Source organism: Lissotriton vulgaris, chromosome 12, assembly GCF_964263255.1.
Source record: "Lissotriton vulgaris chromosome 12, aLisVul1.2, whole genome shotgun sequence".
NCBI lineage: Eukaryota > Metazoa > Chordata > Amphibia > Caudata > Salamandridae > Lissotriton > Lissotriton vulgaris.
The window spans coordinates 65,068,517-65,342,486 of record NC_141700.1 but is presented as its reverse complement, the minus strand read 5'-3'; the positions used below and the strand labels follow the sequence as shown (position 1 = coordinate 65,342,486).

General features: G+C 46.8%; 1 protein-coding gene across 1 annotated transcript; it reads left to right on the top strand.

The window, feature by feature from the left end:
• Window positions 1-141,533: 141,533 nt before the first annotated feature.
• LOC147673315 (unconventional myosin-Vb-like) lies at window positions 141,534-272,544 on the top strand. Its single transcript, XM_086947145.1, has 37 exons — window positions 141,534-141,607; window positions 156,724-156,834; window positions 157,123-157,285; window positions 162,338-162,482; window positions 162,923-163,079; window positions 167,761-167,904; window positions 170,828-170,909; window positions 181,686-181,793; window positions 184,352-184,464; window positions 185,285-185,550; window positions 187,627-187,708; window positions 188,192-188,332; window positions 189,038-189,166; window positions 191,398-191,458; window positions 198,816-198,994; window positions 200,027-200,124; window positions 200,815-200,901; window positions 201,240-201,351; window positions 215,573-215,784; window positions 215,997-216,153; window positions 218,791-219,030; window positions 224,335-224,550; window positions 226,689-226,782; window positions 232,345-232,493; window positions 234,480-234,599; window positions 235,202-235,444; window positions 235,883-235,980; window positions 245,425-245,623; window positions 248,229-248,322; window positions 250,721-250,873; window positions 253,510-253,661; window positions 253,915-254,004; window positions 254,913-255,063; window positions 255,362-255,656; window positions 257,642-257,816; window positions 270,958-271,035; window positions 272,118-272,544. The coding sequence occupies exons 1-37, from the start codon at window positions 141,581-141,583 to the stop codon at window positions 272,274-272,276; spliced, it is 5,280 nt and encodes a 1,759-aa protein (XP_086803271.1). The 5' UTR covers window positions 141,534-141,580; the 3' UTR covers window positions 272,277-272,544.
• The last annotated feature ends 1,426 nt before the right edge of the window (window positions 272,545-273,970 follow it).

Sequence of the window (273,970 nt, the reverse complement as noted above, 5' to 3'; positions counted from 1 at the left end):
CTGTGCTCCTACGTCTGGGCTAAGAATAAGTTTGCTTTAACTCTGAGAATCTCAAATTATTGCCTCTAAGGTATTTGAAATGTAGTAGGTTGGAGCTAGTCACCCAACTGAGAATAAAGTAATGTGTAAAATCTCGGTTATTTTTCACAGCTGTAATGAGACCCACCATGGGAAGTTCATTATGTTTCGGCAACGTTTTACCTGCCAACGAAGAGCTGCCCAGTGGTGAAAAGCGTTGGTGTTTGACATGGAGTTCTGATATCACAAGGTGTAGACTGTCTAATTCTTACCCTGTTTCTTTTTTACTAGGATTCACAGCTTTTAGTGAATTAAATTGAACCAAGGCAAAGCAGAATTTTATGTTTAGATTTCTTTATTGATTTAAATGACATAAACAGTCTTTAATAACAAATAGGTATGCTTATTTGAATGTTACGATCCTATGAAACGTGTAGGGTAGGGCACAGACTAAAACGTTAACTCCCTGAAACCCCCCTCCCCCGAAGGATACTCTTCCCTCCCAATGTGGTTCCCTGTATCTGCATCTAGTGAGTCTTCTCCCCGGTTCCCTTTTCCCATCTTTTTTACATGGGGATTTATCCTCCTTGCGAGCTCTTTTGAGCAGGCTGTAGAGTTCCGTTATAAGGCGTGAGGTGTCTCTGTGCTTTGTTACGAACTGCTGATTGCAGTACCCAGTGCCAGATCTGGTGATAGTAAAAGCGCTCCTTCTCCGGGAGGTTCTGTTGTGTGCGGAAATCTTTGAACATCAGAGGACCATCCACATCAAAGAACTGGCCAATAGACCTGCAGCCCTCTCCGGACCATTGATTAAAATTCTCCTTTGCGAGCCCCAGTGTGAAAGCATGTTTATTCACAATGGAGGTCAGCGGCGAGGCAAACATCGTTAATTCTCGGGGCGTGGCTACTCTTTCCCAGACCCTTAGGGGGGCTCGAGTGAGCAGTGAGAGATGGAGGTTACAGGGGTGCCCCTCCCTGGGGAGGAAAGGGATTCCCCACAGGGACTGACCGGCTATGGCCCTGTCTATGAAAAGCCAGTGCTTCTCCGATTCAGGGTGTGACCACTCCACAAGTACTCTCAATTGCACCGCCCAGTAGTACTCCCGCAGATTTCTGACTCCTTGGCTGCCCTCTTTTGGAGATCTATAGCGTAACTCCTGTGTAGTTGGGATCTCTTATCAAGCCCAAAAAAATGTTCCAAATCTCGCTGTAGTCTGGAAAAGAAATATAATTTTCAGCAGGATTGTCATTTTAACCACTGCGATGCGGCCTAGCCAGGACAAGGTGTGTGGCCTCCACCGTTGCAAATTTTCCAGCATGTGCTGGAGTAGTGCAGTATAGTTCAATGTAACAGTGTTGTATGTTTGCAGCGAGCTGGAGGCCTAAGTAGGATATTTCTTCTTGGGACCATTGTATATGATGGTCATGCTTCAATTCTGCTAATGTAGTTTAATTAGGGATAGATTAAGGGCTTGGGATTTGTGGACGTTAACCCTAAAATCTGGCGCTTGAGAAAATTGTTCGAGCTCAGTCATGAAAGTAGGGAGAGGGACGTTGGAATTTTTCAGCGTTACCACTACATCATCTGCATATAAACTAATGTTTGAGGCATGTGAGCTGGATATCACATGCTATGCATAGATCGCCATCTAGTGTTGGGTCCGGATGTTTGTACTTTTGTTTTTCTTCGAAGTCTTTCTAGTCACAAGGTAGGTGATAGTGCGCATGGTCATCAACTCTGTGTTCAGATTGTTTTTTTTCTGCCATCGGGTTTGGATGTTACTTGCTCTGCTCTGGTTTGACACTGATCCTTCGGTTCCCTCGGTACGTAGGACACTCACCCTCAATGGTATTGTTTGCCCCAGTATTGGAACTTTCATAGATTCCCATGCTTTGTATCATTCCCCATCGTCGGAATGGGAGCCTCGGTAGTATCACAATCATAGAAACAAAAGAGAAAAAATAGGCCTAGGCCTCATCTCGTTTTGTATCCTATAACCCTCTTTGTGTAAAAGAGACCAAACTTTTGTCAGGACCAATCAGAGTAGCCTCACCCCCCAGAACCTTCCTGAGAGCTCTCAGAGCCTCAGATTTTTCTACCGCACGTTGTGCTAGGGAGTCTCAACTGAGCTCTGCTCAGTTTTCTTATTCTAACTGTGATATTCTTCAAGTTTTCAACTTCAATCAGGACATGTCTGACAAGGAGAAGAAGGCATTATTCAGGTCCTGTGCGTCTTATGGGAAAAAGCGTCTTTTTGTGGAAGAGAAGCATGAAAGCTATATCTATTGCTTATATCCTGACCACAAGGCCACAGACTGCAAAATCTGTAGAACCTTCTCTACTAAGACACTTCGTGACAGAGAGGGACGGCTTTTGACCTGGCTTCAAAAAATGAAGACTCGGAAGGATGTTCTCTCATCAGATGAAGAGGATTCGACATCTCTGGCTTCCTCTCACAGATCCAAGATGAGGGGTAAGGTCTCCTCCAAGTTCTTCTTCGGCTGAGCCCCCTTCTAAAGCCCCTCATAAGATCTCTGATAGGTCTGGGAGGGCTAGTACCCTTAAATCTCCTCACGGAAGTGAAAAGGAGAGGCAGGGACAGGCTGCTGGATTGCTTACAGCCTCTAAGGACAAAAAGGAGGTTTCTATCTCTTCTCCTCCGTCCAAAAAGGAAAAGAGTAGTGACAAACACTCTTCTGGCACTCCAGGATACGTGCCTGAGAAAAAACAGCGTCCGTTGACGACAAACACCAGGTACGTCGACTACTATTTCTTCTGTGAAACTTCCCGCTGCTTCCTTGGCTCAGTCGACGTGCTCGTCATCGGTAGCGGTTACAGCGTCGACGACTTTGTCGTCGTTCAAGGTTCCTGGTTCGTCGACGATAACATCTTCATTGTCGACGATGGTTTCTGGTAAGCTGCTGTTGACTGCATTGTCGACGACAAACTACGTCGACGACTACGACTTCGACGACAATGATGGTGACGACTACTACCAAGACTCCATCGACTAGGTGTTCTATGCCGTCGACGACTCCGTCGACAATATCGTCGACTATTTCCGCACCGTTGACGACTGCTCCGTTGACGGGTAAAAATCTGCAAATTCCTCTGCAGAGGATGAAAATCACACCTGAGATGACGTCTCCTCGATGAGTTTCGGAACATCTTCCGACCATGCTTCTGGATGATGATTCGGAGGACAATGTAGGCCGTTTTGGGGATGCCTACAGTCCCTCAGACTTAAATGCTAAATTACAAGAGACTGACACGGAGGAATACTATGAGCAATGTGACCAACAAATGCATCATGTTCCACAAGGACTACGTCCACCTGGTTCAGGACATGAAATGGTGGCTATGCCTGCCTCTTTAATTTCTGACCTACAGTTGATGTTGCAGGACTACAGGAACAGGTTTCCTTCGGAACAGTCAAAGCAGTCTACGCAACCTCCACCTCAAGCGTTGCCGCAAGCGCAACCAGTAGTTGAACTTTCTCCCTCACAAGTGGTGTCTCTCACACCACCAACAGTCGTTCCAAGAATCCTTTCCCGGACACATCAACACCTTTGACTACGCCTCCGGACAAGGACGGTAGGCGCCTGGATAACGTGGGGAAGAGGTTTTCTTCCATGGCCAGCTTACTGGTTCGTGCAGCAACTGCTCTCGCCATTCTAGGCTGATACGATCGCCAGATGTGGTGTGACATGGAGCCATTTGTGGAACAACTGCCTGACTCCACGAGAGAAGAGGCAAAGAGGGTTCTGATGGAGGGGGGAAAATCATCCTCTGAAGTTATCGACTGTGCTATGGACATATCGTCCACGGCTTTTCGAGCATTGGCAGGATCAGCTGTACTTCGTTGCCAAGGTTGGTTGAGAGCCACCTCGTTTCGTCAGGAGGTCCAAAATAAGACCCTGGACCTCCCATTTGATGGAGAGATGCTTTTTGGTTAGCATGTTGATGATGCCCTGCAGAATATAAAAAAGGATACAGACACAGCGAAGTCTTTGGGATCACTCAACTACCGTAAGGTCCCATTTAAAGGTGCTTGTGGCAGAGGTTTCTCTTCATATAGAGGCAACACCCAACAGATATTCCTCTCAGTCTTTACAGTCTTATAAGACTCAATATTCAAATCAAAGGCAAGGACAATCTGCTTCTTACTCTCGCCAACCTCCGCGTGGACGTCAGAACCGTCAGGGACGCGACCACACCAAGAGACTATAGTGGCCTCCTGGCTCTACCTACTGTTCCTCCTCTCCCAGTCACATCATTGGGGCTGGATTTCATTTTGCCTGAACAGCTGGAAGTGTATAACATCGGACCAGTGGGTCCTGAAGATTGTTCAGAGTGGCCATACGTTGGAATTCCAAGACCTTCTTCCAACGAGAGCCCCGGGCGCCATCAGCACGAAACATCTGGGACTGCTCCACCTCTAAGCCCACCAATTGTTCCTCAAGGGGGCAATAGAACCGGTACCTCTTTCTCAGAGGGGCAGAGGTTTTTATTCCAGGTTCTTCCTGGTTCGGAAGACGGCAGAGACTTGGTGCCCCATACTAGACCTACGAGAGCTCAACACTTATCTCATCAAACTTTCTTTCAGGATGGTCACTCCAAGAAATTCTTCTTCTTTTGAACCCAGGCGACTATTTGGCGTCTCTGGATTTAGAAGATGCGTATTTCCACATTCCAATACACCCAGCTCACAGACAATATCTGCGATTCACAGTGGGAAAGAGCCATTTCCAATTCAAGGTGCTTCCGTTTGGCCTTCGGTCTGCATCTCGAGTATTCACCAAAGTGTTGGCACCAGTAGCAGCTTTTCTATGGAAACAATCCCTGGAGGTTTTCCCTTATTTGGACGACTGGCTCGTCAAAGCTCCATCTTTTCAAGGAAACCTCTCAAGCTTTTTCGACTTGCATTCAGTTGTTCAGTCACCTGGGCATTCAATTGAACAAACACAAGTCAGTTCTACAGCCCTCCAAATCCACAAAGTTCCTTGGGGCCATTTTAGACACAACGCAATGCACAGCTCGTCCTTCAGAAGAACGTCAACACAAGTTGATCATATCGGCTCGCCAACTGGTCCACAAGAAATGCCTTTTAGTTCGGCAATACAAGTCCCTGCTCGGGTCGATGTCATCCTGCATACCATTAATACCTCATTGCAGGCTGCGAATGCGTCCTCTGCAGGAAGAGCTAGACTAACAATGGTGCCAGGCAGAGGGATCATTCAACGACAAGGTGTTGGTGATGCCAGAAATGAGAGGCATGTGAATGGTGGCTAGTGCAGGACAATATTGCACAGGGTCTGACGTTCAGAGTTTCACCATACCCTCTGATCAGGACAACGGATGCCTCTTTGGAAGGCTGGGGAGCGGTGCTCCGAGAGCTTCAAGTCAGCGGGCACTGGAGTCCAGCTCAGCGTCAGTGCAATATACATTTTTTGGAGCTCGCGCCCATTCGTTTGGCTTTGCAAACTTTCCTTCCCAGAGTCTGAAATCATACAGTGCTGGTCCGGATGGACAATTCGACGGCCATGCACTACGTCAACAAGCAAGGAGGAACGAGATCGCAAACCCTGTCCACAGAAGCTCAGAGGATCTGGGATTACGAGATTCTACACAACATCAACTTGAGAGCCGAACATCTGGCAGGCTCACTCAATGTCAAGGCGGATGCCCTGAGTCGCCAGACAGAGGTGAATCACGAATGGGAGTTGAATCAGTCCATTCTGGAGAGTGTGTTCTCGGTCTGGGGGACACCCACCATCGACCTGTTTGCCTCTCCGTTGATCGCCAAATGCCGGTTCTACGCAAGCAAGGTTCACCATCGGGAATCTCTGGGGAACGCCCTTTCGATGGCCTGGTACACGCTTTTCCGCCAATTCCCCTCATTCCTCGAATACTCAGGAAAATGAAAGCGGAACCATGCAAGATGATTCTCATTGCACCAGCTTGGCCCCGGCTATTTTGGTACACAGAACTCCTTCTACCCTCCCAAGCTCATCCGATTCGCTTACGACCAATTCCTTCCCTATTGTCGAGGAATCAAGGATAAGTTTACCATCCGGATCCGAAATCACTGCACTTGACAGCGTGGCTCCTGAACACAGAGTTCCTTCATCTGAATCTCTCTCAGGAATGTAGAGAAGTTTTGTCACAGGCTCGAGCACCGAGCACTAATAAAACTTACAAGGCTAACTGGAAGAGGTTCTGCCTGTGGTGTCAGAGACAAAATCTCCATCCTTACAAATCTCTGCCTTATCAGCTTTTGCCATATATACAATCATTGGCAAAGTCTGGGTTGGCGCATTCATCTGTTAAGGTACATCTTGCAGCCATATCGAGGTTTAGGCGCAGTTCTTCAGGCCCTTCCTTATGGTCCTCTAGGATTGTTGAACAATTGTTGATAGGCTCCTCCACCCTCCAACCTCCTCCACCAGTTTGGCAACTCAATCTTGTCCTGGCTCAACTCATGAAAGCTCCGTTTGAGCCGGTGCACAAGGCGGACTTAAAATTCCTGTCTTGGAAAGTTGCCCTCCTCTTAGCTCTAACATCAGCGAGAAGAGTAAGTGAGCTTCAAGCCCTCTCCATAGTGCATCCATTCCTGCAATTCAAAAAAGATGTACTTATCCTTCGCACCAATCCAAAATGTATTCCTAAGGTGCCGTCTGAGTTCCACTTGAATGAACCTTTGATTTTAAAGTCTTTCTTTCCGCGCCCTTCAACGCCTGTGGAACGCACATTACATTCTTTGGATGTTCAAAGATGCTTAAAATTCTACTTATAGCGCACACGACCCTTTCAGAAATCATCCCAATTGTTTGTGTCCTACAGTGCACCACGGAAGGGGTTTCCTTTGGCAAAGTGGCATTTCCCGCTGGATCGCCAGTGCGATTCAATTCTGCCATCAGGAGGCAGGCATGCCTTTGGACCGAAAAGTCCGTGCACATTCCACAAGGTCTGTGGCATCGTCGGTGGCTCTTTTCTCTGGAGTCGCCATTAAGGACATATGCAGGGCAGCAACGTGGAGCAGTACTCATGCCTTCACGAAGCACTACTGCCTGGAGTCTGCAGGACTAGACGACGCGGCTGTTGGTCAAGCAGTTCTGCGGAATCTATTCCATTGAGAGGTGAGCTTTCCTAGCACGCCCTCCATCCTGGTGAGCACATTTTATTTTTTCTTGTTTGCTATGCTAGAAGTTCATATGCTTTATGGTTATGTGATGCCATGTATCTACAAAATGGCTCTTGGTTATTACTGCTTGCTACTCTGATACAAAGCATGGGAATCTATGAAAGTTCCAATACTGGGGCAAGAAAACAAGTTACTTACCTGTAACTTTGGTTCCCCAGTATTGGTAACTTTCCTAGATTCCCACGCGCCCACCCTCCTCCCCTGGGAAAGCTCAGTTTTTTGACAGATGTGGCGGTTTTTCACAACGGCTAAGAAATTCTGAGGATCTGATCTCTCTCAGGAAGGTTCTGGGGGGTGAGGCTGCTCTGATTGGTCCTGACAAAAGTTTGGTCTCTTTTACACAAAGAGGGTGATAGGATACAAAAGGAGATGAGGCCTAGGCCTATTTTTTTTCTTTTGTTTCTATGATTTTGATACTACTGAGGCTCCCATTCTGACGACGGGGAATGATACAAAGCATGGGAATCTATGAAAGTTACCAATACTGGGGAACCAAAGTTACAGGCAAGTGACTTGTTTTCTTCCGATTGCGTAGTCCATTCCTCGTGTATTGTGGTTATTTGACAAAAACCCTCTTTCGATCGGAGCGCTTGTGCTAGGCGGTCTGGCCTAGCTGCCTTGGTTTGACTTTCAGTTGATGGAACAGGCTTCCTTTAAATTCTGCCCTCTGTGCCACGCAAAATACCCGCGCACCGACTCACACAAAGTTTGCAACCTGTTTGTCACCAGAACATAGTGAGCAGGACTGCGACGCATGCCGCGCTTTCTGCTCCAAGAAGTCTCTTCGCGACAGTCTTGTCGCCGCAGCATGCAGAGCCAACACAGGCTTCATTTCGGACCTCAATCTGATGAAGTTGGCAACGCTATCTGGCCGAGGAAGAACAGGATCCGATCTCCCTTTCCAAGGACGGTTCTGAAACGGATGAAGACATCCGGCATGGGCAATGTACTATAAGTACAGTCCCTACCTCGCCCCAACTCCAAAGTCAACCTAAAAAGAAGACTCCGGACCAACTCTGGCCCCGGTCGGCACCGAGACCAAGCTTCCGATGCCCTGCCTTCCGGCTCTGCACCAAAGCCTACCAAAAAGCCTTCCGGCTCCGAAAAGTCTCACTCCAAGTTGGGCACTAAGCTAAAGCCTTCGGGATCGAAGCCTAAGTCCCGCTCCAAACATCACCACACCACACTGAGGGACACTTGGATCCAAAGACACCAATCCCATAGCTGTTGGCACCGAAAACGTTGGCGTCAAAACTCACTGTCTCAAAGTCACCTAAAAAGCACAGTTTCAACGATCCGATCAATAAACTGGACCCGAAACAGAGCTGTTGTACATTCACCCTGAAGAGGAATGTCACATTCCTTGGAAAGATAACAATTGGAACTAACCCTTCCCCCTCCTTCTCTTCCTCTTCCAGCACCACATTCTCCTCAGTATCTACCTTTACCAACTTCACCTGCTACACTTGCCACCACATACACCTGATAATCAGGATGATGGGGATGTGTTAGACCTGTCAGCCTTAGGGTGGTCTTCCCTATTTTTTTTCGCTTTTGCCTAATTTTTCTCACCTACTTTTCGTTGGCCTTAGGTCTCTGGGCACCTTCCCATTGCTTACCAGTGCTAAGGTGCAGGTACTCTCTTCCCTTAAGATGCTACTGCAGCATGGTCTTTTTAGGCGCACTCTAGTAGCCAGGAGCTGGCTGGAACCCTTAAACAATGTTGCAATGCCAGCCTGCCCATAGCTAGAATGAGGGAAGCTCCTGGAACCTTCCAGAACAGGGGAGGTGATACCAACTGCTACTGCCAACTGTCGCCATATAAGGAAAGGGAGGGAAACTTTCAGAAGAGTAGTTGGGGCATCACTGACCTGGGGGAACCTACGCAGGAGACTTCGGCTGTAGGGTCTAGTCTGGAACCTATGCCACTGGGGGTGACAACGTTTAGGTGCTGCCCCCCAAGCTGTGTGAGGAACACTGAACTAGCCCACTGATCTGGCCCAGCGGGAGGGGAACCCAGGGACCACCTGAGGTGATTTACTGAGGAAACTGGACAAGCCTTCAACTGCCTCCCCCCTCTCTTCAAGTAACTTCTACCAAGGGCGCAGGATCCAGCTAGCGCCAAGAAGACCTTACTGCCCACAGGACTGGTGGGGAATCAACCAGGTATTAGCGATGCATTCCCCTTGCGAAGCGCTGTGAACTCACAACTGCCAAGCGCTGTATTCCCCTTGAGAAGCGCTGTGAACTGCTGACTGGCAAACGCTGTGCCCCTTTTGAGAAGCGCTACTGTGTGGAGACCCTGTGTGGGCCCTGAGAGTGCTGCCTGAGGCGTGATGGTAAATTGCCCTAAGGCGCCACGAGGACCGAGCGCTTTGGCCACTTAATGCTTCGCAGCTGGGCAAACCCCCGGTCCCACTTCTGTTGAGCGCTCTTGCACTTCTGCTTTAGCCTTTGAGCCTTACTGTCATCGTTGCAGCCTGACACCTTCTCCGCGACGCCAGTGCTGCCTTCTGCACCCCCTCAGCGGCCCCCAGATCCAAGGGAAGGCCGTCGTAAAATATGGTCAGGCCGCAGTAGGCCTCGTTAGGCCTGAAGCCGGGATCTAGCGTCATGTGACAGGGGTGCCGTTGTAATTCCGCCCCTGACGTGCCCTGATTGGGCCCCTGAAATTGTGCTCCGCGAGCCGCTCTGCAATTGGCGGTCGCTGCGCACCCTGGCCTCCTGTTGGTCCCCGGTCCCTGCAGGCTCTGAGGTAGGACCAGTACTGGAGCCAACACCTGCGCGGGGGCTCGCAGACACTACCGTAGCCTCTGCGCACCCCCGACTTCACTGGAGGGCTTAAAAGGAGCCCGGGAGCCTACAACACCACCGGAGGGCGTGGTAGGAAGAGTGCGCCTCTAGGAGTCATCTTACCTTGTGCTGACACTTCGCAAGTATATAACAAAAACAAATGCCTGAACTGATACAACTGGTCAAGTGATTAATTTAACTCAAAAAGGAAGAAATTTCATTTCCACCCGAGATTTTGCTAATTAATAGCGATTTTATTCATTCAATTTTTTGGTTATTTTAAAAGATTTTTTACATGTTATATACAATAAGACACTACACCAATAAACAAAACCCCATTATAGCACTATTCATTCAAACTCATCAGACATATCACAGTCATTCAAAATACATACATTCAATTCATACATAAATCTGACAGTTTCATCAGTTGTGGAAATGCCAGTTTAGAAAATCAGTCGAAGAAGAGAGAAGAAAGAAAGAAAAAGGTTGCTCAATAAATCAAAAATGTATAAGGTATAATACACAAATGCTTATTAACCTAAAACACAGTACACTGGAACTTAAGTAGCTCTTCAAATCTTTGATGGAAATTTATATAACAATGTGTACAAATAAACTCAGGTGCAGTATTTATCGACACCTGGGTTTTTTAAATTGGAGCAACACTTTGAATGAAGGCCTACGCGTTTCGAATCCCAATTGGATTTAAAGCGGGACTCTCATCAGGGCCAGTAGAATATCTGAAAAACATAAACAGGGTCTCTATGTAAAAAAGTTCTCAAAGTGCCCAAGATCCGTATAAGAGTGAGCCACCACCATCTAGTACAGCTTACCCAACTGGTCTGCAAGGCAAAAAGGTAGGTGTAGTGAAGCAAAATCTGTCTCTAGAAGGAACGGCAAGTGGGGACAGTGTCTTTGGGCGGGCGCTGGACGATGGTCACACTGGAAAGAAGCAAAATGCTTATTAGCACCCTGTACTAGTGTAGGATGGCACGAAGTCATGTAAGGGTGTAACTGCTCTCTTACCGCGATTAATTGGTCAGCCTAGAGTCCGTTGGAAAAATAAATGGCCAGGGAGGCAGAAGAGGGTGTTCCACACGCGGTAAAGTTGGAGGAACCTACAAAACCAAAGGTGGTATTACTCAACTGGGCAAGGAAAAATCGCTGGACGGGCTGTCAAGGACGGGAATATACCTGATAATTCCCTGTACAGTCCAATGAAGTGTGCGAATTAATCACAGCGAGCAGTGTTCACGTGGTGAAGGAGGAATGACCTACAAGACCAAAGGATGGTATTACTCGTCTAAGCAAGGAAAAATCACGATGGACTAACAAGGGCGGGAATGTACCTTATAGATCCTAGTCTAGTCCTCTGTAGTATGCGTACTAGTCACAGGGAGCAGTGTTCTAGTCTGTTTTAAGGCTACATAGATACCCAGATATCTGTAAATATAGCAGGACATACACAGTAATTATAACACAGTCCTAGGTCTAGAAAATAAGTCTAAACTATTTCAACACGAAGGAGTCTGGTGGAATACCTACACAGTGGACAGGCGCTTGATTTAAATGGCAAGCGTGTGGGTGGTCTTGAAATATACACTGTCGTCGGGTGGGTAGTGGATCCTAGAAATGACAAGGCATCAGGATTAAAAAAACAAGTCAAGGTAAGAATCGGGAGATGGCACCTCCTGGAGCGTGTCACAGGGCTTACCCAGAGGGACTCAGTCTCGCGCCGCGAAAGTCAGCGTTCCGTGTTGGCGTCTGCAGAACAGAAATCTGCACATGCGCCGGACAACAGGTGTCCAAAGTTGCCTCAAGAAATAGCCAGGTACGGGAGTGAGAGACTACTCGCCCGTGCATGCGCTGTAGCAGTGAAACACTACCTACAGTAGCCCAAGGAGATTGCTGTGAGCGCGAGTGAGGAGCTACTTACTCGCGCATGAGCTGTGATGGAAATAGGGCTGAATTCCACAAGATTCATCAGTTTAATTGAAAGAGGCCTACACAGGCCTTTGGAAAAAAATGGACGGAAAAGTACAACTCAGGGAAGCAAAAAATGTCTAAAGCTTATAGATTTCTGACAATTCATTTAGGCCTATGATGGCCGTGTTAAATTTCAATATTAAGAGCGCTTCCCTTTTGGAGAGTCTGGCATCCCAGTCTCCTCCTCGGGGGTCGCGCTCCACCTTGGAAATAATGGTCCATTTCAGATCTTTTACCTGGTGTTTTAATCTACTCCAGTGATTGACCAGGGGTGCTGTCTCTACCCGGTTCTTGAGTCTGGATTTGTGCTGGGAAATTCTTTGTCGGACCTCCTGATTCGTTTTACCGATATAAAGGAGTCCGCATGGGCACAAGACACCATACACGACATATCTGGACTTACAATTGGTAAATGTCTCGTGTTTGCACGAGACACCTTTGTGTTGAAACAAAGAGCCCTCTATGGTAGTCTCGCAACATAGGCAAGTCCCACACTTATGGTGTCCTGTGATGGGATTTAAGCCCATCATTTGTCGAATAGACGTAGAGGCTTCCTTTGGAGTCGCTGCTCTTACCACATAATTTGCTATGCTTTTTTCTTTTTTAAATGCAAAAAGTGGAGGTTCATTTAGGCACTCGTCTAGATTTTTCACTAGGTGGCAGTTTTGACTTATTACTCTTTTAAGCTGATTGGCATTGGGACAGAATGTAGTGACACACACTTGGCGTTTTAACTGTGGTTTGGTGCGACGTTCCAGGAGAGTTTCCCTTGGGGTCCAACGTGCCCGTTTTTTACAATTAGATACCAGTTTTTTTGGGTATCCACGATCGCATAGCTTAGTCATCAAATTAGTCGCATGAAAATTATAGTCTTCGTTAGTTGTGCAACTTCTTCGAATTCAAAGAAATTGTCCTAGTGGTAAGTTTTCTCGAAGACTCCTCGGGTGGTTACTTGAAAATAGGAGAGCCTTATTGCGATCAGTCGGCTTTACAAAAAGGGAAGTTGATAGTTTGCCTTCAGTTGGAAACACCTCCACATCCAAGAAGGATATTTTTTCATTCGAGAGTGTCATGCTGAACTTGATATCTGCTGTACGTGCATTCAGCCAATCATAAACGCGTCTCAATTCGTCCTCCTCGCCTTTCCACACCATAAAAACATCATCGATGAAGCGTAACCACACTCCAATGTGATCTTTAAAGGGGTTGTTGTTGTACACATAAGTGTCCTCATATAGTGACATAAAAGGACTGCCAGTTCTGGGGCGAAAGGACAGCCCATCACTACTCCTTTTATTTGAAAATAAAAGTCTTTCCCAAAACAAAAATAATTCTTTTTAAGGGCAAAAGATGCTAGGTTGATCAAGAATTCCGTTGGCACCTGTACTGGTCTTGGTCTCAGGTCCAGGAAGTGAGTGAGCACTGCCACTGCTTCATCCTGGGGAATCTGAGTGTAAAGTGAATTGACATCCAGGGTAACCAGGATGTCACTGCCTTCACAGAACTCTATAGTTTCAAGTTTGTTAATAAAATCAGTAGTGTCCTGCAGGTATGATGTGACAAGGGTCATGAATTGTTTTAAGAAAAACGTCGACATATTTGGCGACTGGTTCAAGCAGGGAGTCGCATCCTGCTACAATTGGCCTCCCCGGGGGTTTGTTTTGGTCTTTGTGTACCTTTGGTAGAATATAAAATAGGGGTACTATTGGATGTTTTTTCTGTAAATAATCCAGCTCTTTGGGGCCTACAAAGCCTTGTCCAAAACTCTCCCTAATAATAGATAAGAGTTGGTTCTGTAGTTCTAATGTAGGGTCTTTACCGATTTTGCGATAGCATGCCTGATCATTCAGTTGCCTTAGGACTTCGTTGTTGTACTCTGTAGTGTCCCACACCACTATCGCACCGCCTTTGTCGGCTTGCTTTATAGTAATAGTGGGATCATTACGTAAATCCATCAGGGCTTTAGTTTGTTCTTTGGTCGTATTAAATTTGACATATTTTTTGTGCGTTTCCATAGCAGAAATAGCAGAGAGTACAGTTTTTTCAAAGACTATAATTTCTTTTGGAATTTTATGCCCCGAAGGGCAAAAGGTGGATTTATTACGCAGTCCCGTCACTTCAGAAGTTGAAGTGGTGGGGTTTTCTGCGAAAAATGTTAATAGTCTTAATTTGCGGCAGAACTCAATGAATTCAGTTTTCATTCTTATAAAATCAGTGCGTTTGGAAGGTACAAAAGAGAGACCTTTCGAGAGGATACTCTCTTCTGCTGCAGTCAGTGATTTGGGTGAGAGGTTAAAAATAGATGACACTATTGGTTTTGGTAATGTTGGCGGCGAGTGGTCATTTCCAATCTCACTTTCGCCCTTTGTCGTGATTGGCCTCTCCCTAAAAAAGCATTCTGGGCATTGCTTTGTTGTTGTTGGTTCTGATTCCATTTGCGGTTCCTATTTGATCTGCTGTTACTATTATTGCCGCTGTTATCACTTTCGCCACCAGACGACGAAGTATCCGAAAAAGTAATAAACTGATTTCGTGATCTACCGCGGTTGCCTGGTAAATAACGCCTCGAGTCTGGTTTCGTGTAAAAATCTGCTTGTAAAAATGGGTACACGTTCTCGCGTGAAAAGTTCTTTATATCTTTTTCAAACTGGTTTGTTTTTTGTGTTACAGAGTAGTCCTTGAATTCCTGTATTTCTTTTGCAACTTTGTCTATTAATGCCTTTGCATCTGCTATCGTGGGGTTGCTATTTATTTCAGACTCTAGTCGGGCTATTTCCTCAAGTTCTTGTTTGGGAATTCTGGCGGCTGTTTCAACAGTAAGGACCATCAGGTCCCTGCTGCACTTTGTCTCGATTTGACTGAAGCCTTTTTTAAATAGCGGGTCTTCAGTGAAAATAACTGGTATATTTTTTATTTGGAGACCACCCGGGATAGTACCTTCTCGTAAATGTTGGAGAAGAAAGTGACCATGTAGGTCAGTTCTTATTTGCTTCTTTTTCAAGCGAAGTAACTTATCCGACTCATTTTGTGAAGTTGCTGAGACCCTGAGGGAAACCGAAGAGAAAACTGGTGGGCCACTCAAAAGATTATTTATGTGAACTTCTGAATAGGCAAAAGTGTCCTTTTCTGCCATAGAAAAATCGAAAACTCAATACAATAGACAAAAATGACACCAAAGACAAACAAAATGTATATATGTGTATGGGCTCTGGTATCTATGTGTACCTGTCACCCAGGGAAAGACAAGGAATAAATTCTTGTACGCCACAGGGTAATGTGGTCAGGTATGGAACACACTTCGCGAGAAAAATCCCGCTATAATATGTATTAGCAACGAAGAGTTGGCTCTAATCAGTTAGGCTTAGCACCTCTAACTATATAACAAAAACAAATGCCTGAACTGATACAACTGGTCAAGTCATTAATTTAACTCAAAAAGGAAGAAATTTCATTTCCACCCGAGATTTTGCTAATTAATAGCGATTTTATTCATTCAATTTTTTGGTTATTTTAAAAGATTTTTTACATGTTATATACAATAAGACACTACACCAATAAACAAAACACCATTATAGCACTATTCATTCAAACTCATCAGACATATCACAGTCATTCAAAATACATACATTCAATTCATACATAAATCTGACAGTTTCATCAGTTGTGGAAATGCCAGTTTAGAAAATCAGTCGAAGAAGAGAGAAAGAAGGAAAGAAAAAGGTTGCTCAATAAATCAAAAATGTATAAGGTATAATACACAAATGCTTATTAACCTAAAACACAGTACACTTGAACTTAAGTAGTACTTCAAATCTTTGATGGAAATTTATATAACAATGTGTACAAATAAACTCAGGTGCAGTATTTATCGACACCTGTTTTTTTTTTTTAAATTGGAGCAACACTTTGAATGAAGGCCTACGCGTTTTGAATCCCAATTGGATTTAAAGCGGGACTCTCATCAGGGCCAGTAGAATATCTGAAAAACATAAACAGGGTCTCTATGTGAAAAAGTTCTCAAAGTGCCCAAGATCCGTATAAGAGTGAGCCACCACCATCTAGTACAGCTTACCCAACTGGTCTGCAAGGCAAAAAGGTAGGTGTAGTGAAGCAAAATCTCTGTCTATAGAAGGAACGGCAAGTGGGGACTGTGTCTTTGGGCGGGCGCTGGACGATGGTCACACTGGAAAGAAGCAAAATGCTTATTAGCACCCTGTACTAGTGTAGGATGGCACGAAGTCATGTAAGGGTGTAACTGCTCTCTTACCGCGATTAATTGGTCAGCCTAGGGTCCGTTGGAAAAATAAATGGCCAGGGAGGCAGAAGAGGGTGTTCCACACGCGGTAAAGTTGGAGGAACCTACAAAACCAAAGGTGGTATTACTCAACTGGGCAAGGAAAAATCGCTGGACGGGCTGTCCAGGACGGGAATATACCTGATAATTCCCTGTACAGTCCAATGAAGTGTGCAAATTAATCACAGCGAGCAGTGTTCGCGTGGTGAAGGAGGAAGGACCTACAAGACCAAAGGATGGTATTACTCGTCTAAGCAAGGAAAAATCACGATGGATGGACTAACAAGGGCGGGAATGTACCTTATAGATCCCTTCGCAAGGGCCTGAACAGGGGCCGAAGAAGTGAGGTAAACCCCCAGGGAGGCTCCAAGTCTGCCCTCCCCGCGGGAGACTATAGTTGGGCCCCGTTGGCCCTAAGAGATACTGAGGACTGGGCAGGAGCTCTAAGAAAAGTTAGCCCCTTAGCAGGGGAAAGGTTGTTCTACTGTGGTGGCCTGATCGTTAAGGGAATTGTCATACTTGGCTCCTGAGAGTCATGTCCTGCCTATTATGACCAAAAGAAATGCTCATATCTAAGTGCTGATAAGTGGCTTATTCTTGCAGTTAGGAAAGGTTTACCCTCCATTAGTGACTGCTGCTGAGCAATGAGATGTTATTTCAAAGTCTGAGAAGGAAATTCTTTGCAGGTGCTGACTAGGAGTAAGGCTGTTACAGGCCTACCGTTATTTAATATTTACATATTTATTGCTGAGAAATGCAAAACCTTTGTTTTAAAGGAACGGCAATGAGTTAATACCGCTGTCATTTTTGAATGCTCTGATTCTAATTCAAGATAAAACTTATTTATTTGAATCAAGCATTCTGGTGTGGACTCAGTCCTTGCGTGCACTTATTGTCTCCGTGGATGAGTGTGTTGTGTAGTCACTTTACACCTAAGCTTCGGGTGCCTGCCGGCTTGGTCCAAGCTACCCCCAGGGGACCTGGCGAACCCAGTTCCTACAGGATGGTAATGATGATCATCAGCCAGGACCTGTAGATGAATGGGACGAATACAACACTGACTCGCCCACAGACCACGATCCTGACATTCTTCACGGGAAAAGATGAAGGACGCTCAAGTGGCCAAGTCAATGGGAGCCCTTCATTCCACACAAAGCTGTGGTTCCTTTTGGCGCTTCTACCGAGCAGGGTCCAAAAATATTTCCCCTGAAACTGCATCCACATACAAGGGCAATAACCAACCCCCTGGCTCTAAAAACGACTTCAAAGGAAACAACAGCAAGGGCAGAGGTAGAGGTTCTAACATGCACCTCCCCCTCTAATACAAAACAGTAACTGACCCATGCTCAAACCCCCCGTCCCCCCCCCCTTTAACACCTGTCGGGAAGACTGTCAGATTTTTTTTTACAAAATTGAAAGAGGACATCCCTGCTTCGTACCTTGCTGAGTGGGAAAGGGAGTGGAAGTCGGTTTACTCAGAACTATGCCGTGGGTTTGGTGTAGCTGCTTAAAACCAAGCCCAAGAATCTCTTCGGCATACCCTTTTGAACACTTTTTCTGCGTTGATGTGGAGAGGATCATGCATTCAGTGTCAAAGCGCTGAACTTTGTCCGTGATGTGTAGGAGGCATTTTGTGTTGTCAGCGCACTGGCGATTTGCGCAGTCAGCGCACTGGCGATTTGCGCACAACCCCTTGGTCACAACCTGCTTGGTCTGGGTCTATCAAACCTGGGATACGGGTGGGGACAGGTGTTGTGCGGAGATCAATGTGAACAATTGATAGTCTACATTAAGGAGAGAGATTGGCCTGGAGGACGGGCAGTGGTGTTTATCTTTACCAGGCTTAGGTATCACTACGACCGATGCCTCGGGCATTGTTGGAGGGAGTGGGGAAGAGATCCCAATGGAACTGTGTACTCTTGTGAGTATCTGTGCCAATATGGGGCAAAAAATGTATATAAAAGAGAGGAAAAGCAATCTGGGCCTGGGGATTTAAGAAATTTCTTCCTGGAAATGACTGAGATCACTTCTTTTTAATCAGGGAATCGAGTTACTCGACCTGGTCGGGGGTTAGTTTGGTGATATTTACTTCCTGTGCATATCTGACCAAGATACCAGAGGGAAGGTGTGCTTCGTATAGCTCTGCATAATATTGGCGGAATGGTTCCGCGATGCCCTGGTCCTGTCCTAGTAGGTTAACCACTGATGAGATACCAGAATCCTACCTCTGGGATCCAAGTCTATTGGCGAATAGTCTCCTGCTTTTGTCCCTTCCCTGTGTAGGTGTGCCAAAGTCGTAGTGCTGCGTATTCCGCCCTATCCAGGTCTAAGGCTACTAATTGAGTTCGGGTAGCCTCTAGCTGTCTCCAGATCCGGGGGGCACCCGTTCTCTGGTGTATATGCTCTAGCTCCTGTGCTTTTAGTGTGAAATGGTCTCTCTTCTCTGCAAATCTTATTATCCGATAGCGATAAATTCCCCCCTGATAATCGCTTTTAGGGTATCTCATAGGATAGCTATGGGGGTTTCAGGAGTGTCATTCACTTCACAGCTAAGTAATCAGTTACTGCTTTTGTAATTTGCTGCACTACCTCTGGGCATTGTAGCATTGTTTCTTTAAGGCCCCAGGACCAGGGCGAGGGATGAGTGCTTGGAAGGGCAAGAGTCAAGCACACTGCGGAGTGGTCTGATAGTGAACGTGCTAGTATGTCGGTCTGTTGAACATTGGATATGACCTGTCTAGTGGCCAAGAAGTAATCTATTCTAGCATAGGTCTTGTGGGAATGGGAATAATGAGTGTACTCTATCTGTAGGGTGGAAGGTCCTCCAGACATCGATCAGTCCAGTCTCCCAAAGCATCCGGCTTGCCCTATTCAGTAAGAGCTCCCGACTGACCCTACCTTTTGGCCAATCCGTCTGCCCCATTATCAAAGGCCAGATTAAGGTCTTTAGCAACATCCGGTCAGGTGATCTAGAAATTTCTAAAACTGCCCTCTGTAGTCACCCCTCCTTCACCTCAACTGGACCGGACACTGAGCCTGGTGAGAATGCGAGAACCAAATTGGAAGTTGTGGGACATCAATCTTCCCTTGAGCTCTGCTTGTTTAGGTTTAAATTTTTTTTTTATTGTATTTTGTTCACATTCGCTTTAAAGACATCACATTTCGTTGCATCCAACAGCTATACATTACATCCTTTATCTCAACTTTTAGCTGCAGATGCGTATTAAACCATTCATCGAATAACGTGTTAGTGTATCGATTCCAAATTCTGTGTCTTTTGTAACCCCAAACAAAAACTAATTTTAAAACCGTCCCCTCCTCCCTAACCCTACCCGGGTATTCTCATTTCACCTATCACTATCAACAGGTATACAGAGATGTATCTAGGATGGATTCCAATGTGGGTCTTAGTCTGTACTCATTAGTCTAAGGCGGCAGAGATATTTCGGGCACATGATTTTGTTAAATTCCGATGCTAGAAGGGTGAGGAATGTCTTCCATACTTCCCTAAATGCATCTTCGCAGTTTGCCACGGTAGAGTGGATTTGCTCCATCCCCAGAACATACCATAAACTGTGGAGACACCCCAGATATGTTGGCGTCCCCCAATGTGATAAGATGTTCTGGGGTGCAGCCCCCAATGCTTACCCATGTGTCTCCCTCTGAGATTTTATGGGGAATGTCAATGGGTTAGGTAATCCCAGTATAATGTAATCCGGAACTCTTGGGATCTGCGTATGAAACTGCTGGTTGATCTCATCTAATATCTTAGACCAGTACGATGCCAGTATGCTACATTCGCATAGTCTGTACAACAGGGTACCATCCGCCCCACAACCCTGCCAACATGTAGGACTTCTATCTGGGTTCCCTTTGTTGAGCCGCATTGGTGTCAAGTACCAATACGTTGCTATTTTGGTAGCGGTCTCGGTACTAGAGAAATTTTGTGCTGTATGCCTGTATATATCCCCCCCCCCCCATTCCTTACTTGATAAGTCCCTTCTTATCTACTTAACCCAGTGTTTCTGACTAGGTGTGAGGGCGGGCTGGTGAATCATGGCATAGAGTTCGGAGGTTAGCTTCTTATCTTTGCGACTAACCATTTTTCAAATGTCAATTTTCTGCTGACTCGCGAATGTATATTGGGCTGGAGTAGCCAATGTCTTAACTGCTGGTAAAGGGAACCGCTCTGACTCCGGCAGTTAGTAGTCTTGATGCAGCTGTGGGAACGATATGATTCCCTCAACGTCAAATAAGTGTCCCGCCGCCTTGCAGAGTGTAGCTTGCCATACTTCATATGCCTTGCTCGCAGTACCCGGGGTAAGTTCCTTATTTTCAAACAGTGGTATCATTGGAAAGCGAAACATCAGTTCTCGTTTAGTGGCCACCCCCTCCCACACCTCCATCACTGATTTTGTGATTGGTGACTGCCGTAGACTCTACGGTCTCAGTTTTCTGTAAAAAGGGTACCTCCACAGCGGAATTCCTGCTATTGCCCTATCCTGGAACAGCCGTCTTTTTTCTGATTCCTCTCTACTCTACTCCACCAAATATCTCATCTGAGCTGCCCTGAAGTAGTCTATGAAATTTGGGATCCCCATCCTCCGGGGTCAGATAGCTCAGCTCCCTACGCATACGCGGTCGAGCGCCTACCCAAACATAGTGGAGAATATCTTTTTGTATGGAGGAAAAAGTAACTTTGGGTGGAGATATCTGGAGTTTTTGGAATAAATATAGAGCTTTAGGCAGGATGGACATCTTGACAGCTGCTATACGTCTTAGGAGTGAAAGGTGGTGGAGTCTCCAACCGGCCAATTCCTTTCTAATCTGTCGGGTCAGCTTGGCATAGTTTACCACAACTGGCTTGGGCCACCGGGAATCGTTTCTCCCCCCCCTGTTGCCGAGCCAAAGGGCAATCCTGACAGGCTGAGTGCCTGTGATTTACCAAGAATCCCAATACTTTGCCAAACACCTCCAGTTCTTCTAAAAAAAAGTTGGTAGCTATCTCTCGGGTGATTCGAGAGAGTCTTAATATATCGTCGGTATATAAGCTTATTGAGTATTCTTCCCCCAAAAACGAGATTCCTTTGGTGATAGGACTGTCTCTAACCCTCTGGGCCAGGTGCTCAATGTATATAAGAAAACAGGAGGGGTGAAAGGGGCACCCCTGCCTGGTTGGATGGAGAAGGTGTGAGAGGACACGCCATTTACCCTAATCGAAGCCGTAGCGGAACTTTAGCAACTCTCCACCCAGGATCTAAAGCGTTCTCCCAGACTAAAGTGGGCTAATGTTTTTGCCAGATACCTCCAATCTACTCGGTCAAGCGCTTTTCAGCGTCTAATGTTAATAAGATTGCGTCTTTGTTTATTTGGTGGGCCTTATCAATCAGATGTAAAATCAGTGTGGTGTCCCCACTTTGGTGGTTCTGAATGAATCCCTCTTGATCCAGTTCGATTTATAGCCGGCATCATCAGACCTAATCTCCTGGCCAAAATGCTTGTGAACAATTTTAGATCCACATTAAGCAACAAGATGGGCGATACAAACCACATATTGTTTTATCTTTCCCTGGTTTGGGTAGAACCAAAATGCCCGCTTTTAGCCAGTTGGTGGGAACTGAACCTGGGCCCCCAAAGGAATTAAATAGACTAGTCAAGACAGGGGCCAAGAGGTGGCAGAATGTCTTGTAGAACACTGCTGAGAAGCCATCATGACCTGGAGACTTAAGGGGCCGAAGGTGAGGTATCGCCCCGATCAGTTCGATCCGTATTAGGGCATCCAGAGAATCGGGTTGATCAGTGCTTAATTTGGATATGCGGATGCCCTCTAAATTAGAGGTCAAATGGTGTTCTGCTAAGTTTTCCTCTTTCTATAGTTCAGCATAAGTCTCGGAATGTTTGTGCTATATCATAATCCTCTGTGATTTCCTGCCCCCGGATCCCTTTAAGTGATTGGGTCTTTGTCAGCTGACCCCTAGCTCTTCTTTTACTTGCCAACAAGATCCCCGATCTATACCTGCCTATGTAGTAGGAGTGTTTTAAGCGCTACATATTCGCTCTATCTAGGTCTAGCCCTGCCTGTTGTGCTCTTGCTGTCTTCAGCTGCTGCCGCACCCTTGGTGCCCCTGTGCAACTGTGCACTATCTCCAACTCCTTAACCTGTGTTGCCAACTGTTCCCTTTTCACCCTGCACTCCTTATTCTTTGCTGCTGATATGGTGAGAGGTGGGAGAGGTGTGGCGCTGCGGCTAGGGCAACTGACTCTGGGGATCACTGTTCGATTCCCGGCACCGGCGGCAGAATAGCCCAGCACCATGTGACTCTGGGCAATAGCTTGCTTAATCTTCCCGACGGCCACCCATATGCTTCCTTTGTGGTGGAAACTGTAAAGTGACCCATACTGCCTCATGGTCAGATGGTGCCGCTGGTTCGATTTCCACTTCCCTTGCTGCTCTGCTAAGTTCTTTTGTTCCTAATAGATAATCCAGGCGTGCATAGGTCCCATGTACATGGGAGTAAAATGAGTATTGAGAAGACGGTCGGTGTGCCTCCCTCCACATATCTACCAGCCCCATGGACTGTAACCACTCTTTCCCTTCCTTTGACATCTCCCCAGTTTGATTAAAGTGACTCCCTGATCAATCTTTGGTCGCATCCATGACTATGTTCAAGTCTACCCCCCACTAACGTCCTCCTTGACTGAGTATTCATGACGTCTAAAATTGCGGTCTTCAAAAACCTTTCCTGACCAGAGTTAGGTGTATAGATTCAATCAATCACTATGGTATGCCCCCCACCACAAGTGTGTAAGCTAGTAGTCTCCCTTTAATCTCTGCCACCTTATCGCGAATTTCCCCTTTGAAGCGCTTTCCAATGGAAATGGCCAGACCTGTCTTCTTCCCAGAGAAGGAGAAAAATTGTTGGGGGAACGCCTGTGACTTCAGGCGAGGCCAATCTTTGGACAGGAGATGTGTCTCTTGTAAAAGACAAATGTCTGCTTCAGTTTTCTAGGAATGAAAGGATGGCCCTCCTTTTGATGGGGTTGTTTAGACCCTTCACGCTGAGAGTAAGGATCTTCAACAGACTAAGTGATTGTGTCGAGGAAAAGGAACCACACTAGACCGGGCCATGTTGGCCTCCCTTGTATCTTGAATAGCGCTTTCCTGTACAGCTTTTTCTCCCATATTTAAACCTGTTTGTCTTTTGTGAGTCCTTCCTTGTGAATACCGTGTCCCTTCCCAACCCCAACAGGAAAACAAAAAAAACCCACCTTTTGTCCAAGAACAGGTCTAGTCCGTGTGTCCCAAAGATCCCACGGAGTTGGGTGCATGTTGTGGCCATCTACCCCCCCTCCTTCCACCCGCCAGCAGAGCTCAATTTAGTGGTTATCTGTCCCCTGGAGACTCAGTTTCTTCTGCGAAGGTCTTCTCGGAAGTCAAGGATTTCAAGACTACTTGTCGCTCTTGTGCTGTCGTCGCCGGGTCTGGTTTTGTCACACTTTCCATAGTTTGACCTATGCGGACTCGCCTCCACTTTTCTTGGTGGATCGAAGCCCCGCCTCTCAGCCTCATCTTGTGGATGTTCTATGCCCAGTACCCTGCATGTTTCCTGTAGTGACCGGGGTTGATGCAGTTTGCCCTCCCACTGGAAAATCAGTCTGAAAGGATGGCCCCAAGAGTATGCGATTCCCAAGTTGTGTAGGTGTGTCGTTGCTGGTCTGAATTCTCTTCTGTAATGTTATCAGTTCCAAGTCCTGATAAAGTGTGACGGGATGACCGTGGTATTTCAGAGGCTGTTTGTCTCTGGCTTTCCTTAGGATGAGCTCTTTTAATTGAAAGTCTGGCTAATAGGCTAATATGTCTGGTGGTGGGCCAGAGCCAGGGGCTGCAAGCCCACCCTATGTGCACGCTCTATTTTAATTTCAAAGTCTGGTGGTGCCTCCAATATGTCCCTAAATAAGTCTTGTAGGTAGAGCATAATGTCTGAGCCTTCTTCCTTGGACGGAATCACTTTCACTCTGATATTGTTTCTTCAAGAGCGATTCTCCAAGTCTTCAGTATGTGCTTGAAGATCGATTTGCTGGGCCCTCAACCGTATTACCTCAGTCTGTAGCTGCTCCACCTCTTCATCTTGAGACATCTCCTGTTCCTCATTACTTGCCACTCATTCTCCCACTGCATAAACGTCTCTTCGAAACTCTTTCAGCTCTTTTGCGAATTTCCCCTTGAGAGCCTGTAGGTTGTCGCACAGTGTTAAACAATGCTTCCAAAAAGGAGCAGGTGACCAGCTCTTCAGCATTGTCTGAATCGTGTCTCATCGGTGTGGTTGGCGATGCCAGCTCTTCACCCACGCTTGATGACAGGGGTTTACTCAAAATGTCATTTAGAGTCCTGTGCTTCTTTACCCGTGCTGAAGCCATGTCCTCCAACCTGCGTGACGTCCCTTTTAATGCCAGAGAATTTCCCACTATCGGCCTCAGAGTGCTCTGATTACTGAATATAGCCAGTAGATAGTCTGACTCCTCTACTTCAGATTTTCTCAGGCTTAGGCCCTGGTCCGGTCCGTCGTCTGCCACATGTGCTTCCCATTGCTCCTCTGCTGTGATTGTGCCTTTTGAGTCTTAGGTGTGAGGAGGCCCAGCCTTGACGCGCTCTCTGGCGTCTTAACTTTGTTTTCCTTCAACTATGCTGAGATTGGGCCTCTACCTGTGTTTGTTGCCTGGCCGGCCCCTGGTCTTGTCGCGTGAGCTCTACCCTGCTCTCTTCCACTCCTAGGTCATACCCTGGGCTTGAGTCAGACTGCACCCTAGGGGGTGCCTGAACATTTGGCCCTACAGTCCTAGTCTCCGCACCTTGGCCTCCGTTTTAGCCCTTCTTTCTATTGGGTTCAATCTGGCATCCGCACCAGCCCTGTATTGTTTAATGCTGCAGTTTGCCGAAGGGACACTCGCTTTGTACGTCCCCTGTGTCAGACACTACCCCCTCTGGGCAGGCTGGGGTGTTTTCTCCATCCATGCACCATTCTACTTGTCTCCTTTATGGCCCCCTACTCTCGGCACCTGTCCTCTGGTCAGAGGCCTGCGTGAATGAATTTCACCCTTCAGCCCATGGAAATCAACGTTGTTGTGGGTGTGGTTTGGGAGTAGCAGGGAGGGCTTCTCCCTTGCCTCATCCCTGTATCCACTCTGTTCTAGGAGGCTCATCGCTTCTGCACCGCTCCCCGGCTCTGTTCAATGTATCCACATCTAGGCTAGTACCTTTTGCTTCATCTCTGAAGAGGCTGGCCCCGGATTGGCCCTCTGATGTGTCTGCCCTTTTCCCCCCTTTACTATACAGAGGCCTCGATGACCCGGCTCAGTTTCCTCTGCCACACTCTCGGATGGTTCCCCGCACTGTTCCCGGGTTTTCTTATGTGTGTCCATGGCTAAGCCCACGCCCTTCGCCTCTCCTCCAGTTTATTAGGCCCCCAGAGTGGACCCTCTTCTGTGTCCATACTTACTCTCCTTTGCTGTTTGAAGGCCTTTGTGTCCCGACTGTATTCCCTGAGGTCACAGCAGCTTTGTGTCCTCACCTCTACGGCTGGTGGGCGGTGATAGCTCCCTATGCCAGCTCCTTCGCCATCCGTTATCTCCGTGCCTGCACCCCCAGCTCTCTCTGCTGCCAGCCTGGCATCTCCACTCCCACTCAGACTGACACCGCCATCTTGCCTCTTCGCCTCCGTACTTCCGATTGACGTAGATTGGCCCCTCTGTGTCTGCCCCTCACAACCGGGCTCTCGGATGGTCTCGCAGGGGACCCCTCTCACTGTGTGGCAGCTGGTGCCGCTATATCGGCGGTCAGAGCCGAGGCGGGTGAATGGGGCTGGAGTGATGATCAAAGCACGTCTAGCCTGGTCGCCATCTTGGCCACGCCCCCATCTCTGCTTGTTTAGGACCGATCCATCCTGTGAACTTATAGGAAATCAGGATGGCCACCCCAGCCGTTTTAGTTGTATGGGAGGAAAATAGCTGGTGAGGGAATGCCTTGGAGCGTAGTCTGTGTGTGTCCCCAGAGAGAGGTCTCCTGGCGGAGAGATATATTGCCTCTGTATTTTCGAGATAGAGTATGGCCTGTCTTTTGACTGGGTTGTTAAGGCCTTTTATTTTCAATTTGACTATCTTAAGAGGCTGAGTCATCTCATACACCTGCGAGGGTAGCGGTGCGGAGCTTTCCTGTGGGATACAACAGCAGAGCCTGTTTGCAATTTAACTGGGGTGCTAAAGGCTTGAGGGGATCCAGGGGGTTAGAATAGTGTATATCTGGGGAGGGAGGAAAACCGAGCAACCCCTTTACACTACAACAAACAAGCAACAGTAACTGAGAAACATCGATGTTCTGGGTGATCTGACCCATAATTGGGGGGGGGAGGGAGAGAGGGGGGAGAAAGCTGTCGGCAGGTCCCATCCCACCTCTCCCAGCCAAAAAGGACAGGGAGTTCAAGAATAAAGGAAAGCCAGTGTCCACGGCTGGTCCCTTTGCGGTGTCTGTGATGGAGTGCTGTTTCTTTTATTCTGGGGGTGGTCAGCGTCTTCTCCTAGGCCAGGACTGCCCCCCTCTCTATGGCAATTGGGGCTGGGCGAAGGCGAGCGACCTGCTGTCTGCCATTTATGAAATCTTTGATCTCGGTCTGTGGTGGCAAACAGGGATGGGTCCCTCTGAATGTCAGTCGGAAGGGATGGCCCCAGGAATACGGGACCTCAATAGACAGGTGGGTTGCGATTGGCCTGAAGTCTCTCCTTTTTTTTTTTGTTGCAAAGTAGAGGCCACAAAATCCTTATATAGAGTTGGCCAGTGGCCCCAGAACTCAATTAGATGATTGACTCTTGCTTTGAGGAGAAGCCTTTCCTTGAGCTGGAAATCATGTACGCATTTGAGGATATCAGCTGGGGGAGCTGGAGGCAGCCTGCTTGATGTGTATGGTCTAGTTTGATTTTCTGATCTGGTGGAGCTCCTAGGATAGAGCGAGAGTTCCTCCACAAATGCAGCAATGTTTTGTCCCTCCGCTCCTTGCGGGATATCTCGAATGCTTATGTTATTCCTGCAGGAACAATTTTCTAAATCCTTGGCATGCGCCTGGAGGTCTAGTTCTAAGCTTCCAAATGCCAATGCTGGCTCCTGTTACACCGGGCAGTTGTTCCTTGAGTGTTGTTTCGTGCTAGGCCTGATTGTGGGTCACGGACTTGGCTCCTCACTCTGGGGAGAGAGCACCTTCCGTACCCCCTTGTGTTGCTGTGGGTGGCGTTGCAAATGTTACTCTGTGGAAGCGGTCTGCAAGATCATAACCCCACCCCCTCTGGCTTGTCTCCACAGTGCCTCATGTCCAGTTTCCTGAGGGCAGCTTCCCCTGCAGCCTGCCTCTGTAAGTGGTCCGATATGGCCAATGTGTTGTCAGGCTTCCACCCTTATTTGGCCACTTGCCTCCTGGGGGGGAGGGGAGGAGCTGCCTGTGAGGTCTGCTCGTCAGCGACCACCGAAACACTCCATCTCCTGGGTGCGAAGTTCATGTACCTGGCTGTGATGTCTTCAATTTGAGACTGGGGAGCTCTGTCCCAACCGCTCTTCAGCTCCTCTGCAAGGACGTGTCGTGCATCTTCCAGTCGCTCGCGACTGCTGTGGGCCGCTCCCCCGCTTAGGCCTCATGTCTGCGGCCTGTAGTAGACGGCCGTGCCGCCTCACAGCTTTGCAGGTGGATGACCAGCCAGGGACCCTGAGACTCTGCTGTGACTGTTCTTCTCTGAGTCACACCGACTCTGGGGCCTCTCCAAGTCTTCGGTAGAAGAGGAGGAGGCCGAGGACCCCTTTCTGTTGAAGCTAGTTGATGCTTAGACTATGGGCCCTGCCGGTGGGATGGAGCGACGAGCAGGAATGTCCTACTCGGTTGCCATCTTGGCCACACCCCCTAAAGCTGAATTTAGAAGTTTCTTGAACTGAGTTGCCGGAAAAACTGTTTGATTGCAAAGAGATGTCGAGGAGATGGTTCACCAATGTGCAATGAGAGTTGTAACACTTTTGAAGCTTAGAGCATCTCCACGTCCTGTAGTTTGTACCATTGCACAGGTCTCTGCTGCAAGATATACACCTACTGGCATAGATTCAAAGTAAATCTATTTATAGCCTGCAATAAAAAAAAAAAGCTCAGCCCTGGCACAGGACTTCACTGCACATGTACATGACGGCCTGGGACTGATCCCTCCACATCCCACATGCCTGGATTTGTTTTCTGCATTACCACAACTGAATTAAACGATTCAGTTTTCCCTCGTGGTTTCGATTTGGCACTGATCACCACGTGCCCCAACGGCTGGATTCACTCTGCGCCGCCCAATAGGTTTCTTCCTTCGATAGCTGAATCCCCCTGTGGATTTGCACTACAGTGGATCGGGGCTCTGACCACTCAACCTGCCTACCGCTTCCTTGATCCGGTTGGCAGATAGCACCCATCAATTGGTAACCCGGTCCTGAAGATGATCCTGACTCGATAGGATCGAAACCCTCCTGACCAAAGCGTTCAGCCCAATTTGCGGCGCACATATCTCTATGGTTCACTAAAACATCTTGAATAAAAGGAATTAATGCCTTAAACTTTTGAAGCTGAACCCCTACGTATAAATCTTCCTTCACCTTGCGCTGTTCTTCTCCACGTGTCACTTGCACCGTCACTTTTCATGTCACGAACACAACATGCACCTATTATTTTTGGGTTGCCTTTGCAATTTATGCCCACAGTGCTGATATAACTGTATTGTATAAATTGCCATACCAAATACATGATGCCATGAGCACTTCCAAACCAAAGAATATGAGTCTCCCTTCTCTCTTCGTGTAATGTTTTGTACATACATGTATATTTGCCTTTTTCCATTTATACTAGTTGAGACACTTGCTAATTTTCGCGTATGTACCCAGATCTCAATGTGGTTTATGGGGTTTTTGCTCCTGTCGCGATCTCCTCCAGCCCTGGATCCAAGCACAGGCATCAGTGCTCGAGAAACGAATGAATAAAAATGGTGCCCTTGTTCGACAGTGTGAAAAATAAATACAAACTTGGTGAACATTATCGGCGCCATCTTGCCCCTTTCCAAGCCCATTCGTGCGCGTAAGCGGCAGCCATTTTGAGCACCATGGCCTCCCTGCCCCTCGCTGATAGCCAGCGCGTCTCTCTCTCTCTTAACCTCGCAAGCATTCCCCCGCACGCTGACAACCCCCGCTCTCTCATGCCTTGGGTCATAAACCCCTCTTCAGCGCAGCTTCACCACGGAATCCCATCCTGTTCCCAGCGCGACACCTCCCCTCATTCCTTTCTTTCATGGCCTCAAACCCTTTTGATGCAAACCCCCTTTTCCTGTGTCCCCGTTTGTCTTCCTTGTTCCCAGGCCACCACCTGGCCCTGCGGATACTGTTTATTACCCCGTACAGTAGGAAGCTTCCCCTCCCCATCAAAAGATCCCCGAACCGATCAAAGCCCCCACCCCGTGAGATCCGATCAAACCCCATGCATTCCGTGAATCGGCGGAATGCCCTGCTGTGCGACAACCATCACCTGTTGTGACCGGGGTGGGGAATCCAACTGTAAATGTGTGTGGGAACGGGCCTGCAGGGGAGATTCCGAGGATGTTCTTTCAAGTACTAAAGTATTGCGAGAATGTGTTATGTGCAATAAAGGTCATAAACCCTAGTATAAGAGGCCAGGCCTCAGAGATGTGGTTAGAGCACCTCGTGACGATACTTGCTGTCTGAATTGATGTGTTCTCCTCCGGAGAGAATAAAATCCTCGTTTCCCGCCTTCCAGTCTCCAGCGCCTGCTTCTTCATTGATTAATATTGGTGGGTCATAGAGGCGATACCGCCGGGCAACACAAAAGGGTCTTTGGTTACCGGTTGTCTTTGGAACCCTTTTTAACAATTGGCGTCCCAAACGTGGGGCCCATCAGCGACTCGTGGATCCAGTGGGAGAGGTCCCGACGACAGAGTGAACGACTGCAACGATCGGAAGGTACCCTGTCCGATAGACCCTCGTCTGACAGCCGATCATCCGAACTTCACTGGTTCCGAACAGACCTCTCTCGAGTGATCTGCGGTCCTGACTGGGAACCATCAGGAGTGCCACAAGAAGTACGAAGAGAAGAGGACGATCGGGCGCTGGATTCGGAAGACGAGAAACTGTCCATGCGGTCCGGGTAAGGTCGTGTAAACACGACGAATTGCGAAAGTGATAGATAGTTGAAAGTGATTGATAATTGTTGAGAAAATACTAGTATTACTTTGTGTTAATTTATTGGAGATTCACTGTCTACAAACGGAGAAACAACAGGCTCTCCCTTTATAAACAGCGAAGGATAGGTACGCACCCGTCGGACCTATCTTTCTCCCCCACTGAACAATTGCCCCTTCTCCCCATTGATTAACTGTTATAGATTGTTTTCTGGAGATTCTCTGTCTGCAAACAGGGAAAAATAGGTCCCCTCTTTACAGATAGTGAAAGGGTAGGTGACGCGAACCTTTGCGAGCCTACTTATTCTCCCCATTGACCATATTGATTTTTTATTTTTGACCTAACATTGATTGATTGCTCAGAATTGGTTCATGAGGTATTCACTACGTGCAAACAACGTAGAATAGAAATATTCTGTCTAGTCTTTGCGCGCAGTGATAAGATAGGTAGTGCTGACTATTATCCCATTGTGATCCGTCATGCCTGTCTTCTCCCCACTGGTTAGTAGCCTGTTTTACCCGGACCGCTTATTAGAGATGAACCATCCGGCTCCGCTGGAAGGCACCCCTAATAAGGACATGTTCATGAAGCATGGATTAATCGCTATAGCCTACAGTGAGCTGTGGCATAAATATACGAAAAAGGATCGAGAAAGACAGTGGCCACTGAGAGGATCCTTTGATCTTGACAAAATAGAAACGGTAGAAATAGCCCTTCGTAGGAATGAAACAACACCTATTATGCTCGATAGTCTCGGTATGTGGCGCAAAGAAGCCACGCGACGAAGGGAAGGCGACGAATTTAGAAAAGGTGAAGGGACACGACGGACAACCCTCCAAACGTCTAGTAGGCAAAGGGAAGGGCCAGCGATGGCACAGTCCCGAGGAGTAGACATGAAAAGCGAACGGTGTAAAGGGATGTGCCGACAAGCCAACCCCGGAACACAACGACCCGAAGGTAATCCCCCGACATTACGCACAGGACGGACAGATGTAAAACAAAACCAATGTGCTTTCTGTAAATGTCTTGGACACTGGAAAGCCCAATGCCCGACTCTGCAAAGCATAGGTAAGAATGGAGGGTTGACAGAAAGGACGGACCGACAGAAAGGAAAAGGACGTGAGGTAAAAACCAATCAGACTAGTGCAGACAGAACAGACAGGACCACCCCGTTTGATTATGCTCGGTGGCACAGATTTCGTCAGACCAATTTTAACGACATGTTAGAGTTCTGGGACTGATTGCTCCCTGTTGCTCCCCCACTCTGAAAAACAAACACAACTGCAGGTCAGTGTAGACAACCCCCCGTTAGAGAAAAGACTCAAGGAAGCCAAGCGTCTATTATATAACTTAGGATTTAATTACGGTAAAACACACAACCAACAGTAAATAGAATAACTAGTAGAACTATCTAAAAAGCAAACTTGACTAATAGGAAAAATACAAAACATGTTATGCTCACTCCGGAAGTCTTCCAATGTAACAGTTCGATGGTCCCGCCCATCCGAAACACATAGCACGTGTGGGGCGGGGCCTGCCAGCAACCATGGGCCAAAAAGAGATCGCTGGCGAGAAGGTACTGGAGACTCCACACAGCAGGCAATGAAATGGCCTTCCCATACTGCCCTTCCAGGGATGGCGTCCCCCGGACCGCGAGTAGGGAGGGGGCGGATGAAAATGACCCCCTCCCTTGTATCTCCTGGTCCGGCCATCACGAATTCCTCCATCGAACGGATGCAGGGTGGGCAGGGAGGAAGAGGCGACGCGGACGAGCCTCTTCCACCTCCACAGGTAGGAGGCTTCCCTGCCCTGGCCCGACGCCGATGTCCTCCAGCCGGGCGACGGCCATATTTCCGCAACACAGGACACACAATGCCCGACTCGTATATTTTCTCAGTACAGGACATACAAGACCCGGCTGGTATACTTGCGTAGTACAGGACATACAATGTCCGACGGGCATATTTACGGAGCACCGGACGTACAGTGGTCCCCCAAGAGTCGGAATCAGGGGTGTAGGGTGGTCATCATGTGCGCCCCTGATTCCAAGGGACGGTGTAGGATGCGCCGGGAGAGGGAGACGGCACGGGTGAGCCTCCCTCACCTCCCCAGATGAAGGCTCCACTGCTGCACCCTGGCGCCCCGAACCAGAATGTCCTGCTCCAGCAGCATGATGCTCTGTCTTTCGCCATCACGAGAAGTTTCGTCCACTCCTGATGGATACGGCAAAGGTGACTGCCACAGGGTCTCAAAATGGCGTCTGGGCCCTCGAAAGGCGGGTCTAGGCCGCTGGAGTAACTTTGTCCGAAATTGCAACTCGGGCACTTGCCCACCTGGGCGCAAGCCCCCACCATCGACAAACATCCCCTCGACTTTGAAGATTCTACCAAAGTCCCAAGAGCCCTCGGCCCCTTCAGGCTTCCGGTGAGGAACAGTTGCATTGATCTCAAATGAAATAACCATGGCACAGCAACAAGATGGCGGTGCTCTCGTGTCTGCATCAGCTTCCGTCTGAACCACCCAGGAACATTATGGGCTAACGAACTCGAGCAAGTTCCGGCTGAACATCAACATGACCCGGTAAGAGAGACTCTACCCCCTCCCTCTCTTGATTGACGGTCCACACCACCAGCCCCTCTGTTAGCACAGTTTTCTTTTGAACTGCCGAAAGGGACTCTGGTCCAACCGCCAATTGTCGGGGATACTTTGCCCCTGATGCTACTTCCGGACTAAACCGGCCTCGCCCAAAATGGCGCTGGTATCAATGGAAACTAACGGATGCCTCGTGGTGTTCCTTAGCTAATGAAACTTGATGTACTAAGATATATATATATATATACGAACCATTGCGCACTCGATGTTAAAGGGAGGAGGGTTCACTTGGCGAACATTTAAGAAGGGTTCCGTAAAATGTTGATTTCAATGAACAATTTATTTTCGATATTTGTTGTAACTGATACATAACGTCGCTTATGATGCACACCCGCGGTTTACATCTAGGAAATGAGATTACGATGAGCTTGACTGTGTTTCCATTTATGAACTGAAATGCCCCCGATTCCTTCGTCACGCAATGAAATGTTTTCTGGTTACTTGCAAATAATTAATTAGACCTTTTTACATGTTCTTGTGCTACAAAATAACCCCCTACTGTATGTGCTTCCATTGACGACATGTCAGGCCAAAATATGAATTGCGCTCTCACATTTTACGTACTGAATAATTCTACAAATAAAGGTCTTAAAAAGCTATGGATAGGCATCGCGTACTTTTGTAAATGCGGGTATCGGTGGGAGGGTTTTTCTGTGCGCAACTGTTCTGCTCTTTTTTTAAGGTTATCCGAGAAATGGTTGTTCGGCCCTGGGTTGATGGTCGAATCGAAGGTATGATACGCTGCCTCCAAGATATGCGACTAAGCTCAGGAACTAACGTATGAAGAAGGACCTCGACTTCTGAGAATGGGTAAAGTAAAACGGTGTGATTGATAAAATGTTATAAAGATATGGTGGTCGAAGGTACTAAGGTACAGGGTTGAACGAAGAACTGATATGCCTTAGAACATCACAGCTTTGGGAATGATTTAGGGATCCCGATGGCCGGATACATCTACAAAACCGGGTACCTCACGCTAGGCACCTCTGATTCCTCTTTTTAGCGTTTTCACTACACACGATCCTTAATGCCATCCTCGAACCTCCCCATGAACCACCTATCACATTGCCTGCCCCCATGACTTTAGGAAACCAAAACCCTAAGGGATTATATCCCGAAGAGATAAATACGAGTATGTGGTAAGTAAAGGACTTTCGTGCCCATACATTGGATGTGTTCGAATGTTGTCCCCCTACCCCCCTTTTTTCCCCCTTTTTTCCCTCTGCAGGTTACATTAGAATCCCGATTAGAGTATCATAAGGGATCTGGAACCACGTCACGCCCGATGCATGAAGACGGACTAGCGCTGCAAAACGGCACAACAAGGACGCTCTACCCAATGCACGACCTTTTTACCTGATCTAATGCTTTTCTGTCCCAAAACTGCATGCTTTTTTTCTACATCCTAACACAGACCCGAAACGTCTAAACGTTAGGTCACGCACTGAATAGCCAAACAATACACGGTCATTCCCCATGTCACACGTGTACTGTTTGGCCTATTGTCTCTCTCTCTCTCTCTCTCTCTCTCTCTCTCTCTCTCTCTCTCTCTCTCTCTCTCTCTCTCTCTCTCTCTTACTCTCTCTCTCTCTCTCTCTCTCACTCACTCTTCCACCCCTCCACACTTTCCCTCTTCCTAGCAACTGGCACCTAATTGGCGAACCTGGTGCACCTCCTGATTGGCCCCAAATACCACAAGTATTTGCACAAATTTGTCCTAAATAAAATTGTATCTGTACCACGTTACTACCTCTCCTTTTCTACTAAAATATGGATGAAATTTAAATTGGCCGATAGGAAAGGGACAGGTAAGACGACTAAGGTTCTCTAAATTTGACCCACTCTGAGGGAACTATTTGTCAGTGGCTTCTATGATAAAAAGTGTCTGTGGTAATGCGACCATCCCCATTGAAAATTGTCTCCGTACCCCAAGCTGTAAGAAATGATCGAGACACCCCCATCTACCCAAAATGCCCCCAGTTTGGTATCAGCTGCCCTGAACGAGAACTTGAAAAACGCCCCTTGCTCCGATTCGCTGTGTTCTTAATCGTTTTTCATAAGATCCCACCTTCCCCGAGGATAAGTTTAATAATTATCGCAAACCACCCCCCGAGTTTTTGTAGTAACCAGGTTGCGAGGATTTATATAGAAAGTTAGAAAGATGTATGCAAAGTTAAAAAATTAGATTGAAAATCGAAAGACCTCGTTGCTGTAAGCCTTGCTGAAAATAAGATGTTTTGATGTAATGAAGACTTGTTTAGCCTATGTTCTTCCCTCAGAAGGATGCCTATCAGACTATGGTGAATAGCACATTGCACTTTTTGTAAAATACAAGGCCCTGAAGACCAGCCTAGCCTTGCAAGACTCGTACTAGGGAAATGGGTCTCTGCCAGAAGAACTGACATCTACTATAATAGACATATGACAAATGAACGTAATAATTATCAAAGCGTCAAAGAATTAGCCAACAAAAGGAAGTTGTAAGGAATCCAGCAAATCCATCATCAATTGTTTATACGTAAGCCGCAAAAATCTCAAATGTAGCGAGTGCTTACCCCAGTTGCTTGGTGTTGGGAGAGAAAATAGATTTATGTAACTACCTTTTTCTGCAAAATCTCTAAAGACTGTCTTTTCAACACTCATTTAAGGGTATCACTGTCGGAGGGGAAAGAGACCGGATGTGGGAGCACGCGGCCTGACTGCGGATTGTGGAACATCAGCGACGGAGGCCGAGGCGAGACCACAGCAGTAAGGAGTCGCAGGACGGGGCACTGTTTCAAACAAAGCAAAGGAAAGGGCTGACCTGAAGCCCCTGCTCTATGATCAACGTGTGCCAAAAAGTCCCCGCTCTCTGAACATGGTTACGGACCCGCCTGTCGCAAACCCTCCGTCCCCCTGATCTGTTCCCGACTTGGCCTTGCTCCATCCCCTCCTCCTCCGACCTACCATAAGGACTGTTCACACCCGCACCTTTCCACCCGAACTCCCAAGTTCCTCCAAATCCTACTGAGCTACCCAGAGAAGAGTACTCCCTGCGTCAGAAGGGAGGGAGCTCCGACTAAATAGACCACGAACTATGTTAAATCCCAGAACGGTGACCTAGAACTCCACCAAGGGTCGCCCCCGAAGAAAAGATAAACAAAGTCTGTGGTTCTGCCCGCTACCAAGCACCTTGAAGATGATGGAAGCAACGGGAAATGCCCACCACCCAGACCCAAGAAACAAACAGATCTCACAAATCAGGAACAATCGCATTTTTTATTGCAAATCTATGCTCTGCGTTACAAAAGAAAGTGCACCTGCTCCAAAACAGTAACGCATTGCTCCTATGAGGTCTGGCGAAACAAGACAAAATGTACCCCTGCCCGCGGACCTCCAACGACTCAATCCACATGAACATTCCTGTTGACAGACCGAATTGTAATCCAGGTGCTTAACAGAGCCAACAGAAGACGACAAAAGACAACGAGAACTCTGATATTTTTACTATCTCTCCTTTCTCTCCCAACCACCATTGGACTGACTATGCACCCGCCGTATACAAAAAGGACTTACTTATATGATAACTTACCAGTTCTTATTCTATGATCTGTACCCAACGCCCTCGCTACATAATTCTAGTCTGATATTGCATTACGATGACTTTTTCTGCAACCAACTTAACGATGAACCCGCCTACTAAATGATGAGATTTTTCAATATGATGTTTATAATGTGATGTTTATGTACAGTTCTTTCGCCTAAGTCCCCTCTCCCTTACTTATGATCGCTGCATATAGGTGTAGATAGGAAATAGGCCAGCAAGATGTCTTGGAAATGTTAAAGGGAGGACTGTGAAAAATAAATACAAACTTGGTGAACATTATCGGCGCCATCTTGCCCCTTTCCAAGCCCATTCGTGCGCGTAAGCGGCAGCCATTTTGAGCACCATGGCCTCCCTGCCCCTCGCTGATAGCCAGCGCGTCTCTCTCTCTCTTAACCTCGCAAGCATTCCCCCGCACGCTGACAACCCCCGCTCTCTCATGCCTTGGGTCATAAACCCCTCTTCAGCGCAGCTTCACCACGGAATCCCATCCTGTTCCCAGCGCGACACCTCCCCTCATTCCTTTCTTTCATGGCCTCAAACCCTTTTGATGCAAACCCCCTTTTCCTGTGTCCCCGTTTGTCTTCCTTGTTCCCAGGCCACCACCTGGCCCTGCGGATACTGTTTATTACCCCGTACAGTAGGAAGCTTCCCCTCCCCATCAAAAGATCCCCGAACCGATCAAAGCCCCCACCCCGTGAGATCCGATCAAACCCCATGCATTCCGTGAATCGGCGGAATGCCCTGCTGTGCGACAACCATCACCTGTTGTGACCGGGGTGGGGAATCCAACTGTAAATGTGTGTGGGAACGGGCCTGCAGGGGAGATTCCGAGGATGTTCTTTCAAGTACTAAAGTATTGCGAGAATGTGTTATGTGCAATAAAGGTCATAAACCCTAGTATAAGAGGCCAGGCCTCAGAGATGTGGTTAGAGCACCTCGTGACGATACTTGCTGTCTGAATTGATGTGTTCTCCTCCGGAGAGAATAAAATCCTCGTTTCCCGCCTTCCAGTCTCCAGCGCCTGCTTCTTCATTGATTAATATTGGTGGGTCATAGAGGCGATACCGCCGGGCAACACAAAAGGGTCTTTGGTTACCGGTTGTCTTTGGAACCCTTTTTAACAACAGGACCTGCTACGTGTATACAAATTCTGGTTTTCTACTATTTTTTTTTGGGTGGGGGTTGTTTCCGATACCTGTTCATCTAGGAGGATGTTCTGTGGCTGAATAATAACCACACCTAACTCAGATTAATTTATTCTACCACGAGAACCTGGAACAGATGCATGGAAGGATGTTCTTGGAAGTACAAGAATAATCCCAAGTAACCCAACAATAATGAATAAGTACAGGATTAACTACTAATCTTGGGTTCTGGAGCAGTTTGGGACATAAAGTGCTTCAGCACCTTATCAGGAGGTGGTAAAGGCTATGATAGAACAAATGACAATAACAAACGAAGTCTTGGAAGAAAAATTCCCACCCAAGAATGTTCAAAATCTGTTCTAACACTCTCAACAGGACCCAGTCACATTTGTAATTCAACTACTCATTATGGCCAATGAATGAACCCTGACCTCGTGGCCTGCCGCCACCACTGTGGAAATTGCTGCTACCATCCACTCCAGGGTTCCATATAGCTCTTTCCCCCTGCACGCCTTCGCCAAAGGACTCCTACTAATCAGTGAAGCACAAACACCTGTCCTCAACACGTCCATAGACCTGTCCACATTCCTGGACATGCAAAAGTATGCTGCTGTCTATGCCCCTCCTCAAGAAACTATCTGCTAACCCAGTTATGCTTACCAACTAGAGAGCCATCTCCGTGCACACTACATCAACATCCTCTCATGCTGAAGACCCAAAACGTATACTCTTCCTCTCGGACAAGGCCCCCAAACAAGAAACGAGTTCACCACGTGCTTTGCGGAAGTCATTAAGTGGATGAAAGCCAACAGTTTCAAACTCAACACAATATAGAACTAGTGACCTCCGGCAAAAACACCTCACCATGGGACTCCAACTGGTGGCTCGTTGACCTCTGACCCAGGCCAGGAGCCTTGGATTAAGCAAGAGGAAACTGCACATGACCATAGAAGCCAACACAGCATCTGCAGCCTGATTCCACACTCTGAAGATGCAGAGGAAGATCTTCAAATGGTGCCCAAACAACACTATAGAAACTCTTCCCTCACTCAAGTTGGACTATGGGAACACCTGCTATGCTGGGTTACCAAGCAACTGACTAGAAGGCTACAGACCACCCAGAACTCAGCAGCCAGACTCATCCTCAACTTCCCATACACAACTCCCATTACACCACACCTCAGGAACTCCACTGGCTCCCAATACACAAACTCGCTCAATACAAACTCCACGCCCACCCATCCAAGGAACTACATTATTCTGGCCCCACCTACTTGAACATTTGCATCTCCATCCACCAAGACACCACTGCTCCACAGGACGTCTATTTCCACACGTCCCACCCATCCACAACCCGTGAGGAACGGCCTCCGACTCCATGACCGAGCCTCCGCTCTTCTTGAATTCTACAAGAAGCTGAATACCTGGCTTTTCAATTAACCAACCTACCATAGGTGGGCACACATCAATTCAGTGCTACGATGGCCTCACGCTTACAAATACACATAAGATAACAAGCCTGGCACCTTAAAGCATGCTTTCTAATGCTGCCAGAGAAGCATAGGTGGGATTGTCTTTCATTCCTGGGAATGAACCTAGAAGGTGCAACAAAGAAGGAACAATCATTGGCCTGGCCAGAGGGTCTGACCATGACAAATTACTGTGATTTATTATTTTATATTTCATTTCAATTGTATGCCACAAAGATGAAAGGGGGCAGCATGCTGTGTAAGGGGGCCGCCAAATGCTTTACAATAAAATATAAAATATTTTATTTGGAAAACCTAAATTCACCACATAAATTTAATGGAATAATACAGGTCCTTCCAAGAAAGTCGTTCTTCTTGCAACAGGTATAGAAAATGTTTTTGGTTTTAATGCACAATAGAGAAAATGTGTTATTAATCATAGAAAAGAGTGCTACTGTTTTTGAATTACTTTAAACCAAACCTATAGTTAAAACACATGAGGATAACTTAAATAATGTAAAAGGATAACTATTTGAATTTTTTAAAAAAGTTGGGAAAAGAATTACCCTGCTAGCACTTGCACTGGACACTTCTTTTTAGGCAAATGTGAGCAGGTAAAATGCCATCCCTTAAAGTGCAAGCGAGCAAATGGCTGAAGAGTTTAATGTAACGGGAGAAAGCAGAATATGAATGACTGCGGAACAGACTGAAGGAAGAAGAGGACTTTTTTTTATTTTTTAGATTTGTAATGAAGCGAAAGCTGTCTGCAGGCCAGACCTAAAAGTGGGGTTTCACTCTGGCAGCTTGCTTCAAGGACTTTGATGCTCATTGCTGGTAGGAAGTGTGACTTGATTTGCAGAGGATTCTAAAATCTCTCCTGGGGTGCATAGTTGATACGCAAATAGAGGAAGATATGCAACTGGCCTAACAGACTTTAAACCAGTGACTGGACAGAACAGATGGGTACTCAGAGATGTTACTGAATGCTGTTTGGTGAATAGTCTTAAGTCACTTCATACAGCTATCTTGAAGCGAGGAATTGCCAACAAAAGCAAGGAGGCCAAGTAAAACCAGCATTGGCAAAGTTAAATTGCTTCAACACAGCCCTGAAGAAGTTGTGGGTTATTCCCAGATGATGAAACACGTGCTGTTATGTTATTTAGGATTTATATAGCGCACGGCTACTCCACTGGAGTGTCCCGGCGCTTTAATTGGTGGCTCATAACAGCAGAAAAAAACAACACAACACAGGTATCGAGAGAAAAGGAAAAAGGGAACAACCGAACAACGGAAAAAGCATCTTACAGGGTAAAGAGCATCTTACAGGGTAAAGAGACACGTTTTAAGGTCCCTCCTAAAGGACAATAGGTCAGAGTTACCCCGTAGGGCCAATGGCAGAGCATTCCAAAGCTGTGGTGCCCTTAACCCGAAAGAACGCCCCCCAAATACGGGCCTTCTTTATTCGGGGGACCTTCGCAAGAAACAAAGATTCAGAACGCAAAGCACGGGCCGGGCGATAGAAGCCTAGCCTGCGCTGAAGGTATTTTGCTCCTGAACCGAAGAGCGCCTTGTGTGTCAGTGTCAGCGTCTTAAAAACTATCTGTTTCCGGATAGGCAGCCAATGGAGGGACTGCAAAAGGCCGGACACTCTGGCACGCCTATGAAGGCCAAAAATGGCGCGAGCAGCAGAATTCTGCACCACTTGTAACCGCTGTACAAGATAGTCTGGAAGGCCCAAATAAAGGACGTTGGAATAATCCAATCTGGAGCCAATTAGGGCTTGCACCGTAATCCTCCTATGTTCTTCCGACAGCAGGGGGAGAAACTTCCGGAGCATCTTAAGAATGCCAAAACATGTGCTCGTAAGACCGAGGATCTGAGATCTCATAGTCAAACCGTCGTCGATCTTAATACCCAGATTTTTTGCCAGCCGAGACGCATTAGCTGGGGGGAACATATTAGTCGGCCACCATGTCTGCCAATCAGGGTCTGAGGTACAGCCAAAAAACAAAACCTCGGACTTATCAGAATTGCATTTGAGGCCGTTCAGATGAAACCACCTGAAAACGGCCCCAGGCACTCTCGAATGCTCTCTCCGTCAAATTCCTCACCTTTCCCACTCGTAAAGAGGAGCTGGGTATCATCGGTGTAGGAAACGATCTGGGCCCCAAAAGACTCCGCCAGAGCCGCCAAGGGAGTCATAAAGATGGTAAAAAGAGTCGGGCTCAACACAGAACCCTGCGGAACTCCCACTCCCAACGGCGGCATCTCGGCAGAGCTAGGAGAGGCCCAGACCGTTTGTCGACGACCCGCTAAAAAAGATGTAAACCAGCTGAGCACCGTCCCCCTCAGACCGATGTCATAAAGTCTGGCAAGGAGCCCCTCATGGGGGACGGTGTCAAAGGTCGCCGACAGGTCAAGCATGACGAGCATGACTTTGCCCCCTGAATCCAGAGCCTCCTTAATGGCTTCCGACACCTCCAGCAACGCTGTCTCAGTACTTAGATTGGGGCAGAAGCCAGATTGAGTGGGATGCAGCAGGTCATTGGTCTCCAAAAAAGTAGAGAGCACGCTGCGCGAGTGCTTCCCCACGACTTTGGCCAATGCCGGGAGGAGCGAGATGGGCCTATAATTGGCTAACACCTCAGAATCAAGGCCAGGCTTTTTAAGGAGGGGGGATCACCATCGCCTGCTTCCAGATCTGCGGAACCGTCCCCTCACTAAGAGAGAGGTTCAGAAGTGGATTCACCAACGGGTTTACCACCTCCGCCATCCTCGCCAGGAATTTGGCCGGGCAAGGGTCTAAAGGTGACCCAGATTTAATATTGGCCAAAAGTGCCAATGACACAGAAGAGGAAATAGGCAGAAAAACAGTCAGGACAGGGTCCACGATGGCCAGTGGAGAAGACCCCTTCCCCAAACAAGGGGAGGCTTCAACCAACCTCTCAGGAAAGGAGTCCTGAATCAGTTTAATCTTGGCCGTAAAGAACTTGGCCAGGTCATAAACCCAGGAGTCCGAGGAGGCAGCCTGAGTGAGATTCGACCGCGGGGCCGAAAACTCCCTCACAATAGTGAAGATTTCTTTACACGAATTAGAGGCTGCCTCTATTCTCCTAGCAAAGTAGCCCCTTTTCTCATGTAGGATATCGCGATGATAGACTTTAAAATTCAATATTTTATCTTTGATTTTATACTATGCAATGTACTTGTCTTAATTGAGTAAATGACATTTTTTTTGCGTGTGCTCTGATATGTGTACAAGACATTAACCCCTTGCGTGCTGATGACAGAACGGTTCCATCATCAGCATCGGTTGAGCTGTGCTGATGACGGAACTGTTCCGTCATGACTCCGCCCGCGCAAGGCGGAGTCAGCACAGGCGGAAAATACGCCCCGCACGCAAGAAGTTAAACCAGTGACTGTATAGAACAGATGGGTTCTCAGAGCGGTTACTGAATGCTCTGTGGTGAATAGTCTTAAGCCACTTCACACAGCTCGCTTGAAGCAAGAAATTGCCAACAAAAGCAAGGAGGCCAAGCAAAACAAGCATTGGCAAAGTTAAAAGGTCTTACCTATATAAGAGATATTGGTTTTGCCATAGTGTTTAGTCATGCTGTACACCAGTGTGGCTGCTGTTCAACATGACTAAAGTTAGTGGCGTAGAGAAGAGTGGAATGGCATATAGTGCAGTGTATTGGAGTCATGTAGATTGCATCATTATAGAATGCAGTGGCATGTATTATAGTGGTTCAGAGTGGCGTCTGAGTGCAGTAGCGTAGAGTGGTGTACAGTTGGGTATTGCAGTTTGGAGTGGCGTAGAGTTCAGTGGCAGAAAAGGCAGTGTTGGAATACAAGGGCGTAGACTATGGTGGTGCCAGTATTGTGCAGTGTTTTTTAGTAGATTGCAATAGCATAGAGTGGTGTAGAGTAATAATGTAAAGTACAGTGACATAGCGTGCAATGTAGATTAGAGTGGGGCACAGTGGATTGGTGCAGAATGGAGTGTATTTGCGTGGCGTGCAGAGTATGGAGGAGTGGCCTAGACTAGAGTGATGTGGAGTGCATTGGCATGGAGTGGTGCTGAGTACAGTGGAGAGTGCATGGCGTGGTGGCACACGGTCATTAGAGATCACGCATTTTCAGTTGAAGTGACCAATACATTTGCACAGGCCTACAGTTTTACTAATACAACTGTACTGTGCACAAACGATAATGTGTGGAAATAGCATCACCTCGCCTAGTGTATTGAATTGATCATATTAAAGTACTTATTTCCAACCCACTTCATAATTAACAAAAAATGTGTTTTGCTAATAGTGACGTATTTGCACAGTACATTTGAATGTTGGGTTCCAGACGAAAACCCTTTCCTACCCCTTGTATCCAGCAAGATTGCCAAATAAATCCTGCCACTTTGAAGTCAAAGAAAAAAATCTAAACCCCAAGCTCCCTCAGAAGACAGAGCCTGACATTTGACCTCTGTCTTTGAATGCACAGCAAATGTGACCAGATAAAATTAAGATTTACAGGCCTGCTTACAGAAAAAAGGCAAATACAAGGAGAGGTAGAGTGAAAGGGCTTTGCTCCTTGGGTGGGACGAACTGAACCTGAACAGCCTAGGGCAAATAAAGCCAACAAATCGAAAGCCAGAAAATATGAGTTACAAACCACAGCCAATGGTAAGCAACTGGCAGAATGCATTCCCAGGGAAGCTTTCTGAATGTTCACCAGATGTCTTTAGCAAACTGTTTGGCTTTGTTTTACCTTAAAAAGGGGTATTCTAAAGCCAGCTCTAGGAACAAGGACAATGGCAGGAGGGTGAGGGAGGTGACAACACGATCAATGGCATGTGGGGCAACAGGAACAATGGAGGGCTTGCATTAGGGGGGTGGGGGCGGGGGGGAGGCAGTACAAAAGACCATGTAGCGTGTCTGGGTGGGAGGAACACAGAGGAGGTAGAAGTGCACGAGAGAGGCTGCTGAAAAAGTGGCACTCTTGTGGAGTGTTTAAACAGAAAAATAAGTAGAGCCTGGAAAAATAAGCAGTGAAGGGACACACGCAATGCACCCATGCTTCAGGGGAGGGACAAACACACGAAGAGCAAGGACTACATCAAAACACCATTCCCACTGAGGTGAAAGAACGGTCCTCATCGGTATTCTACCTTTAGTACGCAGATTTTTGTCCGCATACCGTTACTTCGCAAGCGTTACTACGCTTGCGATGTAACATTGCGAACCATTAATACGCATGCGTTGTTAGAACGCATGCATTATAATGGTATGCTATCCACATCGTTGTTTGGAAAAGGAGGCGTTTCCGTTTCCAAACAACGAGGTGCAGCACTGACGGTGCAGGAAGACGGAGATTACAGGAATCAGACGTGACGGAGAAGAGAGGGACCACGAGGAGAGAGAGGTAAGTGAGGCTGTGTAGATTTTAGGGTCGTACAGTGTTGTGTTTGTGTAATGTAGAGTGGGGGAGGGTCGTAAGTGGGGCTGTGTTGTTTTTAGGGTAGTGCAGGGTTGTGTTTGTGTAGTGTAGAGTAGGGGAGGGAGGTGCAGGGGGTAGTGATTTAGGGTTTAGGGTAGTGGTGTGGTGTTTGTGTAGTGTTTTAGGGTATAGTGTTTTAGGGTAGTGTTGTGGTGTTAGTGTAGTGTAGGGTAGTGTTTCAGGGTTTAGGGTAGTGTCGGGGGTCGTGCAGGGTAGTGTTTCAGTGTAGAGACAGGCCTGATGGTAGGGGCAGGGTTGTGCTGAGGGTAGTGTGGAGGGGGTTGTGAAGTGTAGTGTTAGAGTGTAGGGTCAAGGCAGGGGTAAAGGAGAAGGTTGTGTAGGGGGTAGTGTATTAGGGTTTAGGGTAGTGTGGTGGGGTGTGAGTAGAGGAAAGGGGAACTTTAAACCTGGTCTCATGACTTGAAATGTCTTCATTGTAGAAGACTCCTATGGATCTTAAATTGTGGGGGTGGTTGTATTCTTCATAAAAATTATGCAGCTCCCAGATGCTGAATCTCTGGTGGCCCAAAGGAGTAAAGATTACCATGGGGGGTGTATGTATACATGGGTTCCTGAAATCTCAACTTTAAAACCAGCTCATACAGCAGAGACCTGTTTATACTCCTCCTTTTTTAGGTCTCGCTAGAGCCAGCGCATGCCTGTATCTGGCAAGACATTTAGTTAGTGGCTTTTCAAAGTGCTACCACTATCTCTTCCTGGCCTCATGCTTACGTTCACGTGCACGCAGACGCCATGTGGCTTTCATGGCTCATTAACCCCTGCTCTCCCAAGCGCCTTGCTCTTTAAGGTGGTATTGTACGGCAGAGGGCATTTTATTTGTTAAAATGCATGGTCACACGGTCTTCCTGCTCCGCCAACAACTTATGTCCTTGATGTATTGCTGTTTCAACTCAGAGATACCATGCATGAAGGAAAAAAGCGGAATGCAGTGCGAAATTAAACACCAAAATGCAGTAATTTGTTACAGAAAAATGCAAGTCAGTTTAAACTAGCATTAGCTTAGCCAATTGGTGCAACAACCTCATGTGTTGCATGGCTAAACACTTATAAGGTCCCAAAGGTGAGACCTGTTGGCTATGCCAATGCTTGTTTCTACTTCCCTTTAATATACTGGTGTGCTTACTGGGTCCTTCTCTCCCCTGTAGGTTGTAGTAGGGATCTTACCTGTTTGGTTTACAGCAGAGCGGGTGGAGTAAATTTGTAAAGAATCTGTTAGTCTTAGTTTATTGTTGATGCTTTCGCATCTCTGGTGGCTGTAGCTGTCCTCACTCATGTTCTTAATCTTGTTTTCTTGTAGGGGACTCTCCTCCCACAGGAAGCTTCTTGGAGGAAATCTTTGGTGGCCAGACCATGTCTCATTTCACAGCTTCACATTGTAGTAAAATAAAGGGTTTAAACTGATTATTGTGTCTGTGCTAATTTTGAGAATGGGTGAGAGTACTAAAGGTTTCCTCAAGGGTTCTCGTGGGGGTGGAGGAGGGGAGAGGGCGGTCTAGATGTCTGTAATTACATTGCGTCTACAGGACCATGGTGTTCTGCTCTGAACTCTTCCTTGTTCACTAGTTGCACTGGTCCTAGCAAGGCTGCCGTGACAGTATCCCCAGCAGCACTTGAGATGCCTACTCAAAGGCTGCTAGGAAGTGGCTTTTATTGAGTGTTTTTATGCCACGGCTCCTGGTGGAATGAGTGCTCTGGGACTTCGTCTCCTGCACTGAACCCAGCTTTCTTAACTATTCTTGTCTCCGTTCCTTCCAACACTTGGCCAGGCTGTATTTCACAAGGCACGTTGGAGCTCTAACCTTGGTCAAACAGACCAGGTGCTCCAGGTGATGAGTTATGTTATGTTATTTGTTATGTTATTTTATTTTATAAAGCGCAACGGATGCCGCAGCCAAGAGGCGTCCCGGCGCTTAGGAGAAGGTAAAAAACACAACACGGAAGCTAGTGACCAGAAAAGACTAAGCAGTAGAAAATAAAAAGGTCTTCAAGGCTTTTCTGAACGGGAGCAGATCAGGAATGGAGCGAAGAGAGGCAGGCAGGGAATTCCAGAGAGCTGCTGCCATCACAGCAAAAGAGCGTCCGCCCATCCTTGCTTTTTTAAAACGTGGCACTACAGCAAGGTTAGTCCCTGAAGATCGGAGAGCTCTGGATGGCTCATAATGACAGATTAATTGAGACAAAATAGGGGGAGAAGCCAACTTCAAGATTTTAAAAGTTAGGCAAAGGGTTTTAAATTTAATTCTTTGCCCCACAGGCAGCCAGTGAAGATCCTGAATAGTACGACGCACAGAAACAAACTTCGGAAGACCAACCAACATCCTGGCGGCCGCATTTTGCACCCGCTGGAGGCAAACTAGTTCTGCTTGATTAACGCCTAAGAATAAAGAGCTGGCGTAATCTAATCTAGCCAAGACTGTGGCCTGGACAATGATCTGTCTCATGTCAGCATCAAAAAACTTAAAAATGGGTCGCAAACACCTCAGGGCACCAAAACAAGTTCCGGCAACCCGTTTAGTGTGGGCGGTGAATGAAAGTTTATCATCCAACCACACCCCAAGGTTCCTAACTTCAGCCACTGGGGTGGGAGCAGGGCCTAATTCAGATGGCCACCACTGATCGCCCCAAAGCTCACTTTCCCTACCAAAAATAATAACCTCGGTTTTAGAGGCATTCAGTTGGAGACGGTTGTTCGCCATCCAGCCCGCCACAGCTTTTAACGCGGTCTGAAAAGAGGCAGCATCCATGTTGGTCTCTCCATTAAGTGCCACCGCCAGCTGCGTGTCATCGGCGTATGACACCATGGAGAGACCAAAACTATGGGCGACCTGAGCCAACGGTTGGACATACAAATTAAATAAGGTAGGGCTTAGGGCCGACCCCTGTGGGACACCCTGCAGGATCGGACGAGGAGCAGAAACAAAAGGGGGAGTGGATACTTTAAAAGTTCGATCAGTAAGGAAAGATCGAAACCACTCGAGTGCTCTCTCTCCAACTCCGGCCTCCTCAAGGCGATGGAGGAGGATCTGATGGGACACCGTGTCAAACGCGGCACTAAGATCCAATAGGATCAGTGCCGCCGTTTGACCTTGGTCCAGCATCTTCCTGATGTTCTCCACCACTGCTAGAAGAGCCATTTCGGTACTGTGACCCGCACGGAACCCATTCTGCGATTTATCCAGTATTTTCGCTTCCTGCAGATGGAGTGACAGGATGCGGTTAGCATGAGATTCTGCTAATTTCGCTAGCCAAGGAAGCAGGGAAATCGGCCGATAATGTTCCGATTTAGTGGGGTCGAGGGCCGTTTTTTTTAGAATAGGAATGATGGTAGCCTGCTTCCAAGCACTAGGCACACAGCCGGTGTTAAAAGACAGCTCAATGAGACTATGCATGGCCGGGTAGCAGCACTCAGCAATTTCCTGGAATTGAATGGGTCTCATGGGGTCATCAGGTGAGCCGAATTTAACCTTCAATGTCAAGGCTTTAAATTCCTCTAGCGTAGGGCTGGGAATAGTCAGCAGTGGTAAGGAAGCCTTAGGTGTTATGTTATTCTCCTGGATGGTAGACTGGGAGAATGACCTATAAATGGCCTCGACTTTTTCAATGAAGAATGACGCCAGATCCTCACAGTGCTCTAGGGAGGCTGCCAGAGTGGCAGATTGATTTTGTTTACTTGTAAGGTCTTTGCAGACCTTAAAAATTACTTTTGTGGGATTGGAACTATTTTTTATCTCCCGAGAGTAAAAGGCTGCTCTGGCAGAGCAGATGGCCCGATGATAGACTCTCGTGCAGGCCCTATAGGCGGACTTAAGGTCCGCGTCGTAAGTTTTACGCCATGCACGTTCAGCTTTTTTACAGGTAGATTTGAGCAGTCTAAGGGATTCATCATACCATGGGCTGGAAGGGCTAGATCTACTCTTGCAGAGTGATTCTGCTACCACAACACCGCACAAGATACTATCCAGCAGTTATACTGGTAGAAGCCATTGTGCACGCTTTACAAACCATGACTTCTTTCGCCTCACTCGGTACTTGGAGGCGCTTAGTAGGAGAGACTGTTAATCATGCCGTTTTGTTGTTACTGAGTGTGGAATTCTAGTTCATGTATTTAGACCAGGCTAGGACTCTACTCCTTATGCACAAAGGTGATGCAATGGGTACTTGGCCAAACTCTCCTTGGAATATACTCCACATTTTCTGGGAATGCTGGAATCAAAACTGCTTAGTCTGGCATTTGGCAGCCTGGACAGAAACTGTGCTTTGAGGGTAAATGAGGTCACTAACATGGGCCCTGAAATGACCATGATTAAGGCGCAAACTCCTATTTGGAGTTAACTGGGCAGATCCAATGGGCGGCTGTGTTGGCAGTGACAGCTGGATTCTCCCCCTTCTGGGAAGGGAGGAAGCACAGTATACAGCATAGAGGCTTCATTGGTCCAAAAAGATTCGGTGGGTAAAGCAGAGCAGTTTATGGTGTCCTGCAGAGTAAACCATTTTACAAGTGACTGAGGGGGGGGGGGTGCATTGCACCTCACAGGAAGCTTGTGTCCAGGAATATTCTCTTTTTGAGAATGAGTGAGCATTACTGCTGTAGTTCTAGTAAGGACTTTATCCGATCATACAATTGGGTTTTTCGTCTGGTACTTACTACATCTTTGTCCAGTGATGTTGCATACTAGATGGTACGCTGGTTGTGGTTGGCACGGTGTGCTATCAAGTTGTCTTCGTCATGATCCTCTAGACTAAGCTTGGGGTGGAGAGGGTGAGCAGTTCTAGGGGGTAGAGAATAATTGTTTAAAATGTTTATGGGCATTGTCCGGCTAACATTGTCATGCAGAGGTCTCTTAAGTGGCACGCATTGTGGAAGTGAAGTACTGTAGGATTTCCAGTGACCTTTGAGTGCCAGGCACAGTAAAGGAAGGCAAAAGGATGGAGCAGTGTGCAGAGTCTGAAGAAGAAGCTTAGTGGAAGAGGAGTTTGAGAGCCACCTTAGTACTGGCGATGCTAGAGTAGGTTTGCGTTTAGTTGGGGAATGGAAAGGCAGGACAAGGAATTGTTTAGAGGATGGCTGGTGGGGGCTGGAATTGTTAGCATGCAACATACTAATGGGATACTAATTTGTCCCTGTGTGTCTTATGGTACTTTGTGACTGGCCATTGTTGATGTTTTCTGGTCTGCTTGGAGCTCGTCATGAGCACCGGAGCGCCGTGGCTCATAACGAGCTCAGCTCGTCATGAGCATTCAAGGGGTTAAAAAAAAATAATAATAATTATGGATAGATGTTTAGACAACTAAACTTCCAGTAGGAGAGCGCTGCACGTAAAAAATTTGCTCACAAGAGTGGGACCTGAATCTTTTGGATTCCAACCAAATAACCTCTTTCCTTCTGTTAAAATTGCAGCCCCCCTCAAGTTTTGTTACAGCACTGGCTCCAATTTCAACCTTTAATCTTTCCAATTCCATAACTTGTATCCAATTATGATGTACTTATACGGATGCTGATATTGTATATGTTTTATTATTTTTTTTCTTCTTCTTCCATAGCTCCTCTGTTTTGCCCCTCTTATTTCTGCTTTGTTCCATGTTGTCCCTGAGACTTGCCACTGTTTTGAGGACTATAAAGCACTCTGTCACCACTTGGGACGAGTTTATAAATAAATAAATATAAAATCACACATTTTGGACCAGTTTAGAGGAAGCCCTAATTGGACTCTGAAATACAGACGCCTCTTCTCTGGCCTCTCTGTGCCATCCAAGGGCAGCAATTCTTTGAATCACAACTGAGTTCCGGGGACACCTGCCTCAACATTTTTTATGATTCAAACCTCAAATCAATACACAAAAATAATACAGAAACAAGCTTACACCAAACAAGTCCACAAATTATGAAATAATATATTTAAATCATAAAAATATGCAAAAATCTGAAATGTAATGGGAAGAATGTAGCTTTTCAGCATTTTGTTTCATTTCTCAAAGATGAAGCATTGTGCTAGGCTCATTTCTGTCTTTTTTGGCACCGGATTTATATATTTTTTTTGCACATACCAGGGCTTCAATTGAGGCTACACATGTTCCATTCTAGATTCGGTTAGCTGTACTTGAGCTGCTGCAAAGAATAAGAGGGAGGGCACCAACTTAATTTTTATCCTCCAGGTTAAAAAACTTTCTCGCTTAGTGTTTTACATTTTTAAATTTTGTGTGCATATATACGCACTAGGTATATGTGTGTGTGTGTGTGTGTATATATATATATATATATATATATATTCTCTCTATATCTATCCAAGTGGTGATCGCCACTAGGTATAGTTAGGTAAGCGGTGCCATAGGAAAAACGTTTTTTTGCATTACTTATAACTTTGGCTCCATTTGACAAATCTCTACAAACCTTGACTAGTTTGTCCATGGAAAGTTTTGGGGTGATCTATCAAGCGGGGGCTGAGAAAAAAGGTGGGGGGGGCAAAACACATAATCCCCATGCATTTTCCATGGACAAGGCTACAGAAAAAACTGCTGAATATCACACTCAATTTGACAGGAAGCTGGATCCACAGACTGTCCTTTTTAGTGATTTGGTGTAAATCTGTTCAGTAGTTTTTGTGAAATTAATATTTAAATAATTGCATCTCTGGGCAGTTGGGTCCGTGCCAGTCTCGAGAGACTCTTTCCGGAGCACCAATTTAAAAATTGAGTGTTCTAATTGGTCCAGGGACTTTATGTCCCTTAGGCATCTCGCTCCCGCGGGAGAGAATGCTCTGATTGGCTGCCAGCAACATGAGAAAAAGGTTGCTGGCGGTAATTACAGGGTTTGTGAACTTAGTCCCTTGTCCTGAAGATTAAAAATATATATAATAATTGTAGGAAGCTGGGTTTCTATATAGCGCACCAAAACAAGGTGCGCTGTGCAGATAGTCCAGGCAACCCTTATTTGGTTTACAGAGGCACAAGTTATAATCTTAAAAGTTCTCTTTTGTGGGAGTATGGGGGAGCAGTTTACACTTATCAGATAGAAGTGATAAGAATTTGTTGTACTCTCAGAAACAATAAATGAGAGACACAATCGAGAATAAATCCGAGACTGATTTAGAACAATAACACTCAATGTTATATAATTTTCGACACCAAGAACTTTGTGATCAAGTAAGTACTTTTTGAGTTGTTGATATTTACAGGTAAGTGAAATGTTCTCTTAAATGCGCCTTTACGCGGCAATGCTTTCCAATGGGTAAATAAGCATATACAGCATATGGTTACTTGCAATAGCGTTCTGGCCGGTACCCTTCGGAACTCAAGGTGGTAAGGGCCAAGGTCCAAATAATCACCAGCAGTTAGTCCTTACCTGCCCTGGAGCATCAGGGGGTAGAGGTGCTGGTTGGGTTGGTAGCTTGGCACGCTACTCCAAAGGAGAGGGCTGGGGCACCTAAAATAAATGCTGCAGTGTGAGGCTTGGGGACCGGTCCGGGCGCTCCCACTAGGGGCTCCGTTTGTAAGGGCCCTGGGTGCAAAGAAGCATTGTTGGTTTTTGGAAACACAGGCTGGGACGCTCTGGTGCAGAGTGGTTAGGTTGGTAGAGCTTGTGCGTCACTGGCAGGTTGAGGGGGAAAAAACAAGACCATCAGGCCACTCTTGAAGTGGGTCTCTGCAGTGCTGATGTCCCTCAACAGCTACTTAGTCTAGGTGTCATTGGGTTCCAGTTTGGACCCAACAAGGCTTTGATTGTTGCAAGGGGTTCAGTACCTCGGGTATTGCTGCTGTGTGACTCTGGTTGGTCCTGGCGTTTTCTCACTTGGTGGGGGCGACGGATCTGACCTCCTGGAGCTTGGGGACCCCTTCCCGGGGGGCTGCTGCGCCGGTGGAATGGTTGGCAGCAGAATGGTGGACTGGAATTTGCTGTTTCATGCCTGCAAATTGCAGGGGAGTAGCTTCTCTACTCCAAGGGAGATATCTGGCTATTTGCGAAGTGCTGGCAGCCCTCTGTGGTTTTTGGCAGATGGACAGCGGCAGGTCGAGTTGGTTTGTTGCAATTGTTGGAACAGGTGCAGGGAGGCGGGGTTTGGCACCAAAAAGTCTGCAGCTAGTCCTCAGTTCTCACTTCTTCACTCTGTCCGCCGATTCGGAGTTCCTGGTTTCAGGGGTGTCACCCAAATACTCAACGTGGGGGTATTAAGGAGAGTGTAAGGTAGTAGTCAGTTGGCTACTTACCTTTGGGGTGCTTACACCCCCATATGACCACTTCCTGGTGCAGTGTATCTAATTTTACCAAAAAACAAGATGGTGGAATCTACTTTTCGTTTTCACTTCAAGTAGCCCACCTTAGGGGTGTAACTAGCCTGATGGGGAACATGCCTCCTGACTAGCTAATTTTCCCATCTGTCCTGGTGCCTAATGGGCCTCAGCGTAGAGGGTGACATCTCCCAAGTCTGGGGGAAGCCGGGACCACATATCAAAGGCGGCAGATGCTCCTGAAACCTCCTGCCTTGATATGCTGATTACTAGCCATCCCGCTTGGAGGAGGTGACAACACTTCTGGCCACAGCAGGCATTATTTCTGACCTTAGAGAGTGCAGGCTCTCACCTCCATGGGTTCAGAAAGGAGTCTGTGCTGGCCAGTTGGTCAACACAAGTTAGCCAGCACACTAGAGTTTGGTATGTTCTCAGGGGGCCCTCTAAGGTGCTCTCTGGGTGCATGTCTTAATTAATCCCCTACTGGCATCAGTTTGGATGTATTAGGACAAGGTGTTTGATACCAAACACCGTAGGTTTTAGTGAAGCCGTCATGCAGGTAGGGCACTCGTAATGACATGTGCCCAGTACATGTACTTGAGATGGCTTCCCTTTTCACTTGTACCACTAATTGATCTAGACCACACAGTGGCATATCTGCTCATGCAGGTATGACTACACATGTAATATAATGCACCCTGCCTTAGGGCTGTAAGGGTGAATTATATACATTTCAAGCACTGTTTGGGTACACACAGGCTGTGTGCCATGTCGTGTTTTCACATTTGTCTGCACCATTTCACGCAACCTGCAATGGCAGTCTGCATGAGTTTAGTGGTGGATCCCTTATGGTGGTACAATACATGCAGCAGCCCTTCAGGACCCTCTTTAGTACCCATGGCCTAGGTACAGGAGGTACCATTTATTATGGATTCACAGGTGTGCTAAAGGCTAGGCCAATTGTAGAACAATTGCACAGTTAGCTTGTTTTTGGGAAAGAACTCAGCCACTGGGGACCTGGTTAGCAGGAACCCAGTGCACTTGAGTTTAAATTGCATCTAATACCAGGCAAAAAATGGGGGGTGGGGGGGCGGCATGTCAAAAAGGGGCACTTTCTTACAATAATAATATAAGGTGGCAGGGTACGGATATCCTGACCACCCTAGACCCTATGAGAGGGACCACCCGTGGGGTCAAAAAGAAAAAAATGCAGCGATCTGTGGGATTGCAAAAAATGAAATGAGCCTACCCCGGGGCTGAAATCAATAAAAATAACAAAAAGGGGGAGATGGCTGTGCTGCCCCTCTTCCCGGGACAAAATTTGGCAAAAAGCCCTCCAAGCCTCTAGAGGCACTGTGAATCCTATCCTGGGGGCCGATTTCTTTAATAAAGGAGGGGGACCACACTGGCCCATGCCTGAGCCTGCTAAGGCCCCAGGGAGCCCACCTGCAGCACAAATTATTGAAAATGGGCCACACTGCCCCTCTCCCTGAGCCTCCTTAGGCCCAAAAGACCCCATCCCCCAATGCCATACATACAAGTTAAAAGCGGAAAGGCCATGCGGCTCCCCTCCCCCAGCCTTGTAATGGTTGAGACCACACGCCCCCGGGCCATTTCTAAAAATAAAGGGGAGGGGGTCAGCGCAGCCTCCCTGCCCAAGCAGTTATCTGCTGAAGAGACACCATCCTCCGGGGCCCTGTACACTTATTGGTGGGTGCCCTAGTGCCCACCAACCATATGGTTGTTGGGGGTGCCCCAAAGCCCCCGTGGCCCCCTGCACACAGCGGAAGCTGACATTGCTCCCACCCGGAGGGAGCAGCTCCTAAGGCTATTTCCTCCTGGTGGGAGCAATATTTTGATCTGTTTCCCTGCCCGCTTCAGTAAGTGCAGGGAAACAGACCAAAACTCCGCTACCAGCGGGCAGGAGCATTTTTAAGGCTCTCACCTGCTGGTAGCTGACTTTGGATCTCCATTGGTGGGAAATCAAAAAATGGTCCTGCCAACCGAGAGTAAACCCAGGTGTGCCTGCCAGTGCAGGGGGAGAAAACGCTATGTCCCGGGAGTGGGCACACAAGGACATAGGTACTGGGAGATGGTGTCCACAGGGCCTCATAATACCTGGGGAGGGGAACCGTTTTGCCCCCTCCCCTTTAAAACCCATAAGGCCCTGTGGCCAACAACCCGCTGCGCAGGGGCGAAGGCTGTGCGGGGAGTTAGCTTTATATATGGTAATAAAATATAACAACTTTTTTTTCTTCTTCAAAGTCACTGAAAAAACCAAAGGTTAAAGTAACGTTATAGTTAGGTGAATTTGTCAGTGACAACATGAACGTTTTGAATTTTATAAAAACAAAACTGAAATTCACCAGTTACAGTTAGCAGAGCCAAGTATAACTTGCGTCCCTCCATGCACTGCTTATGACCTTACATATCGGTCCCAGGATGCGTGTTTCCGGTCCAGGGAAGACATGGCTTGGCAGTTCGGGCTGGACTGTTCCCAGGAGGCACAGGGTCAGACTGATTTGCATATGGCCATGTCTGAACTGGGGTGGCTGAGTGAGCTAAAGAACAGTGATGGATTAAACCCAGATCACTTGACTGGGGGTGAGTGTTTGATTTGCTCAAACGCTCCGCCCATCATTTCCTTTTGTATCGCTATGACCTCACATATTACATCACTCATGACATGTTCTATGATATCTCAAATGACATAACTGATGACATCATCCAAGTTTCTTTTGTGCACATTGACCTCTTAACGAGTATCGCATTAAAATGTTGAAAGTAAGTACAGAATAGCTCAAATGCATGAGGCATCATTAATGCCGGCACAGAAACAACTCCCTTAAGGGCAGAAAGCAGGGGTCATGTGCCACATTGACCCTATAACATAAACTTCACGGGTAACCTAGTTCACATTAACAATCAACCACAGATATATGGGAAGCCCTATTTACGTACCGTGTTCAATCTATATACAACTGTTCAGAGAAAGCAATGTTCCTAAAAATACTGAAAGTCTGTTCCAAAAGGAATGCCTTATTATGGACAGCTTTTATCTGTATAAAAACCTACACTGAGAAATGAAGTTGTATGAGTAGAGAAGTGGGTAATTTAAACCGTATTGACAGTATGGAAAGAGTTTACCCGGTACCAGACTTTCAAAGATCGTGAAACTCTCTTGAGAAATGCACTGCAGAGTATTAAAAAGTATATATACACGAAGAACAGTGCACACTCTATGCAACACTTGGCCAAAAAGACAGTATTAGTTTAAAGCAAGCAATGCCTGAAGGGAAGGTGCAAAAGAACATACTACCTGCAGCCTTCGTACTGTGGGGAAAACTTTACGGTGCTATCAACTCCTGAAAGAAAACAAGCAGATATACATAGGTTAGTACCTGGTGCACACAGTCTTCTACGTTGAGTAGAAATTGTTATGCTGAGACGATTCTGTCTAATAACTGAAGGCTGCTTACAATACTTAGTATGTCGTTCGTAGAATCTTTTGCCCTGATAGAATTATTTTCTCAAGTACCAAAAATAAACTTGTGTGGAACATCATAAACACATTGTCAACTGTCATTTGCACCAGGGTTACACTTCAATGAAAAGATTTATAACGTGTTCAATAACTCTGCACACCTATGGTGCCTTAGAAGCACACACGTTTTGTAAACCTATTCCAGTTAGCTTGGCTCAGGCTGTACAAAATTAGGTAGAAAAGTAATATGGTAGTTACCCGCTGCTATGTAAACTTTAAAACAAAGTTGCATACTCATTGGGCGATGTCTTAGAACAGGTCTGGTGGCTCAGTGGACTAATGCGTCTACTGCAGGGGCCTGTGTTTGACCTCATGGTCACAGGTTCAAATCCCGGCAGGTCCACTCAGCCTTTCATCCATCTGAGTTCAATAAAATGAGTACCATTAAGTTGGGTAACAATAAACATCTCTTATTCAGTGCCAAGATGCCTATGGGTGAACGTACCCTTTACAAAACCACATGTTATGTTATGAGTGATGTAATGTGGGAGGTGTTAAGCAGTGCATGGAGGGGCACATGTTGCAGTTAGTTCTGCTAGCTATAACTTGAATTTCTGTTGGCCCGAGTCCCGTGTATATCCTCCAGGGAGGAATCCTGTGATCCCCTAGGCTAGTGCCCAGGGTGTACCACTGATGGCCTAGCCTGTGTCTGGTCAATATCCTGTACTAACCAGCCTATGCTAGTGTCCAGTGGTCACCCTGTGACGGCCAAGGCCAGTGTCCAGCGGTAAATTCTGTGCAAATGTCCTTGTCCTGTGTCCCATGGGTATCGTGTGATGGCCTAGGCCGGTGTCCACTGGTTATCCTTGGATGACCTAGATGTGTCTTGACTGGGTGGGTAGACCGGTGTTTATTTTCATGGCCTAGGCCAGTGTCCATTGGTTAATTCCATGGCCTAGGCCAGTGTCCAGTGTTTACTGCTTGATTGCCTAGGCCAGTGTCCAGACGTTATTCTTTGATGGTCTAGGTCTGTAGCCAGCGGCTTTTCTTTCATTGCTTACGCTGGTGTCCAGTAGTTTTTTTATACTCTAGGCTGGTATTCAGTAGTTACCCTGTGATGTCCTAGGCCAGGATCCAGTGGTTCCTTGGTTTGCTTAGGTCAGTGGTGTCCAGTGGTTCCTTTGATTACTTAGGCCAGTGTCCAGTGGTTCTTTGATGGCCTAGGCTGGAGTCCAGAGTTTGTCCCCATGAACCTAGAGTAAATGCATGGAATGATTTTCTTGGAAGAATTAGAATAACCCAGGTACCCGACAATAATGAATAAGCTGTGGATTAACCACTAATCTTGGGTTGTGAAGCAACTTGATCCATAAAGTGCTTTAACAGCTCATCGGGAGGTGGTAAACGCTATATAAAGCAATTTACAATAAAAAAAGACTTGGAAGAAAAATGTCCTCCAAGAATGTTCAAGGTCTCTTCTAAGACCCTACACCATCACCATCGCAATTCAACTTCTCATTACGGCTGATGAACAAACCCTGACCACGTGGCCTGATGTCACCACTGTGGAAATCGTTGCTACCATCAAGAACATCTACTCGGGGGCTCCATATGACCCTTGTTCCCAGTACGCCTTCGCCAAAGGACTCCTACTGGTCAGCGAAGCACAAACACCCATCCTCAAACCCTCCATAGACCTGGCCACTCGTAATTATGCTGCTGACATGCCCCTGCTTAAGAAACTGTCTGCTTACTCAGTTACACTTTCGAACTACAGACCTATCTCCCTCCTACAAAACCGGGCAAATGTGTTAAAGAAACAAATCAACTGATGCCTCAACAACCACCAGCTCCTTGAAGCCCCGCAGTCAGGATTCAGTCCCAAGCACAGTGTTGAAATGGCACTCATTACGCCAGAGGCAACAATCACACGATCCTAGACACTGGAGACACAACAGCCCCCATTCTCCTGAACCGCTGCAGTACTTGGCACACTCTCACACCCCATCAGGTGTCTGCATGAGAATCATTCAGGGACCCGCTCTCCGCTGGATCTGCTCCTTCTGAATGGATAGAATACAAGCATTAACACCCTGGCACCTTACTCCTCAGAGGCCCACAAACTCATCTGCGGCGTGCCTCATGGTTAATTGCTTAGCCCCACCCTCTTCAAAGCACACATGGTCCCTTTGGCCAACGTCATCTGCGTACTGAACATCAACATCCTCTCTCATGCAGATGACACAAACCTCATACTCTCCCTCTCGGACAAGGTCCCTAACACAAAAAACGAGTTCACCGCCTGCTTGACCGAAGTCGCTAACTGGATGAAAGCGAACTGTTTCAAGCTCAAAACCGACAAAATAGAACTAGTGACCTTCAGCAAGAACACCTCACCTTAGGACTCCAACTAGTGGCTGGACAAACTCTGACCCAGAGCCCAGGCCAGGTGCCTCAAAATGAGCAAGAGCAAACTGCACTTGACCATACAAGTCAACACCACATCTGTATCCTGCTTCCACACCCTGAAGATGCTGAGGAAGCTCTTCAAATGGTGCTCAAACAACACTAGAAAAAACTCTTCACTCATGCAAGTTGGACTACGGGAACACCTTCTATGCTGGGTCACCAAGCAACTGATTAGAAGACTACAAAGCACCCAGAACTCAGCAGCCAGACTCATCCTCAACTTCCCATACACAACTCCCATTACACCACACCTCAGGGAATTACACTGGCTCCCGATACACAAACTCACGCAATGCAAACTCCACACCCACCCATTCAAGGAACTACACAATTCTGGCCCCACCTACTTGAACAGCTGCATCTCCATCCACCGAGACACCTCTGCTCCACAGGACTTCTATTTCTACGTGTCCCATCCATACACACACATTACAAGTGTGGAACGGCCTCCCCCTCCATGTAAGAGCCTCCTCTCTTCTTGAATTCTACAAGAAGCTGAAGACCTGGCTTTTTAATTAACCAACCTACCATAGGTAGGGCTAGGAGCACACCTGTTCAGCGCCAGGATACCCTCACGCTTACAAATACACATAACAGGTCTAGTACCTTTAAGCCTGGTTCTAATGCTGCTAGAGAATCATAGGTAGGGTGGTCATTTTCTCTCCTGGAAATGAACCTGGAAGGCACAATAAAGAAGGAACAATCATTGGCCTGGCCAGAGGGTCAGACCATGACAAATAAGTGTGATGGTTATTTTTTTTTCCCTTTTCAATTGTATGCCAAAGAGGTGAAAGGGGAGCATGTGCAGCCACATGCTTTAAATTAAAGAAATTCATTGGCAAACCTAAAATAACCACATATAATTGTAATGGAATAAAATGGGTACTTCCAAGGAGGTGGTTCATCTTGCAACAGGTATAGAAATAGTTTTTGGTTTTAATGCACATTAGAGAAAATGTATTTTATTAGTCAAAGAAGAGTGCTACTGTTTTTGAATTACTTTAACCCGAACAGATAGTTAAAAACACCCAAGGATAACTTAAATAATGAAAAAAGGGATAACTTTTTGAATTTAAAAAATTGCCCTTCGAGCTCTTGCACTGAAGTACGCTTTTTTAGGTAAATGTGAACATGTAAAATGCTATCTTTTAAAGTGCAAGAGCGCCAATGACTGAAGAGTTTAATGTAACAGGAGAAAGCAGAATATGAATGACTGCGGAACAGACTAAAGGAAGAAGAGGACTTATTTTAAACATGAGATTTTCAATTAAGCTACAGCTGTCTCTAGGCCAGATCTAAAAGCAGGGTTTCACTCTGGCAGCTGGGGAAAAGGACTTTGATGCTCATTACTAGGACGAAATTTGACTTGATTTTCAGAGGATTCTAAAAACTTTCCTGGAGTGTATAGGTGATCGGCAAATAGAGGAAGATATGCAACTGACCTAACAGTTTAAACCAGTGTTCGGGCAGAACAGATGTGTTTTCAGAGCTGTTCCTGAATGCTCTGCAATGAACAATTTTAAGCGTGATAGGAAGATTTTTCAGAATCTACGGGGTGATAGAAGAAAAGGCCCTGCCACTTAATAGAGCTCGCTTGAAACGAGGCATTGCCAGCAAAAGAAAGGAGGCAGAGCAAAACAAGCATTGGCAAAGCCAATAGGTCTAGCCTAATGCAAGAGCTATTGGCTTTGCCGGTGTGTTTTTGTCATGTTGTACACCAACGTGGCTGCTGTTCAGTGTGGCTAAAAGTTATTGGTGTAGTGGAGAGTGGTATTGTCTTGTAGAATGGAATGGCAAAGAGTGGAGTGGCATAGAGTGTTGTGTATTGGAGTTGTGCAAAGTAGACTAGTGTAGAGTGTATTGGCATAGAATGCAGTGGCATAGATTAGAGTGGTGCAGAGTAGAGTAAGATATGGTGCAGTGGGTTAGAATGTAGTGACATAGACTACAGGAGCGTAGAGTGGTGCACAGTAGAGTATAGTGCAGTGGTTTTGAGTGCAGTGAAGAGGCGTGGAGTGGTGCTGGGTAGAGTAGAGTGGCAAGTAGATTGAGTGTTGAACTGTGTATTGTCAGAGTGCAGGGGTGTAAAGTGGAATGATATAGACTAGAGTGCATTGGCATAGAGTGCAATGGCGTTGTGCAGAGCATAGAGGAGTGGCGTAGACTAGAATGAAATAGAGTGCAGTAGTGTGGTGTGGTGTGGTGTAGAGTGCATCGGTGTAGAGTGGTGCATAATGCAGCGGTGTGGTGTAAAGTGGAGTGGCGTAGAGTAGAGTGGCGTACTCATGGTGTGGTAGCACACTGCCATTAGAGACAACGCATTTTCAATTGTAATGACCACTACATTTGCACAGACAGTTTTACTAATAAAATTATACAGCGCACAAATGATAATGTATGGAAATTGCATCACCTAGTGTATGGATTTCATCATATTAAAGTATTCATTTCCATCAATGCTGCTGCCCGTTTCCTATTTAAAATTCCTAAACATGAATAGATTACAGGAGTGTTCAGGAACCTACACTGGTTCTCAGTTAGACAACAATGTATAAGGCTCTCTGCTTGGCTTATAAATCATTGCATGGACTGGGGCCTGCCCACTTTAAGGAGAAACTCAAATGTACGTCCCAGTGAGGATCCTTCGCTCAGGCTCTGCCATGAACCTGACAGACCCCTTATTTAGGAGGACCAACTGGGGTGGGAAGAGCTTTTCAGGGCTACAGCAGCGCTCTGGAACAGCCTGCCACTGATATTAAAAGCTGCTCTCTCTTTACTTACTTTCAGAAAGGCCTTAAAGACCTGGCTTTTCACGCAGGATTACAAGGCATCTGGTCATTGGCCTGACTCGCCGCTGACATCTGCTGTAGCTATCCTAGTTTTCTATAGCGCCAAGACGCACATGGGCATAAATTGCGCTTTGTAAAATATATTTATTCTTAGCATTTCAGAATTAACAAAAGAATTGCTTTGTTAATTCTGACATATTCTGAAATACTTGCAAAGTTCATTTAAATGTTATGTTCTAGACAAGAACCCTTTCCTACCCCAATATCCAGCAAGATTGTCAAATAAATACTCTCACTTTGAAGTCAGAGGAAAAAAAATAAACCCCAAGCTCTCTCGGAAGACAGATGTGAAAGAAATAATTGATGGACAGAATTCTGGACAATGCAAACATTCACCCCCAGTCACAAGGATCTGGGTTTAATCCATCATTCTTTTGCTCACCACGCCACCCCTGTTTGGACCAAGCCATATGCAAATCAGTCTTGACCCTGCCCCTAATGGGAACAGTCCAGCCCGAACTGCCAAGCCAGGTCCTCCCTGGACCGGAAACAAGCATCCTAGGACCGGTTTCAGGGCCTCACTCTTTATCAGCTAGGCTAGCTTGAATCCAGTGGTGTAGTGAACATGGGACCTGCCACTCGCCCTCTGTCTTTGAATGCACAGTAAATATAACAAGATAAGAACAAGCCTAATTACAGAAGAGCAGCAACAACAACGAGAGGTAGTGTGAAAAGGCTTTCCTCCTTGGGAGGGACGAACTGAACCTGGACAGCCTAAGGCAAATAAAGCCAGCAAATAGAAAGACAGAAAATGTGAGTTACAAACCACAAAGTCAATGTTGAGCATTGGGTGGAATGAATTCCCAGGTAAGCTTTCTGAATGCCCCCCAATGTCTTCAGCAAACTGTCTGGTAGGCGTTGACCCAAAAGGGGGATTATGAAGCCAATGCAGTAAACAAGGACAGGAGGGGGGAGACGAGGTAACAACACAATCAATGACAGGGGAGAATAACAGGAACAACGGAGGGATTGTGTCTGAGGTGGGGGGACAGTATGACAGACTGCCCTCCCTCTGTGGATGGAACACGGAAGAGGTAGAAGTACACAAGGGAGACCGCTGAAAAAGACACACTCTACTAAAGTGCTTAAACATAGAAAAAAGCAGAGCCTAAAAAAATGAGCAGTGGAAGGACATAAGTAATGCACCCATGCTTCAGGGTAGGGAAGAGGTGTGGCGCAGCGGCCAGGGTGCCTTACTCTGAACCACGGGGTTCACAGTTCGATCTCCAGTGCCCGTGGCAGGTTAGCCCAGCACCATGTGACTCTGGGCAATAACTCTCTTAATCTTCCTGAGGGCCCTCAGCGCCGGGACACCACTTCGGAGGTAGCTGTGCACTTTGCAAATACTGGTATTTCATGAAGAGGAAGGATTGCGGTGGGGTCGGCAGCATACAGTTGGCTGTTTCAGTACTGGAGCAGCAGAGGCTAAAGCAGACTAGCCCTGAGGTGCATGGGTAGCAGAAGTAGTGGTGGTGGTGAAAGAGTGTGGGATTCCAGCACTGGACAGGCAGGTATGAAGGCCCCAGCACTGGAACAGCTGATGGGTCAGGGATAATGTGTCAGGACTGCGGAAGTTTAGTATAACTGTGTGTGAGAGACCAGGAGTGAATATTGACAGGGTGCAAGGTACTGCAGAACAATGTTGCAGTGCACTAGCAGATAAGCGGAGGAGTCACAGTACTGGAATAAGGGGTGACCTAGGACCAGTGCTGAAATGGAAACATAGAAATACATGTTGAAATTCTGGTACTCACTACCCAAAAGACCTGTTTACTACCAAGAAGTGCCTGTACTCTCCCATTACAAGTAATGCACCAGTGCCTGTACTCTCCCATTACAAGTAATGCACCAGTGATGGTACTCTCCCATTACAAGTAATGCACCAGTAATGCACCAGTGCTGGTACTTTCCCATTACAAGTAATGCACCAGTGCCTGTACTCTCCCATTACAAGTAATACACCAGTGCCTGTACTCTCCCATTACAAGTAATACACCAGTGCTGGTACTTTCCCATTACAAGTACTGCACCAGTGCTGGTACTTTCCCATTACAAGTAATGCACCAGTGTTGGCACTTTCCCATTACAAGTAATGCACCAATGTTTGGTACTTTCGCATTACAAGTAATGCACCAGTGCTGGTACTTTCCCTTTCACATTCAGTGAAGGTACTCAGTACCTACCCCTTTCACACACTGTCTGGGACATGGCCTAGCCACAATTAAAGTGTTGTCCCATACCTATTGGTGTCCCTGCTTTGTAATGGGACTCCATCACCGAGAACGCATTGTTGCAAGTGTATGCATTGTGTCAACCTTGACACTTGTTTTGGAAAGTGAACACATCTGGTCTGTGGATTGGAGCACCCATTAGAAAAGTACATCCCGACCCAGTAACACATATTTCTAAACCTGAACTCACTCTCCCTCCATGTCAGCCACACACGAATGCACACCTAGGTTTACATAGTCATTGCTGCGCAATGCAGGTGAGCCAAAACTACAACTCCCAGAATGCATTAGAGTGTTAAAGAAAAGAACATACAGAGATAGAGCATGAGCTGGTGACAACCCTAACCCGTTCCTCCACTTTCCTTTATTCTCACCCCTACCCCAGAGCTACTTCCCTACAGCCACTGTCCATAAACTGTGCAATTGACACGCCCCCTTTTTTATTATAATTAAATGATCGAGGAGGTAAAGGCATGTAGTGGCAAAGAGGGGCATCTCCGACCAGAGAGAATTCCACTTCCGGGGCTAGTGTTCCCTGCTCACCCTCAGGTACCCAGAAGCCTCCGGGAGATAAAGACACAACTGACGCCATCACCCTAATAGCACATGGCCAATCACAGTCCGCGCTCTCACTCAGGAGCCAATGAATGACTCCTGAATTGTGCCCCTGGCTCCATCCCTGGTGCTCCCACCTGCCTCCTCCTCGCTCCCGCCAAGGTCTCAGGGAAGCCCTGGATTGGCCATGAGATTGTCACGTGACGGTGATAGGCGTGGTTTCTAGTTATCGGCGAGCCTCTGGTTTGTCCAAAGGTGTCCACGTGAGCAAATGCCGCACCTGCACTTTTAATTTAAAAATGGGCAAAGGAGGCCTCCTGTGTCGCTCTACTTTCTTTCTGATAAGCTGTTTGCATGGTCAATGTTGTTGGCGTTTATGTAGTTTATTTAGGATTTAGAAGTATTTCTGTGGTAAGTACTATTTATCTGTTTGTGGCGTTTTAGCAATATTATCACGTTTGTTACATAACGAACGTTCTCGTGTGATTTTAGTGTCTGCAGCTTATCTGTTTTGTAATTAAGGGCTTCCATGTTCATTCCTATGAGCGCTGGAGATGGAACGGCGTTTCTGAGGTGGGTGGGTGAGCGTTAAGGTGTGTGTGTGTGTGTGTGTATATGTGTGTATGTGTGTGTGTGTATATATATATATATATATATATATATATATATATATATATATATATATATATATATATATACTTTGAATGTTCATTTTTTTATTTGTTGCGTTACTTCCAGTAATCGGTTTTGAGTATGTTTAATATCGATAATGTTAGCTCTTGAGAGACTGTCATAATTGATATGTAATTTTAAAATATTTTGTTTTGAGTAAACGCAAATTTGTTCTGTACAACACGTTTAAATTGATGATTAGTTTTTTTGCATCTCAAACCTCATTGTCTTGAGGTTAAATGCTTGTATCTTTTTACGTTTCTGTATTGTGTTATTTGCTATAAAAATGTTTATTTTCAATTTTGCTAAATGCTTTTCTCAACTTTCTCCAAAAAACGGTATTTATTTTGGTATAGTTAGATGACTTTTCAAGGAAACTTTTTTTTATTAATACATAAATGTTTTCTCGGAGTTGTTCAATTTAAGAAACTGAAAAACCTGCAATCTGGTAGGGAAGCGCTTTAAGAAACAGGAGTTTTCTAAACACTATATCAAGTAAGCACTTAAGTTGGTTAAATTATTTCTAATTAACAGTTACAATGTTGTTGTTGTGTTGACTCTCGCAAGGAGAAGAGTGATTCTCCAGGGTAATCTGAAAGGCTGCTTTCTTGCAGCATGTAATGCATGTTGGTCTTGGTGTTTAAGGTAAGCGGGAACGTGTTTATAAAATGTGGGCTTTCAGATTTGGGGGCATTTTGTGTTGGCTGTTTTATTGAAGTCAGTTTCATGATTATATTGTTCAGTAATGCTGTGTGTTGGATTTGTTTTTGTTCCCCAGTGAATATTGAAGTCCACGAGTCTGGCTCGAAGGAAAAATATACCAATGTTAGTTTCTTGGGATGCAGCTCAAGAGGGGGTGGCTTCTGCCAGGCTATTTATCAAAGGAGACAGACTTACTTGGAACACTGAGTTCAGTTAGAGGAAGTGTTTACGGTTGTGGGAGGCACTTAAAGGACGAGGCTCACATATGAATTTGGAAAGGTTGTGCTCCAGGACATAAAGAGCGAAAACCAACAGCGGACAAACTGTCTGCTGTGTAGATAAAGGCAAGATCTGTGCGATTCCTTAATTCAGGTACGTTTTAGGGGCTGTTGGTAAGAAATATTCCTTGTTTCGGGGTTCTGTTCTGCTTTGGGTACATTTCTCTCTGAGAGGGTGGTTTTGGGCTTCAGTGGGAGTTTTCTTTAAGATAGAGTGCCTTGTAATATCTATTTTTGTTTTTATGCAGGCTTGTGGCTGTTTGTCTCCTGCAACTTTTCAGAACTTCTCATTATATCGGTGAGTACATATGACTTTTAGCGGGATGGTGTTTTGCCCACTAGCCTTTGTGAGCCGCTGGAAGGTGGTCTTCAGTGTGGTGGTGGGCTTGGAGCAGCTGTGATTTTGACCGTCTGATGGGCCAGGTGCATGTTTTCAGATTTAACCAAAAGTGAAATTCCGGTCTACTTGCTTGTGCATTTTCTTTACCCAAATTGAGCGGCCAGTTTTGAAGGTCTGCTGTTTTGGCTTGAGTTTTGCTAACTTATTTTTTTGTTCTCTAATTTTAGGCTATTGCAGAGATGCAGTGAACGAGTTGGTAAATCTTGGTATAGTTTGTATTGGCAATTCCAAGCTTTTCAGTTTCTTTGGCTGCCAGTCCTGGCCATGGAGTAATTGGCTGGTTCTCTAGCGGGTCTTGCCTGAGGATATGACTCTACACGTGATCTTACCTCAGCAGCTGCTGATTAATCGGATAACTTTCTTCTTTACAATCAGATTCTGTTGGTTCCTTGTGGTCTGTGTGGACGATCCACAAAACGAGTGTTCCCATAACTTTAATTTCTCCTAATTAAATGATTCGGCAAAACTTGGTGATTGTCGCCTAGACACAATTTCCCCAGTCCTGGGAACCAAATTATCAGGGTTGAAGCCAGATTGTTCCTTTTGATTTGCAGAAACCGGTTTCCATTGCATTGCTTGTATCCAGATTGGATCACTGCATTTCCCTTCATTTGGGTTTAAAACGACGCACTCTGCAGAACGCAGTTGGTCACCTTCTTAATAAAATACCCAAGTTCAAATCTGTTTTTTGTGCTTTATTGGCGTTTCACTGGCTTCCATTTGAAAAGGGTGTCCTTTAAGGATCTGTTTGGCGCATAAAGCACTCTAGAATCGACTCTCTGAGCACCTAAATGTCAATCCTTTTGACAAGCTTTCACCATCCTCTGAAATCCTAACTGTCCTCTCCCTTTAGTCTTTATTCCTTGTCTTCATGTCAGGAAATTGGTAAATGTTAGCGCCAAGAGCGTTTGTGCGCTTTATAAATCAAATGCGGCTTCTATGGTAATTGTTAGCGCCAAGAGCGTTTGTGCGCTTTATAAATCAAATGTGGTTTCTATGTCCGCATTAGTTGGAAATGGCATTTCCCTGAGCTCCCTGTGAATGACCATATATGAAGCTTAATAAAACCAAAGGGGATGATGGACGGAGTGTTGAACATTGCAAGCCCTCACCCCCATTTAACTGATCTGGGTTTAATCCATCATCCTTCTTTAGCTCACTCCACCACCCTAGTTCAGACATGGCCATATGCAAATCAGTCTGATCCTGTGCCTCATGGGAACAGTCCAGCCCGAACTGCCAAACCAGATCTTCCCTGGACTGGAAACGAGCATCCTGGGACAGCCAGGCTATTTTAATCTAGTGGCAAAGTGAGCAAGGGACCCACGTCTGGGCATACCCTGCCAACTTAGGGCGAACAAAGTGATACCAAAGAAGATAGACTGGGTGTTGAACATTGCAAGCACTCCCCCCGCCCCCCCCCCCCCCTAGTCAACTGATCTGTGTTTAACCATAACTGTCCTCTCCCTTTAGTCTTTATTCCCTGTGTCTTCAGGTCAGGAAATTTGCAAATGTTAACACCAAGACGTCCAAGAGCGTTAGTGTGCTTTATAAATCAAATGTGGCTGCTATGTCTGCATTAGTTGGAAATGGCAGTTGCCGGAGCTTCCTGGGAATGACAATATATGAAGCTTAGACATGTCAAGTGAACTGCTTAAATTTGCAGTGTTTATTAATGCTTGCAGTCTTGTTGCAACATGGTGACTGTAATACCAGCATGTGCCAATTAGGGGTGCATGGTCCAGGTAGGAAGCAGACTTTTTTTTATATACTACACCAAAGTACAGTATCTTGTGCACAGTCCAGTGGCTCCCCAAAGGCCTACAGAGGTAAAAGTAGATATTACCTTTATCTGTAATGGGGAAGGCGAGCAGTAAGCTTTATCAGAGGGTAGTGTTATGCATTTATTGTACACACGCAGGCAAGAAATGAGAGCACACACTCAAACACTGAACTTAGACCAATTGTTTGTCTAAAAAAAAAAGCTACTTTTGTGGGCATTTTATTTTAGAACCAGACTTGGTACAGGTAAGTAAAGTAGTATTTTTCAAAGTGGGTTGAACAATTTAAGCAAGCTGAATGAATAGGACTGTTACAAGTTTGTAAACACTGAGTACAGTTGAAATTACTTTTGGATTACCTTGTAAGTTATTTTTTCGCCTCCGTATGATATGCCTGGTTATCACACTGGGAAATTACCTAGATAAAAGGTAAACAGTTTTGCAATAGAACAGTTACTTACGTTTGCATAGAAACCCCCTCAACACTTTGATGCTGTTTAGAGGAAAACAGTCTGCAAACGTATGGAGGAAAACTGTCCTTAGGGTTGAGTTTCTGGGGATAGACCCAGGGTCCCGCCCACCGGTCCAGGATGCACTCAAAAAGCACCCTCAGTGGCACTAGGGCAGCTCCTTGCAGAGTCCTGGGATCCTATGTTATCCAACAGGGGATAGGAGGCCTCCGCTTGGTGGCTGCTCACGGGCACGCCACTTGGATGTGGGAGCAAAGCTCCTGTTTAGCTCGGGGCAAAGGGGAATCCAAGTTTGCACACCAGGTGCACCCACAGCGACGCAGGGTCGGCCGGGTGTTAATTTGGAGTCTGGTGCCCAGTTGGTTTTAATGCAGATTCTCTGATCAAAATAAAGACTGCTGGCTCGGGCAGGGAGGCCTCCTGGAGGTGGCCACTGATTGGAGAGGTCATTTATGATGGATGTTGCCTGAACAGTCTGGGCCATCCAAGGTCATGGGGCATTGGGTACAGGGGTGTCTTTAGGCGTCTGGTTTCCTTACCAGGTCCGGTCGGGGGGGACCTTCCAGATAGTGGCTGCAGGCCTCTGTTTGAGGCAGGTCAGGGGTCACTGGATCCCAGGTCAGGATCACTAGGGAGGCCACCTCTTGGTGTTGGGGCCCCTCCAACTCTGTAGGCATAGGGTGCAGACTCGCGGATTCGGCTGGAACCATTGTCTGTTGGTGAACACATTTGGTGCTCACAGGAGACAGTCTTGGTAGGGAAGGCAGGACCGGTCATGCCAGGATTTTGTTGGAGCAGGTGGAGGTCTGGGCGGGCCGGTAGGGCTAGGGCCAAGTCAGTTGGTGTCCTTCTCTCAGCACAGCTCTTCAGTCCTTCTCTTATTCTTGTTTGTCTGAGGCGGCAAGGTTCAACGTTGCCCCTAATTACTAAACTTAGGGGTGTTTCAGGTAGGTACAGTTTGAGACCCATGGGTACTTTCCCTGGGGTGGGTACACCCCCTGTTATGCCACCCTCTAGTGGGAGGGTGGTATCTGCCTCGCTCTGGTTGGCTGGGTCTTCCATCTTCAAGATGGTGCGGACTGAGTTGTGCCTTGCCTCCCCCACCTGGGGGGTGGAGTTGTCAAAGGTGGGCACACCTCTCCATCCTCACTTGGATTTCCTGCTGATTCTCCTGCCCTAAGTGAGTTTCAGAGCCAGTGGGGGCCAGTTGCTGGAAGCAGAAAAGGCCTGGAGAATCTCACAAAGGCAGCAAGCCTTTGAAGTTTCCCCTTCGTGGACCCTGCCCATTCTGGGGTAGGAGATTCGTCACCTCATCCCAGGATGTGCATTGTTTCAGAAACCTGAGAGCAGTAGGCTCTTGACACAGGGGTCCAGAAAAATGTCTGGGGTTGGCAGCTGGCGAGCAGCCACTCAGCCAGGATCCTTGAGTTAGGTTTTTTTTTTAGGGGAACATCTCTAAGATGCCCCCGAGTGCTTTTGGCATTAAATCCCACACTGGCATCAGTGTGGGTTTAATGTGCTGAAAAGTTTGGTACCAAACTTCCCAGAATTCAGCAAAGCCATTATGGTGCAGTGGAGTTCAGTGACAACCTCCCAGACCATATACTCCTTACGGCTTTACTGCACTTATGTCTCTTGAACACTGTAGGTGTACAGGGCTCATGCACCTGTACCCTCACCAGTGGCACAGTGAACTCAACTAGAGGGATGTCTTACCTATGCCATGGCAGTGGATTGTAGGCATGGCACACAGGGATGTGTGCCCTGTCGACTCCACTTTTTCCCTGCACCAAAACACTAAGCCTTCTAAGGGTGGCACAATAAGTGCTGCAGCCTTTAGAGGCCTTCTCTGGTCACAAGGCCCTTGGTACTTATGGCCCCTTGTACGTGCATGTGGCCAGATGTGCCTATTTGGAGGAACAAAAGTACAGTTGTAGGGAAAGAACCTAGGCCCTGGGTACCTGGTTAGCAGGAACCCAGGGCGCACTTAGTCAATGCAAAGTGGGGCACTTTCCTCCAGTCCTGCATTCAAGCTGCTATTCTCCCATGAGGGATGGCGAGTGGAGGCCTATTCTGCGTCAGTCTTTAGATGCAAAATATTTGGCTGTTGAGTACCACTAAGATGGGTATCTGTGATACCCACTGAGTACTAACCGTCTTCACATTTTGCTGTTTTACTGCAATTGTACAGCCTCTTGTGTCTCTTTCCTATCCTTTGTATCCCTACTTTTTTCCACTTTTCTTATTTCTTACTTTTATTTCTATTATGTGATGACTAAATTAAAAAAGAAAAAGGCTCATTTAAGCCTGACCTCAGCACTGCAGCCGGGGCCCCATGTGGGCCCCCGTTTTACAATTTGGGGTGTCCCACTGGGTGAACCGGCTGCAGTGCTGACGTCAACTGAGAGCTGGCAGAGATCGGGCCCGGTCTGTCACCTCTCTCGAGATAGCCTGAATTCTGGCACCCGAGGGCCGCACAGAACGCCTCTATTCGGGCATCTCGCAGTGAAATCCACTCCAGTCACTGGAGGAGAAAACCTTCTGGCCGAGCAAGAGCTTCTACCTTTGACACTGGAAGGCCTTATTGCTGATTGCTGATACTGTATGCCCAAATATTGAATTCTCTTTCCTACCTGTAGATATTGTCTTCTCTACTTGAGCTTTGTACTAATTTGTGCTTGCTATCTATTACAGATTTCCAGCAGCCGTCTTCTGTGTCTGTGCTGCCAAAGTTCCTGATGCAGAGAGGGGAGTGGTGTGGAACGGTGGACCTTGCAGCAAACCAATCGAAGAACTTATTCAGGAATAAAACTGAGTCTGCACCTCATGCATTTGGTAAAACTATAAATTATAGATGCATTTGCTTCTATGAAATGGAAATGCATTCACCCTGCAAAATTTTATTCAGCAGTTAGAGTAATTTATGAAATTTTCTACAAACACACATGGGTTTGTAGTGTGTATAGTAGCAGTGTAAGAGAAAAATGTGTGCTTGTGTCCTTCCATAGTCCTGAGGTTTAAGTTAAGCGCAGTGAGTGGAGTTGGGAAGGATGTGGGGAGGTGTAGATTGGAAGCTGCTATTTAGGACTGGAGGAAGTTTACAAATGTGTCCTTGTGAGCGCCTCCTCAGATGGTAGTGCTTTTTAATCTTTGTTGTACTTGCCTTAATATGGTGGATCTAGCACATGTACATTGCTACTAATGGTTCCTGGTGCTTCCTTCCTCCAGCTAGTGTACCTGAGGGGATAGCTGCTGCGGTCTGTTTGCATTGCTTTTTGGAAACCAACTTCTTTGGATGCTCAGTGCTATTAAAACCCACAAATCTCCTCTGAATTCTGTAAACCTTTCTTTACATGGTAACTGACAACCCTTAATCCAGTCTTTACTTGTCATTTATATTTCACCTTTTGCCTTCTGCTTTCTTACCCCACTTATATTTTAATGACTTGATAAAAAATACTTTGAGCCTGACTTTGGCACTACAGCTGAGGTCCAACCTGGCCACCGGTTTTTATTGGGATACCCCAAGGGATGAACTGACTACTACTTGTGTCGACTGAGAAACGGATGAGATTGGTTCGGTCTCTGAGTTCTGGCTTCTGAGAGTACCCCTGGTTGCCTTTGAGAGACTGTAGAGTGAAATGTACTCCCTGTGACCACCTTGGAGTGGGGCAAGAGCAGGAGCCTTCAGGACTGGAGAGAAGTTTGCTCTTGTTGTTGGTACATTATCTATCACTCTTAGTGGATTTTGCTGCTAAGTTTTGTACCAATTCTGAATGCAAACTGGACCGAGTGCATAGCTGTTCCAGATTCTAATGTGTTGCAATTTTCCACCACAGCCTTGGAGCCGCCTTCTGCAGCTGACCTGGTGTTGCTCAGTTGTCCACTCTGCTGTGTGAAGCCTGTTTTTTGCATCTGACTTTGCCTGCACTATTAAAGGTAAGTTATGAATGCTTCAGGTATGTAACATGCACTGTACAAAAGTATGTTAGGCTTGAGATTAAGTATGCTATAGTAGTTTGGATCACTGCCTTCTCTGAGGTGGTGGTGGTGGAATGGCGTTTATAAGGCAATATTGCTGTGAAGGGTGAGAGGGGACTATGAGAATTGAAAGGGTATTGAGAGGTAAGAGTAGTTTACTGAGCCAAGAGAGTACATTCGAGAAATAACAGACCTGCTGCGCCAGGTTTGTGACCAGCAGACCCTACTGTTTTGCAATGGGGTGTGGTTTGGAAGGTACATCTTGAAGACTGTGGGTGAACGCTCACCTTGTGGGATCTTACACAGGAGGGATGGGGGATATTTAACGTTTTGTCCAAGGCTGTCATTTGCATCGCTTGGCTAGAGCTTTAACTGAGGCTGCGGGACAATTGGGGAAACTGGTAATACGTGAAATTCAAAGGGTGCATAGAAAGCCTCCCACACCATTTTAAGAAAAGGAAATTGGAACTTACATTCTCATGACAAGAAATGTGTTCCATAGCAAACTCCTGTGGATCCTAAATAGCGTCTGTCTGCATGGGGGTGTATGTATACATGGGTTTTTAATCTCCATTTTAAAACCGGCTCACAAGACAGTGTCCTGCGCATACTCCTTTATTTTCTACTTCCCTTTCATATACTGCTTTGCTTGTTGGGGCCTTCTCTCCACTGTAGGTTCTAGTAGGAATTTTACCTGTTTGGTTTACAGCAGAGCGGGTGGAGTACATTTGTAAAGAATCTGTTAGTCTTAGATTATTGTGGATGCTTCAACATTTCTGGTGGCTGTTGCGGTCCTCACTCACGTTCATCTTGTTTTCTTGTAGGTGACTCTCCTCCCACAGGAAGCTTCTTGGAGGAAATCTTTGGTGGCCAGACCTGGTCTCATTTCACAGCTTCACATTATTGTAAAATAAATGGTATACACTGAATTATTGTGTCTGTGCTCATTTTGAGAATGGTTCAGTGATCAAGGTTTCCTCAGGGGCGCTCCTGTGGGTGGTGGGGGCGGGGGGGGGGGGGGGGTTTGCTTTGGATGTTTGCAATTGCATTACATGTAAAGTGCCATGGTGTTCTGCTCTGAACTCTTCCTTCACTAGTTTAAAGCCATAGCAAGGCTACCGTGGCTACATCCTCAGCAGCACTTGGGAATCCAAGGCTGCTAGGAAGTGGCTTTTATTTAGGGCTTGTATGCCACAGCTCTTGGTGACCATGGGTGGAATGAGGGCTGTGGGGTTTAGTCTCCTACTGCATTGAACCCAGCTTTCTGAACTATTCTGGCCTCAGTTCCTTCCAGCACCTGGCCAGGCAGTATTTCACAAGGCACGTTGGAGCTCTGACCTTGGTCCAACGGACCAGGCGCTCCAGGTGATGCTGCTACCACAACACCTCACAAGATCCTGTCCAGCAGTCCCAATGGTAGGGGCCTTCGTGCATGCTTTACAAACCATGACTTCATTCGCCTCACTCTGTACTTGCAGATGCTTAATAGGATAGACTGTTAACCATGGCTTCTGTTGTTCCTCCTTTGAGTGTAGAATTCCAGTTCTTGTATTTAGACCAGGCTAGGACTAGAGTCCTTCAAATGTACATGGGTGATACAATGGGTACTTGACCTAACTCTTGGGGAATATTCTCCAAACGTCTTCTGGGAATGCCAGAATCAAACCTGCTTAGTCTGGCATTTTGTAGCCTGGACACATGAATGGAAAACTGTGTGCTCTACGGTTTAGAGGGTAAATTGGGTCTCTGTGTAACATGGGTCCTAAAAAGACCATGATTCCGGAGCAAATTACTACTTGGAGTTAACTGGTGGGCAGAGCCAATGGGAGGCAGTGTTAGCAGAGTGACAGCTGAAATTCCCCCCCCCCCCCCCCCGGCCCCCCATTTCAGGGAAGGGAGGAAGCCCAATATGCAGCATGGATACTTCATTGGCCAAAAATGATTCGGAGGGCAAAGCAGAGCAATTTGTATCTTGCGGAGTAAATCACTTCACAAATATGTGCTTGGGGGTCGCATTGCACCTACTGGGTGTTTGTCCCCAGGCATAGGCCCTTTTGGGGATTTGAGCGTTACTGCTGTAGTAAGTACTTTATTGGATCATGCAATTTGTGTTTTTGTCCGTTTCTTAATCCTTGTCCAGTGATGTGTAGTTGACGGTATAATGGTTATATCAGGTTGCACGGAGTGCGATCAAGTGGACTTGATCTGAATCCTCTAGAGTAGGCTTGTGGTGTAGAGGGTGAGGAGTGTGGGCAGCAGTACTAGAGATCATGCATAATTGTCTAAGATTCTTTTAAATGTGTATGGGCCTTGTCAGGCTAGCATGGTCATGCAGAGGTCTGTTCTGTGGCACACATTATGGTAGTGAAACTTTTGTTGTACTCACAAAGGCAATAAATGACTCAAGAATGAATCTGAGACCAATTTCGAAAAATTATACTTAATTTGATATTTTCAACACCAAGAACTTCGTGATAAAGAAAGTTCTTCTAGTGTTTTTTAACAGGTAAGTAAAATGTTCACTACGTGTGTATATAGCAATGCTTTCCTTTGGGATAAAAAGGCATATACTGCATACGGTTACTTGCAATAGATATCTGGAGGTTCCCCTTCAGGACTCAAGGTGGTAGGGCCTAAGGTCCAAGAACCACCAGCACCTAGTATTTACCTGCTCTGGATCGTCCGGTGCAGGGGTGCTTGTAGACTTGGTAGACTGATACCAGTCCAGGAGCTCCCAACAGGAGCTCGGTTCGTAAGGGCCCTGGGAACAAGCCAGCATAGTCAGCTCTCGGAAACCTGGGCTGGGATGCTCTGGTGCACAGTGGTTGGGTCAGCTGGGCTTGTGCGTTACTGGTACTCAGTTGTCTGTTGAGGGGACAACTGGGCCACTTTTGCAGTGGGTCTCTGCAGTGCTGATGTCCCTCAACAGCTGCTTGGTTTTGGTGGAGTTCAATTTGGACTCCCAACATGCTTTGACTGCTGCATTGAGTCCTGTACCCCGGGCATTAGTGCTGTGACTCTGGTTGGTCCTGGGGTCTTCTCACTTGGTGGGAAGACAGGTCTGACCTTCTGGAGCATGAGGACCTCTTCCTGGGTGGCTGCTGCGTCGGTGGAACGGGGTGGCAGCAGAATGGTGGACCGGACTTTGATGCCTATAAGCTACAGGGAAGTGGCTTCTTTGCTCCAAGGGAGACTGCTGGCTATTTGCGATAGTGTGGGTCAGAAACGAGTGTGGTGGCAGGTTTGTCAAGACCAGTGAGCCAGCACACTAGAGGTTGGTAAGTTCTCAGGGGCCCCTCTAAGGTGCCCTCTGTGTGCATCATGTCTTAATATATCACTACTGGCATCAGTATGGGTCTATTAAGACAAGGTGTTAATTCCGAACTCCATAGATTTTAGTGAAGCAGTCATGTAGAAGGGGAACCAGTGCATATACTAAAGTTGGCTTCTGTGTTAACTGCCCATTTAGATATGACCACACATGTAATATAATGCACCCTGCTGTAGGGGTGACTTGCGTATATTTCATGGAGTGTCTAGTGACATGGCACACAGGGCGTGTGCCATGTTGTGCTTTCACTTTTGTCTGCACCATTTCACGCAACCTGCAATGGCAGTCTCATGAGTTTGGTGGTGGGTCTCCTAGGATGGTACAATACAAGTAGCAGGCCACGGGACCCTCTTCAGTAGCCATGCCCTAGGTACCAGGGGGGTACCAATTATTATGGTTTCACAAGGGTGCTAAAGATCTTGCCAATATTAGAACTGCATAGTTACCTTGTTTTGGGAAAGTACACTGGCACTGGGGACCGGGATAGCAGGGACCCAGCGCACTTCAGTCAAAGTTGCATCAATCACCAGGTATAAAATGGGGGCACTTTCCTACAATGATAATATATGGTGGCAGGGTAGGGCTATCCTACCCCCCCAGGTCACATGGGAGGGGATCGCAAAAAATGAAATTATATGGCCACCAAGCTGCATGCATTAGTTATAGGCCCCAGGGAGCCTACCCCTATCACAGCTCCAGAGTAAGTGCTCCAGTGTGCCCAACCCCCCACACCCTCACCAGCAGCGGTCACTAATGCAGGGGTCCCAGTGGTATAGGCGTTCCGGTGTATGGTACCAATATGTGGCCACTTTAGTCAAGGTTTCGGTGAGGCCCGTGTGGTAAGCAGAGTGCCTGGCCCTATGATATATGCCGCCCCATTCTTTGTGTGTGAGTGGTCTCCCAGGTCCCGCTCCCATCTGGTCCTGCCCGTGTTGTATGTATAGGTGGATGTGAGGAATAGATGTTGGTACAGGTCAGAAATCAATTTCTTATCGGAGGTGCAGGTTACCAACCATTTTTTTCATACGGGGTGAGGAAACACTGTGCACCTGGTCTGACCTCCGGCTGTAGTACCCAATGGTGGATCTGCATATAAGGTGGGCGATCGGACTCTGGTATACCATAGTCCTCCCAGATTTGTTGGAAGGAGAGAATACAGTTTGAGTTGAACAAATGCCCCAGGGCTCTGCAGGGAGAACGTCTCCAGGCTGTAAATGCTTTGGGGTCCAGTCCTGGGGAAAACGTCGGGGTTAGCGGAGAGCGGGGTCATCGGGGAGGGAAAGGACGTAAGATCTTGTTGGACAGCAACTCTGTCCCACACTTCCTAGACGGTGCTCGTAATCTGTGAGGCGTAGAGGTTGGGATGGGGGGGCAGTAGCACCTGGGGAGAAAGGGAACCCCCTGAAGGGGCCGGCCCGCAACTGCTTGATCCTGAAAAAGCCAGTTCTTGCCCGATTCCAACTGGTGCCATTCCACCAGGGTGCGAAGTTGCGTCGCTTGATAGTGTAGAAGGATGTCAGGGACCCCAACTCAGTCATGGGCGGGAGTACCGCGATCGCATGCTTGAAGTGTGGACGGCGACCATTCCAGTTAAAGCGCGCCAGGTCAGACTTCGTCCGTTGAAGCCAACCAGCTGGCGGGCGCAGCGGGAGAGTCTGGAACACATAAAGGATTTGGGGTAGCAGGACCATCTTTGTAGCTGCTATCCTCCTCAGCCAGGAGAGAGAATGGCACTTCAATCTCCGGAGTTCGTCGCTGAAGCGACACCGGAGCCTACTATAGTTGCGCCACCACAGTGGCCGGGGTGGTTGGTCCCAGCAGAACTTCCAAGTAGGGGATCGTGGTGCTCGAGCATTGCATGTCAAATTCGCCTTGTACCTCTGAGTGTCTCCGGTGAGAGAGAGACATTAAGAGCCTCCGATTTCTCAACGTTAATCTTGGACCCAGAAGCCAACGCAAAGGTATGTAGTTCGATAAAAAGTGCTCGAAGCGATTGCATCGGCTTAGTGAGGGAGAGTAATATGTCATCCGCGTAGAGGCTGATCTTGTGCACGTCTCTCCCCCTAGCGCTCCTGCCGCCCTGACCCCTCCACCTCCATTTTGTTGTTGTCGTCCTCCTTTGCCCGCCCCGCCTCCCAGCTGAAGCGCCCTCGCCCCTCCCCCCCCACCATCCATTTATGGCCAATGCCCCCACGCGCAGCGTCCACGCGCTACGGCAGCGCCAAAGGTAAGCCCGTCTACGCCCGTCCGCACCTGGACCGCGCCCAGCGCCAGAGCCCCTGCCCCTCGCGCTCCCCAGCCCTCCCGCATTACCTATGATGCCGCCACCCTCCTAGCCCTTGACCCCGGTCGCGCCCCCAACTGCGTCCAAGCCGCTCCTGGACACACCCATGGCCCTTTCTCCTGCTACTCCTGCAAATTCAGCGGCACCGACAACATCTCCGCTACGACCACACCACAGATTCCCGACCCCAACCACCTACAATGCATCCTTCTCAACACCCGATCGGTGCACAGGCACGCCATTGACCTATGGAACCTACTAGACACCATCTCTCCAGACGTCGCCTTCCTTACGGAAACATGGATGAATGCTTCCTCCGCACCAGACATCACCATTGCCATCCCTGAAGACTATAAGATCACCCGCAAAGACCGTACCAGCCACACAGGAGGAGGAATCGCTATCGTCCATAAGAAATCTATCCGCATCTCAACTAGCTCTGACGCCAACCTCGCCAACTCCGAACACCTTCACTTCCAGATCCACATCGACCCCAAAACTACACTCAGAGGCACCCTCCTCTACAGACCACCAGGACCCCGCGCAAAATTCAGTGAAGACATCACAGACTTCATCTCTCCACACGCGCTCCCCTCCAAAGACTATATTCTTCTGGGAGACCTCAACTTTCACCTTGAAAAGATAAACGACCACAACACCGCCACCCTCGTGGACAACCTCGCCAACCTCTGACTTAAACAACTAGTCACCTCCCCCACCCATATCGCAGGTCACACACTCGACCCCATCTTCACTTCCAGCAATCATGTCTCCTTCAGCCACACTACGAATCTCCTATGGACCGACCACAGCTGCGTTCACTTCACCTACAACAAGCCGAAACCCATCAACCACTCCCAACCTACCCTGCAAAGAAACTGGAACAAAATCACCACGGACCAAATCTCCGCATCGCTCCTTCGAAACTCCTCAGCCCTCTCTTCTAACTCCAACGAAGCCGCCGCCAACCTCACCCTATGGTTATCCAACACCTCCGACATCCTAGCACCACTGAAAAAACGTCAACGCAAACCTGGCAGCAAGAAGGCTTCATGGTTCAACGATCTTAAGAAGTCCAAGAAACTCTGCCGCTCCCTTGAAAAGGCCTGGAAAAAAGACCCAACCACCAGCACCAAGGACGCCTTCAAAAGCGCCACCCGCACCCACCACCAACTGATCCGAAAAGCCAAGAAAACAGCATTCAAGGATCGACTTGACGACAACGCCCACAACAGCAAGGAACTTTTCAACATCGTCAAGGAATTTTCCAATCCCTCGGCCAACTCCAACGACATCACCCCCTCTCAAACCCTCTGCGACTCCCTCGCCTCTTTTTTCCACAACAAGATTGCAGACATCCACAACAGCTTTGACAACCAACCCGGAAACCAACCCACCCTACCATCTGCTGACCATCTTCCCCCCGTGAACACCCTTAACGCCTGGAACCCAATCTCCACTGAGGACACCATCCGCCTGATGAATTCCATCCACTCAGGATCCCCCACAGACCCATGCCCTCACCACATCTTCAACAAAGCAGACTCCGTCATAGCACCGCACCTCCGTGACGTCATCAACTGCTCCTTCAACTCCGCTACCTTCCCAGAAGACTGGAAACACGCTGAACTCACCGCCCTTCTGAAAAAAACCAACAGCGGACCCCACCGAACTCAAAAATTACCGCCCCATCTCGCTTCTCCCATTCCCGGCCAAAGTCATCGAGAAAGCCGTCAACAACCAGCTCGCCGCCTTCCTCGAAGCCAACAAATCCCTCGACCCCCTCACAATCTGGCTTCCGAGCAAAACACAGCACTGAGACCGCCCTCATCGCAGCAACAGACGACATTCGAACTCTACTGGACAATGGAGACACAGTCGCCCTCATCCTCCTCGACCTCTCTGCAGCATTCGATACAGTCTGCCACAGCACCCTTCTACAACGCCTCAATAACATCGGAATCCAAGGAAAAGTACTTGAATGGATCACCTCGTTCCTCACCGGAAGAACCCAGAGAGTCCGCCTTCCTCCATTCAAGTCCGAGGCCTCTGAAGTCATCTGCGGCGTACCTCAAGGATCCTCACTCAGTCCCACCCTCTTCAACGTATACATGAGCCCCCTCGCGGCCATCGCACGCCAACACAACCTCAACATCATCTCTTACGCGGACGACACTCAACTGATCCTTTCTCTCACCAATGACCCCAGCACCGCCAAAACTAACCTACACGAAGGAATGAAAGAAGTTGCCGAATGGATGAAACAAAGCCGTCTGAAACTGAACTCAGACAAAACAGAAGTCCTCATCTTAGGCACATCCCCCTCTGCTTGGGACGACTCCTGGTGGCCGGAAGCCCTCGGAAAAGCACCCATCCCGACAGACCACGCACGGAACCTTGGCGTCATCCTGGATTCTTCACTCTCAATGAGCAAACAAGTCAGCGCTGTATCCTCTTCCTGCTTCAACATTCTTCGCATGCTCAGAAAAACATTTCGCTGGATCCCCTCCGAAACAAGGAAAACAGTCACCCACGCCCTGGTCACGAGCCGACTGGACTACGGAAACACCCTCTACGCAGGTACCACCGCTAAACTCCAGAAGAAACTCCAACGAATCCAAAACGCCTCAGCCAGGCTCATATTAGACATCCCACGCAACGAACACATCTCTGGTCACCTTAAAGACCTCCACTGGCTACCCGTCAATAAGAGGATCACTTTCCGACTGCTCACCCACGCACACAAATCACTCTACGACATCGGACCAGATTGCCTCAACTCTCGACTGTCCTTCTACACCCCCTCACGCCAACTACGTTCCTCCAACCAAGCCCTCGCCACTGTACCTCGCATCAACAAGACCACCATGGGAGGCAGATCCTTTTCATACCTGGCTGCTAAAACATGGAACTCACTCCCCGCTTACCTTCGCCTCACCCAGAACCACCTAGCGTTCAGAAAGCAGCTTAAAACGTGGATATTTGACAAATAATCCTCCTCCCCTTCCTAAGCGCCTTGAAACCCTATGGGTATGTAGTGCGCTATACAAATGTTATGACTTGACTTGATTACCTGTTGCCTGACCCGTTGCAATAAGGGCTCCATATATAGAGCGAAAAGGATAGGGGAGAGGGGGCACCCCTGCCTGGTCCCCCTACCGATTTGAAAGCGCGAGGAAGTGTGCCCGTTAACGCGGACCGTGGCGTTGGGTTAGCCATAGCAATTCAATATACGATTGCAGAGAACTTCCCCCACACCAAAATGCTGTAGCACCTGTTCCAGGTAGGGCCAGTGCACCCTATCAAAGGCTTTTTCGGCGTCGATGGAAAGTAGCATGCAATCCGATCTCCGCTACCCAGCCTCAATAAGGTGGACCACCCGTTTGGTGTGGTCACTGGCTTGCCTTTGGGGTATGAAACCCGCCTGGTCAGGTTCCACCATCTGTTGCATATACAGTGCCAACCTGCTAGCCAGGATGCCCGTGTACAATTCGAGGTCCAGGTTTAAAAGGGATATCTGCCTATAGGAACTACAACGTGTGGGGTTCCGGCAGTGCTTCGGTCTAACTGTTATCGCCGCTTCCAGGAGGTCTGCCAGGATCGCGCCAGGCTGGTCAAAGGTATTATAGAGGTCTCGCAACAGAGGGGCCACCTTGGGACAAAACTTTTTAAAAGGCCGCCAAGTAACCATCTGAGCCTGGGGATTTCCCTAGTTTGAGGCGCGATATCGCCAAAATCACCTCCTCTAGGCCGATGGGCCGGTCGAGAAACTCCGCCTGAGCTGCATTCAGGGACTGGAGGTGCGAGCCTCCTAGGTATGTGAATCCGGCCTGCAGGTCGAGCGGGTCACCCGTATATATAGTTTCATAAAATTACCCAAATGCTGCGGCGATGTCCGTGCCGTCGACCACGAGTTCTCCCCGCCTGGTCTGTATGGATCTTATGCCCTGCCTTTGACGCTGTTCTCGCAGCTTGCTCGCCAAAAGTTTCCCACAACGGTCACCCCCACTATAATACGTGTGTCTGAGGCGGAGGGCTGCATACTTCGCTGTGTCCTGATCTAGGGCGGCCAACATCTTTCTTTCCGTGCAAAGTTGGCGCCATGCCCGAGCTCCCCTGTGCGTTGGTGCATCTGCTCCAATTCTGCTACGCGTTGGGTTATTTCAGCTCTCTTCTGAGCGCGGTCTCTGTTGTTGGCTGTAGCGATGGAGATGAATTCTCCGCGCAGGACCGCTTTGAGCGCAGCCCACTGTGGCTTTAGAGGTGTTGGCGTTGTGGGTTAAGAACTGGGCGATAGCAGTTTTAATCCGCTCTACTATAGTAGGGGCCTGGAGCAGGGCATCCCGAAGGTGCCAGTGACTGGGTGGGGCAGGAGTAGCTGGAAAGAGAAAGGTGGCCAGTACCGGGGAGTGGTCCGACAGGGAGGCTGTAAGGATGTCAACATCCTTCACTCGGAGCAACAGTTGTGAGGAGCACAGAAAGTAATCGAGCCTAGCGTAGGATTTGTGAGCCGCGGAGTAGTAGGTGTATGCTGTGGAGTGTAGGTGGAAGTGTCACCATAGGTCGGTGAGGCCCAAGTCTGCAAGATGTGCATGTCCCGCCCTGGAAAGGGATCCCACCTGCCCCGAGCGTTGGCAGGAGCGGTCCGCAGTGTTATGGAAAACCAAGTTGAGGTCACCACCTAGCAATAAGTGTGGGATAGTGTTGGCCGTGGCCGCTACCAAAGCAGTGTGTAGGAATTTCTCCTGACCCTCGTTAGGTGCGTATATGGAGCCCGGCGATCAGAAAGCGATGTACCAGCAACCTGCTCTTGATCTCTACCTCCCTCTGCAAGACTTGACCGGTAAAGGATTTGGACACTAGAATCGCCACTCCCGCCACCTTCTTCGGTGAGGACGAGAAACTGCAAGGGGAAGGCTGGGGACTTAAGTCTATGGTGATCTTTCGATAGCAAATGTCTATGGTGATCTTTCGATAGCAAATGCGTCTCCTGTAGGAGGCAGATATCTGCTGTGGAGTGTTCCAAGAGGGAGGGTTGTTCTCTCCCCTCACATCAAGAGAGGGGATCTTCAGTTGGAGGGACAACATGTGTGATCAGTAGGCCTTCGTGGCCGCCCATCCCCGCGCTGTGAATAAAAATGTGCTAAGTCCCCCCCCCCCCCCCCCCATTTTGGAGGACAGAATCACTCAGAAGCTGATGTTTCTTTGGCCACCTCTAGGATGGCCGTTGCTCTCTCTTGCGAGATGATGTGGGCTTCAGGCGTGGCTTCAGGGAACGTCTGCGGCCGACTGTATGCCAGCCATTTCTGGATTGCCCCTGTTCCGGCCTCGGCGGTGGGAGCTCCTCCTCCATTTCTATGCCCAGTAACTTACAAGTGTCCTTGAGAGAGCGCAGCTGATGTAGGGCACCATTCCGACTCCTTTTCAAATGGAACGGTGACCCCAGGAGTACGGAATTTCACGTAGAAGACAGAAGTCAGTAGCTATCTTGAATGTCTTCCGTTTTTGCAAAGTGATCGCAGAAAGGTCCCGGTAAAGGGCAATGGGATGGCAGCGGAACTGAAGCTGGTGTTTCCGCCGGGTTTCGCGGAGGATTGTTTCCTTTAGCGGAAAGTCCGTGAGGAAGGCAAGAATGTCCGGAGGTGGGCCAGAGGAGCGCCGGGGGGCCCCCACTCTATGGGCTCTGTCTATCCTGATGTCAAAACCCGCAGCCTCTCCCAGTATGTCCCCGAAAAGGTCTTGTAGGTATCCAGTGATGTCCGTCCCCTCTGCCTGAAGAGGGACCCCCACTGGACCCGAATGTTTCGACTGGACCGGTTTTCCAAGTCCTCTGCATGGGCCTGGAAGTCCTCAATAGCAACCATGCGTTCCCCCCCCCCCCCCCCAGGCCTTCTACGTCCTGCCTGAGCTCCCTGACTTCACCGGCTACCTCCTGTTTCAGTGATTTGAAGTCGTCCCTGAGGGAGTCAAACAGCGATTCCAAAAAGAATTTGGTGATCTGCACATTGTCTTCAGAGGTGGCCGGTAGTGATTTCGGGACCTCAGGGGAAGGTGGCCCTTTTTCAGTCTTAGTCTGGTTCTTCGCGAGCATCTCCGGGAGTGTCCGGTCCCCTTTCTTTCGGAGAACCGCCATGAGGGCCACCGCGCCGCCCCCGGTTCTGCGTGTGGGACGTTCGGGTCCCCTTGGTGCTTCTATGTTGGCCGGCGTCGGCCCCATCACGTTCCTCCCCGGTTATGCGGTGCTCTGCGGCGTTGCTCTGGCGTCCCGCACCCGCACAGACAATCCCTGCGGCCACAGAGGGACGGTCCCGTCTCGTGGTGCCTTTTTGTCCCGTGGCACTGCTCATCTCTGCCTCGCCCCTAGAGCAATCTCTTTGCTGTGGGAGGAATGCCTCCCAGTCTGATCACAACTGGCCCAAACAATAGGTGCTCCACGGGAAGACCACTTCACCTCCACGAGCTCTGACAGGGGCCCGTCCCCTGGGCCCCCACTGTGGTGACGCCCGTGTGCCGCTGGCTGCCCACTCAGGGCCACTACTCTGCAGGCCGATCTCGCAAAATGGCGCCCACGGGCCTGTCCCCTGCCCAGCTACTGCGGGTACGTGCTAGCTACTCCTCTAATGCCGCTCAGCCCACTACCACCGGGGGTGCTGCGCTGTGGTCCCAACGGTGGGGCACGCGGGCTCTGGTGGTCTAGCCCCCGGGCCTCCCCCACTCCGTATAGCTCTGGGTCTTCCGTGCTGCTGCTCTGTGCAGGCAAGGCCTTGCCAGGCCCAGCTCCGGGGGCTCGATTATGCCCTCCGCACCCTCGCCTGCCCCGCGAGGCTCTCCTCACCTTTGGGGCTGTAGATCAGCTGGTTCCCCCCTCGGCTCTCCCGGGGCACCACCTCCGCGTCGGTCTTCAGGGACACCAGGGGACACGCCAGCTAGGTCCCATGCAGGCCCGGGGCCTCAAGTATCGCTCCTCCCGGCTGGCCCCGCGACTCTCTCCTCTGCCGATGCCGCACAGCCGGCAGCAGCTGTCGCCAACCGCCTGCGATTGTCTACGCCGCCTGGCCCGCGGGTAGAGACAGCGGGTGGCTCCGGTCTTTGTTGGGTCTCGGGCCGCCACTAGGGAAGGGCCCGGCTCCAATCACCGGGCGGGCACGGCCGCCATAACTCCTTCCAAGGTCCGGGCGCCTCTCTCTCAGCCCGGGGATGCCCGGGAACAGCAGCAATGCAGCGTCCGGTCACACCGGAACAACCGTGAGGAGCCCCACAAACGCCCCCAGGGCTCAAGGTGCAGGGGGGGTGGTATTTCAGCTGTAGAAAGGGCGCTAAAAGGGGTTAAGATGGGGAGCCACTCACTGAGACGTATGTTCAGTCCGCCATCTTGGCCATGCCCCCGTGGGAGCATTTTTAAAGCTCTTGCCTGCTGGGAGCTGACTTTAGGTTGGATCTCATTTGGCGGGAAATTGAAAAATGCTCCTGCCAAGCGAGAGTAAACACAGGTGTCCCTGTCCACGCAGGAAGGGTAACCACTATGTCCCAGGGTCGGACTCCCTGAGAAATAGCTTCTGAGCCGGCCCCGGGGGATGTTTACTTTAAAAAAAATGTATTTAAGAAGTTTTCTATAGCGCTGTCAGGACCCACAGGTATTAGAGCGATTTACAGTAGGAGCATAGCATATAGTCAACAGAAACATGACATATGAGCGATAAAACAATCAGTGACCGAGTATAGAGCAGCGTAATTGTAATGTAGAGCTTCTTTGGTTTCAGATTCTTAGGGGTCAGATAGCTTTGTGGTTACTGTCTGTCCCGTGTTATCCACAACCAATGGAACGATTGAGGAACAAGGATTTGAGTTTACTTTTTAATTCCATAAAGGAAGGCATGGTTCTGATGTGCAGGGGGATGGAATTCCAAATTTTGGGGGCGTTTCCAGTGAAAGAGCAATCAGCTGTTCTATTCCTTCTAGGTGGGATGAGTAGGAGGGGGTTGGAACCTCTCAGATTCCTGGATTGGCATGCTTTTTTTGTGTTTTTTTTGCCAGGTATTCAGGTTTGCCTGTATGGGGTGCTTTGTGGGTTAGGCAGGCCGTTCTGAAGTTACTTCGCATTTCTACTGGAAGCCATTTGAGTTCTTGGAGTGCAGGTGAGATGTGCTCAGATCATACTGGCTGCCGCATGTAATGTTTTGATCGGTGCCAGGTTCGAATTTAAGAATTCCTGTTAGGACTGCGTTCCCATAGTCCCGTCTTGACAGTACCAGAGATTGTGTGGCCAGTTTGAGATCCTTGGTTGGAATGTAGGGTTTGATTTTGTTCAGAAGTCTAAGGTTAAGGAATGCACTTTTGGCCGAGTTCTTAATGTGTTTCATCATGTTCAGTTTTGGATCTAAGGTGATGCCTAGCAATTTGACAGTCTGCTAGAGTAAGATTCCCTTCAAGTGCATCGATAGCCTTTAACCATTCGGTGATTTGTGGGTTATCCTCCTTGTTCGAGATGAGGAGTGTCTCAGTCTTGTCTGGATTTAGTTTCAGGTGGTTGTCATTCTTGACTATCTTTCAGGACATCATTTAGTCTTTAGATGTCTCTGAGAGAGGTAGTTTCCAGATAGATCTGCGTATCGTCCGCGTAGAGGTGGAAGCGGATGTTGGCTTTTCTGAGTAGTTTGGAGAGCGGTTCCATGTAGATGTTAAAGAGTTGTGGAGAGAGCACCGATCTTGGGGAACGCCCTTGTTGACTTGCTGGGTATCCGAAGTGAAGTTCTTGATTTTTATTTTTTGCGTGCTATTGTGTATAAAGGAGGAAAACCACTTGAACTACCTCGCTGAGACCAGCTCTTTCTTGAAGAGTCCTGATGAGTTTGTGGTCCACCGTATCAAATGCTGCTGAGAGGTCAAGAGAATGAGGAGGCAGCATTTGTCAGTCTAGTGATCCTTGGATATCATCCATGATGTTCAGAATTGCGCTTTCTGTGCTGCAACCTTTTCTGAAGCCTGACTGGTGGGGGTCCAATAGGTTGATGTTGTCCAGGTGCTGTTAGTTGATGGAGTACGCATCGTTCGAGTGTTTTTGAGAGCAAGGGGAGGTTTGATATAGGTCTGAAATTGTTCATATCTGTCGAATCTAGGCCAGGTTTTTTCAGCAGGGGGTGTGACTTGCCCCATTTTAAGGCAATCCAGAACCACGCCATTTTTTAAGGAGCTATTTATGATTTTGCCCCATAGTGGTGCAAAATCATGTTTCATTTTTTTGATTAGTAGGGGAGGAATGGGGTCTGAGACATGCGCTGATGGTTTGGAGGTGGAGATCAACAAGATTATCTGTTTCTTGAACGGGGCGAAAGCTAAGCCAGGGGGTGGGAGAAGAGCCAGGGGAGAGAGCATGAGTTACAGCAATGATGCTCTTTATGGGGTGTGATTTGTTGATGTCTAACGATAGTTCGATTTTTGCGATCGTGTCATTGAAGAAGTGGGCGAAGTTGTCAGAGTTCTTTGGACGCCTGTACAGATGAGGTTACTTGCTTGGAGGTTTGTCTAATGATGCTGTAGAGCTCCTTCGGTCTATTTTTGGCACTGTCCAGTGCCTCGCGTAAGAAGCTGGATTTCCTGATGTGTGTGTTGTACTTCCTGCGGGCTGATTTCAGTTGATCGCGAAGGATGGTGGTAGGGTTGTTCCTCCACTTTCTTTCTTTGGATCTTAAGTTTCTCCTTTCTGAGTTGAGGTCAGAGTTGAACCATGATCTGGATGGAATGGCTCTGCTCCTTTTGAGCTTTAGTGGAGCTAATTTGTCGAGTAAGGACACTAGCTCGGAATTGTACCGGTCAGTGAGGTCATTGGTAGAGAGGTGGACTTTGTGGCCGGGAGAAGTGAGCTTATCTGATCTTCCAGGATTTCCAGGGGCACTTGGGAGAGGTTTCTCATCCATTTGGGGGGGGGGGGTCATGTGGGGGTTGTTGGGAGAGAGTGGGGTGATTGATATGAAATAGGATCATGCGATGGTTTGTCCAGTCGACGGGAAGTATGTGGTTGACCGTGATTGAGTTCTTTTGCGCAATGATGGCATCCAGTGTGGCTGCTTTTGTAATGTGTCTCCTCTGTACAGTATTGTATAAGATTGTTATCACAGAGGAGACTGGATAGCGATTGGATTAGAGGATTGTTTGTCTCGAGTGAGGCCGATCTGCAGTTGATCAGTAAGCAGTTGGTGAAAAGCTCTTGAGTGCTGGCAGTTTTCTTTGGTCGCACTAGGTATGGCGGTGAGGACAGGCTGTCTCAAGGGTTTTGTGTAGGGAAGGTCTTTCCGGAGGCCTGTGATCACGGTTTTAGGAGAGTCCGAGGTGGGGGTGTCGTATGAGGCTAGCATGGCTGCTTTGTTGTCTGATATAGGTGCTACTGTTCTAATGGGCCTTGAGGTCAGATGTTTTATCTTAGACAGTGTCCTAGGGGAGGGGACCCCGGTTTTTGAGGCTTTTTGTGGGCTTGATTCAAAGTCCCTGGTGGGGGGACTTTGATGCTGGGTACCAAGGGTTTCTGAGGGCCCGGGAGGGCTGTTTGCGTTGACTGTGTGGGAGGGTCCAGGGAGGGGATTTCAGTGGTCTGCGGGCTTTACCTAGGTTGGAGAGGACTTCACTTGAGACCTGGGAGATTACGTCTATCTGGCTTTCAAGAGCTGCGAGGCGCTGCGTCAAGGAGTCATGGGAAGAATTGGGGTCATCTGGGGCATCATCTTGCGTGGTGTGGATCAGGTAGGGGGATTGCGGCCTCTTATTGGTGGAGCATGGCAGGTAATCCTTTTTCAAAATCGGGGGAGAGGTTAGAGGGAGGGGATGGGTGGGGACAAGGGAAGGTTTTGGGTGTCTGAGAGCTGGGATGAAGCTAGTGGGAAAAGTCTCTAGCAGCGTGTTACGTCTGTGTTTGCTGAGGGGGGATCCAGTAAGGGAGCGAGGTAGTGCTTTCTGTAAGGAGATGGGGGATAATCTTGGTAGGGGCAGTGTGGTAGTTGGAAGGGGGAAGTGAAGGTGTGTCTGGTTGGCTGAAGGCGTGCATTGGGATGCGGCGGGGCCAAGTGTGTGACGGGGAGCGTAGCGGGCCGGAGCGGTACCGAGTGGGTGGAAGAGAGAATTATAGGCTTCAAAATTAGCTGTTTTTGCAGGCGGGATTAGGATTGAGGCGGGGTGCAATAGGGGGGGGAGGGCGGATCTTAATATGGGAAATAGGGAATCGAAAGCTTCAAGTTTCTCATTGTTTGCCTGAATGAGGACTGTGCCATTCGTGTGGATGGTCACGGATGTAGTCCCTCTTCTGGCCGAACGGTTAGGGACTATGGCCGAACGGTTAGGGAGTATGGAAGTTAGTTTGCAACTGTGGGAAGTGGATGTGGTTTTGGCGATACAAAGTTGCGTTCTAATCATGGAGATCCAGTCTTCCGATCTTTCATTGTGGAATATAAGGTCCATCTTAGTCGGACCTTTGGAGGCTGAGTGGTAGATGTCTGTGAATAGGGATTCTTTGTGTTGGCGGATAAGTTTGTTTGAAAATGCGTCTCGTTTTTGTAGAGAGGGGGGGGGAGATGATGGTGAATGAGTTCCGGCTGTGGGGTTTCAGATGGGCAGGAAGGGCTTGTGTGGGAGTGGATAGCAAGTCGCGAGCCATCGTGTAGGTAGTGTGAACAGAAGGGTGCCTGTGTGGGGCGGGGACGGGGTGAGTCGATCGAGATTGGTGTGGGGAGGGTGAAAATGTTAAACTTAGTCGTTTGGGGCTTATCAGGCCTGTTGAAGTGTAGCTAGGACTCAGGCCGGATCTGGGCCTAGGAGGGGTGGTAGATTTTGGTAGAGTCGGCTTAGTGGTCTACTTCCCGAGGTCGTCTTAGGCAAGGTGTGGCATCTATTCAGATGGTAGGCTGCGGCTCGAAGTGAGCTAGGGAGTAGGCGCCCTGCGGTCAACCAGATTTTCAGCTACTCTCAGTACCAAACGTATTCCCCCTCCCCAAACATACGTCCCTGTGGCTGACCCCCTGCCATGCATGGACGAAGGCCTTGGAGTGTTGACTTTATATATGGTAATAAAATATTACTTTGTTTATAAAAAAAAAAGTCACTGGAAAAAAGTTCAAGTTACGTTACAGTTAATAACATTTGCCCGTGACAACAAAACGTTAAACAATTTGCCAGTTAGTTTGCAGAGCCAACTATAACTTGCACCCCTCCATGCACTGCTTATGACCTCACATTTCTCATGACCTGCTCAATGACTTCATTTATAAAACCTCTCAAATGACATTGACATCACTCAAGTTTCTTTCACGTACATTGCTCTATAAACAGGTATAGCATTAGAGTTCTGAAAGTAAGGGCAAAATAGCTCAGAAGAATGAGGCAATAATGCCGGCACAGAAACAACTCCCTTGGGTATAGAAAGCAGGGGTTATGTGCCACATTGACCCTATAACATACACTTCATTGGTAACGTAGTTCACATTAACAGTCAGTCAGATACATAGAAAGCCCTCTTTGAGTAAGCCCTCTTTGAGTACAGTGTTCAAGCTGTATTTAACTATTCAGAGAACATCTGTTCCGAAAGGAAGGCCCTACTACGGACAGCTTTTATCTGTATCAAAGCCTACACTGAGAAATTAAGTGGGTACTGTAAACAGTATTGGCAGTATGGAGAGAGTATACCCTGTACCAGACTGTTTGCAGACAATGAAACTCTTATGAGCAATACACTAGAGTATTAAAAAGTATATAAGAACAGTGTACACTCTATGCACCACTTGGCAGTAAAGGCAGTATTAGCTTAAAATAAGCAATGCTTGAAGGTGCGAAGGCTCATACTACCTACAGCCTTCATACTGTGGTTAAAACTTTAGAGAGATCTTCAGAAAGAAAACAAGCAGATCTACATAGGTTAGTACCTGGTGCACACAGTCTTCTATGTTGAGTAGAAATTGTCATGCTGAGACGGTTCTGTCTAATAACTCAAGGCTGCTTACAATACTTAGTAAGTCGGTTTTTTTTCTCCTCAAAACCTTTGACCGGTTCAACATACTCAAAATACACTTTTGCATCAGATCAAATCATCGTACACAGCAGGTTATTTAGGGAAAATCATAGGCATAATGAAAAAACAATCCCACAAAAGCTCTATCCTGTTCACCACGGTCATGGCACCATAATCTACACATTGCTAAAAAAGTTGGTGAAACCACTGTAGGTTTAGAAGCAGGCACTGTCAGAGGGGGAGGCAGGGACCGGGAGGCAGGCAGTTACTGACCTTCGCCGAGGGCGGAGTGCTGGCGGGGAGCGCGGGGGAGGAAGCATGACTCAGATGTGGACGGGAATGAAGGTATGTCACTAGGGGACCCCATATGTCAATTGGGCGGGATCTTGCAAGCAGTAGGTACCAGAATTCAGATAACAAGGTCTGACATCTAAAAGCATCTTCAAGCCAGTGAGCGAACGTGGGCGCCGGTCTGCGACCCCCAGCACATGGCCACCCTACGCCGTGCTGGACTGTTCCCATGAGGCACAGGGTCGAGACTGATTTGCATATGGCCATGTCTGAACTGGGGTGGCTTGGTGAGCAAAAGAACAATGGATTAAACCCAGATCTGTGACTGGGGGTGAATGTTTTGCCATTGTGCAACATTACGTCCATCATATTGTGTGTTTAGCAAGGACTAGTAGCATTGCGATCAGATGGCGAGAAGAATCCGGGCAGAATTTAACAAAGCACAGCGGTGGGTCGAGCAGAGGTAATCCCGGAAATGGCGGTGCAAACCGCCAGCCAGAAATCCAACACCTTAGGGCACAACCACGCTAGATGAGTAAAATCTGCGGCGGGGGTAGCGCAATGCATGCAACTATCGTTCTGTATGAGTCCCAGTTTATGGACCTGAACAGGGGTACTGTATAGCCATTGCAAATATTTGAAGTGTATAAGACGAAGCTGATAATTTGGTGATTGTTTCTTCGTCTGGTTGCAGCAGTAAAGCCGGTCGGCTTGAGCAATGTCCATGCCTAAGTCTTCACCCCATGCCACACGTGCACAGTTGGTGGAGATGGAGGTGGTCAACAACGTGAGGGCGTATAATTTAGTAGCAAGCTTGCGGGGATGTTATGTTAAATAAACTTTTTGAGCGCAACTAACACCATTAGGTTCCTTGGCGCTTTAACGGAGAGAGCAGGAAGAGAAACATGAAATAGCAGCTAATTATAAGACTCAGTGAAGAGGAAAGTTTTAAGGGAGGATCTGAACTTGGAATAAGGAGAAGACAACCTAAGAGGAAGGGGCAGGGAATTCCAAAAGGTCGGGGCTAGGGATGAGAACCTGAGGCCACCATGTTTCTTCCTCTTGAATCTAGGAACTGATAACAGGGCCATCTGGGCTGACCGGAGAGTGCGGGAAGGAACATACGGGTGGAGAAGGGAGGAGATGAAAAGGGGACTGTGACCTGCAAGGGATTTGGAAATAATGCAGCCAAGCTTAAATTTGCAGCGGGCAGATACCGGAAGCCAATGGAGACTTTCTAAAAGGGGACGGACATGTTGATCTCTAGGTTGATGATAAATCAGGCGGGCGGGGATGTGTATATAAAGTCAAGCGCAGGCATTGAAGGTGGAGGTTGGGGGAATGTTGGATGCAACTCTTTACAGATGGCTCGCAGCTGATAAAAAAAAACTGTGTACATCGGACCTGAGGAGTCAGGGAGAGAATAAAACTCGCTACCGGGATAAAGATCCGCCAATGTCGTCAGCCCCAAGCGGGTGACATGTTTAGACATACCGATTGGTTGGAGGGGGGGAGGAGCATGATGCCGTACAATCGTCATGAAGTCAGCTGATAGCATTGGAGAGACGGCGCAGTCCGGACCAGGCCCATCACAGGGTCTTGACCGTTTCCACCTCCGCACGGGGGTGACACGCCGGGGCAAATAGGGCGGCCTCAACCGTTACATGCAGCTGATAAGTAGAGGGGTGAATCCAGAAATGTAAGAAACTGGCCTGGGCACTTAAAGCATGAAGCTTCAAGTTAGGAGCGCCCATACCGCCTACCGACATGGGGAGAGTGAGGATTTCGTATGCTATCCTAGGCTGTTTGCCAGCCCAGACAAATGATCAGAGAACTAATTTTGTGAAATAAATGCGCAGTGAGAGGAATGGGAATATTTAAAAAAAGATAAAGGAATTTCGGTAGGACCACCATCTTGGCAATGGCTATGCGGCTAGCGGAAGACTGTTCCAATGGGGTATTTTAGGTTTTAGCCAGTCCACTGCACGCCCAAAGTTGGCCCTCCTAAGATCTTCCAGGTCCCTACTCAGCCAAATACCTAGGTAACTGGTGGGGCCAGAGGCCCAAACAAAGGGAAATTCCAGTGTGAACTGCTTGGTGGTATCATTCAAAGGGAACACTGACTTGCTCCAGTATGCTGGACAGTCCACCAAATCGTATTATTTCTCGCACTGGAGGGCTGAGGTCTTGGGGGTGGCGAACATACAATATAATGTCTGCATACATGGAGACCAGGAGCTAGCGGGCCAAAAAGCTGATACCCTTCTGGGTGTGGTGTTGCTGGAGTCTGGCCGCGAGAGGCTCTATCGCAATGGCGAAGAGCATGGGGGATAGCGGGCATCCTTGCCGAGTGCCTCATCCAATCAAAATAGGATCTGATAACTGGCCATTGATACGAAGACGAGCGGAGGGGTGAGTGTAGAGGAGAGATCTTACAGAGGAAAATGTTGCTAAAGCCAAGGCACAGTAGAAGAAAAAATAAAAAAGGCCACTCCAGTGTATCGAATGCTTTGTTGGCGTCGAAGAGCGGCCACAGCGGGGAGGCTAGGGTTGATTTGATGAGGTACAGAGAAAATAGTCTGTGGGTTGTGGGAGGTGGCCCGGCCGGGGATAGAACCAGACTGATCGGGCAAGGCAATAAGGGGCATGAGGAGAAGTAGACGGGAGGCCAATAACGTTGCAAAGATTTTATTGTCGATATTAATAAGAGAGAGGAGGCGGTAGGAATCGCGACAGTCTGCTGGTTTGTCTGCCTTGAGTAGTAACGTTATCGCCTCTTGGAGAGACTGCGAGAAGTGTCTGATCAAAACAATCGTTATACATGGCGGCCAGGTGTGGCACTAGAAGCAAAAGTCTTGTTAAAAGATGCTGTGAGACGGTCCAGTCCAGGGGCCTTATCACAAGGTAAACTATTTGCCAGCTAGTATCTCTTCCTTAGTGAAAGGCTCCTCTAAAAAATTTACGATGGTAGTCCTCCAGCCAAACCAGCGGAAGGGTGTCAAAATATTGTTCAAAGTCCACACGCAAGGGAGGGGGACTGGCAGTGTAACGTTGCGAATAATTGAATAATAGTCCGTAAAGCAAGCCTGGATTTCGCCGGGGAGGTGGTTCTAGTGGGACCACCATCGCGAAGATTTGCAACATAAGACGCAGCGCGGGGGAGCGTAGGAGGTTGGCTAGGGTCTCACCAGGCCAGTCGCCCTCACTGAAGCGGCGGGCTCGGGCCTCTCTGCTAAGAAAGGAGAGTTCCCTGTTGGCCTCCTCAGCAAATTCTGTATGCTTCTCATGCATTTTGCGCAAGGGTATCAGACCCAGAGTATGCCGCATGAGCAGCATCCAAAGCCTTAATCTCCGATTCCAGCCTATGCGATGTGGCGCAGATGGAACAAAGGACACCAGCTTATTTGGAAATACACTAGCCGCGTATCACTGTTTTAAAGCCTTCCCAAAGAATTGACGCAGAATCCACGGATCCAACATTTAACTCAAAATAGTTGGTAATCGCTGTTTGGATCCCATCACAGAAGACAGAATCCCGGAGAGTGTTCGGAGGTAGCCGCCATGTAAAAGCGCACTGTGTGGAGTGGGGGAGACGGAGGCAAATTTGGACTGGCGCATGATCCGAGAATGTGCGTGCCATATGATTAGCAGAGGTAAGCCAAGTGAGGACATCCAGTGAGGCAATCCATAAATCAATACGAGACCAGCAGCCTCGAGTGCCAGTGACGCAGGTGCCCTCATGGGCCCCATGTGACGCCAGACATCATATAACAAGGTTTCCGTAAGAATGAACTGGAGTAGTGTGGTGGAGCGAGGATGGGAGGAGTGGGGACCAGAGTGGTCCACGGCTGCAGATAGGGTGATCTTAAAGCCCCCCCCCCTAAAGGAGGGACGCCGGGCCCAGGGAAGAAATTAGGTGCCATATATGAGTAAAGAGATCGGGTCGTCCGAGTTAGGGCTGTACACAGCAGCAATCGTCATAGGTTGGGACAATAGGGAACCATGCAGAATCACATACCATCCGTCAGTACCCGAGTGGTTTGCCATGGGAGACACCTTCGTATTAGAATGGACACTCCCTAGAGTAGGAAGAATAACAAGAAGAATGTGATTCCCCCCAGTGGCGGGCTTGAAGTCTGGAGGAAGTTGCATGCAACAGGTGGGTCTCCTGCAAAAAGCAAATGTCGACCTTATGTTGGTGCAAGTGGGAGTGAAGGAGCCTGGCTTTACGGTGAATGTTAACCTAATAACGGTTATGGAACGTCCAGCTCCAGTGCTGGATGTTCCATTGCAGCTATGAGGTTCGAACGTTCAACGGCCGACGGCAGCACTCCTGAGGTAGTGGTGCTGTCGGCCGCCGAACGTTCGAAGCACTTAAGAGGTTAGACCACGGATGATCCAGGTCCAACATATGGTGTCAGTCATGATATTCTACAACCAGTTGAAATAGGATGCGAAGCGAGAGGCCAGACTTCAGAGAAAGCCACTGAGTGCGCTCTGGTAGGCAGGATCTGACCATGGGGTGAGTGGGAAAGCCGCCTAAATCGGCTAATGGAACGAGGTGGTAGCCTGCAACGCTAAAGGGCCCAGTCATAGGGGAGGGCTTCAAGTGCGTATAGAGCAAAAAGGGAGAGGAGGATTATGTGCATAAACCAGCTGTGATGGACATGGCTAGCGGTGAAGTGGTGCAGTCTGTGTAAAAGCGGAAGGGCAAGAAAACAACAGAAAACCCATACTTTGATGAGCAAACCCACGTAAAACCCCACCATGACCCCATCCAACCCGTCGCGCAATCTGCGATCTGAAAAACAGGTTCTGGCAGCTGAAAAACCGATAGAGTACAGGCAATGGCATTCCCAAACAACAACCAACCCCCCCACCTTTGCAACCCAAAAAAGAATTCCAAAAAACCCACCAACCCCCTAATCAGGCTGAGATACCTCCCCTACCCACCCCCGGAAGCCACAACTTGGGAAAAGGAAAACAATGAAAGGAAAGGGACTTATCCTGTGAGGGCATGGCAGGGCTCAGCGTACACCTCCGTAGTGAAGCAGGGTGGCCAAGCTATAGGGACGACAGACAGCATTCAGATAAGAGTTCACCAAAGAGTCGCAACAGATCAATTCTCGTCACTGAGGTGGTCAGATGCAGCGTGCTGACTGCCGGAGAGTGACTGGTGGAATGATTTATCGAGTTTCTTTACAAATGCGAGGGCGTCTCTGGGACCGGGAAACATGAGCGTTTTTGCTCCCTGTCGGACTCTCCGCTTCGCCAGGTAGGCCCGAGAGTAAGCAACATCATGTTTTTGGAGGATCCGCTTAGCTGGAAGGAATTCACGGCAGGTGGCCTGGACTGCCAAAGTGTAGTCCGGATAAAATGAGAGCGAGTTTCCTTGATTAATTTTTCCCTTGTCACCTGCTGCACAAAGGATAGCATCTGTCTATGAAATTTAATATTTTTGCAATATTGGGGTGAGGAGGAAGACCAGGACGAGGAGTAAGGGAGCGGTGGCCGTGTTCAACAATAAAGACCGAAGAGAGAATGTCCCCGGACAAGCTGTTCCATGAAGTCCTACATGTGGGAAATATTGGTTGATTCTGGTACTCCGGTGATATGGAGGTTGCTCTGACTAGAGCGCGCCTCCAAATCCTCATTTTTATTTCTGATAATGTCTAATATTTGGTCCATCTTCAATAATTTCTGATGATCCTGAGTGGCTGCATCCTCCATATCAGAGATCCTGGACTCGGCATGAAGGAGGTGATTGTTGTCAGAAACCACCTGGGCCTTGACTGAGTCCAGGCGTGGAGAGAATTGGTCTATTTGGGTCACGATTCCGGTGACCATGGTCTTAACATCAAGCATAATTGCCTTCAGATCATCGCCATGAGATGGAGGGGCCTCCATGTTGGCCGCAGAATCACCCCGTCCGGACCCGCGCCGTCCTGGCGAGTTGATCTGCGCTGGTCAAAGGCAATTTTAGTCTTCTTAGGGTCAGTCCTCCCTAAGTCGAATAGACACAGGCAAAAGGTGTCACCGGAGAGCAGAGGGGTGGACAGAGGGGGCTGTATAGTGGACAGAGGGGGCAGCGACACAGGGCACAGCGGATGGATCACCACCTCATAGCCGGTAAAGACAAAGGAGAACTGGTGGAACTCCCAGCATTAGGAGACAGCCGCGGCCAACCTTAGCAGGCAGTGGGTCCGGAAGTGCGCCAAACGCAAGTGTCAGAAGGCGCAGGCTCCAGAGAGACACAAATACAACGCTGTAGCACTGCACTAGAGGGGCGATCACATCACACACAGGATGGCTGACCCAAGGCGACGCTGGGGCACACGTCTGTTGGCAGGAGGCAAGCCCCCAGACCAGAGAGATCTCGGACCTTTGGGTAGAGTCAGCCCAGCAGCAGGGAGTATCAACTGCAGCAGCCAAGGGCCAAACAAGTCCATACAGCAAGGGTAGCACCAAAGGCAGAAATGTTGATGTGTGAGCGTGTCTATTCACGGAGTGTAGCAGCAGGGAGTGCGCGTAGGTCAGGGCTTCCTGCCAGGCTCAGTCACCATTTGTAGCTCACCCAGCGCCAGTCCGGGTCAATCTATGGCAGCGCACGGCGAGCCCGATATCCAAAGCCGACGATGCTGAGTCCAGGCCCTTCAGGGGAGCAGGGTGGGTGGCCGGTGTCTGGGCTGAAACTTGGCAGAGCCGACGCACGGTAGGCCACCGGAAGAGACAGTTGAGATGCGGGCACTCTCAGGGCGTCCCGCCCTGGTCTGCAAATTGTAGGCCGGGAGCACGCGTGGAAGTAAGGCAGCTACTGTGGGAAAGCGCAGGCAGGGGCACGCCGTTTTTGACAGGGCCTGGGTGCTAGTGGGCGTCTGTAGAGGGGAAATAGCCTGGCGCCAAAATCACGAAAGGCCCGGGCTGGGAGGTGCAGCCTGTGAATTCCCAGCCCCGCAGCAGCAGCACTCACCGTGTCAGGCAGCAGGGGAACCTCTGGAGTCCTCCAGGCGATGCGGACCCCTCTGGCGATCAGCCAGCTCGGGGGAATGGAGGGCCGGGCCAGGCCTACCTCCAGGAGTGGGCTCAGCATGGTGATTGGGAAGCTGTTTGAGGCCGTCACACGCCACCAGAAAGCAAGAGTGATACCAAACTGCTCCACAGGTAACGCTGATTAGGGAAACGTTGATCTTCGGCAGGATTAGTGCTGTCTCATTAAGGATGATGTCGGATTATTAGCTTGGCTGGCAGAGCCCACTTAAAGTGTGGCCATCTTGCAGCCGGCTAAGCCACGCCCTTCATACTTAGTAAGTACTTTGTAGAATCTTTTGCCTTGTTCGAATTTTTTCTGCAGTACCAAAAAAACACTTGTGTGTAACACAAATCATCAACGGTCACCTGCACACAGGGTTACACTTCAATGCAAAGATTTATAACCTGTTTAATACCTCTACACACCTATCGTGCATTAGGCGCACACAATTTTTGTAAACTTATTCCAATTGGCTGGAAACAGGCTGTACAAAATTAGGTAGAAAAGTAATATGGTAGTTACACACTACTATGTAAACTATAAAACAAACTAGCGCATTCGTTGGGTGATGTCATCAGTAATTCCTAGAACAGGTCATGAGTGATGCAATATGTAAGGGGCAGCTGAAGTTTCTTGATCTAGCATTCATCTTGGCGGTCAGGGTGCTCACTATGAGGTGGAAGTCGCCCAGATGCCCGATGGTGGCTGCTTGGCAGACCAACATGCTCCAATGGGGACGGCGGGGGCGCAGCTCTTCGTAGGAAGGAGAGAGGGCTGAGAAAGCAACATATCTCCCTAGAGTGGGAGCCTATGATACTTCACCAGGAGGCACTAGACTTATCTCCTACACAAGCCACAGCATCTTAGTAATCCAAGGAGCGCCCAGCTATTATCTGTATTCCGGCCCCATTAACCAGAGGCATTGTACCACTGCCTTGTCCATTGTATCCTTTAGGAGGGTGATTATATGCTAACTCCCTACAATTGCTGCGGGGGCTGGGGTAGGATTGACCAGGAGAGGGTTAGGGAGGGATGGCAAAGAGGGGTGAAGCAATTTTGTCACTACTGTGATTCAAAATCCGCCAGTGTCGACTGACTATTTTCTGGATGTTGTTGGTTCTGGTGTTAAACGTACTCACAAAAGTCAGCCTGTCCAGAGGAGTTTTATGTACTGGAGGTTCTAGGAGAGCTTCTCGATTGTTGTTAGTAGCTCGCTTTTGTGAACGCTTGATGAGTGAGTATGGATAATGTCTCTCTAACAGTTGTTTAGTCAGGATTTTAGCATGATTCTCAAAAGCTACTGTGGTAGAACAGTTTCTCCGCAAGCAGAGAAACTGCCCATAGGGTAAATTTTCCCTTAAGGCCTTTGGATGTTGGTATCATACTGGAGTAGTGAATTTCTCACCATTGGTTTTCGATAAAGTTCACTCAGCTCACGCAACCAGCTTGGGGCCCTTCATCCACACATGCCGCAAGCTGAAGCACGACACGCTCGCTCGCGGGGCAACAGTAATCTCTTACTTGTCTTGTTTTTACCCTGTTTCAGATAATAATCCTATTTACACACAAGAAGTACTCTAAGCCCCAATGAATGCCTATCACACCCATGAACCAGGTTTTCCTAAGCAATTCTCATACATCAGATATTAATTAATTGACAAACTCCATTCAAACAAAAAACTCTGTAACCATAAACATTTAAAACATTTCCTTACTACAACCCTTTATCATGAAACTACATTCGCATACTTAAAATAATTAACCTCAACTACGATACTTATCTGTCATAGAGCAGCAGATAAAAGATGGCTGCTGTGACTGAGTTTATATAGGCTTAAGGGACATTCTAAGTTCTGAAATTTTTGGTACTGATGATGTAATACTTTGAAGTGCTGCAAGTAGCTGGCAATAAAAGTTATATGCATAATGCTTGCCCCCAGTCTTGACATGAAATTGCCGAATCCCAAAGGGGAGTGGACTTGCAGGAGGCAAAGGTCACTTCATGGAAACCTCATGAGAACTTGACGATTTTTCAACCAGTCTTTTTATTTGTGGCACAAACCAGCAACTAGAGTGCTTTACAAATGAATCCTAGTAAGTTGTGCACTTTTAAGGCACCTCAAGATAAAGTAATTTTGCCAGAGTCACAGGAAGTTAGGCAGAGGGTTGGATTCAAACCTGGTTCCCGGTGTTCCTACTTCAGCCATGTTTCATATGCCCAGTGACTGGGAGATGTTGCGCTTGTTTCAGAAATATAAACTTCAGAGAACAACATTGTAGGAAAGTGCCCCTTTTTGCATGGTTACCCACCAGGTTTTGCCCGATATCTGATGACTGAATGTGCACTGGGTCCCTGCGAATCAGGTTCCCTGTGCCTGTGTTCTTTCCCAAAACAGTACCTTTGTTTCCACAATTGGCACACCTCTGGCCCACATATAGTTCAAAGGTACCAATGGCATTGTGACCAAAGAGGGTCTCTAAGGGCTGCAGCATGTATTATACCACCCTAAGAGACTCCGCAACAAACACTGCCACTGCAGCTTGCATGTTTTAGTGCAATTAAAACCTGCCACACATCTGTGTGCCAGGCATACAAACACTGCCAGAGGCATAGGCAAGTCACCTCTATAAGAGGCTTTACAGCCCTGAGGCAGGGTGCAGTATACCTCTGTTGAGGGCATAACTGCATGAGCAGAGATGTCCCTATAGTGTCTAAATCTATTCTTAGGCTTTATAAGTGCAGTGAAGCCATACCGAGCACATGGGCTGGGAGCTACACAATACGAGTTCCACAGCTCCATGATGGCTTCACCGAATCCCAAGATGTTTGGTACCAAACATCTCAGATTAATGAGCCCACACTGATGCCAGTGTTGTACTCATTAATAAATGCACTCAAAGGCGCCCACTGAAAACGTACCCAACCGTTAGTACGTAGCTGACTGGTCGGCACCAGCCTGCTACTTCCAGACATGTTTCTAACCACCCCCTGAGGTGGAAGCCTTCTCCTCTCGTGGGCCAAAAACAAAGCCTGTTCTGGGTGGAGGTACTTCACACCTACCCCAAGCAGGAACATCATTCAAGGGTGGTGAGCCTCAAAGACTTCCTATCGTCTGTTAGGCTAGCCAGGACCTCTCAAGCTATTGGAGATGCAAACCCTCCTTGACCAAGACCCACGTTTGAGGGCAATGTTGACTGGAAAATTAATAGACAGGGGAATTGTGTCCCCACTCAGCCAGGACCACCCCTAATGTGTCCTGAGCTGAAGTGACCCCCTCCTTCGAAAATCCTCCATATTGTGGTTGTGAGGATTTTAGACAATAGGATTAGAGGTATGCCCCGTCCCCAAAGGGAGTTGACACACAAAGGGTGTAGTCACCCTAAAGAATAGTAGCCCTTTGGCTACTACCTGGAATGCCCCTAAATTGAGTATTTAGGGGCACCCCAGAAACTTTATTCTCAGATTCCTGGTGACCTAAAGAAGAAGGACCGAAGAGCTGTGCCAGCAGTGAAGACTCCAGATGACAACTGACTTGACCCCAGCCCTACTGGCCTGTCTGCAGCCCTCAAAGAAACCTGTGCAAAAAGTGATTCGTCCTGCAGGCCCAGCAACCTCCACAACCCTGGGAGGACTCTCTACCTTCCCCAAATACAAGAATTCCAGAGGACAGCGGCCCTGTCCACAAAGAACACAAATAGACCTACGGCCCTACCGCTGCACTCTCCTGCTCGAGTTGAAGTGGCCCACCAATTGTAAGAAGGTTCCTCAGCGGTACTGAGCTCGAGTCCACCCCAGAGTGACCTCTCCTGGACTCCACAATGATGCCAGCAGCCTCAACACGAAGGACCCCCTAACCGTGACCGGCTCAGGTAAGGATCTTCTGACCTCAAAGGACACTCCTGCACATGCATCCCCCAGGCCTTTGGGACCCTGACCAATGGTGCCCAGGTGTCCCTCAACATCCCAACTTACCTCCAGAGCCACCAGTTCCCTTCGTCCAGTCTCCTGGTCCGAGCCTGTAGCCTTTGTTCAAAATCTTCATTCTCCATTGCTTTGGGCACCAGGCGCTGAGTTGGCACTCTGCACCTGGCTGCCTCTGTGCTGCTGAGAGTGTGTTTGTTGCTGCCTCGTGCTCCCCCCAGTGCTTGTCTTAACTCCTGGAGATTGACCCCAACTCCGATTTTACCTACCTGCAACTGGCACCTCTTTGCCTGCCCCCAGTCCCCATTGGGCCCCAGTGACCGAATTTGTTCTCTGCACCCAGCCGCCCCAGTGCCACTGGTGGTGCATTCTCTACATTTATCGACCCTTGCCCAGTGTTGGTCCTAAAACAGGAAGACTTGAATTGTAAGTTATGTACTTACCTGTGAAATTTCAACACTGTGATTCATCCAAAGGTTAACACTGAACGGTTTGAAAAATGCCCTGTGTTCACTTTTTATACTTAAAAACTGTGATTTTACAAAACGTATTTTGGGTTCTAAAAAATAAACTTACAAAAAGTTATATTTTTTACAAACCATTGGTCTCAGATGTAGCCATTGAGTGTGTGTAATCATTTCTTGCCTGAGTGTGTACAACACATGCTTGGCACTGCCCTCTGACAAGTCTAACTGCTCGCCCGCGCTACCACAAAAGAGAGCATTAATATTATCTACTTTAGCCTCTGTAAAGCCTCTGGGATCTCCTAGACTGTGCACACTATACCTTACTTTGGTATAGTATATACAGAGACCGCCTCCTACAAACATCTTACATGGGGTGTGGCTTTGCTGTTTTCAGTAAATTCCTTTACGGAGGTGGGAAGCTTTTATTGCCACACACGCTCTTGCGCGGGCCTCTGGGGGACTTGGAGCACCGAAACAGATATAGAGATGCATCGTCTAATGCTTTCATATTATATCTGCTAAGGCTGGAGATGAATAAAGCTGTTCTTTGGACTGACAAAGCACCTGTGCATAGAGATTGATATTGAGGCTGATACCACCATTACACCTGCCAAACCTAATCCGCTGGTTGGTATTGATTCTTTCCGGGACCGGTCACTCTAGAGCAGTGCACTCTGGGACAGATCCAACATGGCACCATCTAAATCATAAAGTGGAAGCGACAAACTTAAGTGCACTTAGTTACAGGATCTTAAACATCTGCTGGAGAGAGTCCTTCACCCTGCAAATTTTCCAGCCTCTGGCAGTAAGTGCCATAAAATACAGCATTTTTCATTCTGAAAAAGAAGACATCTGCCTGGTGGTTCCTCAGTTCATACTTACAGGTCTTACTCTGATGGCTCATGCCATTTTTCAGTGGCCCGAGTCCTGTATATATCTTCCAGGGAGGAATCCAGTGATCCCCTAAGCTAGTGCCAAGACTCTACAGTGTATGGACAGTGTCCAGTGGTTCCTTTGATGGCCTAGGACAGTGTCCAGTGGTTCCTTTGATGGCCTAGGAAAGTGTCAAGCGGTTCCTTTGAAGGCCTAGGACAGTGTCCAGTGGTTCCTTTGATGGCCTAGGACAGTGTCAAATAGTTCCTCTGAAGGCCTAGGACAGTATCAAGTGGTTCCTTTGAAGGCTAGGCCAGTGTCCAGTGGTAACTTTGATGGCCTAGGATAGTGTCCAGTGGTTCCTTTGAAGCCCTAGGACAGTGTCAAATGGTTCAGTTGATGGCCAAGGACAGTGTCCAGTGGTTCCTTTGAAGGCCTAGGACAGTGTCCAGTGGTTCCTGTGAAGGCCTAGGACAGTGTCCAGTGGCTCCTTTGATGGCCTAGGACAGTGTCCAGTGGTTCCTTTGATGGCCTAGGACAGTGTCCAGTGGTTCCTTTGATGGCCTAGGACAGTGTTCAGTGGTTCCTTTGATGGCCTAGGACAGTGTTCAGTGGTTCCTTTGATAGCCTAGGACAGTGTCCAGTGGCTCCTTTGATGGCTTAGGACAGTGTCCAATGGTTCCTTTGATGGCCTAGGACAGTGTCAAATAGTTCCTCTGAAGGCCTAGGACAGTATCAAGTGGTTCCTTTGAAGGCTAGGCCAGTGTCCAGTAGTAACTTTGATGGCCTACGATAGTGTCCAGTGGTTCCTTTGAAGCCCTAGGACAGTGTCAAATGGTTCAGTTGATGGCCAAGGACAGTGTCCAGTGGTTCCTTTGAAGGCCTAGGACAGTGTCCAGTGGTTCCTGTGAAGGCCTAGGACAGTGTCCAGTGGCTCCTTTGATGGCCTAGGACAGTGTCCAGTAGTTCCTTTGATGACCTAGGACAATGGTTCCTTTGATGGCCTAGGACAGTGTTCAGTGGTTCCTTTGATAGCCTAGGACAGTGTCCAGTGGTTCCTTTGATGGCCTAGGACAGTGTTCAGTGGTTCCTTTGATAGCCTAGGACAGTGTCCAGTGGTTCCTTTGATGGCCTAGGACAGTGTCCAGTGGCTCCTTTGATGGCCTAGGACAGTGTCCAGTGGCTCCTTTGATGGCCTAGACTGGTGTCCAGAGTTTGTCCTCATGACCGAGCCACGTCTCCAGTTATTCTCCATCCCTTACCTCAGTGGTTCCCAAACTGTGCACCGTGGCTCCCCTGGGGAGCCCCGCTCCCCAAGCACTTTAATGCATTTAATGTTGAAGGGGTTGTTGGTTTCAGTTAAACTAATTAGACTTAAACATATGATGTTGGTGATTTGTAAGTGACATGCCTAAAGCTGTAAATGTAGTGCTTAATTGATATTGATGGAGATTACCTCCATATTTCCCTGGATCCCCACATTCCAACACTCCCAAAGTAGGCAGGAGATGCCTGATTTATTTTGTTAGCCCTGTTAATAGTTTCATTTTTTACCAAATGCAAGTCATCAGGAATGTGCAGTTGCCTGTCTATTAAACACAATACGTATTATTAAATATTGACATTTGAACTTGAAACATAGGTACTTCCAGTACACATTTCTCTCAGTACACACACTTCCAGACAGGCCGGCTGCCTCCTTGAACACAGGGAAGTGAAACCCCATGGCATAATGCTAACATTTGAAGCTGGAAAGAGGGACGTTTAAAAAAAATCTGAGGAATTTATTTTACTTCCATTGATTTGGAGGCAATTTTAGGGAGGAGATAGCAAAAATGAAGCTGTATGTGGTTTAAAAGATTGTGAGTCACCCCGCTGAGACTGGCGTGTTGGCACGTATGACATGGGTAGAAATGGAAGTGTACGCAAATATTCTTTAAGCTCAGAAACACTTTGGCAATTAGGCCTACATGCATAGGGGTGCTATCTAGCACTGTAAGTGGGATAAAGAAGTTTAACCGCATGCGCGCTAGCGGTTTTCCTGCTGCGTGCTGCGATTTTGAAAATCCTGCGTTACGTGACAAGGTCAGCTCGCCACACGCGCAGCGCAGGTAACGCCCATGACGAGCTTACCTTGTCACGCGCATCGAAGGGGTTAAGAGGGTACTCTAAAAAAAAAGGCATGGGCAAAGAAGTGTAACTAGGAATATTTTATTAGAAGATCCGCCTTAGTAATACAAAACACCCAGCGTGTATGATTATGATACCTTCATCAGCTTCATCCCAAATATTTTCAGGGAGAAAAATGCAAGTGCTCCCGAGTCGGGCTAACCCCCCCCCCCCCCCCCCCCCCATACCCCCACTGTCCAAAAAAGTGACAGTGGGGAGCCCGGGCAAAGGCCAATGGGTCAAGGGAGCCGAAAACGTTTGTGAACCGCTGCCATACCTATTCAAGGGTCCAGTCCGCGCCCCCCCGCGCAGTGCCACAGCCCCCCCCCCAGCTCCTCTGCCGAGGGCCGGCACGCATCGATCCGGCGGGGCCGCCGCACGCGCAGACAGGCGGACCGGAGACTCGGAGCGGGGATCGATGGCTGTAATCAAAGATCGATGGCTTTTAAGCAGCTCGGGTGTCGTCACCGCCGGGCTCGCGCTCGGGGGCGGGGCCCTCTGCTGGGGTGTCCAGAGGCGCGGCCAGGTCAGCGCCTGCACCAGGCCAGCCTTCCTTCCAGTGGCGGCTGGTGACATTTGAAAGTGGTGGGGCGGAAAGTGGTAATCACACTGCACCGTAGCACCTCAGGACCTCACACTCTGCTGCCTGCTGTCTCCAGGCCTCTGGGCTCAAGCCCTCAAACCCAAGACCTCAGGCCCACTCATCCTGTAACACAGACCCCCACACTCTCTCTGTAGCCCTCTCACCCCGGACCTCAGACCCTCCCACCCTCGGACCTCAGTCAGCCCCTCTCACCCTCTCAGACCTTAGACCCTCACACCCTGGCTGCAGCCCTCTCACCCCCGGACCTCAGACCTTCACACTCTCGGACCTCAGCCCCTCTCCGACCTTAAACCCTCAGGCTCACACCCTGCAGGCAGCCCTCTCACCCCCGGACCTCAGACCCTCACACTCTCGGACCTCAGCCCCTCCCACCCTCTCGGGCCTTAGACACTCACACTCTGCAGCGCTCTCACCCTGGACCCCAGCCCCTCTCACCCAAGACATCGGGCTCTCACACTCTGCAGCCCTCTAACCCCCGGACATCAGGCCTTCAAGTTCTCACCCTCGGACCTCAGGCAGGCCCACGGACCCTGCCGTGCTTGGCTGAGTGAGAAGCGATCACGGTGGCGCGTCCGACTTTGTGTTAAGACCAGTCACGGCACTGACATTGCTGACAGCATAGTAAAGGCACTAAGGCAGGCATGTTTGATCTTTACAAAAGGTAACTACAAACAGTAAGGAAGGACTGGACCATTCACATATTGTTCCTATTAAAGTGGCAGAGGCTCAATGGTTGCAGAGTTATTGTCACATACAATGCATAAAGACAGTGCATCTTCTCGCCATTCTTATCATGCAGTTAAGTCTTTAGTAGTTACATGACTTCCCAAATTTCATTTCAGCACTGTCTTAATTTAGCGTCTTTTATTCATTTCACAATACTCGAGACGGACCACAGTAGCCACAACGACGATTTGTTCTTATATTATCAGATCCCAGACCTTACCCGTTTCATCTTTGGTTTACTGTTTCATTCCATCAGTGTCTCTTCAAAGCCATTAAAGAATTCTTTTCCACACATGGCAAAGACATTTGGTTTCAGTTGATGTCACGGAGATGTTGCCCACATTCCCAACATACTTGTCACATAATTCGTTCGTAACTTGCCTTTCTTCCATGTCCTTCAAATCGCACGTCGTGCTAGGGTAAAATACCCCTACTACAAACCCTGGCCGGTCCATTAAGTTTTTAAAAATAGAGGCGGCCCTTACAATCATACTCTGTCCGTGTCCTGTTGTTCTTATTTTCATATCAGAACCCTAGGTCTGGATCTATATATCCATTGTGTCTGTCCTGCAACCAAACCCAGCTACATCCACCTCTCGGGCTGGTACAAATCATCGGATACGGGTCCCATAGTACACTCATAGCAGTCATGGACAGGCAGTTGCTATGAATGCCGTCAGCTGGTACCTGCAGATTAAGGACGACCGACGAGAATACATTTTATGCAAGAAATTCACAATTGCACCCAAGCATTCCAGTGTTAATAGCAAATAAATTTGCTTTCAGTCGCTAAAATGGAGAAGCTCTGATAGTAATTTGAGGCAGTGGGAAACAGTACTACCCACTATGCGCATTCTGCCCCCAGTGCATCATCGCCGGCGCCGCCAGTTAAACGCAGACAGTAACTCTGTACATGTAAGCATAGTAAAATATGCGATAACATAAACCAACCAATGGTAATAACGCACCACCTGATGATTGCGGGGATGTTACCACATCGAGGTATTACCAATGTGGTAATACCTCGATGTGGTAACATCCCCGCAATCATCAGGTGGTGGAATGAGTTTACTGACGACGCCCTCTAAGAGCGGTATTGAAGCATGATTCTTAACTAATGCAACGAGGTGCAGTAAAACATTCAGAGTCCAATCAGGGCTTTTACCTGAAAAGAAAAATAACTTTAATCATTCACTACTACATTATGTTAGCGCACGTGTACATAAACAGTATCACAATCACGTACAATAGGCCTAAAAATACCATTTGCCATAATGTAGGACAACAAACAATACTCACCCCACCCCACAGACCTAAAAAGTTCTTTGTTGTGGAGCAAGGAGTAAACAAGAATGCCAGGAATACTTCCAGACTGTTTATTCTGAGAGCCTCTAAGCCTGCAGGCAGGGAGAACGCGTAAAGCTATACTGCAGGCTTTCTAACTTGGCATCTCAGAACTGGCGCAAGGGCATTGTCTGGCATACACTCGAACCGGAGTGGGTGGTAGCGTAGCAGGCAGGCGCAGAGGCGCGGGAGCCATCCTGTGGGTATTTATTTGAAGAACACAAGTTTTTTGCACTTGTGGCGCCTCCGAGCCTGTGGGTCAAATGCGACTCTCACTCTTCATTCTGGTCACAAGACAGTCCCACCCCACAGTTCACACCAGTTTTCAGCCTTCTAGTAGAGTTCTCAGTACAGAGAGTTCTGGACTGGTATGCGGTCATCAGATTCAGCAGGGTAGGTTAAGTTTAAATTAGGGTCACACAGGCCGAGTGCAGCCGACTACTCACCTGCGGCAAGTTACAGTAAGTAACACTAACGCATTTCATTCACATTATGCTAACTGTAGCAGCAGCCTACAGGCAAAAGCGCGGGGGCTCCTTCTGTTTATTTTATTAACCTTCGCCGCCCCCAAACATGCCTCCGGACTTTCCTGATAGAAGAGCTCTTCAGTGTTTGCACAAACTGGTCCCAGGTGTTCGCATGGAGTCCAAATTGGGCAGCAGCCGCAGCCCTGTACGGATACCACTAAGTATTCACGTGAAGACTTGATTTTAAGCCTCGTTCTGCTGACACGCCCATTATCAGCCCCCATTTCTGCTTGCAAATACACCTGCATGCACTTTTCTATTTTTTTAACATGCAGCTAAGGCCTGCCACCTTCGAGCTACTCCACACAATTTTATCTAGTTCAGCGGGTTAGTGCGCCTGCTGCAGATATCTGGGTGTAGCCAGGGATCGCTAAAATATAGTACTGCAGCGTGCACCATTAACGAACGTGCTGCAGAGCTCTGTGCTGTCAGCTGGCCATGGGGTTGATTTACCATAAAATATATCAGATGGTCACTGCGCCTGCAGCAGAGCTCTGAATAAATGCCCTGCAGTCAGCATATCCTTTGATAGAGCAGAAATCTCAGTATTTTTTCAAAAGTTCTTGGTCTGTTCTGCAACTCACAAGTGTCTCTCGTGTTAAATAGTAAGCCATTCATCCTGTGCAAACATATGCGTGTAACCAACAATGCATCAGTGAGAATCTCTTGGGTTCCTCCGATTTGTAGTAATTGCATTCTGTTGAAAGCAAAAAATAATTAACTTATTGTGAGATATATGCAAATAGGATGAAGTACCCCAGATGTATATTATTAAGATATTGCAAGTCAAAGAGAGGTTCTGTAGCCATCTACAGGAATGACGTAGCAGGGCAAGTTACTTTATATGGTTATGGAACTCTGAGGAGACTTGAAAAGATAAATCCTTATTTGTAGGGCACGGGGTATTTTATTCCTTATAGTACATGGTCACAATATTATCCTTCCCAGAAACTTTTTAAATCTTTGGTAACTTGCTCTTTATACATAAGGGATAGTAGGATTGCAGACATGAAGAAATAAAGAAGAATCTAATGCACATTTAAACACATCAAAAGCAGTTAGTTGTTTGTTGCAAAAAGATCTCAATATAATGTAAGTCAGATTAAAATAATGCCACGGCTCAGAATGTGTAGAAAAATCCTGAGCGGTTCCATGTTTCCAATAAACACATTAGTGTGAAAAAATAAATGTTGGCATAACTCCTTTCTGCTCATCGATGATTGTTTTGGAAAAATATATAAGAAGAAGAAAAAGTAACATCCTCTTTGCCTGGTTTAATGTGCAGATGTAATTCTGCTCCATGACTTGCATTTCTCCCTGGCTGGGGGCAGTAGTCGTTATGGCGTCAGAACCCAACTGTAATAACTTATTACAGCTGAGGAGCTACATCATTTCTTTATGACAGGCGACTAGAGATGTCACAAGTCAACTGTAATAAGAGAATAACCGATGGGTCTTTACACCGTCATTCTATGCGGCCAAAAGTCATATAGTTTGACGGTTGGAAATGGGGTTTTTAAATCTCACAGGAGGGGGGTGGGATGGGTGGGTAGGCAAGGGGGGTTGGGTTCTAATTTTAGCTTTTTACTGTAATGGTTTTAAATAATCGAACGGTAATCAATAAATCAATCAATCGATATAGTTAGTATTTGTACAATTATACACAAACATAAGCACTGCATTTAATGTGCATCGAATAGGCAAGTTAGATTCCTAACCTATATCAAAGTAACAAATTGAATACATATTGAAACAAAAAACGTATTACACTATTTTCACACATTTATTTAGAAATGTTTTGTGTTTTTAAGGTGATGTAAAAACAAATGCTTTGATATAGGTGTAAATCCCGGCTAAAGTGTGGGCTAAGGGCACCTTCGCTACAGCTGAAGGCCTGCGGAGTCAGGAGGGAAGGTGTACATCTCTCCAGCAGTGCAGAAGGCATCTCAGACTGCAGCAGGCCTCTCCCTCAGGAGAAGGCATTACTGACTGCCCACCCATGCATGGCTCCCCTGGCTTGCACTTGGAGGCCCCTAGGTCCGCTCCCGTTACCCCGTTTTTCTACTATCACGAAGGCAGTGACAGGAACCGAAAATAAACCCTCAGCAGAAAATAAGAGGCCGTTGAGTGAGTAAAGGCTGGACAAGCCTTCAACCATGTGATGTTAATGGGGGCCAAAAAGTGTGTGATGTCACCCCTGGCGGTGAATTCACATCCATGCACTTATCGGCTCACGACTGGACTACTGTAATGCGCTGTATGCGGGGCTAAACAGGAGCCTGCTGCAGCGCTTGCAGGTAGTCCAGAATGCTGCAGCCAGATTTGTTCTGGATGTTCCCAGACGCTCCTCGGCCACGTTGGCCAGGAAAGCGCTGCATTGGCTACCGGTAGAGCACCGAGTACGGTTTAAAGTCCTATGCATGACCTATAGAGCCATTGCAAAGAACAGCGACACGGGAGTTGGTCCCATCATCTCCCATTACACTCCTGGAAGGGACTTGTGCTCCTCCAGGAAACTGCTCCTGACAGTCCCCCGCATACGAAGAGCCAAGTAGGGTGGCAGGGCTTTCTCCACCCTGGCCCCTAAATGGTGGAATGATCTCCCTCTGGATCTCAGGTCCCTACCCTCCCTACAGAAATTCCGAAGTGCCCTTAAAACTCGCCTCTTCCTGCAAGCCTATGTGTAAGGATGATGTTTCCATTTTTTAGATGTTATTGTTAGGCGCCTTGATACCTGCGGGTTATTGTTTTGCGCATTATAAATCTTTATCAAATCAAATCAAATGCACTCCTCTCTCCATAAATGGATGCTTGATCGCTCCATGTCTGCTGAAAAATGGGTTTCTTTGCTTTCCTACAAGACAGTGATTAATTCTGGGAGTTGTAGTCTTCACTTGCTTCAATTGATAGCATCTGGCAGCCTTGGCCCATCTCAGCCAGGTGGGTTTGTGTCTCAGGGGCGGCTCTAGGCTCATGGCGGGCCTGGGCAGGGAGCATAGGTAGGGGGCCCCGTAAGAGGGGGTCCGGGGGGGGGGGGCGGAGCGCGGAGGCCCGTGAAGAGGGAGGGTCAGGGTGTTTGGAAGTGAAACAGAGCTGGAGGCCGCCAAATCCCTGCCAGGGGCCGCCACGCAAATATGTATCCATCCTCAGAGGATTATTATATTAAGGATATATATTGGCCTGGTGGCCCCTAGGTTTGATGGCCCTGTGCAGGTGCACAGCTTGCACATGCCTAAGGCCGCCCCTGGTGTCATGGAGTGACAACTTCAGACAGCTCTGTCTCTTTAACAACCAGGACCCCTGGTGCTGGGTCTTGATTAGCCTCCCATTGAGAGGATGTAGAGGCTTGTGAAGAGTTTAAGAGTCGCCATCCGAGTGATTTAAGATGTTGACACTGGAGTGGTGCTCATAGGGACACTCCCTTCTTTGTATGCTCTCATTTTATTGGGCGTGTGCTTTTAACACCATAAATGGTCATGTGACATCCTATGCTCTTTGACCTCTCCAGTGTCATAAACCGTGAGATCACACACTTGTTGAATGTGTTCACACCACAAGAAGTTGTCTTCAACGATCTTTGATCCTCACTGGATTACGGGACGTTGTCGACACCACCGCTGACCCCAGTGACCTTGGACATTCCACAGCCTTCCGTTCTGTTGACATGATGGAAGTGGATATAATATGACATTAGGTGTGATTTTCATCAAATGCGTTCAAATATTAATTTAAGTGGATACAGCTATCCCAAAATGTATTTAATTGCCCCCCATCCTACCCAAAATCTTTCCAAATGCACAGCCAAGGTAAGTGTTATGGTGGGCTAGTTTACTGTGTCTATAATGCAAATTCATAGTGCCTTGCAATGGAAAGATTAAAAGCCATTTGGACGAGTTGACAATGCCTATAGCAAGTCTTATTTCTCACTGCTTTAACCGTTCTTATTTGCCCGCATGACAGTTCTCAGCTATGAGGTCACCCCATAGTTTCTTGTTAGGATCACATCATATATCCCGCTCGGGCTTTCCATTTCTGTTTATACAAATCACTCAACTATTGGTCTAGGCAGTCCCTTTGGGAAACCAGATTTTTTGTAATACTTAGCATTAAAGTGCACTTCTTTTCAGGTGGATGTGAACCAGAGGCGCAACTAGACCTAAATTTGGGGGGGGGGGGCAAAGAATTTTTTTCGCGGGGGGCTAATTCTTCCGGCCATAGGCAGAGTGGAGATCCAGGGGCTCTAAGAAGGGGTGAAAAACAACAAAGCTTCATTAACAATCAGATGGTCTTTTAAATACCTGTGAAGTACTCGGGTGCGGCTGTGTGTGTGCCCGGGAAGCTGCCTCAGCCCGGGCTCTGCCACACACAACAGGGGGGCTGAAGTAATTTGAGCCCAATGGGCGTTGCGCGCCTGATGTGATCAGGTAAAGTACGATCACTCACAGTGCAAGACAGCCAATGGATTAACTGAGTGGATCCTTTGCCCCATTGTAAAGATGGTTGACACGAATAGATAATGTTGAAAGATGATTTATTGTAGCGCAGCAAAGAAACACCTCTACTCTCTTCCCTCAGCTCTCCAACTGCTTTACACTCTAGAACACCACCGCAGTGGAAAGTTGGAGCGAGGGCAAGAGCGAGGCAAAGCACGAGAGAACACAAGAAAATAAATACATACATAACACATCCTCCTCCTTATAGGAAAAAAAACAATTCTACAAACCTAACACACACATCTCACTCCTAATAAAAGAACAAAAACAAACAAACAAAAAAAAAAACAATCAAGATACAATCTTACAAATATAATCAGACATCCATTTTGGTTTTTGACAAATGCGCTTATCACAGGGTTTTTGATTGACATCAACATTGCTATTTTCCCCACAATTAGGTACATTATGAGTGTCATCAGAAGGTGTAATGGCACCACCATTTCTTTCAAGTGTAATGGCAGCACCACTTCCTTCAACAACATCACCATTATTGACATTTGAAGAATCAGAAAGTGCATCTGTATGAATATCCCATTCAGAATGAGGATCAAAAGGACGAGCAGCCCCCAAAGAACCTGAACTCTCAGACCACTTAGAAGAGGGATGAAAAATAGTTACTCTCTTTAAATTCCAAACTTTACCATCTGTCAATTTTTTTTTTTTTTTTAAATTTTTGGAAGACCTTTATTGACAAGAACCACAAACAATACAGCAACGAGCCCGAGGGCTAGCAAGTCAGCACATTGCAACAAAAAGGGTGCTAAGGACATGTAACAGGAAGAATGAGGACTAATTTTAAAGATTTTTCCTGTAGGATAGACAGAAGCAGGATATCGAAGAACAACGAGTTAGATCTGGCGTCGTAGGAGCAGGATTGACAAATAGGAACTGTAATGAAATGCCAGATTCGCTGCCTATCACACATGTAAAAACGTCTAAACCCAGAAAAAGAAAAAAGAGAAAGAATAGAGGGCCCATAGAACCTAAAAGAAAAAAACAAAAACCCCCCCTATCCACCCCCCACCCTGCACAAATGCAGCTGGCTACGGCCCAACCCCCCCTAGCAATGTGCCTGTCGCCCAGTAAATGGGAGTCCCGAAATATAGAGAGTAAGAAAAGAATCCTAATCTATAACTCTCAAAAATAAAGAAAGGTGGGGAGGAGCCCGCCACCCGTCCCTCGGCCCCACCGTCCCGCAAAGCCAGCAACAACAAGGAGGAAAAAGCCCGGTGATATGAAGCGATAAAATCAGGATAAATTAGAGATGCAGAATCGACACATAGCACAGTCAAAAGCAGCGACACACCACCCACATGCCCAGGTCAGCAATAGGAGATCCCCAGACCACAATAATAAATGTTCACCCCTGTCCCGTTCTTTCTCCGCCACCACTGCTAATCACGGAAACCCAGAGAATCCAGGGAGATGTATACGATAGTCCGAACGGGGAGCATCGACTAGAGCACTCAACCATGTCCCGTACATACAAGGCCGATGAGAACCAGCTGGGCCAGGAGTACGCCACACCCGTGGCACAAAGCGAAGTCGATCCAAGGATGAAAGTCTCAGTGTCAGGCCCCTTCTGGAGCGATCTCCGGGTAGATGGGGATACAGTGCTGGGATAGGACACTCGTCGTGGTTGCAGACCGTACATTCCATTCCGGCCAGGGCAATAATCAGCAGTAGCAAGAGGCACCCCGGGGTCTGGGGTCGCTGGGCAGGCATCACTACGCAACGCCGCCATCTTGTCGCGGTCAGACGTAGAACAAAGAACCTTGCTACTGTCTAACGAGGCGGCCATTTTAGAGCATCCACGATCACTTATTAGAACGTCCATCTTGTTGATCAGGATTTTAGCAGAGTGTAGCACACCGGAGTGAAGGGAGACAATAGCCGCCAATAGATCTCCATAACCCCGAGCAGCTCCATGTGCCTCCCCGGTCAAGTCGCCTCGCACCACACATCCACCATCACTCCATAACACAGTCTCGCCGAAGCTGCCCTCCATTGTGCACTTCGTGAACACCACTGGAAAAAACCTCAAGTAATGCAGGGCCGCTAACATTAGCTAAAGGCGTGCAGCTCTAGGAAAGGCAGTAAGCGGGTCCACAAAGAGCCCGTAAACAGTGCCCCAGAAGCGAGCCGCTCCGCTCGACATCGAGGGGGTAGAAAGATCGGGGGCCTCCCGCCGCCAGCAGGGTAGTGTTCAAGCACACGTCCGCAGTCGCGATGTGGGCATCTGCACTCATGCAATCTCTGCGGATAGTTCGCCAGGCACAACCAACGCAGTACCTGCAGTCCAAGGGAGCACACGTTCCAAATTTGGCCGCGTTTATCGTAAATGATCCGACAGGGTCAAAGCCGCTTCTGACGCCTGGTGTTGATCACCCGGCAGCCGGCCCCAGCGTCCACTCGAGGCCCCGGACTCGGGTCCGCTGCGGGCCGCAAACTTCAGTCGGACATTGCTCCCACTTGCAAAAAGTCGCAAGCCTCAGGATTACACCACAGGATGCCTGGGCGCATCGGCTTCCACGTCGTGCCTTCTAAAAACAGGATCACCGGCAGGATAGTCACGAAGAAGGAGACGGTCTCCGGAGCCGAGGGACTACACGTCCGATCAGGTCGCCATCCTGGCTCCTCCCCCCCATCTGTCAATTTTACAGCATTTTAAAGAACTTTAATAACCTTCATAGGTTTAAAGAATTGACTTTCTCCCTTACAAACCTTCCAAGGTTTTTTAACTCTGACCCATGAACCAACTTTGACAGAAACAACTTTGGTGTTATGTTTCAGGTTATACTTAACATAGTACTTGTTATTCTCCTCAACCATTCTTGATCTAACAACTTCAGTAGGAACAGTAGAAGAAGCAGCTTCCAAAAGCCACTCAGGATTGCATTTAGTTCTTGCACCGATGCCCCTCATTACTTCAAAAGGGGAAACCTCTAAGGAGTCATGAGGAGTAGTTCTATACGTCCACATGGTTTTGAAAATCTCCACCTCCCAATCACTTTGATTCTGAACAGCCATTTGAATGGAATTCTTTAACACTCTATTGAATCTTTCGATCATACCGTTACCAGAAAGATTATAGAGAGAGGTGGTCCTATGCTTAATACCAACCCTGTTAAAATACTGCTGGATAAGGTTGGACAAAAACTGAACACCATCATCAGAAATAATCTGAACTGGCAGCCCCTCTTCAATAAAGGTCTTATCAAGAAATTTCAAAACTTCATTAGAATTTTCCTGTCAACAACCTTAATAACTGGCCATCTTGAAAAAATGTCAATAAGTGCAATCACATACTTCTTTTCAGGACCAATTGGACCCATAATATCTATGGCAACAGTATGCCAAGCTTTGCTCAGAACAAAAGATTCTCCTACCTTTGGTGTCAAAGTAACTAAAGATTTGTCAGAATTGCAGCATGGTAAACAATCATGAACTACCCTTTCACTTAAAACATCAACACCTGGCCACCAAAACCATTGCTTAACTCTTTGTTTAGTTTTAATGATACCACAATGTTCTTCATGACAGAGTTCCACAATCTTTGATCTTAAAGAACTAGGAGGAACCACTTTATCACCTCTGAAGATGGAATGATTAGCGACAGAGAGTTCTTGCCTAACTTCCCAAAAAGCTTTTAGAGAATCAGGAATTTTGCTCTTACAGGGCCAACCTTTGTTTATAAAATCCAACAACTGTTGTAAAGAAGCATCCATTTTATAACTTGTCAACCATTCATCTTCACTAAAATTGGACAAACCTTCATTGAGAACCAAAGCAACCTGCTCCATATCGAAATGAGAAGAATCACACTCAAAAATGTCAATCAGTAACCTCGACAGAAAGTCTGCAACAACATTCTTTTTGCCAGGTACATAAACAACCTGGTAATTATAATCCTGTAAACATAGAGATATTCTCGCAATTCTAGCAGAAGCGTTAAGAATACCCTCCGTTGTCAACAATTTAACAAGGGGTTTGTGGTCAGTACGTAATAAACAAAATCTACCCCACACAAATCCATAGCCCAGGCACAGGCAAAGGTTTCTTTTTCAATTACGGAGAATTTCTCCTCCGAGGGAGACATAGCACGTGAAGCATAACCAACAATATTTTCCTTTCCATCTGGTCTTATTTGGTACAACACACCACCCAAACCCTTATTGCTGGCAACAACTGTGATAACATTCTCAAATTCTCGATCAAATCCTTTAAGAGCAGGAGCATTGACGATAGCAGATTTAATAAAATTAAACTTAGCTTGACATTCTGAACTCCCAAAAAACTTAAATCTGTTCTTGAGGAGTTGTTGCTATACATTTTTGAAGAAAAATTGTCAACAAATCTAGAATAGAACTCCGCAAGCCTTAAAAAGGACCAAGCTTCTTCTTTGTTCCTTGGATTTGGTGCATCACGAATGGCCTCTATCAAAGAAGACTTAAGTGAGATACCATCTTTGCAAAGCGTGTGACCCAAATACGTAATTGATTTCACAGCAAATTTACATTTGGAGTGTTCAACAGTCAGGCCCTTGGATTCAAGAATAGAAAGTACCTCATTAAGAATGTTGTCTTGTTCATTCCTATCAAACACCAAAAACAAGGATGTCGTCCTGAAAACACCTTACATTTTTCATCTTGCCAAAAAGGTGATACATTAAGTTTTGAAATATAGCAGCCGCAGAGGCCAAGCCAAAAGGAAGCCTTTTATATTGAAAACAGCCAAAAGGTGTGATGAATGCTGTCAACTGTTTGCTTTCCTTAGTCAGTGAAATCTGATGATAGGCAGCAGATAAATCAATTGATGAAAACCATGCAGCATCCTTCACAAGTGACAACATTTCGGAGATTTTAGGAAGGGGAAATTTATCTACTACTATATTGTTATTTAAATGCCTGAGGTCAATACATAATCTCAATTTGCCATTACTGTGTCTGGCAACCACAATTGGAGAAATCCACTCTGCGGACTCTATGGGCTCAATTATATCAGCTTTGACAAGTTTATCTAACTCTTTCTCAACATCATCCCTCAGAAGGATTGGAATATGTCTAACTTTGTGCAGTTTAGGGCAGGCATTGGACTTTAAGACATTCTGTGTTCAAAATCATTGAGATTACCAATGTTCCCATTAAAAACTTTAGGAAATTTCTTCAACAACTCTTCACATAGTAAATCATTTTCATTGAGAACCATGACAGGTTCCGGACTGTTTGGGTTAAGAATAATGTCTAACTTGCCCTGGTCCTTCCAACCTAAAACAGATGGACCTTTCTCCGCAACATACAATTTGCTAGACGTCTGTCTGTTCTTGAATTTGAAAACTAAAGGCCTGTATCCAACCATGTCGATTTTCTCTCCAGAATAGCCTTCAGGTTGGATATCTGAAACAAAATGCTTGTTTCCTAATCTAGTGGCAAAAAGGGATTTCCATGTATCTTCATTAATAATAGTATAAGGGGAACCAGAGTCCGCATACATGTGTACAGTAATCCCTCCTATGATCATAGAACATAAAGGTTTCTTACATGACTTGTTATCGTAATCATTTATGTTCCAGATAAAATGGTCAACGGAATCATCACAAGAATCTTTGATGGGGAGTTTCTTAATACCCTCATCACCATAACTAGGTTCATAATCTGGTTCATCTAAGCATTTGACCCTTCTACCTCCTCCTTTTCTTCTACAAGCTTTAGTAAAATGGCCAATCATTACACAATTGGAACAACGCTGTTTCAAAGCAGGGCATAACTTACTAGAAGCTAAATGTGAAGGACTGTCACACCTAAAACACCTGAAACCAGAATTACGGTTAAACTCTTTTTTCTTATTAAAATCAAATTTCTGTTTAACAGGAATTATAGGTTTGAATTAGATGCTTTTGCTCTAATCTTATTAACAACCTCAGCCGAAGTTTCAGCAACAGCAGCATCTTGTTTGAGGAGGTTAGCACTACGGCTAGACATTTCAGCTTTCCTGACAATACTAAGAATGTCTTTAAGTTCAGCATCACCATTTATCCACAGTCTGTCTTGTACAGCTGGATCCTTATTGTGCATAACAACCTGATCTCTAATAAATTGATCAACTAAATGATCAAACTTATAATCTTGTGCAAGTTTCCTAAGTGCAGAAACATATTGATCAATAGTTTCACTACTTTCTTGTTTACGCTGGAAGAAACAAAATCTAACAATACTTTTGGTGCAAAATAAGTATCAAAATCATTCACAATAGCATAAAATATGTTAGCATCACCACCCCCCCAACGCTTTTGTCATTTCCTCATAAGCTTTAAGCCCACCAGGACCCAAGGAATGTAATACAAGTTTCTTTTTCCTTTCAGGTTTCATTTTACCTTCCTCATCAATAGTGTCAATAAAGTTAAGAAAATACGCCTTCCATTCTGACCATTTCATGCATGGTTCAGATCCTGCCGGCCAAAATGCTTGAGGGGGTTGAATAGAATAATTTTGACTTGTCATGTTGAAGAGTCTTTTTTAAATAAAAAAAAATGATAAAAATAAAAAAAAATGAATCTAGCATAAAAATTGAGTCTGCACCAAAACCAGATGTATAAATGATGTGCTTTCTCAGAGTGTACACATCACTGATACCGAAATAAATAAATCAAGGTTATTCAAATAACAAACACTTAAACTTGCAGCTTGAAATATACACAACACTGAATTAGAATAATGAAAATGGTGTGCACATCACCGTGTACTTGTATTAATAATTTGATGTGCTTATAAAGGTGTGCACAATGTGTCTCATTGAAGGTGTGCACATCACCGTGAACTGTATGGAGAGCGATCTGCATTCAAGTCATTAAATCAACTGTAATTCCCAAGAAGTGTAGCACCGAAAGGTAAAACAAGCATTTACAATGCAATGGTCTCGGCATTATTAAAGGTAGAGCTATTGGCATTGCTCATGACTTTTTTTTTAAAATCATAAATAAATGGCATTTGTCATTTACAATGCCAATAGCTTAATCGTTAAATAAATGGCATTGTCATTTACAATGCCAATAGCTTAATCGCTCGCAAATGGATGACCTATTGCATTTACACCCACACAGAGCCATACACACAAAGCAACCCACACACACATACAGAGCCACCCACACAGAGCCACCCACATAGAGCCACCTACACAGAGCCACCCTCACACAGACAGAGCCACCCACACATAGAGCCACCTACAAAAAAAGCTATCCACACAGAGCCACACACACATCAGGGGGTAGGAGAGCAAGCACAGCCAGGGGGTAGGAGAGCAAGCACAGCCAGGGGGCAGGGGAGCAAGCACATCCAGGGGGCAGGGGAGCAAGCACATCCAGGGGGCAGGGGAGCAAGCACAGCCAGGGGCAGGAGAGCAAGCACAGCCATGGGGCAGGGGAGCAAGCACAGCCAGGGGGCAGGGGAGCAAGCACAGGCAGGGGAGCAAGCACAGCCAGGGGGCAGGGAGCAAGCACAGCCAGGGACAGGAGAGCAAGCACAGCCAGGGGGCAGGGGAGCAAGCACAGCCAGGGGGCAGGAGAGCAAGCACAGAAGGGGGCAGGAGAGCAAGCACAGCCAGGGGGCAGGAGAGCAAGCACAGCCAGGGGGACAGCCTCCCAGATATTAAGTCATACTATATGTTGCATGTCACCGTTATTCATTGATACATCTCACCTCCACACACTGATATGTATAACAGCTCACCTTCATTCACTGATAGGTAATACCAGTTCATCTCCACACATTGATATACAGCATAGTTCACCTTCATTTATTGATATTTAATCCCAGTCCATCTCTGTACATTGATACGTAGGACAGCTCACCTTCATTTATTGAAATGTAATCGCAGTTCATCTCTGTACATTGATACGTAGGACAGCTCGCCTTCATTCTTCAAAACGCAGTCTAAGCTTCCCTCTATGCCTTGATATGTTGCACCAGCATATCTTGCTAAATTATTATGCCACAGTTTTGCACCAGTCCTCACTGTACATGGATATGCATAATTAGTTCACTTCTATATCCAGATATGTAGCACCAGTTTACCACTATACTTTGATATGCCTCGTTCAATTACTTTTATATCTTGATTTCATCATTGGCTCCTCTCTATGTCTTATTATTTAATACCAGCTCATCTGTGTACCTTGTTTATTAATAGCACCCAATTACTGTTCTTGAATATGTAATGTGTGTACATTGCTGTATAATACTAGCTCACCTCGGTGCTTTGGAAAGTTGCATCGGTTCAGCTTTGTTCCTCAATAGATAATACACGTTCACTTGTGTATGCTAACATGTAGCACAGTAAATCACCTCCGTGGCTGGTGTGTTGCACATCTCTGTACCTTGACAAGTAGCACGAACTCTGTACTTGATAAGATACATCAGCTCATCACTGGGCTTGGAACATTACCCCAGACCACCTCTGTAATGTTACAGGAGCTCTCCTTTGCACCTCATATGTTGCACAGGTACTAGTGCGCACATCCTAAAAATTGGGTGCCAATTTAGACATATACTTATGCACCGTGGGGGGTCTAATTCAAGTGGGCGCCATTTAAAAATTTGCGTGGCCCTTAGGCCGAGTGCGAGAGCCATGTTCCTGCGGTGCCAATAATTAACTTTGCTCGTGGTCCCCTGTGTTGGGGGCCTGGGCACGTGTGAGCCATATCGTAAAATGCAAGAAAACTGCAGATACCGGCGGGAGGAACCCGGGAGATAGTTCAGCAGACTAAACAACCTACTAATGAGCAAGGCGGCTCCAAGACATTGCACCCCACCAGACCGGCACAGCTCGATACTACCCAGATACGGAACGCGTCTAGCCCGTCCCCACAAACAGAACTAAAGGAAACACCAGGCACACCAGCTCACCGCATCCCAAGACAGGAAGAGACCCTCCCTACGAGGGCACATATATGCAACACCCCCAGGCGTCGTCTCCCTCCTGCATGGCCCGGACTTGCAGCTCAACGATAAGGGCTGCTGACTGGCCCCAAACCAGAGAGACTGACACCTGGGTGCAAATGGGAAACCCTCCCCTCTCAACTCTACGAAACGCTGTTCAATTGCCCCTCCGTGAGGCCCCTCCGCTCTCAGGAAACACCACCGCTGGTCGGGCATGCACGTTGCAGTCAGCGGTTCACTCCCTCCCCCAAGCACTCCGGGAGGGGGGGGACAAAGGACTCCCCAGGGGGGACAACAAATCCTGGGAGCGAACGGGAAGCTCCCGCGCTGACCCTCAACTGAAAGGCCAGGGAGCTGTCTAAAAGCGTCAGTCAGCACTTTACTCCCTTTATACACTTTGCACCATGTACTTTCCTTAACTGATAAATGGGTTTGGACTCTTAATATATCGAGGAATGTTGACTTCAGGATTGCTGTGTCCCTGGAATGGTGAGCTATACATTGGATTTGTAACCAAATGGGGAGGTGTTCTGCTGCGTATTAGCATCGTTTACACAACTGATCTTGACTACAAATCCCTCCTACAAAATCCAAGGTCCAGATATTGTGCCCAGTCGCTATACTAATCAATAATTATACTTGTGGTCAACGCATTAAGTGGCCCCTAGCGGTAGACGATCCCCAAGCAACGACCGCTCCATGCCTGGCAAAGCAGACCCCTGCAACTGGTGTCCAATCACGCCCGAAAAACCCGCGACCTCGGGGAGATAACCGGGCCAATTCCAGTCATGCCAGGGCCTCTAACCCCCACCACAGAAAGCTCCAAGAAAACGGACCCCCAAGGAAACAAGCCACAAATACAGCAACACCCCGAAGCCGAATGCATGTAACCAGAATACCCCGCACTCCAGATCCAACGGGGATCGCATGTGCTTTCCACTGATGCAAAAAATGCGCCGCGTATCATAGCCCCCTTGGAGCAGACTGCTCCCACCCCCACCAAAGCGCACCGCCACATACCTGGGCAGTTACCGCATCCCTGCATCATGTGAGGACGGGGGGGAGGGATGGGCGGCTTGTAGTGGGCAGTGGAGCCTCTGCTGACGTCATCTGTCCCTCCATGAAAAGGGCGAAGGACAAATAAATGCCGAAGGGTGGAGGGGAGGGACGGGCGATAGAAGGCTGCTTCCCACTCTGAACCAGTGATAGCTTTTACATACGACCGAGGAACAATGTCTGAGGCCAAAGGGTAGACACACCGCCACGGCTGTCAAAGACAAACACATGCTACGTATGATATTTAAGTAATTTACCCAAGCACAGCGCCACAACGTTAAATATGAACCACTGTTTACCCAAAGCACGCACATTAAACAGAACATGCCACATGCCTGAAAATATGCCACGTGGACAACCGGAGTGCTACCCCCACCGGAGCACTATAAAATTAGCCTTTTGCCCTCCTCACCTCCACGGCCCGAGAACAGGCCGCCTGACCCCGTTGCACCTCCTGAATAAAGCCCTGGCGACCTCATCAGCGGGAGGGGGCGGGAAAAAGACACGGACAGCGGGAGGGGGGTGGGAAACATACACATACACGGACAGCGGGACAGAAGGCAAGACAAGAACAAGAAAAACACGAGTGCAATCAGGGGGAAGAAGGCAAGAGGACAGCGAGGAATGGCTCACCTTCACTGCGAAGGAAACAAAATGGCGGGCGTGTTTGGTGTTCTCAGAATGGGCGCGGCCTAAAAGTGGAAAGAAGAACACCGAACACACCTCCAAATCCGAAAAGGACGGAGCCTATTCGGAGGGACAGCTCTCTTTTCCAATGGCTGGCCTCCGTTTAGGAAGCCAGCCAATGGGAGAGAGGCAAAAACAGAGGCGGGACAAATAGTCCATACTAAGAATCATTAAATCTCGGTACTTCCGGTTCTGCCTTCGGCAGACCGGATATTACCTCGACCTAAAAAAAATGACTATAGACAGAAAGGTTGTATTTGCGCAGAAAAACGCGAGTGTGTGCCTCACAGAAATGGTAATATATCCAAATCCAAGATGGTGGCACGTAGAGGTTAACAAACGTGACCCGAGCGTAACGCGCAGGACGTCAATCCTTCCTTGACGAAGAATGCAGAAGCTTTGAGGCGAACTCTGCTGCGTAATAGAACTCTCTTGAGCCGAGGTAAGGCGCTCGTGCTCGAGAGTAAACAGTTAGGCTTTAAACTTAGCGTTTTAGAAGGAAGAGAACAAGTGTTTTAATAGAATGAAATTAACAGGTATATACGACCTGTAAAGCGATACGAACACCAACGTGGGAAATCAGTAGTGAAAGACCCCCAACCGATGTAGGACGCTTGAATGAATCATCCAAATCGATGAAATCCAAATTCCACAAAATCCAACGAAGTCAAATGTGCGTGAGTTCGATTTTCCACTAGTCGCCAAATTGTAAAAATGGTTGACACGAATAGATAATGTTGAAAGATGATTTATTGTAGCGCAGCAAAGAAACACCTCTACTCTCTTCACTCAGCTCTCCAACTGCTTTACACTCTAGAACACCACCGCAGTGGAAAGTTGGAGCGAGGGCAAGAGCGAGGCAAAGCACGAGAGAACACAAGAAAATAAATAATAAATACATACATAACACCCATGCACTGATCAAAAGGGCCGGACAGGCCTTTATTCTACTGGAAATTTCCAAGGGGGCAAAGAGCCCATGATATGGGATTTTGAAAACCAAGGACCACCTTTGGTGCCTCTGTCACTTTCCCCACCTGCATGAGATTAATTGCAGCAAGCACAGGGAGGGTTCAAGAGATCGATAAAGAGAGAGGCAGGAGTAGAGAAAGCAATCCAGGAGAAAGAGAGAGAGGGAGAGAATCGATGGAAAGAAAGAGCATGGGGAAACAAAAACAGTGGGGCTTGTTTGAGCTTCTTTGCCAGAGCTGCTTTTAGTTCCCCAATCCGGCACTGCCAATGTATGTATCAAGTTTTTTGTAGTAATTAAGTGTGAAGATGCAGCTAAAGCTGTTTCTAGGCCAGGCCTTGAAATGGGTGGGCACAAAATGGCCCCAACTTTGTTCGGATCAGGTGAACTTAAGTGGTGACTACAACACAAAAATGTGGACGTCAATGTACAGAAGCGTGTTGCCCTCTAGTATGCCTGACACTGCCCTTGCTGACCTCAGAATCAGGGGTCACAAAGGCAGCAGTAGGAACAGGAAGTAACAGTGCTGTATGAGTCCTGTTTACTTTCAATAGTTGGAACAACTTGCACCTCTTCAGCAATAAACAGGAGGCTTTTTAGGGGCTCAAACCACAAACATAATTTTGGGGAATTTAACTTGGCACGCGCACTTTGAGTGATCGCAGTGCGACCAGAAATGTTTTAAGGCTTCTTATGTTTTTGATATTAAAAATTCACGGAGGCACTTATTTCCTCTTTTAAAAAATTGTTATTTTGTAAACTCACTGTCTCACTAAGTTCATTGCTCACTTCCCAACTCTGCAGCCCCGTTCCACCGCAAGCGCTAGGCTTGTTTGAAGTGGAGGGTGCAGGGCGGTACCTTCTTCCGGGTTCCCTCCCGGTACTGGGCATTGATTGGGCGAGCGTGTGGAGGCGGAGCTGACTGCTAGCCCGTCCTCTACTAAAACCCACTGACAGGCTGCTCTCTCAGATGACACGCGCACTTTGAGTGATCGCAGCGCGACCAGAAATGTTTTAAGGCTTTTTGTGTTTTTGATCTTAAAAATTCACGGAGGCACTTTTTTCCTCTTTTAAAAAATTGTTATTTTGTAAACTCACTGTCTCACTAAGTTCATTGCTCACTTCCCACCTCTGCAGCCCCGTTCCACCGCAAGCGCTAGGCTTGTTTGACGTGGAGGGTGCAGGGCGGTACCTTCTTCCGGGTTCCCTCCCGGTACTGGGCATTGATTGGGCGAGCGTGTGGAGGCGGAGCTGACTGCTGTCCCGTCCTCTACTAAAACCTGATGCCGCCAAATACGCGCAGCGGATGCGCGCAGCGTCCGCGCCGAAGACAAGCCAAAGACTAGCCCGTCTGGGCCCGTCCAGGCCAGGACGGGGCAAGGGGCAGAAAGCCACGCTCCAACAGCATCAAGCAGACAGGTATTGTCCTCTTGCCAGCTAAAGGCGCAGCTTCCCCCCAAGCATGACGGCTGCACCACACTTGAGGTGCACCTTCCAGGAAATGCCACCTGTCCAAAGTATAATCTCACACTCACAAATATCCAACCATATCCTGACGAGAAAAAGGGACACATTATACGGGAGAAACCATCTGTTCCCACCGCGAAAGACTTTCTGCTTTATAGTATAAACTGCTGCTCGTTGCCCAAACACAAATTGGATATCTTTAGCCTCCTATTAGAAGAGAAACCTAGGGCTAGATGTAGGTAATTCCCATTTACAGACTCTTAAATACCGAATTTTACCGATTCGGTATTTAAGAGTCTGTAAATGGGAAGGGGGCAGATGTAGGTAATTTTAAAATATGAATTACCGAATCTGTAAAATTCGGTATTTACTGATTCTGTAAATACAGAATCGGTATTTCCCATTGATTCCTATGGGCTTTGAAGCCCATAGGAATCAATGGGAAATACCGATTCTGTATTTACAGAATCGGTAAATACCGAATCCTGCAAGGGTGCAGGGGGTGTCACTTTGACACCCTCTAGCACCCCAAGTACAGGCTTGTGTGCAATGTGGCACACATACATGCCCTAAGGGCATGTCTGTGTGTCACATTGCACAGGTGTGCATGCACAGATGTGCATGCACACCCGAATTTGGTATTTTACCACACAATAGGATTGTGTGGTAAAATACCGACTCTTAAGGGCCTGTGGCACTGTAAACTGTGCCACCTACATTTGTAATTACAGAATCGGTATATTTACCGATTCGGTAATTTACAGAATCAGTATTTTTACCGAATCGGTAAATATACTGATTCTGTATTTTTTAGCCCCCTACACCTGAAAACCCTAATACCGGTCGGAAACGTCCGAAATCTGCAGTTTTCGACCGGTATTAGGGTGCCTACATCTGGCCCCTAGTGCACTCTTCCTGACTGAAACCTGGCTACAAGACTGTGCTGGCCCGGATATAGCCACAGCTCTCCCCTCCAATTACGCTATTGTACGGAGAGATAGAGCAACAAAAACGGGTGGTGGCATCGCAATTATTTTCAAGAGGCAGCTAAAATGCAGCCTGGACCCTGTAGATATCCCTGATTGCGAAGCAGCTTTCTTTAAAATATCTATGAACCCCAATTTCATGTTATCTGGCATGTTGATTTATCGGCCCCCAGGAAACTCCACCCAATGGGCTTCCACATTGGCCAACTATATCACCCCTTTCCATCTAGGTTCAAAAAACTTTTCCTTGATTGGAGATCTAAATTTGCATTTAGAGGACTCATCTAATGCCTCATGTGCAAACCTGTTAGACGACCTTACAGCATTAAACATCAAGTTACTAAACTCAAGACCCACACACAAGGCAGGACACCTATTGGATCCCATTTTGTCGAACCTCTCTGAGTTAGTATGGCACAATGCAATCCCTGTTTGTTGGTCGGACCATTATTTAATTAAATTCAGCCTCAAACTACCAGCTTCAGCATTTGCACAGTCCACTTTCCAAACTACGTCAAGGAAAAACTGGAAAAATGTAAATATCCTAGACTTCAACAAGGCGCTAGTTGACAATCCCCCCCATAAGGGCCAAAACATGGAAAGCATAGCAAAAGCAACTCACGAGTGGCTTAGCAACGCTGCCTACCTATGCCTACCCACCCCTCACATAAAAAGAAAAAAACACCGTCCTCCAGCCCCATGGTACAACGACTCCTTAAAGGCCGTAAAAACCAAATGTAAACAACTAGAAAGACAATGGCGGAAAGATTATGCTCCGGACAAAAAGGGGACATACAACAGTGCAAGAAACAAATACCACGCTGCTTGTATGAAAGCTAAAGCCCAATACGTGTCCAACACCATTATGGAAGCAACAAACCAATCAAAAACTCTGTTCAGCACGGTCAAAGACCTGGCAGGTGCGCAAACTACAGCAACTGCACGTCCTTTAAATGAATGTCAATGTCAGGATCTAGCACAGTTTTTCACCGAAAAAATAGACAACTTAATCACAGCAATAAAAAGCAACAAGACTGACACCACCACCCTAGCTGACACTGACAGCGTCCCCATCGTTAAGGCTACTCTGGAACGTTGGCCTCCCATTACAACAGACAAACTAAAAACCATTCTGGAGACCATCAAATCAGGATCACCCAATGACCCAATCCCTACTAATGTACTAAATCAACTGGACATTCCTTCCCTGGAGATAATTGTGGACACTTTAAATTCCTCCTTTACACTTTCTACGGCTCCTACGTTGTGGAAACACGCAATGGTGAACGCTCTACTGAAAAAGCAAACGGCTGATCCCGAGACACTGTCAAATTATAGACCGGTATCACTTCTTCCTGTTTTCTCAAAGATACTTGAAAGACATGTGCATTCTGTCCTAACTCACTTTACGGAAGAAAACAATCTCCTTCACCCATCACAATCTGGCTTTCGAACCTGCTTTTCCACGGAAACAGCACTGTTGGGAGTCACCGAAAAATCATGAAACTCCTTGCCAATGGTCAAACGGCAGCCCTCATTTTATTAGACCTGAGCGCGGCCTTCGACACCATATCCCACGAAATACTGCTAACCACATTGAAAAATATTGGGATCCATGGTGAAGCACTAAAATGGATTAGTTCTTTCTTGGAACACCGGACGTTCCAAATCATATCATCCTCAGCATGCTCAGGAAACTTCAGCTCACCGCTTGGAGTACCCCAGGGCTCAATATTGAGCCCGCTGTTTTTCAATCTGTACGTTAAACCTCTGGCTGACTTAGCTGACAAAGTAGGACTTACCCTCATGTCCTACGCGGATGACTCACAAATCATCTTCTCACTCTTGGAATCCAGCCCACTATCTCCCTCCCGTCTCAAACAAGGTCTCAGTGGTATATTCAACTGGATGACTTGCAATCAGTTGAAGTTAAATGGAAACAAGACGGAGGTCCTCATACTGGGGAAACAGAAAGACCTGTGGAACTCCTCCCACTGGCCAACCCAAATGGGAAACCTCCCTGTACCGACCACCCAAGTTCGCAACCTTGGGGTCATTGTGGATAGTACTCTCTCCATGAAGCAACAGTCCGGAAAAGTAGTGGCTCTATGTTTCACCATCCTGAAATGGCTCAGAAAAATTCTCTGGATGCTGCCCACCTCCACATAAAAGACCGTTGTCAATGCCCTCATCACATCCCGGCTTGACCACGGCAACATCTTGTACCTAGGTTCAAATAAAGCTGCAGTGCGGAGACTGCAACTAGTACAGAACTCAGCTGCTAGGTTGCTGTGCAAAATCCCAAAAACCGCCAGCATCTAGCCTCATCTGTGTAACCTACACTGGCTCAGGGAGGAGAACCGTATCAAGTTCAAAGCCCTGAGCTATATGTTCAAGATTAAAGCGGGCACAGCACCTAAATATCTACAAGAATTAGTCCATCCTTACACACCTAAACACAACCTACGGTCTCAATCCGCAGCCAATTTCTGCGTGCCTAGGTTCAAACTATCAAGAATGGGAGGCAGATCCTTTTCCCACCTACGTCCATCCCTCTGGAATGAGTTACCTCCCCAAGTTCGCAAAGAGGAAAACTACTCAATGTTCCGTAAAAACACCAAAACCTGGTTGTTTGACCAATAACAGTCTCTGCTGATTTCCACGCCACACTACTGTGCTACGTCATGGCGCCGGGAAACCCTTGTTGGGTAGTTGTGCGCCTTATAAGCCTAACAAATAAATAAAATAAAATAGGTGACGTCACTGATAAACTAGGCATTTTGCTGCATTGCCGCCATCAGTTTGGGCTGGACTATTCCAATTGGAGCAGGGTCAAGACCCATTTGCATACGACAGGATCCAAACTGAGGTGGCATAATGGGCAAAATAATGATGGACCGGGATGCAGCAGAGTAATTACCAGTGGCTGAGAGTAATTCAAGCACTCCATCCATCACTGTTTTGTGTACTTGTTGTGTTGCCCTAAGTGGGACGGGCATGCCCAGATGTGGGTCCCGGGCATACTGTGTCACTGGAACCGAGCTTTATCTGGCTGATGAACCCATAATTGGGGGAAAACAGTCCTGTGTTGCTTGTGTTTTGGTTCAGGGAGGACCTGGCTTAGCAGTTTGGGCTGGACTGTTATGATTGGAGCAGGATCAAGACAGATTTGCATATAGCTGGGTCCAAACTGAGGTGACATGGTGTGCAAAATAACGATGGTTTGGAACCCGAGTAATTAGTGGTTGAGATTATTTCAAGCATTCCAGCCATCACTTTTTTGTATACATGGGCTCCAGCAGTTAGAAGATGGCAAGTCTGCATAAGATATAACAGCAGGCTTCCCACTTAAACTAGTTTCACTGACCTGAGATGACCCGGGTCCTGTATCTCCCTGGGATATCTTTCTATCCTGTTGTTTCTTCCAAGTAGATCACCTTTGTAGCACATTTTAAGTGAGCAGATCTTCTCTGTCCTTTCACTGTCTGGACTTCACCAGTGTTTTCACAACCACCTTCTGGAGAAGCAGAGACCACTGTGTACCTTCTGCTGTGATCCAATGCCCTCCTACTGTAGTTCAGGGGTCCCTGGACTTCCCAATGTCACTTAAAAAGACAGGGTGCAGATACTTGAAAGCAAACCTCCGCCTCCATCTTTTTTTTAATCCTGTGTAGCAGCCTCTGCTAGCTGAAGATAAAACTCCAATGGCAGGCGTAGAATGTTCATGGAGAAGGCGCCATTGTGAGGTCTGCAGGCCCAAGGCAGCAGTTAAAGGGCCCACGGTACCCTACTTCCGGCTGCACATGTGTCCTTTCTCTCTAGCGCCACCACCAGGCATGGAGCGCAGCAGCAGGCAGCACCAGTGCAATCTACGGGAAGCGAGATTGACAAGATAACTGTAGTAAACGTATGCTCCTCACAACATGGCCACCTTTGGTCATTAGACCTTTCTCTATGTTCCCACCTCTGAAGCCTCCCAGAATACCCGTGGGCATTCTACTGTGTACTTAAATGTTCTACATTTGTCAGTTGATGGTCTGGCCAGCTGGAGAGGTGTAGTGCTCTGCTGTGTCTTAATAAATCTATCTTGTAACTTACTAGTAAGTGTCCTGCTGCTTACCACAACAACTTACAAAAATAACCCTTACATGTTTTCAGCTTAATACATTTACAGTTGTTTCACTATGTGGTATCAAATGATTTTAACAATATTCTAGCTGTGATGTGGCTGTGGTATTTTGGAAGGATGAAGGGCTTGTCAGAGCTACAACTAATGTGGACATTTCATGTTTGATTGATTGAAAAGTAATACTTCTATAGCTCCTTGCAACATTAAAGGTTCTCGAGGCACGTAGGTGATATTGGTAAAAAAAAATAATCTCTAAAGAGAGCCAACTCAGTGATACAATTTTATTAAATCTTAGATCTAGTGGAACTGACTAAAAGCACACCTTGACCTCTCTTGTCCCCATGACATCACAGCCTCTGTGTTCTTAACAAGGGCCGAAGTATGTTGTGATTGGTCACTCTTTTTTGTAAAGTCTTGACTGATTCATATTAACAAACACTGAATTGCAGTGAACTGAAGGATTGCTTGTAAAGTGAGTGTTCGCCCGGGGGCATCTTGGTTCTAGCTTAGAAGCTGGGTGGGTTGAAACCAGCAAGACTCCTGTCAAGGTCGATGGAGCAGGTGGGTTTTAAGGAGTTTCTGGAATCCAAAATGGCAGGTAATTTGACCAGACGAATGGAGCGGGAACCCAAGACTTGACCAGAATTGAAAAGGGCTTGCCACCATAAAGACACTGATAACAGGGCACTGCCAACAGGGGTTGGACTCAGAGCGAAGATGGTATAAAGATGGAGTCCAGTGGAAAGACTTTGACTGACAAGCTGCTACAGACACCCAGTTCTTAAAAGAACGAGTATGCAGACTGGTGAGATTACTAGCTTGCAAAGCGCTACAAGCACTAGTTTAGAGCAGGAGGCCGACTCCATGGGTATGTTTGCGTAGGCTGAACCTGGGTGCAGGATTTATCAAAGTGTTGTGTTGCCCTTGCATCGCACAAGATAATGCAAAGGCACAGTGACACTAAAGTTAGATTTATCAAGCCAGGCCAGGCCACTTTCTGTGGCCCCTCGGTATGCGCTAAATCTGGAGTGATGGAAGTCGCTGCCTTGCATTACTCTGCCCCAGGGAGGGTGCTCTTTGGGTTGATCGTGGGTGTTCCCACACATCCACCCATGGATTTTGGCACATTTCCACATTTACCATGAGTGGTAGAGCTGGGAATGCATCAAAATGCTGCGCCTTTCCAAGGGAGGTGTAACAAGGAGAATTATGTTTATTGCTCCTTGTTTATTCCTCATTCTTCTGCACACACAGAAAGAGGAAAAAACCCCATAGGATCGTTCTTGTGAAGGAAGGTGTCCCTTGATGCACATAAACAACCCTGCCAGCAACGCAGGCACCCTTACACCATGGTGCAAGGGAGACTACGATGGAGCTAGGCAGCCAAAAGAGCGCCAGCGCAAGGAGAGGACAGGAATGCGCCATTCAATGTTCAATATGGCACATTCCCGCCCTCTCCCTTTCACCCAGCGCAGTAAGGTGTCTTGCTGCATAAAACATTGATTAATCTGCCCCTGTATATGCCCCAGAAATTGACAAAAAAATGGTCCTAGACGTTGATTCTAAATACAGGTTGTTTATGTTCAATGAAAAATAGATTATTTTTACTTTTATTCCTCATGCGATTGAATCCTGCAATGGAAAATTTTGAAAATAAACAGAGAAAACAATAGCCCAAAACATTTGTTGATCCAACAGACCACACATGAACCTTAGGTATGTCTCAAAAAAGAGAGACTCTGTTATTTAATATTCACTTGAAAAATGATCATCATGGTTCTTCAAAGTACAATTTATACATCTGAAACAGGGGGTGACTATTAAGTAGCGTGCAAAGGATAGAGTGAAAGTAAGTGCTGTTGTGAGTAAAAAGACCAAGAAGGTCTGAAAAGGTGAAATAGGAACACAATAAAGTCTTTGCTTTAGTAGGTCTAAGGTTGATGAATCCTTAGCGAAAACAATGAGCCTGCCCTAAAAATATAATTAGCAAAAAATGTTATTCTTTTTTGCTGTGCCACATTGGGAAGTTCATCCGTGTTCTCGTTTTCAGGGAAGAGGGAAGGGGGCAGGAAAAAAGGGTGCAGGCTCGGGGGGGGGGGGGGGAAATTGTCGTCAACGTTTCGACCCAACGATAAGCAGGGTAAATGATATCCTCATGGACGGGTCTTCATCAGGACGGAAGGGGTGGTAGGGGAGACTTAGTTACAAGGAAAGCAAGTAACCCCGACAGTATGGGTGGGCACCTGTAAAAACAAATAAACGGGCTAAATATCTCAAACCGACACTCAAAAGGTCGAAATACACAAAACCTTCATTACCACGGGCACTCACCCTTTAATGGTGTGCCATTGGTGTGAACTCAATTTGCAGTGAAAAGCTGTCCAAGCGTGCTTTTCAATACTAAACGAAGGGAGAAGCGCATAGCCATCAGTGCTATGGACATAGGATTACAATACTACATGAAACAACCAATGGTGCTCGAAACCGCGAGTATCACTCACCCACGCAGTATGTAACGGCGGGAGAAACTCCGGTAAATTATTCAATAATCCCAATGGTTATCCATGGAAATATGTATACCATTAAATTTCGGAATCCGCGTCCAAGAGCCATATAAGCTACTCCTGAGAAAAGAACGTGTCTCCAAACATACCTCAAGTTTCACAAGGCGCGAGCCGTCATCGTGGCTCCGTCTACATAGACTGCTGAGTAATGCCCTGAATCGGCTGTTAAATACAAAGCGTGGCACCAACGTGCACGCCGCTGCGGATTGCTTTGGGACACCGAACGTTGCCTAGCAACACGTGAAGTTCTTACTGTGGAAAGACTCCAGACAGATCAAGGAGTACCGAGTTTAGAAGAATGGAGAGTGACTAATTATAAAGCACATGAAAAACTATACAAATAATATTTACAATGTCGATCATAATGTATATTACACATTATATTTAAAGAAACACAAAACCAAGTGCTTTTGCATATGTACAGTTGGATATACAATTGTGAGCATATATACAAGTTGGTTACACGGTTGAAAGGTTCAATAGATACATAAATCTACTGTGTACATTACATCCCAAAATTAGGAAATAAGAGAATAGATGATTAAGTATACACGTACCTAAGCAGCAAAGTCTTAGCATATGGTAAAACAGATATCAACCTAGGGAAAGTTCCAAGGTCCCAAATCAGCCATTGTACTTTCATTGTCCTAGACAGCTACTTTTCATAAATTGATTTATACGTGTAAAATTTCAATAATAAGAAGAACTTTTTCAAAAAGTGAAAATTGTTGTGTGTGTCCTTACTTACCATACCGCTAATGAGTGAAGTATATAAAGAATTAGTATATTCACAATATAGCAAAGAAATTGACAAATATCCGACAGAACCAATTGTTCACGCGCAGAGTTGACGCGCAGCGAGCGCGCCGATTGTGCGCCGAAGGCGCGCCAAAGGCAAGCCCGTCTGCGCCCGGACCGCGCCCAGCGCCAGGACCCCTGGCCCCCTCCGCCGAGGCAAGACTACACGACTGACCTACGACGCCACAACCCTCCACGCACTCAGTGCCGGCCGGAACCCTGCCTGCTACCGAGCCACCCCGGACGCACCCACGTACCCTTCGCCTGCAGAGCCTGACGATTCACCTGCTACCGGACCTGTACCGCCCCCACCGAGTCCAACACCAACAGCAACCACCTGAAGAGCATCCTGCTCAACACCCGCTCCGTCCACAGGCACGCCGTGGAACTCTGGGACCTGCTCGACGCGACAGCACCAGACGTCGCCTTCCTCACCGAAACCTGGATGAACGCCTCCTCAGCGCCCGACATCGCCATAGCCATCCCGGACGGATACAAGATCACCCGGAAGGATCGCGTCAACCAGACGGGAGGAGGCGTCGCCATCGTCCACAAGAACACCATCCACATCTCGACTAACTCCGACGAAACCTTCACCGCCGCCGAACACCTGCACTTCCAGATACACACTGACCCCAAGACCACCCTCAGAAGCACCCTCATCTACAGACCACCGGGACCACGCACACAATTCAGCGAAGACATTGCAGACTTCATCAGCCCGCACGATCTTCCCTCCGCTGACTACATCCTCCTAGGGGACCTCAACTTCCACCTGGAGAACAACAACGACAGAAACACCACTGCCCTGCTGGACAACCTCGCCAACCTCGGACTCAAGCAACTGGTGAACACCCCCACCCACTACGCCGGCCACACGCTTGACCCCGTCTTCTCATCCAGCAAGCACATCTCCTTCAGCCACGCCACTGGACTCCACTGGACCGACCACAGCTGCGTCCACTTCAGCTTCAGCAAAACTATGACCCACCACCAGCCGCAACAGGTCCCCCGCCGAAGCTGGAGCAAGATCACCGCCAAGCAGCTCACCGCCTTCCTCAGCCAGAACACTCCCACCAGAACAACGGACCCCAACGAAGCAGCTAGCAACCTCACCAAGTGGCTGACCGCCTGCGCCGATGACCTCGCACCACTAAAGAACCCTCCCAGCAGACCCGGCAGCAAGAAAACCCCCTGGTTCACCGACGAACTCAAGGAATCCAAGAAGAACTGCTGCACCCTCGAGAAAGCCTGGCGGCTCGACCAGACAACAGGACCGCCCTCAAGCACGCCACCCGCAAACACCATCAGCTGATCCGCGACACCAAGAAGACGGCACTTAAAGAACGACTGGACAACAACGCCCACGACAGCAAGGAACTCTTCAGCATCGTCAAAGAGTTCTCCAACCCCAGCGCCGGAAACAATGACATCACTCCCCCGCAAGACCTCTGCGACTCACTCGCCTCGTTCTTCCACCGCAAGATCGCCGACATACACAACAGCTTCGGCGCACAGACCACGCACCCTACCACCGAACCAATGCCCGCCACCACCACCCTCTGCAACTGGACCCCGGTCAGCACCGAAGACACCACCCGCACGATGAACTCCATCCACTCCGGATAACCAACCGATCAGTGCCCACACCACGTCTTCAACAAAGCCGACGCCGTCATCGCACCCCATCTCCGAGACACCATCAACTCCTCCTTCCACACCGCCACCTTCCCAGAGAGCTGGAAGCACGCCGAGCTGACCGCCCTCCTGAAGAAACCAACGGCGGACCCCACCGACCTCAAGAACTACCGCCCCATCTCGCTCCTTCCTTTCCCGGCCAAAGTGATCGAGAAGACGTCAACAAACAGCTTGCCGCCTTCCTCGAGACGAACGGGTCCCTCGACCCCTCGCAGTCCGGGTTTCGGGCCAACCACAGCACCGAGACCGCCCTCATTGCAGCCACCGACGACATCACACTTTATTTGTTTAGCCTCTATGCTGTGTTTCGTCTCCCTTCTGTTCCTCTTTAGTGCTGTGTTGTGTTTGTCTTATCAAAGCGCCAGGACGCCCCATTGCTGGGGCAGCTGTGCGCGGTATAAAAATAAATAACATAACATAACATAACATCAGAAACCTGATCGACAACGGGGAAACAGCGGCCCTCATCCTCCTGGACCTCTCTGCGGCGTTCGACACTGTCTGCCACCGCACCCTAGTGAAGCGCCTCAGCAACATCGGAATCCGAGAGAAAGCGCTGGAGTGGATCATCTCATTTCTCACCGGAAGAACCCAGAGAGTCCGCCTCCCTCCGTTCAGATCTGAGGCCACCGAAGTCATCTGCGGCGTACCACAAGGATCTTCACTCAGTCCAACCCTCTTCAACGTCTACATGAGCCCCCTCGCAGCCATCGCACGCCAACACAACCTCAACATCATCTCCTACGCCGACGACACCCAGCTCATCCTCTCCCTCACCAACGACCCCACCACCGCCAGAGCCAACCTACACGAAGGGATGAAAGACGTCGCCGACTGGATGAGGAACAGCCGCCTCAAACTGAACTCAGACAAGACGGAAGTCCTCATCCTGGGATCATCACCCTCCGCCTGGGACGACTCCTGGTGGCCCCCGACCCTGGGCACCGCTCCCAAACCAACGGACCATGCACGCAACCTGGGCTTCATCCTGGACTCCTCCCTGTCAATGACCAGACAAGTCAACGCCATCTCATCCTCGTGCTTTAACACTCTGCGCATGCTCCGCAAGATCTTCAGATGGATCCCCACTGAAACCAGGAAGACCGTCACCCAGGCACTCGTCACCAGCCGACTGGACTACGGGAACACCCTCTACGCCGGAACCACAGACAAACTTCAAAAAAGACTCCAAAGCATCCAGAACGCCTCCGCACGACTCATCCTGGACATCCCCCGACACAGCCACATCACCGGACACCTGAGAGACCTGCACTGGCTCCCCGTCAGCAAGAGAATCACGTTCAGACTCCTCACCCACGCACACAAAGCTCTCCACGACCTGGGCCCCAAGTACCTCAACGACCGCTTGACCTTCTACACGCCCACCCGCCAGCTACGATCGACCAGCCACGCACTCGCCACCGTACCACGCATCCGCAGAGCCACCGCCGGAGGAAGATCCTTCTCCTATCTGGCAGCCAAGACTTGAAACTCCCTCCCCACCCACCTTCGGCGAACCCAAGACCATCTCTCCTTCAGGAAGCAGCTCAAGACCTGGCTGCTCGAGCAGTAACTTCCCCCTCCCCCAGCGCCTTGAGACCCTCCCGGGTGAGTAGCTCGCTTTACAAATGCCGTGATTGATTGATTGATTCTTATTTAAATTTGATACACAGGTTCTGAGAGTCACTGGGATACCCCATTATCTCTAATGGCAATGATAAATATGAGCGGAGAGTGGGCGGGCTTTGAATACATACTCCAATACAACATGGCTCGCAGAGCAGCAGATCTGCTACCCAGGCTCGACCTAAAAACTCCAGAAATGTCTCCACAGAGACAGAAAACTCCCAGCCCCAGAGAACATATGTTACCTGTTTTTCTGCATGATGCCGTGCCTAGGTTTTTTTACTGGAGGGGTAAACTATGCTTTGACATACTCAACAACTGTTCCGACTTACTATGTGTCCTCTATAATGCAGCACACATTCAAAGTTTGATGCCATTTAAACATTGCTCCAACTTAATGCCTGTCTTGACAATGCCTATTTTTGGAGGCAGCTCCCAGTAAACAAAATTTTATTCATGGGTCTTTGCAGAGGCGCAACTAGAGCAAAATTTCGGGGGGCGAAGAGCTACAAACATTTTATTTGGGGGGGGGGCCTAAATCTTTCAGCAACAGTCAGAGTGGAGATGCTGGGGCTCTAAGAAGGGGTGAAAAAATAACAAAGCCTTGTTAATAAGTAAATGGTCTTTTAAATACCTGTGAATTACTCGGGCGGCTGCAATAAGACGGACGCCAGACCAGCCAGCCCACAGCAGCTCAAAAACTGTGTGTGCGCGCCCGGGAAGCTGACTCAGCCTGGCCGACACTCACAACGGGGGGTGAGGGGGTGGCTTGAAGCCCTTTGAGCCTTATGGGCGTTGCACACCTGGGTCTTTGCATGGGAACACCCATGTACCACCTATGGATGCTGCCTTGTGGCACAGAGCACTTCTTTGCTTTACCTTAGGGCTACTTTCCAACGCAAACCAAGTTTTGCACTGGAAAGTAAATTCACAAAAACATTTTGAGCTGGTTTTTGTCTCTTTGGGCAGCATTGGACTGGTCAAAGTGTAAGTATATCTGGCCTATAATTGTGGCCTGGTGCACTTTGTTTGTATGGCACGGCGAATCTGCGGTCACTATGTCTTTTCGCCTCCTGTAATGAAGGTGGGAAAACCATGTTTCTACAAAGGGTGGATAAACTCAGATTTGGCCTTACTGTGGCCAAAAAAGAGCCATGAGTCAAGGTGAGGCACTCAGGAGGCTGGACAGGAGCTCAAGGGACAGGAGGAAGGTGACAAGATCAGGGCACAAGTCCCAAAAAAAGAAGTGAGGGGAGGCTGACGTCACGACAGGAAGTGACGTCACGAAAGATGGCTTGCACCATTGGACTCATTGCCTCCCCTCGCTCACCCCTTAGATGCGATTGCATCAAAGAAGCCAGCGCGTGAGCAGCGTTCAGAATGAGCTCCGATCTCGCCCCAGAGAGGCCAAAGAGTGAATGTGTGGCTCCATTTGCTCCAGTACTCGAGCTCCTAGAAAAATAAGTGGGGGGACGCCGTCCACCCACGTGGTACCCCGACGCGAGCCCTGGACAAGATCAAGAAACAGGTGAGGAGCTCGAGAGAATGGAGCAGAACTCTGAAGTGTCCCAGAACCATACATAACTAGCTCATTCAGTACAGGTTTTTAGGTCGAACCTGGGCAGCGTATGCACTGCTCTGCAAGGCATGCTGTAGGGGCTTGAAGCTCCTCCCACTCCCTGCCCACATTTTTCATTGGCTTGTTTCATTGTCCACTGTAAACTGGGGCTCTTCATTGGTCAAAAGGCTTAGTAGTACCGCCTTGTCTTATTTTGTAACCTCTCATGGCGACATCCCCTGTTACGTGTGTTGTTGCTCGGTAGGCTTTAATTACAGCCTCTAAGCACTATTTTATCAAATAGTTTTGTCCTTCCTGCAACACTCTCCTATTTTTTTTATAACACGCATTTACAATGGGTCTCACATTTATGAGCGTTTGAGCTATTGGCATTGTAAATGACAATGCCTTTTATGTATCTGTTTTAAAAACAACACATAAATAAAAGGCATTGTCATTTGCAATGGCAATAGCTCAAACTCTCATAAATGCGAGACCTATTGCATTGCAAACGCTTGTTTTAAGTGGGTTCTGGGATTTGTAGTCCTTACTTTAGAGCAGCAGAGCCAAGGCAACATATCCCAGAATGCAAAGCTACACTTGCTGGAGCCTGTGAAACGTGAACGCTCACCTATGTTAAACCGGAAGCCCCTGTTCCAGCTTTATTTTGTGCTTTTGGTTTAAATAACCTGGTTGGCAGGAGGTCACGCGCGTGACGTGGCTCGTTGACGTGTGTGCCTCGTTGCTCTTCAGTATTCGAGGCGGGCATGTGTTTTTCCTCCTCTTAATGAATTGCTCCTGCTAGTTTACCCGAGCGGCCGCTGTTAATCACTGATTGTCCGCAGGTGTCCGGTGCATCCAGGCCAGGCCCGGGCAAAGTGCAGCGCCAAAGAGAGGCCAGGCGGGGTGGGCTTCAGTGCGGGGAGCCGGGCTCGGGGGGAGGTCTTACTCGGGTTCAGGATAGGCCCACCTGCGAGGAGTCTGGCATAGACGCTCCCAGTCCCGTCCACCCGGTGCACCCTGCGAGGAGGGGGGACGAGGCGCCGCGATGTCCGCCTCTGAGCTCTACAGCAAGGTAAGGCCGCCACCGTTAACATGCACAGGGGGCCGGCTTGGGGTGAGGCTGGGAGGGATGGGGTGTTGTTGAAAGTGGTTAACTGTCTCGAAAGAGCACGTACATCGCCTTTCACTTGCTGCCCCCCTGGGGTTTCACCCTCCACAGGAAAAATCAAGGCCTTGCTTTCCTTTCGAATTGTTCAAAATTATCTCGATGTATAACAGGTTAGCAAGAGAGTTCCGAGCCCAATTGAAGGACAACGCCCCCCCCCCCCCCACCCCTGTTGTGTATTGAGTCTAAATCCGGGCAGTGGGCCCCTCGCATCCAAGAACTCCGGTGCTACTGCACCTGCTGCACTAATACTGGCTATGTTTTTGGGAGTTAGTTCTTGGAAAAAAAGATTGTGTCTAATCATCTGCGTGGATTTGCTGCCTCGGCTTGCTTTAATGATCCTTTAGGGGGGTTACATTTCTGAAACTTTTCGAGTCATTTCTTACAGAATGTGCGGTGCTGAGTGGACATTTCAGAGGAGGGAATTCACCGGATTTTGCTCTTTCCCACCCTCCCCTCCTTATTATTTTATTCCTGCCATTAAAACACTGTCTGTGCCTGTAAAGCACTGGCTGGGTGGTACCCTAACTGCTCCTCTGTTACACAGCTGACATCCAGCAAGCCTCACTTTACATGCTGAGACTTGTAGGCTCAAGGTCACCCAGGGGTCAAGGGGCTATTTCCTCCCCTCATGGTCACTTTCCATCTCTTGACTGCTTCCTCACGTGCCTCCTCTGTGCCTGCTCTTGAGGGCTGCTGGCCAGTGCAAAGTTTACTATTTATGGCTCTCGGTCGCCTCGATGACCCCAGATGGAGCCAGGGTGGGGTTGAGCTAGGATGGCTCACTTGTTGTGATGCTACAACTTGCCTGCACGTAAGAGGCATCCCCTCTGGCCATAAAGACGCTTGCGTAATGCTGGCTGGTGCTTGATTCTGTGTACAGTATCTGGGGTGTGCAAGGCCCGAGCTGTTGGAATAGCCCTGATGTACATAACATATGCAGGTCGCCGCGTCAGAACTAGGGTCGTATGCGGAATCCCTGTGTACTACAGGAGGCCTCGACTCTTCCTGCATCCATGGAATCTCATGGAGGGATAGCAAAGGGCACTAATTCTCCACCAGGGGCCGCTGTACCCGAGACTGATGGGCGAGAGGACTCCCCTTATCGCTTATGGGTAGAGAGCCTCTTGAAAAGAGCGTGTAGCATAACTCATCTTGCTTATGGAAGAGAGAACACGTATTTGGTGCATGGATGCAGTTTGTGTGGTGACCTCACACGGAGTTGGGCCGCGGGTACCGGCACTCTTGTTTCTGCTCCACGGTGTTTATGCAGACTTCGATAATTGTGGTGTTTAAAAGAGGGGAGCCACTTTTCATGTTTGTTTGTGTGACCTAGAGAAATATCTATTGATCTACTTTTAATTGGAAAAGTTTCCCAACCTTTATGTATTTCTCAGCAGTTTGGCCACGTTTAATGTTTGTGCCCACATTTTGGCGGCGGGGGGGGCGGGGCGGGGCGGGGATCGGGCCTGCGCCTGGTGAGTATTAGGACCTGTTGTTCACCACTACCAGCACCTCTATGTTGGAGCGTCTTCACCACACTAACTCTGGTACAGTTGATGGTAGGGCTCCTAACCTGCCTGTAGCACCTCTTTTTGTCCATGTCCTGAGCACATTTCAGACCCTTGGAAAAAAGACCGCCCCACCCACTTATCCTCCTCCTCCTTTCTCCGCCCTTCTGCATTAGCCCGTGCTCCATCTTCCCAGCTTAAAGCCTCTCTCCAAACGCCTTCCCCGTCTAACTCCTCACCTTGTACTGCGTCAATGCCGTTGGATCAATATGTCTTTCGTCTTCTTATTATGGAAGTTCTGATCGTTACTCACTTGGAGGCCGAATTTGCCATTTGCTGGGACCTCGCACTATTGGTATCCCGACTCTCTTGGATTTGATTTTACCCCGATTCGCAGCGATCACCACTACTCATCGAGTCAGATGTCCTTGCCTGAAATGTATTCATTATAAAGCCAAGGTTATTGTGTTTATCTTGGTGATATCCCGCTATATGTTGTTGTTCTATCGATACCCCTTGGGATTCCTTCAATTGGTCAAGTATAGTTATTGAGTTATTGGTGCCGGGCTGCACTGGTTCTGGTGCACCGGAGACTTGTTATTTATCTTGGGAGCGCTTCTCTCTGATTCGCTGTCAGCCGCTTAATTAGGGCAACGTTAACTGATCGTGTAGCACATATTATTCATCCTCGAACAATTACGAGATATATCACCTTCTCGGTTACTGAACCTTTATGTAGACCGTAAGCCCTGACGAAGGTCCCTTGGCACTGGGGAGTGAAACGCGTTGGCTGTGTGCCGCTGTTCTTTTCAAAGAATTCAATAAAAAGAAGAACCTTCGAAGCATTTACTTGTCCTGACTTATATGTAGTGCACCTTCCTTTGGTCTTTAATTCTTATAGCAAGTCATAAGGTCTTTATGTTAACATGACATCCAACCTCCACCCTTCCCAACTGCCCCAGCCTCCACTCCCCTAAAGGGATCTGGTAGGAGGCAAATATGCTGGTGGCTGAATGCTATATAAATTTAATACCAATGTAAAAAAAAATGCGCTGTTACTCCTGATGAATGACTCTAAACATCCAATGTCTGTTCTGTAGGCTAATCCAAAATCCGAATGACAGACAATGGCCAGGGGGGACTAACCCAAATCCTCTCTGTATTCTTTTTGTTTCATTTTATGTGCTTTAGCAAGTAGCTCAGGCTGTCTTTACTCCAGACCTGGCCAGCAGGAGCTGTTCAGCTCCCACTTGTCAAATAAAGGGTCACCTACGAGTAGCAAAGTGTGTCGCAGCCAGAAGTCAGAGCCTGGGTTCATTTGCTCGTGATGAGTGAGGTGCCCTCCATGCCACGGCTCAACAACACGCCTGCCTCAGGTTCTGGGTGCAGGCTGAGGATTCGCTCTTTAGGAGGGAGGGATAACATTACCTTCGACAGCCTTCTCCGCCGTCCCTTCTTTATCTGTGGCACATATAGATGCAGGGGGTGCCTAGCGGGAGATGGCTGAGAAGGCTCGGATAAGAACCCACCTCTGTGCTGGGGAAGAGTTCTAATTTAATATCATTTGATGTGCAGTCCTAGACCGGTCAACGCTATTTCTATAAGTGATCAGGCTAGAATTATACTCTATACTGGAAGAATAAGCTAAGGAATATGTGATGAAATGCTATAAACTATTTGGGAATGTTTAAGGAAATTATTGGAACTGGAGTAGAATTCCAGTACTGTTATCTACCCTGGAGGTTTTTAAATTAAACAAATGAGTGTGTAACAGATGCTTGTTGGATCCTCAAGGCAGGTGAATTTAAGATGTTGTTCCCATCTTAAGTGGTTCATTCACTGTTGGATTTTGTGTTTTAGATGCATGGTTTCCAACAGGAAAATGTTCTTAAACCTCTATATAGAATTATATTTTTTTTGGGTCTCTGTGATTGAGTTGTACTGTACATACGTTGTATTGCAGCATCAGCCAGATATCTGTTTGCTACCAATTGTAACTGTATAATTTAGTAAACAGATAATTTATTTGTTAATCTTTAAAGAAAGTCCCAGTTTTGTGAACGGAACACATTGGTTGTTGGATTCTGCTCTTGGTTGTTGGATTCTGCTCTTGTTTTTAAACAATGAAGGGCTAAAGAACAACGCTCAATCCTCCTATTTGGATGAACAAAAAATTAAATAAGTTTAGTGGAATATTTAAAATACTTAAACAACATTTTCATTTACTCGGTGTACATGTTGAATTAAGAGCAAGGACAGTTCCTCTGTAACTATAAAACTTGTAAGGATATTGGAAGTCACCAAAGAGTTCCATGATGACCATAAAGAGGGATGAGGCCGAGGTCATGGCACTCTGTGTTGACATTCAATATCCTTTTACCATACAGCAGAGGGTATTTTATTCCTCATAATACATGACCCACCTCCCTTCCCGCAACCAGTTTAAATCCGTATTTTCATGCTCTTTTATATAAAAAAAAATAGCATTGTTGCAGGCGAATACAAGAAGAATATCTAGTGTGAAATTAACACACCATAAAACAGCTAAACCTTTTGCAAAAAATATTCACATCACTTTAACATGTCAGATTAGAAAATGTGCTGTAATTCAGAACGTGTAGAAACATGCAGACATATTCTAATTGTTCTATAATGCTGTAGTAGTATGCAGTTATTTTCTTTCCTGCTGATGGCTGTTCATTTTAGAAAAAAAGCAACAAGCAGGAAACAGACGTTATTCGTTGCTGAAATGGCAGATGTAACTCTGATCTGTGTCCTGCCTTTCACCTTAGCCCTGGCTACGTCACAACTCGACTGTAATAAGGAATTTAGAGACCAGCTTTAATATGGTGTAGCAGGCTACTGTGTAGTATAAAACAAAGGATTGTGGGTATTGTAGTTTATTTGGGATTGCGGATAGCCAGGGCCTGCACCACATGTCCCGTTGATGGAACGCGTCTTCATCTGGTTCCTCCTGACTGTACTCAATGGTGCACCATGTGGCACCCAGTTCCTGGCTCTAGCACGCTCCACTTACCCTGAACCCACTTCTCGAGTATCTTTGTTTTAAGGTGCAGGGATCTCACAGCGCTCTAGTTAAAGAGCGTACCTCCTAAACACGTGTTGACCACCAAAATGCAGATGGGCTGCCTTAGTGCAGAAAGCCAGTCTTTGCTCGCTCTGTTGAGATCAGACGCGCTCTTGGAAGGTGCTGTCTTGTTTTTTATGGCCGTAAGAAGTAAACCTTATGCTCTATCTTGCTGTAGGTAAATCCAGCACATATACCAGAAGCGAAGTCATTTTGGAGGGTAACCTTACCAGATGCACTAAAGTGCCTCGCCATGGGTATGAAGCGCTATCTAAATGCAATTGCAATGCATAGTTACTAATACTGGTGATGCACCAGTTTCCATGCGCTTCCAGTTTGCAAATATGTGAGTGCAGGGGGTTAACCTGCTTAAGATTACACAATTTGTTATAGTGGAGGAGCTGGTTCCACATACGAAATCACAGATAGTAGATCCCCTTTCCTTGAAGTATGCTGGAGTTGGGGGCCATTCCTCCTCTTCTCTAACCCCCCTCTAATTTACAAATGGTGCCAGAGCTAGTTCGTGGATCCTACCCCTGGCACAGCCTTGCTTGGTTATACTGCACCATAGACGGTGTATTAAGCAGCTATTCCGTTAAACCCCCACCCCTCAATTCTACCCCTCTGCCACCTTCGCCCCTCTTCACCTCTGACCTGTAGAGTTGTCTATTCACCTCTGTATTCTAGGCATGGTGGCAGCCTCATGGTCTGGTGTTCAGGGTGGCACTGGGTGCTTCGGGTCTAGCTGGTGTTGCAAGTTTACTTGCCTGTCTGTGGACTCGGTCATGGTCCCCCTGGGTAGGTGATGCCTGGCATGAGTTGGATTTGTAAGCAGAGGCGGGTCTACGGATACTGTGATGCCCATAGCTGATGGTGGCATTGGCTCTACTGGTTTTCCCTCCCTTCTGGTGGCATTGGCACCCCTGGTACCCATAGAACCTCCCTATGGTGGCCGTTGCCTGCCTCGTGTGTATCCTGCCCCCTGGGCTGCCAGCATCCCATCTGATTCACCCGATCCTATCCCTGCGGGTGGCAGCTGATCCCTGTTTCCATCGTGCATTGCCTGTGTTGGCAGTGCCACGCTCAAGACTCGGATTACTTCCTTCTAGTGCTAGTTGGCCTCCCAAAGCCCACATCACACACCCTGTGTTGGCAGCAGCTTGCGTTATACTTCAGTTCATTAATCCGATCAAACCGGATGTATAAAGTGCAGTTAATAACCTGCGAGCGTATCCAGGCGCTATCTTAGTTGCCAAAATACATGGCGCCACGTTGTATGTTGCCATTTGTGTATTTGATGCCCAGGCCAAAGGGCAGTAAATGGTGTCTTATTTGGTTCCCTGGTATGGTGGCACCAGACATGCATCATACGTGGGTCTATGCAGCGGTATGAGTGGCCACTTAGCAGGGAGTAGCCATCATTGGTGCAGCAGGTGCAGTGACGCCAGGGCCCACGGATCTGAGGGCCCCTTGAACCCTGATGATTGCTGTAGTTTACTACCCCACCGGCAGTCAGAGGGGTCTTTTTCCTTCCTTGCCCCAGTGCCCGTGGCGATCTTTTTACTCAGGCTGGTTAATTCGATTTTGTAGTCTGTGTAGGTTGCATTTGTTACGACCGAGTTTTGGGAACCTTTGTCAAGCTGTCATGTGGAAGTCCACCCCGCACAGGAATGCTGGTTTGCTTAAAAGTAATCTGTAAAGATCCTTGTCTAAGCCTCGTGGTGGTGTGTTGGAGAAATGACGTGTCTGGTTACCTTTACATCTTTCGACCCCCCTGGGTGTTGGGGAACGAGAGCTTTGCAAGTTTGCAAAGAATCTGTTTATTATAAATAGGGCGTGGTCTGGTACCCGTTGCTTTCGAGGCGCTCTGTTATTCAGGGCTTGTTATCGGAGTAATCTATCCGAAGCCGGGTCATTCAGTTAAAAGTAACTTATCTCTGGCTCCTGCCCGCCACCTGGTCCACCCCCTCCCACCTAAGAATGGGAGGCAGGTGTCCTCCGCTTTCGGAGCTCAAAAGAGGAGAACTTAAAGTAACTGTTTCCTTCTTTCTATTCTGTCACAATTGATCAGAAAAGGTCGGCGGTTAATACGAATTTAAATGTTTTGTGGGCTTTGAAAAAACATTCAAAACCTGTGTCTGAAATGTGAAACCTAGATAACGTCATAAACTCTTCTGGAGTGCGTCATAAGCTTTTGGATTATCTGTAGCTTTTTTTTTAATAAAAGCTCGGAGCAAATGCAGCAGAATTCGAAACGGCTTTGCCATCGAATTCAGACTTTGTATTGAATATATATATATATATATATATATATATATATATATATATATATATATATATATATATATATATATATATATATATCTATATAGATATATCTCTCTCTCGATTCAGGCATGGTCTTCCTGGCACATAGGAGCATACCCTGCAGGTGTCGCTGCCTTTGGCTGGTAGCCAGCAGCACGCCTCTGCTAGCCGCCTGGCAGATGCCCTCCTCTGACTCCCATGTCGGCCCTCGGGTCCTCCCAAATGTCTGGGGCACGCCGAGGAACCCTTCTTATTGTGTGCTGAAATACAACCAGGGTGCGCATGCGCACGGACTTGGGTACCAGCCTGCCGCCCCGGGTCACTCGATCCCTCGGTTGTCAGACCTCCGTGTCTGCTCATTGCGCCTCTACCCTGCACAGCAGCCCTTTTATTGTCTTTCTGCAATGCCGGCCGTTTCTGGGGTCTAGAATTACCCCGCGTTGCAGAATCGGTCCTAATTGCAGCGTTTCAGGAACTGCTGCGGGGGAGGGCAGTGCAGTGCACGCTGCAAGGGTACCCTGAGGACAGCGGCGCGCGCGCAGCCTCGCGGGAGGACCCTGGCTCCACGTGCTCTGGGCGCGAGGCTCACGAGCAGCTGCGTGCTTCGGTGAGCTGCCGACACTCACCACAGCGAGAGACCGTCCGCGGACAAGACCCCGCGAGGGTCGAGCCGAACCCTCTGGGACACGAGGACCACGAATACAAAAAAAACACATTTATTCGGCCCACGTCATTGAACAAGTCCGAAAAACATAAAAGTAACTTAGTTGCATAGGCAATGTGAAATGTCACACCTCCATAGGAATGGCCCCGAACTCGAGTATGTATTTATGCATTTTTATAAAGCGCGGACATTACCCGAAGGTGTCGGAGCGCTGTACAATAGTCAGTTACAATACAAAAGAACTGCGGAACACAATAAAACATTACAAAGAAAAACAGGAGACTAAAGGAAGGTTACATAGAGACAAATTATAACTTTGTACTTTCTGTCCGATTTGATAGAGAAGCCAGAGGCGGAAATCTCTAAAGGTTTCTATTAGTGCCCTGAAGAGGCCTCCTGATTGTAAGAGCGCTATACAAAACACCAATGAACTATAAATGAACGTAAATGGGACAGAACAGAGGTAAAAGGGCTGGGAAAGGCGCACCATTAACACCCTAAGGATCCAGTGGCGGCTGGCATGTATGATGGTGGTGAGGCGGGTGGGAGGGACATAAGTAAAATTATGACACCTACCTTCCTGGCACGACAACCTCATGGCTCGAGTCTTCTCCAGGCAGGCTCCCCAACGCAAGACTCAGAAAACTGCAGTAACCAATCCTGGTGCGGCTCTCATGCGGCATGAAAGAAGCACCAGGATTGGATGGAGCGGCCGCTTTCGGCGCTCCCAAGAAAACTGGAGCCCTATGCTGTCTCTAACCCAGCTGTCTTACAGAGGCTTAAAATGTGCATGTCTGGCTAGCTCTGTCCTGATGCTCGACATGGGGATTTGCAAAAATAAAATGGTAATAAATGAACTTTATTACCATATTATTTTTCCATCTCTAGGGGCAATTAAGTTAATGTGGCGGCGCTACTCCCCTCCCCCCCACCTTAACTGAGGAGCCACCCCTAGTAGCTTTGCAGGAGAAACCTCTTCAGAGCTTAGTCGGGACACTGTATGGAAAAAACGGGAATCCACAGAAAACCAGGCTACGGGTTGGAAAGAAATCGGGACTTCATGTTGACCAAAATTAGGTTTAATAGGGGGAAGTGCAACTAGGAAATAGTGGTTTAGGGCGCTCACAAAATCTGTCCGAATCGGTGTTTGTGACATTTGTAAAAATTGTGGCCTGAACACGAACTCTTGTGAGATACTGGTGAAACGGAACGAAGGGGATAACATTTGGGCCAGCCAGAGACTTGAGAAAATGGCAGGGTGGGGGAAGGGAGTTGCCAATAGCCAACATGTGATCAGTAGCTCTTTATCCCAGGCTGTGCATTCCGACGGAGTGTCTTATGTAGGTCGCTGTTACTTTTAATAATGTTAGGAGAATAAGTATCTGTTTTAGATTATTTGGTGCGCTTCTGTTGGACCAATTTAAGTGAGGGTGATATCGCTAAATACATTCTAATTTATAGTTATCTAAAACTAAGAAGGTAAGATGGGAGACTTGCAAATTAGAGCAGAGAATGTCATCAAATAATATCTGGAGTAGCGTGCTACCCACTGTAAAACACCTCCCCGGGAATAGTAAGAGAAAAGTAATTGCAATTTCAATACAAGAAGTTCTTTTTAGTTAATTTTAAGAGTAATATATTGTTACAATACCTTGGACTAAGATAGTGGTGAAGTTGGAAGAGGTCTGCAAGAGATATTGAACTGTAGATGTAGAGGTTATGACAGGTGGTTCTTAATCTTGTTACGGAAATCTCTTCAGCAGCAAACTGTTAAATGTATGTCTTCCATCGCCATTTAAGTGTGTATGCACAACTAGAGCAGAGTATGTATTTGTGGGGGGGGGGGGGGGGGGGGGGGGGGCATATGACCCAAATTGCGAGAAACCACATTAATTTCTCGTCTGAACAGAATTTTTAGCGTTCCGAAAGGAAATAGTCTTATTGGATGGGGACTGGAATCTCTATTGTTCCGCTACTTAAGTTGGCCTTGCATGTAACAAGTGATCTAGAGAGGGTTAAAGGGGGACCACTGGAAATACTAGGGATCCAGAGATCTGGAACCCAATATTAAACCCTGCTTTGTTTATTTTAGATGGCTGGGCACCTCAATTGTGGAATACATGTTTGCATTTTTGTGGGGCTGGGGAGTTTGTCACATCATTGGAAGTAACTTGTGTGATCTTAGCTGGTTGTTTCGGATCGCAGTCCTCGTTCATTGAACCTAGGCTCGGAGCTGGAAGGCTTAAGGCCTGCCTGCCAAACTAAACAGAAGTATTTTAGAAATTCAACAGAAAGGGGCGCTTAGATGAGACCTGGTGGAAAATCTGTAGTTGGGATGTGGACAATGGCATGAGGGAATACACAGCAACGAATAGCAAACTCCAGCTTTTCTTCACCAAGCAAAAAAAAACGAATATTCAGCTTGTGTATGAACCAGGGAAACCGTAGAAGGATGTTCGTGCTTCAATTCGAAGGGAACCTAAGATTTGGAATTAGAACTCTGAGGTGTACAGTGGATGGCAAGTTGGTAACTGACCCACCTGAGACCTCAAGGGTTTACCCTTAGAAGGAGACTTATGATTAGTTGAGTGGGTGCTGGACAGTGTTGGGGCTCCTCTCCTTTTATTTGCCCCCCCCCCCTTCCCAACATTATGACAATTACCTGGGATACCCTGAGAAGAAAGGGGAAGCATTAGGAGGCTGGACTACTGAGCAGGACACTAGGAACACTGTCTGAGGGTGGATAGCGCGAATACACAGTGGTTCTGAGTGGAGTGTAGCGATGTCTGTGGTTACTGAATTGTAGAATAACCTACTATATGAAGTCTTCAGACGCTGCAGATTGAGGGGTCCTTGTGTGGTCATTTAAACCGAGCTTAAAGATGTCGAAATTATCGCTCTCAACTTTCTAATTTAAACTAGATGTGGCACTTCTAGCTCTTGTCCTTGCAGTACTGCGCCTCCTACATTGGTGCGCGGATCAGATTTGTACTTTGGTGCCCCCCCCAAGGGACATGTCTATGTTCTACGTGCATCTACGAAGGCAAGAGCGTAATTTGTGTGTTCATGAAGCTACTTTTTCGTTGCATGTAGAGCAGGCCTTTGGAGTGGAGAAAAAATACTTTAAAAGACTGGGTCGATGTAAAATGTTTGTAACAAAACTTGTGCACTAATCTGGTGGTAAGATCCACAGCAGGAATTTGTGTTGGATGATTCGGATGTATTTAGTGATATTGCTAAGTGTGTGTGTGTGTTTTTTTCTTTCGTCTGCTTTTATTACCAATACTTTAAAATGTACAACCTCATACTTTTTTCATATCATTCTAGTTCCTTTGAAGTGCTTGCATTTTATCGCTCAAAATTGCACATATTAATCTATTTATCTTGTAGATGCATTGCTACATATCATTTTTATTTTTGATTGGAATAGGCTTAATCAAAAGAATTAGTTGTGACTCTCAAAGGAGGAAGTAGTGTTAACTTTGCCAATGCTTGTTTTCTTTAGGTCTGGCCTTTGAGACCATTTTAGATAATTCGTCAGATTACTCCTTTATCACCTAAAAACGCATAACCTAGGTACATAGAGGGACTTTTTTGTCAGTGGGTGAATTCATTAGTTTGTTAAACTGTCAATCACATTTTGATTTTGCACCACCAAGTTAAGATGGTGATGGGAGCCCAGAGTTGAATTATGCTTGCAGGGGTTAAGAAATTTCTGCGAATATTATGAAAGAGGTTAGAGGTAGAAAAAGAAGTTGCCAATAGGCACTCCAGCCGAATTAGTTCTTGCCAAAGTGGAGTCTGTTAGTATCTTAAGCCAGATTTCCATTAATGGATGTTTTTCGTTGTTGTTAGAGGTCGCAAGTAGGTCCTAGGATTAAGACCAGACCTGCTGGCATGATGGAATTAGTGAATATTTTAAGGGGCATTATCCTGAGATAAGTTAAGGAGGCAGAAAGTTATGCATCGAAGGTGAGCCTGCTTGACTAAGGTGAATGGACACTTAATGTCAACGAAGATGTCCGCTAGAACGTTCATTAATGATATTAACACGTGCTTCTTGGAGCAGGAGGGTTCCAGTTCTCATCACCCCTCCCCCTCTCTCTCTGGAATGCCCAGAATCTAGGTTTAGCCTCTATCCTGTTCCTTCGGTCCTGCATCGATGCATCATCGCAGAGGAGTGATGCTCGTCCACTAGCACCTGTGGCAACGGACTGCAGTATATTATCTTCCGAAGCAAATATTGATCTACTGTGTTATCAGCCTCGAGTGCTTGCTTTCAGCTTGCCTGTGTGTGTTTTTTTTTTTTTTTTTTTTTTTTACTGGTCTGGGGGTTTCTTTCCATGGAGGTAATCAATTATAGTTTGTGTCATCTGGACGAGATGTGACCTGTAGGTTGTAGTCATACTGAGTTAGACCTGTTTATTTGTATTGTATCCTTAACTTATCGCTTGTCTTTCCATTGTACACTTGGATCAAAGTAATCGCTGGGGCGCTTTCATTGTGGTATTGTGCCTCCAGCTGGTTAAGTGCGATCAAGTGCGGTAGGCTGCTCAGTGAATGAGCGGGTGGGTATGTTCTTAGTTTGCTGTACAATGTATCGGTGTGAGGTGGATGAATGTTAAACCCTCCTATGGGTGGTATGCTTGGTGTTGGTCCATAGAGGTCACGTCTGTCGATCATCGATGGTTTTTAGCCAGTGTACGAAGGTGTGTAGATGGGAAGTCTCAGATGTGGGCCAAGGAACGTGCGGAAAGAGTTGGTTGGGGATGGCTTTTGGAATATGTTGAGTTCACGCAGAGGAATTGGCTATGCTCAATCATGTTGTGTTTAATTTGTTTGGTCTACCGCAGGAATGTCTTGTTTGAAAGGTGTAAGATTCGGCCCTAAGAAAATAAATTGAGAAGACCATGCCTTGTTGCACAAGCTAACCACATGTCTGCAAGATTTCAGTCTTGAATCGATTTCTGAAGAGCTACTTATGCTTCCATTATCTCGCCTCCACAGTTGCAACCTGGCCAGTGCGGGCAGGATGGGCTCATGGGTGGCCTTTGGGTCCAAAGATGGCTCCATCTGCTCGGATCCACATTTTCTTCAATCCATGCAAGTCACTGGGTGACGGTCCAGGGTGACTTTCGCTCATCCTGCAATTGAACTGATGAATGGAGCCGGGTGAAGTACTGTAGTGATTGAAGGAAAAGAAGAATATTTTAGCCAGCTTGGACATAAAATGTGCCTTTTCTCCAACCTCTGTCTCATTGGTGTTCTTAATTTTTCATGGGTGGCGAATGTATGAAATCTGGTAAAATAATTGGAATGCGGTAGCACTTAAATCAGTGCAGAACTCTTCTCATGTGTGCTCCTTCAATTCAGATGGATTGCATTGTGGTATGTGTAGTCCTTGCCTCTTATGTGTTTTTAATCGTCATTTACAGTAAATGTTTGATAAACAATCAATTTCATTTTCACCAAGGTTATCATGATCATTGAATCTCTTTAGAAGAACCAGCTTGAGCAATCGTGATGACTTGGAAGGCTGCGGAAGTAGTTGAATGATAAAATCTCAAAATGACTGGTCCCCTGAAGGAGAAACCTCCTGTGCAGATCACCACCACATTACGGTAGCATCCAGGCAAAGCAGCACAGACTTTTTGGGGGTACTGGGTGTAAAGCAGAATCCTCCCTCCTTACCTGTAGAACAGATAACATAAATGAACACTCTAGGTGTTGAGCCCTGGAGTAGTGTCATTGACTGATCACCTTCTAGAAAGGATTCCCTCCTGGACATAGCAGTACCCAAGGCCATGCCCCCAGTATGTTTTTACGCATACCTTGTGATTTACACTTTCAATGGCAGCCGGCAAGGCAACAGGGATGGCCTTTCATACCTCAGGATCTCCATAGCCAATTGCCTCTTTGGACCCCCTGATCTGACTTTTTCCATCTCCTAATCATCCCAGCGCATCATTGCCTATTCCAAGTGACGCTGAAGATGCATTTGAACTCTTCCTCCTCCCCCCCCCACCCCCCCTGCTTGGATAACACCGAAAGGCTTACTATGGGTCTACATTCTCAGTTTTCGGAGGATTGGACCGGATTACTTGTAAAGAGATTGGGGGTCACCTGTCCATGCTTCCGGAATGAAAGGATCAGTGGGTAGGGTCGTTTCTATGATTTGCCCAATGGTTGGTGCCAGATGTTTCGTAGCCAAAGGCTACTAGTGATCTACCAGAGGTTAACGTGCAATCCCATGTTCGTAAAGCAATCCAAATCCTTGATGGCCAATTCGTAGATTACGTTCATTTGCATTTAGAGCATTTTATGTTTTATATCCTGTGACTTTTGGAGGTTACTCTGGCTCTTGTGCTGTGGCTGTTGATTGCCATCTGGAAGCGTAACCGAATGTCCCAGTAGCCCATCTTTGTCCAGCCCATCGCTTACTCTAGTCTATCACAAGCCCATTTTGCACTCTACCGTGGCTGTCATTTGTCTGAACAATTTCCCTGTGGCTATTAAGGGATTTTTATCCACTGGCTGTAAAGTTATTGTGCTGTACTAACCCCCAATCCACCAATGATCCGTCAACTTGGTTCTAGTCACACTTTATTTTTGGATCAATGACTCACCTGTTTGTAAACTCCACTTGGCACAAGGGATGCCATATTCTTTCTCAGCCTACTGATCATAAGTACTATATTTAATCTGGATAAATGTTTGAAAGTGAGGTGGGTACCACTCAGTACCAACGGGTGAGCCAGATTTCTTTATTTTGGGTGGCGGAGGGAGGTTGTATGGTGTGATCATTGATCATCTGGACTGGAGTTGGAGGGGTACCTGCAAGCGTCCACTCAAAGGTAATGCTGTAGTGCCGGCACCGATGTTTCATCCTATACGAGCTGATTACGTTTGGAGAGCATGAAGTCCCTAATGGCTGTTGAAGAGCTGAGACCTGTTGGTCTCTCACTTTCACGCTTGTATAAGAGCGCAGGATCCTTCTGTTCTAAACCTGTGGCACGACTATTCTTGTGCACATCTGCAATATCATAGAGATACTTAAGAAGTGGCAACCTGGTGTGTGCTACAATGCATGTGGTAAATGCAGAGTGTGGTGTTATGGTTGAGCCTGTTATTGCAGAACAACTAGGACTTATTTGCACTTGGTTCATCCCAGTCTGTTGTTGCACCATTGATCTAAAAATGGAATTAAATAATTCCCAGAGTACTTACCAGTGACGGATTCAAATGTGCAACCCGAAACATTTAGTGCTTTGAGAGTTCAGGAATACGCGTGGCCTGCTTAATGGTGGTTGACTTTAGCTATTATGTGGCTTGGTTGGAGGAACAAATCACATTGTTAGTCTTTGTTCTATATCGATGAATGATTTTCTACATTTCAATAGTATTTGGGAGTGTTGTCGGGTTAGTAACTTCTGTCCACCTCTCACTCCTTTAGGGCACCAGGGTCTGGATCCCGGACCACCAGGTGGTTTGGAAAACGGCTGAGATCATACGAGACTATCGAGAAGGGGACACCACACTCGTGCTCCGGCTTGAAGATGGCACGGTGAGCTGCTCTTTCACCAAGGAGATGGTCTTTGAAAGCTCATGTGTTCAAATCAATTCTCTGTTACAGAACACTTGGATGAATGCAACTCTGTTCTTTATTGTCTTAGTTTAACGTAGGAATTAGAAAACTTATACCATTTTATGCCAAGTCTTTGCCCTGCTTGACTCCAACACCTGGACCATTTTTGTACTTCTGATGAAAGATTGTATTTTCTGTGCCTTTCCCATCTATTGTCTGGAACTTAAATTTATTTTTCTTAACTAATTGATTCCTTTAATTTTCAAGGTCCTTGACTATGCAGTTGATAGACCTCTTCCCTTTTTACGGAACCCTGACATCTTGATGGGAGAAAACAACCTCACCACACTCAGCTACCTGCACGAGCCAGCTGTCCTTCACAACCTGAAAGTGCGGTTTCTGGATATAGGCTCCATCTATACATACTGTGGTAAGACGGGTGATGGACTAAGGAGGTTACTTCGATTGTCTAGTTGATGCCATGCACAGCACACCCTCATCGGAGAACAAATATTGCCTTCAAAATCGCCTTGTCGTTCATTCACCAAGTGATTTGGTTTGCAACACTTCTAACCCCAGTAGTTAAAGTGTTTTTTTAAAATATATCTTTATTGGCAGAGGAGTAACTTATCATAGACATAAGAACAATGATCCGAGTACACTCCTAGTGGAGTGGTGTGGTGCACTGGTTAGAGGCGGCAGACCCGGAAGCAGAGAACGGCCCGGGACCACGGTTCAATTCCCAACGCGGCAGGGTCGTGGACCAGGGTCAGCGGACTCGATAATTCTCGCCTCGGTGCCTACTCTAACCAGGGATCACACTCGGCAACTCTGGGTATTAGCTTGCCTCATCTCCACAACGGCCCCCCACATTCGCCGGGGATGCCTGGTTTCACCTTGGAGATACCCAGTAGGGACCATCTCACAGGGATAGCCAGGACGGGTTCCTCAGCGGTCTACAGCGCGGAGATACCCCATGTGGGGTGATTCAGGCGCTTTACAAGACATCATTACATTACATATGCATTACATTCGACCTACACAAATAACGTGGCTGCCATGCAAGCTACCTCATCAGATTCCAACCCCAAGGGTGTCCACCTTGGATCATCCCACCACACTGTAGAAACCCTCCAGCGTTTACAAACCCCCTGCCTAACCCCCCCCCCCCCCATGAGTTAAAGTTAAAAGAAAAAATAGTGGCATTATCCAGATATATATAATGTGACCAAGGCCTCTGTGAAGGCCGAAACGTTATGCTGAGGTGTGCCGTTTTTCTAATTGAATAAAAACACTGCTCGCCTGCATTTGGGTCTCCTCTCTTCATCTGCGCCGAAGGTATCCAGGACTGGGCTCCGGGCGAGAGATAGCAGAGATTGTTTCATATATATATTTACTCCCCTGTACCACTAGTGAAAAACTGTTGACTTGTATTCTTTCAGGAAGTGAACTACACATGTGCATCACAAATCCTTACTTTGCTGTGTGACCCATGTTTCCCATTGCAGTGGGGTATAAAGGCAGGAGGCTCTTGCGCTACGCAGTTGCAACCTTCATCGTAACTGATGTGTTGGCTTTATTGGAGAAGAAAGAAAACAATTGTCGTTCTTTTCCGTGCTATTAGGATGACTAACCTAAGAGTCGACAATGAAAACTTTAATCCATTGTCTGTGTCTACGGCTCTTACGGAGGTATCTTTCCCAGTGACACTGTAAGGTGCTCAAAACCAATCATGGAAGTGGAGCAAACTTTTAAAGGTGGTCTGAAAGTGTGTTGACCTTGGATTGGCTAAGCAAACTTGTGTGAGTGGCTGGGTGAAACTCTTACTAGTTTTTCATTGGATAGTCTGTCTGAGACACCTATGCTGTCTCTGCTGAGTGACTGCTGTCGCTCTCAGTAAGGCAGCCACAGAACCTGTGTAAATGGGATCCGTGTTGTGTGCAGTAAGCTGCTTCTTCCACAAGACCAGCATTGACTGACTCAACTCTTCCACTTCCAACCTGCTGCAGCCTTTGGGGTGTGAGTCTCTGATAGTCAATGCAGCCTCACTAGCACGTCTCCTCAGGCAGCCTCTCTGCCTCCCTCCTGATGCCGAGGGCTCCATGCCTCGGCCACTCTGTCCCGCCTTGGATGGTCCTTGTTTTCGCAGTGCTCATGGTGTCCCCTGCTGCTTCTCCTTGAACAATCTTCTGCCCTTGCAGCCCCCTCCTGAGGCTGATGTTGCCTGGAGGCCTCTGAGGTCAGTTAATTGCCTGGGTAAGGAGAGGTTGCACAGATGATGCCTTTGTGGCTCTGTGTGTTTGTCACCAGCTCAGCCTGTTGTTTGTCCAGCTTTCACCACTCTTGCATTTGTGGTACCTCTTGTCGGTGTGCTGGTAGCCTGGACTGTTGCTGCATGTTAAGACCTTTCCTGTGTGTATGCGAGTAGTTCAAGTTTACACTGCTGGTGCTTGTGCTGTGCCCTTTTGTGTGCATGCCTTGCTCATGCCTGTGCAGTGCTTGAGTGTCCGCTAATTGCCGGAACTGGAAGGGGTCTGGGTCTAGCAACATTTAACAGCCCACCAGTCATTCCTCCTATATTTCTCTGTTCAGGAATAATCCCAATCTGCTACCAACCCGCCAACGATCCAGGACAAATTCTCCAGATTGGTACTAATGTACATGTCCTGACACCTCTCCTATACGGAGTGCGGTGGGAGGGTCCTTGGCTGTTGGAAGAGAGTGCATCACTACCTTCTCCATCTCCAGGCCTCTTTCCATGCCAAGGCAGGACCAGCAGCTGGAGCAAGAACACAGGACAATTTGTCCTAGATCGTTGGCGGGTTGGTAGCAGATTGGGATTATTCCTGAACAGAGCAATATATGAGGAATGAGTGGTGGGCTGTTAATTTTTGCTAGACTCTGACCCCTTCCAGGTCTGGCCTTAGTGCAAAGTGCTACAGGCACACTCTTTAGGAATTAATTTTATGCCTTTACGCAATGCCTCCATTATTATCAGTGTTATCAATTGATGTTACTTGTTGCTTAAAATTGATGTTTTTTCCTTTTAACCGCATCAATGCGGCGGCTTTTCCCGCTGTGTGCGGCATTCTTGAAATTACTGCGTTACATGACTAGCTCAGCTCGTCATCAGCACACGGCTGGTAAGCCTGATGACGAGCTGAGCTCGTCATCAGCATCGAAGTGGTTAAGAGAGGATTACATATGTAGCCCAATTTCTTGAGCGTGGAGATCAGCGTTTGGAAAGGCACCCTGTCTTTCCCAGAAGCCGAATGAATGAGTTTGAAGGGGAGAGTAGACCCTAGGAACACAAACTGCAAGGGTTGTGTTGCCGCCCTTTCATTGGATTAACATAGACTAGACTTGTTCTCCAGTCGATATGACTGCGTTTCACTTTCGGAAGGTCTGCGCTCGCGTACGGTTTATGCTCTTCATGGTGAATCGTTGCAAGTTGAATGTTCTCTCTGTCGAAAGCCAAGTCTCAAGATTACCAGAGTCAACAACGTCTCTTGTATGTAAATGTTTAGTTGGCATTGGACAGCGTTGTGTGTGCACGCGTCCTTTGACTAGAACGAGGCGCAGTGCTGGCCCTTTTGTTGCGAGTTTATATACACGAGGCAGTTATTTGCTTTAGTAATCCTGGAAGTATTGCTTGCCAGACCACAAAGGGATTCTTTGTAACAATTAATTTACTAAAAATGGAGCCTTTATAATAAGCCAGAAAGGCATCCTTACAGCTGTTTCCACATGCAATGTAACTCCTTTCCCATGCTGTGTAAGGCCTTTGATTACTTGTCTGATGCACCCTTGATATAAACAATTTAAGTTTGACTGGGATTGTTGAACATCTGTGCACATGGTTGGGTTGGTGACCTAACCAAGACTACTTGGGGTAGTTAGCCTTCACCCTGAATGGGTGGATGCTTGCCAAGCTCAGTTACTGAGCGCTCTATGACTCCGTGCTGTGTCGCTTCAGTTTATTTGCGACTTCAGGGACTGTGGGTTCCTGAATCCGCCTAAACTCCTTTCTCTAAAGATTGATGATTGGCTTGACCTCCCCACTTGGCCATCCATCGACATCCTACCGAGGGTATCCCTGGTGTGTTTTCTCCACCAGGCCCCACTGTGACTGCATTAGAGTTTGTGTGTACGCATCTCCGATCTACCCTACCAGTGTTTTTCTGCCGGCACCCCTTCGCCAAAAACTAAGCAAGAGTTTGCGTTGCCTACCACACCTCACGGTGCCTCTCATGGATCGCACCGGAGTGAGTGCATTCCTGGTTTTCTCCACCAGGCCCCACTGTGACTGCATTAGAGTTTGTGTGTACGCATCTCCGATCTACCCTACCAGTGTTTTTCTGCCGGCACCCCTTCGCCAAAAACTAAGCAAGAGTTTGCGTTGCCTACCACACCTCACGGTGCCTCTCATGGATCGCACCGGAGTGAGTGCATTCCTAATATTTTCTATTGCCATGTGGGTATTTCACTAACATGGTGTCCACATAATCCAACAATGGATGTGTTCTGTACAACACACCCCAGCCTATTGTCTGTGGCCTTGAATTCTTGTTTACCCCCCAACAAAGATACCAGACCAGATTCTCTGCAATATTCTCTGCACGGTGGACCAATTCGTTTAATCTCTCTGCCATTTCACCACCTCCTCCCAACCTACCCGCTAGCTTTCATCTTCATCCAGTTCCTAGAAGCTCCTTCTCCTTGAATATGGCACATATCCAACCTGCTGCCCAGAGTCGTTCTGAGATACTGAAGTAATCGTCCTTTGCCGCTTGGAACAGAGTTATAGTATTTTTCCTTTCTGTGCACATGTCGGAGCCACCTTGTCCTGCAGTCACATGTTAAACGCGGTTCTAGCTGTCGATAGAACATCGCATAGGACTCCTTGAGTCATCTTGGTAGAGCCTGCTTACCGTGGCTAGCACTAGTGCTCTCCAGCTTTCAGTTTCACACCTACACTACTAGCACCGCCATCTGTCCACAGCACAAGAAAGTTGGTGCAGGCTACAGAGACTGAACCGAGCCCCCATGCGTTGTGTGTACACCGACATTTATTTCAACTAGGAGCATTCCTTCGATCTGATTGTTAGAGGTTCACTTTTTTTTTGGGTTGCATGGCCCCCTTCATCATTTTAGTTCCTGATGCTATTTTGTATTTAAATTTTGCTTTTCTAAATGTGCAAAATTGTATATCCTTAGAAAGGGGATATATCCACGGTTGCGTTAACAGTGGATTTCTCCGGGTTGAAGCCTAAATAGAAATTGTTATTCAGTCATTTGATTGTCATTAAACATTTCATACGAGGAGCAGTTCTGAAGTTGTGGAACAGGATGCCACCAGTAAAAGGGGTTCCAGAAATCTTTCATGTGTATTAAACAAAAGTACTCGTAAGCCATGAACACCATCCTACTTATCTAGTCTGAATTCTTGTCTTTGCCAATTGTTCCTTGTTCTTGCATTCAGGGATCATCTTGGTCGCCATTAATCCGTATGACCAGTTGTCGATTTACGATGAGGAAATCATCCATGCCTATAGCGGACAGGACATGGGCGACATGGACCCCCACATTTTTGCAGTGGCCGAAGAGGCGTACAAGCAGTTGGCCAGGTAAGAAAACACATTTTTTCTCCATTTTCTTAAACCTGGTTTATTTGCAAACCCTTTTCCAATTTCTGAGTTTCTCTTCTATATTTTAATGAGTTGCAGCCTTTCTTACCTGCAGCAGTGTGTACTCTGTTAAATTACATTGGCCTCCACCTTCTAGGCTGGTTTGTAGCATTCCCCCCGCGACATCTGACTCTGCTCAGAGCCTGCCCACTCTTGATGTCACGTCCTCCTTTTGTCCAGTCCCCTGCCTTGCCTGCCTGTTATCCACATCACAACTTTCTTGTTCTCTACATCGCTGCCGCCTTGTTCTCCATTGGTCAGTGACTTTTTACTTATCTTGTCCTACGTCCTGGATACCCTTTCTGTTCCCATCCCTCCACCCGCCACACATACTTTGGAACTCCTGCCTACAAATCGACCAATCTTCTTCTGCCCTTCAGATACAAGAAGAACCAGTCGTTGATAATCAGTGGAGAGTCTGGGGCTGGCAAGACCGTGTCTGCTAAATATGCCATGAGGTACTTCGCCACCGTCGGAGGGTCTTCGGAGGATTCTAATGTGGAGGCGAAGGTGCTGGCGTCCAATCCCATCATGGAGGTACTGCATGAGTGCCTTTCTTGGTAGTCCAGTGTAATGCCGACTCTGAAAATGTGACCTTTGAGCTCACTGAAAGGTCGGGCAGTAGTGTCCATTTGGAGAACTACATAGGCTTTTGCATACTATCCAGTTTAAAAGAAAAAAGGGCGTCTTCATAATAGTGTGTAAAATTGCTTGTTAATAACAGCTCCCGGCAGAGTGAGGTGTAGGTCCTCCGACATCTCACAGAGAAGACTCGACACTGCATCTTTCAGTGTCAACACCTACCGGAACATGTTGATGTGAGCCATTGACCCCATTGGGGTTGACTTCCTAGATTCACAGGAACCACACTTAGGGTGCTGTGTATGGTCTATCACTCTTGTTACATTGGACCACTATTGACAGTGTAGATAGAACTTGTTACTGGTCCTGATGAACTGCCGTCTAATTGACATTTAGGCAAGAAACATGTCAACAATGGAGTGCGGTACCCTGTGATATTATAGCAGGGGTGCGCCACACTTAGTTTTAACCAGGATAGGGGCCACACTCATTAAAGTAGTTTTGACTGGACCTCTATTTCCTGTTTTACCCTCACTTTTACACTCCCATCTACACATTAGGCACCTCACACGCACTGCACCTTATGACGAGGAATAAAAGATCTCTGCTAAAGAGCCCCTTCTAGGGTGCCCGTCTGGTATTGCAGCGCCGACCCGATGAAGCAGGACACCTAGCTGGCTGGGTGTGTGAGGGACCTAATTCCAAGAGGAGGAACCCCCCCCCCCCCCCTCCTCCAGCTAGCTATTAAGTGAGCTCCATCTCACTTATATAACCTGTACTGTTCAAACAGGAACTGCATACCCTTCTGGATTGATTAGTTGTTGGACATGTATGCTGGACCTGGTTAAAAAACCCTAAGTCCCCCCTACTTGTACACATTGTTAATTACAGGCACACTGTCAAGTGTCCTCTAAGTGCACTCATCAGCAGGGGCTCACCTGCTCATTAAGCAAGTAGGCAAAGAAAACACCAAACCACGTTTTTTAATTTTACATGATGGGAATTCAAGTTTTGGTTTGGCACTCGATACCTGGCGTTCTAGCTTCTTGAACAAATGCGCGTTGTCGCTGGGGAGTGGGACCACATACACAATAATGCTCTTTAAAGGCATCTCTGCAAAAATGTTTTTAATTGGAAGTGTTCTATTATACGTATTCGGAAATGGTTCTCCAGACCTTGAACTCAAAATGAAGATTTCTGAAGGTAATGTAGGTAAAATGTAGAACTTTGCATACATTTCTTTGACCATCCTTGAACCCGTTCCTGGATTGTGGAATTTGGTTAGGATTGTGTCGCTGGTTTTAATAACTTAGAAGTCTAACACTGTCGACATTTAAAGGACATTCACCACTATACCATCTTGGACTTAATTTTGCTGTACCTCATACAGAAACACTGACAAGTGAGATTAAACCCCCCAAAACACTGAGGTGGCACCTGCTACTCCTCTCTCTGCAGCGCATCCTTCTCATATCTGTACCTGCATCCTTCCAATATGATTGTCTTTGAATCCCTTATAGGAAACCTGCAATTTGCTTATTATGCCTCTTTCCCAAGGTTCTTCCTTTACCACAAACCTTCTTTCCTCCCTCCCATGCTGACCTGATGCGTCACATGCAGGCCAAGCGGAGATGGAAACGACATGGTTCGGCGTAGAGTATCAAAGGATGAGGGGACTGCACAAGGGCATATCTGAAAGTCTTCCAAGTCGAAAGTAATCCAAATAAGAAATAAAATGTCTTTTGTGTCCGGTAAGGGGAATGCACCCTTTATGAGGTATCACTTTACCAGATGCTGTAACCATCAACCACCAAAGAGGCTTTTGGGAGATGCTTGTTTATGGATATAAAAACACACTTGTTTTAACAAACTGCGGATCACCCACTAAAGTGTGATTCTTCCCGCTGTCGACACCAGAGTGCTCACCTAGGCAGGAACCTGGACGATGTGAGTGCGTAGTCTGCTGCGGACAAGACATCTTCAGCCAATCAGAGTGACCTCAAGTCTCTCAGAGAGGCGGTCTTGGGGGTGGTGCCTGGGGTGTACCAGATCCCTGGGAGAAACACTGTCTGCTTTGAGATGAGGACAAGCAGTAACTGTGAGAGAATAGATTGAAGTCATCCACATCTTTGTTGTATAAGTTAATTAAAATAATACATAAGATTCCAGTCTTAACCTTTTTCCTGCTGTAATATTTAAGTGGTGTTTTACATTTTATAATCTTCACCATTACAAAAGAACATTTGAGGTATCCTGTTCCAGCTGGGTGAAAGAACATATAATTATCAACTTTACTTGCCTACTATTAAAACTGGTATTTGTAATTAACACTTCTAATTGTAGAGGAGTTTTACTTCAAGTTTAGTACTAATCCTCAAATCCATATGGAAACCTACTCTCAGCTTTCACATTTTTCCCTTCTATTGGCTGGGAAACTGTCAAACTTAACAGTTTGAACAACAGTGGCCCTCCCATTGATAAAAATGTAAAATATTAAATCCAATAGTTTGGTCCATATAATAAACTCATAATAACTTTGTCGTTGGCTCGTGGACCTGTGTATGCCAAACTACTTTCATTCAACTAAAAGATGTAAATTGTTTTAACTGCTGGCCAATTCTACTGTGAGAAATATCACTCACTTTAAAGGAGAAATGTATACTCCATTGTTCAAACCCCAAAGTCCTCGGGCAGTTAGCTATGCCATGAGTGGTGAAAGAAAGAGCATTGAACAAGTGAGCTCTGAGGTGTACAGAGGGAGTCATCGGGCTGGGAGGAACATTAAGTGACAGACCTTTGACAGGGGGATTTGTGCAAGGTGATGGGACAAGGGCAGCCTTGAGAAGGCTGGTGGGAAGAGCTCCTTTGGGATTTTGAGGGCCAGGGTCTTGACTTCTGTTTGCAATTCCTTTCTTGGTTTCCCTTCTCTGTAACTACCTTATCTGTGTTTACTTCACCACTGTGATTTGGTTGCTCAGGCGTCCTCTTTCTGGCAAAAGCCTTTTGCTTTACTTGAAGCCTGGAAGTTCTAGTAAAGAGCATGCCGATCCCTGGAGCGGTCGTCGCGTAATGTGCAAAGCGAGCAGGCCGGCATGGCCCCCTACACATATGACTAACAAAGTGGAGTTTTACACCCACCGGCCTTTGTTAGACAAAGAAAGAACCCTGCAAAGCATTCAGTGTCCCTGGATTAAAGATGAAGGCGAGTTTGTGGAGGTCTGGGTAGTATTTGGGGGGGGGGGGGGCACCTGCTGCTGCCTCATTTGTGCTAAGGGAGTGGGGAAGGGCACTCATTTTTGGGGACCAAGACTTTTTTTTTTTCCCTTTGGTTTACCCCAAAGCTAGGGAGAGACGGCCACAAATGGTTAATTTTATTTAGAAAAATAAACTACTAGAACATTGTGACAAAGGGGAAAAACAGCAATGAAACAGAGCCTGCACGAGGAAGATGGAGACGCAGTGTCGGGTGGTGGAAACAAGTTGAGGACGACTTGGTTGTCGGCAGTACTTGGCTCCAAAGAGAAACTTGGGCCTCCTACACTGATTTATTTTATTTTTAATAATTTGGCACATGTGCATCATCTAGTCTTATCCAATGAGTAGCTAGTGGTATTTCTCCACCTGCCTGTAAGTAGCTCTCCTGTGTGCAGCACGGCTTACTAAATTCGAAGATTTTGCTTGGAAAACAAAATGTATATTTGAGGCTAAAATGTGTGTATTTTCAGCATTCATAAGCTGATGTTTGGAGAAAAATGGCTATATTTCCAAAATATATTTAAAGCTCATAAAGTGATAAATTGTCTTTTTTTTCTTCTAAATACTTTTTACAAATATTATCTTGATGCCAGAGGCAATGCATCCATGGCTGTTCAGTATTAAACATGTAGAGGCATTCTAGACTGACGCAGCCTTTTTTTCTATTTTTATTTTTTACATTACTGCTAGCGACCCGCCTAATAACTGGAGGTGAACACTGGTAGTTATCTTGCTTATGGTGCTAGTAATGTCCTCTTATCAGGTGTGGACGATATAACATCACAATGTTAGTAGCTTAATTGAGTTTCATCGAACATAAGGAATGGAATGGAATGGAATCAATGTCCAGAACATCTACATTTTAGAAAAAAACTTAAAACATTCTTATTTCAGACTTAGTTTATGTACCCTATGTCCATACTGAACTGAACTATATGCTAAACTGATGCTGCTGGTCTTTTTCTTTCTCTCTCTTTTTCTTCTGTGCGCAGAGATACTCTGTATAGAGTCGATTCTAGCGCGTTACAAACCTATAAATAAATAAATAAATAAATAAGTAGCTCTTGTTACAGAAAAGGTTGGGGACCCCTGATCTAGTCTGGTCCTCAATGAGTCTGATTAGTTTCCTCTTAACAAGAGGAGGACGGTCCGATATGAGGGGCCAGACCACGGAATGATAATTTAAGGCTCCACCAGAAGATACATGATCTCCCATCCTATGTACAACAAGACTTTACAAACGCTTGCAATTAAGAAAAGTTAAACTTAAGTTGATTTTTAGCCTCTACTGGTTTAAACATTTTTTTGCTACAGTTTTCTTCATTTGTAAAATGTTTTGAAAGATTGAAAGCTAAATGATAAATTTCTGCTTTACTTTCAGGCCATTGGGAATGCAAAGACCACCAGAAATGACAACAGCAGCCGCTTCGGGAAGTACGTGGAGATCGGTTTCAGTGCCCGATACCACATCATTGGTGCCAACATGAAGACCTACCTGCTGGAGAAGTCGCGTGTCGCCTTCCAGGTTTGTGCTTTGTTGCCTGTGAGTTTTCCATTGTGCAGTCGCCTCCTCATGTCTCCTGCATCCGACTGCCCAGGGTCCTTGTGTGCTTATGTCATCACGTCTCCATACCTCATCATTGCTAGTCTTGCCTTCAAGAGTGGTCTGTGCTGGTATTGTCCCTTGCCACGCTGGCACACCTCGACTACCTCCTGAAGTCTTCTTACTTTTACGTTCCGCCTCTTTTTATTCTTAAAACCTGCTAACCACCTCTGTTTCAGAAAACAACTTACAATCTGACTTTTTAGTTCTCTATCACTTAACTCGCTGAGCAGATTATGATGTCGGGTAGACAATTGTGCAGAGACGCCTACGGGCAATCACACACTTTATAAACACTATCAATTTCTCCCAAAGGCTTACTCCCCTTACCACTTAGGTTGTAAGACATTTCTTCTGTCTCTCTTATCCATTGGGTTTCATTCCTACTCGCTGCTCCTTCGTTGTGCTCCCCTTCTAGAATGCGTTCTATACCTTTTGTCTTCTATAATCTCTACATCTGTTTAGAGCCTTCTGCTTGGCTTCTTTGGTCTTTCTCTGTTACATTCTCTTTTTGAATCACATTCCTTTGAACTTTCAGCCTCTCAGAATCTCTTGTATTAAACTTCTTTTGTCTTTTACAATTTTACTAGTTTAAGGTCCTCTATGGTAGGCCTTCCTCATCCTGGGTCTGTCCTTGCCTCTGTCAGGGTCATCTTCATTGGTATCTTTATCTTTGAGGCTCTCTTCGCTTTAAATGAGTTGCCAATGCTTGTCATTCTCCACTTTGACAGAAAACAAAGAGCAGCTTTATAAAGACTGAAATCGTGCTGGCTTAATCCTCAATTTTGGATTTGATTTCTGACTTTTGTTAGGCTTACGTAGAGCCACAGGAGTGATCTAGCCTTCCAAACTTGTGCACAATGTCCATCAGGTGGAAATGAATACTGTAGTTTCTTATGCTGAAATGTGTTTTCGTGCGTATATTCTACTGGTATTTAAATGGCGCTTTCCATACCCCTTGCGAGGTCTAAAGTGCCATCTCAAGAGTTGAGTAAGTGGCTATGAGTACGCATTTATTTAATAGCGCTACGTGGCCCGAGCACATAGTGCTTCTCAATTTTCCAGGTCCCCTTAAGGTGCATGGCTGAAAGCCAGTTGGTCATCCATATTCCGATGCAGGGGAAAGTTGGGTCCTGCATGTGGGGTTGAAAGTGGATTAGAAGTGTTGCGTAGGGATTTAAATAGTGAAAAAGCTCACAAGTGCGGGGGCTTCAGAAAAATGCGCAAACAAGAAAGCAATAGATAGATCTATCTTTAATAAACAACTGCGCAGTGCCATTGACCTGGTCTCTCTAGGCATTGGATAGACCACGTGCGACGTCTTATGTTCGTTAAATGGCATTCTGGGTGGTCTTCTAGAACTTGAGTGATGTTTTAAGGCGAAACCCCAAGTTTTTTAATGCCTTTCCGAATTCCAAATAATTTCCTATCCTCTTTGTTGGTGTGTTCCAGAGGTTATTTTTATTTAGGAAGTTTTATATGGTGCAAACAAGACCATTTCTTGTAGGATAGCGCTGTACAATGAAGAATAACCGAGAATATACACAACCTAGTACAAAGAATCATAGGAGATATAGCAAAGCGCTGTACAAAGGAGAATAAAATGGAATGTACAGAAAGTAGCACACAGTCCCGGTTGATATCAAGAAGCAAGACTGATGCGGGTAGCAGGGCATAGTAATGCAGTACACCCATCTGTTGTGGTGAGCGGGAAAACAAAGAAAATAAATGTCGGGAACGGCAGGGTTCACCGAGGTGCGGTTCATCCTTCAGAGAGGAAGGGGACTATTTAATAGTATTGTTTTTACCTCCTTTTTGAAGAGGGTTATTGAAGGGTTGGTCCTGATCTCTGTGGGAAGAGAGCTACAGGTTCTTGTCATGAGATGTGCAATCTGCAATTAGATAAAGAAAAGATTGCACATACTTGGATGATTTGTTATACGGAAATTTGGAGAACGAATCTTAGGAACACTTATTTTTTATTTTTTTTATATACAACAATGTGTACTTATGATCATCAGCTACACTAATTGGTATGAATCATATCTTTATGCCCCAAACTCCCTATGGATGTTTTATTATTGCTTCCATGCACTTTATGTAGCCTATATGTAGTAACAATTCTATATGCCATTTTAATCTGTAGTATTATGATGTACCTATGATCACCACTACACTAATCGGTATGAATTATATCCTTATACCTGAAACCCTATGGATGTTTTTTATTATTGCTAATAGGCATTTAATGTAGCTTATACGTAGTAATAATTGAATGCAGTTTTAATTTGTAGTATCATGATTAAAATTTTAGATTGTTTTGTATGTACATGCTTTTATGGTGATTTTATTGCACTGAATAAAGCTGATTGTGACTTTGAGTTACAGGTTCCTATTGGGGAAGGTCTTCCTCCTGTAGTTTTTGTTCTGGATGGTGGTGGGATTATCAGTAGCGGAGCCATTCTTGAGCTAAAACTCCTCCTTGGGGACTAGAGAATGAATTTTGATTTGAGGAAGTGTAGTCCAGTAGAATGAATTGCCTTAAACTCTTAAGGCTTTGAGGGATATAATTGTTGCGACTAGTCACCAGTGAAGGACTTCAACTCTGGCTGGGCTATATGTTGACATCTGTTTGGTGTCTTATCTTTTTACCTTCTTTGCCATGTCTTTCAGGGATGCTTTTATAAAAGCGGTTTCAACTACGTATCCTTCAGCCTAACGTAGAGTTTGTGTGAGGTGCAATACGCAAATCAACCTGGTTCGATTGGTTTCAAAGATACCCTGATGTTGTTTCACTGTCGAAGTTTCTGTATAACATTTTTCTTTGTTTTCTTTTTTCCCACAGGCGGAATCGGAGAGAAATTACCATATTTTCTACCAGCTTTGTGCCTCTGCTCACTTGCCGGAGTTCCAGGGACTTGGCCTAAGTAAGTGCATAAAACTGGAGCTGAGGAGCTTTGAGGATTGTGTGAGTAGAGCAGGGGTGAGGGAGCTCTTTTGATACAGCCACTGGGTTTGTGGCCTTCATGTGCACCAGAAAAGGGTAGGCAAGACCATTCATACGATGTGGGCTGCAGCTTCTTTGAAGTACAGGTGCTCGTGGAATTTACATGACTGCGAAAGGCCTGTTGGGTGCCTAGATCATTTAAGACTCCTGCCAGCATGGTTGCTGAGGAGGTCGTGGGGGGGGGGGCGTATGCGAGCAGGAGAGCCACCGAAACTATAAAAATACATATCTGGGAAAGGGGTCCAGTGGCCTGAGAAAGAATGCAACCATTGTCTGTGAGAATACATGTAGAGGGCTGTGGTTCCTTACCACGACCCCTTCTACATGTTTCAGCCCAAGATCATTGAACCGTGCATTGCCTCAATAATTCCACTTAAAATAATGCCACTCCACGCAACATAATTCAACTCCAGATCATTTTAATCCAACCTGCATAATTACACTCCACGTCACATAATTTCAGTCCTCGTATATCCTTTCAGCTTCAAAACACATAATTCCACTCTGTACCATGCCACTTAAGTCCACATAATGCGTATTAGAAATGGTATTTTTGGTAGCCTAGGGCATGTGCCAAAGCCATGCAGAAACCACCACTCTAGTCAGGATAAGGGAGTTACACTCCTAAAATAACCCCTGTTCATCCCCTTGGTAGCTTGGCATGAGCAGTCAGGCTTATCTTAGAGGTAGTGTGTAAAGCGTTTGCACATAACCAACAGTAATACAGTGTAAGCACTACAAAAGGACACCACACCAGTTTAGAAAAATATCCAATATTTTTATATACTCAAGACAAGACCAAAAACGATAAAAATTTACCATAGTGTACTTAAAATCTTCGGTTAGCAAAACATTCTTGAAAAACAGTTCCTTGATGTTGATGGCTCCATCCGGGGCTATCACGGCATCGTGAGCAAACACATCCAAACCGTTGTGGCTGACTGCGGTGTTGCGTGCCAGCTACAGTGTTGGGAAGAACCGCAAACGGTACCTTTTTAGAAATGCTGGGGGTCGGCGACCTCTCGTTGAGCTTCAGAAAGCACGGCGTCTGCAGGCATCCGTTCCGGAGGTCGGTGCAGGAGTCGTCGGGGCCCTCAAAGTCACAGGCTTTGCAGATTGAAGTCCTCTCTGTTGAAGTCAGGAGCGCTGACGGCAGGCAACGGGCGCTGCAGTGCGGCGTGCAGTGCCCTCGTGTCGCGGTGTGAGCAGCAGCTCGGTGGCGGCGTCAGTGAGACCAGGGTCGCAGTGCGAAGTGAATGTGGTGCTAATCGTGCTGCTGGCAGGTCGCGGTGCAAGCTGCGGTGTAGTCTTTGCTGAAGCCAATTGCGTCTGAGCCAGTAGGCCAAGGCTGCGGTGTGGAATGAGAGCTGTGCATCGTGTAACTTTACAAACTGTGCCCTCGAATAATGGTGCCAGCAACGGCGTTTATTTTGGCATGCAACGGCGTCGTTTGGGATACCAAGGCATCGACGTGAAGCTAGGTGGTGCGGAGTGCGAGCCTCACAGATCGGGGTGTGACAGTGGCTCGGTAACGGCGTCATCAGGCGTCTGAGACCAGGGTCATGGTGCGGCGTTGCGGCGGTGCCTTCTGCAGTGCCTTCAGGACACGGAGTTGGCAGCGTCGTCCAGGTCGTCTGGTTGCTTTTTCTTTTGTTGCAGCACAAAACACACAGTTCTGTGCTGAGGGCAGAAGAGCTTGAAGTCTTTGCTGTTCCTGAGACTTCTTGAACGGGAGGCAAGCTCTACCTGAAGCCCTTGGAGAAACTCACAAAAGTAGATTGCTGAAGGGTCCGTCCAGTCCATTCACTGCCCAAGACAGAAGCAGCCACTGCAGGCCAACACAGCAAAGCACACTGCAATGTGGTAGTCCCTCCTCATAGCTTCTCCAGCTCTTCTTCTTGGTCCAAAAGAGTTCTAAAGTTCAGGGGTATGGGCCCCAATAATTATATCGCAATTGCTTTGATCTCTTAGGCAGAGAGTGACTGTGCCCAGCCAGAACCAGTTCTGCCTTCTCTGGTGTGACTTCCTGGCAGGAGGTGGAGACTGCATGGTCAGAGGCATACCAGGCACTTTGAGGTGCAAGGAAATCTCCTGCCCCTACCCTAATTGAAGCCCAGGTCTATTCAGTACTTTCCTGAGCCATCTAGACTATCTGGGGCCACTCCTCCTGCTCCCCAGCCTTCTGTCATCCAGCACCCAGACAGGCAATCCACATTCCAGCAGAGGCACATGGGATTACTGAGCAAGAAAATACCCACTTTCTAAAAGTGGTATTTTCAAACACAGAATTTAAAACTCACCTTCACTGAAAGATGCATCTTTAGGTTTTGAGTTCAGGCATACTACACTTTATTTTCCTACCTAATTCTCCAGGCCAGTTATGTTTATATACAAACTCCCCATTCTGTCCTAAGGGGAAAAGGTAGCCTTGCAATAGCGAAAAACGAAATTGGCCATATTTCACTATCAAGACACCAATCCATTACACAATTTACCACAGGAGCACTTGTACTTTACCACAGACCAGCAGTGATAAAAGTGCGAAGAAACTACGCCAGCAAAACCTGAGTCAAAACCGGGAGGTCAGAAAGCAAAAACTCAGGGGAAACACGCCAACAGATGCCAAGTCTAACAATGCACCACAAGACCACACCACACTATCCCACATCATGCAAGACAATTACACTCCACATAATACCAGTACACTCCACTTAATTCAACTACACAATTGCACTCCACCTCACATACTTACACTGCACATCACATAGCAATACTCCACATATTTATACTCTACGCCATGGCACATATTTCCATGTCACAGAAATAAACACCACACAATTCCACACCAAAAATTTCCACTACACAACATATACATCCAGTCTACACCAGAGAATTCCACATTACGCTCCATATTTTAACACCGTGCCACATAACACCACAACGCACAATCCCACTTGACATTCCACTACACACAATACCACCTAGTTACTATCCACATAATGTCACTGCACATGATGCAACGTAATTCCAATACACCACTCCACACATTTCAACTACAACCCACTTAATGCCACTCCAGTCCACATAATTGCTATCCACACCTCATAATACCACAATTCCAATCTATGCCACACCACACAATGCCACTCCACGTAAATCCATACTATGCAATCTAATTATACTCCACAAAAATCCACTCAATTTACAATACACATTTCAAAACCACACCACATACATGCACTCCAATAGCTCTTGGATTGCTGAGACCTATTGGCTTTGCCAATGCTTGTTACTACTTGACACTTGATGGGAACCACTTGTGTGGCAGGCAAAAACCAAAGTAAAGCTTGGCTCGGACTCTAGGGTCCAAGAGGACCTCCGGCTGAGCCAGGCCTCAGGCTTGTACCTTAAGTGGCTCGCCCACATCTAGTGTTCAGCTGACCTGCCGCGTGAGTGAGGTGGAAGTGTGTGTTTGGGGGGCAGGGGGTTATTGAGGGAGGTGGAAGAGGATGAAGTTGTAGCGCGCTCCTGATTACAAGCCTCATATCCTGGTGGCACATCATTTGGAAATTTAGACTGGGTAAAAATGGACATTAATGGCATTGCCAGCTGGGCAAATATCTAAGAGTGCAGTTTATTGCCCCCTACCCAGTAGTGGCCGCTTCAGCTTCTAGGGTATTTTAAGGTCTATTGTATGCATTAGTGGTGGCTGATATGGAATGGGCAGGGTGACATTTAAAATTTTTTTTTTATGCCTCTACATGGGTGCCGTGTCTCTTCTCCCTCGTCCCTCTGCTTCACTTCCTTGACACCTAGAAGCAGGAAGCACACAGTCCCCTAAGCCAATCATGACACTGCTCTCATCAGCATGACAGCAGTGATTGGTCTGAGCCGCCTGGTATGGCGCTCAGACTGGGAGTGAGACCCTGTGCATGTTCTCAACCCAGACTGTGCAATACAGCCAGGTGGAGAACATGCTAACTGCGCATGAATTTTTGGCCGGCCTAAAACCGCCGACCAAACCGTCATGCGCACTTAAGTGCACATATTTCCTCCTCCCCTGCTCTGAAAGCCCACCACGCCCTAACCGGTCTCGCACTGAAAAATTAAATGAAAATAACATTGTTATTTTATTTTTCCCTTTTTTGCACTGCTGAAAAGCAGTGGGCGACGCTCCTGCGTCCCGGCAGAGGAGCCGCCCTTATGCACGTTATATTTTTGGTAATGTGAATAGACGTATTTTACTTGTCCTTCTGTTAAGTGTGAAGCCTGCTCTGGATTGTAACCTCTTTCTTTGGTCTCCCCGTTAACTAACTTTGCACTGTAGATCAGCTGTCAGGCGCTGCCCTCTAGCGAGTAAACTGGAGAATGCTCTGTTCTTGGTTGGTTTTGTTGTATTCTGATTCTTTGTGGCTGCTCCGACTGTGGAAAAGCCTTTTCTGTTACCATTTCGCCTTCTCTAATATTGGATTGCCACTGTTGGGGAATGTTATTTCGTTTAAGTGCTTACTTTTTTCATAATAATTTTTAACTCGATTCCTAATTTTTGTGTGAACACTACTGTCCCAGTACCCTGCCTATATGCATAGAATGCATATGTAAGGGGGTTCAAAATGGGTGTAAATCCGAAATCTGGGAAGTGAAGTAATTGTTGATCTGAAATTGAGAAGTGGGAAATGTATGCAGATCTCTGACCAGCTTGGTGATATTAATGGCGACCAAGCCCTACTCCGGAGTACGCCTGTCCTCATTGGTGAATGGTGACGAGAGGGTGGCTTGAAAAAAGCTATTTGAGAAAAATGTCACACGCTGCTGACAGTGGCACACCAGGCCCTGGTTGCGGGGACATGCCACGCCGGGCCCTGGTTGCGGGGACATGCCACGCCGGGCCCTGGTTGCGGGGACATGCCAGGCCCTGGTTGCGGGGACATGCCAGGCCCTGGTTGCGGGGACATGCCAGGCCCTGGTTGCATGGACACGCAAGGCCCAGTGACATTGAGAGCACGGGACCCACGTCTGGGCATACCCACATGTGTGACAAATGCAAAAAACATTCCGTCCATTTGTTTGCATAGCACTTTTCACCCTAAATGAGATGGGTATGCCCAGTCTTGGATCCCATGCTCCCTATGCCACTGGATTCAAGCTAGCCTGGCTGATGAAGGGTGATAGTCCGAAACCGGTCCCAGGAGGCTTTTTTTTAGTCAAGGGAGGACCTGGCTTGGCATTTCGGGCTGGACTGTTCCCATGAGGCACAGGGTCAAGATTGATTTGCATATTGCTGGGTCCAATCTGGGGTGGCTTGGTGAGCAAAAGAACTATGAATTTAACACCGCTCTATTGATTAGGAGTGAATGTATGATTTATTCAGAATTCCGTCCTTTTGTTTGCGTAGAAAGAATATTTTGGGCGGTGAGCGACTGTCTGCTATTAACCAACTGAAGGGGGTGGGGGAGAGGTGATGCCGCAAGGATGAACCCCTCCAGGCCAGACTTTTGACCAACACAACATTGGGTGTAAGGGCAATTAGGTGTACCTACGGAAGGGCTATATACCAAAAGACACACCTCGTCTCATCCATGTGTATCAAAACAATTTATGCAGTTTAGCCCTACCTCTCTCGAAACTAACTTAAGTGATGTTTATCATCAAGGGGGAGACATCCCTTAAGGATAAGAACCCTCACTCACCCGAAGGTGACATGCTTCATCATATGGGTCCTCCTTACCAGTGTGGAAAACCTAGTCAACACTGGGAGCTACTACTTCAAGTTTTAAGGAAGGAGCTCAGATGTTTTTTGGTAAGGAGAAGGATAGTAATCCCATATGTGAGATGATGGGTGTAGTGAGGTTAGCAGCGCTGTGTGGGAGAATAGAAAGGGAGTTAAAACTGTCTAGATAGAATTCACTGTCAACTACTTTATTATAGTGTTCTACCTAACAGGATTAAAATGAAACGGCACAGTGGTATGGATATATAACCACTGTCACTTTATGGTCAACATGTTTCAGCCTGTTGATCAAAACTTTGTATCGGCGGCTTTCTTCAGGACCAGGTATAATCGTGTTATTGCTGTTGCAAAATGTGAAAAATAGTAAAGTTTATACAACACCGGTATTCCTGTTTTCCTTTCTGTTGTCAGGTTATACCCAAGATATCTAATGATAAAAACAGGAAATGGGGAAAGACAGAGACAAAAGGGCAAAAAACAATAAATCACATGGCAACTTGAGCATTGTCACAAGTCTATTTATGCTTCTTTATAGTCACAAATAATAGGGACTTACCCTCAACTGTAGGATAGCCCTGCCTCACCTCTACCTGACAGGCTGCTCTGGAAGGAGGCCCCGCGCTGCGGGAAAGAAAAGAAAAGTGCTGAAGGTGTCAGAAATTTTCTACACCCTCTCCACTTTACTCCTAATTTCTTTGTCAATCAGGAGGACAGTAAGCACATCTAGGTAAGGCAGTCTAAGAGACCCCACGCCAAGATCTTCCTCATTTCTCTTTAAAATAGAAAGAGGAGGGTGCTTAAAATTAACCAGGAATTCTATTGAAAGGGGAGATATTACACTTCACAAGGCATGCATACCAGTTGTTTGCCAATTACAGCCATCAAAGTCAAAGTAATGATATGGTTCCTACTCAATCACTCACCTTTCCGTCGGTACCTCGACTCAAGAAAGAGCTCGCCCCGGGAGGTACCGAACGGAATGGCGAGCTCGCATTTATACACATACGGCATGATTGCCTGCCGCTGTGTGAAGACAAGGGTCCTTCCGTTAAGGCTGACCTCTCCGCTGCATGCGTTTTTCATTGCGCATGCATCTTACCAGATGACACTAAACTCCGCGCATGCGCTCCCTGCCAGTTTTATTTGTGATGTTTCTTTTTAGACGATATACCCAAAGTCGTCAACACAAGAGAAACTATGGTCACCGTACCTTACTATGCATCTTACGCTCATGTATGTACTGCCTCCTTCCCTCGAAGGGAAAAGTACATTATGATCGGCATATGTAAGTGTAAATGACACTAATTTCCGTGCATGCGCGTTTGATCCATGTCATTTTCTCATCTTTCCGTACTAGGCGGATATTCGTGTCAAAAAGATGTTTAATACTACGCCTTATCTATGTTAGACTCTCAGGTTTTATTTATTGTTCACTGAGATGCATACAATAAGGACTTCTGAAGCCGTCAGAATTACTTAGGAAACGTGGTCCATATAATTATTAGTCACACTCTCGCATCTAATCGTGTCATGTTTATTATCCGTGCCACAAGTTTCTTTTATTATGGGTCTTAGGTTCACCTATATTTCAAGCTATATGTGCTTTCTCACCTTAATAAGCGCATAAGTAACGGGTTGAGACATTCTACTCATTCTGTTACCCGTTTAAATAATGTATCATTAGTTCTTTATCAAAATCAGTCCTTCAGATGTAATGGATGTTATAAATGGATACTTAAATAGAAGCCCAAGGTATTTCATCATTTAGTCCTATTGTGTCTGTTTTAAGTCTGTAAACCCACTGTTCTTTAAGGAATAAGAACTTGGAAGGATCTGTGGGATGCGGTGGGATCCAAGGTTTTTCCAAAACCACCCAATGTAGATGGGTATCAAGATGGCCTTTGTCCAAAAAATGATTAGTCAGCTTTGTAGAGCATTTGCCACATCTGATCGTACTCTTTTATGTTCTTGAATACGGGTTTTAATTTTTCTAGTGGTCATTCCCACATAACGAAGCTGACCGGGACACCATATTAGATAGATCAGTCGCTCGCTGTTACAGTTGGTGTGTTTATCAATTTTCCATGGGCGTGAAGTCCCTATGTCAATTTCCTGAGTTTTTTCTGTTTGTGGGCAGACTGTACAAGTTCCACACGGAAAGTGTCCTACCACTGGAGGAAGATTCCAAAGTGTTTGGGCCCTGGTGTCTTGTCACTTGTGGTCGAGTATGGACTAGTTTGTCTTTCAGATTGGCGCTCCGTTTATATGCGAACAGAGGTCGTGGGACCTGCCCCTTTTCTCGTGCCTCTCCACAGGTGGGTCGGTTGCCTTCTAGCCCACGCCTTTAAAATTTGCCAGCTCCACACACCTAGGGATTCATGCATTCATTTTAAATGAGCTGCGTTTCATGTACTATGTGGAAAACAAAGAAAAGGTTAGCAGGAGTCCATCTGAGATGCCGTGAGTGTGTGTGCATAGAGCAGTGTGTTCCACCTCGGTGTATGGGACGCCTCCACGTCCCTTGAGTAGGGTCTCCTCCCCTGTGGGTTCTCCCCATCTGTTGGGGGTAGAGGTCCACACCTCCTCTGCACTGAAACCCTAGAGTCTGACCCCGTTTGGGTAGTCTCCTCTCAGTTTACTGCTCCATAAACAACCTTGACGGGAACAAAAGGACTAAAGTCCTAGAATTTTAGGATCTAAACAGCTCTGGCGCCTTTAGGGCACTGTCGAAGGCAGGGCCTACTACACTACAATACTGGCCCTCAGGGCAAAATACTTTAATTTTCTTACATTTTGTTTTGGTCTTCACTTCAGAAGGAGATTTGGCAAGGGTGTTCTTTATCGGGGCTTAGGACCTGGCGCTGCTTCCTCTTGCAAGCTGGCGGCAAGCTGCCTTTTTGGAGAATCTTGAACTATGAACTGCTACGTGAGGGCATCCCTTGAAGCCTTCGTGGAGGTGGGCTTGGGGCGAGGGGGGAGGTGTATGAGCTCCCAGGAGCCTCAATACTCTTCTGATCTCAAGGTGCCTAGAAGCAGGCTGACTACCACAAGCTACAGGGACTGTGTCCACACCTCTGACTTTAGTGACCTGAACTGCCCAGCCCAGCATACCACTCTCTGGCTGGCATCTGCCCCGCCACCTCGCAGGGGTATCACGAGTTCTTCTCTTTGCCCCAGGTGTTGTTTCTGCCTCATTAACTGCAAAAGATCATCTCAGACTGCGTCCCGCATGTTATAACCGGCGCTTCTTGGATGAGGTGAACTATCTCCAAAGACTGACATAAACATATGTTTAAACTGAATGGAGCGAAAGGAGTCTACCTGTGCTTTTTACGGCATAGGTCCAGCAACGTGACCCCGAAGAATCCCCTGATGCAACAGAGCCCCCCCCGATGCTACAGAGCATCAGGGGGGGGGCAGCCCCCTCATACAATTCTGGCTCAAATTTTTGTCATAAAAATGGATCCATTTGGGATCCTGTGTGTAAAACTCCTCTTTACTCTCCTGGGTGATTGGCTCCCTGGATTAGATGTAGGACCATCAGATTTTCTCCTCTCACTGCAAGAGGGGGAGGAGACTGACTCTGCCCCAGTCCTATTACTGCACCGGGGCTACCAATCGGTCTCCAGGAAGTTCTTAAATTGGGGGGGGGGGGATCTCCAGAGGTCAAACGGGGTGGAATCCAAGCCAGATGTTTAGAATCCTCTAAGTATTTATTAGTTAGTGAGTTTATTTGCATGCCCCCTCCCTGAGCCCTAAAACGTGACCCCTATCCCTGTGAACTACCCCAATCCAGCCCCCCTCCTGAGGCCTAAAACTGCCCCAGCCCTGTAATTTATCCCTTCCCCCCGGCCTGAAAACTGACCCTATGCCCTATAAACTACCCTGAATCCAGCCCCATGCCCTACAAGCAGCCTGCATTTCCCCAGCCTTAAAGTACCCCACCCAAAAACTACCTCCCCAGCTGCACTTACCTGACCGCGTCCTCTCCCGATCTTTCCTCTTTCTGCCCACGCATTCCAGCATCTAGACCACGGACTGCTAAGCGTGGTTCCGCTTGTGGGTAAACTGCACTCGTGGCTCAGCCCGTGCTGTAAAGGCCGTTTCCCAACCACTGCAGCTTGTACCACATATTGCCCCTGCCATGCTGCTAATGATAGCAGTAACACAACTACTAACCACCGCACTCTCACAAGTGTGGCAAGTCCGACTGTTCCAGGTCACCATTGCAAAAGGAATGGCTTGGGTGGCAGGTAATAATCATTTTAAATGAATAATTGACTGTTGTGGTCCTCTCTAAATTAGCCACACAGCGCCACCGTGTGGCAGACTGTCACTAGGGCCGGTGTTAACATTGAAGTGCCAGTGCTGAGCACCGGAAACAACTGGCTCAAATTGAGCACTGAAATATTTCAATAAAGATTTCGCTACGATTATCTAAGTTATTGGTACCATGAATATGAGACTAATTGAAGTCAATTTGGCTGTTAAAAAGAGTATGTTCCGCTCTGAATTCACACGAAGGCATAGAAGAAATCATGAGATCTACTAGATAAGATCACAGCTCTAACAAATGTTGGCTGCACAAGAGGAATTGAACGGCAGCTTGCACTTTGGAGAAAGCGACCAGAGCAAAGCATGTCTGTTCTGGCATGCAAGAATTCATCCAGGAATATGTTGGAATGCATATCTTGTGAAATAACAGTTTATGATCAAGATTGTAGTTGAGTTTGTCAAAACTGTCTTACAAAGTATTATATAACCACACATATTCAATTTTTCCATTTTAGATGTTTCATATTATGCATTAGATATAATTGTTCTGTGAAACAAATCTATGACTGTATAAAATACTGGATTTTTGAGTATAAAATTGTGGTGCCTCTTAAATTCTTTCGTAATATTTCCAGATACATGTGAAATTTGATACAAGCGTTGGTTTTAAAAATTATTTTTTATTAATAGGTCGAGCAGAGGACTTTCACTACACCAACCAGGGAGAGAATTTACGCATCAGTGGGGTGGATGAGGTGGCTGATCTGGAAAAGACTCGGAACGCCTTGTCTCTGCTAGGTATGTGCATCATTCCACAAAAATACAAAACCATAATATCTGAGGCCATTGGGTTTGGAGTGGGAGTCGAAGGGAGTGGGAAGGTGTTGCCTGACCTCCTGGTGTTATTGTCCACTGCTGGCTGACCTCTGGTGTAAGAGTGAACGCTGACTATTTTCATGAAGTGAGGTTATAACACTCTACTTGTTCTTAACCAGTTATAGTAAATGGAACATGTAATTTAAGGGTTGGTTAGGGCCCTGCTAGAGTTGATGAAGATGAGGGGGATTTATAAAGTGCACAGATGCTCCTAAGAGTGTCCTGCTGCTAGTTAGTAAGCAAATTGGTTAAAACTGGTTAAAAAGCAACATTTGTTTTGGAACTTTTTGAAGTTTGCTCTGAGCTTTCCTGCTGATGAGTCACTGGGAGTTCATTCCACTCGGAGTAAAGAAAAAGACCACCAACCCCAGCCCTAACCCCAGAGAATCCAGGGACCTTAGCCAAGGCCCTGTTCGAGGACCAAAGGCTCCTACCCGGGTAGTAGAACTGGATTCTGCTAGACAATTAACTTTGGCCAATCCGATGTAGAGCATGAAAAGTCAGCCCTGGGGTCTTGAGAAGGATTAGTTTCCTGACTGGCAGCCAGTACAAAGTGTGAAGATGCTTCGTGACCCTGCTTCTCCGAGCAAGATTAAAGAAAAGTCGCGGAGCAGCATCCTTGACCGCCTGAAGTCTCTGGGTGACCTAACCCAGCAGTCCTAAATAAAAGGCATTGGTGTGGTCCAAACGAGAGAATTCAGCCCTGAATAACATTTTTCCTGGATGAAAAAGAAAGAACGGGAACTTTCTCAGTGCTCCGAGGACCCTGAAACACTTTACAACCAAAGATCTAATCTGCGGCTGGAAGGATGACCGATTATCAAACATACCTCCTAGGTTCTTAACAACATCTAATGAGACCAGAAAGGGGTCTCTTTCCGGCCAGCACGCCGGCCAATTAATAGGAGTCCGAGCCAAATGAGAAATATTTCAGTCTTGGCCGCATTACACATCAGCTGTTTCTGATGCATCCAGGTCTTGTTCTGAGGATGCTGTTTGTATCACTTAACAGCTTTCATTAATTTTATTCAAACGTAAAGTGTGTGCATAACACTCCTCAAAAGTGAGTTTCCCACACCTGAAGAAGGTCCCTAGTTTAAAGAGGCTTATAAAAACCGATTTGAAGGTTGACTAAGTTAGTTAGAAATTGGGGTTGAAGGGTGCCTATTACTTAAAGTACTATAATGCCACGAGCCTGGTGAAACCAAGCGCTTCTTTGTCCAAAGTTGACGTTTATCTGCGTTTTAGTCCCCTCAACACTGCTTAGAAATATAAGCTGGAAATTCACATTAAGGATCCTTTCCAGCTTGTCACCCACTCGCATCCTTGTGAGATACTCGTTGCAGCTCTTGGACGAAGAGCCCTTCTCACGTGCCATACTTCCCATTTCCATAAAATAATCTCTTTCCCAGAAGGAGCACGAGTTCCATGTTTAAGGGTTGAAATTTGCAAGGAGGGTGCAAGACTGCATGACGCTGAGCGATGTCCAGAGAATAAACCGATAAACGCCAGATCTTGGATTTCAGGAAGCTTTGCCCATTCCAAGGTGCTGTTCCATTGATGCAATCCCTACCTGGAGCATCTGTCTGGTCCATAAGTTGTAGTCATGTCTCCCTCTTCTGCAGCAGGAGTGTCCACATTGGTGCCAGGAGAGATGATCCTTGCCATATTTTTTAGGATTGCCGCGAACATTGCTGGTCCCACAGTTTCATTGTATGCAAATCTGTTGTGTGGATATCTCCAATGGGGCAGGGACCTGGCCCTGCGGATCCTATGTTCGACATTGCTCCTACAGTGGCAACACCACTGCCAGTCATGGAAAAACCTAAACTATGGCTTCCCCCCCCCAACAGCCTCCCCCATCCCACTTAACATTTACACCACTTTCCATGATGGACACCCCCTGGCTGAAATAACCTATTGCGTCATTGCATTCATCGATGGCATTTGTACGCAAGGCCTAGTCGGCTGATCAACAACCACTTACGCAATCTCTTTTTGCCTACCACAGCAAATACCTTCCAGGGTTCCTTTACTACAGGCCTCCTCACTTAGAACCCTTTACGCACAATGTAACTGGTTGATATTGCTGGCTCCCTTGTTTCCCGCCCCGGCTCCCTTGTTTCCCGCCCCGGCTCCCTTGTTTCCCGCCCCGGCTCCCTTGTTTCCCGCCCCGGCTCCCTTGTTTCCCGCCCCGGCTCCCTTGTTTCCCGCCCCGGCTCCCTTGTTTCCCGCCCCGGCTCCCTTGCTTCTGCTCTACAGGCTTAGACCCTGGCCGCTCAGTCTCTTCTTTCTTGTGGATCCCTTAAGACCTCTTCACCCCAGAGCCCCATGGCGCTTTGAGCAGGTCCGATCTGCCTCCTCCTTGAAGACCAATCCTACAATTCAATGCCAACAGTACATACACATGTTTGTTTCTGTGTCTTCAGCAGGTATTTGTCTTTCTCCAGTACATTGTTGGTTTGGCTTCCATTCCACAGGTTTCCGCAAGAGTGAGCAGTCTGAAGTGTTTCGCACTCTCGCCGCCATCCTTCATCTCGGAAACATCCAACTCCTGGCGCAGGACCGGCACGGGGAGCAGTCCTTTGTCCAGGTAGGACTCTGGGAGGAAACATGAATCCATGGAGGTGTATGCATATCTCTGGGCCTGCTGGCCAGAATGCAGAAAGAAACCAGTTTACCTACTTAGTGATTTCATAAATGCAGCCAGAAGGGTGCCTTGTTGGTAATTTTAGTATCCATTGCAAGTACATTTAGCTCCGACCCATTGATTACTGCCTCTGCTGTGACTCCCAGACCATCCTGCTTTACCCAATTGCCGCAAACTATGCTGTGACATTACACCTTGGCGTGTTGCTGTGTAAGCAAATTGGCACCAAACTGTTCAGTGACGTCACACTAAGGTGCTTTAGTGCTATAGCCATGGCCACTGGAATTATGCAAAGAGGAGAGACAAATTATGTATCAGGGTTGACTAAATTATGCAGCAAGAAAAGGCAAATGTGCCGCGTAATTTGACACTTTTTGTGGAATTTCATTATTTTGTCATTTTTACAGTTGATAACACGGTCTGTGCCTAGGTTGCACCTCATTGGTGCCAGTTCAACACCTAAATATAGCCATACCCAACATAAAAGTGACCAGTCAACCTTTGCAAAGGACCTCCCCTGTGCTGCAACATGTGTTGCTGCTTTGTTTGTAACTTTTGAACCATTTGAGCTGCAGTTTTTCAATTTTTGTTCAAATTCTCAGATTATGCATCAGAAGACAGATTGTGTGGCAAATCCACAATTATGCAAAAGACGCTGCGCATTAACATAATTCCAGTAGCCCTGGCTATAGGTAATGGGCTCGAGTGTATCACCAGGGTCGGTTTTTCACGGATGTCTCTCCTCTGACATTACATTCCGCAGCACGACGACAAGCACCTCGGCATGTTCTGCGATCTGCTGGGGCTGGAGAAGAGACAAATGGCGCACTGGCTATGCCACCGCAAGCTGGTGACGGTGAAGGACAACTACGTGACCAACATGTCACAGCAGCAGGCCGTGAACTCCCGGGACGCGCTTGGCAAGCACTTGTATGGGCAGCTCTTCAACTGGATCGTATCCAGAATCAACCGTGCTCTGAAGTCGAAGGCCCATCGTGAAGCCTTTATCGGTGTGCTGGACATCTATGGGTGAGAGTAGGACCTCCTGCGGCGCCTCCTTACTCCCACCACCAAAACAACCCCACCATCAAAACAATGGGGAGAGGATGTGGCCTAACGGCTAGGGCAGTTGACCTCAAACCTGGGGAACCGAGTTTGAGTCTCAGCAACTACGCTTAACATCCTGTGATTCTGGGCATATCACTTATCTCCCTGAGCCTAACAAAAATGAATGTGTCCTTGTGTAATGCAACTGGTGCTCGTGTAAAGCTCTGATACTTTTGGGTCAAGTTCGCTCTACAACGTGCATGCATGTGCTAGGTTAGCCACTCCATTCTGTATACATGCACACATTTATTGTTCGTACCTCCTGTCTCTGTATTTTAGCCCCACCTTGGGTCTTCTAACAAGCACTGTATGAGCCCTTTCCATATGCAACCTTTGAACTGGATAGAATGCAGCTTTGCTATTCGAATTTTGTTCCACTAGTTTATATATTTACACTTGTTGGTACTCTTTTTACCGCGTTCATAGGGCTTTTGTTTAGGGATTGCCCTGGAGTTTGGCAGAGTTTACTGAAGTGAAGAATTTATTTCCACGTTTCTTTGTCCAATAATTTAACACATGTTAGCAAATGTTGTAAATGAACATTACTGTTGCTTATTATTTGCTTTTTGTTACTTTTTCACTGAAGACTGTGCTGTCCGCTTGATCTTGTTGGTTGGATCACCCTGTATGAAAACACTCCAGGGTTAAAAGCGGTGGTCCTGGAAAGGAGTAAGGGTAACATCTGCTCCCGAATAGCTGAAGTGCAAGACACCAGACACTCAATCCGTTCCAAGGGCCTCGGGACAGGCCACTGTCCTATCCATTACTTCTTGGAGTCGGAGGGAAGTTGCCCTTCAACTCTTCATGTTCTCATGGTCATTGTAGTGTTTGACAGAAGTGTTGAGGAATGCCCATCTGAACTGTACCTTGACTGCTGCAATCCATGAGCATTGTTTGAGAGCCTTGCATTTTGATACTGGTGTGCTATAGGAATGCCAGTCGGCTGCATCGATTTCAAATGTACATTTCCCAACCAGCGTGGAATTGCCGTCTCTGCACCGGGCGCTAAAATCCGGGCACCTGAAATGATATGCGTTGATTAGTCAGGCTGAGTATAAATATTCAACAACAATTGTTTTTCCAGACTGCTGCAAATGTTGGTCTAATGGTTCTAAGTAATGCCAGGGCTTGGATGGTGGTGTGGACTAGCAGCATCACACATACTGTTTTCCTGTACTCTTTCTTCAGGTCTCTGAAAGTCAACCTCTCTAAATCCCTGGAAGAAAATAAAAACCTAATACATCCCTCTCGCATGGCGGCAAGGTGCATGTTTTTTGTAGTTTCATTTGGGAGCGGTATGAGTAACTATTGCGTCCCAACACATCATTAAACATCCAATGCTCAACCCTGTATACAACCTCATCGAAGGCAGAAGAGCACCAATCAACTCCTTCTGACCTCCCGCTTCCTAAGCTAACCTTCTCCAAGGCAGAAAAGAACCAGTCTGCACATTTTGACATACAACTTCCTACGCCAACCACCTCCAAGGAGGAAAAGCACCAATCCACACCACCTGATAATGCAATTGCCTTTGCTAACCTCCTCCAAGGCAGAAGAGCACCAATCCACACCTTCTGACATGCATCTTCCTATGCTAACCTCTTCCAAGGCGAAGGTGCACCCGCCCAACCATCTCAATACAAACATCCTTTAAGACAAAGATGCCTTAGACCATCACTGCCTAACATTCTCCATAGGACAAAATGCACTCCAACCCCAATCTTCTTACCACCTGTGTTCTTTTTCTGCAGCACTAATCCTGAGCTAGCTCCTCTTTGCGCTCACTTCTGAAAATCCACTTCAGTCTTGCTACAAAGACCACTCGTGGCCCTGTCACGTCCTTCACTCTATAGAACTTTCCGTAAGCGTGCTTGCAGAAGACATAGGCACAGGCACAAGGCGCTTCATAAATTTAGGAAACCTGTTCTTAACTCCTCAGCTCTTGCCCTGTAGTGACCACTTGCCAATGACCTCCATCCTCTTTCATTCCTCTGGCAGCTTTGAAACCTTTGATGTCAACAGCTTAGAACAGTTCTGCATCAACTACGCCAATGAGAAGCTCCAGCAGCACTTCAACACGGTAAGGCAGAGAGCGGACCCGTTGAGTAGTTGGACAGGTCGGGAAACAACCTACTGGGCAGCCAGATGTATATGGTTGTTCTCACTTGGGGTGGTAGCCTATGGGAATAGCCGTTGGTGTACTGTGAGAACTAGATGGCTGGCCTTGTTTTTTTCCCCTTTAAAAAATGCAATGTGTCATTTTTTAAAGGCATTAAATGACTGAATTGCAGTTGGAAGCCTCACAACGTACAGCGCCGGATATATCCTTGATACTGCCTGCACTACATACACCCTCGCTGTTTGCATAATAATCTACCTTGTTGATTAGTTAATACACAATGTCTTTTGTCAAAAGTATTTGAACTTGAACTGGAATTAAGTGGATGAATTTTGGGCAGAGTGCTTCCACCTCTTTTGTGCTAAATGGTTACGTGGGACACTGAGCACCATCCTTCCTTGACGCGCTTGTTTGTTGTCTTCTTTGCCACCTTCGTTCCGCCAGCACGTCTTTAAGCTGGAACAGGAAGAGTACGTTGCGGAGGGCATCCCCTGGACCCGCATTGATTTCTACGACAACCAGCCCTGTATTGACCTCATAGAGGCAAAGCTTGGCATTCTTGACCTGCTGGATGAGGAGTGTAAGGTGAGTGCCTTCTCAAGGGGGCAGTAGGCACTAGGCAATGTATAGTGCATGCAGTGAACTGTTGACATGGGTAGAACCCAGATCTGTAGTCAGACACTCCTAGCTGAACCCCCAAAACAACCTTCCCACAGCATTCCTCAAGGCCACTCTTGTTTTAACGTAGAACCGCTCACACCAGGCAAGATTTATGCAGTGCTGCCAGATGTGCACAATACTTTCTGCCCCAACTTGTTTGGGTTAAACTTCGCCAATTCCTATTGCTTTGTGTGAAAACTTGCATTTGGGAGAGGATGCCTCTCCTAGATTGGGTGAGAGGAGACAGTAGAGCGGAGTATTGTCAATGTCCCCTGGCAAAACAACTCTTGACTCTTGACTGTGCCAAGCATACATATCATGAAGGTGGCATGCACTGCTGAAAATAAGCACGTCTCTAAGAGATGATGGTCACTGCGGGCATCTATTCTGTGGTGTCCGAGCCCAAACGTCCCCAAACTTGAGACCCGTATGGCAGCTTATAATTGGGTTTGTTCTACCACCTGTATGGCACACATGCCTTTCAGTAGTTTATCTTTCACTTTTAACACCATCTCCTATCTCTACTTGCACCACCCTCTACACCAGGACTTTAAATAAAATCCTGCAGACCTGAAGCTGAACCTCTATACCTCCCAGAGGTCTTCATTGTGCTCTCTCATTGTTTTCTAGATGCTCAAAGGCAGCGACCAGCGTTGGGCTCAGAAACTCTATGATCAGCATTTGCAAAGCAGCCGCCATCACTTCAAGAGGCCCCGGCTCTCCAGCACAGCCTTCATCATCGTTCATTTTGCTGATACTGTAAGTGGAGCACCCACCCAATCTCCCATCGTACGTGCCTTAGCGCTGTTGCAAAGGAGAGCTGAACCTGTCGTTGCTTACTTGGTCACATTCGCAGAAATGGTGATTAATGACTACACCCTGTATTATACCTTTGTGCCAGCCAGGGTCGACTGGACTATAGAAGATTCTGATCAAGGTGGGGCCTCAGCAGGCTGGTGTTTGGAACATCTGAAGGGTGTGTGCAGAGTCTGTGTCACATTAGTCTGCTGCAGACCTTCTCATCTTGTAGGACCTCATGGTTCCTATAAAGGAACTGACTGCAGGGTGCTGCTGTCTGGCTTCAAAGTGCTGTCTCTTTTCATCTTGGATTTGGGCCACCCTTTCAGCTCCTTGTTGTAGGAAGCTGCCTCTGTATATACTGTCCCAAAGTAAGGTATAGTGTGCACAGAATCCAGTGGATACCCAAAGGTAACCAGAGGCTGAAGTAGATAATACCTTACTCTCTTATTTATGGTAGTGTGGGCGAGCAATAAGGCTTTATCAGAGGGTAGCGTTAAGCATTTATTGTTCACACTCTGGCAAGAAATTATGTCACACACTCAGACTAACCTGAGACCAATTTGCTTGTATAAACCTATTCAGTTGTATTTCATTTTCTAGAGCCAAGCCAGGTACAGGTAAGCGTAATTGTACTTTGCAAGATTAATGCAGTTATATACAGTTTGAATGCAATTGGATTGGTTACAGTTAAGTCATTTGTTTGTAAAACCATTGGAGTTACTTTTTCTACTTACGAGATGGTTGTCTGGGGGTAGAACCAGGGTTCCCCCCAGGGTCAAGGATGCACTCTCCACGGTGCCCTCCGGGTGCATGTATTAATAAATCCATCACTAGATTTGGTGTGGGTTTATTAATACAAGATGTTTGATACCAAATATCTCTAGTTTCAGTTAAACGTTCGTGTAACTGGGTAACTCGTACATACCAGTGTCCAGCACATGCACTTAAAATGGCTTCCCTGTTCACTTGTAATATCTAAGACTCAAATTTGACATCCCAGGGGCATATATGCACACACCCTGCCTTGGGGCTGTAAGGTCTACTGTAGGGGTAACTTGCCTGTACTGCATGCAGTGTCTTCAGTCATGGCACACAGGAAGTGTGCCATAGTTTGACTTCACTTTTCTCTGCACTAAATCATGCAGCCTGCAATGACGGTGTGCATGAATTCCCTGAGGGGTCCCTTTGGGTGGCGCATTACATGCTGCTGCCCTTGGGGACCCTCTAGCTTGCTTGTCCTAGGTATCAGGGGTACCATTTACTAAGGACTTGCAGGGGGAGCTAAAGGTATTGCCAACATGGGATGGGGAGGTAATTTATGGTTTTGGGGAAAGATCTGGCACTGGGGAGCTGGATAAGGAACCAGTACACTTCCGTCAAAATCGCATCAAGTACTAGTAAAAAAGAGGGGCTGACCATGTCAAAAAGGGTCACTTTCCTACAGACCATACCTCGGCAGCCTGTGATGGAATGCAGAAAAAAAGCCCAGCCTCCAGTTCAATGCCTTGTAGTTTCTTTCTGGGATACCCTGCTCTTTGCACACATTCTGCCAGATGGGCAATAGCTTGTGTCCATATTTAATGCTTTATTATATGCAGTCAAACTTTGCATCAGTGAAACATTTGAAGTTTTCAGCCTGCAACAGAAATTAAGTTGCATGGCCAGTACAAGGCTGCACGTCTTGCTGTATGAAGGGCTGTGGTTGTAACATACTGCGGTGTCAAAGGAGATAGACTTGAAGCATTCCCTCTGTGCATACGCGAGTTTGGAGTCCCTGGTGCTGGCAGCGACTGCTAAGTGAAAGTCATAGGGATGCTTGGTATTGCTAGGCTCCACTGTAGGGCCTGGTGAGGCTGCTTAGACCGGGGATCTGCAATGAATAAAGATTGTGCTAAGTGGTGGGTAGCTGTGCGAAGCGGCTGTTTGCTGCCCACGGCAGAGGTCAGTCCCATGCGGCATGTAGGGCCCTGGCAAAGCCCAGCAGCTAAACATCTGGCTGTATGGCAGAGGTAATGCTCATCTCTGAAAGGGTCCTGGGCAGAAAAAAAAGTTGTGCATCTTTAAAAAAAAAAAAAAAAAAAAATGTACTAGTTATGGTAAGCAGTGCACATGTTTTAGATTTCTTGGAATTCAGCTCCTCTTTCGCTCTATCTGTTTCTTGGTTGATCGAGCATTGTTCTTATCTGCAGGTGGAGTACAGATGTTCGGGGTTCCTAGAGAAGAACCGTGACCGTGTATATGAAGAGCCCATCAGCCATGCACACATGCCCAGGAGCCTTTGTGCTTTCAAGATGGCTGCAGCACCTCATTGTTGGCTCCTGACTAATGACCAGTTTTATTCTCCTCCCTGTACAAATCTCCTGCTCCTAGGGATTACTCTTGGGGTGCATCACCCCTTCAATGACTGCTTCATCCCCATTCAATTAATGAAATAATTTGTTTGACAAGATTTGGAAATTATAATCTGTAGATCTTTTATGGGATACATAATGTGTAACTATGTAATATGTTCCAGTATTTCCATTGACGCATTCTGGTGGTTTCATAAACCTCATGGCCGAAGGTTAAGTGTCTTGTAAATGTCACCAGAGCCCATCAAACATAGGGACGTATTACAAATACTAGCAGCCCGTCCCGACCTTGTCCGGGAGCAATCGGGCTTCCCCGACATTGTCCAGCATCCGGGGACCCCGCCCGCCCTGACATTGTCCAGCAGCCCAGGCTCCTGCCAGGCCCGTCCCCCGCCTGCCCCGACCCCCTCACCCGCCCCGACATTGTCCCTGGGTCCCCCGAAGCCTTACCTCAGCAGCCGCTCCACCCCCGCGCTCCTCAGTTCACCGCTCCGCCGCTACTTGCTGCTCGTCACCGCTCCTCCCGCCGGTCCTCACCGCCTGTTTGCCGCTGGTCACCTCTCCTCCCCCGCGCCATGTCCGCCGCTCCTCCTCGCGCTCCTGGACGCCGCTCTTCCCCACGCTCCTGACGTCAGCACGCAGGTCGCGGCCGGCGCTACTTCGAAGGGACTACTTTTTTTTTTTAAGGTACATTTTTTAAATAACGCATATTTTTATAGTTTATATAGCCTATGTCCATCTGCACACCCTGACAATTACAATGATGTATCGGGTGTGTGTATTGGCGCTGTGGTTCCCGAGTTTACCCGCCTCAAAGGTTCAAAGTTCTTGCTTTATAATAGTAGTATAATTACCTAATATGTATTTGATTTATATTGCATGTTTTATTTTGGTGTAGTTACCTTGAGAAGGTGGTTTCTTTTTCAAAGTGCCGATAAAACTGGGCATTGATTTGAAGTAGAATATTTTCATGAATAAATTATTGATTAAACTATTGTACAATGATGGCCACATAATCTGCATATTCCAAAAATGTTTTTACCTCAATGGATGAAAATAATATTGCCAAAGAAGGTGTTGCATAAGTGGTCTTGTTTGCCGCACAATTTAGATAACATTCTTGCATATTCCTAGTGTTAGTTACAGCTCTGATTTGGTGTTTGGACTAGTTCCTGCAGGTGTGCCAGCCCCCCCTTAAGACCATTGGCATGTCCTTCTGTAGCATCCGAGCCCCACCCCCCTTCCAAGAAGGCAGCATCTATTTATTTCCATTTTTCCCTGTCAATCATGATTGTTTTTTTTTTTTTTCCCATCCCTTCTCAGTTTTTCTGGAGGTGCAAACCTTTTTTTCTCCAGGAAATTTTTTAACAGGAACTTAACTTTGCCACTGCGCAAAGTTAGCTTTGTCAGTGCCTTTTTCACGCACATATTGTACACAATTAAAATATATATATATATATATAAAACATTTTTTTACCAGCGAAGAACAATTTCTTAATTGCATATATTTATCATTATTAATTAAAAAAAGTTTGAGTATAGTTAGGTGTACTGTAAAAGTTTCTTTTAGCTAATGCTTGTTGTTTTTAAATGGCGCCTTTATCAGATTTTGGCACATTTTGTCTCAGTGATATTCGTCTCAGACTTTTGTTCAATTGTACAAGGTTTGTTTTCACACCCATGGGTGACACGGGTGAACTTAGTTCAATGCACTAGCGCTGAAGTTGAAAGATCGGTTATTGTCGGCCCGCAGAACTCTCCCTAGTTTATAAATGCGGTGGTGTCAATGCTTTCGGGTTACTTGCGGGGAGCAGTGGTAATCCAAGCAATCATTTATTAATGGTTTACGCACTCAAGATTACTAGAAATGGAATGTTTTTCAACGTATTTATTTTAAAACCTATTGATCTAGTGCACTTACTATTGGTAACATCACAGAAGATAATAAAAAGCAGCTAAGTTTTTCAATAACTGTGAAAACGCAGATAAATTGTAACATCACAATTTAAGGCCCTTGCACCCTCACTATGCTATTTATAGAAGACGAATAAATAATAAGCCTGAGTTTCGGATGTGGTGCACATACATCGACGACAGGGTTTGTCGCTTTGGAATAATTTTAGATATTTTGCACACCAGACCAAGAGCTAGGAAATTGCATCTACAAGAGAAGACCATCCTGGCTTCAGTTCGTGAAGGCAGAATGAAATGCTTTGCAGAGCCTCAGGAAGCCTTGCTTGACTTCTTCGGTCGAGATGGAATCTGGTGCTGTACTCGTCTGCGGCGAAGTTTCTCTCCTAACTAGGTGGCCAAGTGACAATCCTTATAAACTGAATCTTATCAGAAATTTTAATTTCTGACATAAGTTGAGGAATGTCTGACCTAGATTATGTGCATACCAGATGTTTACTTATGGAGATAGGTGAGATTACATCAATTTCTACCACACTATTTTGGCGATGGATGTTATGACTTCAAAAAGGCACCGGTCCCAAAGTGCTCTCACATTGGGGGTCTTGTTGATGTCTATATCTGAATGACTTTCACAGTTCATATAAAGATAGGCACAGGCAATATCTGCATTAAAGACAAACATGTTGATTATGCATAAGTGGAGGAAAAATAGCAGCCTCCATTACCTAGGACCATTCAGGGCCAAAGGTAAACAGGCTAACTAAATTGGGCACTATAACTAAAATGGAACCGTTCCTATGTGTTTTAGGACCTAAAACTAAAAGAAAGAAGCCTAAAAGAAAGTGATTATAATTATAGAGTTTTGGAGAGGAACAGTCAAATCTTATGTCATGGCTGGAATAATTTCTAAGCTAAATAGTTACTAAATTATCAGTGTGTTTTTGGTTAATCTTGCTCGTCAGAGATAGTCGTCATACATTTACAGAATAAAAGATACATTCCAGGAATGAGCATTTGATGAGAACAATTGATCACTTGTTACATGTTCAATGACACATGGCTTCAAACTGAAATGAGAACGGTCTCCGCGCTGGAAGACCTGATCCTACGACATCCCAGGCCACCTCGTACAACCTTGGACTTTGATTGCATGAGCCAAGTTTTTGCACCGATCTATAGGATCCTTTGCTGGTGAAGGGTGAGGGCAGACAGTTGTGCCAGGAAGGCGGACATACAAAGGCCTGCTTGGGACTTCTCTATGATCCACGTGTGCTACTTGGATCTGCTGAGTGAGTTAGCACTTCCGTGATTGGTGACTATGTTTGTATGACATGACCACGCGTGCCATTACAACGCAGGAATTACAACGAAAGTCGTTACTACTTTCGCTGGAGGGCGCTGGATAGTGGAAAAGTTGAATTTTCTATTCCAACTCCAGCCCACGTTGACAGTAGGGAAGGAGTTGGATAGAAAATTAAACTATTCCCTATCCAAGAGCGCCCTCCAGCGAAAGTCGTTGCAACGACTTTCGTTGTAATTCCTGCGTTGTAATGGTAGTGCGGAGTAATCCCCGTGTTGTCATGGCTGTTCACCGTGACTATGCAAAGCAGTCTTGCCTTCTGTCATGTCAAAACCATCCATCAGAAAGAGTAGATGCAACTGCAGGATATCAACCCCGCAAAGTTGCGAAACGAATCTGGTGTGTGACCAAGATTGATCCGTCCAGGAAGGCTCTGAGAGACCTCGAGTGGATCTTGTTTAACCCTCCTGTTAATGTCTTCTACCATGAAGTGCTCTTGAAATAGGGGGCACGCTCTATTTAAAACCTTATCCAGCATAATGTGCACCCTTGAGGTCTGCCCTCCATGGTCCCTGTTCTGTCTAAACCATTGAACAATAATGCATGGTATATACTTGCTGCCTCGAGGGGATCCGCAACGCACGTCTTTATCACTAGAGGGCGCCAAAGTCACGTTTATTCAATCTCCATATATTGCATGGCATTTTCCTCTTGGTTCTACACGAATGGTGTGGCTCGAAGGCGGGCGGATTCATTGACGCCCCCGCGGGTTCTGCCGAGTTTTCACGGTGAATTCGGCTGTTGATCCACTCTGTGTGCAACCGATACTACGTGTACTGTCCTGGTTAAAGGTGTTCCTGCGCCGGCCCATCGATACAGCTTCGAGGCACTGCAGCGTTTACACGTGGTCGGCATTTAGTGACCTTATAAGATGATGATAAACCAGCCTTGGCCAATTGGTCGCTTTGCTGTGCTAAAACAATCAAGCAGAAATCTATGTAAATGTTTGCGTGCATTAACATCCTTTACCTCATGAAGGAAAATGCACACTCAGGGCAAAGTTTTAGAAAAAGTCGGAGGTTTAAAAAGAGACCTCGGGAGAAAATATTTCTTCCATTCACTTGTATTAAAGCAGAGGCAATGAAAGGCTGGAGACCTTTGGAATGTATCCAAACGAGCTGTTCTATTTGTGGAATGTTTATGGAGATGTACTGCCTCCGAGCGGGGCTCGGGTGTGTCTACTGAGGCACCTCCTAGTTCTGTAGCAGGGCTCCGGTGATGCAATGCACCCTCACCTTTACTTCTAGTCCCAGGAGCCCACGTGAGCTCCCAGTAGTGCATTCCACACTGCCACTCATTTAATATGGAGCACATGCTCTGCTGTGGTTCCGTACTTTAACCTCCAGTGGATCCTATCCAGGAGCCCATGTTGGGTTTGGTCAGTCCTGACTTGCAACAGCACATCATGCCTTTTTCTGCTCTTGGACCGCTGCTGTCGTTATTGCCTTTTCTGCTCTTGGACTCTGCAGTGGTGCATGCCTTTTCTGCTCTTGGACCGCTGTGGTGGTGCTTGCCTTTTCTGCTCTTGGACCGCTGCAGTGGTGTACGCCTTTTCTGCTCTTGGACAGCTGCAGTGGTGTACGCCTTTTCTGCTCTTTGACCGCTGCTGTCGTTCTTGCCTTTTCTGCTCTTGGACCGCTGTGGTGGTGCTTGCCTTTTCTGCTCTTGGACCGCTGCTGTCATTCTTGCCTTTTATGCTCTTGGACCGCTGCTGTCGTTCTTGCCTTTTCTGCTCTTGGACCGCTGCTGTCGTACTTGCCTTTTCTGCTCTTGGACCGCTGCTGTCGTTCTTGCCTTTTCTGCTCTTGGACTCTGCAGTGGTGCATGCCTTTTCTGCTTTTGGACCGCTACAGTGGTGCTTGCCTTTTCTGCTCTTGGACCGCTGCAGTGGTGTGCGCCTTTTCTGCTCTTGGACAGCTGCAGTGGTGTACGCCTTTTCTGCTCTTGGACCGCTGCAGTGGTGTACGCCTTTTCTGCTCTTGGACCGCTGTGGTGGTGCTTGCCTTTTCTGCTCTTGGACCCCTGCTGTCATTCTTGCCTTTTCTGCTCTTGGACCCCTGCTGTCATTCTTGCCTTTTCTGCTCTTGCACTGCTGCCTTGGTGCACGCCTTTTCTGCTCTTGAACCGCTGCCATGGTGCACGCCTTTTTTTGCTCTTGGACCGCTACCGTGGTGTTTGCCTATTTTGCTCTTGGACCGCTGCTGTGGTGCTTGCCTTTCCTGCTCTTGGACCGCTGCTGTGGTGCTTGCCTATTCTGCTCTTGGACTGCTGACATGGTGCTTGCCTTTTCTGTACTTTATGCGCTGCCACATTTGTTTGTGTACCCCATCCCAATAACGTGTTGCATGTCTTCACCACTGTAACATCCCCTCAAAACATCTAATGTACTTCAATCTTGATTAGTTTGTGCCCGTTTCTGTAGCATGGAAGGCCTCATGCAACGTTGTGAAGATTTTTGCAGTCATGCTCCTCAACCTTTACACCGCACGTACTTGACACAAGAATTGCAACATGTGGCTATCCGGCTAAGCTGTACAGCCTAAAAATGCCAGTACTCACAAAAGTAATGTGGAGCCCACCTACCATTCTTTTAAGATGCACCTGTTGGAACTCTGTGCCCATTCACACCTCTTTTGTTCTCTTATGACGCTCTGTTTGTTGGGAGTGCTCAACTCTTGGTTACTCATGGTTTTATTCTGTTCCTTCAGCATAAAGCTGTGCTGAGCAGTCTGTGTACCCCATTTGATGGCATCCCCACTAAAGTTTTGCGTCCTTTTGTTCATTTTTCTTGGCTGCTGAGAATGCACCTTATGTAGGCCAGCCCATTTCCTGGGCTGCTGAAAGCACTTCCTGTATGTTTGGGGACAGACTTCCAGGGTTGCTGAGAGAGAGAGGTCGTCCCATTTGTAAATTGAACCCCCTTGTTATACAGATCTGGGCTGCTGAAGTCTCCTGGACCCATACATCCATCTCTTCAACAGGGTAGTTTGCCTGCTGAAAACTCCATTTTATTCTGCCATTCATGAGCGGGTTGGAGCGCGTTCTTTATTCCTAGGCTGTCTAAGAGCACTTTGGCGAGATCACACAACGGACTTGTTCTCACCACTTTAAAAGCTGAGATGGTGCTTGTTCTGGTCTGTACACCTTTCCCTTGCCGCTGATCAGGTAATTGTACCAGAGACCTACCTAGGCATGTGAGCGCCCATGTGGGACTTTGTGGCGTATCAAAGGCCCCGCAGTGCAGGGATCCCTGAGCTACAGGGGCCCCCTCAGCACAGTAATCTGGCCTAAAAGCTCCTGAGTGGGGCATCCATGTACTTTGCACAGGAGTCCCCTCAAGCTTCAATATGCCACTGGTGTGACCAGACAACATATTATTCAACTTCTGGGAGAGAATGTTTTATACAAGGCACATTTGGGGACACCTTCCTGGGTTACTCCAAGAGCTTTTCAAGTAGCCATGAACTGTTGCTCGACTGCTGAGTGTACATAACCTGGAGACTCATTTTGTTGCAATTTTCTCTTGTTTGATGGACTAACTTTCCTTTAAAACTGTTTTCCCCATCTGAAAGTGTTTCTGGTTCTTAGAAGGTGTCTTTCATTCTTGGTCAGAGGGTGCATGCTGTATTTCGTGGGTGTTTGCGCAGAGGTCTTCCTTCCACAGCTCATCTGAAATGTGTCCCAATCTTCATACCCTAGCTGCTTTGAGCAAGTCTCATAACTTCGTCTGAGGAGCTCCCCACGCCACTATCGCGGTTGAACCTTGCTTTCCTTTGAGCAGTCAGACCTTCTATGACCTGCCCCATGTCTAGCTCTGTTGCTCACATTGATGCACCGAGCTGTTCTGATAGAGAAGTCACAGACACTGGGAGTCCAACTTGTCTCAATCTAGATGAGGAGCTCCCATTCCAGGTAAATAACGTATTTTCTCTCCGCTTCTGGAGGAGCATGATAGGGTTCCATATTTCATTGCTGTTCATTCTTTGCTTCTTACTTTTGTGGCAGTCTAAGCTGGTGGCCGAACTTTTCCAAGAAGAAGAGCAGGAGCATCCCTTGCCTCTGGCGTTTGGGAAGGTCCCACTGACGAAGATGACCATGCGAGCTTTTCGGCGAACAATGCCAGCTGTCAACAAGGAGCACCGGAAGACCATCGGCTCTCAGGTACGGTGGCTTTCCAACTGTCAGATGCTTTAGGCAGGTGTCTGTTTTCTTAAAATATCTGAGAGGAAGTTAATAAAATGGAGTAGTCTCCTCGTAAAGAGAATGTAAGCATTTGAGCTGCTGGAAGAAAGTCAGCTCTGAGGTCAATACCTGGAGGTTTTGTTAGAGTGCTGTTTTCTGCCACCGGACGAGCAGCGAACACTAATATAGGTTATGATTGGGCACTGGGGGCCCCTTATGCATCCGTATGCATTGAGCATGACTTATGGAGAAGGCCGTAAATCCGTCTGTTTTCCAGGAATGGTCAAGCACATGCTACAGGGTTCTACAGAAGAATACAAAATAAAGGATTCCAAATTCAAATAAATAAATATCTATCTATAGAGCGAGCCCCTGGTAGTCACTTAATTCTTCAAATAGAATTAAAGTGAAATTAGGAATGTTCCAGGTGAGAAGCAACTAGCATGCTTGTCTTTAATGCAATACTACAAAGAAATTTTAATAAGTTGAGTCGGTGTCCATGGATAGATGGCTAATGCTTGACATTTTATTGCTGCTGTGGCTGTTAGGTTTTTCTAACGTAGATGTAAAAGTACTTAAGAATCATTTACATTTGGTTTGTAGGAGAGTGAGTGTTTGCATGTTTTTTTCAAAAATGTGAAGGCACTGTTGGAGGGAAAGTTTCTTTTTCATTACTTTTGCATCACCTTGACCTGTTTATTTAATAAGTAGTCTCGGATGTGCAGACCCCAGAGACCATGCTCAAGACATACACCGTTCAGCTTCACTCGCAATCTAAAGCATTGCAGCAGGGTAGAAAACAAACTGCCCTGAATGGGGAGCTTAAAGCGCCTTAGTTACTTGTCTTTTAGCAAGTATAGTTGAAACGTTAAGGCTATAAAAGCCAGAAATGGTGACCGGTTGCTTTCATTTAGTTCTATGTTGTGGTCTTGTAGTGCTAAAACAAATGTGAAAACCTGAGTTTCTGGCTCTTATTCCCCACTTTTGCTTTCTTTTTTAAACTTTTTGTAGTTTCGAGAGTCCTTGCATCAGCTCATGATCACCCTGAATTCCACGACTCCGCACTTCGTGCGTTGCATCAAACCCAACGACGAGAAGCTGCCCTTTGTGTAAGTATGGTCTGCTCTTGGGTGAGGGGTTGGAGGAGAGAGTTCTGCACTATCTTTAACTAGCAGGCTGTGCGCTATTGAAGCTCCTGCCTCCTTTATAAAGGGCTGTCTTCATTAGAGGATTGTGGAATAGTGCACATGTATGGATGCCCCACAATTCACTTGGAGACCAATGGCGCATGCGTGAGAGAAACCTGCATTTTGAAGTCTCATGAAACATAATTTTGACTTTAGGAACTTCATTTTGATATGTTTGGATTTGTTAAATGCATTTCTCTCCGTAACGTTCCTAATCCCATAAATTGATCTTTATAAACAAATGTTGAAGAACCAGTCTCCTAGAGCTGTGATGGTCCAATATTTGTGTGCAATCTTTATCTTGGAAAGTATGCCATAGAAGTTGTCAAGCTATTATCAGATCTCGAGGTTGAGGCATAACCAAGCATTGCAATCTTCCTCTTGTAAGTGGAACATGTACAACACGTAGTAGTTTAAATTCCCTCTCCAGCACTGGGCATGCGCAGCTGTGGCCGCAGTCGTTGATGCTACACGTGTCATGAGCAGGTGCGCTCTCCCCTAATATATAGAACTGTCGCAGCAGGGAGCCCTCTGTATCTCCGACTTTCTCTTTGGCATGGCTGTGGAGCATCTGTCTGGCTGAGATATTTTCTTTGGATTTCTCCCTGGCAGGTTCAACCCCAATCGAGCAGTTCAGCAACTTAGAGCCTGTGGAGTGCTGGAAACTGTGCGTATAAGTGCAGCTGGCTACCCATCCAGGTAAGAACAAGGAGTAGCTTGCTACTGTGATGATACCCTAGGCAATGAGGTGTGTATAGCCATTCAAGGCTTTTCTGTGCCACTAATGCATAAGAGTAATTAGCACATTTGTTCTTGCTGGTTGTGCGCTGCTTTCATACAGATGGCCATTGGGGGTGCCCTTCCTTGCTGCATATGTACTTCGGAATTTAATGAATGTGTTTTTAGTAACCGACTTGTCGTGACTACCCAACTGTTCCAGGGTATACACGCAACTTTCACAGCACACTTGTGTGTTCAGAGTAAACTTGTAAACTTATTCTGTGGTCTTCCATTCTACCCCCGACGCCCTCCTGCAGATGGTCCTACTCTGAATTCTTCAGCCGTTACCGGGTTCTGATGCCGATGGAAGTCCTTGCTCTGGGAGATGAAAAACTAGTCTGCAAGCAACTCCTGAAACAGCTTCTCAAGGTGAGGCCTATATCTACATCCGTGTTAGTACACTAAAAGTTTGCAACAGTCAAGACACCTCAACCAGAGGAGTTGCCCTAACGGCTAGGGCGGTCGACTTCGAATCTGGGGAACTGGGTTCCAGTCTCTGCAATGACTCTCAACATCCTGTGATTCTGGGCAAATCACTTAATCTCCCGGTGCTTAACAAATTTTTTTTTAAAGTGTCCTCGTGTAATTAAGCTGGTGCTATGTAAAGCGCTCTGATACCCGATTCGGGTATCGTTTGCTCTACATAAAACGCAGTAAAAAAAATATATAAATCAGTCACCTTCTGTGTCAATGTCCAGATTGACCAACCTTCTATTGGCACCTTTCAAAAGATTAGCGGTGTTCATTAAAACGTTCCTGAACATCTTGGAAGATTTCTTGTCTCAGAGACCATTCTTGAATCAGTCTCCAAACTCCCTACTATAGGCCTGTTTTAACGTTTATTTTTGTACTTATACGAAATGAATATTAAAGTGTTACATGTCCATTCTAATTTTTTCTTTCTAGAAGTTTTTTGTGGATTTCATAATTGATCTGTAGTTATTTTTTTATGTAGATTAGTTTTCATGATTGCAATAGAAAAAAAGCTGTATGTTCTCCTAAAATAGGGGGATTGGAATACCAAATTGGTTTCTACTCTTTCCTATGGCCATTGCTTTTCAGTATAGAGATTTCTATAGTTTGCAAGATTAGGCGAGGCCATTGGAAGGAATAGAACATGCGGGTCCACAACATGTACAATCTTGAATTCAACCTTTGTCACCTGATCTGAGAATGGTCATGTGTTGTATTGCTAGCAATTATTTGAAGAAAATATACATTTTATTTATAAACAGTTTTTAGTGAATTTTTGTCTATTAAAAATGGTGGCGAAGAACATTAGGCAAACATACAGCACTGTATAGGATAAAGTATGTGGACCAGATAAGGCAGTAACCCTCAAGCAGTACATCGTGTAGAGCGAAAGCAGTGACCAGAAATACATGTCCGTAGCAGTCTCAAAAAGATTAACCCAACCATTTCCCCCTCACCCAGCCATGCTTCTGTGGACAGCCCTGGCTTCAAAGACCACACGCTTCTATTGCGCACACCAATCCACACCTCGTCTCCATCCTGTGAGAGTTGGGGGATGGGGGGGAAATAGCCATTGTACGGCAATCATGTTTTGCGACAAAAAGGGCTGTTCCCAGGAATGATTTTTCAACCTTTGTACCTCCGGAGCCCTCAAACACACCAAGGAGAATCAAGCGGGGTCAAGGAAGGACTTCTCACCCAAGGACATCTGACAAATCTTAGGATACCTTGACCCAATAATTATGTATCATTGGACAGGAGTAGACCGTATGATACAAGTCTGCCAAGCTGGTTCCACAACGTGGACTGGCAGAGGTAGGGCGAAGGCCTGCGTGGCACAGTCGGGCTGGGGAAAGGTAAGCAAAATAAAGATAGTGTGTACCAGGCAGAGCCGCGAGAAGATAGTGAGTTTACGAGGGGCCATCAGGGTATCTGGCAAATCCCCATCTTCCATGTGTTCCACCCAGCTCTCCCAGAGGGCGCTAAGGTGGTCTAGCGAACCAGGGATGGTAATCCCAAGGGTACTATAATTCGGAGATTCCCCCGTGGCCCGGACTACGCTTGAAAAGCTCAGCTTCCAAAGGATTGAATTGTGGGAGGGCATCAGTTGACCGGATGTAAGCGTGGAGAGCCTGTCTGAGTTGGAGGTATTTGTAGAATTTGGTATGTGCAAGCGTATAAGTCTGTTGATGGTCCCTGAAGGGGTGTATATGTGAACCCAACCACAAGGCGGAGGAGCATTGCTTAACTACTCTGTGAGCGACAACAGGCAAAATAAGATAACGTTCGTCATTATTTCATTTTTCCATCCATGTCTCCCCTAGTTAGGGGCGGGCTGCATGTCACTGCAACAGTGGTGGCACCATCTTAAGTGCGCGTGAATGTTTAGCCGGCAAGACATTCATGCACACTTTGCATGTTCTTCACCCAGGCTGCATTACAGCCTGGGTGTAGAACAGTCCCAGGCCCCAAGTCCTTCTATGATCGCCAAATCACGGCGCTCAGAGACCAATTGTTGCGACCCTGCTTTAAGGCAGCGTTGTGATTTGCTGGGGGAGCCTGGGTGCTACCTGGTTCCTGCTTTCTTCCGGCTCCTGGACTCAACCTAAGAGGAAGCAGCCAGCGTGCAGGTAAGTGCTGTTTTTTCTCTCCATTTACCCAATCTTCCCCCCCCCCCCCCCCCCCCCCCCATGCTGCCACTGTCAACCACTCATCTCCCAGTTCCACTCATCTCCCAGTTGTGTGATCACATTAAGGTCCCAGATTTGAAAGCCACGGCGCACCGCCACTTACTCCAGACAGGTGCCATGCCAGAGAGGGGTTTCATGTGTAAGTCTAGCCTCCAATTATACATGCAGAAGTGCAGCTCTCCATGCAAGAAACACCACGCTCGTTACCAAAGGTGTAGAGTTCAAAATCGTGGAGCCATAGAGCATGGGCTTCAAACGAGGGTAGTCCAGCAGCAAGAGCAGGATCTGACCATCCCAAATTAAACTATTCGTGGGTAATAAGAAGGTGGAAGGACAATTAGTGGAGGCAAAGGCTAGACACTCATATGCCACCATCAAAGGGACCTTGTTGACTGTGTGAAGGCCAGACGCGGCCTAGCGCCCCGCCACAGGAATGTTCTCGCAAGTCCATCTAACTGGCAAAACCACACCAGAGAACTGCATTGGTAAGTTCTGAAATATATAAAGAGAGCGCAGAAGGATCATCATTTTATATAATGCGATGCATCCCATGAAATTAAGAGGAAGTGTGCTTTCTAGCGAGGTCCGAATTGGCTTTAAGGACCAAAGGCTGAAGATTAAAGGCCCAGGTAAGTTCCAGATTTAAAGCTGCCCATATATATAAAACTAAGCTGGCGGAGAGGGACAGTCGTCTGCCATTCAAAGCAGTCTCTGATTGACACCAAAGGGACGAGCAACGATTTAGTTGGATTCATCCTCAAGCCTGAAGACTCTTCAAAGTGTTGGGGCCACTTACAGCGGGTTAGCGAGGTATAAAAGAATGCCATCTGGTTACAATGCGTTGCGGTCCTCACGACCCACATCCAAAGTCCATCCCGAGTACCGGGGATCTGTACGGATAAGTTGGGCCAAGGCCCTATTGCCAAGGCAAAGAGAAGGGGGGAGGGGATAGCCCCGCCTTGTCTCATGTTCTATTGGGAAGCTGGCAGAAAGGACCCTGTTAACTTGCACTCGAGCAGCGGGCGTTCGAGTACACGGCACAAACCGTATTTCAAAATCTCTAGCCAAAGCTAGCGCGGGCCTACACCAACTGAAGGGAACTCCTGTTCAGTGTATTGAAAGCTTTCTCAAAGTCGATAAGGAGCAATGCCAAATCCTAGAGCAGTCGAGGACAGTGGGCCAGGGCCAAGTGAAGCAGACTGATACAATGCTTCATTTTCTGGGATGGCACAAAACTGCATTGGTCTGGCTCTATAAATGTAGTCAAGACCCACTCGTGTCTATTCGTCAATACCATGGCAATTTTTTTCCCCACACAGTTGAAGACTGAAATTGGACGATAGTTGATGCAGCACGTAGAGAGGCTTCAACTTGGGCATCACAACTATGGTGGCTAAGTACAACTCTAAAGGAAAGGTGCCCATGTGGCAGACCTTTGTATACCAGTACAAGAGAAGTTTTTCTCAATTTGTGCTGTAGTATTTTGTGGGAAATCAGCTGGGTCAGGGGTTTTTCTCGACGCCAGGCCAGACAGTGCATGTAAATGTAAATTGATACTTGTATAGCGCACTACTCACCCGCAAGGGTCTCAAGTCGCTTGTATGAATACCGCTGTGGAACCCCTCCTGGCTTTCCCTGTGAGGCGTCCACTCCTGGGCACCCCCAAGGTGGAGGCCAGGCATCCTTAGCATTGTGGGGGCCGTTGTGGAGATTAAGCAAGCTATTGTCCAGAGTTGCAGAGTGGGACTCCATGATTGGAATAGGCACCGAGGCGAGAATTATCAGGTCCGTGGAATTTTGAGCCCAAGACCCGCCGAGGCGGGGAATTGAACCCTGGTCCCGGGCCAGACCTCTGCATCAGGGTCTGCCGCTCTAACCATTGAGCCACACTTCAACACCATCACCGATCTAGTCCAACGTGAAGGGTTTGTCAAGTGAACACTATTAAGCGTGAGATAGGCTAGGAAGGCAGACCCAGTCAAGAAAGGAACAGGATACCGCTGGGTCCCTATTTACTGGCCTAGAGTATAATTTCCTATAGTATTGAGCGAAAGCCTGGACAATCTCAGGTAGAGATTGTCATGAACAACCGGTGTCATCTATGACCTCTGGGATAATCCTATATGCTTATTGGTGAGAGGCTAACCAATAGAGTAGCTATCCATTCGCGTCACCCCAACCATTAATCTTGGCCTTTGTGCCCACCGAAGAGTTTCGGCTACATCAAATGAGTGCAGACGTATGTCTTCATGGATGAGACCCAATTGATGGGAGACATCCTCTTGAGGAGTGAACGCCAGTCACTGCTCCAGGCGAAGGATGCGGGCCTCCAATTGAACGAGAGAGGAGGGCTCTGATACAACTCCTGGCAAACCCTGCATTGTCGCCGCACCAGCCGCCCACAGAGTACCGACCTGTGCAATCGACCCTTCATTGGCTTAAAAATACGCACAGATTTCAGTACCTATCAATTAAACAAAGGTTTCATCAAGGGGTGCAGCCCAGGTGGTGGCTGTAAAGATGAACGGTCAGTGGTCTGAGATTTTGCGAGGCATGATTTGGATCTAGAGTTAGTAGTTGACAATCGGGGGCAGGTAGTAAAGATAACATCTATTCAGGAGTGAGTATCATGAGCTGCAGATGTACACGTGAATTGGCGAAGTCAATGGTGCCAGGCTCTCCTAGCATTGCAGAAGCCCAGCGTACGAATCCAGTCTGCAAGTCTGCTAGCCCCAGCAAATATAGAGTTGGAAGGGGAGCCTGTACTGTCTAGGTCCAGGTCGAATATGGCATGGATATCGCCTCCTAATATTGTAAGCCCCTAAGGAAAATAGGATAGAAATCTCGAGAGGTCTGTTTCAGACCAGCAAAGCGGCAGGTGGTACATATACATTCATTAGAATAATCACCTGTCTCTAGGGTACCCTCTGGAGCAATGAACCGTCCTTTGGGGCTGTCCATGTGTGACGTGAGTAACTGTAATGGGAAAGGAGCAGTGCGGAAGAATAGCCGCTCCCCGGCAATACCCTGCATGGAAGACCCAATTGTATCCTTTAGGACCCAGAAAGGGACATCGCTTTCCTGAAAGATGAGTTTCTTTAAACAACACCACCTCGGGAGATGACGATTGGCGAAGGTAAATACCGCAGCGCATTTCACTCGGTCCAGTAGGTCGTTAATGTTCAATGACGAAACCCAGATGGTCATAAGGGGGGGGGGGTGGTCCTATGGGAGAGGTAAGATTGATTACAAGCTGTGGGTGTCCTGAGAAGACCCACTGGGTCAGATGGTATGGTAGAGACTGCCACAGTAGCGTGTTGTGAGCAAACACCACCTCAGGACTGAAGTTATCATTCGAGCAAGTGTGTGCGCCAAGACCTAAAAGGGAAGGGGGAAAAAAGTAAACAAATACATTATACAATACTCTAGTGAAAAACCATCAACGTGCAAAGCAATGAGGCCCTTCTGGTAGCAAGGGTTTCAAAAGTTTGTTCTGGTTTTAGCCTAGATATTCCCAGCTGAGCCCAGCAGTACCTCTGTTCCTTAAGGGCAAAGATCCAGATAACTTTATTAGACACCTGAAAGTGCTCCCAGACTTGCTATTGCTGTGGATATGCATCCCTGAATATTCCACGTGGACCAGGGATTGGCTTCTTAAAGTCACATGCATTCTGCTTGGGACTGATGGAGAAATCCCTTAACTGATGGGCCTTTCCTACAACCTACCTGACTGTCTACATGGGAACTTTTTATGGTTTAAATCTTTTGTTGCATTTTATCAACATACAATACATTCCACACTGCATGGGAACTTTTTAAAGTGATCGGAGGGTATGATAAACCTTTAAAATCCTTCAGGAAGCCCAGGGGTTCTACGTAAGCAGGATTTGCCCGGGCAGGAGAATCAACCGCCTCTAGTGAAGAGCAAAAAGTACTAGTTGGAGACTGGATAAAGTGGGAGCAAGGAAGTAGAAGCTATGTAGTGCCAGATGTCTGCTGGGATCAACCCGTTTCAGGCTTAGCAATGTATGCAGAGATCCTCCTACATCAAAGTCTTAATGAGAACTAGGGGAGGAAAAGCAACTCCAAAACAGTAGAGATGCTGGTAGTAGACAGGCTAAACAGGACCTAACTAGAGTGTCCAATAAAGACCTTCAGCATAAGGCCATGAGAGAGCAGAAAGATATTCTGTGTAGCGGGCAGTATATAGGGTTGGCAATAAGTTCTAACACACTTCTGTAGTAGGGGATCTCTGTGTATATTCGTAATCTAGTGAATAGTCCCGCCCATGTGCGTGGACCCCGGAGCAATCAAAAATAATCTCTTAGAGTGTCGAAAAAATGCAGAACTGCACAGGCACTTAAGAGAGAATTTAATGACAGATAATGCAGCCTATAACCAGGCCACACTGTCCAGTACTTAAACTAGAAATTCCACCAAAAATCCACAAACAGCAAAGCCTGTCCAGGTGGCTCAAAACAGGATACTGTGCCTTTAAGAGAACTTTCCAGAACTTCACAGTATCCCAGAATGCACTGCAGGTCCCTTTTACTTTCAGTTCTTTTTTCCGGCTTTTGCAAGCAGGACCCTGGAGCATTGTGCTCTCTTTTCGGGTTTTTGGTGATTTTTCACTGCTTTTTTCAAAGTTAAGTGCTTTCTAAGTACTTTGGTGCCTTTCTCCTTGGTTTTTGCACTCTGTTTTTTTGTCGAATATGCCTGCATTATTCGATAAATGCCCAGAGTGCTCCAGGAAGAAGGCCAAATCAGATCCCCATGAGGTGTGTATCCTCTGCCTTCAATCTTCTCATGTCCCAGAGGAGTGTGTGATCTGTCAAGGCTTCTCTGGCAGGACCCTGAAGGACAGAAAGAAGATCCAACTTCAGGACCTCTAAGAATGAAGGCGCAAGGTGGGTCTGGAGGGGCCTCATCTGCCCATGCTGAGGCCTCTGGGGGGCTCCCCAGGGGCAGGAAGACCAGAAGCGTCCCCATTCTCCGTCTGGGTCGATTGCACCGACTACGGCGTCGAGAGGGATGACTACGGTCGGGGGCGAAACGACGTCGACGCTCGGCGTCGAAGGACCTTACAACGCCACCATCGAAGTCTCCTGTGACTATTTCGCCGTCGATTGATCGACGTTGAAAGGCCAGGGGTCGGCGCTCGCCGTCGAGGCGACACCGTCGTTCGCCGTTGGCGAAGAGGAGACAATCCTCGTCGAGGAGATCCTCGTCGTCTAGGAGTGAATCGCCGTCTAGGCGCAGAAGGTCTCCATTAAGGCGGACGAGGTCGCCGTCGAGGCGGACGAGGTCGCGGACGAGGTCGCCGTCGAGGCGAAGGCGTTTGACGCCGAGGAGAAGACGCTCGACGTCAAGGGACCGACGCTCGCCGTTCGAATAGTGGAAGGAGACCTGATGCCATGGGAGGTTCGCCAACGTCCCAGGCTGGTAAAGAAGGCGGTTCACCGGGCTCGGTGTATTCCGAGGTGTATACCCCGTCACAGAAGGTGACACCATCGCCTCCATTGCCGAGGGGTCCCCCTCCGAGGAACCCTACTCCTCGGTTACCTCCAACTCAACCTGGACCTCGGTTGCCAGAGAAGCCGCCTCTGGTTCCTCCGAGGTCGATTTCATTGCCTAATCTTCTGACCCCTCCCAAAGGGACACCTAAGCCGAAGGCCCCGGCCAAGCCTAAGTCACCTGCTTTGGTGGAACCGGCGGATCGCCCAAGGCCGAGGAGGTCACGATCACGCTCCGGACGGAGAGGAAGATCGAGGAGTCGACGCAGATCCTCCACCAGATCAAGGCGACGCCATAGGAGAAGGGGGATCTAGGTCCCGCACAGACTCCTCCAGGACCCGCTCCTACTCACTGACGTTGTCTGGCTCCCCAGGGACCAGAGTGTCTCCAGTGGACGACATAAGCACATTCCAGGAGGTTCTTCTGAGGGGGGCTGAGAAATTGGGTATCACGGTGACTGCTCCAACACCACGACGTCCGTGATATTCGAACCGTTTCACAAGAAGCATTTGTCTCGCCCTCTCCTACCACTAGTACCTGGACTGGTAGAACCTGCAGAGGAGCTGTTCCTCACACCAGCGGTAGTGAAGGCCGCTCCCTCCCGGCTTCTGAAGAAGTACAGGGCCCCGGATTCGGACCCTGCCTTTCTGATGATGGATCCGGTCCCTGATTCGGTGATAGTGACGGTGGCCAGGAAGTTACTCTACCTCCCCGTCCTCCACTGTGCCTCCAGATAAAGAAAGCCGATGGATCGACTCGGCTGGAAGGAAGGCTTGTGGGACTGCGTCCACGGCCATGAAGGCGTCCAGTGATGCGGCGCTGCTAGGCCGCTATGACCGGGCTCTGTGGGACTCCCTGCAACAGTTCGTGGAACTTCTGCCAAGAGACAAGAGGGAGGACTTCCAAGAGATCCTCAAGGAAGGAATGCTGGTGTCAAACCAGGTCATCAGCGGAGTGGCGGATGTCTCCCTGTTGGCTGCCCATGGTTACTGTCATGGGATCAATCAGCAGCGCCATGCTTGGCTCAGGCTCACGTCACTCAAGCCGGAGGCCCAGCAGCGGGTGGCCAATCTGCCTTTTTCCGGGGAGACCTTGTTCGGAAAACACGCAGATGACGAGATGGCCAGCGCGGAGGCGGAGACCCTGACGGCTGTGGGCTTGGAGAAGCCGAAAGAAAAGCAGTCCTACCGCCCGTTCCAAAGACACTTCGGTGCGCAGGGAAGAGGACGAGGGCAATCTTCGGGGCAGCAGCAACAGCAGCAGTTCCAGAGACCATTCCAGAAGGGTAGAGGGGGACAGCAGTCTTCTACAGCGAACAAGGGCCTGGCCGGGTTGCGACCCTGAGCTGTTACTTCCCCTTCATCCGTTACCCTCTCCAGTGGGGGGGAAGCGTTCAATTTTTTTCTGGAAGAGTGGAGAAAAATTACTCCGGACAAGTGGGTGCTGAATATTGTTTGCAATGGATAGTCTTCGATTCATCAGCCCACCTCCAGCGATCCCTCCGGTCAGCTCACAGTATCAACTGCGCGAGCTCCAGGCGGAGGCCGATATCCTGTTAAGGAAAAGGGCGATAGAAGAGGTACCTTTGTCTCAAAGAGGAAGAGGTCTGTACTCCCGGTTCTTCCTGGTTTGCAAGAAGGACAAGAACGAGTTCAGGCCCATTCTGGACTTGCGGCAGGCAAACCAGTGGATTCGCAGAGAAAAGTTTCGCATGCTGTCGTTGCATCAGATTTATCCTCAGTTGCAACAGGGAGACTGACTTTGTGCAATAGACCTACAGGATGCGTACTTCCATGTGCCCATTACATGCAAACACAGGAAGTTTCTGCGATTTCAAGTGCACCAATCACTATCAGTACACAGTACTGCCATTTGGGCTGAAGTCTGCGCCCAGAACATTCTCGAAGTGCATGGCAGTGGTAGCGGCACACCTAAGGAAGAACAAGGTGTTTGTCTACCCCTACCTGGACGATTGGTTGATCAAGGCCTCTTCCTTCTCGGAAGCTCAAGCACACTTACAGAAGACGTGCGTTCTATTGAACAAGCTGGGGTTGCACATCAACATGTCCAAGTCTGTCCCGACCCCGGTCCAGTGCATTCAGTACTTGGGAGCCACCATCAATACGATGTCAGCAAGCGTGTCTCCTTCGGAGGAGCGACGGCAATCGATCCTTCGGAAGGCTCAGGCTCTTATGACCGCTCCATCTACAACAGTGAGGACGGTGTCTTCTCTACTGTGGTCGATGGCCTCTTGTATCTTCCTCACTCCTCATGCACGACTACACATGAGACCTCTGCAGGAGTGCTTGGAGGACCAATGGGACAAGAGGAGAGGAGAGGATCTTGGGACGACAGGATACGACTGCCTCTGCATGCTCTTCAGTCTCTGAAGTGGTGGTGTTCAGCGGAGAATCTCCTCAGAGGGTTTCGTGACAGATGCTTCTCTCCACGGCTGGGGAGTGCATTCGGGAGACTTACAGATTCAAGGAACGTGGTCCCCGATGGAGTCCACGTATCGCATCAATTTCCTGGAACTCAGAGCTGTTCACTTGGCACTGAAGGCCTTTCATCCATCCTTCCAGACCAACTCTCTGCTTGTACAGACTGACAATACGACCACAATGTATTACCTAAGCATGGGCGAATTTTGCAAATTCGCAATCCGCGAATTCGCAATCCGAAAAGTGCGATTTTTCTTTTTTTCTTTTTTCTTTTTTTTTTTCTTTTTGCAAGTTTGCGGATGTTCGCGGGGGACTCTTTGCGTTTTCTCGGGGGGGGGGGGGGATTGCTGGTTAATCACTGCCACCCTCGTTTTTTTATGCCCATCTGCCCTCTGTACCACTTGTTTCTGTGCCCTTCTGCCCTCTGCCCCCCTCATTTTTTTGTCCCCTTCTGCCCTCTGTCTCACTTTTGTGCCCTTCTGCCCTCAGCCCCACTTAGAATGGCGCTGGCAAGCTGCCAGCGCCATTCTAAAATAGCTGCAAATAGCTTCAACAGGAAGCACTAATAGATAAAGTAAAGCAGGTGCTGGAGTTGAAGGTCAAATTAACTTACACAATCATTAATCACCCCAAGTTTGGGATGATGATTGTGTAACTGAATTTGAGCAGCACCTGCTTTACTTTATCTATTAGAGCTTCCTGTTGAAGCTGACTTTTGTAACCATTTTAGAATGGCTCTGGCAGCTTGCCGGCGCCATTCTAAAAGCGTTACAAAAGTCAGCTTGAACTTTTGAACCAATTTGTTCCGCTCGTGGATTTTGCTGGAAATTCGCGGATTGTGAATTTACCGAAAATCCGCGAGCTAAACGGATTTTCCGCCCATGCTTAGTATTACCTCAACAAGCAGGGGGGCTCGAGATCGCACAGTCTGCGCCTCCTGTGACAGGGTATCTGGCACTGGCTTCTGGCCAGAGGATTGACGATAACTGCTACCCATCTACCAGGTGTGCAGAATGTTCGGGCAGACACACTGAGCAGACTGATTCAGGAAAACCACGAATGGGTCATAAACGACGAATTACTAGGAGAAGTCTTCGAAAGGTGGGGGACTCCAGGCGTAGATCTGTTCGCCACCGCCGAAAACAGCAAATGCCGAGACTTCGCCTCCAGGTACTACCAGCAAGGGACGCTGGGGAATGCGCTATGGATAAACTGGTCGAACAGCTTTCTGTACGCTTTCCCACCCATTCCCCTGATTCCAGCGGTACTCATTAAGCTGTCCCAGTCCAGGGCACGGATGATCCTGATTGCCCCGGAATGGCCCAGGCAGTGGTGGTTCACGGACCTGCTTCACCGATCTCTCCTTCCGCTCATACGGCTGCCGTCCAGGCCGGACCTTCTCACGAAGTTCGGGGGGCAGATGTTGCACCCCAACCTCTCGTCTTGGAGTTTGGCGGCATGGCTCCTGAGAGAGTGCAATATGGCCATTTGAATCTGCCCGAAGATTGCATGGACATACTGAAGGAGTCTAAGCGACCTTCCACTAGGACATCCTATGCTTATAAGTGGAAGAGGTTCTGTATTTGGTGCAAGTCCAAGAACTATGACCCGACTACGTGCAAGGAAGACGTCATCCTTCCTTACCTTCTGCATTTGGCGCGGTCTGGCCTTAATGTTCATTCCATTAAGGTTCATCTCGCTGCATTGACTGCCTACAGGAAATGCCCTTCACAGACTTCCTTTTTCCAGATCCCTGTGATCAAAGATTTCTTGGAAGGCTTGAAGAAAGTATTCCCTCCGGTCCGGCTTCCTTTGCCTTCATGGGAATTGAATGTGGTTCTGTCCAGATTGATGGAGCCTTTTGAACCTATTCATAAGGCTTCGTTTCAACACCTGTCCTGGTAGGCGGCGTTCCTCCTGGCCATTACATCGGCCCGCAGGGTGAGTGAAATTCAGGCGTTGTTGTCAAGAACCTTATACTGTATTTGATGCTGCTAAGGTTGTTATGCGTACTCACCCTGAATTTCTTCCCAAGGTTATTTCTGATTTTCATGTCAACCAGACTATAACTTTGCCTACGTTTTTTAAGAATCCTTGATCTCCAGCGGAAAGGTCTCTACATTCCCTGGATGTTAGGAGGGTGTTGAAATTTTATCTGGATAAGACCAAAGATATTCGTAGGTCAGACCAATTGTTCATCAATTATGGATCAGTCAAGACAGGTCTTGCTACCTCTAAACAGTCCATCTCTAGGTGGATTGTGTCCTGCATACAACTGTGTTACCAGGAAGCTAATAAGACCTTAGTGGGTAAACCTAAGGCTCATTTCACCAGGGGCAAAGCTGCCACGACGGCTTTGTTCCGTAACGTTTCTATTGCAGAAATCTGCAAGGCCGCCACTTGGAAGTTGGTCCATACCTTTGCTAAGCATTACTGTCTGGACACGGATGCCAGGGCAGACGCTCAGGTTGGGCAGGCTTCGTTGCGAAATCTGTTCGCACAATAGTGGTGTTATTTCTCGTTTCTCCACCACCGCTTTGGTGTGGGGATGGGCTTGCCATTCTATTCACTAGATTATGACTATACACAGAGATCCCCTACTACAGAAGGAGTAGTTTCTGTCCTGTAACTCCAGTTCTGTAGTAGGGGTATCTCTGTTATAGTCATAAGCACCCGCCCTCCTCCCCGGTGGGGAGAGAGATTCATGTAAGGAATGCTACAGGTCTGGGGTGTTACGCCTTCAAAAAGAACTGAAAGTAAAAGGGACCTGCAGTGCATTCTGGGATACTGTGAAGTTCTGGAAAGTTCTCTTAAATGCACAGTATCCTGTTTTGAGCCACATTATGGCAGCCTATGGGGCTGGTCTGTCCATGTCTTCCTCTCTATCATTCCAGAGGGTTTTTGCTACGGAGGCAAGGGAAATCTGGACAGACTTTGCTGTTTGTGGATTTTTGGTCGAATTTCTTGTTGAAGTACTGGACAGTGTGGCCTGGTTATAGGCTGCATTATCTGTCTTTAAATTCTCTTAAGTGTCTGTGCAGTTCTGCATTTGTCCGACACTCTAAGATTATTTTTGATTGCTCCGGGGTCCACGAACATGGGCGGTTTCACTAGATTATGACTATAACAGAGATACCCCTACTACAGAACTGGAGTTACAGGACAGAAACTACTCCTTCTGTAGTAGGGGATCTCTGTGTATAGTCATAATCTAGTTATCCTTACTGAGTTTTGCATAAGCTGCACTATTCGATGCTAGAATAAATAAAGTCCAGTTCTGTGGACTCCACTTGTACCGCTGTTACCTCTGCACTCCACTCATGCTATGGACACAGTATTTCAATTACTTGATTTCTCTAGTGCCAGTAGTAAGAACGAAGAATGTGTGCATGAGTCAGACTATGGACGTCCACGCTGCTTCGTGGATCCTATATGGAATTTGTTGATCAGGGCCTCTCATTGGATCCCACAGATGAAGGGTGTACTCTGTTCAACAGAAACGTTAAGCTTTACATCAGAAAGAGTAAACCCAGTGCTAAGGAGGGTCCAAGGTTTGTAGACTGGCTGCATCCCTGTTGAGATAGTGTTGCAGGTGAGGCATTGCATGAAGTCCCTTCAGAGGTAAGCACTTCGGTGTTCTTCCTGCTTCGATCTCCATATTATTCGACGTACTCATGTTTTCTATGAAACCAATTTGTCCGTTCACTTCCAACAAATCCTAACCGGTCATAGTGCTCATAAAGTCTAACAATCCATCAAAATAAGAGACACTGCCTTTGTCTTGGGCAAAGTTTATTTTGGGGCCTGTTTTTAGATATTTCTCACAAAGATTCACCGTTCCTTTCCCCGAAATATTACCCTGTTTGCAGCTAGTAAGATCGTAGTCTTTTTTTTTTTTTTTTTAATGAACGCCCTGTTTCTAGTAGAAGTATTTATAATTTTAAAAAGTTACATTTTTTAATCTTTTGTCAGGATCCAGACCTGTACCAGTTCGGGAACACAAAGATCTTCTTCCGCGCTGGGCAAGTGGCTTATCTAGAAAAGCTTCGTGCAGATCAGCTCAGACAGGCTTGCATCCGCATTCAGAAGACGGTAAAAGGCTTTGTAGTTAGGAAGAAATACCTACGAGTGCGTGAAGCCACCAACACCCTCCAGAGGCACGTCCGGGGATTTCTAGCAAGGAGGTAAGAGTTTGATCGAAGGGCACTGTGGGGTACACTTCCCAGAAGGCACTTCGATGACCAGTTCCATTCCTGGACTTCTCTTGACAAGCCAATAAATCCAGCATTTAGATCAAATGAATTACTTGCAGTGCTCCAATACTACAACTCCCAGAATGCATTTCCACCTGTCTTTGGCTTCATCACTCTGCTGACACTTACTCCTCTTTGCACAGATTAGCACAACACTTAAGAAGATCTAAGGCTGCTGTGATCCTGCAGAAGCAATGGCGGATGATGATGGTGAGGAGGCTCTTCCTCCTGTGTCGTGCTGCAGCCCTAATGATCCAGGCCCACGCCCGGGGCCTATTCGCCAGGCGACTGTATCATCAGGTACCTCCTTTCACCGCATTGTTATAGAAGTTGTAGAAAAGCATAACGTCTGGACATGGTTCTCCTTGCACAGTAGGTGGTTGGTTAACTGAGCAGGTTTGGCATCCCAGGAACTGGTGACTTTTTTGGATTTGATTGCAGGGATCAGGTGAAAGGCCTACCTTGGCACCAGGTAAGTCAGTGGGTGGACTTCTGGACAACAAAGGTTTTCTTGCCTGCCCAGCATACCTGCTGGGCCATAGACACCATTGTATACTGCACTCTAAACAGACTGAACTGTATCTAAGCACCAAACCAAGCCACAGTAGTGTGAATGAGGGCAATCCAAGAAAGCAGCAAAATAAATGAATCCATAAAGTATTCTCATGGATGTGTATGGGGTCCTTGTTCCATCTTCTAGTACAGAATACTTCCAGTCACATTGTGTCCGTCACCATAGTCTGTGTTCTGTTGTTCTTTCTTCATCCAAGTTCACCTCACTTCTTAGTTTGGTCTTGATGCGCTTCCATTAAGTTCACTTGTGTTGAATTCTTGTTGGACAGCGCACAAAGGCCTTGCATGTGCACCCACCTAGCTCTGTGGTTACTTTAAAATGAAACTCTTTGGGGGAAAGTGACACTGTCTAGCTATCTTGCATTTCTTGATACCAAGAGTGGAGTTTGTATCCGTGATTTTTGAAAACAGTTGTTTGTAATATAGAAATTATCCTCAGATTTTTTTTCCCCCTCACTTTATCAAACATGAGCCATCGTTTTCGTCACCCAAAAGATCAGAAGTAGAATTTGGACATAATGCAAACAGTTACTAAAAATGTTTAAACACTTAAATCGAAAACAGCCCGTTTTTATCCCAATCCAAGCTAGTTGGATAGCGCTAAAAATATGAAGCATGCATGGTTGCAATGCCATATTGTTGATCCTCAGCAAAGTTCTTTAGAGTACATTGCTACTTTTCAGAAGTTGCAATATTTTTCATGGTTCCATGTTCACCCGACAATCGTGACTTTAGCAAAACTTCTGCTTTTCTCCTGTTCACTTTGCAGTAATATTTTGCATAGAAAACAGCAAAAAAGGTCGCCATGCAGAGAGTAAATTCTTCCTGAATTTTGCAGCTTTGCTGGGTACAAATTGCATATTAGCTCTCACAATGCCATCTGATTTATCTCGCAAATACAGAAAACGTTTCGCAGAAGTAGGCAAATCTGAACCAGGAAGCATTACAAACTAAGTTAATACCCTCCAAGTGCATTGAAGGACTCTCTAATAATGGTCAAAAATGGAGGACCACAGATGATGTTGGAATATAGTACTTTTCACGTGTTCTTCACTTTAAGGAACCACATTTCCCCAGAGCCTACACATTTTACCAATGTTTCACCCCCTGCCCCAACACGGTTCTCTAATTTTGCAATATTGTTGGCAATATTCTGTCAAAGTAGGTAGTTTAATAACCCATTGACAGTGGCGTCCTTACAAGTTATTTTTAAGAGGTGGCACAAAGGGTGACCGAATACAGGTGGGGTGGGCTACCTTTTGATTGGCAAAAGGAAAGAGTATGTTTATATCTTGACTCCTAACTTCCAAATTCACTTATTGACTTTTCCATACGGTCTTATTTATTTCGCATTATTTTTTTTGTCTGTCCATCAATTTTCTCTAATTAACACATCTCCATTTTCTTAATATCCTGTGTTTTTGGTTTGGGTCTCTTCCCCATGCTTTACCTAATGTGAGAAGTGATGGAGCTGAAAATGATTGGTTGGGCAAGGACTTCAGCTGGGGTACTGGCCACAGTTGACATTACCCTTGTGTCTCCCGCCCATCGTTGAACATCAGCTGCAAAGATGTACAAATGACCTATTTTCCAACCTGTATATTTTGAGAAACAATCGTTCCTTAGAAAACTGGATGTCTCCCACATCTTTTCTTTCTCTTGCCACAATTCTAGTTAGATGAGCTGTTGGCATCTGTTTTCCGTATATTTACTTGTTGTCAGGGCAGATTTTCTGTCACTGCACAGAAGGCATCTACAAGATCTTTGACGACCAGTACCAAGGCTCGCTCTTTACATGGACAAGTCCGTAAAACAAGAGTGGTTCCTGAGTGCGAAGCAGGATATTGATGGTCAACCCCATTTTACTTGTTAGAACCTACATGTGTCTGCGATGACTGTCGCCTGGTTTGTTCTTTGAGCCGTATAAATAGTTGGAGGTATCAACACACCCATTTTGAATTGAAGGCGTTCATGAAGCACTGTTAATTCTAGAATGAACTACTTGTCTCTCATTGACGTTTCTGGTGTTTGAGAAGGTGTGGATGTTAAGCAGTACTGTGTTTGGTGAGGAATGCTCTGCCACATGCTTGATATTCTGGGACTTGTAGAGGTGCACTTCTCAATCTACACCCTGGACTTAACATTGAAAAATTGGGAGATGAATTAAAACGTAGGCCGCCTTGAACCATTTAAAAAGACAACTTAACTGCTCCGAGGGGGAACGCCGAAGGATGCAGGGGTTCAGCATTGATGGGCCCTCAAGCCTTTGCTTAAGATTGATAGGTCATTAAAAAGCTATTTTCTTAGTAATCAATCATTGACACTACTTGCGTTTTTTTTTTTTTTTTTTTTTTCCTGCTGTAGATGGTGTCAGAGAGGAAGGCCATTATCCTGCAGAAGGTGGTCCGGGGCTGGTTAGCGCGCTGCTACTACTCCAGGGTACGCGCTGCCACTATCTACATACAGTGCTGCTGCCGGCGCATGTTAGCTCGCCGGGAGCTGCGCCAGCTACGCATCGAGGCACGCTCTGTGGAGCATTACAAGCAACTCCACAAAGGCATGGAGATCAAGGTCATGCAGTTGCAGTGCAAGGTTGATGCGCAGGTAAGCAGAGTACAGATGCGCCTTACCTGGTAACGGTTTCAATTCCCGCCCATCCATTGAGTCAAACAGCTCTTGTCGCTTAAACCATATTATTGTCTATTTTCCATGAAACCAGTAATTTCATTAATAGAATTTAGATGAAGTCATATATTTGAATACCGGATTATATAAAATCCAACAAGTATAGCCAGGGCCACTGAAGTTTTGTGATTGTGTATACAGCGTTGTCTGCATATTTATAAGTTGACTGAAAATAACACAACACACCATCTGCTGCTTAATTTTCAGACTTAAACCAAAACTCCTTTCTGAGCCAAATGGATCACGATTTGCTAAATAAAAGCGCAACCTATTTTGCTAGGATGCAGAAGATATTTGAAAGGTTAACTACTCACTTTTCAGTTGGTTATTCATGTAGTCTGGTTGTAAAATTGTACAACTGAGGTGAAATTTCACCAGACCGTTTTAGCCTTTGTTTAAAATTACACGGTAGTATGATATTCCCAAACTCTCTGAGAAATATACTTCAACCTCAATTACTACATCTATCCATCTTGTGTGGGTGATCCCCCATATACTAGCTAACATATATATATGCTCAGAAGTTCAATGTACTTGTGTTTAAATGGTTGAATAAAAGCAAATGCAGGTTAATAGAAAAAACACCATATATAGCAAAATATTACTGCAGCAGAGTGGGGTGCATTATGCAGTATACTTTGCTGTATAATTTGATCCACCATTAGTGCATAATACTGATGGCCCTGCGTTTCACAATTGCTTCCTTTACGTTGTGTTCCTTGGAGGGATGCCTATATCCCAAGTCTATTGGGTATTTTTCTGGTGCCCTCTCCCAACTACAAGAACTCCCTCTGTGGGTTTAGGATATAGTCTTGTAATGCCTGCTTTGGGTGCCTGGTTCACTGTACGATTTAACTAGGATATTGTGTTGGGCATGTATTTTCCAACCACCTGCTGTACTAACGTAAAATGTGAATGTAAACTTTTTGATCAAGCCTCTCTCCCTGGGATCTGCCATAGAAGTATTGACCTTTAGGGATTTAATTTCTGTCCCAGGTAAGTTATCGAGCCGCTATCCAGATTGGCGAGAAGTCAAATGCTCTGTTGATTTCAGTTGTTAAAGTGATCAAATCACAGCTCATCATCCTCTCCTGTCAACACAGCCACCACCATCCTTCTTGCTGATGTCAAGTCAGATTGCATTTGAGACCACGCTATAGCGGGGTCAAGGGAAACGCGGGTTGTATGTTGTCTTTTGCTCCCTCTTTATATTTTTTGCATTTAAAAGCAGCCCGTGATTCAGGAGATGGCTGCCGAAATTTTCTTCTATTCGTACAATTGCAGCGGTCAAGACCTCCTATTCATACCCAAAGCCATGTTTGAGTTTTCATCTCTGCTTCCCATAAATTTGCTTGGTCCATCACTACTAGAAGATTTGCCTCATCAGCGGTAGTGGTTTTACCCCCCTCTATTGAGCGAATAGTCTCTTAACCTTTGATTACCATTTCTTAATTATTCTACCCATTCTCCTCTTGAGTGGAAGTCCCTCGTCACTGTAAAATGCAGCCTCAAGCCTTTGGTTTCCTGCCAGCTCCCTCATGTCTACCAAGCATTCATAATCGCTCTTGTCATCTGTGATCGGAAGCTCTGCATTGAAACCAAAAGGGGGTGAGTAAGGCTAAAGCTGATGAAAAGAAGCAAGGTCATTTATTTATTTTTGTTCAATGGGACCATTCGGAGATCTTGACATCTCACTGCTATCACCCACCTTGCGGATTCTAATTGGGTGATCTCTCGCCTTTCCCAGTACTATTTACTAGACCTATATTTCTGGTATAATTCAGGCACCGTTCGAAGGTATTGAAAGTTGGCGGATTGTTGTAAGTTTTACTTTCACATTCCTGTCCCCGTGCTGTGGCAGTGTTTGGAAGCAGGAAAGGCAGAAGAGGATTTGTTGCTTGCTTGCTTGGTTTGAATTGCTCATTAAAATGATTGCCCTAGATACCAACATATGAGGCACCATCCTTGCACTAACACAAATTCTAACCAAATTTCCCTGCTCCCCTTCTTTGTTGGACCATAGTGGCTTAGGTATGACTTCTTCAAAATGTTGATCTCTTTCCAGGAAGCTGTCTTTTCAAAGCTTGTGGAGCCCTGCTCACAGTAGGACATATCTTGGCGCTGTGGAGCTACCAGCAGGTGTGCTCAGCACCACCATCTGTGCTCGGCGCCTTTCAGGGCACGGCAGCCTGTTCTTGAAGAGGATGCCGAAGAAAAGGATTTGCAAATGTGCCTTGAATTTCAAGCGAGAATCCGTTTCACGCCCACGGTCTGCTGGCTCTCTGCAGACGCTGTGAGATGCTAGAGTTTGTGGTAGAGGTTGGGAGGGGTGTGGGTGACGATGGCTTGTTACATATTAGATCAGTGGCCACATCAGATGTTACCTAGATTTTGAAGCTTTCCTGCCCCTTTTCCTTCAGAAAATAATACAGAGCAGCTTGGCCAGTAACAAAGTTTGTCAACCCCCGATAGTCATAGTGTAGGAGGTCCGGAGAAGAGGCAATGCCATTTAGGGATAAAGATTACTTTTGGGAGGCAAAAACCTGGACTAAAAGCCGAATGGAATGATAGCCTTGTTTGCTCCTTGACTTGCATTGCATTCTAGACTAAACATTAACCGCGCCCCCCCTACATTTGGGCAAGTGACTTGCTTTTTAACATGATATATGGATTAGCAACACCGGTTCTGCTTATTATAATATTTATAAGTTTTATATAGCGCTAGCTAGACCCAAAGGTATCAGAGCGCTTTTACATGATTGTGAAAGAATACAGTAAATCCGGAACGCAAGAACATATAAAGCGAGACTCAATAGAAGTGTGTGTTTGGGGGGAGGGGATATGGGAGGCCATGAAAGAAGAAAGTGTATAGACTACGGTACGCAAGTGCTCAAGGCAGGTGTGGGGGAGGGGAGGAAGAGGTCATGGTGCACCTGTAAATACATGCGTTTTTAAATCCTTTACCGAACAACTCTATTCTGTTTCTCATGGGAACTAGTTTGCAGTTTCCATCCTACCAAAACACAACCAAGGACTGGTTGTTTGGTGACCTGATTGCTTGTAGCGACAATGGTCACTTGCTCCCTCAACCCCAGTCCTCTGGCGCCGTCTCTATAATCGCTGTATTTGCCTGCAGAGGCCACAATGGAATAGAGCTGTGAGAAGGGAGGCAAGAATTACTCAGAAAAAAGGTGGGGATTCTAAGGCAGTCCAAATAACCCTCTGGAACCCGGCTCAAATATGAGTTGTATTGGGTTAAGACGGCCTAAAAAAAGGCAAAATATATCGTCCAGTACATTGCTATCTGGCTATTAATATGAGAAAAATGATCACAGAAACAAATATTTTTTCCAGTTGCACCCATCAGTAGTACATCCGTATTAATTTGGAGTCCCAATTCAGGCTACAGCACAGCTGTACAATCTGCAGGATAGTAGTTAATATAAAGTGTTCTTCGAACTCCCTAGGCCGTTAAAAAGAATCTTTGTTTCAAAGGTGCACAGTAGAGGTAAATGATAGGTGTTTACCAAACGTGAGGTCAGTCTCGCGGGATAGCCCCCTTTGTTCATTAGTAGGAAATGGGTGGGGGCTTTAAATCCATGCTATCCTTTTCCTAGCACTTCTTGGCCTATGGGAGCAGAGAACTCTGGTCTCGAAGGGTGCGAGTGGACCGCCATTTTCCCTTTATGTCCAGAGTGGCTTGGCTAGGTATTGCAGAACTCAAGGCCTAAACTTAGACTGCCTTGTGGCCACTCCTGTGAGGACCTATAGGATACCCATCTACTGCTGCTCCTTAACAGTGTCCTGTTGAACTTTCCCAAGACTAACTTCCTGATCACCAGAAAAGTAATAGAGCACACAGGTCCCTATGGGGGAACAATTCCTGAGACCCATACGGGTCTTCCCATGCCAAACAATTGATGCCAACTCAGCTCAGGTTGTAGCCATTGGCATAGTCTTAGCCTGATGATGGATTTAAATGATTTTACCACCTTGGGGCATTGGAAGGCAGGAAGTGCACAGCGCACTTACATTTGCACTGGGATTATGTGCCGAATGCAAAGGGCCGAAGCCAGCATTCTGGCTGCGTAAACATGGAGCTGCAAACAGACTGGACCATTGACCCTGGGCTTGTAACAGAGTCCCACTTTTCTAACTGACACAAATCATCAGTCTGACAGTTTCAGCAGAGTGAGAAAAGGTTTATTATTAAGGATGAACCGAAGCAAAACGCCTTGCCTGTCTTATGTAAGAACAATGCAGAGGGCAGGACTATGCCGGCCCAGCACATACAGGCAATGCTATATGGATTGAGCCAGGTCGCCTTCACAGAACGGACATTTTTATTGATCTGGCTCCGCACTGTGGGCCTGATTCACAAAGGGCCTCTGCACTTGTGGCAGAGGCCTGAAGTCGCGGTGGAAGCACTGCAATGAGAATTCTCATTGGAGAGACTCCCTCACGGGTGCGGGGCCTCCGCCATGTATGCAAAAGCCCTTTTGTGAACCAGTCCCCGTGTTACTCCATGATTTTTAAAATAGTTGGTGTTCAACCCTTCCCTCTACCACATTGTACTCACTTGTGTAGTAATCCTAGTGAGCATTCAGGGCATGCAGTGGACTGATGTTGCAAAGAATCTTAGACAGGTCTTCTAGATGGGCTGTGTGTTGGGTTCGGGCTGCTTATGGGAACTCGGTCTCCAGTGTTCATTGTCTGGCAAGTTTAATGAATCATTCTATTCCCCTTAGGCTATCCTTCAACCGCTTCTGCCTGACTTTACCCTGTTGTCCACTTCTCCAATTGCAAATTTCACCTCCTCAGTATTCAGGAGGCCTGGCCTCCATCCATAAATTCAAAGTTGTGGTACTCTCCTTAGAATGATGCAAATATTAAAATAACTTACTCTGAGATGCCTGTTCGTTATTCATGTAATACTCCTCTTTGTGACAATCATCCTCTTCAACATGTCCCGGTGAAGAGCTTTTAAGTTGGGCTTGTTGGATCTGTGTAAACACCAGGTCCTCGCACTCTTTCACACCCCGACTTGTGATGTAACCCTTCTGTGTGTATACGCATGCCCAGCTTGTTTTTGTGTTAAGTATTTTTTTAGATGCTAAGGTGTACTAATATCTAATGAATGTCCTGTTTTGAGTGCTTTTTACATTTTGTGCCCTGTATATTTTTATGAGCCCTCATTCTGTCCCTGCTTTACGTTCCTTGAAGACCAAGGAGCTGCAGGCACTTTCGTCACAGATGGCCCTGTTGATCACTGCCCATAACAGCCAGGTGGAGAGCCTGAAGAAGGAGATGGAAAAGCTGCGGGAGGATAAGACTGAGCAGAACCGAATCGTGGCGCTCCAGGAGCAGCTGCAGACTGAGCAGAGCAAGAGGAAGCAGGCGGAGATCGCCTGGAGCAAGGAGATGGAAGCCCTGAAACTGGTGGGTCATTGTTTAGCCCAGACAGTGTATGAGCGCATGTCATTAGTTTGGAAAAAGTAGACCTTGCAAAGCCACTACTCTGTAACTGCAGAGTACTGCTACCCAGCACGTCTTCAGCTAGGGGAAACCGCAATTACGACGATGGGGAAACTTCGTGTAGTCTTTGCAACGCGGTCGGAACAAATAATGTCTTAACCTCACATTTCTTTACCACGCAGCTCGTTACAGTGACATGCCTTAGGTAAAGCAGCATTGGACATTAAAGTCCAATCTTTCCCTACTGTTGTGCCGTCTGGAGTTGGAATAGTAAATTAAACCGCTCGGATGTCCAGTGCTTTCCTAGAGGCAAGTCCTGGTAAATGAATTTGTGGTTAAGAAGCAGTAGTTCTGACTGCAATGTTAACGAACGCGTGGTTTAGGCATATGTTTGTTTCCTACAACTTCCAGCTAGATTAGAGCCCACCTCAACCCTTAGGCGAGGTCATTTGCAACACCTGGGATCTGGTTGTCAGCCCATTGCTTCCATAAAGTCTGTCTGCTCAACCGGATTCTCACTGGTTCTTCTCACGATTTTCTACGGTACTGGTCAAGAGACGTATCCAGCTGCGCTTGGGCTGTAATGCAAGTGATGAATGGGCTTTCAGCAGGTGACTGTGGGAAGTCATTAAGTAGGCACATGAACCCTGAAGGGTGAAATCGCTTAGCAGAAAGTGGATCGCGAGGCAGTTGATGGGTAACCGTGGTATTCCTATGCGGATGAACCACGGGTGATGCATGAACTGAGAGCCTGAGATCTTGTGACCGGTAGACACTCAGGCAGGCTGCATTTGGATCCTCTAGCAAGGAACTCTTCATAGTTTCTTTTCCCTTGAGCAGCACTTTCAGGAAAATACTCTAGTTAATGCACAATTACCACTTTTAAATCCTTTCTTAAACATGGGTAACTTAAATTTTTCTCCATAATTTTTCAGGACTGGGCTTAGAATGGTAAATACGCAGCTAGATTATATGGGGGGGGGGGGGGGAGTTCCACTTTTCCCCCAAATATTCTAGGGCTGGAGTTAAAATAGCGACTATGAAATCCCTGTGTCTGCCACGCCCTTTGCTGCCATAAGGGCGCTTGGGTGGTGCTTTGGCCGGAGAAAGACGCATAGGTACTTGGGGCAGATCACACACCGGTAATTCGGGCAGTAGACAAAGTGCGCTCGGTAAGTCAGTGACGGATCTTACTAATTCTAGTGAGGCATGCATGCATAGGCTGTTGACCCCCTTGTGCCCTTCCTCAGGTGAGTGACTTGGTTGGCTCATGGGCAGGTTGGGCATTGATCCTCTTGTAAATACAAGCCACTGACTCTAGGATCAGACACTTGTCCAATTTTCTTTACTTTCCAAGGTCTCAAAGTGGGCTGCTTCCATTGCCCAAAGACATCATTGTGGTGCTCAGGCCTTGAGGTAGAAGAAATTGAATTTAAAGGGAAGACCTAAGCAGATTACACCAAATATTTACATGTTAGATGTATGCAGAAATCCTGAGCCAGTAATGCAGCCTTTTGATATATGGAGGAAGTGTGCGTGGTGCAAGGTAAAAACTGAAGCCATGGATGAAAAATGTACATAAATACAAATATTGTCAGGATTAAATTCCTTAACAATAGCTTCATTGAAGGCATTGCATTTCCAATGGGTCTCCACCAATTCTAACAGACCAATTAAGGGTATTAAGCCACCTTTCCTTTAATGCTCCCAGAACAGTAACTAAAGAGTGATCTTTGTGTGAGGGTGAATAGTTGTGGGGAGTGGATATCTGGGTGCACTGACCGAAGTACACTTGAACATTCAAGGCTCACCATGTTAGGCTCTTTGCAGATATGGCGTGACTGTTGTGCTAGAGGGCGTGTAAAGCACATTTTGAGAAACAAAATAAACGGGCTGGTTATATTAACAATCTGCATAAAATCTGTTTAAAAGTTGTGATCGAGCAAATGGGCCTTGGAATCCACTTTTCTGGTTGGTTGGCCTGCAAGAGAGCGCTCATTCCAACTCAATAGCTTCAAAGCGTCTTTAGGTGCCTAGTGCACTGTGTGGTTTAAGAGCAATAGCGGTTGATACATTCATCATTCCCAAATTCCTCCTTTCAGAAGCTCGTCGGCTTGGAGAATGAAAATCGGCTCCTTGTGGAGGAAAAGGCCAATCTGACCCTCCAGGTCCTGGAGCAGTCTCATAATATGGAAGGTAATTTTTCTTCTCCAAACACCCCTCCCTTACATCTACCTTTACTACTTGAATCCTCTAGCCTGGCATCCTCAGTCTTGCAGCGCTGCTCACATGTGCTCCGAGATGTGAAACTTGCTACAGGTAATGCAATGTTGAGAGCGTCTATAGGTGACCTGCTATTAAGGCCTGCTAGTCTTATCCCAAATGACTCTACTTTCTTTTCACATCAACCATGCCATGCTACAAGCCAGGCCGGAGCAATGCCCTCTGCAGGTGAGTGATGCTGTGGCTGTTTACTAGGAGACAGTTCGACTTATTAAACTTCGGCGGTGATGGAGTGGTATTCTCCCAGGAGCTTTATTTTACTTAATGACCTTCGTATGTACGCAGCAGTAATTGTACAGTTCAAGCTGGGCCGAGGGATGCTGAGGCAAGCGCCAAGGGTGCTGTTCAGCCAACACAGTAGAACTTTCTTTACCTACCGGTTAATTATCAGGGGTAGTGGTCTTTCAAAAGAATCGCAGGAGGATCAGAGGAGTTCTGTTGCTAAGGATGTTATTCCAGATCCTGCTTGTGCTGATGGAGAAGGTCTGCCTCCTGAATTGTGCTTTCCTGCTCTTGTCTCCTGATGTCCAGTCTCATGGTATTATTTAATGTTTGCACGAGCATTGCATATGGTATGTGTTCGAGCTGTGCGTTGATCCGTGGCAGTCAAGGGGCTAATATTCATATGTGGCTTTGACACATCTGACCTGGCTTAATTTGCCACTTTGAACTTTTCTGCTGCGTCTGTGCAGAATGTATTTTTATGAGAGTACTGTCAGATAATTATATTGTGGCGTGGTTTTTGTGTATACATTGTCTGGTAGCATACACCCATGGGGGCTATGTCTCAATATTTAATGTGATAATTGATTCAGTAAAGATTAATTTGGAATATGAATACATACCCTTGTTCACACTCCCACTCCTCCCCTGCCTCCCAGTGGAGAAACTAAAATTACTCTGGGGGCTATTCTGTCCCTTAACTGGTGTCGCTTTCTAAATTGTCTCGGTCTCTCATATGAAAGAATGCTGGTCTTCTGAAGCACTGTGCAAACATGAATTTCTTCTGCTGCATCATTTTCTTTATTGTAGCACCTATTCCTTTATGGCGATGTCACTGGCTGAGTGTGCGTTCTTTTTGTCCTCTTGAAATTTATTTTTCCCTAGAACTTTGTCTAGAAAAATTCAATGTTTTTTACCATTTTACAGTGTTTTTGAATTAAGGCTATTAAAGCCAGGATCTATTAATCATTATTGGAACTCATGCCACAAGATATTTTATTTGGGGGGGGGGGGGATTCTTCTGAATTGATTATAGATGGTTATCTCTATATTCAGCACCCACATGCCCTTCCTTTATACTTGTGTGCTGTCTGATACTTGTATGAAAGTACCTCAGTGTACTGCAGAAATAATATAATGTATGCTCGGATGGCCTTACCCATAGGGTCCGTCCAATGCAAGGCATCAATTTTCCTTCACTCCATTGCAGTGGTCCCTTAACGAGTTTGTTAAATGTTCAGTACACTTGTAGTTTGGCAGTTTCTGATTACCTCCAGCTTATTCTGATTGGGTGAAAGTAATCCTTTCACAGTTTCTGAGGCATTGCCAGTTGGCGAGCTCAGGCAGATCATTTCTATCCCTTAGCCACATTGAGTTTTTTACACAACATCTGATCCAAAAATCCAGTTCTGCAAATTGTAGTGTCTGTTCCCTGTACCTCCAGGCATCCATCGCAAGTGTTGGAAAGTGCACCATGCTGACATGGCCACCCCCACTTTTTTCCTGGTATTTGATACTATTTTGACAGAAGTTTCCTTCTATCCGGGTCCCCAGTGCCATCTCTTTCCATAAAACGGTAGAATTGTTTCCCTAATCGCCCCCCCCCCCCCAAAGTCCCTAGTAAACTGTACTCCTGTTACCTAGGGCATGGGGTACTAAAAAGGATCCCTAAGTGCTGCAGCTTGTATTGGCCACCCTAAAATGCCCCTTCAGCACCAATATGCCTGCTGCCACTGCAGGCTGCATGCCATGGCGTATAGAAAAGTGAGGACATGACCTGGCACACTTGTGTGCCATGCCTGCAGACACTGCATGCAGTATAGGTAAGTTACTCCTACAGCATGCCTTACAACCCCAAGGCAGGGTGCACTATACTGCGTGTGTGGCTATATCTGCCTTAGCAGCTATGCCCTTGTGAGGTCAGTCGTTTCTTAGATATTACAAGCTAACAGGGAAGCCATTTTAAGAACATGTGCTTGACACTGGTATTTACGAGTTCCCCAGCTACATGATGACTTCACTGAACCTAGCGATGTTTGGTATGAAACATCTCGTATTAATAAACACACTGATTCCAGTGATGGATTTATTAATGCATACACCCAGAGGGGCCCCTTGAAAACCTACCACTACTAATGTGTAGACCAGCCTGCTACCACAGACTGGTTTCTGCCCCCTGCAGGTGAGATCCCGCGTCTTCTGAGCGCAGAAACCATGCCTGCTGTGGCTGTAGTTAATGTCACCTCCTCCAAGCAGGATGGCTAAGTGATCGGCATATCAAGGCAGGAGGCTTCAAAGGCCCCGGTCTCCTTTGATCTGTGACCCAAGGCTTCCACAGACAGGAGAAACGGCTTCACTGGCCCAGGGCCCATTTGGCGCCTGGACAGGTGGGAAAATTAGCTAGAACAGGAGGCGTGTCCCCTCTCAGGCTGGTACCAGTCTTGATGCGAACACGACTTTTATAATTCCACCATCTTAGTTTTGGCGGAATTAGGCTCTCTGGGTCAGGATTATACCCATTTCCCCACAGGAAGTGGTCATATAGGGAATGAAGACACCCTAAAGGTAAGTAGCCCATTGGCTACTAACTGTCACTTCCTGTAACACCCATAAACTGACACCAGGGACTTAGATTTGACCGATCAAGAAGAAAGGACAAAGAAGAATCCCAAGAACTGAAGACCTGCTGTGGACTGGGGTGCCAAACCCTGCCCCAAACGCGACCAGCGACTCGTCCTGCAGCTGACCAGCTTGTAAGAACCCTGGGAGACTGCCAGCCCTGCGCAAATTGCAAACACATCCAGATGATGGACGGAGTGCTAAAACTTTCCAACAACTCACCCACAATCAAGAGATCTGGGTTGAATCCATCGTTCTTTTTCTCACTTCGCCACCCAAATTTGGACCCAGCCAAATGCAAATCAATCTTGATCCTGTGCCCAATGGGAACTGTCCAGCCCGAATTGCAAGGCCAGGTCCTCCCTGGCCCAGAAACAGGCATTCTAGGACCAGTTTCAGGGCATCAACCACTCATAAGCTCACAGCTACTAACCCGACAGCACTTCTGCATCCAGATGCCCCCAGGGCAGGTAACGAGTAACCGCTGGTGGTACTTTGGTCCTTGGTCCCCTCTGATCCTAGGTCCCGAAGGAGACCCTCAGAAACCGACCGCAAATAACTTTATGCAACATAAGCCTTTTCCCCCCCATAGAGAAGCATTGCTGTGTAAAAACGCATTAAATGTAACTATCTACTCACCTGTAAAAATTAATAGCTGTAAAAGTACTTACTTGAGAACTAAGTTATTGGTATCAAAATGTATATAAAAATGCAACTTATTTTTGTAAGTTTCTCATTCATTCCTGCGTGGGTGTCTAATTTTATTGCCTCTGTGAGTACAGCAAATGCTTAGCACTAGCCTCTGATAAGCCTAAACTGCTTGCCCATACTACCACAAAAGAGAACATCTAGTGTTAGCATTTTTTGTCTCTGTAAACCAATAAGGGTTGCCTGGACTCTTTACGCAGTGTACCTTGTTGTGGCCCACTATAAAAGAGCCAACTTCTTACAACGAAGACCTGTGGATTCTGGCTGTCCAGCCAACTCTTACAGCCTCATTCCAGCCAACCGCAGCTTTGCCTCATACCTGACATTCGTCGCAAAAATCCCTCGGAGGCTTGGCTTCTAAGCAGGTCTTGGCGTCCACCTTCAAATGGAAGTCAGCAATCCAAGCCCGTCTCTACAATTCGTGCTCTGCCAGCCTTCGCTGCACAGTTGCTTGGAGGTCGGAGGGAGATGCCCGTTGCATTTGATTGTAATCTGGCTTTGCAGTGAGGCGAGTGCAGATGCAACTGTACTTCCGATTCATTCAGAGAGAGGACAAACTTCAAAAGAGCTTCAGAACTCTCCACCACTCTCCCAATCTGTTGTGCTGGTTCTTGGATTGGAACCTTTCCAAGGTCACAAGAATAAGGGCACAAGCACAATAGAGACTTGTTACTAGTCATTATAACACAACAGGCTTCACTTGCAGCTCAAGGCCAGTGGACAAAACCTTGCCTATCTTTTCTTTCCTGAAGGAAGCCCATATTTATAGCTTTTCATTTTTTCCTATTATGCTTGAATTGAAAGTAATTTTAATGTGCATCAACCTTACTGCTCTCTGCTTGAATGTTCCAGAGGTTAGCCACCCCCCACAAAGGCCCTGTATGTTTAAGAACTGGCTCCAAAGTCACCCCGCTTTAATGTTGCTTTTCTTTTCTGAGGGAATATTATAAAAACTGTGATGCTCTGAAGACTTTTATGACACATTAGAAGGAGGGGGGACACACCAGTGACCATGTGGATCTGACTTCTACCACAGACATCTGTACATCCATATAGTGTGTTTTTGACAGTAGTGTCTTATGGGAAGGCGGCGTCCTACTTTTCATTGGATGCCACTTAAACTTTATTTCTATTTTTTTAATGCCCCTCTTGAGCTAAGCAGGCCTGACATAGGCTATGCTTGAAGGTACAAGTTTGTGCTATGTCTGGGTATGTGGTTTCCAATTCGTGAAATTTAACAGGCAATGTGTAAGTTTTTAACCTTTGCTGGACCTTGTCCTGCCCTGTAAGGAGGGGAGCTTACTCGATTATTTTTAACTGTTTGGGAACTTAAAAGTTTTGTTCCTGAAGAAGTATCTGCATCCGGACCAATGCCATCATGTGTCGGTGGTAAAAACCCGATGCCACTGTAGCGAGGCACTAGCCTTATGTACAGAAGAAGAAAAACAGATGCAAAAATTTGCCCAATCCTTTCCCCAACTCATGGTATTTAGATCCTGTCCCCCACAGCCACTATTCCCACCTGTCCGTACTTCGAGGACACATTTTGGTGGCAGAGAGCCCTCTACAAATGTAGGCGCTACAGTATCTTGGGAAGTCTTACTCCTGCTTGTCAAGTTTGCGGAAACTATTCCTTCCTTTAGACTCTCATTGTTAGAAGGGACCTTTGCTTAGTGTTCGATAATTACTTTGAATTGTTAGCAGGCATTATTAAGAAAACTGTGCAAATCCCTTCCTGCAGCATCGTCAACATTTTCTACAAAACTGTAATGCTTTTTTTTAAATGAAATTCTCAAGGAGTAGCTTTTCCTATGTCTGAAATTCTCAAGTGGTCCATAATTTGTATTATTGCAGCCATGTGTAAGTTTACAATACTACATTAGCAAATTCTTCTTCATATCCTATCCCTCATTTCTCTTCCCCTAGACTCTGTACATGAACGGGTGTCCTTGGAGACTGAGAATCTGCAGAAGGAACTGGAGGAGGAGCGATCTCGTTACCAGAACCTGTTGCAGGAGTACACTCGTCTCGAACAGAGCCATGAGAACTTTACGGAGGAGGTCTACTTCCTAAAGGTGATTGGTGGAAAGATTGTCCATCAGAAAGAAATGTAACCGATCACCTTCTTCCCTTTGGGTGGTGATAAAATAGTAGAAATGTGCACATTATGCCACTGGCTGGTAGAGAGAGTGCAACAACATTATATCCTGTTAAATGCAACTGCATGGGATGTAGTAGACGCATCCTAATATCCACCACTGGATAAGTGGTGTAAATCGTTCCTCCAATTGGGTGAGTGGAGAACCTTAGGACAGCTTGTGTTTTACATGCATAGTATGTGGAAATGGCAGTTCCGTCTGGCTTGTCAGTTTCTGCTGTTGACCGAATTAGATGCAAAGGATGAAAAGGTCATGCTACTTTCTCAGTACTGCCTTCATCTTATTTAGGAGTCTTCAACCTGGTAAACTGCACTCTACCTAAAAATCTGAAAAAGAAATAGTAACTCTTATCTTCTTGCCCTTACCTACTTGTTGAATAAAAGCCTATTTTGCTATGCTCTATATTATGGTTACTGTTAGCATTTTCTTACCCCCTTGGGTGCCTCAGATAAGGTCAACATGGACTTTTTATTACATGCGGTTATGCTCTGGAAAGAGGTGTGTGTAAAAGGGGTCTTACAAATCATCTCTTATAAGCTGAAAGCTAAAAGGTGGGAATGCAAACCAAGAAGCTGGCTGTTGAATTACTTGAAGCCTTCCCATGGTGTAAAACTGTCTGCAGGTAAACAAATCTGTGACTCTGCTGTTATGCAGACTATATTAGAGACTTTTTACCAAGGTAGTGATGGTGCAGTATTACCGCATCAGAAGACTATGAAGAGATGGAGGGAGCCCAGGTGCAATCACTTCTCCAAATGAGCAGCCTGCCCGATCAAATAGTGATCAGCCTGGTTGGTGGGAGTCTAACTGCACAGAACTTTTAAGTAGTAAAGAGACTGGTTATTGACTCTGCCAAGCTAACCATGCAGCATGGCATTGCAAGACATTCGAGGAGTGAGAGACTCCATGTCCAATAGAGAAACTAGTAGAATCTGGGATTGAGAAGTCAGATCGCCTTCAATATTCTGTGGCCTCGGAGTATGACATATGACCGGAGGATAGCCCTATATTTTAATTCACATGTGGATTACTTTGTTCCTCTAAAGCGAAGACCCTGTTTTGACAGCACCCTGCTCTTTGGATTCCCCTATATTTCATGGTGATGGATCTGTAGTGATGCTGAAGATAAATCAGATGAGTTCTGTGCATCATTTGTAATTTGGCTACTTGCAAAGGCTGTTGGGGGCTAACGAACATAAGTAGGATCTCAGCCAATTCTTTAGAGAGAAGGATCAGCGCTTTAACCAAAGTTTGTCACGATTAGAAAAAATGCTTATTCTGACTTTTCATTGCTGTGTGCTTTCTAGCTGCTCATTGTAGTCTCTGGAAACCCGCCTCATGGGGAGGTGACTAACAGTAGGCAATGGAAAGGTGGTTGACGAGATTTACAAAATGACATGTGTGCACACTTATGTAGGAGCTCTGGGAGAGTCTGGCAACACGGTGGGCTGACTCCATGGAGAGTACTCTGGGTGTCCTCCTTCCACAGCTGTTCTTGTATGAGCAGTAACACCACTGAACAGTGTGCTGGTAGGAGTAGAGTAGCTTCTCGAGCAACCACTTCAAAGAGTTCCTGGAGTTCTATTCGTCCTACTGAGAGCACCTGGATGGAAGGTTGAGAGCGGAGCCCTGGCATATTCTAGAGTCCATAAGGGAACATTACGACCGTACTCTTTAGAGTGAAGGCAACGTAAACCTGATCAATGGCAACATTTGATGGTCAGAGGCTTCAGCAGCGATAGGCATGAAAGGAGGGATTTTTTTAGATATAGTTAGTTGGATGTCTAAAAACACAGAGCTTCAATGTGTGTAAAAGGTAAAAATTTATTTGCTCTCCTAGATCCCATAGCTGGAGGGGATGTTTGATTGTCTGAACTATATTCTTATGTGTTTGTTCTTTAGAATCCAGATCATATCAGGAATCCTTCTTCTCTGAGTATGACGTCCAGCGGTTCAATGTGGTCATTGTTGTCCACTGACGTACCCTCTGTGGAGGTGCAAGAAGTCGACCTGAACGACCAGGTCAGTAACCTGCAGGAAACACGCTTTTATACTGGTTTGGACCACAGCGAGCAGTTGGCTTTTTGGTTCTCTGTGAATAACCAGTCTTCTAAGTATGGGTGAAACTTCCTCCTACAATTACTCTGACCCCCGCTCCATGATTTCACTGTTTGCTTTTTCTGAATTTGATTTCTATTTCTTTGCAAATGCCCTTGTTTTTAAAAACTTTTGAGTTAGTCTGACCACCTTTCTTGAGCTCCTTACTTGATGAAATCTAGGTGCAGTTGTCTTTTTTTCTGGGGGGGCTTCATAACCATGATGGGGCCCATTAATTTAGTTTTGGGGCGCCCAAAATTGTTTTTCTGAGCCATCTTATGTGCAGCCATTACCTATGACTGCCTCGGTCCTGTTGTCCTTTAGACAGCTGTAGAAGTGACATCTCTGGTGGCTGGCATGTCCTGCAGAAATCCTATAGTAATGTTGTCCACCGTACAAACAATCACCACCTTCTCGCCTGTTGAATATGTGTAGAATTGTGCAGCAGACACGCAGCTGCCAATCTTTGGTACTTTTCCTGAGAAGCAGTGATGACTGTGCTCTTTGGCCTCCCATTGGCTCTTTAGGATCCAGACCTGAGGAGTTTAAACCAGGATCCCCTTGATACAGCCAATAAGAGGCAGCTCGTGAAACTGGGCAGCACGACGTTGGCTCGGAGTGATAAGTTGGGCATTAGTCCCTACCAAAGGGCCCAGAGCTGGATTATGGGTCAGCTCAACACAGTCAGTAGTGAGATTGGAGGAAGCCGGAAGCAGCTTTTCAGAGAAGAAACAGAATCGCAGAACAGGAGTGAAATTGAGAAGGGAGGGGTAAGATTGCAGTACCCCCACCCAATTCTACCATCTGCCTTATTTTCTTTCTTTCCTCTGAAAGATTCTCCTCTATTAGCCTCACCACCTCTTCGGCAGTCCTCATTTTTTCACCTCTTCCCCATTCACCTTCCACTTTACCTTTCACCTGTTACTCTTCAGATTTCTAATAACCATTTCCTTTCCTAGCTACTTTTTTCAGACTATGCCCATGTATTCATCTCACATGCCCCCTTCACCTATCCTCTCAGTTTAATTTCCTGTCCATCTTTCATTTCCCTCACATCTTCTCCACTCTTGTCTCCCGTGGTCACTTCACCTTCCTCTCATTTCTGCCCGTTTACCCCCTGCTCTTGTGTCCCTTATCTGTTCCTTCGTATTTTCCTTGTTTGCACATCTTTAAAGCAAGTTTCCCTCGTCTAATCCCACGCTTCCCAGGACGCAGCACTGGATCTGCTGCCATCTGCTAAGAACCTCAAGGGAATGACCGAAGAGGATCTCAAGTGTGCTTACGATGCCGTCTGCATCACCAACAAGTAAGATCCACTCCCCTCGAGTGTACATTGACAGCAGTGCCTGTGGCATTTTTGGGACATTAATGTGTTCCACCAATTCCAGTATCGACTTGCTTCTTTGTTTTGTGTACGTTGATCTTTTATAAGATGTTTGCTCCCTTGGCATATCTGTTGCCTCAACACCACAGTAAAATATGAACCCCTTTCAATGTTAATGATTCACAGACCCCCGGTGAAGATATAATGGATTCTATATACAGCTGTACCAGCCATTGGTGGGGAGTGTCTTTCCAAGGGGGGTGGGCACCTTCTTTTGGCCATATTTCCCATGTTCTGTAGTAGGGGATCTCTGTGTATAGTCATAATCTAGTGAATAGTCCCGCCCTTGTGCTTGGACCCCGGAGCAATCAAAAATAATCTCTTAAATTGTCAAAAAATGCAGAACTGCAAAGACACTTAAGAGAGAATTTTAAAGACGGATAATGCAGCCTATATCCACAGGCTGCACTGTCCAGTACTTTAACTAAAAATTCCACCAAAAAACCACACAAACAGCACAGCTTGCTCAGTTTGCTCCACAGAGAAACTTGCCTCTACCAGCAAAAGCCTCTAGAGAGGAAGGTATGGACAGACAAGCCCCATAGGCTGCCATTATGTGGCTCAAACAGGATACTGTGCCTTTAAGAGAACTTTCCAGAACTCTCTCAGTATCCCAGAATGCACAGCAGGTCCCTTTTACTTTCAGTTCTTTTTTCCGGCTCCTGCAAGCAGGACCCTGGAGCATTGAGCTCTCCCCTTCAAGGGTTTTTTGGTGATTTTTTTTTCACTTTTTTTGTGTAGTGCTTTTTATTAAGTACTAAGCCTTTTTTCTTCCCTGTGGGTGCCCTGTATTGTCAAAACAGACCACAGTCGACAGCATCGACGTCATCGTCGAGTCATCGATGTCCAGAAAAGATCGGCGTCGAGGGGGATCCTCGCCGTCGAGGAAGCGTTCGCCGTCGGAAGCGTTCGCCGTCGGAAGCGTTCGCCGTCGGAAGCGTTCGCCGTCGGAAGCGTTCGCCGTCGGAAGCGTTCGCCGTCGGAAGCGTTCGCCGTCGAGGAGGCGTTTGCCGTCGGAGGCGCCACCAGTCGACGTCTAAGACGTTACTCGACGTCGAGACTGCCTTCTTTGACTCCAAGGAAGCGCAGGAGGAGTCCTGAAGCTAGGAGGTCGCTGATTGGTTCGCCATCGTTACCAAGGAAGAAGACCCAGTCACCGGGCTCGGTGTATTCAGTGGTGTAGACACCTACTAAACCTAGGTCGCCTACCCCTCCTCCTTTGCCGAAGGGTCTGCCTCCGCGGAACCCCACCCTGCCTCCACCTCCACCTCGTGGGCCGGCTCCTCATCAGTCACCGCTGCCTCAACTCCCACCACCGCCTCTTCCCTCCGTTCCTCCACCTGTGCCTCCACCCAGGACGGCCTCGTTGCCACAGTCTATATCTGCCACATCATAAATCTCTTACAGCAGTATGGCGAAGACCGTCGCATAAAGTAACTCCTGATAGACTCCAGAGGGGTATGGAAAGAACCCTCTGTTTCGGAGAATGATGATGTTGAGACGGGTCTTATTAAGTTTAATAAGGCCCTTTTAGAGGCAGTGGACTCACTCGCGCCTCTGAAACTTCATAAACAGTATTCTAGATCCAAACAGGAAATATGATATATTGAAGAGTTGAGAGTAGAAAGAAAGTTAGAGAAAGTCTGGAGGAAGATGCACACACCTTATAGTAGGAAGCTGTATTCGGAGGCCCTAGCCAACTATCCTAAAAATATAAAATTGGCCAGGAAAAATAGTCTTGCGCTACAATTAGAGGAAACGGGTAATTCCTCCAGAGAACTTCTCAAAATTCTTCAATCTTTTGTAAGACCTCTAGTCTGTGAAAGCCCGGATGACTTAACTCAAACTATATGCGATGACATTTCTGCATTTTTTAAGAACAAAATAGTCAATCTATGGAAAAATCACTGAAGCCCCAAATTTTAAGAGCAATATTGACTTCACTCCTCCCCGGTTACCACAGTGTCAAAGCAGTCTACTTACCATGATCCCTGAGGTTACTTTGTCTGAGGTTACTGCTCTGTATATTCAAATTAAAACAGGGTCCCCAACTGACCTCCCGCCTGCTAAAATGGTAGCACCCTTAGGTAGCCTGCTCTCCTCAGGTATTCGAACTGTGATCAACCTTTCCCTTAAGGAAGGGCAGGTACCCAGGGACTGGAAAAAGGCGATTGTGAACCCTATTCGAAAGAACACGGCATTGCCATGGTCAGACCTCTCCAACCTCCGCCCGATCTCCCTTCTACCCCATCTTAGTAAGATGACCGAGAAACATGTCAATACACATGTGTCTAATTTTATGGAGGCAGCGGGCAGTCTGGACCATTCACAATCTGGGTTCAGACCTAATCACAGTACCGAATCTGCCCTCCTCTCCGTGACCGATGCCATCAGGATGGCACAGGATAGAGGAGGCTCTATGATTCTGGTGCTGTTAGATTTGTCCGCTGCCTTTGACACGGTGTCACATGACATTCTCATTGGTCGTCTGAAGAGGGTAGGGATAGGCGGAACTGCTTTGTCATGGCAGGAGAGTTTTATTACTGGCCGCTCACAGTGTTCGACTGGGCTCCCATTTTTCTATCTCCAGGGAGCTCAACAAGGGGGTTCCACAGGGCTCATGCCTAAGCCCCACACTCTTCGATGTGTATGTGGCCCCCTTGGCTGAAATTGTGAGAGCATATGGCTTCACGCCTATATCCTACGCAGATGATACCCAGCTCCTGTTCCCTTTTCAAACACTTAAGCCAGCAGTTAAAAACTCCTTCGCTGCAGGCATGAGAGCTGTATGCGATTGGATGACCTCCAATTGCCTGCAATGTAATGTAGGCAAGACGGAGGTCATGCTCTTCGGAGAGGCCCCGCTCCTCTGGTCACCTGAATGGTTGCCTCCCGAACTAGGTTCTGCACCTTGCCCCAAACAGGTAGTAAAAAATTTAGGGGTTCTCCTTGATCAGTTTGCTATTTAAGGACCATGTAAGTCAGGTAGCGGGATCTTGTCTTAGGGTCATTGGGCTCTTGAGGCGAGTGTTCCCAGAGCAACTTGGCAGGTTACAGGTGGCCCAGAACACAGCAGCTCGGCTGATCCTTAACGTTCCAGCCAGATCCCCTTAAGGTTCCAGCCAGATCCCCTTCTCGCCCTCTCTTGAATAAACTCCACTGGCTGCCTATCCGCCAGAGGGTGAAATTTAAGATATGCTGAGTAATGCATAAATGCCTGTTTGGTACCGGTCCGAAATACCTGTCAGAAAAATTCAAACCTTAAGAGCCATGTCGTTCTTTGCGCTCTAAGAACCAATCACTGCTCCAGGTACTGCGGATCAAAAGGGAAAGACACGGTGGCCGAGCCCTCTTCTATAGGGGCCCCACCCTTTGGAACACCCTGAGGCACAACTCCAATCTTGGAGCCTTTAGGAAATGCTTAAAGACTTACCTGTTCCTGACGATGTAGACTCTAATCTTCTTGTTTCTGATTGTTTTTTCATTTGGTTATGGCTTTTGGTAAGCCCATAAGCGCGGAGATACCCCTCCGGGGGTTGAATTCCTGCGCTATATAAGCAAATAAATAAATGATAAAAATTATCCAACGCCACCTAAGGGGACCCCTCAGCCGAGGCTCCCGGCCAGGCCCCCCATCGCCTGCTCCTGCGAGGCCTGTAGATTGGCTCAGGCCGAGAAGATCGCACTCCCGCTCCGGCCGGCGAGGGAGATCGCGGAGCCGTGGCCGGTCGTCATCTCGGTCTAGACGACGCCACAGGAGGCACAGATCCAGATCCCGTACGGGTTCGTCCACCAGGGATTATTCACCGACACTGTCTGAGTCTCCAGGGACGAGGGTGTCGCCTGTTGACTAGATCGTCTCTTTCCAGGAAGTGCTGTTACGGGGTGCGGCTAAGCTAGGTATCACGGTGAAGGTGCCAACACCTACGACGTCCGTGATCTTCGAGACTCTCCACAAAAAGCATCTGTCTCGACCGCTGCTGCCGTTGGTACCCGGATTGGTAGAGCCCGCCAAGGAGTTGTTTCTCACTCCGGCGGTGGCGAAGGCAACTCCCTCCAGGCTCCTCAAGAAATACCGGGCTCCGGAATCTGACCCGGCTTTTCTTCAAATGGACCAAACACCAGACTCCGTTATTGTGACAGCGGCTAAGAAGCAGCATGCCACCACTCCTTTGACAGTACCACCTGATCAGGGCAGCTGTTGGCTGGACTCAGCGGGCAGAAAGGTCTGTGGGACAGCATCTACCACCATGAAGGCTGCTAGTGTCGGGGCCCTGCTGGGGCGATATGATCGTGCCCTATAAGAGTCCCTCCAGCAGTACGCTGAGCTCCTCCCTCGTGACAAGAAAGAGGACTTTCTGGAGATATTAAATGGGGGATGATGGTGTCGAATCAGATCATCATCAGCGCGGCTGCTGATGTATCTCTCCTGGCGGCGCATGGATACTGCCACGGCGTCAACCAACTGAGTCACGCTTGGCTTCGCCTCACCTCACTCAAGCTGGAGGCACAACAGCGGGTGGCCAACCTGCCTTTCTGGGGGGAAACCCTGTTCGGCAAGCATGCGGACGATGAGATGGCCCGTATGAAAGCGGAAGCAGAAGCCGAAACCCTGACGGCTGTCGGGTTAGAGAAGCCTGAGAAGAAGAAGAAATACCGCCCGTTCCAGTGACGGTTCGGAGCTTCAGGCAGAGGGCGAGGGCAGACTTTGGGACAGCAGCAACAGTAGCAGCAGTGCCAGAAACGCCAGAGGGGCAGAGGAGGCCAACAGCCCGCAGCAACGACCAAAGGCCCGGCTGGGTCTAGGCCCTGAGCGATTACTTCCCCTACATCCGTTACCCACTCCGGTGGGGGTAAGCGTTCAATTTTTTCTGGCAGAGTGGAGAAAAATTACTCTGGACAAGTGGGTGCTGAATATTGTTTACAATGGATACAGTCTTCGGTTCACCAGCCCGCCTCCAGCTATTCCGCCGGTGAGCTGGCAGTTTCAGCTGCACTAGCTCCAGGCAGAGGCCGACATCCTATTAAGGAAAAGGGCGATAGAAGACCTATCTCTGCCTCAAAGGGGAAGAGGTCTGTACTCACGGTTCTTTCTGGTTTGGAAGAAGGACAAGAACGAGTTCAGGCCCATTCTGGACTTGCGGCAAGCAAACAGGTGGATTCGCAGAGAGCTTTCGCATGCTGTCGTTGCAGCAGATTTACCCTCCGCTGCATCAGGGAGACTCGCTTTGTGCTATAGACCTACAGGATGCGTACTTCCATGTGCCCATTGCACAGAAACACAGGAAGTTCCTGCGAGTCCAAGTGGGCGCCAATCATTATCAATACACAGTACTGTCATTCGGGCTGAAGTCTACGCCCATGACGTTCTCGAAGTGCATGGCAGTGGTAGCTGCACACCTGCGGAAGAACACGGTGTTTGTCTACCCGTACCTGGACGACTGGTTGATCAAGGCCTCTTCCTTCTCGGAAGCTCAAGCACACTTCCAGAAGACGTGCGTTCTATTGAACAAGCTGGGGTTGCACATCTACATGTCCAAGTCTGTCCCGACTCCGGTCCAATGCATACAGTACTTGGGAGCCTCCATCAATACGCTGTCAGCAAGCGTGTCTCCTTCGGAGGAGTGACGGTTATCACTCCTTCGGAAGGCTCAGGCTCTTATGACCGCTCAATCTACAACAGTGAGGACGGTGTCTTCTCTACTGGGGTCGATGCCTCTTGTATCTTCCTCACGCCTCACGCACGGCTGCACATGAGACCACTGCAGGAGTGCTTAGAGGATCAGTGGGATCAGAGGACTGGTTCTTGGGACGACACGATTTGACTGTCTCTGCATGCTCTTCAGTCTCTGAAGAGGTGGTGTTCAGCGGAGAATCTCCTCAGAGGGGTTCCCTTCCATAAGGACATTCCCACACAGACAATTGTGACTGATGCGTCTCTCCACGGATCGGGAGGGCACTCCGGAGACTTACAGATTCAAGGGGTGTGGTCTCGGTCGGAGTCCACGTACCATATCAATTTCCTGGAACTCAGAGCTGTTCACTTGGCACTGAAGGCCTTTCATCCGTCCTTTCAGACCAACTCTCTGCTTGTACATACGGACCATACGATCACGATGTATTACCTCAACAAGCAGGGGGGGCTCGTGCAGGCACTGTCGCAGGAGGCGCAGGCGATCTGGCACTGGCTTCTGGCCAGAGGACTGACAGTAACGGCTACACATCTGCCAGGTGTGCAGAATGTTCAGGTGGACGCACTGAGCGGACTGATTCAGGAAAACCACGAATGGGTCATAAACGACGAAGTGCTAGAAGTCTTCGCAAGGTGGGGGACTCCAGACGTAGATCTGTTCGCCACAGCCGAAAACCGCTAATGCCGAGACTTTGCTTCCAGGTACTACCAACAGGGGACGTTCGGGAATGCCCTATGGATCGACTGGTCGAACAGCTTTCTGTACGCTTTTCCACCCATTCTCCTGATTCTGGTGGTGCTCATCAAGCTGTCCCAGTCCAGGGCGCGGATGATACTCATTGCCCCGGAATGGCCCAGACAGTGGTGGTTCAAGGAGCTGCTTCACCGGTCTCTCCTTCCTCACATACGGTTGCCGTGCAGGCCGGATCTTCTCACGAAGTTCGGGGGGCAGATGGTGCACCTGAACCTCTCGTCTTTAAGTTTGGCGGCATGGCTCCTGAGAGAGTGCAATATGGCCATTTGAATCTACCTTAAGATTGTATGGACATACTGAAGGAGGCTAAGCGACCTTCCACTAGGACTTCCCATGCTTACAAGTGGAAGAGATTCTGCATCTGGTGCAAGTCCAAGAACTATGACCCTACGACGTGCAAGGAAGACGTCATCCATCCTTACCTTCTACATTTGGCGCAGTCTGGCCTTAATGTTCATTCCATTAAGGTCCATCTCGCTGCATTGACTGCCTACAGGAAATGCCCTTCAGAGACTTCCTTCTTCCAGATCCCTGTGATCAAAGACTTTTTGGAAGGCTTGAAGAAAGTGATCCCTCCTGTCAGGCTTCCTTCGCCTTCATGGGAATTGAATGTGGTGCTGTCCAGCTTGATGAAGGAGCCTTTTGAATGTATTCATAAGGCTTTGTTGCAGCACCTGTCCTGGAAGGCGGCGTTCCTCGTGGCCATCACATCGGCCCGCAGGGTGAGTGAAATTCAGGCGTTGTGTTGCCAAGAATCTTGTACTGTATTTCATGCTGCTAAGGTTGTTATGTGTACTCACCCTAAATTTCTTCCCAAGGTTCTCTGATTTTCATGTCAACCAGACCATAACTTTGCCTACGTTTTTTCAGAATCCTTCATCTCCAGCGGAAAGGTCTCTACATTCCCTGGATGTTAGGAGGGTGTTGAAATTTTATCTGGATAAAACCAAAGATGTTCGTAGGTCAGAGCAGTTGTTCATCAATTATGATCAGTCAGGACGGGTCTTGCTATCTCTAAGCAGTCCATCTCTAGGTGGATTGTGTCCTGCATACAACTGTTACCAAAAGGCTAATAAGACCTTAGGGGGTAAACGTAAGGCTCATTCCACCAGGGGCAAAGCTGCCACAATGGCTTTGCTCCGTAATGTTCCAATTGCAGAAATCTGCAAGGCCGCCACTTGGAAGTCGGTCCATACCTTTGCTAAGCATTACTGTCTGGACACTGATGCCAGGACAGACGCTCAGGTTGGGCAGGCTTCGCTGCGAAATCTATTCACACAGTAGTGGTGTGATGTCTTTATTCTCCACCTCTGCTTTGGTGTGGGGATGGGCTTGCCATTCTAGTCACTAGATTATGACTATACACAGAGATCCCCTACTACAGAAGGAGTAGTTTCTATACTGTAACTCCAGTTCTGTAGTAGGGGTATCTCTGTTACAGTCCTAAGCGCCCGCCCTCCTCCCCGGTGGAGAAAGATATTCATGTAAGGAATGCTACAGGTCTGGCGTGTTACGCTTTCAAAAAGAACTGAAAGTAAAAGGGGCCTGCAGTGCATTCTGGGATACTGAGCGTTCTGGAAAGTTCTCTTAAAGGCACAGTATCCTGTTTGAGCCACATAATGGCAGCCTATGGGGCTTGTCTGTCAATACCTTCCTCTCCATCATTCCAGAGGCTTTTGCTGGTAGAGGCAAGTTTCTCTGTGGAGGTACTGGGCAAACTGTGCTGTTTGGTGGAATTTCTAGTTGAAGTACTGGACCGTGTAGCCTGTGGATATTGGCTGCATTATCTGTCTTAAGTGTCTTTGCAGTTCTGCATTTTTTGACAATTTAAGAGATTATTTTTGTTTGCTCCGGGGTCAACGCACATGGGCGGGACTATTCACTAGATTTTGACTGTAACAGAGATACCCCCACTACAGAACTGAAGTTACAGGACAGAAACTAACCCTTCTGTCTGCTGCTGCCCTCAAGACACTCCCTCCGGAGGCTGCTGATCCCTGCTCTTAATCAGCTTAAATCTAAGGGGAAAAATGCAGTATATGGTCAGGTTAGTTTTGGAATGTGGATGTTTTTTAATTTAATATAATTAAATATGTATCATTGTTCGATAGCAACGTGCGTTGATTTTTTAAAAATGCTTTGTATATGCCTAGAGATAAAAATGTATCAATGTACAAGGTTAAATTGAGATTCTCTCTTGTGGGTAGTTTAAGTTTGGGGACTAGTGTTTAGGTAAAACTATAAAGTGGAGGTAATGGTATATTTAAAGTTGTCTGTTTAATGTTGTGGCCTCTATATAGGTGGAACTAAATGGCCGACCTCGCTCTGCTGTGTATCACTTTGTCTATAGGGTGTACAGGTAGCCCTGTACTTGATTCTCTTGTGTAGAAGCAATTCCTTAGTCTATATACAGTTATACTGCATCATAAAGTTTAAACCCATAACTTAAAAATAAGATTACATTTTAAAAAACAAAAAATACCTGGAAAGTTAAGGGAGTGACTGCGACCATGAACAACTTCCAAGGAGAGTGCTGTGCAACTGTTATTCAAAGTGGACCTGGCCAACAGGCAGGCGTGGGACATGAGCAGTGTCATCCCGGGTTGATATTTTACAGCTTCCTAGGATAAACTTCCAATTTGCCTTAGGGAAGACCTATACATTTACCTCATCCTGGCTGAAGCAACCGCTTTGAGATCAGAGGACCTATCCCTCCGCTTAGATGTGGCACAATACTGTGGTCGAATATGACCTGTGACCTGATGGTTAAATGTAAATGTAGTGCACCAGAATGTTTAATTTGCTCAGTAAGGGTAAACTAGTTCATTTTACAGCACTGTTGCTGAAAATCTGCTGAGCATACAGCTGGTTGACTTAATAAGACTTACCACTTGCCTTCCCCGATGTTCTCTCGTTCCAGGTTGTTGGAGGATCAGCTTCAGGACCAACAGAGATGCTATGAGCGGGAGGCCGATGCTCTGCGCCAGGAGATCACCGGGCTCAAGAAGGAGATGAAGCGGCAGCAGGACAGTCTGGTCCAGGCCCTGCATCTTCCTCTGGATCAGCAAGTGGAGTTCGGCCTCCAGCATGAAGTTGACCAACTGAAGCAGGATAAAATGGTTAGTTACTGCCTTCCCTTGGACTATCCCTCACTTTGTTTACCTGCTCCTTTTCAAAAGCCCTGAGTACCTTACACTGCCCAGGAGTGAGTCGTTTGAGAACAAGTGAAGAATTGCAAGATGCATCCCAGGATGGACTTGAAACTTAGTTGCTTGAAGAGGTGCATGACTCTTGATAGTCTGCTGCTTCTCCAATGCTTGTAGGTTGGCACTAGGCCTATGGCTTTGAAATTGTGCATGTGCAAGCCAAGCTTGTCATAATTCCCAGAAGTCTCTGAATGATTCCTGTGATTTACTGATTATGTGGGTATATTTTACAGTTTAGATACGCTAGGGGTTGTATCAGCGATATTGATCAATGACTAATCACATCAGTTTTAAGGATTTTGTTTATTTTTATAACTGTAGATAATCAGGTTACCCACTCAGAAGGGATAAGCTATTTTTAAGAAGTTATTGGAACTTTCTTTTTCCCTGGTAAAGCGTGATATTATTAACCGGTTGGATAGTGATGGAATGATGTGGTTGTCAAGCGGCTGAGCTTTGGTTTTGTGTAAACTATTTTAAGACCCTTATGCTGGACTTTTAGATGGAAGAAAAGACTGAGTACTTTGTGTTTCGTGTCAGGGGAGAAATGGACTTAGCATTTTCTGAAATATTTTGGTACAACATGTCAAAGGGAGGTTAGGCTTCTACTTAATATTCTTTTAAATCTGAATTACAATAGATCGAGAAACTTGTAGAAAGTCTGTTCTTGTTGGTTCCTCGATACCGCCCAACCATCTGATGGTGAATCGCAGCTTCAAGGACACTGAAGGCTACTTTTTAGGTCTGGCCTGAGCTAAAACCTCTTCATTGCACTAAAACTGTATATACGCTATATATAGTTGGAGGCTTTCATCTAGCCCTCTTCATTCATTGGTCGGTTTTTCTCCGCCTACTAGAGCATAATGCATGGGACTAAAGGTCAGCCCACTTCAGCCATTGACTACCATCATTGTGAGACTTGATTCTGCTTATTCACAGCAAGCACCTCCACACTAAGTAGTTCCCTACAATATCTAGTGATAAAGTGTATTTTTTTTAACCAAAACAAATGTTTTTTAAAACATGATTTTATTCATTTTACAACTGTAAGTCACATACATTAAGATGGGAATATTCAGGTTAAATAGATAGCATAACAACCATCAGGGAGCATAACCAAAACACATTTTTATGTCAAATTTATGGTTGTTGTATATAGTTCACCAGCTGTCAATCGAAAGAGCCCCGATAGTAAACCCATTCCCATTGAGTTGCTCAGAACATGCTCACCAATCCCGAAGCCAGATATTGAATGAATATTTAATGTTCTTGTCCACGGGAATTGATAAAGGTAACTGGATCAGAGCTGTTTTCAAGGTTTAATGAAAGCACAGTAGCTTATTTATTAATTTATTTGAAAGTTTTATAGAGCGCGGACAATACCCTTGCGGGTATCTGAGCACTTTACAGTAAGTGAGGTTAATGCTATAATGCATTAAAAACAAGTAAGTCAAATATACATAACATCTTGAGCAAATATAAAGTCAAGCAATAAGATGCAGAACAGGAGAGTCCTGATGAGTCATGACTAAGGCAAATAGAATGATAGGGTTGACTAGTTGGATATCGGGGGCGAATGTTCTCACAAATTCCTAAGTCTGTGTTTAGGTGAATTTTGCCATAAGAATGTCTTACTTCGTTTTTGAAAGATACAGTGGAGGAGTTCATTCTTGTTTCTGGGGGTGGGGCATTCCATATCCTAGGCGCCATTCCTGAGAAGGATCGTGTTTTTTTTTTCTTGAATCTTTGTGGCTTCAGCAGTAGGTTTTCGCACTTCTTGTGGATCTTATCCCACCAGATATTGTCAGTTTCTGTGTGAGATAGCTGGGTGCATTGTGATGTATGGCCTTGTGCTTCATGCACGCTATTTTCAGGTGAATTCTGGCTTCAAATGGAAGCCAGTTTAAAGATTTTAGGTCAGGGAAGATGTGAGACCTTCTTTTCGAGCCAGTGATGAGTCTCGCTGCAGCATTAGTAGAGGCTCTAGGGGAGCTGTGGTAGGATTGGGGAGGCCGCATAGAGACACTTCCATAGTCCAACCGAGGTAAAACTAGAGCTTGAACCGCCATCTTGAAGTCATTGGTGGGCAGGAAGGGTTTCAGCTCCCTCAATGTATTTATCTGAAGGTTTGCTTCCTTAGTTGCGTTACTAATGTGTTTCTGCATATTGAGGTTTATCCTTAACGCTTTGTTTTCACTTTTGATGCTTTGATTCTTCTTCTGACTGCGTGGGACCTCCCATACATGTTGTATTGTACAAGACTAACAAGATCTTTGATGCCTTATTACAGATGGGTAATGGTTTGTTGTGGGTTTGATTATGGTTGGGATCATGTTTTGCCGGTCAGTAGCTCAGACTCGGTTTGTACTTAGAACTTTACGGTACACGTTTTCTCTTGCTTGCTAGTTTGCCACGTTTCTCTCTGCTTTTTTTCTTGTTCTTTCATCTGTGTTCCTCCCTTGTGTTCTAAACCTTCATCTTGTCACATTATTGTCCTTTTGTGTCGACACATGTTCAGGATCTGGAGGAGCAGGTGCAGCACTTGGAGAGGGATAACCTGAAGCTGCAGAAGCAACTCAAGCTGTACATGAGGAAGATCCAGGAAGCTACAGGTATGCACCCTAGTGGTATGGTTTGTGTGAAGGACATGCGGCCGCAGAAGGAAACCAAATGAAACCAACTACTGGTGATCCCTCTGCAAGCCCTTCATTCGTCTTAGGGACATTGACACATGGCCCTATGGAGCCATATGGAGCCATAAAACCAGATGTTGTAATACCTGCCCTTTATATTTATTTCTTTGGTGGGGGGGGGAAGAGGGGGGGATTAAACTTCTTTTACCATGGTGCAGTCAAGATTACATCTCTGGATAGTCCGTGGTGCTGAAGGGCTATTTATAATATGAACCTTTACACTTTGCTATCTCTGGCATTATGTAGGTTTGACTTCCCAGTAAGCAGAAGTGCCATGTGTTGATGTTGCATGGCAAACCTTTTTGATCAGCACCCCTCATGAGTTCTTATACACTTCTGTTTAATTCTCATTTTTCTCAACACAGTGATATCCTGTCTGGGCGCATTGCTCTATTAGTATTTACATTTAAGGATCCTCAAGAAGTGCTAACAACCTTCTACTGATACCGTAAAGATTTAACTAGAAAAAAAAACATATAACCGAACATTTTCAGGGATGGCAACCAGAATTTGAAATGCTCTACCCCCAGAAACAAGACTTAATCGATCTACTGCATTAAGTGAAATCGCGCCTCATGGCTAAATTCACTTGAGCAGGGGCTACTGTCATTTTGCGACCCAACGTATCCTCTTCATGGAACTTTACAATATCCACTGCCCAGCCAGCTACCCTAGATACTGTATCTATATTATGCTTGATATACAGTGAACGCCTCGTTTTGTATCATATACCTTGTATCAACGATAGGATGATTACACTACCATTGTCTATTAGCGATCTTGATGCTTTTTACCTTGTTTTTATGTAACTAAGGCAATTACCTTGTAAAGTGCTCTGATACCCGCAATGGTCTGGTTGGCGCTGTATAAAACTCTCAAAAAAAATAAAATAAGGCTTGAAGCCTTCCTAGTGGAAATGCTGGACATGGCCACAGGTGGTGCATATGCTGTTCTACAGTGGTTACACATAAGGTAGAGGCATACACCTGAATATTGGGAACCCACATTAGATAAACAGGGTAAACTAAACATACAAGACGTTTAAAAGATTGCATATTCACAAGTTACGTGCGAGTTGCGCTGTCGTGGTGATAGAATGTGGAATTTAATAGGATGGGCTGATCTATTGAGGAAGCGTAAAAGTTCAATACAGTGAGTTTTAAGGATTGCTTGAATAGATATGGGTGGTCCGATTACTTCCTCACTTGACCCGAGTGGAGCCCCCACCAAGCACGGTGCCCGGCAAGGAGGTAGTCCTCCTGCATTGAACTCCTGCTTTCATTTACACGGAGAAGCTCTGGTACCCAACATAAAAAGAGACTTTCGGGAGTTTGCAGAACAAAACTGTGGATCCAGTCATTCTGGACAGACGATGCCATCCTTTTAACTACTGGTGTCCTGTGAAATTGATCAGCACAACATTTTGTATATTTTGGACTGGGCACACACAATTTCTACCTGAATTTTCTGAAAACCAGTGGCGTGCTGTAGCCGACCAGACTGGCATCGTCTGGCCTCTGTTCTCCATCCATGCTCCACAGACCACAGTCATGACTCCTGCACATTGCATCACTGGGGGCTCGCGGTTAAAAGGAACCGAAGACTAATAGGAACTAAAGCCAAATGGACAGTTCACCCATAAACTAATGTGTTTATTGTTTAAAAACAAAAAAATAATTCTAAGCCCAATCAAAATGTCCGTGTGTGTGTATATGTATATGTATATACGTATATATGTGTGTGTGTGTGTGTGTGTATATATATATATATATATATATATATATATATATATATATATATATATAATATATGCACTGCTCCTATCCACATTATGGAAAGGTTTGCATACGGAAACAATGCAACAGTAGGACAAGTGAGTTTTCCAAAGGCTGTTGTTCTGAGGATGCACGAAGCGGCTGGATTTGTGCAGCTCTGTGATAATGACTGAAGGGGAGCTTGATTAAACCTTATATGGATTTCTGTTACAAGAGATCCTAATCGAAGAAGACTAAGCCCATCTGTTATCTTCCAATTGTACGGTTTGATGGTCTTATTTACAACATTGTGCTTTTCAACAATGCAATGGTGTAAAAAGTACTGACTAAGGTAATCCTCTGGCATTTTGCTAGACCATTACCTTCAAAGTTGTGGTTCTCCGGAAAGCAGTGACCTTAAAAATACCATTGATGCTTCTATCTTCTTTTCCTTTCATAGGTATGCCCTGCTAATTAAATGCTAGAAGTAAAGCACTTGCATTTGTTCCATCCATTAATCCTAATTCAGCGGTACCACATTTATTATTTTTTTTGCTGCACAGACCGGCATGAAGTTGTGAGGTCGGAGCCAGAAGAGCGCCTCCCCGAGATGAACAGACCACCGGATATAATCGGGCAGGTGTTCACCCCTTTCCAGGGCATGTTGGAATGCAGGCCGCAGGATGAAGCGCGCCTAATCAAGAGCATCGTTCTTGGTGAGTGAGAGTGACTGGCTATCTACGGAGGTGCCCGCCTGCACAACTGTTCATTTCTGGCCAACCTACAACCTTGGTGCCAACAGTGGCTGTGTGTATCCCATTACTGAGAAGCAGGCCCTGGTTAAGGGGTTCAGTTACTTCCACTTGAAAAACAGTCCCCGCTGAATCCTTTGTTAGCTCAACCTATTTGTGAAATACTTATTAGATGGCATGAGTGCATGTGTTATGAACCTACCTCAAAATCATTTTTTGTCAATGGTTTAACTTTTGGTCTTTCCTTCTCGTTTGCTTTCTTTAACCTTGTGTACTTCATTGCTTCAAGATTTTCCCTTGTACTACATGTCATCTTCATGCCATTATTACTGCTTTCTCTTTCAGCATTGGACTTTTTTCAAATTTCTATTGAATACACCCTTTTCTTTCCTTTTGTGTTTCTGATTCTCTCCGTTTTATTTTTCAAATTCTTATTTGTGAAATATTACTTCCAAAGTGTTGACTTGAGGAGTGGTCAATATCACCATCCTCTAATGCCTGTCCCGAATCACCTACTTGGATAATCTGGGGGTCTCTCCGACCAATACGAAAGAACTGAAATAATGTTGTCTTTTATAAAGTCCTCCTTTATTCTTAATTAGAAAACACCATACCCCCTGCTGACATCCTTTTATCTTTTTGACCAGCCTTCCTTTCTTTTATTCTTACTTTCTGTTGTCTTTTTTTATTTTTATACCCACTCTTTACTATTTCCTCTGACTTCTTTTTTATGGTCCCCTTTGTTCCCTATTTTTTTGTTTCTAGTGATATTTTTTTTAAAGTATCAATTAAAGTCCTGAGCTAATACACTTTAAGGGTTGAGGTGTTCTAAAGAGATGTACCTGGATGCTATAACACAAATGGAACCCAACTGTCTAAGCTCAGTCATGTAAGGGATTGCAGTTTTAATGTTTAAATGCTACTTCTTTAATTAGATTTGTAGAGGGTGGCCACAGCCACTCTATGAGCTTGTACGTAATTATTATTGTGAACTGAATCTATAGTCATTCTGGATATTAACCTGCTTTGAGAGGGTTACATTTGGGACTGCGCACTCGTTTATCACAGCAACATATTTGCATTTATTTCCATAATTCTACAAATTTTTATTTTTTTAATCCATATACACTTTTATACTTTGGAATTGATTTAAATCACTTAGATTAGTTGATGTCATTATCTAATTGTTGGGTTTTGTATTTGTGGGCACCCACCAATCCTCAGGAGTTTGCCAGTAATAATTTCCATGAATGTGCTGTGAATAAGATCAGAACAAAAGCACCATGTTCATTAAAGTGCGGCCACCCGAATCATCTTTTGCCCAATCTTCGATCAAACATTCCACGTTTTATAGGCCATACATGAACCAAAATGCTTCTTTTCTTAAGTTCTCCTTATTGTTGCCTAGCATGTCTGTTCTTCATCTGCAAAATGTTGAACAGCGATTTAATATGGTGGATGAAAGGGCATTTGCCAGACACGGGGGCAAAATATGTTGTAAATCACTACAATCATGGAAGTACCAAGCTAAGAGGGTAGTAGGTAACTTTCTCCTCCAAAGCCTCCAAGTAAACTATACCATCCTACCTCTGAACCATATTTAGTGGGGGTAGGGGAGAGAACACCTCTCTTGCAGGTCTTTACACATTCATCCAGTTCTCAAATCTGGAGAATTACAAAGAAAACTATCCAAGGAGGTTCTTGCCCCTCTACGTCACAGGAATGATATGCTTAAGAAAAACAAATCCTAGAGCCAAGAACATGTGTTGGGGTTGGTACTTCTTTGTGATGGGTAGAATTCCCTGGGGATATAATTTAAGAGATTTGATCCTCAACCCACCTGGAATGATAGACCAGTGGCTCAGAATGTTTAAACTATTCTGCATGCCCACCACATGTGCCGGAGGTTGTGAGGCTCTGCGTTCCATTTCCATTTAGGTGAGTGGTTACATTTTACGTGAATCAGCTAGGAACCACATGTGCTCTCTTCAGACCTTTAGACTGAAGTCCTGATTTACTACTTGCAGTATTGCAGTGAAGCAGTCAGAGCGCCAACGCAAATCTTACTGCAAGTGTGGATCACTGGTCTAATAATCATTCAGCTCTAAACTTGCCAGCTGCGGAATGGATTTCTTGATTTTTTTTTTGTTGTTTTTTTTTTTTTGTTTCCCTATGAATCAATTACTTTTCTAAATAGTTTTTTTCTTTATTTTGCTTGGTGGTTTTCTTTCATGTAAGAAGTGGGTGAGCAGTGTATTCTGCAAAACACATTTTTCCTTTCTGTTGGCTTTTTGGCAAATTTGCAGAGCCCTAGTAGTGACAGCATAAAGTCAAGCTATGCACTAAATTAGAAATATGATTTTAACATGAACCGAAGATGTTTCTAGAGTGTTTTCCAGATCATGAACAACTCAGTCACCATTTACTTGATCTGCACAAGCTAAAGAATTCCCGCATTTAATCATGCAGCTACATGATCATCAGGCAGATGACCTCAGTACAATCCCCTGCTACAGCTTTGTAATCACATTGTGTTGCTGGATTAAGGTTGGAGCAGAAGATGCACTGAATCGGACTTAACTCCTATTTTACTTCTACAGATTTTCATGTGCAGGGTGGACCGACCTCTCTCCCGACGCTGCCCGCGTATGTTCTGTTCATGTGTGTTCGTCATGCGGACCACTGCAAAGATGACATCAGGATACGCTCTCTCTTCAGTGCTGCAGTCGGGGGCATCAAGAAGTCTGTTAAGGTTTCACTTTTTATTGCACTTTTTTTACTCTGAAATAACATAACCAATTCTGTTACTACAGTTACCAAATCATATTCTCACCTTTTTTGTGTTCCCATTGTACTTTAGAATCTGACTTCTTTCAATAAGAAACAGTGAGGTTTTTTTTGATAGATGTAATCCATATTTTGGAAATCTCCTTCCATCGTGGTTTATTAGAGGACGATCATAAATTGTCAGATCGCTAATGAGGATAACCATTTTTTCCATGCAGAAGCATAGCGACGACTTTGAAGTGGCAGCTTTGTGGCTCTCCAACACCTGTCGTTTAGTAAACTGCATGAAGCAGTACAGTGGTGAGGAGGTGAGTGCAATCTAATGTTAATCCGAAACTATGGGCTGACCCTTCACTCCTAATAGCACGCTGCACCACAGTACAATGTTTGTCCATTTTGCTTTTGTGGTCAGCCCATGGCACTGCTTGGAACTTGACGGCGCTAATCGCACAAATATCCTTAACTAAGATGACCCCATACAGCACTCCGTCTTTCCTCTCCTTGTTCTTTTTACCATTATCCTGCACTTGACTTGCTTTGCATGTCATTCAGTTAAGGGTCTAAAGTCCTTAATCCTCTTTTGTATCCCTCAGTTGCATTTCTAGTGCTGTTTCTCATCTTGTGGCACCTTAATCCTGCACACGGGCCATGCTGCTGAAACGCAGTGTCGCATTTTGAATGTCTACTTGTATCGGATTTTTCATCTCGCCCATTTGCAAGCGGCTTAACCTATCTTTTGAAAAGATATGGTGATATCCTAAATTACAGGCTGTCCTTGGAAATTCCTCAAAATATGGGCTCTTGAATGAGTCCTTGCTTGATGATCTTACTGGAAACACACCCAAAGCTTCCTAAACTGGTCAAAAATGCTTCCTGTTTCAATGGAGTATGGACGATTTTGTACACGTGTCCCTATGGACTGGTTTTCTTGATCATAACGTGATCCGAACAGGCAAGGCTGATGTGATGCTTCTGTTCGTGATGTAAATGCTAGCTGTTTCATAAAACTGTTTAAGCATAGTGGCAATACCCAACTTGTGAATGTTACTTCATTCCTTCCTTCCTTCTCATTTCTATATGAGTATTTGAGTTCATATTTTGTTCACATGGCTCAATTCTGCCATGCTGCATCTGTTCTTTTAATTTGTGTCTTTGCATCTCTGCTGAGGTTTGGCCTGTGGTGGATACTGCTGTTAAAATCTATTGTGTTTTGCAGGTCTTCAGCTTGTCGAACACACATGCGCAGAATCGACAGTGCCTGAAAAATTATGATCTTTGCCACCATCGTCAGATATTGATTGACCTAGCCATACAGATCTACCAGCATCTAATTCAGATTGCGGAAGGCCGCCTTCGACCTTTGATTGGTAGGTAATTTCAACTCATGACAGGGGGTTGCACACTACTTAAGAGTCTCTAATCCATCATTGCATTAGACCCAAAGTTGTGATCACCTGCTCCCTGTCCTTGACCAACTAGGTCAGTCTTTATTGATCATCCTCGACCTGCGAACGCTCAGTACATTTTGGCCAACTTGGGCGTCTCGTTCAGCTCGCACACTTATTGTGCATCATAGAAACTGTAAAATGCTCCTTCATAGCGAGTACACCGCTCAGTCCGGCACGGCATGATTGTTAGAATCCATTATATTTTCTCTTTTTCCAGTTGATAGTATGCTTGAAGATCACGCCATACAGGGCCTGGCCAGTGCCAGAATGTCTGCTCCCCGGAGGAGGAGCATGGCCCTCTGGAGAGAGGAAGAGAGCGCGTCTGTTCCTGGAATGAGCTCCATTCTCCGCCAGTTGACTCATTTCCACGAGGTGCTAGGGCGCAGTCAGCTGCAGTCTGACATCATCAGGCAGATTTTCCGCCAGATCTTCCATCTCATCAGCGGCGTTACACTCAACTACTTGCTCCTGAGGAAGGAAACCTGCTGTTGGAAGAACGGGGTTCAGTTGAGGTACGTAGACCATTAGAGGTGTTCATCCTATGAGTTTTACAAAAACAACTGCTCTAGGATGATTGCCAGAAAAAAGATTTTTTGTTGACATGTACAACTGCAATATTTACAGAATCGGAGCATCTTGTAACCACGTTACCAACAAACTGTTTCCAGATCTTTAAGGTTTTTGGTCATGAAAAAATAAGCATACAAGTTTCTCCTAACTTTGTTAGTAAGTTACAAATGACGGTTCAAACCCTGAACTTAATCCATTGTTTTTGTGTTTATTTTTACATGGTAAATGTATTTTGGTGCTGCTCTCAAAGCCCTTGGGTCTAGCTTAAAACTGACTAAATGATAGTTTAGTTGTATGTTGTCCAATGAGGGGTTCGCTGTGAGGAATGTACACGCCTGTGTGTCTGCGGCAGAGAACTTCCAGCACAAGCACGCCTGGACAAGGGTTATTTGACTTGTATGGTACATGGAATTAGAGTACTGCTGATCCAAGATTTGTAGAGATAGCGTTATGTAACTTATTGGTGCCCTCCTTTATCATTTGACAGCAGATAAATTTTGCGAGATAAGGATCGACTGCGTTTGGTTTAACACTTTGTCATATATCTGGTAAAGTAGATTTTTCTCAAGTTCTTAACTAGCAACTTCTTGATGGAGGCCATGTTGAAACCAGGGTGATGTATGTTCTTATTGAACTAAACACAAGCTAGGAGAACCAACTGCATGGGCTGTTTAATTACCTTATGCCACAATCCTTTCACAAAGACGATTTGCAACCTGATACCTGGAGTATTCCCTCAACATATTCACTCTTTGGGTGGGACTTCTCTGTGAAAGAACATACATTGTATCAGCTGATGCCAAGCCCTTGCAGTAGCAGATAAGCTGCTTAACCATTAACTAGGCCATAGCCGCAATCTAGTTGCTCGGTGCAAAATTTGATATTAAAAATACAATCATCCAAGGCAGTCTGCCCATCTGTTTGCTTAGTAACAAGAACAGGACCTTATTGCATCTTACATCTATATCACGTTTTATTCTATCCAACTCAGTTTGTATGTATTTATTTAAAACCCACTTTGCCCACAGAACTTTGGTGACTCTGAAATTATAGAAACTAATATCCTAGAATAGTCGTCTACTAAAAGAATTAATGTGGAATTTAAATTGCGAGGTCTGTTATGTTGTGTGCACTAGCCCTCCACCTTGGAGAAATCCTACTGAAGGAAATGAAAATATCCTAAACAGAACTTTGACGTTTTATGGACAAACTGAGTTGAGTACTCAGGTTTGCAGTACACAACAACCACAAGAGAGTAAAAATAAAAAAGTAAGATAAGGTATCCTTATGACTTTTTTTTTGAGGCCTCACACAATTACCTGAAGAATGGAGATGTGGTGACCAGAGGCAGTTTCGAAGTTTGGTCAAAATTCCATTCTTAAGCATGAGTTTAAAAGAAAGTTTTTGTTTTTTTGTAATATAAATATAAGGTCTAGTAAATTCAGAATTTAGTTTAAACAGTTTTGGGATACTGTCTTGTAGAAACCTTTCAGATGAGCACTTTTTGGAATGTCTTTACTTCAACAGTAGCTGGCCATCCTCTTGTATTTGTTGCCGGTTTGTGGTTTAACATGATTACAGCAGCCCCTGCAATTTGTTTCTGCGCGGAACAAATCTTTATCATTTTGGTGCAGGACTCAAAAGAACCCTTAGGAGTCAAATATGCCTTGAGAAAGGATTGTTTGGGGCAGGACACATGTCAAAGAGCATCCTTTTTTTCAGTGTTGCATATGTTTGAAATTCTGTTTGGGTCCTCCTCTGAAACTGCTGATGCCCCAATATGTTGTCTTTTTACTTCCAGTTTTGAAGTATGTGCAGGAAGTTTTTCTTTACTCACAGTCCAAACTTGCACCTTTTTGTCCCTGCCCAAGTCCACACTTGATCTTTTTGTGTCGTGTGTCCATCCTTAACGTGTCTCTCTTTACAGGTACAACATCAGCCAGTTGGAGGAGTGGCTACAGGTCAGGGGCCTTCGACATACTAGCATTGAAGACGAGCTGCAGCCTCTGATCCAGGCTGCGCAGCTGCTTCAGGTGAAGAAGAAATCTGATGAGGATGCGGAGGCAATCTGCAGCATGTGCACCGCCTTGCTACCGCAGCAGGTAAACGCACACCACGCTATTCACTCTGTCCGTTTGTGTCTTCTCTTTATTTATACCCTTAGTTTCCAACGGCGCAGATTAAAAAGTCATCACAAATGAGATGACAGTATCTTTACTTTTCTCTGATACGCTGCAGAGATTCAGAGGCTCCCAGTTCTTGCTCTATATATTTGGGGTGTATTCTTTCAAAATAATTTTTTATGATTCTGTTCAACATTTTGTTCAGTTAAATTGCACCTATTCAACAGTACAACCTTCGATACAGTTATGAACACTCTGATACTTGTTTGGTACCGGCAACGAGCCACACATTAGGGATCTATTCACAACACAGTACTGGTAAATAAAAAGGTCTCACATGTGTTCCAATATACCAGGCACTTGGTGACTACCCCCTATATGCCTCCCACATGTCCCATACTTTTTTGGAGAGCCTCGGCTTTGGTATACAATTTTCTTAGACTAACTACACCAGTCCAAGTCCTTTTTCCAATAGGACACACTTGGCTGGAGGTTCACCCCGCAGGCCTTAGCTATATTCTTTTTCGCTTTCACTGCCGACAACATGGGTCAAAGCTTGTTGTATTTGTGCCAGGCCTCTTTTAACATTATATAAAGGATGTGCCACCGCGCCTCAAGTGGGACCACCAGGCCCGAGACCTCTGACATAACCCTTGTAGCCTCTGCCCAATACTTCTGAATGGTGGGACAGCCCCACAATATATGGAAATAAGAGCCCACTACTCTTCAGCCCCTAGAACAAATGTCAGTGTCGCCTCGTCCCAACTGATGTATAAGCGGCCTGCAAGAGTAAGACCTATGCAGTATTCTCAATTGTACCAGACGGAAACGAGATTGCATGGCCACCTCCCTTGGACTCTGTAGCCCCTCAACCCAGTCCTCCTCCTCTAAAAGTCCAATATCAGTTTCGTAGACCTCTCTCTGGCCCCCAGGAGGTCAGGCGAGTTGTTCATGATCTTCCTATGTGTAAGAGAGGGGGCCTTGGACACCATTGGATCCAGTAAGAGTCTGTCTTCTAGGGGCGTGTATTCCACTAGCTGTTCTCCCTCCGTTATGTACCTCTATAACGCATGGCTCAGTTGCTAATAATGAAATACTTCTGTTTCTGCCATGCTGTTTGTAGGAAAGTGCCTCTTTTTGCGTGGTTACCACCCACTTTTTGCCTGACATCTGAGGCACTTTGATTTGATGTGTCCTGGGTCCCTGCAAACCAGGTTCCCAGGACCTGGTGTCTTTCCCAAGACTGTACCTTTGTACCCACAATTGACACATCACTGGCGGCAGGTAAGTCCCTTGTAAAAGGTACCATGGGTACTGTGACCAGGGAAGGCCTCTACGGGCTGCAGCACCTATTGTGCCACCATTAGAGGCCCTGTCCCTTAACACCCACATATTGCCATTGCAGGCTGCATGTTTTGATGCAGAAGAGAAGATGTAGCACACATCCCTGCGTGCCATGCCTGCAACCCACTGCCTGGGGCCTAGGTGAGTCACCCCTCTAGCAGGGTAAACTAGCCCTCAGACACTGTAGGGGTATTGCCACTGTACCCTCACCCAAGTACATTCTTAGACATTGTAAGTGTAGTAAAGCCATAGAAAGTATATGGTCTGGGAGTTGGTCATTACAAATTGCACAGTTCCATAATGGCTTTACTAGAAACTGGGAAGTTTGGTAGCAAACTTCTCCACACATTAAACCCACACTGATGCTAGTGTGGGATTTAATGTAAAATGCACTCTGAGGGCATCTTAGAGATGCCCCCTGAAAATTGACCATCCCTGGTGTGGTTTCTAAATGGCTGCCCGCCACTACCCCAAGACTGGTTCCTGCACCCGTGGTTAGAGAGACTCCACTCTGAGTCCAAAAAACAAAGCCCGTCCTGGGCAAGGGTGTCAAGCCTCCTCCCCCAGGATGGGCTGGTTCCACGAAGGGGAAGCTTCAAGGGCCTGCTGCCTTTGGGATCTGTCCCTGCCTTTTGTTGCCCCCAGAAACTGGCTCCCACCGGTTCACCCCCTACTTTGGGCAGGAAACCAAGCTAAGGGGAGATGTGCCCAACTTTGCCAACCCCACCCCTCTGGTGGGGAGGCGAGGTGAAGCACACAACTCGATCCCCTCCATCTTTAAGATGAGGGGACTCTGCTAATTTGGGGCCGGCTCATGCCCCCACCCAGTGATGGGTGGCATTATAGGGGGTGAGACTTCCCCAAGGAAGGGGCCCATTGATCCCAACATGCACAACCCTGTAAATGCCACTAAATGTAGTATTTAGGGGCCACCCTGAACCTTGCCTCCTCAGATTTTGATGAAGTAAGGACAGAAAAGCCATGCTAACCCAGGAAGAAGAGGACACCAACTGCTTTGGCTCCAGCTCTACTGGCCTGTTCTGCTACTACCTGCCTACAGCAAGATCCCTGCGAGTCCAGCAGCCAGAAGCCCCCAGAGAGCCTGCCTGCACTCAACTAACAGTCGGTCACCTGTGAGCACTGGATTTGCTCAAACCAAGACTCGCCCACAGAATCCAGATTCCGACGACTTCGCAATTCTGCACCCAATGCCCATGGCCCGAGTTTGAGTTGCCTAACACCACAAGGAGGTTTCCCTAGCGATCCTGATCTGGTGATCCCCAACCTCCCTCAAGCTTCAAGACGACGCTTGCAACCTCAACCTCAAAGGTCCCCTGACCGCTAATGGAGCTGGTAAAGAAACCCCTGCACCCGACACCCCATGGCCTTGGGTGTCCCACCCGTTGTTTTCCAGGCAACCCCACAAACCCTCTATACCTCTTTAGCCAGTGGTCACCTTGGGAAGACTCCCTGGCCGGGCCTGCAGCAACTTTGCTGAACCGGAGGTCTCCATTGAGAATCACAGGTCCCCGATGTCTCTTAGGCACCCAGCTGCCCCAGTGTCACTGGTGATGCAGCTCCTGTGCTGATTGTTGTCCCCTGCAGTGCTGACCTTAATCCCAGGAGCTTTGCTCACACACCCACGTGGCCTGCTCGTAAGCAATCCCTAACCAAAGGCCCCATTGGCTAACATTAGGCCCCTGCACTCTGCACCTGGCTGCACCAGTGCCACTGGTGGTGCAACTTGTGGTCTTACCTAGACCTTGGGGACCTTTGGTCCTAACCCCCAAAACTCCCAATAGTGAGACGTTTACTTGCCTGTGAAACTGATAACCATTATTCTCCCATCGTAGACTATCTCGTTAGTTTTTGGGCTTAAAATTTTCAACTGTTTTGTATGGAGGAGAAACTAATAACTTAAACCAAGAAAAGTTTCTGTAGTAGGGGATCTCTGTTATAGTCATAATCTAGTGAATAGTCCCGCCCATGTGCGTGGACCCCGGAGCAATCAAAAATCTCTTAAGTTGTCAAATCATGCAGAACTGCAAAGACACTTAAGAGAGAATTTAAAGACAAATAATGCAGCCTATATCCACAGGCTACACTGTCCAGTACTTCAACTAGAAATTCCACCAAAACCAAACCACACAAAACACAGCCTTCCATAGAGAAACTTACCTCTACCAGTAAAAGACTCTGGAATGATAGAGAGAAAGGCATGGACAGACAATCCCCCATAGGCTGTCATTATGTGGCTTAAATAGGATACTGTGCCTTTAAGAGAACTTTCCAGAACGTATCCCAGAATGCACAGCAGGTCCCTTTTACTTTCAGTTATTTTTTCCGGCTCCTGCTTACAGGACCCTGGCATTGAGCTCTCCCTTTTTCAAGGGTTTATATTGGATTATGGTTAACTTTTTGATAAAAGTGTTGGCAGTTTAAATTTCTTGGTGTTTCCCTTCACTCCTGTGTTCAGGTTTTTTAGGGCTTTAAAATGCCTGCTCTTTTCGACAAATGCCCAGCATGTGGAAGGAAGAAGTCCAAGACTGATCCACACAAAGTCTGCATTATCTTTCTCCCTGAAGCACATGTCCCTGAAGAATGTGACATCTGCCAGAACCTCTCAGCAAGAACCCTGAGGGAAAGGCTGAAGATTAGGCTTCAAGGCCTAGAAGAGAGACGGCTGCAGGTGGGTCTGGGCAGGCTGGGAAGGCTCCCTCTGCCTCTGCTGAGGCCTCTGGGGGGCTCCCCAGAGGCAGGAAGACCAGCAAACGGTCCCGGTCTCAGTCGGCGTCGATTGCATCGACGACTACGTCGAGAGGGATGACGGCGGTGTGTTCCCATCTCCCCGGGGCTCCGGGTCGAGACGGCGTGAAGATTCGACGTCTGAGAGCCTTGGTAGGCCTCCGTCGAAACCACCGGCGTCGATGTCTTCGTCGACGTCAGCGTCGAGCTATCGGCATCGAAGGAGAAGCGACAGGCGTCGGCGCTCGTCGTCGAGGCGACACCGCCGTTCGCCGTCGAAGACGGTCGGTGTCGAGGGGGATCCTCTGCGTCTAGGACCTCGAGAAAGCGGACGGCGTCTGAGTCGACGACGCTCGTCGTCTATAATGGAACAGTCGAAGTCGCGGAAGCGGCGTTTGGCATCAAGGAAGGAGAGGTCGACGTTGCGGAGGCGACGTTGACGCTGGAGTCGCGGAGGTGACATTCGACACCGGAAAAGCGACGCTCTGAGTCGAGGAGGAAGAGATCGGCATCTAGGAGTTGTTCCTACTCTCCTAAGTGGCGCAGAAGGAGTTCTGGCGCCAGAAGTCGAGCTGAAACTGGTGGAGGGCGCCGGAAACGGCGATCACCTACTGGAGGGGCTGGTTCGCAGTCCCCTCCTCAGAAGAAGTCACCGGGCTCGGTGTACTCTGTGGTATATACACCACCTCGGCCGAAGGTGCCTCCTCCCCTTGTACCTAAGGAGGATCCTCCCGTCAACCCTCTTCCACCACTTCCTCACTCAGGACAACCACCACCGCTCCGCCGCATGGGCCTGCCCCTCTGCCGGAGATACCTCCTGTTCCTCCGCCACCTAAGGGGACTCCTAGACCAAGACCTTAGGATAGGCCACGGAAGACGCCTCCACGGAAACCAGCGGAGTGCCCAAGAACTGGGAGGTCGCGCTCTTGCTCCAGGAGGAGGGAACAGTCACGCAACAGGTCGTCCACGTGGTTGAGACGCCGCCATAGGAGGCACAGGTCTCGCTCTCATTCGAGATCCTCAGGGACCAGGGACTACTCTCCGACTTTGTCGGGTCGCCGGACACAAGGGTGTCACCGGTTGATGATCTGGTGGCCTTTCACGATGTCCTGTTAAGAGGCGCAGCAAAATTGGGCATCTCCTTGACGGTGCCCACGCCCAAGACATCTGTAATTTTCGAGACACTGCACCAGAAACACCATCTCGTCTACTACTGCCACTGGTGCCAGGCCTGGAGGAATCGGCCATGGATCTTTTTCTCACCCTGGCGGTGAGTAAGGCGGCCCCCTTGAGACTACAGAAAAAATACCGGGCTCCCGATTCTGATCCAGCTTTTCTAAGGGTGGAACCTCCTCCAGATTCTGTGATTGTGACGGCGGCCCGCAAACAGCATGCTACCACCCCGTCATCCACAGTTCCCCCAGACAAAGAGTCTAGATGGATGGATTCGGCTGGAAGGAAGGTGTGCAGTACATCGGCGACCTCTATGAAGGCTGCGAGTGCCACAGCTTTGTTGGGACGCTATGACCGTGCCCTCTGGGACTCCCTCCAGCAGTTTGCGGAACACTTGCCTCGTGAGAAGAGGGAAGATTTCCAGGAAGTGTTAAATGAAGGGATGCTGGTGGGGAATCGGATTATCAGCGCTGCAGCCGATTCGTCCCTCTTGGTGGCGCATGGCTTTTGCCATGGGATTAACCAGCGACGACATGCCTGGCTCCGCCTTACGTCACTGAAACCTGACGCACAGCAAAGGGTTGCCAATCTTCCATTCTCTGGCAAAACCCCATTTGGGAAACATGCGGATGATGAAATGGCCCGCATGAAGGCGGATGCCGAAACACTCACGGCTGTGGGTCTAGAGAAGCCGAAAGAGATGAAGAAATCGTACCGCCTGTTCCAAAGACTGTTTGGGGGACAGGGCAGAGGGCGTGGCCAAGCTTCGGGACAGTCACAGCAACAACAGCAGTTCCGTAAGCCGTTCCAGAAACGCCCGAAGGGCAGAGGCGGCCAACAGTCTGCACCAGCGACCAAAGGCCCGACCGGGTCGAGGCCCTGAGAGCTTACTTCCCCCGGATCCGTTACCCACTCCGGAAGGCGGAAGCATTCAATTTTTTCTGGCCGAGTGGAGAAAAATTACTCTGGACAAGTGGGTGCTGAATATGGTTTGCAATGTATACAGTCTTCGGTTCACCAGCCCGCCTCCAGCAATTCCACCGGTTCGCTCGCAGTTTCAGCTGCGCGAGCTCCAGGCGGAGGCCGATATCCTGTTAAGGAAAAGGGCGATAGAAGACGTACCTCTGTCTCCGAGAGGAAGAGGTCTGTACTCACGGTTCTTTCTGGTTCGCAAGAAGGACAAGAACGAGTTCAGGCCCATTCTGGACTTGTGATAAGCATACAAGTGGATTCGCTGAGAGAAGTTTCGCATGCTGTTGTTGCATCAGATTTATCCTCAGTTGCAACAGGGAGACTGGCTATGTGCTATATACCTACAAGATGCGTACTTCCATGTGCCCATTGCACACAAACACAGGAAGTTCCTGCAATTCCAAGTCCGCGCCAATCATTATCAATGCACAGTAGTCCCATTCGGACTAAAGTCTGCGCCGAGAACGTTCTCGAAGTGCATGGCGGTGATAGCAGCACACCTGAGGAAGAACAAGGTGTTTGTCTACCTGTACCTGGACGATTGGTTGATCAAGGCCTCCTCCTTCTCTGAAGCTCAAGCACACTTCCAGAAGACGTGCGTTCTCTTAAACAAGCTGGGGTTGAACATCAACATGTCCAAGTCTGTCCCGACTCCGGTCCAATGCATACAGTACTTGGGAGCCTCCAATACGCTGTCAGCAAGCGTGTCTCCTTCGGAGGAGCGACGATTATCACTCCTTCGGAAGGCTCAGGCTCTTATGACCACTCCATCTACAACAGTGAGGACAGTGTCTTCTCTACTGGGATCGATGGCCTCTTGTATCTTCCTGACGCCACACGCACGACTGCACATGAGACCGTTGCAAGAGTGTTTGGAGGACCAGTGGGATCAGAGGAAAGGATCTTGGGACGGCAAGATACGACTGTCTCTGCCTGCCCTTCAGTCGCTGAAGTGGTGTTCAGCGGAGAATCTCCTCAGAGGGGTTCCCTTCCACAAGGACATTCCCACACAGACTGTCGTGACTGATGCTTCTCTCCACGGTTGGAGGGCGCACTCCGGAGACCTACAGATTCAAGGAACGTGGTCCCCAATGGAGGCCACGTATCACATCAATTTCCTGGAACTCAGAGCTGTCCACTTGGCACTGAAGGCCTTTCTTCCTTCCTTTCAGACCAACTCTCTGCTTGTACAGACTGACAATACGACCACAACGTATTACCTCAACAAGCAGGGGGGTTCGAGATCACGCACTCTGTCACAGGAGGCGCAGGCGATCTGGCACTGGCTTCTGGCCAGAGGACTGACTATAATGTCTACCCATCTGCCAGGTGTGCAGAATGTTCAGGCGGACGCACTGAGCACACGGATTCAGGAAAACCACGAATGGGTCATAAACGACGAAGTACTAGGAGAAGTCTTCGCAAGGTGGGGGACTCCAGACGTAAATCTGTTCGCCAACGCCGAAAACAGCAAATGCCGAGACTTCGCCTCCAGGTACTACCAGCAGGGGACGCTGGGGAATGCGCTATGGATCAACTGGTCGAACAGCTTTCTGTACGCTTTTCCACCCATTCCCCTGATTCCGGCGGTGCTCATCAAGCTGGCCCGGTCCAGGGCGTGGGTGAAACTTATTGCCCCGGAATGTCCCAGGCAGTGGTGGTTCACAGACCTGCTTCACCGGTCTCGCCTTCCTCACATACGGCTGCCGTGCAGGCCGGACCTTCTCACGAAGTTCGGGGGGGCAGATGTTGCACCCCAACCTCTTGTCTTTGAGTTTGGCGGCATGGCTCCTGAGAGAGTGCAATATGGCCATTTGAATCTGCCCGAAGATTGCATGGACATACTGAAGGAGTCAGAGACCTTCCACTCAGACCTCCTATGCTTACAAGTGGAAGAGGTTCTGTATCTGGTGCAAGTCCAAGAACTATGACCTGACGACGTGCAAGGAAGATGTCATCCTTCCTTACATTCTACATTTGGCGCAGTCGGGCCTTAATGTTCATTCCATTAAGGTTCATCTTGCTGCATTGACTGCCTACAGAAAATGCCCTTCACAGACTTCCTTCTTCCAGATCCCTGTGATCAAAGATTTTTTGGAAGGCTTGAAGAAAGTGTTCCCTCCTGTCAGGCTTCCTTCGCCTTCATGGGAATTGAATTTGGTGCTGTCCAGATTGATGAAGGAGCCTTTTGTACCTATTCATAAGGCTTCGTTGCAGCACCTGTCCTGAAAGGCGGCGTTCCTCGTGGCCATAACATCGGCCCGCCGGGTAAGTGAAATTCAGGCGTAATGTTGCCAAGAACCTTATACTGAATTTCATGCTGCTAAGGTTGTTATGCATACTCACCCTAAATTTCTTCCCAAGGGTATTTCTGATATTCATGTCAACCAGACCATAACGTTGCCTAAGTTTTTTCAGAATCCTTCATCTCCACCTGGATGTTAGGAGAGTGTTGAAATTTTATCTGGATAAAACCAAAGATATTCGTAGGTCAGACCCATTATTTGCCAATTATGAATCGGTCAGGACGAGTCTTGCTACCTCCAAGCAGTCCATCTCTTCGTGGATTGTGTCCTGCATACAGTTGTGTTACCAAAAAGCTAATAAGACCTTAGGCGGTAAACCTAAGGCTCATTCCACCAGGGGAGAAGCTGCCACGACCGTTTTACTCGTAATGTTCCGATTGCAGAGATCTGCAAGGAGGCCACTTGGAAGTCGGTTCAAAACTTTTCTAAGCATTACTGTCTGGACACTGATGCCAGGGCAGATGCTCAGGTTGGGCAGACTTTGTTGCGGAATTTGTTCGTACAATAGTGGTGTGTATTTTCTTCTCTCCACCGCAGCTTTGGTGTGGGGATGGGCTTGCCATTCTATTCACTAGATTATGACTATACACAGAGATCCCCCTACTACAGAAGGAGTAGTTTCTGTCCTGTAACTCCAGTTCTGTAGTAGGGGTATCTCTGTTATAGTCATAAGCGCCCGCTTTCCACCCCGGTGGAGAAAGATATTTATGTAAGGAATGGTACAGGTCTGGTGTGCTATGCCTTCCAAAAGAACTGAAAGTAAAAGGGACCTGCTGTGCATTCTGGGATACTGGAAAGTTCTCTTAAAGGCACAGTATCCTATTTAAGCCACATAATGGCAGCCTATGGGGCTTGTCTGTCCATTCCTTTCTCTCTATCTTCCAGAGTCTTTTACTGGTAGAGGCAAGTTTCTCTATGGAAGAAACTGGGCAGGCTGTGTTGTGTGGTTTGATGGTATTTCTAGTTGAAGTACTGGACAGTGTAGCCTGTGGATATAGGCTGCATTATTTGTCTTTAAATTCTGTCTTAAGTGTCTTTGCAGTTCTGCATGATTTGACAATTTAAGAGATTATTTTTGATTGCCGGGGTCCACGCACATGGGCGGGACTATTCACTAGATTGACTATAACAGAGATACCCCTACTACAGAACTGGAGTTACAGGACAGAAACTACTCCATCCATTTGATGCTATCAAACGCCATACTTGTGTTTAAGGCAAGCGGCACAGCCTCCTCTCCCTGACCATATGCAATACCCCATATAGACCTGTACGATTCAGTTTGGTGTTTCTAAGGGGCATGAAGCCCGACTTATCAGAGTGTATCACCAATGAAATTACTGTACAGAGTTTTGAAGCCAGGGCCTTAGCCAGAATCTTCACCTCCAGATTTAACAACGATATGGGCCGGTAAGAGCTACACAACTCCGAAGGTTTGCCCTGCTTGGATAGGACCACGATGGTAGCCATGCGCTGGTCCATGGGCAGATACCTCTCATCCCTGGTAGTCTGGAACATTTTTAGCATTTGTCGTTGCACCTTGCCCACCACTCCCTTATAGAGTTCTACTCTAAGACCGTTCGGACCCGCAGCCTTACCGGACTATAGATCTCTGATGGCTCCCTCAATTTCTACCACTGTAGAATCTTGATCCAATGCATTTCCATCATCAATTGACAGTAAGGGGCGAGACATGTCTCGTAAGAGCTCAGTGCAATCCTCAGCAGATTTCACTGAGACATGCATGTATAACTGTTCATAATCAGTAAATGCTCCTGCTATCGTCCCTCTGGTTGTGTGCACAGTCCCATCTGGCTCCTGTATTTCCTGATCCCAGTTTCTTCCCTGGTCCCTCGGCTCTATCCATGCTATCATTTTACTAGCCTTATCCCCTATGTCCTACAGTCTTCTCTGCATCCGGGTCCAGTCTACTGTCAACTTCCTCATTTCCTGTTTCTTCAGTCGAATTTGGTGGGGGATGGAAGAGGCAGGGGTCCTAGCAACCAATTAATTACTCTGCCTCTAATTGACCTATTTCCTGTCCAATATTGTCATACTTCAGTCTTTGATCCTTCCATCTGCTCTCCATCATTGCTTGGACATGCCCATATATGCCCACCTTACAATCTTACCATAGCGGTGAGGAAGCCATCCCCTCATGCTCTTTAAAATATAAGTCTGTCTGTAATATGATCGTCTACATAAGTTTTGTCCTTGAAGAACCAGGATTCTAATCTGGAGGGGAAGAGTGTCATCCAGTGGAGGGCCCCACTATAGCGCCTTCACTGGAGAGTGGTCTGAAATATCACGCCCCCCTTTGTGCTGCAGAACTGAATAGACCAACGTGAGAATGTGTGAGGATATAACCAGTTGGGAGTAGCTACCGTGTGCTTCAGAGTAGTACGTATATTGTCTCAGCACAGGGTTGTGGTCTCGCCTAAGGTCCAGCTACCCTATTGCCTCCACAAATGACCTCAAGGGTTCTGCACCCCTTTACCCTGTCACAGGAATTCGAGACCCTGTCTCTGTTGGTCCATGACCACATTCATGTCCTCCCCCTCTTAGCCTTTGCATTGGCGTTGTACCCGTGTTGGGAAGTTGGAAGAAGCGAACCACTGCATCTTCATACTGAAGGTCCCTATGGGGCGTGCCGCTTGCATGATAGCGTCTCTGTCCCGGTAGTTCAAGATCCGTTCTGTGATCATATGAGGGGGAGCTCTGGGTTTCGGTTTGAGGATAGGCGCCCTATGTGCTCGCTCGATAGTGAAATTCGACAAGTGTTTAGGGTGCAAGTGGTTAATTATGAAGTTCTCTAGGAAGAGATCGACACTGTGCCCCTCTCGGACCCCCTGACCACTTGTATTTATCTTTGCGCCGGCCCCTCCTGGTCCGCCAACTTTGTTGCCATGACGGCATGTTGCTTGGTGAGATGGTCACTTGCTGTTCCAGCTGTTTGGATGATTGTTGTATGGTGTCTCGGTTAGATGTGTGTCCATTGTTCTGCCTACTGTTCTCCTCAGTCGTTAATTATTATGATTGTTACAGTCTTGAGATTACTCATGAAATATCTAAGCTATGTTGGGCGTGTGCTCAGCGTGCTATTAACTATTGTTTCCTTACTAAAGGTGCTGTTGCGTATGCACTAGTCTACCAATAATGGCTCTGTAGTCGTAACTCATGCACAGTCCCGACTACATTCACTGTTGAGAGCGAAACCAGTTTGGGAGGAAAGGGGGTTAACTATCTTTACAATTTAAAACTAAACTTTATCTTGTTGGCTTTTCACTGCTCTTGCACCCTGACAGGTGGCTTCAGGAAGAAAGTGAGGTTATTTTAGATTGGCAAAAGAGTACGCTACCTAGATCTCTCTACTCCAATCCTTCTCTGACCTTTTAGTACCACAGCCCACTTTTTAGAACAAAACTTTTGTGACCCACTTACCTTTAATCACATGAGGCAGGCAGTGTTTTAGTGTAAATAAAACATGGTGTGGTAGCACACATTTAATTAAAATGGCCACTAAATTTGCACAGAACTACAGTTTCACTGCTTAAACTATATTGAACACAAATGTGGTGAAATAGGGTTTCAGTGAATGTATTATTTGTTCATCAGAGTAAAGTTTCTTCGTTTTGATCCATTTAAAATCTTTCCTTCATCACACTTCAGAATTACAAAAATGCTTAATTTTTGCTTTCTAACTGCTGAATGTGTATTAGTTTACTGGTATTTACATTTTGTTACAAAACAATGACCTCCTCTAGTAGCCTTTCACACACTGTGCCCAAGCAACATTTTCACATAATTCACTTTACTTTTCTGACTGTAAAGCAACAGGAGTTTGTAAAATCCTCATATAAAAAAAAAGCCTGACATCAGACCACTGTCTAGGAAGTGCAACAAACGTGACAAGATAAATACAGAATTTGAAGGTATCTTTATTGCTTGGGACTAAACGACCCACCAAAAAATTGGCTTCTGACCCACAGTTTGGGAAACTTTGCCCTACTCTTTTGGTTGTCCCAGGCAAACCAACAAACTACTCAATTTCCATAACTTTACTGATATCCCTTTTCAAGTATACATTTGTTTGTTTAATCCATTACATAAAATGTTATGGTGTTAAATGTTGTTTTTCATTTCTTCAGTACCACCTAGTTACTTTGCAAATTTGGTATTTAGAAAATTGTGTTTTTAGTATTTTTTGGCTGGAATAGATTTACTTGCTGTCTGAAGTGATTATTCTGAAAAGTAGTCATCTCAAGAATCGTATTCAGTGCAAAGCCTTCCACCTTTGGTGGCCATATAACTTCAGGTCACCTTGTTTTCAGGCTTGGTCTTCAATGCATGAAACCAATTGCAGAATAGTTGTGGCCTACTTTAATTGGTCCATTTTAAATAGTTACTACGTACGGTGGTGCATAAAAATGAGAGCAGTGAATGTGATGCAGTCCCCTTGTACCATGAAGGCCCAAGGCCGCCTTCCTACCCTAACACAAGTGGATGCAAATTATCAGTATGCCTGTTAGGGCACTAGTAAAACTAGATTTCAGAAACTAACCACTGTTTTCATTTCTTAGATCGTGAAAATACTGAAATTGTACACCCCACTGGATTTTGAGGAACGGGTTTCCATTCGTTTTACAGAAAATGTTCAGGTGAGTGCGGCTCTGCGGTTTATGAAAACTATTCATAGTCTTTCATGGGCAGTAGGGTTACAGGTTCCACTTTGGCCCGATCCTGTGGTGCATCCACTAGAGGCTGCCGCCCTCCTCCGCTATGGGATTGGTAGTGCACCTCTCTATTAACAGTTCAATGTGGCCTTCCATCCAATGGCTCAACGGATCAATGTCCATATTTCTATATTCTTGTGGCTAATACCATGTAGTTTGTTGTGTCGATATGGTGGTGGCTGGATAAGTCTTACTGATAATTGGATTGGACCATAAGGTAGAACTCCTTAACTTTGGGCACTGTTCTTAATCCCTGGTCTTAAATTTCTGGTCTCTGCAGTGTGTAGCCTCAATCCGGCCTACTACTGTCCAGACACTGCACTCTAACAAATGTTTGCTTCCACTATCCGAATGAAAGACCGATTCTGTTTCTAAACTCTTTATACCGTGCAACTTGGGCCACGTTTCTTAGTGGAGGACATGCAACCATAAATTCTTTCTCCAGTCAGATTTGGGGTAGGACCCCAATTATCTGCCCAATCATTTTGAATGTTTATTATCTGACTTTTTGACAGTAGCAGTCTTCCTACTGCCCATTGTGCATCTAGTGTGGGTTTTAACTCAAATTCCCTAAATCTTTCTGCTGGAATTGTTACATTCTCCATATTCTGTTACTCTGCTTTTTGTCCATATTTCCATTGAATTTGACTGTTATGCCCGCTCCAAAAACGAAGGGAATTATAATACCACTGTAGCACCCATGTAGTACATGGTCTCGCTTGCTCACATTCTTCAGGCATGCGTCTCACTTTAAACATTATTTTGATTTTGGATCCAGGTCCTGGACTCTGTCCCTTTGTCTGTAGTTGACTGACTTGCGTTCGGATTGTAAAAATAGGATTTCATATAATGATTCTGCTGGTGCTAGTAATGCAGGTCGTGGTGGTACCAAACACAGTGGAGTCAACATGTTTAAAAATTTTTTTAATGTGATTTTAGTAGTGTACTGACGTTTTGAGTTCAACTATGCACTCTGAGAAACTCATCTACCTGTGTATTTGTTGCAGATGCGGCTGCAGGATCGTGCGGCACAAGTCAATGGGCATCTTCTTGTCGATGTTAAATACTTGCATCCCCTGCACATCCAGTTTGCTGGCTCCTCCCTCCCACTTGACCAGATATGTATCCCTGAAAGTTTAAACCTGAACTTCCTGAGGCGTATCTGAGGGGGATCACCCGACAGCCCACTGGCCAAAGCAAGAACACCTTTATTCAAGGGTTTTCGGAGCGGTGTATTTCTGTTGGACAGTTGCTTCCATGTATACCCTCTGTGTCGCGAGTCAGGACTGAACCCAACCTAAAGGCTCTTGTGCTAGCTTCTCTGGATAAATGAGTGGCTCCTACCATGTTAAGATTTTTATTTATGTGTTTGTTTGTCTCTATTTATGTGTTTGTTTGTCTCTATTTAAAATAATAAAGCTAAGTGTATTTTCATTGCTCATGTCTTGTTTGTTTTTGCAGTTTAGTAACTTTATGCAGGCCAGTAACATAATATCTTTTGAGTCTGCCCCATGACTTTGACTTTCTCAGTCGTGTGTCCATTATTAAGGGATTTTTTTGCAGGATTTTTTTTCTTAATATTCTAAGATGTCTATTAAATCAAAGAAATATCAATCTTTTCAATAACCACTGTAGCACCATGAGCAGCCCAATATATGCTTTCTTGGCAAGTTGAACATAATGCAGTTGGAAGCAATGACCGCTATGGTTTAATGGATTTTTTTGTAAAATTCGACATCAATCGCAAGGCCTTCCTGAGGAAACGGAGTACTTCAACGAACCCCTCTAAACAGGTTCTCAAATGTGTAATTTAGACTCTCCCATTAGGGCAATCTGTAGTATTGTGCTGATCAGCCAATATGTATCCTATTAAGTGCTACAGGGGTAATTTATCCTTTTTTCTGTTCTCCTATCAGTATGCCGTGGGTCATTTTTATCGGTACAAAAGGGGTTGGTGATGGACGGAGCATCTGAATCAATCAAACACTCACACCCAGTCAAAAGATCTGGGTTTAATCCATCCCCATTCTTTAGCCCACTCTGCCACCCCAGTTCAGACATGGCTATATGCAAATCAGTCTGACCCTGTGCCTCATGGGAACAGTCAAGCCTAAACTGCCAAGCCATGTCTTCCCTGGGTCATTTTTATGGCAGGTTTGTCTGCTGTTGGCCTGGTAACCCACAGTAGTAACATTAAATGTGATTTGTACTTAAATGTACAAAATGATCCATTGTTTATTTTATTGTACAACTTGCATTTCTACACAATGGAGGAAAGTACATTTTTGAAACTCGAAAGGCAGGTGTGCCATGCCTCGTGAGTTCAGCACTTTATCTTTGAGATGATAGCTTAGCTGCTGTCAACATATTTTCAAGCAGATCCACTATCCAACCTGTGGCCTGATTTTAATTTTATTTAAACATTCTGACAATGTTACCTCTCATGGGCCTGTGATAGGGTTACAATTGAGTAACAGATTGATCAATTAAATACCATCCACTTTTAAATAAACTACAATTTGTAAATAGATACCTCTGGATTCTACACTAGAGCTTTCAAGTGGCTTATCCTCAATATTTTTTGGTAAAGTGTCGCCACATTGTTAGGTCGTCAGCGCTTATCACCCTTACTTAACAACATTCTGAGCTCTCCTTTGAGGCTGTACATAGGGGAAATAGTGATCTCTTAAGTAAACCAGTCGTTTATATGGGAAAGTTTATAGGTGGTGGGTTGATGTCTTCAAGGTTGTACATTTCTGCTAGAGAGTGATCTACTCTTAGTTTCATAACTGGAAATACTGCATGTGAACACCTGATGAACTGTATCAGATTCCACTTATTTGGTGTATTTATAGATTAA

Excerpts from the sequence above, each read along its gene's own strand:
- LOC147673315 (XM_086947145.1), top strand. The coding sequence starts at position 141,581 with ATGTCCGCCTCTGAGCTCTACAGCAAG. Across the intron at positions 156,835-157,122 it reads TCCGGCTTGAAGATGGCACG|GTCCTTGACTATGCAGTTGA; the intron begins GTGAGCTGCTCT and ends TTAATTTTCAAG. Across the intron at positions 254,005-254,912 it reads AGCAGTACAGTGGTGAGGAG|GTCTTCAGCTTGTCGAACAC; the intron begins GTGAGTGCAATC and ends TGTGTTTTGCAG.